Here is a 254,550-nt window from a genome sequence, read left to right on the forward strand (position 1 = left end):
CAGATTCTGTTTTCTTACTGCTAATAAATCCCATGAAAAGACCAAAACCAGCTCCGTGTCGCTCTGTCCCTGAACGCAGACGTCAGGTTTTCTACAAAGGCTCATTACTGCCGCTCAGACAGCAGTACACTGCATTTGTTGGGGACTACTTCCAGCGGCGGATTAATACACGTTGAGTGATTAAATGAGTATTTCTGGCAGCAGGATGCTGCTCGTGGCATTGACTGAGGATGAATTACAGTGTGAGCTCATGGTAATGAAGGAACATGTCACCCGGCGCATCATGCGGCTCAGTGACGAGCGCTTTTGGACAACAGCGGATGGATCAGAGCTGGTTTTGGTCTTTTCTTGGGGTTCGCTGACAATAACAAAAATGTCCTGGAAATGCTTCCTTCTAATACTGTTTGTCTTCTTTCTGCAACAGTCTGGACCACCGTAAACTCAGAGGAGGGGTCATTAATGTGAGTGTACCTGCGTCGATGAAGCAAAAAGCACGAGACGGTTTTGTTCTTCAAATATATAATCTTAGTTCAGTCATACAGATATATACATTGTATAATAAATAATATTTATAAAAACATAACATTTACGATTATAAAATAAAAAGGGAATTATTCACTTTGAAACATTTGTACAAAACTTTGGATATAGCGGGGGAGGTCGGGGTGGGGGGTGGGGGTCGGGGGTCGGAGGGAACTGAACACAGAAAGGTGGGCCCAGGTAGGGAGGGCTGCGTAGAGGATGACACGAAAGCTAAGCTATGTCACAAAGAGGACAGCCTATACACTACTGGGTATTTCTGCTGCTGAATATAATTAATAGGAAGCAGGTGGGACTGTCAGAACATGTTATGTGGAAACCTCTCTCAGCTTGTTCCACCACTGTGAAGAGCCAGCCTGCCATCCATCCACCCATCCATCCATCCATCCATCCGTTTTTCCATTCACTTGTGTTTGTCACTGGCAGCCGTCATGCGCGCGCACACATCCACATCTTGCACACATAAATCACCGCGCTCCCGGTGACGCTTCCCAGCCTGAACGTTCTGGGAATCAGAAGTCACGAACATGAAGTGGAAGTCTTTTCTCTGCACCCAAAGATCACAACCATTTTTCCTCCGGGACCTTAAAATCATTTCCTTTTGTTAAAAATTACAAGTCAGCGTCGAGCGGGCCAAACACCCGATGCCTCTCAATAACATATTTTCATTGTTCTTCTAATATCTCCAAAACCAAACAACGGTGCAGTTTTGGGGTGTACTGACAAGTAAATTCATGATTCAGGCTTCTTAAAAACCTCAACAGTCCAACTGAGGGAAAACACGGAGAGGAGGAAGAGGATGAGGAAGCAGAAGCTTCTGTTCGCTCTGGTCTCCACGTGTCGTCACATGTCCCCCTTTTTCCTCACAGCGATAAAAGAAGGATTCCAGACAAAAGTCTCTAAGACGGACCTGATGAACGCACGAAGAGTTAGATACAAAGATCTCCCAATGATCTGCTCAAAAGACCAGACTTAATATGAGGCATGCTAAAGCTCCACTCCAGTTCGATGCATACATTTCTAAATGAAACAGCCGTAAATTATCTTCCTCTGGCGCTATCTCTCTCCGGCTCACAGCACTCCCTGCGCTGAATAATGTACGACTGCGTTGCATCACGCTTACGGAAATCATGAGCAATTTACAGGTCGATCATGCCCGAATGCAGGAACAAAGTCGTCATTCATGAGAACTGCTAGCTTGCAGGGACGAAGAATTTGCTCGCATAAACAATGCTCGAATGTTTACCACCTGGAGTAACTGAATAGTGCATACATATACATGTGTCGGGTTGTTAGTTAGTGGAATGAGCATGCTTGTTCACACACATGCTGCATACCTCCAGTCCCAGCCCAATGGTAATATTTCAGAAATGCGGGGCTATAAAATCAGGCTGTAGCGTATATCTTCCAGAGTCAGTCAGCGGCGAGTAGCAACACTGAGGATTTCATCAGCTCAGTAGTCAAAAGACAGGACACTTCCAACACCTGCCTGCTGTTCTCAGTTCAGTTCAGTAGTTACAAAGTGATGGTTTCCTGGGGCTGCCGACGTGTTCAGTGTCACTTACCGCTGAGTGACGGTGTAGAGGTTGGTTTAGTTTAAAAAAAACAAACAAACAAAAGGTAAACCGGCCAGACGGGCCGGAGGAGTGAGGTGTTAGTTAGAAGATGCTTTTTATTCAAAAGCAAAGAGAGTTTTTTTTTTCCTTTACTGCATTAATCTCACAGGTACAAAGTGTTACTGTACATGCCGCAAACGTCGCGTTGGCATGGAGGGGGAAATAAATAAAGACGAGGGGAGGGGAGGGGCCCGATGCTGCAGGGAGGGGACCGGGGGAGAGGGGCACAACTCTAGCTTCTTCCCATGAGGAGGTCAACACTTTGTGGTTATCATGGAAATGGGTGCAGTGGTGTGGAAGACAGGTTCTAGAGTGGGGTTTTTACAAAAGAAGGTGGAGAAGTATCCGTCACTGATGTGCCATTAGCCATTAGGGCTGAGTGTGTGTGTGTGTGTGCAGAGTGTGTGTTTCTGTGTGGGGAAGCAGGGCGGTCGTGCAGTGGGTGAAGGGCGGGCGGGCAGGCAGGCGGGCGGGCAGCACTTGTAGTCCGGCAGTTTTGTCCGAAAGCCTCTCTCACTTGCACGTGTGCACGTCGTAGACGCGCACGCACTCCTGACAGCTGACGTAGCAGCACCAGTGGAAGATGCAGTGGCACTTCTCTTTGCGTTTCTCAGTCCGGGTGTTGTGGCCGCGGCCGCAGCACAGCAGGTCGCAGCCCTCGATGCCGTGCGACGACACGTTGCAGGCTCGGTCGCGCGTCCCGAAGGAGCCGGTCTCCGGGTTGGGCTCGCAGAAGTTGGGCGAGCCCTCGTAGTAGACCAGGTCGCGCTCGGTGGGGTGCTTGAAGAAGTTGTACTTGACCCGCAGCGTCTCCACCCAGCCCCGCGACTCGCGGTGCTTCTCCACCACCATCTCTGAGGCGCTGTCGTACTTGTCCTTCAGGTAGTCGCCCAGCATGCGGAAGTCCGGCTGCGCCCACCAGCACGTCTTCACCTCGCAGCTTCCCGACAGGCCGTGGCACTTACAGCGCAGGTGCATGTGGTCGAGGATGGTCTGAGAAACACAGAAGACACGTTTGAGTTCACTCTGCAGGGATGTTTACAGCCAGTGTCGCCTCTGAACTTCACCCCATTTAAAAAACTGTTAAACTGACTCTTTTTCTGCGAACCGTTTGCACATTTCTGCTCCTGAGATTCATACTTCCAGACTTCTCTGCAGACTTTTCAGACCATATTTAACATCTGAGCACAAACAGCTGATGGTTATCATGTACATTCTGACTCTTCTTTTCCCATAGATCTGCCTTTATATTCGGGACTGTCGAGCCAGACGCTGGAGCACTTCTTTCACCGACAGGCCGTTCAGTCCACACCGCCAAACATCTCTGCCCAAACAGGAAGTAAAGGAACCGCTGCTACCTACAGCACATTCGGATTATTCTCTCCTAAAATACTGAATAAATGATATCACATTACTGCTCCCTCCACTGTAGTAAACAGAGGCTCAGACAGAGATTCTATACTTTTCCATCCTGCGTAGGAATAAATATCTGATATAAACTAACAAAGCAGCTATTTATCAGCTTGTCAAGCATCCATCATTTTCAAGATGATTGACGAGTCCCCGTCTGCAGACTCTGTGAATTCAGTCTGACTCAAACTGTCATCCACCAGGAAAAGTCAAGCGACAGACGTTTCAAAGCCGCCTGTCAGGGCCTACAGGTGGAGAGACTTTGACGCCGCTTTTGGGTGGAGTTTTCCTTTAAAGTGTCATTAACTAAACTGGCCTTAATTTGATGACTCGGTGCTTACGGGGCAGCCAAGTCAGTCACCACCAAGCGAGGTCTGCTGGAATTTTACGGTCAGAAATTTACAGGAAATTCAGTAATGTCGACTAACGAAACCACTAAAGACTCGCAGAGCAGGCCAAGAAAAACAATACGCCACTGGCTGCAATTTATTTAAGTGTCATGCAGCTGTGAAGTACAGAGGCTCGGTGCTGCTGCAGCCTCTCTGAAGTCATTGGCTCACCTCGTGAGTGTGCTGCCGCCGGGCATGTTTTACCTTTGTGTTTTGATTTTGTTGTGCTTTAATTCAACAGCTATATTTAGCCGCAGAATTCCCCCAGCTGGGGCGGAAGGCAGGTGGCTGGGGCACCTCTGGGTGAGGAGGGGGAGAGTCGGGGGGGGGGGGGGGTGCAGATTTAGGGGTGGATGGACTGGTGACATCACACCATGGAGCTTGTCATGCCAACGTCAAGTCCCAGAGGCCCTCGGGGCTAAATACTGGAGCGTGAGAGGGCCAGGTGGAGGAGAGAGGAGGCTCTGACGGCGCTGCTGTTCAGTTAGCTCCTGCACCCCCCCCCCCCCCCCCCCCCGGCCGCTCCCGTGCACTCAGATCAAAGGGATGTCTTGTTGCCGTGTGGTCCCTGTATTTGCCCCTCAGCGAGCAGCCGGGGAGCCTGTTTTCTCCGAGCGGTGACAGCAGCCAGTGATGTTTTAAGTCGGAGCTGATTTCCTTCTTTTCCCCTTCAACTCACGCGGGTTATTTGACTGGCAGGGAATTTTTCATTGGGATGCAAGGCATGAAAGGCGAGGCGTGGGGGCAAGGCGGGAGGGGAGGTGTTGCTTAGATCAGTAATTAACCAGTCATTCAAAGTCAAGTGCTCATTTTCAAGTGGAAACTCAGAAATGTGCGGACAAGTCAAATACCGAATCCCGAGCCGCCACATGAACAATTAAGAATCCCAAACAGCGATGTCTCCGGGATAAAGCCTCTCACAAGACAGTCAGATCATTGTCCATTGTTTACTGCGTCTCGGTTTCAAGTTTCCCATTTTGCTCTGATTGATAGTACAGTGTGCGCTCAGGTTAATTAATTTGATGTACTGCAGCGCTCGACAGGTCAAAATGTTCTCAACAATGGAGGCTGTTTCTCTCCCGCAGAGTCAGTCCTGCAGATGTTCAGTGCAGCTTGTAACCAACAAACAGCTGCAGCCTGATCAGTTTAGTCATGTGGTAATCAATTTCTACACTATCTGGCCAAAAGTATGTGGACACCCCCGCACTGTAGATCAGTGGATGCAGCTCTTCTGCCTGTTCATAGATCCTGGCTTGTGACTAAAGGTGAACGTCAGGTTGACATCAGGAGGCCGCCACAGCAGCAGATTAAAGCCGCGGTTTTGGAAAGACAGTTTCAACAATCACATGTCACATGTCAGCGCATCCCCGCACATGTCCCTCATGTGTGTCTAAATGTGTTTACCGTGCGTCCAGCCTCGTTGTTGTGTCGGTTCATCGCCGAGCGAGCGTCCGGGCGGTTCTCTCTGGCGTCGGCAAACTCCCTGGATACCAGCACCCCAAACTCTGCGTCCTCACTGCAGCCGCCCCACTTCCAGCCCTCCCCGGGAGGTCCCTTGTGGTGGGAGTCACAGCCGCACATGGTGGATGTGCCCTCAGCGCAGGAGCGCGTCACTGCGAACGCCACGCCTGCAGAAGCGATGGCGTGGACGAACGCTGACTCTCTGGTTGCTGAGAGAGACAGATGAAGACAGACAGTCTTGTGTTAAACATTGACAAGGCAATCTTTACTACTGCCAACATCCAGACAGAGGTATTGAAAGGGAGACCTCCAGGCAATAACCTTTTAACACAACATTTCATCTTTGAGAAGTGCCGCCGTTTGCCACTGTGAAAAACAAGAAGCCGACAGAAGACGAGTCTAACCCCCGATATGTAAACCTGGTTCACAGAGTTTAGCATGTGATCGTATCAGCGACGAGGAAGCGCACGCCACCGGACACACGGAGGAGCCTAAAAGCAGAGTCCCTGCAGTGCCATCAGCCCATTGTGGCTGTGTCAGGAGGGCCTAACGCTCAGCGGGATCTCACTGACCTCCTGTCATCCCTGAGGTGTGCTGCTTTGCATCTGGATAGTGTTTCAGGAATGTTGTCACCCCCCACCCTCCCATCCACTCCCCCCCCCACCCATCCGTCCCTGTTCAGAGCCCAAGGCCTTCTGGTGAAACCTAGCAGTGTGTCGGCCTGTTTCTTTTTTACGCTGAGGGATGGAGTTACGCCTCCTTTGAAGGCAACAGCCTATTATGTAACCAGACACCATTGTTTCACAATCACAGCACACTTACTGCGGCTCACCCATTACACTCCACTAGCTCTGTAACAGACATAGAAAAACACACCCGGAGGTAAGGGGTCCTTCAGCACTGGCTTAGCTTTTCAGGAGGACTGAGAGGCCTGAGTTTATGAAACGCACGATTCTGTGATCTGAACTTTGGAAATTTGTACAAACACGACCGGAGAATAAAATCCGTATTTTGTAAACCACAGTGGCTACTGAAGCCAGAAATTCCTCAGCAATTCAAGCGCCAATGAGGCTTTGAGGACCCAATCAGAATACTTCACAAGCCACAAGCTGATGTTTGCCTGGAGGCTCGTCTGAATGTGTCTGCAGACAAAAATACATTTTTATTTTTGCGGTTAATTTGATGCCACAGGGGTCAATATTTGTGCTGTTTCATGAAAATCACTGAAGCTGAATTTTTTTTTGATGTGTCTGTATTTCTGTCATTTCTGACAGCACGCCTGCTAATAATGTTCAGGTCTTTTGCTGTGACAATGTAATGCAGATACCAAAATACAGTAAATCACAACTATGTTCAGTAATTTTTGAAAATAAAAATGCAAACTCTTATTTTTAGATGTATCTTCCTGATTCTAAAAATGTTGTGTGTCCAGAAATACTGTCTTTTCAGCGTTATTGCCGGTGAAAGGGATACAGTTTTGGTCTAAATCCCCAGTGAATCCTTGCATGATTGGATGACACACAGTCCTCAGGTTCGGCATCCCTGCTCACCCTGGCAAGCCTAACCGGGCCCTCCACAACAGGGGCCTGTGAGCCCCGGGCCCCTGGAGCTCTGGCTGTTAGCCAAGGCTAGCGCTGCCCCTGCTACCTGCTGGGCCCATCAATCCGCCTTTGTTTCCCTTGTGTCACACTGTATTATCCACACAAAGGGCCCAGCGACTCGCGCCCCCACAGCCCCGCTCTGCCCGGAGCTGGCATTCCCTAAACTCCCTAACCCCCCCCTCCTCTCTCTCCAGCCACCCCTCTGCCAACACCCTGAGCTGAAATCCCATACACCACCACCCACCACAGGACCTCCACCCCCCACTTCCTCCAGGCATCCACCAACAGCACCACCATGGCCAACACACAGCTCAAGGTGGCTGGGGCTGGTGGCTGCTAGCTCTCCCTTCGCTACCTCAAACTTTTACATTCATCACTCCCAAAGTGAGCTGCTCTTCTTCCTTCCCTCCTTCCTTGCTTCCTTCCTTCCTTCCTTTGCTTCCCTGTCCCAAAGTGCACACCCCGGGCTAGGTTGGGAGAGATCCCCTTTCAGCCTGTTTTCATGACAGAGTCAAAAGGGCGTGTGAATGGGGCGTCCGTGGGAGCTGGACTGTGTGAGGCGCGCACTGGTCTTCATGCACAGTAGGGGTTGAGCAGAGCCCCCCGGCCCTTTTCTATTGCCTGTAATCTCATTTGGCCTCCCCTCTCCCTTTTATTTGACTGAGGAGCTTGGACTGCTCACACTGCCCATTTCTGCCCAGATTCCTTCCCCTCTGACATACAGGGTAATTCATTTCCAATCAGCAGCCTCACTCGCAACACACAAACTTCTACCTTTATAATTAGGGGCTGCAAGGCCTTAAGCAGGACACCTGTGCCTGTTGTTCCCCGTCGTCAGGGTTCGTGGGATCGTTTAAAGGACACAGTTAACGCGGAGATCTTGCAATTAGCATTCTGCGTGTGATGCGCGTGATGGATGTCTCCAGCGTATCTGCTGTACTTGTCAGGTTTCGTTGATAGATTTGCCACGCTGACCCTCTTTCATGTCGGAGAGTGTAAACAAGGTCGGGAAAACCGAAACAAAGTCTCTGACTCTGAAGACAAATGTAATATTGAAGGTAAAGATGGATGGAAGTCGAATAATGTGTCAGTGTCTGTACCTGCACTCATTTCTCACAGCAGCCAGGAAAGGTGTATATTACTGTAATTGCCCCAGTTAGTCGTTTGTCAGCAAAAGCCCAGAGAACAGGCAGTGCTGAGCCTTAGGCTTGAAACTGTTAAATGCTATGTTTTGTAACAGCTTGCAGTAGCCTCAGCTATATAACCTACTTCTTACAGTCGGGTGTTGTTTGGCAGAGGTCATTTAGATCATCATTTATTTTGTACTCTGAGCCTCAGGTACACATGTGCATCGTAAATACAGCAATAAAGATTCATTGCAGGCTTTTCCTGAACAAGCACTTGTAAATAATTTACCTTTATCCAGCACGGGGCCGAAGATGGCCAGGTTGTCCTTGATGGTGGTACAGTTCCATCGGCGGCCCCTGAACTGGTGCTGGCACTCCTGGATCCCCAGCTTGACGCCTTCAGCGACGCTGGGCATGATCTCTATGTAGTTACGACAGAAACGCAGCTGCTTGGGCACCAGGCCGGGGATAGAGCCACACAGGATGGGTTGGGAGCCCAGAGACGAGTACTGCTGCCCGAGGGCCAGGGACCTGTGGCAGACGGACAGGGAAAGCATCATTAAGCGAGATGTGCTGGACATAAACTCAGGGGGGATTAGGAATAAAAAGAACTGCAACATGATCAAAGAGGCTTATCACCAAACAGGACATCACTGCAATGCTAATGAATAAAAACAGGTTAAATTTAGGTTAATATGAGTTTATATTAAACCTCAACATTTTCTTGGTACTGACAAATGCCTCTGTAGCACAGAAAACAGTCAAGCATGAAAAGCTAGCACTGGAATGGCAAGATATTCAGTGATTGATTAACAGTCCTGTACAGCTGCTCGTGCTTAGACAACTTCTGCTTCTGATTGTTATTTTTCGTATTGGTATCGTATCTGCACCTGGAAAGAAACAAATGACACTCAGCCCTGATGCCTTTACAGTTTTACAGGATTTGGGAAGTGAAGTGTTCTGCCTCACAGTACAAATGTGTGCCCTCCCTGAACTCAATAGAGATGATGGTGACCTGCCAGGGAGGCCTTTGTGAAAGGCAACCTGCTCCACGAGGAGAGCAGCGTAGCTCTGTGACAGTACAGTGATTCATACTTGAGTGTTTTATTGACTCATCTGCTTAATATAGTTTATACTAAGAGCTCCTGTTTATTTTGTCTTGTTTTTCCACCAGGAGGGGGAGGCCAACAGGCCCACTTCAGGGCAGGGATACAAGCTATTAGTCCTGACTTTTCAAAGTGTTCCCACTTGTTAGTACACACAGATCTGCTGATCGAACAGATAACATACAAGAACCTGTCTGCTTAGACCGGGAAAAGCCCCCTCACACAGTTTCAAATCTCTGAAAACACCTGCCTCTGCAGCCCAATCACTCATTTGCGGTTTTCCCCCGTAGTTGATTTGTTGAGAACAACAGCATGTACAGCTGAACTTGTTGGTGATGGATGAAAACAGCATATCTGAAGCTCTGTGCCTCACCAGAAGGCCCTTGCAGATGTGCCTAAACAGGGATTAATCACCACAGTGAGACAGCTAAGATCAGCTTGTGATGCCAGAAACCATTATAGTTTCATTCAGGTAATTAATTTTAATTGCTTTCTATTTCTCTTGAAATAAAAGAGGGAGAGAGGGAGAAAACGTGTTTTCCATGCCCTTGTTTTAACATGCTTTTTGTATGACAAGCTCAAACAAAACTGTACAGTTTCACCCGGAAGGTCATGCATTTATTGGAGGATGTCGGCCTCATATTTCTTGTTTATTTTTTTTTGGGCATGAAGTATATCACCTGAAGAAACGTGCATGTTTCTGCACAGGTCTGCACTGTTAAGAGATGCAGGCAGTGGATGTGTGTGATTTGGGTGTTAACAGTGTTATGGATGTGAAGATGTTCTGCCAATTCACGGTTTTAAGAGAAGAGCTTCACCAGCGTGGAGCAGACTCCAGCACTTGGCTGAGTCTGGGCGGACAACGTGGCGCTGGAGGCCATGAGGGGATCATGGGGGAACAATTGATGCTGATCAGATCAGAGCGCCACTCAGGATGACCTCAGGACCCCTGCAGGGCGCAACCCAATCACAGCAGCCACTGACTCTGACAGATGAGTGCAGCGCAGTGCCCCACCCCAACACAAAAGTCAAGCCATTGAAGTCACAGGGAAAAAAATCCCCCCTCAGATAGGTTCACAGCTCATGTGCGCTTTTGCTTTCTGCATCTCTAAACCCTGCCCCCACCTCCCAGCACCCTTCTCCCCTCCCATACACTGTTTTTGATCTCAGGTGTGCATTGTTGCAGCAGGCTCCCAGGTATCAGGCTTTGCCAGCAGAGCTTCCACACTGAGACACGAGAGGCTGAGTTGTTTTGCTTTCACAGCTGGTCTATAGGAATATATGATGATCACGTCATCAGCCACTTGTGTTGTTGGCTTGAGCTTCCTGACTGACACTGATACACAACAAACAAGTCTTAAGTTTCAGTATGAAACCCCGTCTGATCACAGCTCCTCAAGGAGAGTACAGTTACATAAACTATTCAAAACACTCAAACACCACTATGCCCAAGGAAAAATAAGTCTCTTCTCTTTCATATCCAACTTTTATGCTGTTTTGCCCAATTTGATGTTCCAATGCACTTAGTAATTTGATAGTGCTCATCAATCTCCATTCATGTTCTTGTCTTGGGTGTACCCAAGCGAAGGCAGCCACATTAGCTCATCTGCCAGTCCCAATCCCAACAACATCACTGAGTTCAAGTGTTGCTGACTTCACTCTGTCTGGTGACTGGGTGACTAAGGACCTTAATTACAATGTCTGTGAGCTTGGTTACTGCCCATTAATCTCTCAGTCATGGGATGGACCGGAGTGGATGATGCTCTGCTCAGAACTTGGATTTGAACTCAGCACTGTCACACGCTCCCCAACAACATCAGTCAATTAATTCAAAGGAAAATCTCTCCTTCCCAAGTGAGATATCTCTGTTTTTAGACCACTGTGCCAGCCTCTGCTACATTTTCAGGTTCTGTTCAGGACAGCTAGACTGCCTGCCCACCACTCTGACATGCTGGTTTAACCGGTGATTACAGGATTTCTGATGGAATCAATTAGCTAACCACATAGGAGTTTGTGGTGGACATAGCATGTTTAGACTACAGGCTGTGGATCTGCCAGCCTATTTGTCTTTGTTTGCAAAGGATGTGCCTCACTTGATGCGTATGGACAGATGAGATGAAAGGGATATCTTTTTGGCTAGGTGCTAATGAGAGTCTTAACCCTGAGGGGTTATGAGGCGTATCGTGCAAACAGACACACACGCAGACTCATGCATGCAGACCACATGTGTGCCATGCTGATCCTGCCTGCTTTGCCTCACTTCTCGGAAGCCACGAGCAACGTGTCTCAACCGAGTGAGGGAGCAGCAGACGCAGAGACCTCCACAGAGGCAGAATGCCGGGGGAATCTGCTGCAGGGGACGAGACGAGCAGCAGAGCAGCAGCGAACGGCAGGGCTTGGCAGGTGCATGCCCGGGCAGGTCCGTATGGGGCCTCTACTGGCCTGGGGTTTTACGGCTTGGTTGGGGGTTTTCTCAGTATCCAAACTGGGCTGATGTGAAAGTATGACGGGCCACTGGAAACCACAGAAATGAAGCAGAGGAAACAAAGGGATTCCACCACACACCTTGCTGAAAAGTGGAAATTCACGCAATCAAGTCTGTAACACTGTCAACAAAAACTTTGACTCAAACACTCCCAGTGTAATAAAATCACAACTACACTCTCTGCTGCTTGGTTAGAGAAGTGATGAGCAGGAGCTACTCTATTGCATCTCAGTTTTTATTTTGCTGTCTCCAGTCAAGAGGTGAGTCACGGACTCTTGTCCTGTCAGAAAAATATTGCAGCTGCTGTTGTGGGAGGTCTGCATTACAGGGGTCAGTGTGTAGCACATGTCTGTTCACAGATGAGCTTTCTTTGTGTGACAGCCTCCTATGTCCAGAGGCACAAAAAGTACCAGGTGACCCTCTGAACCTGCTGAGCAGAACATGACACCTGACCTCACTGCCTTTAGCCTGATGGCCTACAGAAACAGCTTGAAGTTCATGACCAGGGCCCATATGCAAGTTTCTAAGGCTTCTATCAGGTACCTGCTGATACTCTTCTACAGTGAAGTGTACATGCCACCAAAATTTATTAGGTTCAATTATCTGTGATAATGTTATTTTCTCTGATTATATTTTTTAACATGCAATTAATGTTTCTTGTATTGCACAAAACAATGGAGGACATGACATGCCACTTCCGGTGTCCGTTTATAGTTATAATGTGGAAGGTACAGTAGGTTAGCTTAATCATCCTCTCCTGCACCAAACTGTGTTTGTTCTAACTGGATAATGTTGGAAGAAACTTTGAGGGATGTGGAAATGTCTTCAAAACAACAGTACGTTTTCTCAGACAACCTGCTGAATGTTTTCAAACTTTGTAAGTTAATGTTACGTATTTAACTAGCACGAACAGAGCTAGCTAAACTTTAGCTCTATGTAATGCTAATATAAAAGATTATTTGCTATATGACAGCTGGGTAAACAATGTCTACCTTACCTTTAGTAATTCCGCCTTTTTCGTGTAGTTAAAGAGACGCTTTCGTTAATCATGGTCAGTTCTATAGTTCGTGTATTGCGCATTATCAAATATTTAACGGTTTTGCATTGTCCTTCAATTGGCTCGCGCACCCGAGTCTTATTTTTTTCTTTTTTTTATTGACAAAGAGGATCATGTACAAAAAAAATCAGGTGAAAAGCTGGCACCACATTTGAATCAAATATTAGTGAAATAAATACATTTAAAAAAAAAAACATAAAGGGATAGTATTAAACGATAAATCCTGAAACGCATCACGCCATTAACTACACTAACGTCTTACGTCGCATCGTACGTCCTTCGGCTGCTAGCGCCGTCACTGCTAACGTTAGCTAACATAAGCTAAAGCTACATTTTCTACAGAGACAGCTTCTAAACGTAAGTACTGCTAAATAATATTTTGTTTCCGAGTTTCAGCCAGTACTAGACAAAGTATTTAGTCATGCTACAAAGCAGAAATATTCTATTTAAGTCCTGCATTAAAGTTGTATTGAAGTAAAAGTGCTTATTAGCATAATGTGCTAAGAGTACTTCACTAGTAAAAGTACTCGTACTATAGTGCCACCTGTCATTGTTATGTTTTATTATAGGCTACTGTTGGTTGGTAAGTATCAAAAGATGAACGTGTATGCAGCAGTGTAATGTTGCAGCTGAGTGAGGTGGAGTAGTTTCATTGGTAAGAAATGCATATTTTGTAAGTTTATCACATGTTTTGTGTGTATCTGAATCTGGAAAGTAACTTGTAAATGTAGTTCAGTAAAAAACACAATACTTCTGTCATAAAAGAGTAGAAGTCTAAAGTAAGGTGAATTGGAAATAAAAGTACCAGTACCTCAAAGCTGGACTTAAAGTTTGGATTTTGTCAGTTTCCACCACTGAGCTCTGGTCTGACAGGCACAAGCTGAAATATGTTTCGTGTTCAGGTTTGTTTCGACTGACTGAGTTAATTCAAAGTTATTGAAAGTTTTTAGTTTCCAACAAATTGGAATGTTTAAGTGGCAACCAGAGTACGAAGCAGAAATGAAAAGAGAGGGATTAGAGCGCCTGTCACAATCCATCCCTCCATGCATGCTTCCTTAGGCACTGTTCAGACTCATGGAAACCTGCGTGCATGTGTGAAGGCGCACTGAACTTCACGGCTGTGTTGCTACTTGTAAGTTCCCACTTCCAACAAGGTTATCACTGAGATAATGACGAGAGCTGGGATTCCTTAATCGTATCGCCCGCTCTGTGCAAACATTGTAGCTGCGTTAATTGGGTTGCGCCCTCGTTGCAGGACGTGCTGAAAACTGCTGACACGTGATATGTTTTTCCATTTGGTCTCATCACAAGCTGGGACGCTCTCCACGCCGTTGCTTTCAGGTCAAGAGGAGACCTATGCTTTCTGATGTATTCAGCTGTGCATCATTTGTGTCGTGCTACAATTAGGGTTGCAGTTTCTAAGTGAGTTAAATACCAGGATTTGTTCAGCTCTGATGCTCTAATGAATCTCTCATCAAACCTTTTGTCTCCTCTCTTTTAGTAGCAAAGAGCAGCAGACAAAACACTTGGGTTCCTTCTTAAATATGACCTTTATTATATTTTCTGTGACTTGTAATGGCTTAAAGCTGCAGCTAAGCAGAGTCAATAAGTAATTCAGAAGGATTCAGCCTTTCCAAACAGATTTCATACCAGCTTCATTTTTGATAAAATGCTATTGTATCCCAATGTATTTGCCAAAGTGGTTATTGACGATGGGTGCCAGTCGTTCTTAGCCGTGTCTGAACAAGTTAACTTATTTCATTAGAGAGAAATTACTGTTAGCTTATGCTGGGTTTGTGCCTGAAGCGCTGAATCCCGAGTGTGTTCTGTGAGAACCAGGCTCGTGAAGAGGCCTCTGCAGCTAGCAGACTGCAGGAATATTGTTTGCATTAAACTCTAATCTACCTCTAATTTACCTCTATATGTTGACGCCGCAGCTCAACTTGTCAGATTTGCCTGGAGGACATCATGTTGCTAAATGAGGCCCTAGCAGAGCAGTCAGAGACGTGCACTGAAAGCACTGCCATCAGAATTTCATTTATAAATCCCACACCAGAATCCGCAGAGACATAAAGACACGCGAAAGAGAGTAAGTGGGCCAAGGAAAGTTGCCGGCTTTGCCCGAGGATGGGACTTTTCCTGGTGGAGGCTGGAATGCAAAGCTGCTGTCTGTGTTTTGTTGTCTTCTCTTTTTCTTTGGCACACTTTTGATTTGTAGTCCAACAGCTCCTGGCTGATCAGATAAAAAATGACAGGACCCCTGAAAAATGTTCCAACCTGTTCTTTCTTTCTACCTCCTGTGCCTCCCCTCCTCTCCCCTCTCTGCAGACTGTTGCTGAGGGTGTGCAGTTGGGACAAGGAGCCCCTGCAGTCACATGTATGGAGACGTGAAGAGGGAAGCTGAACAGGGTGTAAACTTGTGAACCTGCCTGTCAGGAAGTGAATGAGAGCAGCAGTAGCTCTGCACAGAAGTGCTCTGGAGAGTACAAGGCACTGACAAATGCACGTCTGACTGGAGGCTCGGTGCCTCGGTCCGTCTGTAGGTGGACACAACAGAGTCTGAGCTGTTGTCTTGAAAGGACGGGGCTTGTTTGAATGAGTGTCTTGAGGGACTGTGTGAATGAACCACAGCTCAAACAGCGCATTGTTCCCTGCCTCTGCTCATTAGGGGCAGCTCGTTGGCGCTGCTGCTCGGATTGCCAGCAGTAATGCATCCTATGCAAATCATAACTCGTAATGGATCGTCTGGAATCTTCCGCTGTATGTCTGGAATTTCTTTGTGGAAATTTCAAACACCGCACGGTGTCTTTAAAAGTAATTAAAAATCTAATTGCTGTTGACTTTCTCATACTTGGTTGATTTGAAAGAAACCTCTGAATAAAATTGGAATGCGAAGCGACAGTGTGGGAGATCTACCTGATTAGCAAAGCTTGCCAGTCTGCAGATACTTCACTCACAGGCATCAGTGCCTGTGGCCCACACTTGTTAACTCCCTTTTCCATTGATCTGCCCGTCCCCGTCTTCATGAAAGCAGTTGTCCTGCATGTTTTGCCTTTCCCTTTTACCTTTGTTTGCCCCAGTAGGGCTGGGTGTCGCACATCAGTGCCCTTTAATGTAGACTGAAATGCACCGAGTATCTGGACAGATCAGCGTTGTTGTGAACGTGTTGTTTGCTCTGATAATTCCTCATTTAAATACAAATTTTGCCAGTTTTAGACCATCTTATTTCCAAAGTTTATGTTCAGCTGCTTGTGTTTAGATACTACTAAACTTTTTGATGTGTTTGGCTTCTTTTGCTTTGGCTTCATGTAAGTATTTCTCAGTTTGAAGGCTAATTTTTTGCATTATATCATTATGTGTTGTTGCTCATTTTTGCAGGTGATGTTTTGTTATTGCAAAGAAGACCATTATTCCAAATTCTTCCCAGCACTTTTCTTAAACAGAATGTAAACTGGATCCCTTGTGCTTTAGAGCCACTGAATGATATTCATCTCTTCCTGTTCACACTGCCTCTGTTAGCTGTTTGGTTGACCTGGTCAGTGACCTGAGGCTCTGACTGAATACAGGCTGCACAGGTGTGATCAGCACATCTGTCACTGACCCTGTGTCTCAGAGAAATTGCTTGCTGCCAATAATTAACATCTGTAACAAGCCATACAGGTGAGATCAGCCAGGTAATGAAGACTTTAGATATTGTGTGTTTGTGCCTCCACACGTGTCCCCTAATGATCTCTTTGCCCCTGGCCGTCGCGTTTTCCCTTTGAGGAACTGTCCCGGCCTGTGTTTTAGTGCAGCTAATAGCTGTGCACTGGGGGACTTTGTCATTTCCTACAAGAGCTCATTGCATGTGCTTTGATGGTGGGTGAAGATTAGGACTCGCCTTCGCTGCTTTGAAATACCACTCTCCTTTGAACCCCTCACCTAGCTTGGCTTTGACTGGATAATGTCATCCCACAACACGGCCTTTGAATGTTTTGTGAAGATCAGCGCATAAGGGTTATTCTCACTGTGCCAGTACAAGTCCTGTGTTTTTTTGGTCATTGTGATACGCATCATTCTTTAAGATCAGACAAAGGCGTCTGACTCACGAGACGTTTCATCAAATCAAAGTGTTTTGATCGGATCCTTGAGCAATATCGCCTCATTATAAGCTTCATACCTCAGCGACACCCCCGCTCAGGGCTAAATTCGTGGTAATTGTAGAACATGCAACATAGTCGACCATGTTTTTGAGGAATTTCCTCCGTCCGTACTCCCTGTATCCCTGTGGATGGCGCTCCCTGTGGAGACATTTCTCTTGGGCTTTAGGCCAAAATTGCCTTTGACCCTGGCCCTATGGCAGCCCTCAGCCATTCATAATGGAACCCCAAAGTTTCTTATGAATGACATTCTTCTGGACTTTCCTGCTCTTTTCTCTACCTTCCACTGCACTGTTGAGAATAATAGCCAAACATCCTTGATCTTTTCACACAAGGCGGCAGACGGAGGATTTTCCCGCAGTAAGAATCATTTAAGTGATCCTTTTGCCCGTGGTAGGGGTTTTGGGGTCGAAGATTGGATTGAAGATTGGAGGTGGAGGGTGGGGGGGTGGTGTCACAGTCAGATAATGACATTCCTGAGACCCAGAGATGGACTCTAGAGCCCCATTTAAGCCGCTCAGGTTGAACTGGAAAGGTCTGTGTATAGACTGGGCAGTTTGGTCAACCTCGATAGCTTCGCGTGAGATCTTTCCGGAGGTTTGACGCTGATGTTATTGAGGTCCAGCGGCCCCCAAAACTTCCACAAACACAATTTTAAAAGGGAGGTTATATTTTAGGCCTATGCATGCTCCGAATTTTAATTGAAGGATGTTAAAAATGAATCACTGAAAGCTTTAATAATGCACAAACCCTAAGAATAGATAAGTATTTATGTGTGAAATACCTTTTAACAAATGATAAAGAGTTACCTTTAACCTTTGCTTGCATTTGTCGCAGTGACTGAATATTAACCGTTAATGAAAAAACTGCTAATAATGTTTCCCCTGCAAGGAAGTTGCACAAAGCCCTGTCAGGTGGTCTAAATCAAAGAAATATTGGTGAATCGTGGCTGCATTGACTGCTCATTAAAGCGCTTGATGATTTTAGGGTATGCTGACCGTTGCTATAAAGCTATTTAGCTATTAACTTTTTTTCTCTTTCTCAAGAAAACGTAAACGTTGAAAAATGTTTGTGGAAAAGCGGAGTCTATATGAGATGGAGCCGCTTGAAATTACAACGAGCACCCAAAGAAATTTACATGGAGTGTTCAATGCCTCGTGCAGATTTCACAGAGGTGATGATAACAGAGGATTAAGAGAATAACAGTTATTGGATTTAAACATCTCGTGGCTGTGCGGTGTGATATGACAGAGTTAAACCGATAATCGCCGCTGATGCTCGATGGCTGGTGTTTGGCGTAAATTCAGCTGAGGTAATTCCTCGCTGAAAGTGACTGTCATCATTCACTTACAACCGCTGTTGTTTATGCAAGGAACACAAACACTTTCTGGCTGACAGAGTGGCTTAAGCTGCTCTGGAAATGGTCGATGAGTTAAGCCACGCAGGCTCAGTACACTCTTATTAAAACCCTCAGCGTTTAATAAGAGCAGAATATTGTTTCAGAGCGCTCCAAGTCCTCGTGTTGGTGTTTCTCGGTTATCAAACGTAGGTTAAAAGGTGAAACCAGAACACAGCAATGAGTCCAAGAGCAGACATTTTTTCATTTTCAAACCACACAGAAGGGATGGCGCTGTCAGATAATTGGACGGAGACGCTGCAGGACCTGTGGATTATGTGTGGTCACCACATAGCTTTAAGCTGTCATGAATTCTCTCAAACCTTGATTTTGGCCATTTTGTACCAAAACTACGGTTTCCCCAACATTCTTGCATTTCAAGAAGGCAATTTACTGCTCTGTCTCGCCTTTCCAAACCCACCTCATTAGTTTGCTACGCCTTTTTCTTTCTTCTACACCTCATCTTCAGCCATGCATATGTGCATATCACTGGAGTTATTTATGCTCTGTTTTGTTTTCAACACCCCATCTTGTAACAGCGAGGCTGCCAGGCATAAAGCAGTCAAAACTCCTCTTCCCTCCAACCCGTCCCACCTTGGCTGGAGAATTTATGGCCAAGTCCTCGCCCCTGAGACAGAAGCCGAGAGGAGCCGGCCGGGCCCTTGCTGAAACTCGGCACCCTCTTGTTTGACGCACCACCTCATTTTGTCTCCTTTTGGACGCACTCGACACCGCGGGGCGATGCCACTGACAGCGCTGTTTGACACCCATTCCTCAGCACCTGCCCGGTCACCTGGAGCTACGGCTCGGCTTTTCATCCCTCCACCCTCCCAGTAACCCCTCGCTCAGCCTGCACTTCAAAATTTGTTTCCCAAATCAAAGGTGGTGTGCATTGTTAAGGTTCGAACATTATACCGGTGTCATGTAAGCTGCTTGAACAGAACAGCTGCAGGTAATTCACAGAGAGAGAATCTCAGGCTCTTTGTCACTGTTGTCTGATGGTTCTTGCTGAAGCCAGGAGTGGGTGTAAAGTCCTCTTTGCCATTAACACTTCAGCCCTGTGGCCTGTGTGCTTGGCAGCTGCCTGCTCTGTAAATGAAACCAGAAGATGCTCGCGGTTTGGACAGCGCTATGGTGGGACCACATGCTAGTTGGGCTACTAAAAGTGCAGTAGCTCTGACAAGTATTGTGTCGTGAGCCAAAAGAGCTTTGTCATACGCCTACGCAAATATCTCCAAAATAGAAGCTTTATGTTACAAAAGAAGACCAGGAGCCATGAGGTCAGCTGCATGTAGCTGAATTTGTAATGAGATAAACCTCTAAATTTCAGTTGCTGGTGCCAAAAGCGATCTGGGATAATTTAACAAAGAATAAAACCCTGCGGCACCTAAACATATTGTCTCCTGACAAATCCGTGGTGGAGGGGGTGAATTGTGGTGCAATTGAAAAGCAAAATGACATGCTTAACTGTTTTTTTCCCCAAAAAGAGAAGATTCATTTAATTACCGCTGATGCCCCGTGGCAGACCGCAAAATTTGTAATATTTAAAAAATTGTGGGCAACTTTGTCAGCGGTGGAGAGTTAGCGTTCAGTGAATGTCATACATCTACCAAAAAGAAAAAAAAAAAAAAAAGCCCAAAACAATTCAGATTCAGTTCACGGCATGTTTGGGGGCCGGCGGCCTGAATGTAGAACAGTGACACACAATAGCAAACAAAACAAAATGACGCTGATCTGAGAAGTCACGACCGCTGGATGATATGCTTGTATTTCAGTGGTTTGTGAGCAGGAGCCTTTTGGAGGCTTTGTTGAGTTTTTACGAGCAGCATCACTGTTGTCATTGTCCTTGAGCGAAATCCACAATTTGTGTAATAATGAATGATCTTACTGACTTACGCCGGTGTGTGGAAATGCCTCACAAGTCCTCACAGTGCTGCTGACAATTCAGATCAACATGGCATCCACTCACTGCTGTATTTTGTCTCAGATTCAAAAAAGAACCAGTCATTTAACGCCTCCCAAAGTAAAAATTCATCCTCTTTGCATCACAACATACTCCAATATGATAAATGGACGTGAGTGTGGAGGGGAAAAGAACGGCGAGCCTTTTCCGTTACACTAGTATTTGAGGTTAAGATTCTTTGGACTGGGCCGGAGAACATTTTTCCACGCAGTCAACTGAAAGTGCACATTCTGCCCTCTCAGAAATGATCATTTGACCAAAAACACACTCTCCCTCTTCATGCGGCTATAGGGTCTGATGCTGAAACTGTGGATTTGTACTCACCACCAGATGGGATAGCCTCCAAGCACCCGTGAGCTGGACAACCACACACACATCAAATATCCAATCAGATACAAATCCATGAGGTAAGCCTTGCAGTGTGTGAGAGGGTGAATGGATCAATACATAGAACTTCCAGCAGGCAGCGAAGAAGAGTTTCCAGGAAGAGAAGCTTTGGGGCAGCTTGATTGTTGAATGAGGGGGAAGATTAAAATGATATTGAGAAAAAAAAAAAATCTTCCTCCTGTTTTCCCCCCTTCTTTGAGTCGGGCCAGGAAAGTGTGTCTGTCTCCTAGTAGTTAAGAGAATAAGTGTCTCTAACACACATGCACACACGCTCCTACCCGTCCTCTCCTTCCCTCCCTCTCTCTGAGGTTCTTCCCTAAGGTAGATATCTTTTTCTCTCTCTCTCTACTTTTTTCTCCCTCAGGATGCCTCATCCACAGGCCCAATATTAAAGGGGGGGGAGAGGCGGGGGGAATGAGGTTTGGAGATGTCAGCTGGCAAGCCAATCACAGAAGATGGCCTTAGGTTACGAAAAAAAAAAAATTATTATTCGTTCCCATCTGTCAATCACACGCCACCCCCTGGTAATGTGGAAAAGAAAGGAAGGAGTGAAAAGAGGGAGGGAGGGAAGTGAGAGAGGGAGGTATGGGGAGGGACACATGAAAAAGGTAGAGGAGTTACTCAACTTGTTTTGTCCCTGATCATTGAAAAAAATGGCTCCTCAGAGCGGCTGGAGGTGGCTGAAGGGATGCGGGATGACGTACGTGTTGATTTTTAGGGGTTGCGCCCTGACTAATTGATCCGGATATACACACAGCGCACACACACATGATCTCCGTCCCACTCGCGGGGACATATACAGTGAATTTTCTAAATTGTTGTCCGCCCACCCCAACAGGGGAGGACATAAAAGGGGACACAATAAAGCCATAAACTGCGGCGGTGGCTGGGCCAGGCATGCAGGGGTTATATGCTTCAGCGGCCCAAAGGCGACACATTTTACATCAATACTATTGTCATTCTGATGGGCTGTGGGGCGAGCAGCCGTGGGACGGGGGGAGGAGGGAGAGAGAGAGAGATAGAGAGTGAAGGAGGAGGGTGGGACACTTGTGATGGACGCAGCCTGAAGTAACATTTGATTCGCATACGAGGAAACCGATCAGGACGAAGGCAAACAAGACGGCCGGCAGAGATCAAACAAAGGTGGAGATGACGGTCGAGTTAAGGATTATCAGCCGGTCATCGCGGAAAGAGTGACCACCAAAGACGCGCAGAGGACGTTTGAGTGCACCGCCGAAGCGGCTCATCGGTGTAAACTTCATGAAGAAGTTTTTAAGAAAAGTTTCTAAAACATCAGGATTGTTTTAATCTGACCGGTCTGAAGCTGAAGCTGTCAGTGGTGACATGTCGTAAGTGATTGATAGTCACTACATAAGCAAAAATAAAGGACTTTTCAGACATTTTTCCTTGATTCTTCTATTTTTTATTCTGTTAGAAATGTAAGACAAAGCATTGAAAGAAAGCACAGTACATGAACCCATGTACTGCAAACGCAGAGTATCCCTACCCATAATGCCCAGCTGATGTAATGCACTCAAAGGTCTTAAACAAGCTGGCGCCAAAGCTTAAGACGGCGGCCTCGAGCACGACGACAGCTCACCTTATTCAGACTTACCAGTGAGCTGCGTTCGAAGGCCTTTCTGAACACGTAATTAAAAAATGTGAGTTAAAACATATTAAAAATGCATTTACAAGACATTAGAGCAGATGGGTTACATGATAGATTTCACAACAGATTGAGAGTGTGGAGCCATATGGAAAGCAGCCTTTGGGAGATCTGTTTCCAAGTAAGAAAGGTCATAATAGGTTCAGTGACATAGCAGGAGATGTTTTATTGATTTCATCCTGATTTAATATTGAAGCAGCAAAAAAAAGCTGAATGAAAACATTTTTTGTGGACGCGGTTTAAGTATTTTAGTCGAGGATCAGAGTGGACGGTGCTGCTGAAACGACAGGTGACTCAAACATTTCACTTTCACTGTCGCTGAATGCAAAGTTTGTCATGGGAACGTCGCTGTAACACGAACACTGATACTCTGAAGTGGTTTTAGGTGTGCTAGCAGTATTTATGCAGACGGTCCGAGGTGTCGTTCCCTCTGATGTGTGTTGCCTGGGGGCCGCGGGCTTTCTGCTGAGGACCTCCAGGGCGTGAGTGAGCTCGGTGGGCTGAGGGGGCTGGAAGGTCGCTCAGCAGGGGCTGGGAGCGTGGACCCTGCAGAGAGGAGGCCGAGTGCCCACCGCAGAGGGAGAGCCCAGTGACCACAGTCTGGAGGTCAGTAGTGGAGTGCCCCCCTCCACCCACCCCTTCTGTTTTATCCCTCCATAACAAAGAAGGTCGGGAAACAGGCAGTGACTGAGCAGCACCCGACCTACCGCCCTGTTTGAGAGGTGGGGGGGGGGGGCTCCTCTCACTCTCTAAATGTGACAATAATTGATAGATATCTTTGTGGAACTTGTATGAAACCTGCTCTCCAGCCAGTCGTGGTGGGGAGTCTTCGACATTCTACCAATAAAGATGACTTTTCAATGCCTCAGTCAAGATGCGGTATGTCACGGCGGTGCTGACAATGAGGCAGGTCTGTTTTCGATCACGAATATTGTTGTGTGTTACGGCATCGTCAGAAATGTGCCGAGCTCAGCTCTGGGATTTGGATGACAGTTGCTCTGTAGGAGCTATAGACGGTGCATAGGGCCAGGGATGGTTGGGGGGGAATGTGACAGTGGTTTAATTTATGAGTGCAGGCAGAGGAATCAGTCTGCGGTCTGCATCTGAACAACATTGAAACCACGTTTCCCAGGTTGAGGCCACAAGTGCAATGCGAACTGTCTGGAAAGGCAACAGCGATTGAGGTCAAGAGCGCCGCAGCCTGATCTTGGACTGAACTGTGACCCAGAAGCGCTGGTTTTGCACAAACCTGTGCAGAGGAAGGCCTCGGTTTGCGTGTCTGCCGCATCGGTAGGTGCGCAGGAGGGGGAGGCACACACAGAGGACCCCTACCGGGCCGGTTTCTAAGGTGACCTGAGAAAGGCCGTAACCAGGTCCGGCTCTTTCTCAGGCCTAATCAGCGTATTACCACAAAGAAGGACATGTGTTCAGCCCCCCCACCTCTCTACCCTCCCTACTCAATCCGACCAGCATGGCTGGACACAGGCAGCCAATAAAACCAGGATTAGGAGGGTATCTACACACACTGGGCTGTAGCGAAAAAGTTTCTGAACACGCCCAATCCCGCCCTGCTCCCTTCACAAACTCCTTTTCATCATTCTCCTCCGTCTCTCGCTCCTTCCATCGTTCACTTTATTTCACTTGCTCCCGTGTTTATATCCGTCCTTTGCCTCCTCCTTTCAGAGCCCTCACCCTGTAAGCTCTTCACACAATGGGGCGTCCAGAAATTACTCATTTTGCAGGAGCAGTTCAGCAAATTCCCAATGCCTCTTGCCCACCTCCCCCTTTATACTCTTGATCCTGTGCTTTTTGCTGTTATGATAATGAAATGTGCTCCATCACAATGACAAAGCTGTGCATGTGTTGGGCTCTGTATGTGGATGATGGGTGAATTTATGTGAATTCACGCTCCTTTACATATTTTTGCATGCATTCACGCTCCTCTACATAATGTGCAAAATGGAAATCGCCCCTTCGAATTTCATGACCGCAACCAGATTTTCTTTTGCCTCCTCGTGTGAAGTAATTGCCTGATTAATTAACACCAGATCGTAATAATGAAGTCGTGGTGTGCGGCGTGTTCTGTCTGTGCAGGAAGTGCATCGTGTTTACTGTCATGATTTGTCTGCGGAAATTTGGAAGTCATGCGCCTCTTGGTGCTCGGAGACCGCTGCCTCACCTCAGAGTCCTCGCTAATGTGTCCTGGAAATGGGAGAGTGTTAAAGATAATATCAACGCCTTTGTCAGGACTTTTAAAGACGGGGGACAAAGACGACAAGAGTCCCCCCCCCCCAAATAAACCTTTTTCATTAGAGCAGCAAACACTTCATCCATCGGCTGTGTGAGGGAGGCTCTATTGGTGAGTGTGAGCCGCTCAGCAAGGTCTCACAGAGAAGAGCCTAAACCCTCAGCGGTCTTCAGCCGGACACTGAGGCGGCCTAATTAAAGGGCACTTAAGCCCCACAATGTGCGGCGGTGCAGGTTGGAGTTGGTGGGGGTCCCCGTCGAGAGGGACAGAATTCATGGCACTCGTAAACAAGGGAGTCCAGGACAGAGGGACAGAAGAGGGCTATGTGCCAGAGACTTTGTTCACACAAGATGAAGAGTCAACAGCCTCCCCATCCCTCACCCCTCCTTAGCCATCCCCCCTAATAACCACCTTCTTCAGAGGAGCTGCAAACACAATGCCGTCCCACTCCCCTCCTCTTGCTCTCAATCACTGTTGGGACAATGAGGGGAACCCCCCCACCCCACCACCACCACCATCCTTCTGCCCCTCCCCGACCCCCAAACAGACACTTCTTTTATTGAAATTCTTTGGTGTTCTAATCCTCAGCTTCCTCCAGGGGCAATAATGGACTCCCTGCGTCAGCCTTTTCCAGCGAGGCTATCATCCAAGCCTGCCTGGGTCACAAGTCCACCTCTCCCATTGGAGAGAGCTGCCCCAGCAGTGTCATTCCTGTCACATCCAGCTCATCTGCAGGCCGTACGAGCCCCAGCGCGACGATCTGAAGGGCGCATTCATGTCGATGGACAGGCGTGCTTCTGTGCTTTCAAGTAACAGTAAAGTAAAAGCACCGCTGAGGAACAGCAGGTAATGGAGCCGTTACACGTTACCTTCAGCTTTAAAGAAGGGAATTATTCTTAGTTTCCTTTTCAATGATTTTTATCAGCTTTGGTAAATTTGAACAAATTCCCCTGTCGCCTTCACTGCATGTCGGTTCATCTGTACACCGTTCAGAGTTCACTAAGCATATTCATGCTGGCGTGAAGTGCGGAAAGTTCTGGAAATACAGAATACTGCTTAACATACATTGTCAGCAAATTTCTCAAATGAAATGACAGGAAGCAAAATGAATGCTGAATGTAGATTATACTGCATATTTTGAGTGTCACTATACTCAGTTTAATCCTTTTTGACATGGAGGACGTAACCCTTACTGTCCTGAATGGGGTGGACAAAATGTCAGAAATACCTCTCAGGATGAAGCAACGTGAGCACAAACTACGACCTTCAAAATGACGGGAAAGTTAAATCAGAATGTCTCGTAAACATTTTCAACACGAACTGCACATTTTAACTTTCATGAAGGGACGAGTTATTGAGTAAGTGTTGGTTTGTGCTGCGTCGCCTTTAACCAGGTGTACCTGATGATGTCTGTGGGGACAGAACCAGCAGTTATTCAGCTGAGACCACATCAGTTCATTTCAGTGGGTGAATCCTGGTGATTTATCATTATTTTACATGTATGAAGAGACACACTGTCACATCATGAACATTGACTTTGCTGTTGCTCATGTGATGACGATGTTTCTTTGCCGGTAACAATGTTGATGAGCGCTAACACACACACACACACACACACACACACACACAGAATAATATGTGCTTAATTATTATTACACATATATATTTAACCTTGACTGCATCACAGTGTTTGTTGTTAAAGTTACTGAAGGTGAATCTCAGCTCAGACTCCAGGATGGCAGCACTCAGTTCAAAGTGTGTTGCTGGTGACATCTGCTGGTTGCACACAATCAGAGCTCTTTATTGACAAGTACACACATGAAATGTCCTGTAAGCATGAAGCCGTGAACCTGTACTGTGACATGACATGACTAACAATTATGATTTTGATTAATCTTTTAATAAAATGTCAACAATGGTGAGAAACGCACATCATAAGTCGCCAGAATTCAACATGATATCACAAGAATTTCACATTTTCTTCCAAGGATTTCTTTTAAAATCGTCTGTTTTTATGACTAATGCAAGCTGCAGTAGCCTGAGAGTGAAGTGAATGATTTCTCTCCAGCAATCTAAAAAATTAAGATTATACAAGCTGCAATCACTGGTAAACCATTAGCTTCAACCTGTAGTGCCTCCTCTTTGAAGGAGTGAAGTGGTCACAGCACAGGATAATGTAAAAGTAATGAATCATTTATCGTAATCTGAACGTAGGAAGTGTTTTTGAATGGGTGAATGACAGTTAGGGCATAAAGGTATAAAGGTCCTGGACTGCACATTCTCCCCCTTATGTGTGCATGTCACATACAGTGTTATGGTTGTTAAATTGTAATAGATAATAAGGTTTATGAATAACAGTAGAAAAAACATGCTTTGCTAATGACATATAAACAATTCAGTTCACAGAAAATACAACCAAAATACAGCACGAACGGCGTCTCATCACTGAAGCTTTTGTTACTGCTATGAACCCACTAACGGCATCACATTACATTCGGCCAGACGACCTGCGGGCATTAGCCAAAGTGTAGAGAAATGTAGTCCACGGAGGAACATACCGAAACATCTGTTAAATATGTGGTTGTGAAGAAATGGATATGACGGCGGCACTTTGAACCTTTGATTTTCATCATCGTCAGCGGCAGCCAGAGTTTTCTTACAGCAAAGATCAGACACTCAGTCCTGCTCGGTGGAGTGCACATTTCAGATGTGTGTAGTGCAATAAAACATAAAAGGAACAGATAAAAATTAGTAATAAAGAAGCCTGTTTGTTATGGATCTTTGTATGTTTAAACATACAGGATTTATGGTTTAAGAGAACCTTAAAATAATGACTTGTTTTTGAAAGTGGTTGTCGGCTCTGCAGCCTAATTTTATTTCATCACTTGGAGGTATAGATCTGACCATCGTTTACACCGAAGTGTGCATTATTTATGTTCCAGAAAGGACTGGAAAAAACGTCCACTGGCTCCCTTTAAAGTCTGCAGTGTGTCTCAATGTCAAATGCAGATGACAACTTGTTGATAGCGTCTGCAGGCGTCATGGTTTGCCCCCACCCCCGAGCTCTGTTTTATCAGTGTCATGTATTTGGCCATTGTTCCAGTGCCAGCAGTGATCTCACAGTACTGTCATCCATAGCTCTAGGTTTACACAGCGAACACAGCTACAGCACCCAGGGCTATGAGCGTACGAGAGCCCGCTGTCGGTCGGCCAAACCTGTTTCTCGCCACTCATCACAGGGGTACCCTTACAAACAGTGGGTGTCACGTAACATCGCATGCCAGCAGAACACAGTTGACCCATTTGGCCTCGGGCTGCTGTGGGCCTAAATTAGTATTAGAGCTTATCTTGGGACCCAGAACATGACACTGTTGATCTTTGATTTTGGGACCAGAGTATCAGCCCTGTCAGTCATTTTTCGTGGCCTGAAGCAAGGTCTCCGTTCACCTTGGGTACACAAGTAGTCAAGGGCCTCCTTTTGTACTTAGGTATCAAGTGTTAACCAGAGAGGCGTCAGAGGCAGTGGGTCTTTTGATTTAATAGAAATGACTAACTCTGAATGACGTGAATTTCATTCCTGGCTTAAGAAGCATGAAACACGCACACACAGCCTTATTTCAGGGCTCTTTCTCTGTTTTATGTCAGTTTGACAACTGTGAGAGCTGTTTTATTTTTAGGCATGTGTCATTCTGTCTCTCGGTGGGTCGAGCTGCACCTTTGACTGAAATATTTCAGCAGTCATAGGATGGACTGCCGTGAGGACAGACATTCATGTCCCCTTCACTTTTTCTTTGGCGCCACAGTCAGTTCACAGCTTTTCTTTAGCTGATACTTTGGTTTATGACCGAATGCAAAGCTAATGACATTCCCATCATCCTCAGTGTATTTGTTTGTTTAGCTGCAAATGTTAGCATGCTAACAGCCAAAAACTGAGATGAAGGTGGACCTGGTAAATATTATACCTGCTAAACATCAGCACGTTAGCATTGTCATTGAGATCGTGTTAACATGCTAATGTTAGCATTTAGCTCAAGTCACTTCAGTGCAGCTTCACACTGCTAGCATGGATGTAGACTCTTCATGCTTTCTGCAGGAATGTATGAGTTAGAATTCTTATGCTGGATAATGTATGCTTTCTTGTAATATTATATAAATTTGCTGTAAAAGGAAAGATATTTTTTTTTATGACTCTGTAAGAGCCACTTTTTTTATATGTATTCTAGTGTCAAATTTCTAGCTGCTTATGTTGAAAAAGAAAACTCATGTACAAAAATGTTTAGAAAACACACAAAATAAAATTTAAAGTATTTTTAATTCATTTTCAAAAGGCCATCTAACGCCACAAATTATTATTATTATCAAACGTTTTTATTTCTCCGTTATCAAAAAGTCCATCGTGACCGTTTTTCCGGATCCCTCCTCCGCTGTGACGTAAAGGGGGCGTATTCCACGCTCTCTCAACGCATTGTACCGTGATAGGCCGCTCTGGACCATGTGACGCTTAGCAGCCAATCGCAGCAGAATGCGAAGAGAGAGGACTGAGGCGGAATGCGGGGCCGTGGAAGCGAGCAGCGGTGACGTTACGTGATGAGCCGTGCTGTGTTGTCACCAGCTGTTGTCTGGAAGACGAAGGAAAAGTGGATGAGTGTCGACCGATTGTGAGTCCACGAGCCGACCGCAGCACGCAGCAGCCCGGCCGGAGCCGAGAGATGGTACCGGCTGACTGATCGACTCAGCGGAGCCGCGCCGGTCCCCTGGTGATCGTATCAATTACATAACTGAAGGCATCGATAAGGCAAGAAGTGATAACGGACTGGTGCTAATACAGGTCGGAGTTGAAGCCATTTTTCTCTGCAGTGAGTGGATATGATTTATTCACTCCGGGACATTATGAGTGCACTTTGAGCGGTTTTATCGGTAAACTGTCCACTTGTAGATCTTTGTAGCTGCGTTACCGACAACCATGTAGCCGGTGACGTTTTAGTCTGTGAGAACTTGGAGAAAAGCATGCTGGGATGACCAAGCGCCTGCTGCTGTGTTCACTGATCAATCAGTCAGTGTTGATCCAGCAGGTTCTGACCTGCTCAGCGGCTTTTCTCACTTTTTATTTCTGATTTAGCCTCGGTTACTTCTTATAGCCTGGCCCCAGAAAAAGCTGCTTTCTGATTGGCTGGCAGGTGTCCGGTAAATTCATCATCGATTGTTCTTTATTGCAAAATATCTGAAGCTGAGTGAATGGCAGGAAGTGTGGAGCCTCATTAATATCACGATTGTAATGATAATGAGGAATTTTGATGAGAGTTTTTACATTGATGCAGCATGATATTGAAAATCCTTCATTTAGGTGATTTTAAGAGCATAACTGGCCTCCGCTGACATCACTTGTGTCACACAAACACTTCATAGGTGTAAATGAAAAAGAATAACTACTACTTTCTTAATTGTTAATCACAATTTACATGATTTCATGATAAAAAGTGTCACATGCAGCAACCACCATCAATGTACATGATGCCATTTTCACTTAAACATTGTAAATACATTTACCTCAGGACGAGTCGCTTCGCTGACACCAAATCAAGTGGTGCCACTGAAAGTTAGGAGATGCTAACACGGGTTTGCCCAGCCCCAAGGAAGTCATTAACTGTACAATTAAATTTAGGAGCAAGCAGGTCATTTAATTAAAATCTGACGGTACACAGCTCCTCCTCCCGCTGAGGTCATTGCCATAAGTCTTAAAAACTCTGTGGATTATGATTTGTCCGATAATCTGCTGCAGATGCGAATGTGAATAATCAGCGTCGACGTCTTTCTGTTCATCTTACAGCTGACAGATCATCACACAGCTGTGCTGTTGAACTGCACCGCCGCCGTCATGAATGTGGGCACGGCGCACAGCGAGGTGAACCCCAACACCCGGGTGATGAACAGCAGAGGGATGTGGCTGTCGTACATCCTGGGCATCGGCCTCCTGCACGTCATCCTGCTCAGCATACCCTTCGCCAGCGTCCCCGTCGTCTGGACCCTCACCAACCTCATTCACAACCTGGTCAGTGCAGCGGGACGCTCGTAGGCACCGGCACACGTGCAGCGCAGCCTTGCAGCTGCTTTGGGACGTGGTGAATGAAAGTAACCTAAAAAAAGAGTCAGAGGGTAATAAATCTGTGCACGAAGGTATTCTAAGAAGACAGCAGGGATCTGCTCGCTGCTTCGCCGCTCGTCCTAACTGTCTGTCCAGCCCTCAGTTTCCAAGAAAAGCACAATATTAACTCTAAGTTGATCTGGAGACGTTATCATGTTGTTTCTGTGTTACAGCGGCGTTCTCCTTCTCCTCTCTGACAGAGTCTCTTGTCTCTTGCAGTGCATGTACCTCCTGCTGCACACGGTCAAAGGGACGCCGTTCGAGACCCCGGATCAGGGCAAGGCTCGCCTCCTCACGCACTGGGAGCAGATGGACTACGGCGTGCAGTTCACCGCGTCGCGCAAGTTCCTCACCATCACGCCCATTGTCCTGTAAGTGGCCCTTCAAAGCGAGCACCATGTAGCAGGTGGAGGGAACAGCTGATCGCTGAGAACGGAGAGACAAATAGAGTTCGTTCAGGAGACCCAGAGCTTGTCCAGAATGTCTCCTCAGTGCTCAGACAAGGACGTGATCCCTCACCGGCTTCCCACCCAGCAGCACCTCTTGTGTCTCTGTGGACGTGGGTGCCTTAACCAATCCGCTTCCTCGACGAAGATGTGCCTTTGATGACTTTACTTTGTGTTTGTTATCTGAGACAAACGAGCTTTTCATCACAAGCTAAACTCCTCTTTAGTGCTGATTGATTGGCGTCCCTGCTGCTCCCTTATTAGCCAAGCTCTCACTTGGTTAAGCGGCCTGGCGTCTGCAGCTGTACCTCTTGCTGCTTTCATGCGCCTCTCTGTCCTTATTACCCAGCAGAGTTCAGCTTACAGGAAGCGCTCTGCTTCCCTGGGCTTGATTTGCCAGCTCAGCTTGAACACTGTAGTGATAGCAGTTCTCGCAGGTGTACGCTTTAACACAGCGAAGGCCTCGCAGTCATTCTGTTTCGTGACCGATGCCAGCAGGAAGAGGCCGGTGGTCAGTCTCTGGGCTCCAGATGGAAAAGCTTCACATCTGCAGGAGTCTCCGGAGAGCCCTTTATTGCTTGTCCTCACTTGTTCAGCAGAGAACAGGATGTGCGATTCCTCTTTCTGTGCTCACAAAAATCCTTCACTGGTGTGAGCAGTTAGATCTAAAAATGTAAATATTACAAATGTTTGAGCATAGTTTTTTATCGCGTCTCACCAGGAAAAGCATCTGCGCGTCATCTGTCAACATGCAGCCTGCACACACTCAGGGCTCATGCAGGAAGCTGCACTTCAGAGGCATTTCTGAGTGTTTGCTGCTGGGTCACTCTCTGCGGCCGCACATTGAGGCGAGCTTCATAGACTTCAGATGCGTTGCAGCATCGTATGTGCATGCTTTAGTTTGGTTAATAATCTCCGATGTTGCAATCCTGTCGCTCAGCGTGTTGAAACAGCCTCACAGAGTTGAGCGTTGGCACTGTGCGTCTGACTTAGGAAACATCTTGCAGTGATTATCAGGAGGAAAATAAGTCAAAGGTTTTAGTCTGAATATGAAGCTTTTCTTGACCTTGTTGTGCTCCTCAAAGAGCTGCCCATGACTCTCTCCTCTCTTCTTTGTCTCTGATTCAGGTATATACTCACCAGCTTCTACACCAAATACGATCGGGCCCATTTTGTGGTCAACACTGTTTCCTTGCTCACCGTGCTCATCCCCAAGCTGCCCCAGCTGCACGGTGTGAGGATCTTTGGGATTAATAAGTACTGACAAGGCAGAAGAGGACACCTCCTTCCCCGGTAGACTGCTGAGAGCACAAAGAGTATCAGGCCTCTGATTTGGCCGCAGATCCGCGAGGATCCGCGGCTCTCTGGCTCTCGACTCTGCTGAGCAGCACTCTAAACGAGGCCTGCCGGGGACGCTGCCATGGTACCAAACCCCAGGAAGAGACAAAACACACTTAACAGGGAGGACAAAGGGAAAGTGTGCTGAAGGACTGTCCAGAGACACTTCAAAAGCCTTTGGAAGAAATTGGAGTATTATGTCCGTTTCTGTGGAAATGACACGTTTCTGATGTGCGAGGTGTCGGGAGGAGAGGACGGTGCAGTTGCGCAGATATCATGTGCCATGTCACACCCCCTGGCACACGAGGCAGCAGTCAGAGTTATTTTGTATGTAATGATACACTGCTGTATTTATTCAGCTTCGCTCCCACGAGGAGCTTCCTCTTTCTTGAGGTTTCTGGGCTTAGAGGAGAGTAACAGGGCTTTAATGAAATGGTGAGGGACCTGTGAACTGCAGCAGAGGCGAGACACGAGAAACCACGAGCTTTTATATTTAGCCCTCGCTGCTCCACTCAGGGCCAAGATTGGGAAGTTAAGCAATTCTTATTTTTATCTGACCATTTCCATATTTGGACTCCTCTTGTCCTGGTTTGTCGCAGCAGTCCTCCTGTCTGTCCACTCGTCTGGCCTGTGTGCAGACGGTGTGTGAAAGAGCACCAGACTGACCCAACGCAACCAGAAGTTCTGCAACACGAGCTGAGACATTTCTGTCCTGACTTATTTCATAGTTACACTACATGTTTATTTGGTACGCCTGTGCAGTCGAATGCAGTCCAATCCAGCAGCCGCACAGCGAAGCTTGAAGTATTCAAACGTGTTTCTGATGTTTTGTTAAATTTAGGAAAGGAGCAGAACAGAACAGGTCGGCAACAAAACAACAACAGACACATTCAGGAGGTGGAAAGAAAAAATCTGAAAGCTGCTTTAATTGATTTTTGTTTTTAGCCACATGGGGGCGCCAAACAATCCTGAAATGCAACACTGACATCACCTAAGAAAGTTTTTTTTTTAGCTTGTTTACAGTTCAAGAAGAACTGAGCTGTGAACTGCTGCTCATTAGCATTCAGGTGGACTTGTGTTTTTGGCCCCTGATGGTTCTCAGTCCAATATTCACTCTCCTTTTACTGCTGTTTTGGTCTCCACCAGCTCCTGAGAGCAACATCTGGCTCTTCAGCTGCTCCGCTCTGTCTGAGCAGGTTGCTCAGGGGCTCTGTGCAGCGTTTGGCTGAAAACAGCTGCCCGCTGGAGACGAGGCGGATGAGATGAGAGTGTGTGAGAGCTGCAGATTAAGCTAACTTTCTGCGGGCTTGTCGCTCTGAGAAAGCCCTCTCACCCTGCACACCATCCAGTATTGATTGAAAATATTGACTCCAGTGCAGCTTGAAGATTCTTATTCCCCGAAACTAAACTATTGGAAAGAGATGCCGGTTCACTGAGCACCACAGGTGATTTTTCAGAGTATCTGAGCTTCTCGTGTCCTCTTCTGTCTGTCCAAACCTTTCAGGATCCGAGGAAACTGCACTTATTCTGTAGATGAGACAGAGCTGCTTCACATTAGAGGAAGAATGTCTGAAAGGTAATAAGTCACTGCTAATTTAAAGTGTACAGACTGCTCGTCTCATGCACCTGTATCTGTTATCACTGCACCTGCCAGTGGAGGCGGGCTGAAGCGAACCCTCTCATCTAGAATCAGTGAATGTGAAGTAATGATACAAACTCGTAGGGTCTGATTCCTCAACGTGGGAATTTTCACTCTTGATTCAACTCTAGAAACCACAATTTGATTCAGTCACGATGAGCCAAACCTGTATGTATAGTCTTTAATTCTCCTACGAGGTGATGATAGCAGAATTAGCTTAGCGTAAACATTATGCTGCAGTAAAGGTCAGAAGGTGATCTCTCTGCAGTAGTAACAGCAGTAGCTACAGTAGCTTAAGTACGAATATTACTGACCGCGGCAGCAGTAGTGATAGACAGAATCAGTTTCATCTGTTAAAGGGCAGGTTTCAGTTATTCAGATTCATGCTTTCAGGTACACCAATTAGCCATTAGCTAGCTGCATATTAGCATACATATTAGTAGCATATTGGCTCTTTATAAGTTATTATGAAGCACTTGTTCTACATGATCAGACTCTATAACTACAAGGCCATAAACTTTGACTTTTCCCTCAATAACCTCCTAATTGCTGCTTATTGATAGTAAAGAAGTTGTTGTACATGAATTAACCTAAACTTAAATAGCCCTAACCCCAGAATAAGGCATTAATAAGTGCTTTGTAAGGACTAATAACAGCCAGTATGCTACTAATGTGCATGCTAATAAGCTGTTACTTACAGGTGAACATGTGTACTTTAATATAAAGTGTTATCTTTGTTTGCATTATAGCTGAACCCAAAACAATCCTGTTCATTTACTTCTTTTAGCGGATTGATGTGTTGAATTTAGAACATCGATCCAACCAATGACAAACATGGACCAAAGAACCAAAGAAAGGTGGGTTTGTAAATAGGAGTCTGATCTGCTGCGGCGTCCGTTTCCTCGCCGTGATGTTTCTGAGATGCTGTCGCCGTAAAGGGCTTCTCTCCGAGGACGCGCCGCGGCGTCTCGCAGCACAAAGCGATGAGCGCGTTTGTCAAGTTTTCTGTTTTTTACTGGACAGTTTTTGAAAGGAGGTTGAACTGAATGTTGACGTCAATGTGAAACATGGCCTCTGTTTGTTGATCAGTGTACATTTGCTTTTTGAAGGAATTGTCAACGTGATTTTCTGTAAGAGTGCTCGACCCAAAATACAGTATTTTTCAAGTATCATCTCCAAACTCTTTGTGGCTTTTGTTCTCCAGAGTCGTAGCGTCTCACACAGTCAGCGTTCGACTCAAATGGATGAGATGTGTTGGATTCATTAAGACAGCGGCCGTGTGAAGAAACGAGCACGATGTGGGTGAGAAGGGCTCTGAAACCTGCAGACTGCTGCCTCTTTGTGGCTTGAAGTATTAATAAGTCATATATTGACATGTCTGCAGTCAGTCACATCTTTTGCCTCAGTTCAGAGCTTTAGATCCCTGCTCCACAGCGCAGTGGAGTCACGCCTGTGTTAAAGATTTTAGCACAGTTTAAAGGAGGATCCTCTTCTCAAAGTTGTGAGTTGATGTGTCCGCAGTGATGCTGTGTGTCAGATCACTTCTCTTAATGTTCACCTTTTCTTGACTTGTTTTGTTGCTTTCAGCCACTTTTTTTTTACATCTGAAAAATGAGCTCATTTCATAGAAGCGTGCACAAAGCCTGCCGATTGCCCTCTAAGAGCAACTGTTTGGCTGCAGAGCACCAGACTAATAAAAATTGCATGATTGTCCGAGACCCTGCAGCTTAAACCTTGCTGCTTTGTTTCCACTGGCAGGAAACTGGTGCTTCAAATCCAAAATTTAATCCATGGTCTTTATTTCCACATCGCAAGCTGATACAGGTACTGTACAGTGTTCGCCCTGTTACACAACACCGGAGGCTTGTTAAACATTGATTAAGTGAAAGTAATGAGGTATTAGAGTGAATATAACAGGTATCATGTTGGAGTGATTGCTGTGAAACAGAAGGATTTGGTAAAACCTCCCAGTCTGTGGACAGTGAGTCTTTATTTTCCACAGAGGTGTAACTATGGCTTCATATACAGCCCTGAGTTCATCGGCTTTTTGGAGGTTGATCTACATTTTTGCCTTATTTTACTCAATATTGTCATGATGTCAGAATTTGGAATTCGTCAGTATTACACCTACATGTACATAATGAGGCCTTACGCCTCAGTGTTCCCAGTGTTTCCTGCAGGCTTGGATCAGTACCTAATAAAAACCCCTTTCAGTCTCCACAGTGAGGTGAGCACCAGACATTTCTGCTGTTAGACAAGCAGCAATTACTTCAAAAGGTCAGCTTTCCATGAAAAAGAGTTAAACCTGACATAAAGGCATGTAGGATGTGTGACTGGAATGAGCCTCTTTGTCCTAAAAGACATGAGGCGTTTGGGCACATCTTCAAAACCCGATCGCAGTGCCGAAACATATGTAATGCAGCAGAAACCTCCACAGAATTCAAAGAAACCACATCAGCCTCCTTTTCTGATAATACGAAATCTTACTTCTTACTGAGGCCACTCGGATTAATTGTAACTTTAATTAAATTTAAGAGATTTTTAAATCTGATTAACCTTCCCCTCGAGATGCCTGTGCACAAGTCAAGTCAAGTCAGTTTTATTTTTACAGCCCAATATCACAAATCTGCCTCAAGGGGCTTTACAATCTGTACAGCGTACGACACCCTCCATTCACAGCCTCGCATTTTCATATTCTTTTTATGTCACAGGAGCTTTAAGAGACTCAAGCCTGGGGCCGATGTGGGATGGGATTTGTGAATTCATGGTCCAATTAATTGAATTATATCCTGTGCCATGTGGTAAAGATTTGAGGCATATAGAGCACAGTAATGAGTGCGCACAAGCACGGCGTCAGTCCAGCAGAGGGCAGCAAACGGCTGCCATTGACCTTAATCTGAAGCGACATTCTAACCCTAAAAATAGGAATGCCGCGAGGGAGAGATTATTGGTCATTTTCTCTTGACTTTTTGTCCAGAGGTTTTCTCTTCTCCACTCATTCACTCATTTATGCAAATCCAGATGTACAGTCTCGAGAAAATGTGATGATTTCCTCTTTTTTTTTACTCTGCTGTCATGGAAATATCTTAAATTTGTCTGACAGTAGATGCTTGATGACCTATAAAAGACAAGATTCATGTGAAAGCAGGCGTCTGTGTATAAAAATGAAAACATGTTTTAGCACAGGGAGCCAGTGTGCCGTTCGGTCAAAGACAGGAAGCATGCTGCAAAGCAAAAGAAGCAGACTCATTGGTAATGTTTGTCCAGATGTATCTACTGTAGGTTTTATGCAACATGCAGGAGAAGTGTTGACGTTGACAGTATGTGTGCAGAGGAATGGCTGCACATAGATCTGCATTAGCTGCATCAGAGTGATGAGTAGCAGAAGACGTGATGACTTCCACTTTATTTGCTGCACAGTCTGTCGCGTACGCTGTATCGTACACTCATTCGTACCCTCTTTTTGGTGCTGGTGATGCAGGATAATGTGCTGCGGTTCCAGTCCATAATTAAATCAGGATTAAACATAAACAAAGAGGCTTATATGTTAATTCATCCAGTAATAATCCAATGACCCTTTCATAATCTCATAAGAGTAGAGAGAGTCCAAATGTGCCGAGCGGACGGTTGTTTTTCCTTCTTTTCCACCTCATGAATCATCTGACGACCCTTCAGATTTATCTGGTGACCCTTTGGAGGGGCCTGGACCCCAAGTTGGGAACCTCGGGATGAAACTACCTAACTGTATATAAAGTAGTTAAAATGCTGATGCAGCAGTATTAACGATCTTATAATTAAATATCTAATCATTATATACATTACCCCACTAACAGCGGCGGAAAATAGCAGAGTACATGCACTCAAGTACTTAAGTACACGTTTGAGGTATTTCCATTTAATGTTACATTATACTTCTACTGCATTCATCTGACATATTATTAGCTGCTTTATATGATAAATATAATAATAATCCAAAAATATCATATAGTACTATAACGCTCACAGGGGTCATTTTCTTGCATCTGTACTTTTGATACTTTCATTACATTTTGTTGATAATATTTACATAGTTTTAGTGAAGTAACTATTTGAATGAAGGACCTTTACTTATGGAGCATTTTTACTTTAATGTAAGAAAAGGAACTCTTTCCTCACAACTGACCAACAGGGGCCACGTCCAAATACTTTTATACTTTAAAAGAATTTTGCTGATAAAGCTTCAGTACTTTTATTTTGGAAGGGTTTTAAATACAGTACTTTTACATTGTTGTACTGGTACTTTTACTGAAGTGCATGATATTATTATTTCTTCTTCTGCTGATCACACAGCTGTCCTAACATCTGTGTGTGTCACGCTGTATGTGAGGGGGTCAGAGAGGGTCTAATAATCACATCACCCTCGAGTCCCTTTGTCGTCTCTCTGCTGTTGAATCTTCAGAAGAGAAATAACGAGAAAAATCCTAAATATCAACAAAGCCAGATCCTTATTCCATTTTTTATCTTCTACTGTAACTTGATGAGAAGTTTGTGCTGACACTGGCGAAGCAGCTTGTCTACTTTCTTCTTGGAGGGGGAAAAAAAGAAGTCACATGGCCACCACACAACCAAAAACATCATTCAATATGGATGACGACCCTCACGGAGAGGCAGTGGCCCCATCAAGCCCTTAGCAACCGAGGGAGCACGTGGCGATGCCATCTACTCAGATTGAGCATTTGAAATATGCATGCTCCACGCTGTGAGGCTCCCACCGCCTGCGCTCCGTTTTTGGGTGGATGTGAGAGCAACAGGGACGAGCTGAAACACGACAAACCGTGGATTCGCTTCTCTGCTGCCCTGCTGTGACATTGACACACTTCGACCTGATAATAACGTGCCTATCACGAGTGTTGTGTGTTCCTTGCAGGAGGGAAGAAGGAAGCGTTACTGTACGGAAGCGGTTAACTATAAATAGAACCAAACAAGAATTGGATCAATTAATTATGAGCTCTGGATACCCCACGGTGTCTTTGAACTAACTGAGAGAGAGCCAAGGGCAGGCCTGACGACAGGAGACAGCGTCCCCTTGAAGCTGCTCTGCTGTCACTGAAATGCACTGCGGGGGCTTTCAGAGAGCACTGCTAGACTCTCCCAAGGCCAGTCTGCCGTTTAATGGCTGCTCCGTCAAACATGGTAAAATCACACGCATGTGCAGCACTAAGTCTTGAGGTTCTCCCACTGATCAAGCACAGATACAGGACACAAGTAACAAACTGTGCTTTCCATAGTCAAACCAAGTGTTTTGGAAATTGCTCTGAAAATGAGTCTGGCTGAGATCTGGATTGGGGCACGCCAGCTATTTGTAACACTGTTAATAAGTTTGAGTAATAAACATTGCACTCAACATGAACTTTTACAGGAAAAAAAAAAGACTGAACAATAATTTAAGTAGTGCAAAAATATGAAATAAACAATATAACCAAAGGCTGATGAGGCAATAAACAATGAAATTTGCAATGTGCAGATATTTAACCAAGAGAACTTCAGAAATGTCTCAGCTATAAAAACTTTTGTAAGGTGTTAATTGCTTGTTAGGAAGCGTTCATTGTGTCGTCCAATCAAACGCAATCAACTGTGAAAACAGGAAACTGGTCTGGTTAAACCAGAGAGCTCTGGTGCACAGTCCTGGTTGGTCTTCCTTCCTTAGTGTTTATGGGTAGCAGCCCTGTGTGGCAGCCTTCAGGCCCTGAAGGGACTGTACTGCCCATGGCTGAGTCTGTATGATCACACCGCTGTAGACGTACCTTAAAACAAGCTGATGTGGGCTGAAGGATCGACATCTGGTCTGTAATATGTTCCTGTTATCAATTTAAAATCACAGGAAAACCTTCAACACATTTAGGTTCCAGATGATCTAAAGTTTAGGGTGGCCAACAGCGGCTATACAACGCTGATAACATGTTTATGTCCACCTTTTAAAATACAGATACTTAATAACAATGAGACACAATTGCAGAACTTTAATTAGCATTCAAGTATTTAACACTCCTGCCATTGCCTGCGTCGTCTTCTTAAGAGTGTCTGCACTCTGTCTGTCTGCAGTGCACTTGTCTTAAATTAAAAAATCTTTCAGCTAAATAATCAAAAAAAACTAAACTTTAATTAAAGAAAATGAAAACTGAAGTTTTAATGCCCTTAATGGCAGCATTTCTTTCAGACTGTCTTTTGTTAACTTAGATAAATAAAAAAGAATAATGTTGGTGCACTCAGTTACACCCTGCAGCATTTCTTTGTTTTTGCTCCCAGTAAACTTTTTTTTTTTTTTTTTTTAACACTAATGCATTATTCACTTGAACTCAGAAATATATTTGAAAATGAAAAATGTGTGTTGTTGTCTCTGATGTGCCTGCAGACATTTTGTTTTATTTTATTTTTGTTTAATCTGCCTTGTGAGTGCAGGCCGATGCCCATTATCTCATAATGCCAGATATCAGCATTTTGATGGCCGCTGCTTTAAGCAATAATCAGAGTTTGGGTGTGGAAAAAACATTCTTTGTAATTATTTATGAAGAGTTTAACAGTCAAAAACTCATGAAGACAATGGCCTGCTTAAAGACGCACGACCTAGCATAGATTGACTCACATATGTGACATCACCTTTTTCCAAAGAAGCCCCGCCCACTTCAAACCAGACAAAACAAAACATCTGGAAACCTCCGAATGTGACTGCTGGCTGTTCATTTCTCCCAGACCGCCTCTCTGCGCTGAACTCACGCCGGCTCGTCAAGCAGCGTCTCTTTCATATCATCGAGCAAACAATTATTAAAATGTGCAAAACTGTGATAACAGTGTCAGATGCGGAGCTTTAGAAGAGTCTCACTGAGCCCAAGCTGTGACTGAAAGCCACTTTAGTGCTTTTACAGATGAGACAGTCCATGGTGACGCCTTCGAATGATGAATAGCTTTTAAGAATGAGCTGTCTGCCCAGGGCGGAGCTATAAGCCAACTCGTAACGACTTACCCAGATCTATCATAGAAACTATGAATATTCATAAACTGTTCTTGTTTTACATTATTAACAGACTCATTCCACCCAATAATAAGATTTATGAATGCTCTGTGACACCCAGAGTTTAAACCGGCGATGTAAAATTTGCCGGTCACCATGGCAGTGCCGCATATATTGAGAAAACGTTCCAGAAATGCAGTCATAAATAAAACACATCACGACTTAAGAGACAGGCCTAATTAGCTTTCACTTCGCTGCAATTTAGCACTGCACTGCTGGGTATTAAGCCATGACTAAATCTGAACATTCTTAATTAATTACCAAGGGCTTGCTGAGCATTTTATGCTGGCTTTGTGTTATTTTTTGTTTTCTTTTCCCTTCTTCAAGGACAGTCATCCCTATTGTTTTCCAACTGTGTGTGTGTGTGTGTGTGTGTGTGTGGGTGGGTGGGTGTTGTTAGCTTCTGCTGTGTTTAATTATCTTACTTTGTGTGAGTGCAGGAGGGGACGAGAAGGAGAAGGGGAGGAAGACGAAGCAAAGGAAGGAGAAGATGCTGAGAAGAAGAGAGGGGAACGGTGTGTGTGTGACAAGTCCGGGTCTGAGATCAGGTCATGATGATGCATTATTTAGTCAATGATTCATGCATGTTTTTTCACACTTGTGCATAAACCTACATGTCTAAAATGAGAGTTCTTGGTTGTTAGATAGCAAAGACACTCTATAGAAGATGAGCATGATGTGCACTTGTAAATGACAGAGCAGCGCAGAGCACTTCATGCAATATTCAAGAATATCGGGTCTCTGTGGGGAACTGGCAGCCGACTGGAAGGCAAAAAAAATGGGCTAGACCGGTGACTGAGACTGAGACGGGGTACAGCGCGGAGACCACCGAGGTAATGTCTTCATTATCATGTCTGGAAATTTGGCCTGAAGAAAAATGCTGGCCAAAAAAGTTGTTAAACCCTCCCCTGATCAATGATTGTCCAATTATAGCTGAGCAACTGCAAGTACACACAGCGGGCCTGTCAAACTTTGGATTCCTCGCCAGGTTGATGAACGAGTGCAGAGCAAAACTTTGGCACTAAAGAGTTCGAGGAAAGGTGTAAGAAATGGATTTAACAGTGTGTTTATCTGCACTAGCAGCAGTGGTTAGCATATCAGGCTAACTAGCTTATCACAAGGCCAGGAGGCACATCTTAAATTAGCTACATTAATTTATGGGGCACAGATTATGTTAAGAAAACACCACATGAACAACTAGCACATCCGCTTTGTGGTTGAAGTTTAAATTACAGTCCAACAACCCCAGCGTATGTTAGCTAAGACAGCGCTGCGTTAGTGGTCAGAAACATTTGTATTTTGTTTTGTACCAACATTTCAACCTCAGCAAGGCAGAAGATATTTTTTGTGATACTTCGAGGTATTTATGGATTTAGCGTAGTATTTAAAAAGTAACTGAAAATAAGGGATTTAGTATTTTTCTCCATTGAATTATATATGATGAAGGATTTGGTTACAATGGTTGAACTTACAGAAAATGTTCCGGAACATTTAAGTGAATTTTGTCTTTCTCTAATCATTTCTTTGAGGGCCGCGGTGATTCATGACATCAGTATCTCGCCGCAGCCCTGGAATGTGTGCATCGTTGGAACTCCTGAACGCTCCCCCTGCCTTCACCGTGCTCTCTCATCGGGAGCACCTTCTGAAGGATGCGGTAATTTCATCAAGTGTACCACAATTACATTACTCACCAACCACTCTGAGCCTGCTCGAGGATGGAAGCTCGCACTGAAAGCCTCTCCTCAGGCACAAAGACATTTCCGAGGTGTTAGTAAGACATATGACACACGGGCGTTACATATGTCTCTCTGACTGACGGGCTCGTATCCTCCTGACCTTAGTTTCTTTTTAATCTCCTTAAGTGTCCGGGTCGAGCTCCTGGGGGAACAAAATACCTGACAAATGACCCACTGCCAATGCACTTCTTAAGTTTAGAACTGAAGTCTTCCTCATCACGTTGATTGGACGTTTTTTATCAGATCACAGAACTTTCCTCCAGCTAACATCATTCAATCATGTCAAAATGCACCTGCATAAAATGTGGATTTCTGCACAGTTCAAAGGGGAGTGCAACGATTAAAGAAATGTTTCAACGTTCTCTATGATGCTTAACAGCAATTAACGATTAGCAATTTTATGCTATACAAAATGATGTGTCTGCCTTTGATCACCAAACTGCACTGGATCTTCTTGTGCTTGAAAGGCTTTGCTGCAGCATTGCCCACAGAGTTTCACTCTGTCTTATCACTGCAAGCACCGAATTTCAGTGTGTGATCTAAAAGGCGAGATATACTCTCTAAAGAATAGATGAAACTGTGGTCTTGAATGTAAATTATTTAACTTAGATTATTCTTAATAGCGTGCTCTAAATTGGACTGTAACCATTGGTGTGCAAAGATTCTCTCCTCAACAAAGTGTAAAGCTTCACTGGCAAAGGAAATGTCTTCAGTGGTTAATTGTGTTGATTTTTAATGATTTAATCTATATGATACTTTTTACTACTCAAGATTTCCATTAATTTATCATCGAATTGAATGCCTCTTTCCCCTGTGTTATTACCGAGTCTCATTGACAGCTGCTGCTGGAGGGCAGGTTCGTTCTGAAAAATAATTAGGTGGGATGATTCTACTCTGAACTTTGGGCGGTTGCTGCAGTCAAAAACTTTTTTAAAGAGGTTCCAGAAGAGTTGCTGAGCTTTTAAAATCAACATTGTTTTATTTTATTGGCAAGATCATACGGACAAGTGATCAGATGTCTGGGACAACCATACAACCAGGTTCATTCAAGACCAAGAAAGGCCTGTCTGCACAGTTTTTACATTGTATTTGCAGAAGGACTTTTCTGTTGTCTCGCAAAGAAGGAAATTATTCATGAAGAAAAAGTGAGTTTCCTCTCTGCTTTAAGTGCTTAAGAGTCTTTAACAGTGTGGTAAACATTACTTTTAGTAAACAAGTCTGTCCTTCATCGAGCAGTATGCAATCAATCAGAGAAGCTGTTAACTCCATCATGGACTTTATTTCATCAGACATTTTAACATATAATCGCAGGAGAAGCACAGGTGTAACTAATAACATCGATAACCACTGCGGTCCAAAAAGCTGATCCACTTCTGTGCTTTCTGGATTACTGGGAAACTGAGTCCTCATTAATGTAATTAGTTACACATGTGCTTTTCCTGCTGTGACAAGTCAGTGTCTGCTGCATGTTAAAACAGGTCTGTTTAAGATATACTGTGACCCATTTACATGCAAGATAATGGCGTAGAGTACATCTTAATTTCCTCAGTACCAGCTGTTTGTTCTGTGATTCCTGTTTAGTATGCAAGAAATGAACCTGCTTCATCATTTGGACTGAGAGGAAATGACACCGTAAACACTCATCAACCAAACTTTTTGGGGGTGCTTGTTTATTATCTGAGGAAGTTAGATCTGTTTCACCACCATCCACAAACTAGTTTTGCATTTTTACAGGTTTTATTAATTTTTAAATTTGTTTATCTTTATTTCTGAACTTTTCTCTCCTTCATGAATCCTCAAGTTTTAACAGTTTTTTTCCGGAAATGAACCATAATTTCTACATTTCTTCCGGGTGACAGTCGGTCCATTTCCTTTGGGTATTTGGGCAAATGTGTACAATAGGCATATTCAAAAATCAAACGGTTTCTAGTGCGCAAACTGCTCAGCTACATTCACGGCGGACAGATGGTACCCGCCGCAGTATAAATCAAACGCACCCTTTCATTCAGGGGGGGTTTACACAAATTACCGATGCCCCGCCCACTCACTTGCTCCGGCGTTTCCGGTTTTCTAACCGCTGCCACCTTCTGGAGACTTCGGCGGCTGCGTTTATGTCGCGACTCATGACTGAAGTCGTCTCCTTAAAGTCTGACATGTCGCTTCGGGACACATTTGTGAAGAAAATAATCGTGTTTCGGACACGTCAACCAAGATGAAGTCCTTCATCAGTCCTCAGCCGAAAATGCGCGGGCTTTTTTCAAAAATGGCGGAACAGGAGAACTATGGCGGCTGTATAGGTAACTATAAACTAGCTTAAATCCTACTAGAGTTAAAGTGTTTAACTTTTTGGGTGACTGTCCACTGCTCTCACCTACTTAGAAAAATAACCAGTTATTGAATCATTATCTTAAAGGATGCCTTTTATTGAAGTACAATTGATTTTGATATTTAGACGTAAGGCGTACTGTATGTTTAACCATGTTGTTTTCTCGACATGTAGTTCCAAGAAACATGAAAATACTGCACTGCACTGCTGATACATACACATTTCTGAATATATATGACAGTCAAACAACTTCTTTTGAGACATTTCCTCTTCACTTTTACTTCTCTGCATCATGTAAGTATTATAAGATGTGAACTATAAGGCTAAACAGTTTAGTCAATGTCAAAATATTTAAAGAAACCACAAATCTGTTGTGCACTTACTGGAAGGCAGCAAGAGTTGTTTGTGGTCTTTGCTTTGATTCAAATGTTTTACACAACATTACAGTACATATGTTTTGAAGCATCTACAGTAATTTGTGCACAGCAAGAAGACTGTACTTAAAAAGGGAAAACAGAGACAGAGAGAAGGGACATATAGTTCATAAAATGAGATTAAAGTATAGCTCTACTCTGCCAAACCCCCAGGCTTTAATAGCATCTATATTTTACACCTGGATCTACTTTATAGTAATGACCTATTGTATAACCAAATTTTAATGAAATGTACTATATATGGGTTACAGCATACATTATCATTGCACGGCAGTATTAAATACAGAACAATGCTAACAATACCTTGTGTGGACTGGCTGGATTGAACTCAGATTTGTGGGATGATCTGGGTGGATAGTAACTCAGCGCCAGTGCTTTTGGTTATTTTGATTCAAGACACTTGGGAAAACATCTTAATATCAGTAGCTACACAGTCTCTCACACTAAGGTTGGGTGGATGTTATGATCACTGCAAATTATTACAATACTCTTGATAATATTATTGGAGACACTGTATTTAGGCCACCAGGCATTGCTGTTAACACGTGGTGACCTTCATGCTTATCTCATCATGTTTTTACTGTTATGGACAGATGAATGGAAGCTGCTGTGGTCCAGCAACGTGGACGTCATCAGTGCCAATATGACAATGACAACAGCACAACGGTAAGAAATGAACTGTTACACCAGAGCATGTTATGTCACAGTTTCAGTAGAGGCAAGAGGAACATGTTGTATATTCAGGGTTCAGGGCAACGGTTGAACTGGGACTCAGTGGTTCATGGCTGGCGTTTTGATCCCAAACAAACTGAGGGCTCTTGTTGCCCTGATGAAGACTGGTGAATTAGATTTTTACGAGAGAAATCAGTGATGAATGACTCCATTAGCCAACTCAGAGCTCAAACTAGTACCCCAACACAACCGAGGCTGGAATGATGAGATCTGGAGCACACTGTTATAATATGAGCCTAAGTACGACACCTTTTAAAAAGTTCTTACCATATAACTGTGTGCTCCAGATCTCACCGTTCTTTCCCTCCTCATCAAGCCTTGATCTTCCCACTATTATCCCAATAGTAATATTTTTAGCAATATTGCTCAGCTCCACAGTTTTGGCTACCAAGTATTACCTGGGCCAGAATCAGAAATGCAAATACTTCTTTCATTATTCTGCACTCGGCCTTCAGTACACTGTGTGTCTTTTCTCTGAACTAACAAGTTGATCGGCAGCAGAGAAGGTCGGAATATTTCAGAACATTATCTAACATCATGCTCTTATCAAGGTATGAAAATATCTCTTTGTTTGCAGAGAGGTCTCACTGTTGAGATAGAAGAGAATGATGGATTAATTTTGTCTCAGTCCTATTGACACAAGTATTGATGCTCCAAACAAGACTCAGCTGTATCAGTGCTTTCGGTATTGATTCCCTCACCCGACCATAACCTTAATATGCATACAGACGCTGGAGGCTAGGATGCTTTCCTGCTAGTTGTCACACACTGTACTGCTTTTCCAGTAACCGTTATATTTTCTCCTGGAGAAAATTGAAAGAATGAATGGTATAAGCCACATTTTTCCTCTGGCCTTTAAATGTGACTACCCTGTATGTTTATTCAGAGCTTCTTGTGACTGACCTCTAAGTCAATGTTTCTCTTCAGGGAGTTCGCCCCTATACTTTATGGATCATCAGACCCACAACTCATTATTTTAATAATTCATAGGTGATAGCATGTAAATGATGAGCGATGTAAGTCACCCTGGATGAATCTGGTGCTGCGATGAATAATGTAGACTGCAGCAGGATCCCAGGACACCGGACACAGCACTCCCTCTGTCCCTCCTCCCCCTTTCATATTCAGCCCATCTTTCATCCATTCCTCCTTTTTACTCTGACTTTATGTATCATCACGCTCCTCTTCCTCTCCTCTTTCTCTTTGTCTCCAGTTCTTATTTGTTCTCCTTCTCACTATCATCCATTTCAACTTTTCGCTATATCTCTGTCCTCCTCCTCTTGCTTTTTCTCCCCCCCCTCTCTCCCTGACCCTTTTATTTCACCCTCCCCTCTTTGTTCCTCTGTGAAAGCATTAAGAAATTATTCACAGTGATTTTTCCCCTGCCTGGGCTTGAGCTGAGTGCTTGGCTGATTCGTGAGGAGCACCAAGGTCAGCCACAGTGGCTGCTGCTGCTGCAAGTACATCTCCCCCATTACCTCCCACATACATCCATGTAGGAAAATTGCCTGCCTCCATGGCCTGGAGAAAATGCGCTGCAACACAGGCATCAACCTTTCAAAAATGTGTGTGGCTGTTAAACCCATTTCAGTTGTTTGCTTGTTGTCATTGTTACTTGTCTTCTGTCGTTTTCTGAGAAGCAGCACTTTGGGGAGTGCTAGTATAACTTTAGCTCCCCCTCCTCTACAAGGATGTAAAAGGCTGAGTTAGACAAGGCCACAGACACAGGCATTACTCAAGTTCATCCAAATGTGGCACAAATTCTTCCAATGTGATCTGCAAAAGTGAGGCTGAATTAATGAGTTTGGGCAGGGTGTATTAAGGTAAACAGCTGCTTGTGCTAATTCTCCAGTTTGGTGATAGAAGAAGAGGGTGACTTAACTGAAAGAGCAGCAGTCCTAGTATGATGGAAATATGGCATTTATGCTGTCTCATTTGTTATTTTCAATAGCATTAGCTCTCTTCGTTGGCCCACACAGGCCTGATGATATTTCTCTGCCAATATTTTTCCCTCTTCGGTGGACGTTTAACATGCTTCATGTACGTCATGATTTATTTGTTAAATCTGTTTCCACTGCACTTTGCTGCCTTTTGCATTTGTCGATGCACCAACTTTTCCACTTCAGCCAAGCGTGAAAACATTTTTTGTGCTATTTCTGTTTTTATTTTCTGGCCTTTCTACCTTTTTAAGCACAAATTGAATGTGCATAGACGTGTATTTGTTGGCACATATCCTGGCAGAGATTCAAATCCAAATAATGATTTTGAGTGACATCACATATTGACATAATGTTGTGCACATTTACCCTCTTTGGGTTAAGTCTGGGTATATTTTGAAGTTTTTCAGTAATAGTGGTGATATGATAACTGAGTTTCTGTACTTATTCCCAAACTTTTTTTTGTATAAGCGTAAGAAATAAAAGCTTTTGTACAAACTCCTTTTTCTTTAAGGTTAAATGCTATATGAAGTATAAACACAAGCAGCTGAACAAGAACTTTTTCTAAATAAAATAGTCTAAATCTTTGTCTAAAGAATCATGTTTTAGTTAACTCGTCAGGATGTGGTCAATGGCAGCCCTCGCCTGATTTGCACCACTAAATGTAAACCCCTTTAACAAGCATCCAAACTCTGTTCAAACCTTGTTTTGATTAGAGATTGTTTCCAAAGATACCAAATATGTCAGCTTGAATTTTGGGGAAATGTGCATAAAGTGATTCAGAGGACATCCAGAATATTTCCATTTGGTAGAGGGATGCAGTTGTAAATAACGTGTCGTCTTTGATTTGAAAATGTCACTCAGTGTAAGCATCATATGACTTCAACGAAGAGCTGGAGCAGACTGAATGTATTCTGCATGTTATACTGTGGAATGAGATTAGCTACTCATTGGAAACAACGGGGAAAAAGACATGTTAAGGTGTTAAAAATAATACTGATTTCTGCACTCACCAGGTAAACAACAACGCCAGTCATTTGTTTAAAAGCCTAAAATGACCCATATTTCTGATTCCCTGACAAGTGACCTCTTGTGGCTGTGTGAATAATGACTATTGTTTGTTTGGGGCAAAAGTGTGGAGGATGCTGTTTGTACAAAGTGTTAACGGTTTGCTTTCTGTCTTCTTCAGTCTGTGAAATTTGGTTTCCTTTATCCCTGAAGTAGTAGTCAAGTAGTTTTAGATGCTTTGACTGAACCAAACATGAACTATGGAGGTTACAGATTATTGTTCTTGTCAGGTATGAGGATTTGTCAATAATTTTAACATTCATGAAAAGATATTACAAGCATTATAGGCCTGTGAGTATATGCAGTATTACTGAGTTGCCTTTAGATTAGTGCTGAGTTGCCTTTCTTCTCCACATGCACAATGTGTTGTGATGTATGTCTGTTTTATGAAGTGCACATCTGTTTACTTCCTGTCAACTCTACAGTAATATGACCTTCCCCTCCAACCGTAGCACTGTCAGGTGGTGACTCAGGTTGGGGAGGAAGGTAACGTTACTGTTGACTTGACAGGAGGTAAACAAATTGTAAAACATACATATCACACTACATTGTGCAAGTAGAGAGTTAAAAGTTGTTTGAAACTTGGCTTTGTCAGCTCACAGTGCAGCAGAACAGACATATTCAACACGGCATAAAACCATCTAAAAGTCATCTGAATGTCTGCAGTGAGCAAACATTTTCCTTCACATTAATCTTATTTAATTCCAGTATAGACAGCATACGTCTTTTCTCTGTGCACACTCTGCTGCGATGCCAGTGTCTGTACGCCTGTCTGCCTTTCTGCTTGATCTGCGTGAGTTATATGGAGTATGGATTACTCATTTTACTTCTCTCCTAACATATGGAATATTCAATGGGCAGAGAGGCTCAAGTGAGTTAAAGATTGCCTCAGCTTGTGTTTGTAGGTGACACTTTCCGAGTCAGTGAGGATGAATTCCAACCAGCTATCCACAATATCAATAACTCAAATTCAAGAGCTTGATGTTCAAACAATTGTAATATCACTCCAGGCTGCAACAGAACTCCTTTTTTTTGAAATCCTGTATGAGATTATTAGAGTTGGGTCTTGAAATACGATGCTGAAAAATATAAACTATAAATTGAAAGGTTGAAAGGGACATAACTTTTGTTTTAAATCAAAGAATAATTGAACAAGTTTAGGAATCTGGCCTTCTGTTATACTTTTATACTATACTATACCCAGGCCTAATAATGATTATGAATTACAGTGAACTGCAAGGCAAAGAAATTGGAGCTGATCCATACTTGTCTTTTTCCAATGAGTTAAAGACCACTTTATTATGTAGGTTTACTTTAATAACTTGATTTTAATATAGTTTCTCACATTTGATCCCAAGATTAACTGGCTTGCATTTGTGTACAGGAAAAAAATTATTACCTTTCGAAATGATTGATTGGGCAGATCTTATCAGGGACCTTTTCAATATTGTGGAAAGATATCATCAGTAGACTGAGCAGGGCTTTTTTCTTTGGGTACTTTTTATATAATTCAACTGAGTCAAATATTGCCTTCACTATTAAAGTCAATAAATTCTACAAGCCTGTCCAAATGCAGATAGATATAGCTGTGGGCAGTGTGTGCTTGAATACGAATCATGACACTGTAGACAAAAGATGCTGATGCCTTTAAAGGGGTCACACGTTCGATTATAGACGTATGCGCATCACCACAGCCGCAACACTTAGTGGCAACCACACAGCACTCACCCTGTCCCCCACGGGAAGGTGGACAGAGTGGGACTTAGTAGAGAGGGGTGGGGTTGGGGCGATGTATGTATGCATGTATGTATGAAAGTCATTGATCTGAAACAAGGTTGGGGTTGGGTGTGAGAGTGGAAGACACGGCCTGCCGGCTATTAGCCATGGGCTGACCTAGACACGAGGCATGGCTGAGAGGCGATTAGCTGACAATGAGAAGACGAGTGGCCTGTCCGGCTGCCTGGCATACATCATGCGGACAGGCTGTGGCCCTACTGCTTGCATTTGCGGTCCCATTAGGGAATCAGCCCTCAGTCATATTTCTTAGATCCGGGCTGAGCAGATCAATGAAACAAGATGGACTCGCTGCCAGCAGGCCACTTGTATCTGAGTGCGGCCATCACATCTCTCCTTGTCCGTTGTGGAGCGGTCGTGGGGAGGACGTTGCCTCAGCACTTTGCCTGAGGGGTGAGGAGGGTGAGCGCACTGGTGATGAGTCACTTCCACAAGTTGTTTATTGATTGATCGGCTGTGGGGCATTATATCTCAGTGCTCGTTAAGTGTGCTGTCTACCCATCTGCTCTGCTTATTTGCAGGGAAATGATTATCTTTGAGACTAACAGAGTGTTCCTGCTGTTCAATCAGTTATCATGGTGTCAAAAGAAAGAAATGAAGCGTACAAGGGATCAGAGGTTTTATTGTCTGTCAATTGGGCAGGTATATCATTTATTCTATTCCAAATTGGTTTTGGTTCACTGGAGATAACATTTTCCTCTGGCTGATGTGGGAAAGTGAATTCATTTCAGGCAGGGCATTGAGATATTTCGTTCCGAGAAATATGTGTGTGCATGCAGAATTGCGTGCTGCTTATTAAAATTCCACACCAACAGCCACACACTGCACGACTATCACAATCTGCTCAGTCCCACTTTGTGCCATTTGCACATTTCCCCAGAGATTAGCCATTTGTTTAAAAAAGCAGATCTCTGGAGGAGAATGAGAGGGGACAAAATTGAAAAGCTGTCCTTATAAACCAAATCCCAATGAAAAAGAGAGAAAAGGCTGACTTGAGAAGAGCTGGGTATTACTTTAAATGGTTCAATGCTCAAGCTGATACGAGTTTTGTCGCTAATATTTCTTTTTGAAAAATGTTTTTGTATAAAACCCAGAAAAAGCCAAAGTTCTCAAATGTTGAATGGTTTCTAAACACAAACACCCATAGAATAGATGCCTACTTATAGTCTAAAATTGGCAAATTATCAATTGTTAAATCAGGAAATATCCAAAAGATAAGATTCAGTGTCATCTTTCGGTATTAACATTTTCGGTTGTTATCAGAAGTGTTGAGGACCATTACACGGCCTAAACGTGTGTCAGGTAAGACCCGTCAGGCATGAATGTTCTCTCACATTCTCTCTGATGCTGAAAAGACTATTTATCTTCATCCTGCATTTGACTCCCAAAGCGGACATAGTTTAGGTCATGGTGAGGCTGGCAGGCAGTGGGTAATGTTCAGTCATCTGCATCAGGGTACAGCGTCTCAACACGTGCCCTCTTTTTAGCGCTTCACTGCCCACTAATCTTTGCCTTCAGTCATTTCTGTAGACTTTGTTTAATGTGTGATTTCCCAGAGGAACATATACAACGTCCACAGCTACACAGTGTGACTGAGGTGACAGGTGATTTTGGCTGTGGTTTGACAGTGCATGTATCCTGCAGCTTAATGACACTGGGATCCCTGTTGGCAGAATGCAGGCACAACTCACAAGACATGTTATTTTCCCACATTAATACAGCAGATTACATGTACCAGAACTAACATGGGGGTTACAGTAAGATGGAAAACTATATATGTAATGGCAAAATGTCTACCTGCACGGCACTGTAAAACTGTGCACTTCTAGCTCAAACACTCTTGATTCAGAGCCTCTTCTGTGCATGTGATGAGAAATAGAGTGATAAGAACTGAATGGGTGTATGTTTTACAGTGTAGTCTGGCAAAAAGGTGCTGCCTTGCCAAGTGTTATTATCTTTACCACCGTATAAATGTTTTAGTGGCCATATAGGTCGAGACACTGTGTTCTTAGGAGTGTCTGAAATCCTTCTTTGCTGGCTCCGTTTCAGAGAAGACTTTGAAATGCAGTGTTATGTTCTCTTTCCAGCTGAGGCCGATACATATACGCAAAGTACTGATGCCCTGAGCAAAGTAATCCCTAGGACTGCTTTTTTGTCAGTTTAATTGAGCTTTAATACAAGAATTCTGGCTGAATAAAATATCAGTTTCAACACCAGTAAGTAGCATGAGAGGAAGAAAGGCCAGGAGACAGACAAGTCTGGAGGTGAGGCAGGAGAAAAACCGCTTTATATGGTTGTGAGAGAAAGACAGAGAGAGGAGGGAGAGAGAAAAGAGGTTGCATGTGAATTGTTGTATGCATCGTCTAGACTAAATCAACAGTGATGCGAGACTGTAAACAACAGCGGACGACTCCAGTCGCTCTCTGCTCTGTATTTGACTGGTTTATCAATTGACAGAAAATTAATCAAAAACAATTTCAGCAGCAACAAAAATGTCAAATATTCTCTGGTCCCACCTTCTTGCTTTTAATGTGATGAGTTGCTGCATTTTCCCGCTTTTTATATCATTGTATGAATAAATCATCAGCAACCATCATATTGTATATCATATCACTTTGCCCGTTTACAGTGTAATTTCGTTTTATGAAGTAGGCACCAATAGAATAGTACTGGTTCCTAGTGGTACTTAAATGTAGGTATAATGGACGCAAATAAGACTTTGAGGAACAAGGGAGTAACAACTGGGACTGTTAGAGGAAAAGAGAAAAACATAATATTATCTAAAGTTTTTTTTGTAAATACTTGGAAACCTGTTGGGAAAAGTGCTGGGAAACAAAACTGAAGCTTGTGAAAAATGGTGTTAATAGTTATGTGCAGATGATCTGCAGAACCTATAAAGTAATTATGGTGCAGTGTATTTCTGAAATGCTTTCAAAACAGCAGGTGCACAGAAAGGTCAGGAAAATCTCTCGAAACTTATTGAGGAACACAGAAAATGTGTGTTACAAAAATAATTCATTTCTTTTCTTCTAAAATGCTCAGTTGTTACTCTCTTTCCCTCCATGGTCTTATTATCTTCCACTGTACCTATTTTTAAGTGCCAGTAGGAAATGGTAAATATTTTATTAGGTCCTGATTCATGCAATGAAATTGCACTATAAATCATGGGCTGTATTACAAAGTGTAAAGTGTTCCCAAATTTTATTCATTAAAGGGCAACTCCACCCTTTGTGCACGTAAAGATGAGTTTATTTTTCACTGCGAATACTTACAGAGCAATGAGACCAGTTGTATGATATCTTCTGTGGCTCTGCAGGAGCTGGTCACTCTGAGAAAATGTGTTATTTGTGTTGTGGGAAATGTAGTATCCAGTGTTTTTGAGCCACACCTCTGCTGCTTCAGTTTCATTCATTGTTCAGTCTCTCACAAGCAGCCCAACTTTAGATCTTAGTAGATTTTAGATCTGCTAGATAGATAGTTAGGACTGGAGGACTTTCTTTTTTCGTCCCATCTCCCCATCCCCCGTGATCTCCTTTTCCTTCCAGGCTTTCTCCATCTAGTTTTTCTCTCTTTCCTCCAACATCTCCTCTGTCATTCTGTCCTCTAAAACCTATTAGTATGTTATTTTTTCATGTGCTGCTGTAGTCACCATCTTTCATATTAAAGGCTTTTAACCCAGAGCGCTGACACTAACGGAGACGAGCCTGGCAGCTCGGTGGATTCATGCCCACACACTTTTTAACCATGCTCCAAGCGCTGTCTGTGCATATATGTGCCTATGTTTTCTGAATGTCTGACTTTGTGTTAAAGCCTGAAAGGCTGATTTAGTGTAAATGTGTGGTCAGGCATCGGAAGGAAAACATACCGTATGATACAGGCTGTGGATACACTCAACTTACATCAGGCTAAACACATTAATAAATAATGTCTGTGTCCTGTACAGCATGAAAGACACGTCACTGTTGTTCATAAAATATCCATGAGCATGACCTTGACTGTGTGTCCATGCTTTGAGCAGAACTGGTCGCCTCTGAAATGCTGCTAGTTGACTGAAGCCAAAAAAACCCCCAAATGTTGTTCTTCACAAAGGTGAGAGGGACCATTCAATAATATTACAATGACATTTTAGGGCGTTGCTTTGTCGTAGGACAGTTTCGTCTGAATCTATGAATCTATGAATTTAGCTTTACTATGTCCCTCTCAGTACCACAAACTGTATGCAGGTCACAAGACTTTGAAATGGTAATGATGTTACATGATCAATCTTCATGTTGAAACAGAAATATCAATGGCTATGTGCAGCTTTTTCTTCTTTTTGATCTTTAAAATCAATATTCCAGCATCAGTTTGGCTGCAACTAATGAATATTTCTATCCTTGATTCATTTGTTCATTGTTATATTGATGAATCAATTTAATTGGTCTATAAAGTGACATGAGTCCATGACATGCTTCCTGAATCAAAGTTGTTGTCTTCAAATGTCTCCTTTATTATCACAGTAGTTCTTATCCATCGATTGATCAACCACTCATTTCAGTGACGATAACAGAAAACTAACAAATTTTGTGTCAGAATGAAGTAACCAAAGTTGCTGACCTGGGAAAGTTGTAGGGGGACACAACATGCCATCAGCTCAGCTGGTATGCGCACAGATAAACACAGAATGCTACATTAAATTGCGCCAAAATAATGTTAATTTAAGCAGATTACACTTTATCAATCATATGTCATCCACCATTATTGCTCCATTTAAGGTGTTTGCAACATAGGTACCTGTGGTTTGGTCATATTACTGTTGATATCAGCTGTTTCCCCCACTGCCAACACCCTCCCTGTTAATTAATATACAGTACCTGTGATGATTTCTTCCGTCCTTGAAATTCTGTATCTTTCATGTAACTGTCTGCTGGCTTTGTTCTGTTCCCTGCTGAATTTTCAGTATGCTGCTCATACAGCTCATAGCACCGCAGAGCGCTGAGCAGCACCTGTACCACCAAATTCAACCGTAGCTGTTAAGATAATGATAATGGCTTTGACTTCACAGCGAGTGTTCCTGACTGAAGTAAGATTCAAGCTAGGTTACTAAAGCCCAGCCCAGCCTGGCAGCCAATTAGCCTGGTTTCATCACTTGTCAACTCATGGCTACTTTTTTACAGCACAAATTGCTCTTTATAGATTGAACCTTGAAAAAATTCCATAAATTAATAGTGAAGGTTTGCAGGAGTGCAAATTTATATGCAGCCAGTTAGCCTCTGATTCCCAGTTGAACCTTGATTTAATCTGTCTCACCATTACAGTTATGTTGCAGCAGATCCAACTGTATAATCTGAAATGTTCAATATGTTCAATATTCAAAACGATCAAGTCCAACTAACATTAAATGTGTTTTTCTTTTCTTTTTTCCCCACAGCACACATATCTGCTCTGTAAATTGTACATCCTGCGCTCGCCCTTCAGAGAGAAATCAGCACCCAAAAGAGGTAAATTCAACTCGTTTCACTACAAACTGTATTTGCATGAAGGTAATTAAGTACCTTCCTGTCACAGGCAGACGGTCATGCTGACTAACTGCCAAATGGCAGCCTGTTACACAAACACAAAAGCCACAGAGAACAGCCCATGTTAGCCCTGCTGCTAATGTCTTGTTCTAATCTAACTTAAAAACAAAGACACACGTCTTGTGCTGCACATTTGTTTGCTGGATGAAGTGCAACACTGACATCAGTTTGTTAGCTGGATAACAGCTTAAAAACTTACCTGCGAATGTCATTTTGTTTAGTTAAGGTACAGTTCCCAGCACGAAATTAGTTTTTCTCTGTGTGTTCATCTGCGGGGTCTCGCTGCTGTCAAACAAGGACACGGCTTTGATTTCAGATGAGTTGTGACAGACAGACAGACAGTAAGTCTTGGTCAGCTTGCTTACAATAAATCTGCTGTTTATATTAATGAGGTTATTGATATAGCTGACGCATGGATTCATAATAGTGATAATTGCTGATGAGATTTTATGAAGCTCATTTGAATGTCAGATTTCAACTCACTCAGTCTTTTCTCTATTTTTTTGTCATCGAAGCATCTACAGAATTCACACTGCTGTGTTATACAGCCTGTGTTTTTGCTTTCCAAACTAAACTGTCTTAAGATGCACAGCTGAGATGAATTACTCACAGATAATATATTACATAATACACATTATTAGGTACAACATTTGCAATAATCAGTAATAATAATCGGTATTGACCGAGGTCCCAGACCAGATTTCTCTGATTGTCGGGGGGAGTGAATCAGGGATAAATAGACCCAAAGCTCCTGCAGTCTGAGCCCAGCTTTAGGACTGAGAAGTTGTAGAAAGCTACTTGTTGCACGAAAACTCATGGCAACTCCTGAGTGTCACAGGAACTACGCTCTCTCTCATCAGTTCATTTGCTTTATTTGAGTGGACAGGCCTTCAGTTTAATGTGGAAATGGGACAGATAAAGTGATCTGCCTTATCTGCAAACAAGTGAATTTGGTGCTCAAGGATTTATTTTTTTAACACCACTATATACGCAGCACTGGGGTGGCCATATAGAGAAAAAAATAAATATTTATCTATATTTCAAGAGGCCACATTTGGTTTATCAGAGAGGTGAGTAATGGGAAAAGTTAATTCTGCAGGGACTGTGTGTTAACTGTTTCAGTCAAGCATAACGGCTTTGTTATTGTCACCACTGTGCTGGCTGTCTATATATACACATTTATTTCATGTCCACAAATTAACCAAAATGTGGGAAGGACTTGTATCTTGTGTCCACAAATTAACCAAAAGTATGGCAATGAGCTGTATCTCGTGGGCATACAGTAGCCTTTCAAGCACTCCATGTAATAAAACGTGGCCTTGATATATTTTTTTTCTCTGCATGGCCAAACCAGGACTCTGTAATTATGAGGCCAGTCTGACGACAAGTTCATGGATTTTCCTGTGTGGCCCTCAGTCGTATACTGTCTTCCTAAATTGGCACTCAGTCATCAAAACTTTGAGAACCCCTGGTTTACATCAAGACCAGAGAAGAAAGTAGCTGTCCAAAGAAAAAAAGGAAGAAAGGTTCAGTGAGAGCCAGCTGCATCTTCATATGGATTCAAAGTGGAGCTCTTTGATGGGGTTTGCATTTTTTAAGATGTTCTCAATCAGAGGGCTTCTGAATTCATCCCAAGGTTTTAGTTTGCTGCTGTATAAAATATTAGCCCAGAAGAGTTAGCCAACTGAGTTTCACAGGAAAATTTCCTTTAAAGTTAAAGTGGCAGAGGGTGGTTGGATGCTGTGCTGTGTATTAATATATACATGGAAACACATACACACACACACACACACACACACACACACACACACACACACACACACGCACTCACAGTTGTTGGCGTGCTCCTCTTCTATTAGGTAGATTGCATTTCTCATTCCCTTTTCTGCTGCTGTCCTCATGTGTCTCCGCCTTGCCTTTTCCTCCAGCTGTTGCTTTGATATTAGCTTCATGAAATCTGTGTGAACACCATAGATGTCAGTAATCTGCCCCACTGCAAGGGCTCGTTCAGATAGTCTCTCTCTTTCTCCTCTCATTTTCTTGTAGTCATTAATCCTCCCAACCTCCACTGAATACAAGGTACAAGGTTCATTTCTTTATCATTCTAAAGCACAGGGTTGTATAATGAATGCAGGTCGTAGTCCCTGTGTGTTACTCACAAAACAAAAATGATAGAAATGCATGAATTAATAAGAAGTCATAGAAATAAACTATTTTTTTATGGTGGAGTGCCGAGGATGAATCGATGAGTCTCACAGCCTGAAGAAAGAAGCTGCTCAGTGGTCTCGGGGTGCAGCAGCGGTTACTACTGAATTGCTTGACAGACAGCAGCAGGGTGAACCGGCTGTGGCTGGGGTGGATATTGTCTTTCAGTATCCTCTGACTCTCTGCAGACACCTCACATTGCCAATATCACTGATGCTCGGTGATGTGTAGCAGTGATGCTCTGGGTGGTTTTAATCACCCACTGCAGATCCCTTCCTGTCCTGTGTTGTGTTCATCCCATGCCAATTTGTGTTTCCAGTCAGGATGCTCTGTTGCTTCTCTAGAAAAGTTAACAAGGACTTGGCACAGGAATTTTGCCTTGTTGTTTCCTCAAGATATACAGTAGTTTCTGAGCTTTCTTTACCTGTCGTGGACATGTGTGATGTCCACGACAGGTTCTCTGTGATGCTGATTCCCAGGAACCTAAAACTGTTCACCTACTCTTCCTCAGTTCCACTGATGTAAACAGGTGTGTGCATCTTTGCCTCCTTTTTTCTAAAATCAACTATCGCCTCCTTGGATTTGTTGATGTTCAGCAGTAGGTTGTTGTCGATTTCCCCCCCGATATGAATTCTCATCATTCTTTGAACTCTGGCCGACGATGGTGTTGTTGTCCGCAGACTTCACACCATCACATCTGTCCACGTCGGGGATTGCAGTCATGGGTGTACAGCGTGAACGGGAGGGGGCTGAGCGCACAGCCCTGGGGGGCTTTGGTGATGAAGTCCAATATCCAGTTACAGAGTGCGGCCAGAAGAACTGTCACTCTTTTTTCCTCCTTTTTACTATAACTTAGAGCAAGTTGGGTAAAGTTGGGTCCATTTTTCATCATTTTCTGTCGGCATCTGACTGTGTCGCTTTGATAAGGTTTCCTCCAGGTGTCTAGACAGTCAGGTTCACTGTTTTGTCCTCCGCTCGTTCATTGTGTGCCTGAGGCAAACTGTTACAGACAAAAATTGCATTGGACGTCATCAGCCAGCACGATGGCGAAGGATCCTAAACTGGCCTTGAGCAAATCAGTATTTAATCAAAATATTATATTAACTTAAATAATAATTTTAAAGTAAATCAGGCATAGGACATCTGCTCCCCACACAAACGTAATCTAGTTTACCCTCTGGTTTCTTTTAATTTTCTACCCTTGTCCTATAGGTCTTACATAGTTTAATACAACATTTTCAATCAATTAGTAATTAGGTACACTCTGGAAATCGGTGTCCTGTCACAGTTTGGCCTTATGTGCCCATAGCATTGAATGTGTCATCTGATTGGTTCTTGTCTGCTTCCTCAGATATTTCCAGATTTTTTTCCCCCTCCTCCTTTGTCATCTGATATCTTACTTAAGCAATGTTTTTCTATGTTCTTGTATGTGTATGGGCACACAAACTCAGATATTGCATCAGAACCAGGATCAAAAGATGTGAAAACAGTGCCCAGCCTCAATAAAGCTTTAATGTGTGGCTGTAATGTTTGTTTTACAATACCTCTAAGCCAGTTCCTTTCCCTTTTTATTATCCAGTGATTAAAAGCAGATAAAACTCAACACTTGGCAAAGACTTTCTGTCCAAATTGATCTTAATAATTTTCTGCTTTTAGTAATCGACATTGAAACATACACACACATGTTTCAAACACTACAGCAATGCCAGCAGACCTATGAGGCTGTACAGACGCAGCAGTGCTTTGGGCTAAAGGGGGTAAGGATTAGGGTTATATATATCATAGTCTATTTATCATTAGTCAATGGACGTGGCCTAGATGTCATAGGGCCACCAAAGTTTATATCATTCATGAATGTCTGTACCAGATTTCAAGGCAATCCATCCAATACTTGAGGCATTTTGCTGAAAACGTCCAATGTCAACCTCATTGTGACACCAGAGGAAAAGTCAGGGTATCACCAGTCAGTAATCTTCATCCTGTGGGGACCATGTGTGTTTGTCTTTCCCTGTAGCCACACTGCTAACATGGCTCAAAACAAAACCACTACTGGCTGTTTTTACAACAGTTGAGAGTAAGATGATGTAATCAGTGTTTGTTGTTTATGGTTTATATGAATCGTAATGGTTGTTGAACTGATGTTCATCCAAACAACTCGTGCTGGAACAAGTAGCATTGATTTGATGGTAAACACCATCAGCCTGCCCACGAGTGCCTTCCAGTTCAAGACCTAATAAAAGCTTCAGTGTGGTTGTTTACAAATATAAAACACCTCATTGGTCAAGAGACTTTTCTTAGAGGTATCAGAATCGAAATATTGATGTTCTCTATTGATGGCGGGGTTACGACTACTTTCAATTCGTGCGGTAAATGTGCTAATGAATGGGATGCTTCAGACCTCATTATGGTATCGAGCACAATTTAGGAGTCTGCTCTGCCTGCTGAAGGAGAGATGATGAAGCTAAGCCCATGTAGTCTTCACTCAATAAGTTGAAGCAAATAGAGCATGTTAACTGAGTCTTTAGGGACTATGGATCATTGTCATTGATTTGTTCTGGGTCTGCTTATGGTGTTAAATGAATTCCAATTAATCTGAGTTAAAGATATGAATGAAAACTACTGTTTTCTATACTAATAGAGCCCTCATTTTTGTTCATTAGAGGAACTGGATCACATGTCTGTACACAATATCAGAATGTTTTGCATTAAGAATTTCAAATTGCTGCTGTGACTGAGAGGAAATTGGATTGATTTAAAAAGCCCTGAGAGATATGCTCTGAAGAGACAGGCATTTCATTTAAGACAAGGTTTTGCAGAGACCTTAACAGACGTTCACAATTCAGATGCACATAATACTATGCATGAAGGAAAAAAAAAAGATCACATTTGAGAAGGATGCGTTGCAGTGATATCCACCTTAATGATTAAGTTTACTGGGAAACATTTTCATGTTCAAAAAGTATTGTATGGTCAGCACTGTGAGGCAATATTTCCAAATTTTATCCACACATATGGATCACGTCATTCCTGTGAATTTATTAAATCAGTCTTTGTGCTTCAGCAAGACCAGCAAAAATGAACATCTAGCTGTCGAGAATTTCTGGCTATGATCATAATTGATCAAACCGTCAGTGTTATCAGTATGAGAATTACATTTTATGGTTTAGAGGATCTGTTCCAGCGAAAAAATATAGTTCTCATTTTCTTTGTTGTCCTGCAAAATGTACTGAAAACATTTATTTCTTGTAGAACACTGTCAAGAAGACACATGAGACATCTGACTCAGACTAATGGAGTCTAACATGGTGCGTCAGTGTCTTCCTCTAAAGTCACATCCCATCATTTGTCTGCTTCAGAGGTAGTAGTTCTATGAGACCAAACAACTTGGAACAACTCAATTTACCCCCTTCCATCAAGGACCACAGTGGAAATAAGCTTACTAACTTATTTGCCTGGACATGAAGCCCCATAGCCTGTATTCATTTTTTTTATTGTCAAATCAAATCACTATTTTTGTATTGTTTAGAAATAAGCTGAAATGCTGTTGTCGTGCTAACTACAACTGTACATATGAGTGTGGGCGTTACACTCTACACTAATAAACTCTTTGGAATCTGAGACTTAGAAAAAAATGAGCGTGAAGGTCAGCCACACTCTCGTTGTTCCTCTTTGTAATTTTACACTTTTTACATTTGGAGAAAAAAAACTCCTCTTCATTATCAGAGATGAGGCCATTATGCAATCCTGTACAGTAGAAGTACATCATCAGTCAAGTTTAGTTGTAAGTCAGGCAGCTCATGCACAATGATTATTGCTGGAGTATAGAATACTGTGTTCAAAGCTTGTCACTCTTCACAAGGAAGCACCAGGCTCAGCACAGCGGGGAGTGATGACATTAACTTTCCCTGAGGAATGTGTTGGATATGTGCAGTATGTTGCAAGTAGAGTATGTCACATTAGTGGAGCAGTGACAAGGATATGCTGTGAGTGCAGCGGCAGACTCAAATTGATTGAAGTATCTTGCATGCTTCATTTAGTTAATGTTCAAAGGAGGCACAACAACATTGTAGTAGTTGTGGCTTGCAAGTATTGCAGTATTGTTTATCTTTGTGGCCTTTGTAGATGAATTCGGTACATGATTTATGTGTTGTGCTCTCAAGCACAGCTGCCATTACTGCAGTGACAGAGTGCAACTGAACACATTTTTACTGGCGGTGGGAGCAGAGATGTTTGGGTTTTCCACAGTCTGCAGTCGACCCTCCTACAGATGAGGGGTTTCTGTGTGAATGCAGAAGTTATTCATGGCACAAAGCACTTGTTTGATATTGTTTGTGACACAGGCTTTGGGAAGAAATAGCATAAATGTACCACTCCTGTTTGACCTCCACAGTCTGACGTGAAAGTTCTGTGTGGAGTTGGTTAACCCAGCAGAAATTACTTGCAAGCTTTTGATTTAAATAATCCAAGTCCATGATTGTAATCAGAAGAAAGGCAACATTTAATATAAATCAAAAACACATGATATAGTCAAAGTGGAATTTCTTCCAAGAAATGTAGTAACAAGTTAGCAGGAGATATGCAGGGTGAAATCTCACCATTTGCTGTGTGAAGGCAGATTGCTCAGTCGGCTCTTGGTCTGTCCTTTGTCTGCAAGCTGCTCATGATGTGATAGAAATTTGAAGATTTAATGGAGATTTATGAAGCTAAAATTGATTTCATGGAGCTGATGCCTAAAGTCTCAGTTTATTGAGGAGCTGATGTGATTGTCTTTGCTGTCTTTCAAAACTTGACTAAATTTCTATGAAGTTTCATGTTAAGACATTATAACTGTTATTTTAATGGCATTTGATAACCGTGTTTTCAACACATGGCTGCTTGTACAGGATCTGCTTAACAGATTTCTTGGAAATGGCACTTGAAAATTAAATTCTTCACATACTGTGCATGACAGTGTTTTAGAGTTTACCATGCTACCACTGCAGTAATAAAGATTTGTTGGTGACTGTCTGTAGTCCACATGTACTCATGTTAGAACTGAAGATTCAGTCATCTGAAGTTACTGTAATAGTTATTATTCTTCATACACCATCTTTTCACTGTTACACTTTGAAAGAAATAACTCATTACAGTACCTTGTACTGGCTGCAAAACACTGAGGTTTAAAGAAATGATTTGAACTGAAACTGGGTGCAAATAAGGTCATGGGATTGGATTTCAGTGGTGATAAGAGGACAAAATGCTCCAAATGTCACTTTGATGATATGTCAAACAAAAATTCTGCTGCTGACAATGTGTTGCAGAGTTGAAAGACCCTGAAAGGAAAATTATGGTAAAAAGCAATAAAAAGTTATTCCAAGCAGAACATGCACTCAGCATCCCCTTTTGAAATCAATGTGATGTTTGCATAATTTGTTATTCTGATTAAGTAATGCATGAAGGAATGTTTAAAAATGCAGTTTTGAATAATAGATTGATAAAGATAACTTTAAAAGCATTTTTATAATTATTTCCTACTTGCACAAAAAGCAACTGGATGTTCCTTTGAGTGAAAACATTGCTTCCATTTAAATTTTGCTCTTAACATAAAATGGAAGATAATAAAAATGAACACCATACCAGTTAACTCTTATGTAAGATCATTTTAACACTAATCAGCTTTAACACATATCTGTCTTTCCTGAGCTGCTTGTAATGGCAAGAATGACATAAGACACACGTGTCAGAATCACTGGTGTTCCTCTTTGATGCTGCTTTCTTTCCCGCGGCTGCTTTCATCTCTCTGCATTCACATGTTTTTGGTTCTTTACCTCCCTGTGCTCCTCCACACTGCGTGTTCGCACATGTACCAGCAGACACCATTTGATGTAAGAATTTCCTGCAAATTGTGTAGAAACAGCTCAGATTAAAAGAGTTTTTTTTGGAGGTGGTTGTGTGGAGGGGGGAGGGTGCGTAACCCCTGAAGACCCCAGTGTTCTGTTGAGTAGATGTGAGTCAGACGGCAATTTTTAACTCTGCACATAAACCCAATCTGGCTGGAAATGTCTTCCAGGAATCTGTGCGCACATAAAAGACAAAGCAGGAGTTTATTTTTCAACTGTAAAATGTCCTGATCAGTATATGTCTCAGTGCTTTGAAAAAACGAATTCTGTTTGTGTTAATGCAAAAAAAGAAATATTGATACACGTCATTATCAACCTTTTTAAACTTATTGGTATCATCCTCAAAAATCCACTCTAAGTCGAGATGTAATGTAACTGCGTAAAACTGTTTGAAAAAGATTGCGCTTTGTTTTTATGAAATGTGAATGTTTTTACACCGCATCCCAGTTTTTTGTGATTCAAGGTTGTACCTCAAATGGACTTTTGGTATTAAGAGAATTATGATTCAATATTACAGTCAGAATCAACTTAATTGGTCAAGTTTGCAGAGAACAAATTTACAGGATGATACAGGTATACAGCCTAGCAAAGATAACAAGCTAAATCAATTAAAAAGTAAAACTATTACATTCAGGCAGGACAGGTCAGGCCTCATTGCTACTGTGCAGTGTATGTAAACGGTTGTTCAACAGGTAGGTCAAAAGTGCAGGTAACACAAAGAACGCCGGAATAAATATTGTATGAATAATAAATTACACTGTTTACAGAGGTGGTTTTGAGTGTATGTACAGTATTTACAGTCTGACTAGACTTGCAGATGACAGTGAAGGGATATTATGCACATGTTATTGCACTGTGTTGCATATTGCACTCTAATATATAAGATAGGTTTGTAAAGTTAGATGACTCAGTATTGTTTTTACAGGAATTATTTTTATGACTGATTTAACAGTTCATGAATCTGTTGACATGTGGAAAGACACTGTAGCACAATCACCTTGTAACGTGTTAAACGTTTGGTTTGTTACAAAAACTTATTTTCTCACCTACCTCAGTGGTGCAGATACTTTTGGCTTTTCTTGCAGAGATTTTTAGATCACTTTCTCTTAGATCTCTCCGGTTGTCCCCATAAGCCAGAATTGCAGGGACATTGTTTCTCAAAGAGATGCTGCTGTTGAATTTTTCAGTGCCATGAGTACCATAATTAAACTTCCTGTCACCTTGTTTGTATTAGTAGTAGAAATCACAGACAGATACCATGAGAGGTGAAAGGTGTTTTTTGTACTTTGTGTGACCCTTTAATGTAAATACATTGCCATTTGCAAAGCAAGCATGTGCCTCAGGATTATGGTACACTGCAAAATTATACTTGCAACATACTGTAAATGCTCTCTTAAAAGGCAGAATGCACAGACAGTAGCTTCTTAAACAACCTGTGGCTTGGGCTCCTGCTCTTGCACCAGCTGTGGCAACATCTCAGTTGTTGTCTCTGGGGCAGTGTAAACTGTAGAGTCTGCTGGTTTTCATGCTAGCTGTCTAATCAGCTGCTGATTTACACTTGGAATGCCAGCTGAGTACATATGATTAGATAGCAAAACAGAAAACCAGCACCAGCCTTGGTCAATTACCCAACACTTAACCCTCTGTAGCAGCTCATCAATCTCGGAGATGAAGGACAGAGTCGATGATTCAGAGGTTAATTGAGTGCAGGGAAATGTTGTCGTCCTGATGGACCTTTGCTGATGCTCTCTATGTCTTGACTGACACCTGATCCCGCTCCCATCTGCCTTGCCTGCAGGGTGCATGTACTACTCTACCTTAACAGTGCAGTATGTAAACAGAGTCGATCATCTTCTGCTATCACTGTGGCATGATGCCAAGTTCATATAAATGCACAAGAACCCTGCTACAATGTAAAGGACTCATTGTAAGCCTCAGTATGAGCAATGACTTAAAGATAAAGTCATATCCCATATCCCCCCATACCATACTAGACTATATCCTCTTAGTTTTAATCTGTCTCTGCTTCCTACCTTTACCCATTTAGATTCTGCTGTCTGTTGTCGACCTCAAAGGAATTAACATTACAGATTGATGCAAGACTAACTGGTGTGATGTAATTGGCTCGCTACCCAGCTAATGTAATCAAGTCAATTCGAGGCTTATTTCAATATGATTCCCCACCTAAGTGGAAACAAATATAGAGGTCCTCTAATGAAAGACTGAAAAACAATTCACAAGCTTAGAGAAGGTATGAAACTCAGAGACACATGGAGGCTGACTCATCTCTGCAGCCACATGTACCAGCCCAGGAGCGACTTCTTTTGATAGGACAATATACATACAGTAGATGTCAGTATGGATCATGCAGTAGTGGATCTGTGTATGAATGCAGATTTACATGTGGAGAGGAGAGGCAGATGGAGAATGAGCTCAACATCCACATTTAGAATATTTTTCAAAACAGCTACTCTGTAGAGATGAAAATTATTATTTTATTTTAATCACATAATTAGTAAATTGATAGTACAGGTTCTAAAGGTCAAAAGGGAAAGAGGATAAATCTTTCTGATGGGAAATATCAAGATATTATCAAGCTTAGATTTATAATTCTGCAAATTTTCATTCAGCCAAACACCATTTTTGATATTTTTATCCAGCAGTTCTTGTCGAGTCGACACTGAATATATTTATATTATGTAACTACCTTTATACATACCTCTATACCTCTATATGGAGTCTGCCTTTCCTATGTGGTATTCAAATTATCTTGACATGCACAAGGTAAATGACTCTTTTTACCAGGCGACTTGAGCTGCACTTGTGGGTCTCTTCACCATATGATTGTCTTCTTTATTCAAACTTACTGTAGCTGCATGAGATAAAACAAGCTCATTAGTGAGCATGGTACGTTCTTGTTTTGTTACCTTTGGACAGAGCCAGGCTGGCCATTTCCCCTGCTTTCCATCATTGTGTTAAGCTAACTGGCTGCTGGCTGAATCCTCACATTTACTGACATGTACAGACATGAGCGTGGTTTTTAGCTGACATATCACTCTCAGGAAGAAGGCTAATAAGCATCAATCGGCTATCCCTTTCATGAAAACCAGGGAATGTAGGTAATGTTAACATTTTATTTGACTCAGTGTGCTCTCTCTTTGTAGAAACAGAAAAATAATCTTTCAATAATCAAGATGAAGAAGTTGCCAGACAGAGATCACATGGATTCATATTGTAAAAAATATAACAATACAATATTTAATGGTCTGTGTGTGTATATGTCCCTGAGGCTATTCACAGAACTACATTTTTTTTTTAGTCTCTAGTATTCTCAGCAGCTTGTAAAAATCCTATTTTCCTAGTGGGACTCATGATTAAAGTGGTTTGTATATTAGGCTTCTACTTTCCATTTTTCCATCCATTCATCGCCCCATCTCTGATTAATCAATTCAAACAGAGCAGCTTGATGCGGTCCTGCAGTGATTTCTCTTTTTTTCTCCCATGAGAAGCTTTGCAGTAGCACTCAAGTATTGTCATGTGTGTTACTTTCCCCTGTAGGATGTAAATACAAATCTGGGGGTGATGATGGAGATAGGAGGGGAAAGTGCAATGCAGTATGCAAAATCAGTGAGATAGCTGGTAATGAGCAGCTGTCTGTCAGTTAATCTGCAAGTCAATTTGAGCACAGAAGTGATGGCTCAGACGATGGCTCACACAACATAAAAATACAGGGAAAGGATGGTGCAGAGCTTTTTTTTTTTTCTTCAAATTTACATTAATTCAAGGAAAGTCAACTACTGCAAAGCGCCATCACCAAGGGATAAATATCTGTCATCAAACAAGTCATTAAGTGTCAAATCCTCCAGGTGGCAGCTTTAAGAGGAGATGTAAATTATGTTTTCATCTAGAGGGCATGTGGATCGTCATTTTTTTCAGATTTTCTCCAATCTTCCCTGCCTGTTTGGTTTCCCAAGAGAAAGAGAGAGATGAAAAAAGATGGGGAGAATGCTAATAAAGCTTTTTGAATTTGACAAATGAGTGGTTCACACTGAACCACGCCAATCCAGCAGCCCGCAGGTGCTTGATATGCATGTATATATGGGATTTATGTTATTATTGCATTTCGGTTCATTTGTCTTGTCTTGCAGGTGTCTTTATCTGTGCTTGTAGTCTCTTAGCTCAACTAGAAAGCTTTGTAAATCACAGAGACATTACAATATAGGGCTCATTACTCTGTGCCTCCTAATCGTTTAATAACAAACACCAATCCTATTTACACCTTTCATCCACAGGCGTGCTGGGTTATTGGATTTTAATTAGTGCAAAACCACATTAAATCTCTATGTCAACATCTAATCTTGCACCACCTCCACAGGTGGTCATTAGCGTTATTAGATACATTGAAGTGTGCTTATTAACATCAAAGTATAAGTGCAATCTAAGAGCTTAGTTCCAGACTAAAGACAGATTTCAGTTATTAAAGAAGCAAAAAAGTGGTAATGGTCATAACATTCAGATGGGGCAAGAAACAGGTTTTAAACAAACACCCGGGAGAGTTAAATGTATTTTTAAGAATTAAACGAAAGGGAACAGTAAAATTATCGTAAACATCACCACAGTTTGCAGTCCGACTTTCTGGTCCTTGCTGTGTTTGTGTGCCCAAATTCAAGAAGTGTGATGTTGCTGCTGACTGGTGAGAACAATGTCACAATAGCTGAGTTTAAATAAACTGAAATGATCCTTCAGATTTAAGGCTGACCTTTTATGCTCTTTCTGGCTGCCTCACACACAAACACACTCACACTCACACTCACACACACACACACACACACACACACACACACACACACACACACATTTCTGATCCAGTGTTCATTATCCTCCCACATGTATGATTTGCATCTGACACTATAGAAACCTATTTACTCAACCTCCAGCACACTCATTCTAAAACAGGATGTTAATGTGCATGCGCGCAAATGTTAAGGTCTGTACATTTATTGAGACTTGACGGCTTTGATGTTATTCTCCTTTCTGCCACACATGTGGAAGTTCACATATTGTCACAGTATGTCTCATTTATAAATATCAGCCTCTTTGGCACAAGCATCCTTTACACATGTGGCTGCAGACCATCATTGTGAGAAGCAACCCCACGGCACAAACAAAGTGTAATGATAGCCTGACTGAAATAAGTCAAGCTTTGTAATAAATCCTAACAGACACACCCAGTACACACACACACACACACACACACACACACACACACACACACACACACACACACACACACACACACACACACACACACACCTAAGCCCTGCCGTGTAACCCAGCCTCCTTCTTCACAACTCTGATTTCAGTCCTGGGCCTCACAGATCTCAGCCAAGCCATGACTCAAAGCTGTGAGTCATTGCTAAGAGGCCAGGGATCAGAGCACGAGAGCTCTTCCAACCTATTCGGTAATCGTCTTTGGTCAGAAACGCCGTTTTTCAGTCATTAACTCAATCATCAGTGTTATGATGCTGAGTATTTTACACAGCTGTATTTGTACATCTCTATTTACTTACAGTATGAGCTAAACCAAAGCAGCTAATGGAGAGTGCATTATTAGTTATCAGTTTTTGGGATGTGGTTTGCAGCTGTAGAAAAGGAAGCAAAGGCTTGCGTGTGTGTGTGTGTGTGTGTGTGTGTGTGTGTGTGTGTGCGTGCGTGCGTGTGCGTGCGTGTGTGTGTGTGTGCGTGCGTGCGTGTGCGTGTGCGTGTGCGCGTGCTGTTTCTGTTTTGTTAAATGTGCAAGTAGAAAATATAGAGGGAAAATTGTGTTTAAATCGATGCCATGAAAATTTTACATTATTGAGGTGAGCTGTTGAGAATATTTACTCCAAACATTTTGCAGCATACAGTTCGGGGAAATCATGACCAATTGCTATCCTGCCTCCTAAAAATGACATTCATATACAGCCAAGTTGCATTAGCAAATACATTTCATTTCCATGTACTGAGGAAAATGTATATTAAATGTATCTGCAAACTTCTCTTAAAAGTTTTTGTGGTTATATTCAGGCCTCTCAGGGCCATGTGGTTAATGTTGGGGAGAATCACTGTCTCCGTTAAATATTGAAAATGCTTACTTAAAGCTTGAGATGGAACAAGTTTCCTTTTAAAATATTTAACCAAAACCTCAATCTCTCCCCAACTTTAACCAAGTATTTTATAATTCTAAACACACAAGTGACAGGATGCAGAGCTCATTCATTGACTTGTGGACAGTGTGTGGTTGTTATATGGACATTGTCAAAGTGACCTTTTTCTGTATGATGATGCAGGAAGAGTCAAAGTTATGATGCATACTGACAGTTTTGCCCTTACTTGACTTTTGTCTCTTTCTAAGTTTTGATGTTTTATAGATTTAAGAAAAGATGCCGTTTCTACTGGATTCATACCAGTTTGCTAACTAATCTCATTTTTGTGGTTTTAATCAACATTTACATCAGGAGTTATTTCTTGTTCACATATCTTATCAAAGTCACTGATGTAAGTGACATTTATATTCAAAAGGTCAAAGGTCAACTTCTCTGTCATATCTTAGTGTTCTGCACTTCTCTGGAGATTATTTAATGTCATCAATCAAGAACAGGAGCAGATTGGTGACACTAATCTTGGGTGCCCTCCTTGAAACTGTTGTGATTGTCTGGAGCTTCTGTGCTGTCGGACTGAAGTTGTGTGTGAAGTGTCCACGTTTAACAGTTTGTAGCTTCTTGGCAGCAACATCACTATTTGAAACTTTGTCTACTGTCATGTAGACATGTGAGGACATACAAGGAATATGACTCTGTTTTTTATTTCTCTTAATGAACTTACACACAAAGTTAAGTCAGTTTTATTTATATGTCCCTACATCTCAAATAAAAAATTTGCCTCGCAGGGCTTTACAAACTGTACAGCAAATGACTTCATCTATTCTTAAACCGTCAACTTTTATGAGCAACAAGTCCCCCAATAGGCAAAATGGAAGAAACGTCAGGAAGAGTGATGGGGGGGAACCCTCCCCTAGGACGGACAGATATGCAGTAGATGTCACATGTATAGAGCGGACATCATTATGGTGTACAGCAGTTCACCAGAGGCTTATTGGTTTGCTGATACTGAGCTTCAGGTGATTGTCGTTGCACCATGTAACCTCTGTTTTGCCAAAAAGAACCCCCCCAGAAAAAACTGACCTTTGATTAATTTCATTAAAGTCACCACATATGAGACTGAAGACACACGGATGTAAACTGCAACTTGACTGGCTGGCAGAGGGATTTAACCACAAGGAGTTAATTTGAGTTGTTCATATGTAAACATTCACGGCCCGTTATCTAACAACCTACTGTCTTTCATAGAACTATGAATAAATGTGTAAACGAATGCCTCGCAAGGGGGACTACGAATATGCCTTCCTTCGATCTTAGACAGATCTCACAGTATACATTATTAATAGTGAGCAGACCAGCAGCAAAGACGTGACCCTGTATACCTCCCTCTCCCTCTCCTCATTACTGCCTGATGAGAGCTGAAACATCCCTTCAGGGCTTATGCAGTGCACTAATAGCTGCTGTCTGGTGACTTAGAGGTCTGGTGAGGCGCGCAGTCACCCATAGCATACCAAGCTCTAACCACTCATTCATTCAACCAGAACAAATTGACCCCACTTGCAGCAGCACCTCCTTTCAGCACAAATGGTTGTACTGCAGGAAATACACAATGTATAAATAATAGTGTATACTTTAGCATAAGGAGGCATAAATGGTAATAGCAGATAGATTAGCCTGCTTGTTTGCACCTTATCAATGAGATCCAGAACACTGGGTCTCACTGGAGAAGTCTAATAAAAATGTAATTACGAAACAAATACAACCAGTACGTAAAAACTCTTCAGATGCACACACACACAGGTGTGTTTAGGTATTCTGTCTATTTGTGACGTTTATATACTCTATGGATCAGATCAGAAATTGTTATATTCTAAAAGGCAAAAAAAGGCAATTACAAGTGAAAGGTCTACTGTCTGGACAGGAAGTGTACTGTTTATGCTGGAGATGGTGTTGATGAGATTGTTGAGTTAAACCAAAACGGTACATTACAGCTATAAAACCAAAACAGTGAGCTCAAAGAGACTAAAAGGCTCTGCTGAGGGGAAACTGCAAAGTCAGGTGCGGATTGTCTGGTCATTTAATAATCATTTAACCTATTGCTAATATAAAAATATTGATTATTGCAGCTTCAATAGAATAGGCTTGTATACTGTTACCTCAAAGTACCTCAAAATTGAACTTCTGCAAGTGCAGTGCTTGAAAAGTAAATGGCAAAGTTACTTAGTTATACTCCAACACTGATGCAGTCAACACAGCCCTGAGAGGAGGTGTAAATCAGTGCTTTAGTAAACTATGATTTATTGCAGCATGTTGTTCGATCATACAGGTGTAGCCTACAAAATGAACTGATACCTCAGAGTGTCTTTATCTTCATATCTGCTGTGCTGTCAGCCTCGGAACAGTACATTACGATTCAGCAGCTACTGTGTAAATATAGGGAGCTGCATACAGGCAGGCTAATAGCAGTCATAACTCAGAGAGATCAACAGAGTTGGGCTGGGAATACAGAATATGAGTTGATACAGACTACATGGACATGTGGGTTAGACATGACATGCTTCTTTAGGCATGAGACTGGTGAGATACACTAGTTTAGTGTTTTCCATGGCAAAACTGTTCAAACTTCAAACATCCGTCTTGTTTAAAAGAGAGGTTATAAAAATTTGTATTTTCTTTGGTTCACTCTTTCCTACCATTTGTTATCATGTTTATTCAGCCATATAACATGCTGATAGCGAAGAGGACAGTTGCCAGGTTCCCACAACGCAACGTGCCGTCTGGGCTGTATGTTTTTCTGCATCTGTTGACAGGGCAAATAAATGCCGTTTATTTCCAAGTAATCACTTCCTGATATGTACTTTGCTTCTGTGAAAGTAGGAGACAGCATTAGATTTGCTGTGGCTCTTTGTTTCATATAATGGGAACATTGAGGAAAATAGTTAGATGTGGGTAATATTGGACAAAAACAGAAGCTTGTGTCCTGTTTTGTCTTTACAGCTTTCAGAAAGTGCAGCTCATTTTTTTTTAGTGTCTCCCCATTCACCCTGTTCCTCTACAGAATATTTAGACAATCATTTGCTCCTTAATGGTGGAAAACATGTCTAACTGTCTGATCATACAAGATTTCATCAAAAAACCGACAGTCAGGTGCAGCAGAGAGCTGGACTCCCTGATCCCCAGTGAAAAAACATCACTGTGCACCTGAATGCGTGGCAGGTGCATCAGTGGGCACCACAACCACAGCAAAAGTGGGAAAAGCTCTGCATGACACTTATTAGATACAGATGATACTTGCCGTATGTAACATACCAGCAATAATTCAAGGCCCCTCGTAGCACATTGTGAACTGTATGCTAGATTAATCATAAATATATATTCATGTACAGCTCTGAAGAACACCATGTCCAGCCTGCTAACCAGTGTAGTTTATGCCTGGTTGCACTTATTTTCATCTTGCAGTGGATATTTTTTTACTGGTCCAGAATCAGATCATGTTACAGATTTGTTTGAGACTGATGATCCGCATGAAAGCAAACACCCAGGAAATACATGTACGAGGACAAGGTTTAACAGTTCACCAGGCTGCAGTGGGTTATGGGGTGCTGAGGGCTGCAAAGGCCACGCTGTTTTTGTCCTCTAAAGTTTTTCATACTGCATTCAGAGGAGCTGTTGAAACTAGAACGACCTTGTCGGCTTTTTATAATGTATTCAGTCTTGAAATTCAGACCCTGAGACCCTGAGCTTGGATGCAGCAGCAGTTTTGTCCTGAGGTTAGAGAATATTTCACGACCGCCACAGGAGGATCCAGACCAACCTGATAAGACTTTTCTGTACTGGAAAAAATTGTGTGCTCAGTGTGAAGTTAATTGGAATATACTGTCATATAAATTGTGTTCATTACCTTTTAACAACCACACCCACACACAGGTGTAAGCACAGACACAGACGAACACACACGGTTAGACACATATCTCTTGAGCTCATTTTACAGAAAAACACAGCGAAACACTGCAAAGCTGTTAGGTAGCAGCTGAAAACAACATAATTACAGCAGGCTGGTTTGAACATTCAGGGCCAGGTACATTTTTATGACTCATACATTCAAATAAAAGTACTAAAAAAGCTCCCGGTTAAACTCTGCAAGAAAATTGACGGCTAACTGCTGAGACCTGAGAACACAGCAACGTTGCTGAAGAGTCAGATAGAAAATGTTTTTTTTCCAAACTATTTTTATGCCTTTTTGCCTTTATTTAATAGTGACAGTAGAGATTCACACAGGAAATTGATAACGGTTGTATAATATGCGTCTTAACCACAAGGCCAACAGGAAGCCCCTGATCAGATAGCTTGCAAAGAAATGTGAACCATGAAATTATTAGTAAAGCTGTCCACCGAACATCCACGACATCCTTCAAGTTCAAGTTTTACATGATGTGCTCATTTGAAAGAAATGATGAAGAGAAAAAGAGATTATGGCCAAAGCTTCAAAAATAAGACTCAAGTTATAATAAACCTGAATCATCCTTCAAGTCAGACATATTTTAACACGGTATATAAATTTCATACCTCAATGGTAATATTTGCTTGAAGTGGCAACTGTTAAAATCCATGCATCATCTCTGTGTTTGTCTTCAAAATGTACTCTTAGGGAGTACGCCACTTAAATGGCATAATGTGACACCGGAAATGGTGAGGAAGCTAGTGCACTGCCCACCTCTACTTCGCTGGACAATTGTTTTGATTAATGTAATTATACACTTGGCTGTTCACCTCCAAGTGCTGCTGTGTGTTCATCAAAGACACTTGTTCATTTTAGCAACCTACTGTGGAAATAAATGGACTCCAATAAATGTCTGATTGGTTATGCATCTTTTTTAAAAAAATCTGATCACAGTCTGTTTTATAGTTATACTATTGCTGGGTCTGTGAAAGTACCATGTCTAACATGAGCAAGCACTTCCCCCATGAGCAAGTCCTTGCTCATAAGTGTTGAGTGTAGGTGAAGAATATGGGCCTGACCTGTTCCACGTGGAAAATGTCCTGAGACAATTTGTAATTCAATTTGAATTGGCAAAATGAAACAGAGAGTATATCTTAAGCCTTAATGGTAACAGTACAATGAGTAGGATAAGATTTTCATTTTAATAATCCAGATGCAAAATGCACTATAATTCAGTGTGTAAATTGGTCCTGATGAATATTTTACTGTCTATAAAATATGTATTAATATAATGTATATATTAACGGATGATAAAGAGGATCAGCCTTCCAGTGGTTTGTTACTGAATTTCTGATAGCTTTGGTTTGTCCTCCATAAACAAACCACCAAATCTAGTCACCTTTGTATGCAGTACTGTTGTAGTGTTTCACAAGCTGTTGATTTGAAGAATACACGTGACATCTGAAGGCTGTTATGCAGAGATGTTTGTCCATATCTCCCCTAAGAAGTTTCCCTATTTTTACTTTTTGTTTCATATTGATTCCATGTTTGTCTTCGTGAATCTTAGCCATTATCTTTGTGACCTTTTAGATGGTGAGTATCAGACTGAGTAGGCAGACATAAATGATGCACTACATAAGTATACATCAGCCGTCTAATCGATGCTCACTCAGAATGCTGCACACGGTGTTTGGTTCTGGTTGTAAAACTGTTGAGGGATTTCCTTCACTTTAATGTGACATTAGATATTCATGAGAAACAGATGAATGTAATGGCACATCGAAATGGACATCTATGAACAGGAAACTACAGGGACCAGAAATTATAGCTAATTATAGCTAATTATAGATAATTATAGATTCCCAAATGAATATGATCACTGCCTGAATGGTAATTCAGCCTAACTGATAAGCGGACATAGAGGTATTTGTGTGATAAAACATAAATAAAAGATGTCATGAATTCTCCATATCTGCCTCAACGTGTTTATCAAATGAACATTTTGAAAACGACGCAATAAATCTCTGCTACCTAACACAGGAGTGATGGATTATATTGATCTGACATTGGCTGCCTGATCTATTGTCCATTCCTATAATTTGTCCACATTTTTGTCCTCAGTTGACAATAATGTAGATGGATGTTTAATATTTAATATGCAGGAGGGAGGTAATGTAGCCGCTGGCCCCCCAGAGCCAAACCTCTTTCCTCTTCCTGTGCTGCTGCTGAGTTGGCAGGATGTCCTCAGCCACTTAGCCACTCAATTACCACTAAACAGCTATCGAGGTTCATTTCTTTCAAAGCATACACACAAACACAGTGGTCAAGTTCACATATGTACATTTGAAATTGGACAGACGGGAAGATAGAAACACATTGGCTCTCCGCCACAGACAGTTTATGAACGCTGACTTTGAAGCTACAAATTTCCAAATATTTTTTTTCTTTATTTTTCTTCATGGAGGCACCTTTCGGTGAGGAACAGTTATTGGTGTGATATTTTTTGAGTTGAAAAGTGAGACAGGTCATTTTCGGTCTCCGGGGTTCCCTCTCTGTATAGACAGTGTTACTGGAGATGACTGGCAGTTGGATGCACGTGAAACTTAACGGCCAACACACACCGGCCATGTTGCTAGAGCATCATGTCATTTGATACCCATAACTGGGTATCAAACTAGTCATGGAAAGTGCCTGATTTTGCCTTCATTTTGGACATTACCAAGAACCTCTCAAAGCTTATCCTCAGCTCTCTGCTTTCAGAAGTGAAACTAATGTATGGCAAGTGCAACTGGAAAAGGGTAACGCTCTGCATTTTCCTACTCTGCCAGAAGAAGAGCCTGCTATGACATCTGAATATGCTGCTCAGTGTGAAAACTCCCTCAGGCATTTGATGAGTTTTCAGGGCTTGAAAAATAAACAGAAGGAACTGAACGTATTTGCTACTTCGTTTAACGTGGAATCAGCTGATGTGCCGGACAACCTACAACACAAAATCATCAAACTGCAAAGCAACAACCTACTACTCTGAGAATTTCTTTTCAAAACCGACTCTTGCAAAAACTTGGTTCTGCTCAAGACCCAAACCTGGAAAACCAGCTGCGAGTAGCATCACCATCATCACTGCCATCTGACATCAGACGCCTCGCTACAGGAAAGCAGTTCTGGTCAAAACAGAGGTTGGTCTGATAAATGTGCTAAATAATTTAGTATGGCCAGGGGCGACGCCAAGGGGGGGCCTGCCCATCATGAGCACCTCACCCCCATCCCATGTGTGCCTCTCATGAAAAATTTCTGGGGGCGCCACTGAGTCTGGCCTCAAAGGATGTAATAAAAATTGAAATGGCCCTTCTTGATAGAGAAAAAGGTTCCCCACCTTTGATTTAGAGCCACCCATCATAACAGAGTGAAGGAAGAACACGACATAATGTTTTAATAATTAAATTAAACAACCATAATATAACTTTAGTTAATTTGCCCAGGAGATATCTGATACCTTCTATGTTGAAGAATTTCTGATTAAGTATATACTTGAAGGAAAACTCCATAACATCCAATCAGTTTTTTATATATTTTGCAAAATGGAAATAATCTTAATGCAAGTAAAGACTTTTTTTTTATTATTTTAAATACTCTTCCAGTCTTTCTGTTGCTCTGCGTCTTTGAGGTCCTTCCTCTCAGCCTCCACACACTCAGAATACCTGAAGACACAAACTGACCCCGATATCCGACAAAGGTCACACTGATATTTGGCAATAAAAAACGAACTCTTCTGTGTGGAACTGCAGATCAGTGAAGCTTTGATTTTCTCACGTTGCCCTCCCCGGAATCATCCGTAGAGCCTGTAGTGCCAACAAAACCAATAAAAGACAGCTGGAAATATCAGCATGGGGTTTGCTCAGGAAAGAAGAGATATTGAAGACAGAGGACGAGGAGAATAGCACTGCTTCTAATGAATTGTCAGAGTCTTTGATTTTGGACCAGCTGGCAATCTCTATAGCTGTGTCTGTTTTGGGGGTTGCTGCTGTTTGGCATATGAGGGTCTTTATTTTAGGGTACTAACAGTGAGCATGCGTACAAATATCCATTTTCTTAACAACATGCAGCAAATCACATGCAGAGTCTTGCCTTCATACGTGAGACTCACGCATGCACCAAAAATGTCTACCAAGAAGCCACTGCAAAAACTAAGGGGATATTGGAGGCCTTTTTAGGCTCTAAACAGTGAAATGATGCTTTCTGTGTTTACTAAAGGGCTGCACAGAAGTTCTTGCACTGGTAAAATGGAAGAAAAGCTGCACTGCAAAAAAATGTGTGCTTTGACTCAGTATGCATTTTAAAGTGTTTGGTTTGAGGTGAATGAGACAGTGTGCAGCCATGCTAGCAGCTATGTGAGGTACAGTGGTGTGTTGAGCTAAATGCTAATGCAAGCATGCTAACATGTACACAATAGCAATGGAAACATGTTGATGCTGAGCAGGTATGATTTCTGATTTATCATTGACCTGTGGCATGGAAAACTGTCTGAAATGTGACGAGCAACTTAACATCAACTCATGTCCAAAAAAGTTAGTGTAGACAGAATATATGCAGATGGTTGTATGTACAATACACTGCAAATAAATGCAAGAATGAGCAGTGCAAATATGAAGAGGACTGAGGCAGTGCAGCAATGAGTCCAGTAATGCTTAGCACTGTGATGTGGAGTTCAGCAGGGTCATACGCTGAGGGATGAACCTCCTCCCGAGCCTGCCCGATGGGAGGAGAGTAGAAAGTCCATGCTTAGGGTGGGGTGCATCCTTGATGAGGCTTTTTGCCTCGCCCAGGCGGTGTTTGTGGTTAATGTACTTGATGGTGGACAATTTGGTGGCAGTGCCTCTGTGGACAGTTTTCACCACCCGCTGGAGTGTTTTACAGTCTGATACTGAGATCTTTAACAGCCCAGCATCAGTTCTTATTATACTGCACCTCATGCAAATCAGATGAACTGCTGCAGGGGTCATTTACATGTGTAATCTCAGGAAATAGCCAGCTAAAATGAAAAAAGAGGTGGTGAAGAATTGTGCACCTCTGATGATAAACTCATCGGTGGTAAATACCTGCCTTAGTGTTGTCTTATTCACTAACCATTCTAAGCCCCTTTTTGTTTGACCTTTTCTCTCTCTTCCGCTCTTTCTCTTTAAGATGATTTACAGTTGGACATTAGTCAGCTATGGGGATGCTCTCAGTCCCTCCTCTAATCACTTACTGGACCTGCTCCAGAGCGAAGAGCCTGCATGCTACCAGCCTTTTAAAATGTCTGCATTGCAGAAGAGACAGAGAGCTGGTGAAAGAGAGAAATGGAGAGATGTGAGGGAGGTGAATTTACAGTATGTGTGAGGGGAAAATTGCTTTTTTTTTCCTTTGGCAGACTGATTCATTGGTGTGATTGGAGAGAGATGCAGCAGCAGGGTACAGCTGTAGACATTATGTGATGCAGACTCAAGCTGTGCCAAGAGTCTGCAGCAGTACCGGCTAGGAAACACATCCGCAGCATATGCAGCATTCTGTCTACGTAGATGTTCCGCTGTGATGGAACCAGAGTGGAAGAAAAATCCTGCCTGAGCTTCAGGGTTGGACTATATGATGATGAGTAAATTTGACAAAGGTCAGAGAATTAATCAATCCATTTTTAATACATCTGGTTTTCTATGAGGCCATTGTGGTTGATATTACAAATTAAGGATCATGACAACTTTATTGATTTACATTTTTCAGCCATTTATTTCACTGAATTAGACACATTATTTTATCTGTTAACGTCAAATTTCCACACCATTTCCAAATGACACTATATCTCAATTAAAAACTGTACAATGACAATATATTTAATGTTTGACCTCATTAACATAATAGATTTTTGTAAATATCTGCTTATTCTTAATCTGATGGCAGCAACATGTTTCAAATAAGTTGGGATGGGAGCAACAAAAGACGGGGAAGGTTGTGGAAGGTCTCCACAAGGATATCAAAAGGATAATGTGGTACTGCTCTGCTCCAGGTTGCAAGTTATATAAATGACGATAATCTGAAAAGTCATTATCATTTCACCGCTTCCCAATTGATCAGCAGCTGAAATGACATTGAATCATGGGAATATCAGGCAATATTTCAAAGTAAAACAACATATTTGATAACCCATTAGCTACTGTTAGACAACAGCTGACGTTAGCATTCAGCCAATTCCTAGCTAACATTAGTTTGTGGTGTCATGTGATGTGGTAGGAAAGGCATAAATAATTCTGAAATGTCAACATGGACACATTCATTTGAAGGTCCAGTGTTTAGGATTCAACTATTGACAGAAAGAAATGGAGCACAATATTCATAATTATCTTTTCATTAGTGTATAATCACCTGAAAATAAGAATATACTGTCTTCACACAAAAGCGTGTTCCCAAAGACGTGCCTGCTTCCTCACATTACGTTATGTTAAATTGCAAGCTTGGATTCAGCCAAATATTTTAAATGGGATGTATTTCACTTTGGAAGGAAAAAAGTTAGGAGTGGGACAAGAAGAAGGAGAATTAAGTGACCTGTGGGTTTGGGTTCAGTGGGTAAAGGAAAAAAAATGCTTGAGTGAGGAAAAGGGGGTTGGAGCACAACAGGGCCTGACTGTGCCACGCTGTGCTCAGGCTTGACCTGTTACCACAGCGGGCCCTCTTTCTGCTCTGACTCGGTGATCCTATATTCCTCGAGATGGTGCACACCAGGGGGCAGTCTGAGGACAATTCAGTGTCACCCAATTCAAAAACTATATACTGTACTGTCTGGGTTTTCCTTCGTTTCTAAACATGCACATCACACAGGGCAAACTGGGATTTAATGAGTGCAGCAACAGTTTGATGTCTGGTTTTCTCCCTCTGATGTCTTTAATAACCAGTACGTCATGTGAGATCATGTGCAGATATGGCTATAATCAGCTGTATGAGAAGCTGCTGCACTGTCCACTCTGTGTGCATTCTGACGGGCATACAAATACATCAGTGTGCCATCCCAGTGAACATTGCATGCCATTGTGGTGTAGAATTCCCTCCTATATGTTTATTTTTACCCAAAGTGTTCATTACACGGTATATTTGATGATAATAAATGAAATCTCAGTTGGAATCGCTGAGAGCTAAACAAGGGAACACTTCCCAACAACAAAGACATTTGGTTTGGCAGCAGCACACATGAGAAATTAGAGCTCACACTCTTCCTGCTCGCATACCTCTGCAGCTTTTCCTCCTCTCCTTTCAATGTCTTGTTTTCTCAGGCTCATGTGGAATAAGAGACATCTGGGGAGAAATGGGTGCACTGCAAACCTGGGGATGGAGCAGCAGAGGCTGTGTTTGCATTGGATTTAGGACGTAGATGAGGTTTTTGACAGCTATGCTTCCAGGCATGCAACATGATAAAGCATGTTTTGAGCTCTGGGCTACATGGATGGCACATGAATTCAAGAAGATGAGGAGGGGATGAGTGAGTAGAGTTTACCTGTGTGATCTTAGATGTGAGTTTGAAGCGGGATCACAGCCTTTGTTTAATCTTTTACAGCGTGATTTGTGACGAAGGTTCCTGCCTCAGTTGCAACCAGGGACATCGTAGCTGGAGTACATGGTACAGTAAATGTCTTAGAGTGCTCTGACGTCTTCGGGAAACTTTGAAGACTACTGTAGATGGCAAGCTAACTGGTAACATGGTAATTACCCAGGAACACGTTAGCAGTAGCCAGCCACAAGTGTAAGTGAAGTTGTCATAAATGCTGGTTTGACCAGACTTCATGAGCTGAGGATTGGACATATTATCCTTATATGTGTTTTACTGTACTTTATTGGAGAATAATGTGATCTTTTGTCAGATTCATACCATTACCTGAGGATGATGTAGGGCTGGATCATTGTCAGTTCACATGAAATAAAGGAACTGGGATTGCAGTTTACTAATATTTTTTTGTCTTTGCATTTCATGAGGTCCCTCTTGTCTATGTGCACGTTAACTTGTAGTGTAGTTGCTTGACAGACTGTCAACTGTCAACATCGATAGCTGCATTACACTTTGTACCAAACGAGGAATAATGCTTCCAGCCCCAGAGAACACTTTTCAATCAAGGCTACTCCAGTATAAACTAACCCATCGCTCCCAGGGCTCTTTTATGTCCAACTCGGCTCCTCAGCAATCACTGAGCCAGCAGATCTTCCATTATCCTCCACACAAAGGCTTGTTGAGGTCTCAGTGAGTGAGAGACAGACATCAAGGTAACACAACAGCTTCATGAATTTGTTGAGAGCTCAGGCTTTCTCTCAGAAATAAGGTGATTATGTTGTAGTCATCTCGTTGTGGTGTTGACATGAGATTAAAAGCAGCGATGTTTAGAGCTCACAGCAAGATGCCTGCACTTCCCTCTCGCCAGATAATTTAAGGTGAAAAGGGTAAGAAAGTACTAGTTAGGGCGGCTGTACATCAGTTGGTAGAGCAGGCTGACCATTTATTGCAAGGTTGCTTGATCGATCCTCCTCCTGAGTGTCCTCGGGAAAAAAACTGAACCCCAAATTGCTTCCAATGCATGTTTATGTGAAGAATGTAAGTTGTTTTGGATAAAAGCGTCTTCCAATGGATGGCACTCCAGCACTCTGGCTATGATGAGACTCCATAACCAGCAGAAATTATTGCAGAGTGAACCTTGTTTTCACCTGGTACTGACACACTCCTCAAAGTACTAAATCACCTGAGTGTTGTAGAGAAAGAAAATCTGTTTGTATTCATGTCTGCTTGTCATGTTCTGTCTACTCTGCTCCAATCCTTCATACAGTATATCACATATGCAGGATGTTATATATTATCAATTTTTCGTCTTTGAACATTTTTGTGCAGTTTTATGTCCAGGTTTCTTAGATTGCATGAGGCTGGCTTTAACTCAAAGTGAGGCACAGACAGAAGCTGGAATCAACGTCAAGTCAACGAAGACATTGTTCATTATCAGTGACAGTTCATTATTAAATTAACACTCATCACAGAATACATACTGACACAGGAGCAGATAGTTTAATGGGAATTTAAATGGGAACTCTGCATCAGTAAAAATATGTTTCCTTCAAATAAAATACTGTACAGTCTCTCCCCACACAACTGTCTCCAAAGCAGTTATACAGTCCATAGAAATGATTCTGGCAATACGTTCTTTTGGGAAACATCTGGTTCCTCTTTCTAAGTCCTGGAAGTTCCTCCAAGTCATTCTGTTCTTCAGAGCAACGTTTCCACAGTTAGTCATTCTTGCTTGATACGTTTTTATTGCTACTACACGGTAAGAAAAGTTCTGCTGTACTGCACAGCAGTAACTCGCTACATATACTTAGTACCATACCGCAGTGCAGCTTTGAAGTACTTGTACGTGGTTATTCCCATTTGCCACCTTGTAATTTTACAACAGTATACGAAGTTTCAGAAGAAAATATTGTACTTTTACTCCCCAAAACAAGACTGTAGTCTATAAAGTATTTTACAGCATGTAAGTATGTAATTTTCAACAATCAACACTAAACAAAATGATAATAACAATAATTGCATGTACTACCTACTCTGTGATGGGGTATTAGACCCACTCTTAGGCCTAAATGAAACCCTGACTTGTTGAGACTAAATTTGTAGTGTTACATGTTGAGATGTTACAATAAAGGTATAGTTTTTGAGTCCAAAAAAGTCCACAAATGAAGTTGTGTCTTAATGAGGAAACGGGTATTTTTTGAAGTTTTTTTTTTTAAAGGAAAGTCATAATGTTTCCAAAAATATGTCCTTAAGTCTGAATATGAATACATTGCTCTCAAAAATCAATTTGCAGTCGTAACGTTCACTTGTTTTCATGACAGCTTTATTGTCTTAACACTGACTTTTTCTGCTCAGAATATTTCCTCTTTGAAATTTCTTTCCTCCCAACTTCAGTCCTGATGCTCCACTGAACCACGGAGTTCAGCTGACATGTTAACAGGTGCAAACTGAGCCATCCTATCACCAGAAGTTGTGACTTGTCATCCTCAAAAATCTTCAACAACTATGCGTAATGAGATTTTTCAAACATGTCGTGGAGACAAACATTTGAAGGATTCAAACAGATTCCCCACTGGAGTGAGCCCATCGGCCCGGAGTGCATAAACATGAGCACTGGGGCGGCTTAGGACAAAAATGGGAGGATTTTTCTGACTCATTTCCCTGCTGCTGTGAACATGGAAGCAGGAAGTCTTTTTTGGAGGACATGTACTCATTTTGTTCTCCTTCGCCATGAATATTGAGCAGGACTTATCGGCCTCCTTGCTGCGGTAAATCCTCTGCACCTGCAGCGCCAGTCTCCAAGAGACTCTGGTGGAGCAGAGCTTTGATCCTCTGTGCCGTCAAACAGCGCAGCTAGCGACCTTGTTTTTAGCACTGCTGGTGTGAATATGATCAGTGATTTACGTTCACTGCATAGACTGTGTATGTGAGGGGGCATTTTTGTCGGTGTACCATCTGTGCTTTGAATATATAAACAGTTAACACTCATCATAGAGAGCTGTAGGCTTAAACATGTATTATAGTGTGCTGGCAGCTTCTGTAACCTTTATATATAGTGTTTGGATATGTTTGAGTGGTTATGGAGCAATTGTATACAAGTGTGTTGTGATGTTTAAGGTCATCGACCTGTTAAATGCTGCTTTCAGTTCACAGATTAATCATTTGATCTACATCACGTCAGAAAATTGGAAAACAGTGCCCATCATAATTTCCCAGAGCCTGAGGTGACGTCTTGAAATGTCTTGTTTTGTCTGACCAAGAGTCCAGAATCCAAACATAATCAATAAATAATGATGTTCAACAGAGAAAAGCAGCAAATTCAAGAAAGTATTTTGAAGCTGTCTTGCTGTAGGCTTCACTTTCAGTGTGATGGAAGAGCGCTGTGTCTTGTGTCTAAAGACTCTTGAGCAAAGTTTAACCTCTTAGCATATTTAGCTGTACTTAGTGGCGTGGCTCCGGGGACGGCAATGTCAGACTGCTGCTATAAGCTGGCTTACCGTCACATTTGACAAACATTCATGGTCTCCAGAGGATGAATCTTAATTCCTTTGTTGATCCGCTGACTTTACCTAACAGGTTGACATTTCAATTTGTCCCATACTTTATTTGTTACCAAGTACAGTGACACTGGCATCAGCCTCAGCTGTACTTCATGTTTAGTACTCATTTTGTAATTGTTAGCATGTTAACTTGCTAATCTTTGATGGTGAACACGGTAAATGTTATATCTGCTCATCATCAGCATATTAGCATTGATGTTAGCATGCTCACATGCTTAGCATTTAGCTCAAAGCACCACTGTGCCTAAGTATAGACTCACAGAGCTGCTAACATGGCCAGAGGCGCTTGTTCATTTGCACAAATGAAACCACGTAAAGGCGAAAGAAATCATGCAGTTCATGATTTTGATGATTTTATCTCTATGAAATAACGTTCCACTGCTCTTGTTTTGTTACTAATTGTTTATAAAAATTAAATTACACAGTGGAATTACATTTTTTCTGCTTCCCAAGAGGGACATGATGGAAAATAATTTGAGAACATTTAGATCAATTATCAATTGTCTAATCATTGAATCACTCATGAGTTCCACCACATGTGGCGTGTGCTTGCATACCTTCTAATAAGTTTCCCGTGTAAAAACAAAGCTGTGTGTGTTCCAGGGTGCATGCCGATATGTCAGTAGTGTGTTCTTTCCCTTGTGGGCTCAGCACAGCTACAGAGTGAGGAGATCTCCCTACAGCACCACACTACCAAGCCAACACTCTGTCTTTCTCGCCCTCGCTCACACACACACACACACACACACACACACACACACACACACACACACACACACACACACACACACACTCGCATGGACCAGAGATATTCAGAATTTTCTTCATGCCAGCTCACAGGCACAATGGCTGGCATGTGTTTGAAGCTCGTTTTTGCAGAACATACAGGCCTTGTAAGTGCTGCCAGGAGCTGGGTTTGGATGTGGAGTCCTGACGCATTGCAGAGGGAAACCAGCCTTGGACATGCCTTTGTGCTCACACACACACGCACACACACATACACACAAATGCATGTATGCACACACACATACATATTGTAGATACAGATGCAGACACGCATTCTCATGATTATCTGTTATCAGGCACTCTCCCCACTTGTCACTCAAACACTCGTGCACTCAGCCCGTGTATTAGATGGCGCCCTGCTTGGCAGAAGAAGAAAGGTGATAGCAGAGGGAATCTGGAGGCTGTACATTCTATCAAACAGCAGCATTAGTATGCAGAGGAGCCCAGGAGCCAAAACACAGGCGATCAAGACACTTCTATCGCTGCTTGAAAAGAGATGAGGGCCACTTAGAGGTATGATGGGATACGACCCCAAGTGTCCTTTGGGCTTGGAAAGCTATTTAGTACATTTACATGTAATATTTTAAACATTTGGGACATTTCAGCATCCCCCACGTGTAGAGCAACCAACTGGAACTGCAACAGATTCATCTGAAGATACATTTTTCTATTTCTCGTGCTGTGTAGCCGTGCAGCCAGGTTTGGTGTTTCTGTGGTCATGTTTGATGCCATCCTTAATTAATGGAGGTGAATGAAAGTTCATTTATGATGTACAGAATGTTTAGGATAACAGGATTAGAAAAGCACTAAGTGGATGCTCAAGCAAACCACTGGTTTAGGTGGTCTTCACAGTCTAGTCTGTATTCCTAGTGTATGCATTATATATTGCATAACAGAGGAACGCGTTCAATAACAATTTGATTATTTTGTCATTTGGCAAACCGTTATTGTATTGATGATGTATCAGCATCAGAAACATATTCCTCTTAATTTTGTGATATTGATTCCAAACATTGTGCACAGTCCTAATGTGCATTTGTTCTTTAGCGGAAAGGTAATGCATTTTTTTGTCTTGAAGACTTAAACATGGGTGAACTAATCATTCAAATTTTAATGATCTTCAGACACTACAAGGATTTTCTTTTTTTCTTTTGTAATTTTGTGAGACTGGCCCTTTACTGACAATTGTTGTACTCAGTCATGGTTGAGTGTCGCTGCCATCACAGAACAGTAATAAATAAATAATCAGTGAAGAGGCAAACTGTTGACGCCTCTGCACTCACACAAATAATGGCTCAATTTTAACTCTGCAGTTTTTTCTTTTTTTCTGTCCTCTGACCCTTGCCACAAAACACAGTCTGCAGTCTTTGCGATTGTATCTCACTCTGTGATCTGTCACCTTGGACACGTAAGGACTTTGTGCACATACACTGACAGAGGCTATGCATGACCCCTCACAGTACATACAGTGTGTGTGATTACAGTGAGCTGAAATGTGCAGCACAGGGCATCACACAGCACCTTGATTCATAAAGGGGTGCTATAAAGAGGCTTTTGAAGGGAAATTTAAATTGAATTTAAGAGACTTGCCGGAAACATTTCCACAATTGAAATATTTATGCACAGTCAGTGCCAACTCCTTCATCAGCTTTTATTTACCAATAATGGCCCCTTCTGTACTGTGCAGAGGGACATGTTATGTCTCTGAAACTCTCTCTAACAAATCTCTCACTGACATCGTGGTGGAAAAAAAGGACATGCTATTATTCTGAAGTGCTCACTGTAACTCCAGAGCCCAGCGGTGGCTTCAGACCTTCACCCTGAAGGGTGAGGAGGCATCTGTGTCTGGATGTTTGTATACTCTGACTTGCTTTTCGGTATGATGAGGATACATGATGGACTAGCTATTACAGTTGTTATTTGTATGCGTAACTGCACATGAACACATCACTAAATGGTGAGAGCAAACAACACAGCACAGAAGTCACAACGCAAAAGTCCTGCTGCATTCTCTATTATCAGGCTTTGAAATCTTTGTTCCTGCTGTTCAGTCAAGGTGTCAGTTTTTCTCTCAGACAGGGATTTTGATTACAGACAGATGCTGACTGAAATATTATCTTCAGAGCTGCACTTCTCCTCTACTTTTCAATTATGGTTCCATTACCAGCTTTGTGTCAACACGTGAATTACTGCAATTGCACTGTAAAATGGTATAGAACCATGTTCGAAGAAACCTGAAGCAGACTTGTGTCGGGGCTTAACAGTGTGCCCAATCTAGCAGTCTTACAGTGGATGTGTTGCACTGCACAGTTCAGGCCCCAAGTCTGCAAGCAGAGATTTCACACTTCTATTTAAAAATCTGCCGCTGCAATAACAGTTTGAAACATATTTTCTTATGTTTGAGACCTGCCAATTAAAACATGCACAACTCTGTTGGTTTCCAGGCAGGTAAAAGACAATATGTCATCTCAGTGTTTATTTCGGTCACTTCAGTGTGTACTCGATCAGAACGTTTCACATAAAACATATATTGTAAATTAAGATTATTGGCAGAAATATCACCTTGTGTTACCTGCCCTCAGCTCAGTCGCAGATGGTTTGTCAGTATGTTCAACAACCTTTTATTACAAAAGGAGTCTACAGGCTACAGACAATTTATTTTGGCCTTTGTCAGAACATGGAGGAAAATGGAAGTCATGTTATTTATGTATGGGAGTTGGCAGATGATTGGCTTAAAGAGTCACATGGTAATTGACTTTGTAAGGTCCCATATCCATCTTTTCTTGACAATAGGATAATGATTGATATCAGGTGAAATGGTAAATCCCATACAAGTTAACAATGAGGCCACAGATTCTGTGATGTATATTCTATGTTTCCATATCTTGAAACATGTCCAGAGGAAGCACTTGAAACTGAAATCATCATTCAGTCCATCACTTTGCATTGTGGTGAGTGCTGAAATCCAGTACATCTCCCTGAGAGAGCAGTTCTTGCAGATTGCCTCCTCTGGCTGGAGGAGTTACATGCTCAAGTCCAATAAAGTGCAGAGCGACTGGAGAGCCATCATTGGCTTCATGGTGGTGCTTTTCTGTGACATACTCCATCTTTCCTGAGCAAATGGCTGTTTTATGTTCTGAGACTTGTTTTTTGAGTGCTCTCTTTGTTTTTCCAACATGTGCACAGGGCCGTGTAAGCCTGTAGATTACTGATGCTGTGTTGCAATTTGTGAATTTCTTTATCGGAAACTTCTGACTAGTATGTGGACGGATGAAAAACCTGACATCAGTGCATCAGTGAAGCCAAGTGTGATTAGGTTTAGTGGGTTGTATGTCCAAGGTTGTCTCTGATTGTTGGTGCTCGTTGGAATGATACGAGGGGGACTTTTGGTGATCTCATGCCGTGATGGGTCTGCATTTAGGATAATTTGTTGATTATGTCCAGGAGTTTCTGGTGACACAGATTGATTCAGTTGTGAAGATTATTTTCTTTTTTTCAGATACAATTTTAGGCTTAAGTGACTCAGATGTTGACAATGTCAAGGCATGGTTGTAGGCTTTGTCTTTTGTAAATGGATGTGTTTTTCTTTCATTTCATCTCATGTGCCTTGTATTTGAATTAATCCAGTTCTGAACAATTTGTCCTTAGTTGTAAGAACTGTCCCAAAGGTATGTTTTGTTTCAAGTGGTTTGTTTTTTTTCTCTCTTTATTGGTTCAATAAAGCAGGAGCATGCACTAAAAGAAAAACAATGCCCTAACATATTTATCCTCCACCCGGAGGCTGTCTGTATTGTATGAAAAAGGCAAAGCTCATTACTGTTTAGGAATATCAACTAAATGCACAGACACAGACTGCTGTTCAGTTTCAATGCCAATAGCACTTTGAAATAAAGCATTCCTTTTGAAACACTGCACTGTGGAAGACCTTCTCTGTGTGCTTTCAGTTGATCCCCACAAGTCTTCATTCCTTTGTTCGTGATTATTTTCCCATAAGCCTCCTCCTCTGTTTAGTCTTTTTTGCACATCTTTCTCTCCTTTTGTTTCATTTAGTCTCCTCTCACTTCTCATCTTCTTCTGTTTTCCCTGAGTTGCTTGCATGTGTGTGTGTCTTTGCGTCTCGTCTCAATGTAAGTGCGTGGCCTCGTGACCTTGGAACACGTGTTGACGTTGCAGATCCTCCACGTAAATTATCCTGTCAGCCTGAACGAACATGGTCGATCCGCACTGGGATCGTGTCCAGACCAGAATCTATCGAATGTAAACTTTGTGAGCGTTTGTGTGTGTATCTCAGATTGGTTGCTGTGCAATCAAGGGCGCTGGATTCATTTCCAAAGTAGTTGGGCCAAAATGTGTGTGTGTTTATATGTAGCAGTGGGGACTTTAAACTGATTGCACACCAACCCATGGGGACCTCCTGTCCACCTGGGAACCTCCATTTTGGTCCTCATGGGTCCAGACTGCTTTTTTAGCGTTAATACTTGGTTTTAGGATTAGAACTGGGTTAAAGTTCAGGTAAGCGTCAGGGTTTGGCATTCAATTGTGATGGTTTAGGTATGTGTAGCTGTGGATAGACTTCACATGGACAAGTAGCTTAGCTCACAACAAACTTTGTTTTGAAACCTGAAATCTCAAATAGCTCAGTTTATTTCCTGAGTGTGGCTGCACGAAACCTCAACATTTTCTCTTACCAGTTCTGTCCTGGTTCTGTGTGAGCAACCTCACATCATGTGCAGCAGCTGGCGGTGTGTCCATGTGTCCATGTGTCCATATGTCCATGTGTCCAGCCTGCTGAACACTTACACCAATGCTGACTGTAAAATGTAGACATTCTTCTTATGTTTGCCTGTCTTATTTTCCCTAATGTCTCAGAGTGCATTGTAATGATTGAAAAGTCTTTTTTTTACCATAAATGTTGCAATACAGGGGCATTTGTGTGGATACTGAAAAAGAATGAGGGACAGGAACAGCCCCCCTTGTGTGCAATAGATAGAAAAGGGGCATGTGATGCGCACACACGCAGTCTCAGGGATTGTGTGAAATGGAGAAGGCGAGCACACATAAATGGATATTCTTGCAGGAGAGAATTCAAATAGGAATGGGGAAAAATATGTAAGATGCCCATTATTTTGCAGCCATTAGGGCTCAGCTACACATTTTTCAGACATGATGATGACCAGGCCTCTCCCATCAGCCGTGACTGGCGCTGTGTCCTCACCATTAAAATGGCAACGCTGAATACATATTTGATGTCTTTACTGTAAATCTCTAGACAAGCTCGGCCCAGAAAGCCCAGAGAAGCAGCTGGACTGCATCTCCAAACGCTGCAGTTCTGGAGCACTCAGTATCTTCATGTATATGCATCCATATGTAGCCTGTTTATAAACGCTGATGTTCATGCTTGGTGGATGTTCCTGACGTGATAAGCAAAACTTCATGGTCAATCAGCGGGTTTGGCAGCTGGGTGGACATAAACAAACTGTGCAAACATTTGAACACACACAGATTTTCCTGCCACAGTCAGATCGCACATTCAGTATATTTCTGCAATCATTTCTCTATTCGACACATGCTGTGTAATTACTGCTGCTGTCAGAGGCAAGCTGATTGTTATGAATAATGGGCTCATAAATGAAAATTGAATGAAATTATATTTTGCGTCTATATTTATATATATATATATATATATACATATATATATATTTACTAAGTGGAAGAAATATGCTGTAGGCCTCCTGCATGGCTTCTACTGCTACAGTAGTGATTTTATTTGCCAGTGGTTCACCACAGGAGTCACAAGTATCTTATCTTACCACTGGGAGCCCTTAATGCCACTTTTGCTTTCTAGCTATGTGTTTCCTCTTGAGATCCACAAAGCTACTAAGAGCAACTTCTTCTGAGGAAAAAAGTGCAAGGTTGAGCCTTTTGCTATGGATTCCATGTTCCATGAATGGTCTTACAGAGAGGTAGCTGTATGGAAATCCTCTATTCAGGCCAGTTGCAGGGCAGCAGATTGAATGGACTAAAAAAGTGTTTGCACACTGGATCACAGGGCGACGTGTCGTGTAACTGATTTTAACTTCTGCACCTCCGTGTCACACTGAGTCGTGCTAATCACCACTAAACAAGGTACAGTATGCCTCCATGATGGAATGAGGCTCTGTGCATTTCAAAGGGTTCCCCTCGTGACCAGCCATATCCATTTAGATTTTGCTCCACAGGGATTTTGCCTCTCTCATTTCCTCCCTGCCACTGCAAAACCAAAGGAAATCATTCTTTGCTGGTGCTGAGCCCCAGCCATAATGAGATTTGAAGGACATCAAAGTGCTTCTCTTTTGAGAAGGAAAAATAGATCGGATGAAAAATAGGCCTGAAATGCAAATGTCCCACTGTGATGATGAACATGAGTCAGCTTCCTCAGGAGCATGGCACAAAGGGATGAAACAAGTTTGGACCGCTGAGAAATTTGGAAAACGAGTTGGTGGATATGTTTCAAAGATAAGCTGTTTGTGTCTGAATCCAGATATAAATCATATTGTGATGAAAGAGCTGCAGGGGGCTGCAGTTGAAGAGCTGACACTCACAGGTATTACCATGAAACCGCTGGAGAACAAGACACAGAGCCAAAAACACATAAAGCCAAATACACTAAACAAATGAGCCGACAGGACAAGCACAAGGGTGTCACAAGCAGAGTCATTCACTCTTTTTAAGAGCACGAATGGTTTCTGATTTCAATTCTGATCACTAACCTCATTTTCTCGTCAAGCAGGATTAGAGGGTTCATTAGCGAACTTTGAGGTGAACCCGGATTTTCAGTCACATAACGATGACTGAAGTTCCACCTGAGCTCCACTGCCAAGGTAGCACTGAATTTCATTGGGTCATAGTGTTGAATTGCGAGATATTAAGAGGGGCTGTAGTTTGGTGAGCAAAAAAAATACTTTGCTCTTCGTGATAATTGGATTATACTTATTATATCAGAGACACAATAGATGTTTGGACTCAATAGTTTCTGTTAAAGACTGTTTTTCCATGAGTGGGTTGTGCAAGATGGCGTGCTACACAGTCCTGCCAATGGTTTCACACTATTCCACTAATCTAAAGGTGCGATAACATGCCAAGATATTCAGCAATGCACCAACAAAGGCAGGGGAGGACGACTGCAAGCTAGTAAACATGGATGTAAACAATGCCAGATACAAAATGCTTTCAACAAGAACGGCTTTGCTAATGTTTTGTGAGGAAGGAAATGCACTCAATGCAAGCGTTTGTCAGAGCTCAAGGACACACGGAGTGTTTTGGTGAGTAACACTGAGCGTAAACAAAAACTTGCATTTGTTTACAAGAAAACTCCACCGGGCAGCTTTAAACCTGGAAAAAAAAAATGTTTCCACAGATTACTCAGTTGAACTCTCAATGCACAACATCTTCAAATGAAGCCGACACAACATTTTTTTGTATCTACGATACAAACGCAGCATCTTTAAATAGCATGAAAAAAGCTCAGATGTTTCTCTCATGCTTCCACTATGCGTCCAAAAGGGTTGTTTCCTACTAATGTACTACTGATTTTACTTTGTCTGACTTTGTTTTCAACTCATACTTTTCAGTTTATTTTGGGTGTAAATTACATGCCTTTAAGAGATCCATCTTTTCTTCTACACAATACACTTGTCTCCGCGTACGCTTACATTTGAATACATTAGATGCAGAAGATGAATAGCACTATTAAAAACTGCACTGACTGTGTGAGTAATGCGTCATTTCCTCATAGTAGTTTGAATGACGCTTGACTGCTCTCATTGTTATTACAAGCAGAGCGTTTATGGGAACATTATGACACATTTGTGCTGTAACAGTTGTTGGAAAATGGACAGTGTAAATACTTTGTTTCAGAAATTGGGCTCAAGCCTCTTTTCCAAAAGTCAGTTTTGGTCTAACGAGCTGATTAGCCAAAGGGGATGCTGCTTATGATGAATATTACAGTAGTTGCTGCTGCCTGAGTGGTGACATATTTTTTATGACTTTCAGTCAGTATTCATTTTTGCACAGGCTGAATATTGTCGTTTTGGCAATTAATATAGAATTTGCAAGTTTAAATGATGAAAAACATTGGCCTGAAGCAACATGGTAGAGAAAAGTGAGCAAAGGAGATCTTTTAAATCTGGTGTGACTTGTTTAGTGTTTAGAGTATAGATTGGATTACCCATTGCTAACTGTGTAAGGCTGTTTTACTTGATGTAATCTGATTTCTGCTGCACACAGCATGAGTCTGTGAAGAGCAGCATTTGTCACTTTGCTGAGAAGTTGGAGGTGCGCCGCCTGTCGCCTGCAGCTTTTCATGGAGCAGCTCAACTCAGAGGTAAACGCTTTTAATGTGAAGCTGCAGCAGTAGAAAATGTTCGGTTTGCCTTTTTTCCCAGGAATGTTGCCACAGATACTCAGTTCGTAATATTAGTATAAAAATATAAAAATAAATACAGTATATAAATTTTGTAGTACTTTTATCAATGGGCCATATTCAGCCACCATTGTTGTACCTCCATCTGAAATATCCTTCACAGACAGTGATTGAAATTATTCTAAGTAATTTGATCCTCTTGTATGACTTCTGGCAGGTGGATATCTGGACTGAGGTATTTCAAGAAAACTTATCAAGTGAATATCACTGCACTGCACCGGCAGCCATATTTGCTTGTTTCAGGCAAAAGAAAGCTCATATCTAAGCTGTTTTCACTTGAAATTGATGGGGCATTTTAGCGAGTGATTGTTTTGGTTTAGTGTGAGGAATAAAATACAATGTGAGGAACTACTGCCTGGAGCCTGCAGGTGGGTCTAGAGAGTTGGTCAGGGTTAAATCATTTGGCCTCCTTTCCACTACTGGTCTCAGCAAACTCTTTTTCTTTTCCCTTGAAGCTCTGTCTGTTGTTTACTGCAGTAAACTGAAAGAATGTTCAGATTTTTCCCCCTCAAACGACCAAAATACAACAACAATAATAAAGGAAAGGCTCAGAAATAATAACTGATTTTATCAGTGAGATGAAAATCCTGAGGGGCTGGTAAAAAGAAAACACTTTCTGGACAACAGTGGAGACAGAAAACAGAAACACTGTACAACTGAATGATGCTCTAGATAGATTTATTTCATGGCTACATAGGACACATCGGATGGCTAAGACAGCAGTGATAAAGAGGTTGAACATGATAAAGGAGAATCAGGAGAAGGAAGAATTTAGAAAATGTCATGATTTCAAATGAGCACCCCTTAAGTGCATTATGTTTACGTCCCCTTAAAAGCACAGACACAAACATAACGTTATGCTGGTTTCATACTGTTGCACAGCGAGAGAGAGAGAGAGTGACACAAACACATCATACTAATAATAGTACGTTTTTACATAACAGACATGTTAAAACTACATGACCTATTGCGTGTAAAAGAAAATCCTCTGAGCTGACTGAAGAAGTTTCATGATTTGTGTTAGTTCAATGTTCAGTGTAGGTTTTCAGTTTCAATTTTCAGCTTTATTTATTTCGCAATAAATGGCAACAAAAGTTGTCTCACGACACTTTCCATATAGAGCAGTTCTAGACCATATGCTTTAATGTACAGAGACCCAACAATTACCCCATGAGCAAGCACTTGGCAAGCCGGGTTATTATTTCCTCCTGTTTTATTACCTTGTTAAGAATGAAAAAACAAAAACTGGTCTCCACCCTGTAGTATGTGTGCGGAGACATCTGAGATCACTGCTGTGAGCATAAATGGAACCTTAAATGATCAGATATTATTGTAAAGAAGCAAACTGTGCAGCATCACACCACCAGTCTGCAATCAATGGACATATTTATGTGTTTTTATGAGCCCAGCGTGTTGTCTTTCTGTTGTCTCAGATACCGTCGGTTTCATGTTTAGCTTTGGTCAGTGAAATTAAATACCGAGCGCTCCTTGTGAGATCTCATGAAAACTGTGTTTATCTTACTCGAAAGTTGAAAAATTGACAATAGTTTGTTATATTATTATATAATAATAAGCTCCAACAAACAGTCCACGAGCAGCTACTTTGTCAGAAATACAGCAGAAGAGCAAAAAGTGGATCTGTTTGCAGTGCCGCCAAATCAAGTCATGTTGTTTTGAGTCAGTCAGAAATAATTTCAACTGAGATTTGATTTCATATTACTCATGTTTTGAGTAATTCTCCACACAACAGCAGGGTATAGGAAAGTTGTGTGACCTCTGTGACAAATACGTATGACAGCTTCACAATGAGAGCCACTCAGCGTTTCATCAGCTGAATGCTTTTAATGCGACGCAGCAGCAGTTGTACATTTTTGTATTAGCAGTCACCTGATACAGACATGGCTGCAGGAGAGTAAACAGTTAGCAGTGCGACTGATATCAATGACATATAATTAAAAACAGAAACGCTGGATTACATAATGCATTGTTTCCTGTGAATCCATTATGTGTCTGACAGCAATCTGAACCTAGTGTGGGACTGGCAGACCCCACCACAAATGATGAAAACTACTTTGTACAAAGATAATTACACATACAAATTACAAATACATGGAAAAGCAAGTGCTAAAAAAGTCATTAAAAGTATCAAAACAGCTTGATTTCATGAAGATCTTATTATGCTCCTCGTCTTAACAAGTTAAAGTCTTTTGACAACTTGGAAAAAAAACAATTTCCCAAATCATGAATAATGAATTACCACATAACCTTTAACACAGTGGTGTCTGTTCAACACAGAGAACAACATGTTAACTTCAGTCAACAGAGAACTTTATCATGGACTAGATTAGGTACGAGTGCCATTAAGGCAGAGGACAAGCTGCAGATGGAGTGATCCATTATTCAGAGCAGTGCCTCCCCAGCATCGGGCTTTGACAGCCATTTGTTAGATTAACTCTCATTTGTTTGCGTTCGGACAAAGGAGGTATCATGGTGAAAAAAACATATGGGCTACTTGGAAAGTGTTACATCTCAACCTATACACAAAAATCTCATTTAGAGATTTAGTTAAAATGGTGGACGCTGCTAGGGTTCTACATTCATATTCAAAAAGGCTTAGGCTACTCATTTGTAGTCAGTTTTTCCTTGGGAGGATCTGCTGGCAAATGTCACAGGTGCAGCCCGCCATTAAAGGTAGTTTTCCCTTTAGATGCACACAATCAGTGCACAAGGGATTGAACTTCCTTTCAGTTATTGGTTTTCAGATGTCTGATTTGGAAGTTGTAATCAAAATTCGAATGAATCCACACACTCAGTTCATGTGCCTCACTAACAAACAATCAGCAAAATAGGAGCACTCCAATTTAAGTATTTGTTTGGAAATCAAGAATTACACTTTTTTTGTCCCATAAGCCGTTGAATAGATGTAATCTTTTCATTTCTCAAGACAGGTATTTACATTAATTATCCCATATTGAGAGCAGAACCATTAGCAGATGGGCTACAAAACATCCTATTTACTTTTAGCTAAACAAATAAATGAAGACTGTCCTCTCAAGAAGAACGACAGCATCGGTCCTTGAGGGATGTGCCCCAAAATGACACGTTCACGTTGGACTGACAAAGCCTTCTAGTGGCTGTAGTGATTATGACGGGAACAAAGGAGGAAGTCAGTGAGGTTATTATGGAGCGACATACGGAAACTAAACTAATGATGCACATTACTGTGGATAAATGCGAAAGAGGCTATGCAGGAATGAAGTCCTGACAGTGTGAGCTCAGACAGGGCACTGCAGTGCTGCTGTAGGATCAGTGGTAAAGGAAATATAAGGCTTAATCCAGATCATCACACACAGATTGTGTTTTCACTGTTTTAATCCAGTTTTAAATCCTGCTACCAAATGGAAGCAAATCTCTGACAACATCCAGAATAACAAGTGCATCCCTTGAAATACAACAAAATGAGGAGGTTTAGGGTTAAACCCTTAGCCAACGGCAAGTTTACCCTCATATATACTTAAGCAAACGTTAAGGCTGCTTTTAGGACACTTTGTGAACTAAAAGTGGACGTAGATCTGAATGGTAGTAGAATATTAAAGGTTTAAAGCTTAATGTGTGTCCCTGTGTGTCAGTGTGCTCATGAATGCTTTCACTTGAGTGTTTTGGCCTGGTTTTAGTGTGTCTGTGAATGTTCTTATAGCCAGACAATGATTTACAAGCAAAGCAACAGAGCAAAGTTTAATTATACAGCACATTCAGTCCAAGAGTAACACACTTTGCTTCACAGAAAACATCATTAAAAGTAAATGCACATTCATACGTGGTGCACTGACAAAAAATTCAAACCATCAAATGCAATTAAACTCCAATGAGACAAGGCTAATTAAAATCACAGGAGGGAATAAATCTTTATAGTCTGTTCTGTTTTTACAAATTGCAACATGTTATTAGCATAGCTATGTTAGCACTTTTCCACAAAATATATCATCTAACCTTGCAGGCCGCCAGTAGAAAGTAAAAACCAATACCAAACCAAGAAATCACAATACTATGACACTGAAGACAGATTTTAATATTCTCCTTTGACCAGATTAGAAGTTTAAGGCTACACTGATGCCGATGAATGGTAAACCCAAATCAGGTCCCAGATGCTGCGTCCATATTTTTCCACAGTCTGTGATGGGAATATATTCATATAGAGGGGCCATTATCCATCTGTCCATCCCTGCACTCGTCCACGTCCACCCATTCTTGAAGCCAGATGTCCTTTCCATGGAAACGTCCTCCAGCTCCTTTACAGCCCAATCTCTCTAGGAATAACACTCACTTGGACGATTCTGCAGTTTACGACTTGCATCGAGTGCCAACGCTCAGTGCCAGTGTGGGAATTAGAGTGACATTAACAAAACGCAGCCAAAACTAAGGCTGGGGTGGTGGATGGGCACAGAATTAATATGCTTGATGGGACTCTTGAGCCCGGGCTTTGCAGCATCAGCTTGTTTCTTAATATGTAACCATGAAGATGATCTTGTCCTAACCACGTTCTACTTACTGTACCCAGCTTTAAAAGATGGGTTCAGAGTTTTATTACTTATTACCACAGTGTGGCTTCAGAGATGGCAGTGTCAGTCAGTCTGTTCACCACTTTGGTCCAGACTGAATCACCATGACACACTTTGGATGGATTCTCAGGAACTTCACGGTTCCCAGATAATGTATCCTGATGACTTTGGGCATTTTTGGCGTAGAGTGAGATGCTATGACAATTATTGAATGGGTTGCCATGAAATTTGGCTGAAAGCATTCATGTTCCCCGTAGTATGAACTGTAATAAGTTCAGACATCTCCTGATCTTTGGTCTGTATGCTTGTTGTATGTCTGCAGCCCTGTAATTGTGCTGCTGCCCGTCTTGGCCAGGACACTCATGGAAAAGATGATTAATCCCAATGGGACTTCACCCCTGGTTAAATATGGGTTAAATAAAAAAAAAAGATAGGTATCATGAACAGGTTGAATTTTCCTCAGTTTATGATCAAATACGTGCAAACCTGACATTCCCAGCAAGCTCAGCGGTGCTTTATCTATAGCACTGATTGGCAGATGTTAGCATGACAACATGGTGAATTAAGCCTACTAACACTGTCAGTATGACTATGCTAAGGTTAGCATTTAGCTCAAGACATTGCTGTGCCTCAGTACAGGTTCACAGAGCCTCTAGCATGGCTGTAGACTTGTCTCCTGTCCATAGTAGCTGTGTGACTGCACTGTTGAAGATGAGTTCAGCCAAACCAAGAGGGTATCTTTGTCTGGGCAATCACGCATATTTTTATGTCCCCTTACACACTACTCCTGTACTAGGACATGACCTCTGCCATGGCTCAGCAAGACAACACTGTCTGTGGTAACACAAAAAAGGAACTTTGTACCAAGAAGACTATCTTTGGAATATACCCATTTGATTTGGCTGAAGAATGCATTTTTTCACCGAATGAGGACTGTGGATTTTGGAGTCACGCTGGGAAGGGACTGCTTGAAGGCCAGTATAAGACAGAGGGGAGCAATAAGTCTTTCACCATACAGATGGCCTGTGAGTATTTTATTACAACAGACTTTAAAGGATTACAAACCTATTCTTTAAACACGAGCACGATCGTTAGCAAACCGGATTGTTTTAGTTTCCTTGATTTAACCTTGAGCACCTTAAACATGCTGTAGTTTCCTGCAGAACTTTCAAAACATAATTATTGATTATGACCTGGAGTTTCATAACATTGTACCGACATCTGAGTCACACCTGCATGCTGGGAGATGTAGTCTCTCTCGTCTGTCCTGAATCTGGCTGAAGAGCCGTGATGTATTCTCGCAGCCTGACAAACTACGGGGAGTTCGGTCATGTGTGTCCCTCAGTAATTGGTTGTCACAGCAACTGAAACAGACGACATTTGCACTCCAAACTAGATGCAACGCTGTAAATCATGCACACATGCAGCGGCCACTTCAACACGCTAAAATGCAGAGTTAACTCATTAGCATGTGAAAGTACTGAATATGTCCTTTGTTTTGATCCCACTGTCAGCAGATGGAACAGATATGTGCCGCTTGCTTTTCTAGGAGAGACTCCTTCTGGAAATCGAAGTGAACGTTGCCATGAATGACACCAGCATGCAATCATTCATTCGACCTTTATTTAAATCGTAAGGAACCACTGAAGGCACTCTCTCCTTTTCAGTGATGTCGAGAGTACAGTTAAGACAGAATGAATACACAAAATAAAATCAAATAGCAACCTCCTGTATAAAGAGTCAGATATTATATACACATTTCTACTACAGCCATGTGAACACACACACACACACACACACACACACACTCACAGTCACACACATTTACGCTTAAAATAAACCTTTATTCTCCACCACCTCCTCCACTGCTCTGCAATTGAAAACCATCAAATGTAAATGTCACACTTCTGGGCATTCAGCGCTAGAAGACTGTGTCACTCACAGATGGTGACTTCCTGCATATTTGTCTGTTAGATTAGTGACAGAAAAATCTGTTTGGAGGCTTCAGTCGGCATACATTTGCTCAGCACAGAATTTCCTCCGAGACTGAGGAGGGGAAGGAGGAATCTTTAGAATCTGAAGCCATCCCATTGAACGTTATTTCATAAGCGCTGCCTGCAGTAAGATGGACTTCACGCTAAAAAAGATCTGACAGTATATGGATAAAAAAGTTCTAACTTTTCCATATGTTGGATGATTCCTTGGGTGCACTGGCGTCAGGATCCTGATGGCGTTGTCAGCTTGCGGCCTATTCGCTGCAATTATGGTAAATTGCAGCGGAAAAGAAGGTCCTATTTTTCCAGCTGTTTGATCAAAATAAATGGAGACTGTTATCTCTCGAGTTTAAATGGAAGGCAAATATGATGATGATGAGGAAGAATATAATCCACTTCTCTCTGTCCATCTATCTGTACGTCCATCTGTGCGTCCATGGATGTGTTGGTAGCCATTAGATAACTGGACTGATGAGCAGCAAGCCAGGGATTATTGAAAATGAGCTAATTGAGAACGATCACACTGAGCTCTGATCCACTCTGCTTGTGTTAATACTGTGATAACAACCAACTTTGCACCGTATGACTGACAAATTGGATTCAAGATCAGCACTGTATGCTGTCACAACCTGTTATCAAAATATACACTGAATTTTATTGCAATTTATCTCATTTATAAAGTAAGGAGGTCATTCTGCCCACAAAATGCCCAGATTATGTATTTTTTGGATTGCCTGGTCTACAAAATTTCAATGTCTGCAAAACTGCTGTAACAATCGCTTGACTGTCACAAAATGGTCAACAACTTCGGTAACTGATAAGACTTTATTGATCCCACACCGGGGAAATTAAGTTGTTACGAACAAACAAAAATGACAAACATTTACTGCTTCTAGCTTTTCGAACATAACGACTCCCTCCTGCTCTCTGATGTACACCATCGTAAATGGAATATCTGTGGGTTTTTGAACAAAGCGAACAATCTGAACGAATCACCTTGGCACAGACATTTTTGCTCCATTTTTTCATATTTAGACATTTCATGCTTTTGTAACAATAATTCAAAATGCTTGTTTTGTCCTTAAAAATATTAAATTCACTGATAAAAAACAAACAAAAAATAAAAAAATCCATACAAATGAGACGCTAGAACCAGGAAATGTTTAGCTGATGATGAATCGATAAACAAAATTGATGTTAATTTCCCGTCAGTTCACTCATTTATTGTAATTTTTACCATGGAGGGGGTTTTATTCTCCACCTTGGTGTCATTTCTTTGTTGGAAAGCATTTAAAGCTCCAGTTCTTGTGAGAGTTGCTATACATTTAAAGATTATTATTATTATTATTGGCTTATTTCAGCACTAATCACTATTATCATTCCAAAAAGGGCTTGAGCACACTGAATCTAATGACAAATCTAAGGAGTGATGATATTATCATTATTATTTACACTTTATTACATTATGTTCATGTATTTTTATCACTTGTATTCATTTTATTTTGATCTTTTCCTGACAAACGCCTGTTTCTGTGGCATTTAATACCAGATATTTTATACTCCAGCCGTGTCCCTTCACCAGATCTCTTATTTCTTATCTACCTGACACAAGGTGGACTAATCTCACCTCAAGGCGAGGAGGAGGAGGAGGAGGAGGAAGAGGAGGAGGGAGGGGGCTTCACCATACGGATGAAGTCAATAAATAAGGAAAGCGCAGGCGACTGAAAGCAGGGGATGTTCCGCATTTCACATGTGAGCGTCCCGACATGTGTCGGTGTGTACAGTGTGTGCTTTGCAGCGGTGGTCCTGTAGAGAGCGGTAGATAGTTTTAATAAGTGGCCGCAGAGCCGAGCTCGCTGTACTGTACTGTACAGGAGCGGAGGGAGGAGCGAGCCGTGTAGTATTTCTTTTTTGGTTCTTTCCCTCCTGTCGTTGCAGCCCGTCCAAACGCTCCTGGAAGACAGCAAAAGGGGAAACAAACTACACATTTCCACGCAAAAAGCTTTGTAGGAAGGAGGTCGAGGAGCCGTGAGAGGAGGGAGATAATTTGACAGTGCGAGGCGCAGCGGCTTGGCGGAGGACCGGGCTCGGGGTGAGGGGGACGTGGAGCCACTCAGCGCCGCCGCGACACTTGTGCAGACACCCGGAGGAGAGCGCTGACTTTCTCCCGCTTCGTTTCCGCCTAATGCCCCGAGATCCAACCCGAAGTGGCGTCCGGGCCGCGTGGGGGTAGCCGACGGTAAGTGTCGTTATCGGGCTTTTAACCGACGCTCACACAGCGTGGTGTGCATGCAGTTTGGCGGTGCTAGCTTCAGTAGCCTGTGCTGGTTTGACAGATCAGATCAGCAGCCAAGGTACATACGGAGTTACTGTACAGTAGGCAGGGTCTAACCTCGTTGGTCTGGAGCCATTCCGCCACAATTGTTGACGCTTCCCCTTTGGTTCGTGGTGGTTGTCAATTGAACGGCAGCGCAGCCGGGATGGAACTGCATGGCGGTGCATTTTAGGTGTATCATGCCTGTACTGAGATCTGCACACAGGCCCGAACTTGGATTTATGCCTGCTGCACTCTGGCGCGCGCATGGTCCAATCACGCATGCACACTTGCACACAAACAGAGGCAGATAGACAGATCGATAAAGCTCGCCATGCACCCATGATAGACCAACAGGGAGCCTCTCAGCTCAGACACTTGACCCTCTTTGGGTCTGCAGAAGTCAGTTTTCAGTGCATGCAGACATAATTATTTCACTGATAGTCTGCAGGAAAGAGACCAGAGTCAGCTTGTGTGTGTTTATGTTTTCTGGGCTGTCATACATCTTTCCCAACCACGTTCAGCCTGTGAAGATTGGTCATTAACGTTATATAAAGCATGCGTTCCTGCAATACAGTCTATCATTGTGTGTAATGGTCCACGTGATGCTCACAGGCTGGCATTTAGGACTTAATTGGTTCATCTTTATTTTTGCTTCATGATTATATTACAGACTGCAACTCAGATGATAACTGTCTGATCTTGTCAGTTGATATGTATCAGAAATCACCAGGATCAGAACAGACTGTTCTGGAGAGGCACAACGTGCATTTCATTAAAACTGTCAGAGTCGGGTATTAAATTACCACAGATGCTGTGGCTCAGTACAAAAAATGGTGTGTTTTAGATGAACATGCCTGGTACAGCTCAATACAATAGGATGTGCTTTTGTAAAGAAAGCATTGCCCAGGAAGTTGCCTTGACATGAAAGCACTGATTTTACAGGAACTCAAATGCTTAATGTTGCCAAGAATCACTTTAATAATATAACCTGATGGCCCAAAGCCCAAGCTGCCTGCTGACAGGCAGCACTGACACTTAGCCGTGCATTCAGACCATGTGCAAATCTCCAGTGAAAATAATCTCAGTGCACGATTGATCAGCGCAGATCATTAACGTGATGGTGACAGTTTGTTTTGTGCGTTTGTAGCTGTTTGTGTATGAAGGTCTTCATCACCACTTTACAGCAACGTAATAATTAAATCACTCAACGTAACCGCTCTGCTCAGAGCCCTTTCAGAGTCTCGATTCTCAGTCACATTCGTTTTCACAGTAGTATCTTGCACTGTGCTGATAGAAAGTGACAGCCTAAAAGCTGTATGCTCTCGCAGTTGAATCCATCAAGCTGGCAACAGAAGCATTTCCTCCGGCACACTAAAGCTTATTTTGAAAGGCGGAGTGTATGTACCAACATGGTAACGGGTGAAAATTCTCAGCAATTCTGACTCTTAAATGTCTAAATTATTGCACTTTGGATGCATTTGCACACCTTTAAAAGGCCACAGTCTTATTTTACAGTATGAGGACAGTAATTCAGGCACAAAGCATCTTTTCTTACAGCCTTTATCGATGTAGCATCTTTCCAGAAAGGAAACTGCTTGAGCAGTTCAGCTCTAAGTTTAGGTGAACATTAAGGAGCTTTTTTTTTACACAAGGATATCGGCTTATTTATTCCTTCAAAAGTGCTTAAGTTCAAAGGTGTCTGGGAATTTACAAACACTATTATTAATAAATAATATGTCTGTCACTATTATGTAAATGTATGTGGTGCTAAACCACTGCGGAGTCTTGGGAAATAATACAAAAACAGGCTAAAACAAAGCTAATTTATGTCAGGTCAGCTGGTATGGCCCCAGATACCCACTGTTCATTAATCATTAGCCATCAGTTAAAATCGCAGTGTTCTCTCTCTGGGTTAATTATTAGCCCCGGACAAATCCACCCTTCAAGTTTAAAGATTTTCTCCAAGGGTACGATTTGAAATGGAGGGTGGGCTGCGAAGAGGTCAGAATCCTGTGTGGTCAAAGCAGCTCGTGGACAAACTCAGAAACATTTAGCCGATGCCCCCCCCCCCCCCCCTTTGTTTTTATAGTAAATAGTTTTTCATGCATAGAAGGAAAGCAAATAGGAAATACTGGCTTTGCTGCCCCCTGAGTGATGTAACAGTGTTGTACATGAGAGAACTCTCAGAGGGTGGATGGGTGTAGCCCCATGTGACCTGGTCTATATCCTCTCTTCTTCTTCTCTTCCTGTTGGCTGGGGCTCCTTTAGGGGGCCAGAGGTGACCTTCTTCAGTCCCTCCCAGCAGCTAGCGAGCGCCCCAGTGGGCCTCTCTTTTTGTGACCCTGTTTCTGTCTGTCTCTCTTCCTGGCCTCTTCGCTCTTTTTCCTTCTCCTTACTCTCCCCCCTCCCTCTCCCCGTCTACTCCCGTCCCCTCCTATTCCCCGTGGCGGGGCAGCAGTGCTTAATGCTTAGAAACATAGAGCGTTCACTTATATAACCTTGGCTGTGCAGCTGATGTCCTGGTCTGTATCTGCTGTATAATGATGTCAGAGCTGTCTAGAGAGGAAGAGGGCATGCTGGGTAGGCCAATATGTCAAGAGCTATTCCTGAACTGAGCGTGGTGAGTGGGGTGATCCTAGGATTTGCCTCCCACTTCCTCCCTTTTTGTCACTGTGTGATGGACATGCAGTTGGTTAGATGTTTGTTTTGTTCACCAGCTTTAATGGAACTTGTGTGAACGATGCGTCTCGTATGAGGGCTGTCCTCGACGTGGCTGCTCCTGAGGGAGCCGCTGCATTGTTTGCCCATATGTCAAGCTGAATACCTCAAGACTTGGTAACCCTGCTTTAGATCTTTCCGGCATTTTCAGACATACTGACTGGACCTCGGATGACGTTATAACTACGGGCCAGCAAAGGTGACATATTTGTAGCTTGTGACTTGCTTGATGGTGCCTTTTTTCTCTATAAATGCACATTCCAGGCTAATGCACAGGGAGATGCCTGTTATTCTCCTCTTTACTTTCTGTTTGACCTCAGACGACTCTAGCTCATCCTATAGAGGCCAGACCCCAAGGCGCTTTACCATGTTGTCTGTGTTTATCTCTATTGACTAATTAGATTATACCACGCATATGCTATGGACTTGTAGGTTTGTTCACAGGATCTATTCAGCCAGTGTGAATGCAGCCAACCACAAAATGTCAGTGGCAGACATGGGTGTCTGCACTGGGACTGGGATAATACATTTTGTGGCGTTGTACAGTTAAACCTGTGTTTACCAACATAATATATTTAGATGCTTGTTTTAAACAAAGGCATTTTTATCAAAGAGCAGTTGTGTAGAAATACCATTAATTTTAATTTCAGTCAATGACTGGCGTCTTCATGCATGAAAAGAGCGTTCAGATGACAAACATTAGGCGTCTTTGTCTGCATGTGCCTATACATCATTATGCATGTTATTAATAGAGACCCAGCACAAATGAAATCCGGATGACCTGCTGATGTGGGAGCACTGGTCACTGCCTTAGAGCCATCTGCTCCTCACAAGCTCCTCTTGTTCCATCAAATCCAGATCTGATGAACGAGTAATAAGACATTGCAGTCCAGAAATGCCAAACTAGGTCTGATGTAATTTAGAAACAGTGTCACCTTTACATAGTTTGCTCGCCAGAGAGCACTGACAAGTTGGTATTCAAACTGGAAAATGACCTACTTTGTATGTCTCCTGGTTAGAATTCTTTCAAAAAACAAATTCAAGGCATCTCTTTTTATTTTCCCAATGTTGATGTCAGTGCTGGCCTCACAAGTCCACGTCAGTCGGCCTGTTACAGGCCTGCAAATGTGGAGCACCAAGGCCAAGACCAGTAACAATATATGATAATTATAATGAAGACAAATCAGTATTCAATCAACAATTAGGAGTCAGTGTGTTGAAAAACAGGACTGACTTTATTAAAAATGTAACCTGAATGTCTGATTTTTCCTCAAAACTGTCTGATGGACTTTTTACAAACATGTATGATTCATATTGTTATTGTTATATTTTAATGCTAAAATTAAGTCTAGAAATAGGAAAAGGATGTTCAAGATTAATCTGAACAAGTTGAGTCTGAGATCATAAGAGCAGTCACAAAAATGACTGAAAACACTGCTTTAAACATTAAACTTCTCAAGGCGAGGCCACAAGTTTCTGCTCGTCAGTAGAGACAGTGCAGACGCACAGCAGCTGACAGGCAGAGGAGGCCATATTGTTCAGAGAAATATCAGCTGTTTCTCAGCGAATCAATGTTGATGTTATAAAAGGGAAGCTTAAAAAAGGGCAATGAGAATTCTGAGCTTTCATGTTTCATCAGGAGTCATTAATAACACCATCAAACACATCATGTCCAGGAAAGTAGTTTAAAAACACAAAGGGCGACCAGTTACTGCATACTGCTGTCAGAAGCTGAGTGCAATTAGCTGATAATTACAATAAGATAAGATATCACTTTATCAATCCCCCTTAGGGGAAATTAGGGTGTTACAGGCAGCAGCAAAAGTATCAGGAATATATAAAATGAAGATTGCACATGGCTTAAGTACAGTGTTTTGCACATTAGGTAAAAAAGAAATGTAACACAGTGTATTAAAAAAATATGCATAGACTTGATACAAGAAAGAAAAATCTGTAATACTGCTCAAGATATTACATGGATGGAATGAGAAGATGATGAAACATAAAAATCACATTAGCCTGATCAGCCACCACCAGTAATCAATGCAAACAAAAGCAAAAAAAAGCAAAAAAAAAAAGAGTGGGTTTACTGCGTCCTCTCAAACATTACAACATGCGTGTGTTAATACTTCCACTGTACAGTGATTAGCTGCTCCTGATTATCGCATAATATCAGTCGTTAGCTAACTGGTTAGCGGCTAATCTTCACACGATGGGCAAAGCCAGTGTTTGGAATTTTTGTAATTAAACAATCAGAAATGTTGATTATTATCTGTCAAATAATCATTTCAGCTGTAATTCAAAGCAGGACTTGTGTAATCACATCAAATCTGTTGGCGTACACTTATTATACTCTTCAAAAAGTAGCCCAGGTCAGCTGATATCTATCTGCATACACACGTATATGCACACACACACAGTATATCCCCTGTCCTGTGTAGCATAAAGGAAATTCCATGCTATTTCCTGCTGTTATATCTGGCATGCAGCGGAATGAGTGTGTCCTCACTGGCGATTCAAACGTCATTAGCCAAGAAGAATGAGGCTAACCTTACGGTGTGATGACGCAGCCGGCTCGTGTTGCATTGAGAGGCCGGTGAAGCCCCGCCGCTGATAAGCACGCTGTCGTGGTGATCGAGACAAGAGATTATCAGTGCGTTCTGCACACAGACCACTGGGGGTCCTGCTGTCTTCGAGGTGCTGGAACATCCCATCCCCCTAACACACAAACACACTCGCAGAACGTGACGTCAGCCGTCAGCCAACGCGCTCTGAGTTCGTGGCTTTCTGTTGGTGTTGTGCTTTTGTTGCCCCTCCCTTTAGTCTCCTCTGAGTAGGCTCAGTTTCGTTTTTTTTTTTCACTTGTTTCTGTTGAGCAGGGGTTTCCATGCAGATGGTTACCAGAGGCTCCCCCTTCTCTTTCACTTCTCTGTACCATTGAACCTTTGTTGCTCTCTGCTGCTCTCTGTGTCTTTGTGGCAGCCAGGCTCTGCTTCAGCAGCTTCCAAATCACCGGGGAAAATAATAATTTGTAAAATGGCCTTTATTGGCCAGGGAGAGTAGTGAGGCTGTTTTACACAGCCGCACTTCTCACTTATTAACACCAGTCAGCTTGGCTCTGCCCGGGTACAACTGGGGCCACTCACAACTGGCTTTTCATCAACGGGAATACTTGGCACCGAGGCCCGTGAGGTTTATTTTTGCCAGGGTGAAGCGGAGCACTTTACGAGGAGGAGTCCATCCCACATTTGCTGGCACTGAGCTGCTTTCACTCTCTCTGTGAGAGCTGCCTCAGTTTATGCAGTGGGATAGAAATTAAGTCACTACACATTTGCAGACATATTAAACAACCAGTTCCCAAGACAATAAAGTGGCTGCTTTTTTTCTACTGCGTCATAAACACTGAGTCGTTGTGGCGTACAGAGGGATTCCCTTCATGTGGATTTCAGATTAAACTGGCAATAACAATTTCAGTATCTGTGCCCCTGGGGCACAAGATAATCAGTTTATAATCAGGGTTCCCGAGAGGAATTAATGGGTGTATGTAATGTGTGTGGAATTGGAAATAAAAGTAGTAAAAGATAATTGAACATGTAAACCAAATTGATAACTGTTGCTCTGACAGGTTCATTGTTAGATTATTTGTGGTGTGCATACAGTACAGTGAATCATCTGTTACAATTTAATAATCGATTTATCTACAGATTAATTTCTCGAGTCATCGCCTTGTCTATAAAATGAATGAAATGGTAAAAAAAAAAGCACATCACAAGTTCTTAGAGACTAAATTGTTTGTTTTTATCCAAACCAACCGTCCAAAACCCCAAAATATTCAATTTATGATGGAATTAAACCGAAAAAAGAAGCAGATTCTCAAGCTGGAACCAGACAGTGTTTGAGCTGTTTTTTCTATCATTTTGATATTTTGATAGTCGTTTCAGCTCTATTATATACTACATGATATGCCCTATATCAGGGGTCACTAACAGGCGGACCGCGGTCCGAGTCCGGACCCGGACACCGTCCTATACGGACCCGGACCTATATCCAGTAAATTATTAAGGGACTTCAAATTTTGACGGGACACTTATATTTTAACCGGCGCAACTTTTCTAGTCTTTACGGCACCGGTTTAGCGGCTCAGGAAACGCACAAACCAATTGCATGCGAGTTAAGCCATCCCACGTGATGCTACCCAGCCAGTCGCATCTCTGCATTGCGGACGATAAACATAGCAACTCTGACTGCAGTCAGATGAGGAGTGAGAAGCGAACGGAGAAACGATAGAAAATTAGAAAGTTAGAAAGAACAACAAAAAGTGTGGAGAGTGGGAAAAGCGGGAAAGAAAGAGAAACTGTATAACTGTTCAGCTGTTATTTTCAAATTCGTTGAGACTGTTAAGATGTGAAAGTTAACAAAGAAAGAGGAATATTCAAGCTGTTGCTTCACTTTTACTTTTTCTAAAATTAAACACTTTCTTTTATAATGCACAATTTTTCAAAAAACATTTTATTTTCTCTATTTCATTTTTAAATTCAAATCTGCCTGGTTTAATGTTAAGTGACAATAAATACTGTCGAAATGTTTTTGAATTGTACTTTCTTTATTTGATCAGATGTTGATTACATGCAGATGTTGATACAACTACTAGGCTACTTCAGTATATATATCACACAAATCATAACGTTATGACATTATGATGTTCCGGACCTTTGCTTTAGGAAATTTTCTCTAACCGGACCTCTTTGAATTTTAGTTGAATACCCCTGCCCTATATTATATATGTGCTGTATTGTGTGTGTATGTAGTACACAAACTACTGCCCCCCAAAGGTAGACGAAGGCACGGCTGATGGCTTTAATGTTGAAGATGTGGTGTTAAAATGCATGTGATAAGAGACAACAGAAAAAAGTCTGTTGTGCTGCTTCCACTTGAAAATTTTCCACACTTCAACATATTATCTGCTGAGGTAATGAATAACTGTGAGCAAAGAGATGCTCATAAAACCCCACAATTAGAAATTTGGCTGCGACCCAAGTCCCACTATGGCTATTCTGCTCTTCCAACATGTTCTGTGCTCTATATAGGTCAGCATTTCATTACTGTAGGAAAAAAAGCCATGAGCACAGAATAGTTTGACCCTTTTTAATATCTCATCAGAGTGAGTTTAATGCTCTTTCCTTCATGCTGTTGCACATAAAACTTTACCAGGATTTCATTTTTCGGTTAAAAAGGGTTCGAGATTATCTTAAAGATCTCTGACAAAGTCTCCGCTGCTCGAGTTCCTCTCGAATAACCCTGAATCAGGAGCTGGATAAATGGTTGGCTATGCAGAAGAAAGGCTGGAGTTTTATTGCTCCCTGTTTTGTAATCTGTCATGCTTGAGGAAATTTGGATGGACTTGTTCCAGAGCCGGATGGTTTGGCAAGCGTCTATGTGGCTCCACCTCTTGGTCATTGTTTTTTTTTTTTTAATTGGGATTGGGGATAAGGCCACCACATGTATCAGACACCTACAGCACTTTTACTGCAAAATATCTGCATTATTACAAGACCAAAGTAAAGACCTCGAGTTACAGTCGGCCTTCAGAATAGAAACATGTAGCTTTTCATTAGGGCCATGACTTTCCACTCCAGTCAGTGTGGAATTACTGTCGGGAATGAATGGAGCTGTTATACTTGTTCTACAGCAGCAGCCTTTTCTTGTCAGACGTACCCCCACAGCCCTATTAGATGAACTCAAGTACTCCTGCATCGACACCACCCACCGTGCTCCAAATGTGTTCATTTGAACTGATTTCAAATGTGCCAGTTTAACTGTTAATAATATGGAAATAGACTTAGAGGTACTACATATATATATTATTTATTTAATTTTTTCATATAATTATTTTCTCAGCGTGTGACAGAAGCTGGATGTTACAAGAATGTGTCCATTAAGTTTAGCTATTTGAACCTCTTCATGGATTTAAGATAGCTGTTAACAGTTTATCACTTTTAGCAGTTTCAGTCATTTATGCATTACTTTTAGCTAATTATTTCCATCATTTTTTATTAGTTGTAGCCATTATTTCAGCTGTTTATCCATTAGCTTTAGCTAACTGTTTCACCTGTTTATAGGTTTGGCTAACTGTCGCAGCTCTTTAGAGTTAAAGCTGAACCTGTGTTTACCGTCGACTGTATGCTTTTCACACACTCTTAATCACCGAGGTTGCTCAGCATGTGAATATTCTTCTTTATTTGATTACTAAATTCTGTTAAAATTAGTTCAGATGCTACACGGTCTGTCCACATACCCCAATCGCAGAGGGGACAAGAACCCCTGCATGGGAACCATTGATCTAAATATCACTATAAAGTAACAGGACAAGTATGTCTTAATAGGATGTATCTGTACTGGTAATGTTTTTAATGATTAGTCACTGAAAAGGTATTTGGATTGTGCTTTCCTTGTTCAGGTTTTAATATGCTCAGTTATGACAGGTTGCTTCTTTCTAGCTGTTACTGCACACAGCTCTCCTATTAATTTAGCAAGCTTCCTCCTCAGATGGTGAATGCCCTAGATTCTGGTCACATGTCTGGCTCACAGTGGTCGAGACACAGCCCTGTTTGACGGGGGCACCGGGAGCGTGTGTGTCTGTAAGATATTCCCCTGGCTGAAGAATTAGACTTTGGTTTATGTTATGACTGTCTGTGAGGTCAAAGGTCACTTCAGAGTTTAGCTGGGCTTCTTTGAAGTGTGACTAACAGTGACTCACTCGCACTTTTCTGTCTGAGGGAACTTTTTCTGACATCACATCCAAACCTTTCTTACGTTGGAATCATTTGTGCGCCAGGAGCTTTGTTCCTTCCTCCCATTACTTTCACTGCATTGTTTTTGGTGAGAAAGTGAAGTCAGCAGACACTTGTTGAGTCAGGTCAGTGCATTAGTTGAAGGATACACACACACAGTCCTTTCCTGTAGTTTGACACTTACTCTGTGAATAATAACTGAGTCAAATAATTGAGCGATGATGATGGTGGAAGTAGTCTGCCATTATAGAACACCTGCAGGTGGGTAGGCTGCTGTTACCTTAAGCTCAGCACACTCACACAGTGGCACACGTTATTTGAGCCGATGCCAGTTTTCTTGCTATATAAATTTTATATCAAGATATTTCTGTCATTTGAAAAAAGTCTCTGTTCTTTGTGGACAGAATTTGTCAGAAGCAGCCACAACACCATCCACAGCAGCGGGTTAGAGGCAAGGTTCACCTGCAGAATCTTGTTAAAAAGGTGTCAAGTGACCTTTTTTTAATCCTAAGAAACGCTGCAGGCTTCATTTGCTGAAGCTCTCGCTCTCTCCGTCTCTCTCTCTCTCTCTCTCTCTGTCTCTCTGTCTCTCTCTGTCTCTCTCTCGCTCTCTCGCTCTCTCTCTCTCTCTCTCTCTCACTGGATACTAAACTGAAGATCTTTGTGGGTAGATAATAGATTAAACAAGCACAACACGTCAGATTCGGGTTTTTTAATTTGTAGTTTTTGATGTTTGTCTGACATTTTATAGGCAAATTAACAACAGATTAATCGATAATGAGAATAATCATTGTTTGCAGCGCTCATTATATGATACTGTTGATGAGTAATAAGTTGATTTTTCCAACCTAAAGCTGCTGAAAGGGATGGTTTAATGGTGAAACTGATTGTCGGGGTGAATCGATTGAAAGTGCCACCGTCTGTGCTGCTTAATGGCTAATTCTGTCTGATAAAGGATCATTGTCATTCAGGTGTGAGTGGTTATTTCTCTCATGGGTCAGAAAAGCAAACAAAAATTCCAGTCAGTCGTAATATGGAGTCACAGTACTTGTAGAGTCACATGACATAACAAATCTGCACCCAAGTATTGTGATAGTATCGAATCAGGGGATAAGCATTTCCTCCCAGCCGTACAAATCATCAATCATCTATGGCAGTATGAACTTAATGAACACGATCAAGCATATTTGAATTCTCATCCAGAAGGCTTCCACACAAAGGCGCTCTGTTATTAACACTCTCAAATTAAGCCTTTAAGAACTTGAAGTACTAGTTTATGTAGGTTATGTAAACAATCATTAACGTAACACTATAAGATCACCAAGTTGCCAACACACAAACTAGATACTGTTGAGTTTGAATGCATCATTAATCCAGGGATTTGCCCGGCGTTTTACCTGAGCCAGGGAATGTGTTTCATCTCTACCTGTTCATGCTGCTCGCCAAGTAAAGAGATGGATAGCTACGAACTGGGAGGTCCAGAATGCCAACTTAATGCCAAACGCCCTGCGGGTGTGTGTGTGTGTGTGCGCGAGTGTGTGTGCACGCGTGCGTGTGTTTGTCTTTTTAAAAGCATTGAGAGACTTGCTGATCTGGCAGGCGTGCACATTCCTCATCTGAGATGTTTCAACTGCAGCCAATCAGCGAAATCTGGCGTGCTGTAGACTCTGGTCTAAGTTGATTCAGTTTCTTGCTGACATTGAAAGTAACACCTCTTCTTTTACACACATACATGTGTTGGCATGTGGTGAAAGCGGTGCTGTTCGTCGATTCTTGCTGTGTGCATGTATGTGTGTGTATGTAGAGCTGTTTGTGTGAGCACTGTATTTCTGCAGCGTCTCCATGTGTTTGGTGTAGAGGACAGGCTCTAGTTTCCTTCGACATAGCTGGCCCGGTTAGCAGGAAACTCAATAGGCAAAGTGTGAAGCAATCACTCTGTGATTAGTGTACACTGCCGCCCTGCAGTAGCTCCGGCCCGTCAGCACTGGACACAGAGGTTCAGGGAGTTTGCATGCAAGTGTTGCACACCGCCACTCATACCATTGATATGCATGCATGTACAAACAGGCATTCACACATCCCACAATCACACGCAATCATGTTCATGAGCACATGCAGGCAGCTATTCTTAGCTAAAATGTTGTCACTCGAGATATAAAAAAAAAAACGACCCTGTGACGAACGCGTGCTGCATTAGAGACTCAGGGTTTGCTCAGTTCTGTCCATAGGAATGCACACAGAGGGACGTTCAGTCCATTCTGCAGCCAGCAGCCTCCCTGTGTGTGCAGCTCTATCTGAACCGTCTCCAGTGAGTGTGTGTGCTTTGCCCGACAACAACTGTTTGATTTTGTTTAATGCGAGTTGACAGTGAGTGGAGCACTAAGCTGCCCGCAGTCCTGTATCACTGGAGCTACTTCCTCTATCAAAACAATTATCTGTCAAGTCTGTCAGTTAATTACAACAACATGTTTTTCAATTATTTTCACTTTCATTTTGACTCGTGGAATTTTTCTTTGCTATGACGAAATTTTACGAAGGTGTGAAAGTGAAACAGTCAAAATAATCAAACTGGTCTATGGAGCATTCATAGAAGTGGCTGGATGGAGGCCCAGGGTGACTGACGAGGGTGTCAAGCTGGCCGGCCCCTGAGAAGAGGCTCCAAATGCTGCTTGTGTTCTCTCAGTTGTGTCCCTGACCCTTGTCCAGGTTGGACACGCTCCAGCTGGTCCCCAGAGCGAGCTCTCCCTACTTTCACATCTGTAGTCCTCTTCTGTGCCAAAGCAGGCAGCGCTGACCCTGCTGGTGTGTCAGAAAGAGAGAGAGAGAGCGAGAGAGCGAGTAGCGAGTAGCTAGCACACAGGGAGAGAGGGTACATGGATCATGTGTTGACTGTGAGTTAATGTATTCTCTGTCTGCCTATTTGTGTGGCTATCATGTGAAAGTACATTGTTTACAGTCCATTGCTTCCCCTTGTCATTCCTGTGTGTGTGTGTGTGTGTGTGTGTGTGTGTGTGTGTGTGTGTGTGTGTGGGCGTGTGGGCGTGTGGGCGTGTTAGTGTGCTAAGCACAAGTGTGCCGGCAGAGCCTTATCTGACACGGGGGGGATTAGCTGTCCGTAGGTGACCCCTGGTCTCCTCTACCCTCTACCTGCCGAGGTCTTTCCACCTGTTTTTCCACAGATTGTCGCTCGACTTACCCCATTAAACACAACTGATGTGTTCTTGACGTTCCTGTTCATCATTTCCTGAAGCATGTCTTTGGTTTAAGTTTAGTTTTTTTAATGTAGTCTAACTCTGGTTTTTCTATACCTGTTTGACACTCTTTCAGTAATAGTCATTCAGTGTGTTAACATGCACCGATCGCCCCCAAATAGTAGTTGTTCATTGTTGCAGGATGCATATTGTATGTTGTTGTTATTGCTTATTCACAGGAAACGGTGCAGCATGTAATCCAGCGTTATTTAATCTCACTGATGTCTCACTGTTCACTCTCCTGCAGCTGCATCAGAGCTGTATTAAGTTACTGCTCATGCAAAACCGAACAATAACCACTGCTGCCTCTCGTTAGAAGTGTTCAGCCGGGGTCACCTCAGAATCCTGAGACGTGCAGCGTGAAACCAAAACTTTGTGGCGCCAAATCACCCAGGACTGGAATCTTAAGGTGAAAGATGAAGTAAACAACCGATAAAGTCTCCATATTTGCAACACTATCAATCAGTTATTTTGATAAAGCTGCGATACAGAGAAGGCTTTGTTTTGACTTGTTATGCATTTTTCAGACTGAAACACTGGAGGTGAATGGAATTTAGATCGTGTTGTAAAATAACGCTTTAGGTCAACAACGACAGTCTACCTGGAAAATGCCTCGTCTAATTTGCATGAACTGCCCCTTTAAAGTTCACTTGCAGACATAAAAGGTAACCTCTCACAGTGAAGATGTAGTTAAAACATGCAGATACACAGTCAGATATAAAAATGCATTGACTACTATATATAACGCTAAAATGCTAATATGCACCAATGCTACCAGGGTATATGTCTCCTCAATACTGTATGTAATTACACTTAAGTTTATCCATCGTCGTGGCCCATTTTTGTCTTGACAATTGTGCCAACTGATTTTATTATTAGAAACAAGCGCCAGTGTATTTCCAGCGAGTGAATAATTGATTATTGAACTGTCTCTGCTGGAGCACAGGCCTCTCATGCATGCTGTCGAACACATACAGCACATGTGCCTGCCCCGCTTCGGGTGCACACACACAAACACACAAAGTCCTGTAAAAGCCCACCCAGGGACTTTCAAAGCGCTGTCAGTTCAGGCACAGCGTGGTCTGTTTTCTCCTTCCAGTTATTGCAGTGCCATACTGTAGATCAGGCTGGGTAGGTGGGTGTTTGTGTTTTAAGTGTGTAGGTTTGGCTCTGTGGCACTGCGTTTCATAGAAGTTCCAATAAATCTGAGTCAGACGGCTTCTTTACTGTAGATTAGAGGAAGGAAGGAAATTAGTGAGAAAGGAGGGGAGTGAGAGAGCGAGAGCAGAAAATGGGTCAGACATCTGAGAGCCAGGCATTCATTTTTCTGCAAAAGGTGTCAAGACATTATCCAATTGCACCTCTTTTTCTTCTTCTTTTTCATGCCTTCTCTGTCTTCCCTGTGTGTTTTTTTGTTTCTCTCCCCACTTTCCCCGGCCAAGGAAAAGTGCAAAGAGAGGAGAGAGTTATTATGCTTGGCATGTCTGCAGAGGACGGGCTTTAATTTGGACACGGCCCAGCTGATCAATCTCCACGTTGGCTCAGTTACAGCACTGTGTGTGTGCATGCGTGTTTGTCTGTGTGTGTGTGTGTATATCTGAGACCACATGTAACATCTAAGCTCTTAAAGTATGCAAACCAGCAGATTGCTCTAAAAGTAAGGCACACTGGATTAATCCTGTGTGGAAATGACTTATTCCATACACAGAGCCGTGGAGGAACAATGAATTGGATTAGAACTGAAATGAGCATTAATGGAATACATGCCGCTCTCATCTGTAACAAAGTCCAAATAAAGGAAATCAAGTTTATTCTGTGTAAGACAGTCTGAATGGGAGCGTCAGCTGAATGCCTGGAATGGGAATATGGAGTCCTTTAGGTGGCACATCTGACATGTGTGATATTAATGTGTCAGGGTAGATTGTAAGCTGATTTAGAGAGGAGCTCTCTCACACACAGATGAACACACATCTACTCTCATTTACACTTAAGTAACTCAGGGTGATTTGCATAATATGCAAACAGATGGATGTGATTCAGCGGGTGGTTTGGCAAAGCGTCAGTGAGCCTGCAACATTTCCTGTTTGAGGCCTTCCCTGGCATGGAGAGCACTTAGCCCACGTCTATTAGAAAGTCCTAGTTGTAGTTGTATGACAGCAGCTCTCAGAAACGTACTGCAGGCAGGATCCCCGCATAACTCATTCATCAGTCATTCTTATTTTGCTGTAAAAAGACTAGGAACAATAGTTTTCTCAATTGTTTGTGAAAAATGGCTGTTATAAGTTCCCACTGCCTGAGGTGACCTCCTCAGATGTCTCGTTTCGTCTGACCAATAGTCCAAAACCCAAAGGTACTCATTTTACAATGAAAAAAAACACAGAGAAAAACACAAAGGCCTGACACTGGAGAGGCTGAAACCAGCATTTTGTGGCATTTCCTCTAAAGAAAAATGGCTAAAATGATGGTTCAGTGATCAAAATAGCTGCAGATTTATTTTCTATGAATCGACTGATCGCTGCAGCTCTAGAAGAGAAAGACATGTAGAAATATGCTGAAGGGACTAAAAGCAGGGGTTTGGTCCTCAACATACAGTTCAGTTTCATCTGACAATGGAAAGGCTTGACGTTGTTTATAATATGAAGCTTTTTGTCAAACAGCTCTGTCCCAAACGTCAGATTTGTCTAATAAGATTAACAATGGCTGCAGTCGAGTTTTGGGAGATGCTGTCATTTTACAAGAGAGATTTTTTTTTTATTATTATTGTGAAGATTAAGCATCAGCCTGCCTCCAAAATGCTGGTCTGCAGGACGGGCATAGCAATGTGTTGGACATCCTCTGTCAAAGCCGCAGGGAAACAAAGTGACGATGCTTCATTAAGTACAAACCAGATTTGCATGAAAGGAGATTTTTTTTTCTTGATGAAATAAACAGAAAGGTATCTAGAATATGCGTTTCATCAGCAGTCCTACAGAAACTGTCCTGTCTCTCACTATTAAGAGGATGACGGCAGAGCAGATGAGCAGGCTTATATAAATACCATAGTGGCCTGAATATAAGAAAACCTTCCTTTTTTAGACTTGTAGAAAATAAGAGAAACACCATTACAACAAGGTGATCATCAACTTTTAACACGATGAAGTGTTAAACAGTCATGCTGCAGGCCGCTCATAGTTCTCAGTTTGAGCATTTCAGAGAGAATCAGCATCGCATGTGGACTCAGCTGTTGGTCCTCATCCTTCAAGTCTTTTCTCTTGTAAAAATGAAACACATGGTTGCTTTGAGCAGACCATAAATCTCACCTTTTGTGTAGCCTGTCCAAGAATGCAGCCAGTAATACTGTGGCATTCCTCCATCCTGCTTTTCGCTCACGTACTCGCTCAGAAGTGGTCGAGAGAAGTTGGATTTGTACGAGCGTCCTGTTGGACTCGCCACCTTGTGACGACACACTGTGACTTTGTTTGTGTGTTGATTCAATCCGCTGCCCTTTTCTGCAAGAAAGGTCCAAAGATGTTTTCCACCCGTTTCCACTCACAGAAAAAGATGTCACCAGCGACGGGCCTGCTGGCAGATGGTGGAAACGTGTTAGCTTAGCTACGCTGAGGCTACAAACAACCCAGAAATACAAAGCTGCCCTAAAAAAACTAGCATGTATGATTTTTCAAAATACACTAATTTGCTTTCTTTGTGACAGTGAGATGAAAAGATTAACAATAATCTCTTTTCTGTTTATTTAATGCGGGAATGCAGTGAGAGTTAGGCTAGCTTAGCATAAAGGCTACAGGCAGAGAAACTGGTTTAGCCTGGTTCTGTCCAAAGTTCAAAACAGTGCATCCCTCTAATACCTCTGAAGCTCACTAATTAAAACAATGTATGTCACTGGTTTTTACTCGTACACAAACAGAAATAATTGCAGCGCATAACTCCCCCTAAAACCAAACCCTGTTTATTTTTACGTTTCTCTTTTGTGTTTTGTAGTGTTTATGCCTGTCTGGTGGATGGAACGTAGCCAGAAGCTAAATCTGGTACAAAGACTCTCTTCTCTTTGTTTGAGGTTTTTTTGTACGTGGTCCCTGACAAATTATTTATTCAAACAAGAAAACAAATGTGTACATATTTAACAAAGAATATGCAATGAATTCACTGGTGAGCTTTATTTTTTCACTTTGGACAGAGACAGGCTAGCCTGCTTCCAGTCTTTATGCTAAGCTAGGCTAACTGTGACTTACCTTGTATTTGACAGACATGAGATTGATATCAATGCTATGGTTTCGCTGTTTGGACAGAAAGCAAATGTATTTTGAAAAATGTTGTATTATGGATTGTTGATGGCCTGAATGTGTTTTTCTGCCATGAGGGACATTCCAAATGACAGACAGACAGACAGACAGACAGACAGACAGGAGGTGTCTCGCTCAAAAGAAAGCCAACCAGTGGATTTCCCACATTTTAAACTGTTCCTTTAAGTAACTGCCTCAGCATGTGACTTCATTTGCAGAAAACATCTGGGATGAAGTGGGTTCACGTCTTATGTTCAGAATGTGGTCACAGTCAAAATTGGCTTGAAGGAACAACGAATCTTCTTTAATGCCTCTAAGACCCCGCCGGAGGGTCCGTGCCTTAATCTGTATGACCATCTGCTGAACTTTGAAATCATGTGTCAGCCTACCGGTTTGGATATTTGGTGTTATGCTCTAAAGCTGGTCACTGGAGCTCGTGTGTAGACATGTTATGTCATAGATAAAGTAGTTAAATCTCTGTTTTGGTCCATCGGAGGACAAAGTTGAGGAATGTTGTTTCTGGTTTTCTGTTCCTCCGTCTGTCCACTTCCTGTGTTTTCTGGTGACTGTTAGTGATCACACATCATTGCTCAAAGGCAGGAATATTAATGAAAATGTCATCTTGTATTTGCTCAAACAAATGGCTGAAGTGAGTCTGTTGTCTGAACAGAGCGATCGCTCGTCTTCTTGAGGACTTGAATGGCAACAATCTGACTCATTGATGTAAAGATGTCATGGCATTACCCACAACAATAACAAGTTTGGCTAAAGCAAAACTAACATTACTCCACGGTGGGGGAGTTGGTTCCAGCAAGGGGAGTGACTTCAGTAGTGTGGAAGTGGTTTGATTAAAAAAAGATCAAATGCACAACACACCATGGCAATATGTAAGAAGTGCAAGAAGACTGTAACAACAGAAGGAGCAAAACAACAAACTGACTTCACCTCCGCAAGCAGACGAGGTCGAGTGTGAGTGGAGCCACAGCTGATGTGAGCTCAAGACCAAGCATCCAGACGAACAGCTGAGCATCACATCACCGAGTCTTTGTTTAGTTCCACTCCGTATTTTGTCAGAACGACAAGATTACCATTATTGCAGAAATACCTGAAATATTGTGATTTTATTTTAGGGCCCCAGGCGCACATGTGGTGTGACAAATGCAGCTGTGATAGGTCGAGTGCAGAACAGGGCTGGGTATCTTTTGAAGCTGTTTGACAGTAGTGCAGATAAAACACAGGACTTGTAGTACTTGTACCAAAAATACTTTGATACCTTACTTTGATATTTAATCTTAAATGTTGTTAAATACAAACAGCATGACAAGAGCTTTGCCTGAATAAGATACTCTAATACTAGCAATTTTTTATGGAAAGCAGAATGTATCTGATCAAAGAATAAGTGAAGAAAATGAGTCTGTCCAGACATCCGACGGCAGCTTTCGGTCCTTGAATTGGACACATTATGGTCTGTATCACATAAGTGTTGATGCTGTGATCCTGGTGCTGAAGAAGATGCTTTTTCAGAACAGGACAGAATCATTACTGCACATTTCCTGTTTGTAACACTAACCCGTATCTCTCTCTGTCTGGTTAAAATAAAACAGAGCATATACTGTAGATGGGCTTAAGTGCTGTCAGGTTTAACCCTGCCTCCAAGCAGCTGGCCCTCTTATCTGTCCCGCCTGTGCCGATGCATATTTATCCCTCCCCGAGTGGCTGAGAGCTGGCTTAGCATATGGATTAGCCAGAGAATCAGATGCATGGCCACACCGAATCACCACAGCCAGGAACGAAACCGGTGTTGCTTTAAGAGACGTTTACCGGAGTGCTCGATCTGACTTATGGAAGAAGTCAGCTGTGGAGTTGTGTCTCAGTGTGTTGGTAATGATTCTAAAGTACACAACCACCCTTTAACAAATCATATAGGTCCCCTTAGTGGAGTGGATTCAGGCTGAGTAATCATTATGGAAGGGAGTGCTGAAACCCTTTGACCTCTCCAGTGCATTCTGTTAAAGATTATAGATCCTTTATAGGCTTCAGCACCTCAGAAACAGTGAGGTAGCATATACTTTGGAAGCTATCGTAGTAAAGTTACTTCAGGTGAGACGAGGTGTACAATATTTGCAGTATTTGAGTATTTACATACGTTATTTGGATACAGTATAAGGATACGAGCTGACGCTGTTTGCAGCCTCTGTGGACAGGAGTGGAACATGTATTGTACAATATGTACTATTTTGTGCAGTTGTCCCTGAACTGAACGGCAGCTCCTTTCAGCTTTACAAAGTCCCAAAAACTCATCAAAAGGTTGCTTCTTTCAGGCAAAAGGGAATGTGTTTGGACGTGATGGAAGCAAACCATACGCTCATCCAGTGTCCCCATAAAATATAATAGATTTCTGCTTACATGGAACTGCATTCAGCACTGAAAGCTGTCTTTGTTTTCTCTTTGAGGGCACTTGAAAACATTTAATGACATCGCAGACTATTACTAAATACTTAAACTGGCAAAAGACAAGTTTTTGCTTTAATGTATCAGTATGAATTAAATGTTGATTGCACAGTGTAATTATTATAGAATGACACCATCAGACTTCATATTGGCTCCCAAAAAGTCTCGCTTTGATTTTGCAGTTTTGTCTGCCACCGGGTACGATCTCCAGGGAAGATCCAGCCCATCCAGTCCGGCTGGCATCGCTTCTGTCTGCTTTCATGTCTCCATTATAGACATTATAAACTCGCTTTTTCTCCGAATGTTTTCTTCTAATCCCCCCTCCACCCCGACGCCAGCCCCTGCTGTAGTTACCTCTTTGTGCAAAGCAGCACTCAAACTATGTTGTTACTCCGTATGAAATTCTGACAGTTTTACTTCAGTAAAACGTCTTTTTCTCTCATTTCCAAAGTGCCGTTGATCGTTTCTTTGCAGATATGTGGAAACAAATGCAGTGTATCCTGTGCTTTTGGTAGTTCTGAGGAAAGTGATCCACTTGCCAACAATTCTAACTCTTGGAAACGCTGAGGCACATTGAAAAGTCGTCTCTCCCCACTTTAAGATAAAAAGCACTTTAAGATGAATGTGCTAAATGGCAAATGCAGAAACTCTGTGAAACACTGAAACTCATCACCTGCACGGCTTCCATCTGCTGACTTTGATTTGTGAGACAAAGCATGATACCAAAAGGCCACTAATTCCATTCCACGCTTCTTTTGATAACGCCGCCAACAAGCAGCCACGTTTATGTGCATCCAGGAAGAATTATTTCATTATCTACTCAGCGTAAGATAGGAGTGGCCTTAAGTGTCCGTCTGCCAAGTCGGGTGGAAGGTGAGATTGTTGCGGTGTGACTTGGCTGAATGTCATCAGGTAATGATACAACCTGGAAAACTTAATCTCGTGTGCCAGACGCAGGATGACTGTTATGTCATGATATTATGTGTTTAATCAGTGGTGACTGATGTGTAGCTGCTTTGTACTCTTTTCTGCTCGACTGTATACTGCTTTCCAGTCTTTCATTGATATAGTAGATACGTCCAAATACATGCAGTATTGATCGAAACAGTCATCAATGTGGATGAGTCCCCGCCATCACTGAGACCAAATGGAGCATTTCCAGTAAGAGAAAGTGTCTGACGTGGACATGTGCTGCCCCTGTGTTCATATGAGAAAACGGCTTCCGTGTCTCTGCTGTATATTCAGGATGGAAGCACGATGCTCCAGTCCAGCTGCCTCGTAAGGTCACGTGATTTGGGCGGCAGGGCTGTTTATCGCGTTCTCACATGACCCCAGAGTGCATCTCCGCTGTTCTCTTTTGGAGCCTTAAAGCTTCAGTTTTGAAAGAAAGTTACTTTTATTGTTTCGAGTCTTTGGTCTTTATGTGTTGTCTCACGTGAGGCAGATATTTTAATAATCAAATGTGACGAGGTGTGTCACAGTATAGTTGCTCTGAACCATTTCTTATCTGAATATACCCAACAATTACAATACTGTGATATAAAATGTCAAAACACTGTGATAAAAGATTGTGGCCTTATCTCCCACCGCTATACTACACTATCACAACACTTCACAATGATTGCCATCAGTTATAATTACCATTTAAGTAAGTCATGTGTGTCTTTTTGGTTGAATAAATGCTTTATTATAGTTTCATGGTTTGACACCTCTCAGAAGCTACTGCACCTCTGCAGCTGTCGTACACAGACGTCCAGTGTCTCTGTCAGTGTAGGTGTGTTGTGGGTAACTTGAAGCAGGTTGTTGTCTGGGATAACATTGAACCAGCAGAAGAGCAGGAGATTGTTTTTTGACAGCTGTATCAGTTTATTTCCTTATTTCCTGCTTAGACTTAGCTTACTCTTGTAGTGGACAGTCTTTACATCCCCAACTGATTATCAGACTAAAAAGAAAAGGACTTGAAGAAGTTGAAAGTCGTTACAGTTGCATCCCTAATCTCATTGTTTTTATCTTTGCTGATACTTATATTCATGTTAATGTGTGTATACAGAATGTTTGTGTGTGAGAAACCACAGACGTGAAACAATATTCAATTTGCCTCCACTGGTCACTCTTTTTGATCCGACGCAAAGAGGCAGATTTTGGTTCTGTTCAGTTTAAGATGATTGAATGTGATGTGCAATGTAATATCATTTTCTTCAAGAGGACAGAGTTATTGTGAAGAATAGAAAAAATAGTGTATGGTTTTGTTTTTTTTGTTTTTTTTGAAGTTAAAGGGATCGTTTGGCCTTTTAAAGTGGGGTTATATGAGGTGCTTGTCCACGGTCAGTGTGTGAGCTACAGTAGGTGCAGTGCCATCTCCTGTAGGTAATACACTGGCTGTAGATGAGGACCTCATGTAACCCCACGTCAGACCCCTAAACTCACCCTTTCAGGTCTCTGCACAGGTATGCCAAGCATGCATGCTCTTTCTCAGCAATGATCTACTTGACATTCACAACAGCTATGCAGCTTCGCACCTTCACAACTGCATTTCTCATCTTCGTCTTGACGATATTTGTTCAGGTGTGACTGCTAATTACTCACTTTTTCTGCCAGGATTGTGACAACTTGAGTTGAGGCGTGAGTGATAGCCAAGCTGTCTGATTAATATCGCCTGCAGCCTTTCTTTTATTGTAGTCCTACCTCTCGTGTGTGAGTAATAAGCCCTGTTACATGCAGAGTTAAGTAGCTGAAGAGATGATTAAGGGAGTACCTGCACCAAGCAGGAATGCCTTTCCATCCATGCATTCCTGATCAGAAAGTGTACTCCTGGCCTTTCCAAAGTCCAGCACGATCCATACTATAAACTTCCTTTGATTCTTCTGGCTGGTCTAAGCCTTAAGTTAGACACTTCATTTGGCTAAAGGATTAGACTACTAAGCCTTTTAGTGGTAAGCTGGTCACATGAAAATCTAACATCGGTTTGCATCGACAAGAAAACCTTGCACCTCCTTCGGGGATTTTCCTCTCTTGAACTCTGCAACTCCTCCCATGTCATCCCTGACTTGGCAGTACATGCATGCATCAGTGGCCATGTGGATTTCCTTGTGCAGAGCTGCGGCTATCTGTAGGATTTGGCCGACTCCTGTCTCGCAGGATCCCACTGTAAGCCTTTTCACTCTCCGGAGTGTTTGGCCTGGTTTGTGTTTCTCTTGTTGGCAAAGATATGAAGGAATCACAGATTGTCTGTTCTGATTACAGAGTTCCATGAGACCTGTGTTGGGAGAAGGACTGGGATCCAATGTAAAGAGACAACACTGAAGTTAAGACAGCTGACCACCGTGGTAAGAAATGTTTTCATAGCTTTGCGCACACGTCCGGAGGTTGACGTATTTGCTGTTAAGTCACTCAATATTCCTCCTCCTGCACATACTTAATTAACTGTGAACCTACTTCAGTGGGGTCTTTGAGTGTATAGTTACAGCGATACCCCGATAGTGTCACAAAGTCAAAAGACTGGTGGGGGGGGGGTTGTTTTTATTCTTCCATGCTGGAGCACAGTGTCCTATTTCCACAGGTGCAGATATCAGATTTTGTTTTGTAGGGGATCCTGCATGTACAGTATATCTGAGCTGTGCAGCATATGTACAGCTCACTGACATGTTTGTCAGCTTCCCACGCGCTTTGCCTGTCAAAACTGCCTGGTAAATTGGAAGATGATCAAAAATGCAACATGGATTAGTGCAGTATATACCAAAGAGTCTCTCTCAAGAGCTTTTCCTCTTGTTCCTGGTTTTTGAGCTGCACCAACCTTCATTTAAAACACTGCATGTCAGAAAACGTGTCATAATCACATACCTTTCCACACATCTTTGAATGTGGATTATCAAACAAATCACACTTTGAATCTTCTGTAAAATACTTGGTTTCTGATCTGCCTTATGTTCTCTGAAGCTTCCCTCACCTTTGTGCAGCAGGGATGAACATGTCCACATCCCTGCACTTCATGTAGAAGACTGAGAAATCACTCAGGGCTAAGAAGACTCGCATTAGCCTGGTGCTCAACAGTCAGCTGCTTTCCTGAAGAGCATCTTGCAGAGTTTTGAACTTGCACTTTTTCCTGTTTGTCATTGTCGTTATCCACAGGCTAACATGTGGTGCCTCGCTGACAGGTCAAACTTTTGCTTCACAGCCGTGTTCATGTTGACTGATGATCCTCTTCATATTGTATTTTTATGCTTTATATGTGCAGCCAAGGTCTGTCAATGCATGCTGCATTGACAGATGTGCAGCAGTTGTTGTCAGGGTTGGGGTTTGGTATTGCGGTTCTGAATGTAATATTGAAACCATTATAGGTTAAAAAGAATAAACTCTGAGATCTGTAATCATTTTTTGTTGGCTAAGAAGGCAGAAGCAGTTTAGACATAAATCTACAACCTGAAAGTGAGATGAACAGTTGGTTAAATACGCGTCTGATGCACTGACATAACACCTGCAAACACATTGAAGTAACAGGTGTCACTGACTTGTGCCTACCTTGCTTTTTTGGGCTAATTGCTCCTCTGGACTGTGCAGTTGAGGAGCAGATAAATGATGGATTTGATTTGGATGAAAGCTGAACTGGGAGATTCCAGCAGAAGAAAGCTGACGTGCCGCGATCGTGAGATTTTAACCACAGAAGACTCATTGAACTGCAGAAACACAGGGTTTCATTTTGGCCTTTGGCAAGTTACTTTCGGCTTGGAACATGTTTCTCCAGGCTCACGTACTGTATGTGAATGTGCAGGGGTGTTTTTAGACATTCGTGTGGCTGTTTCTTACATAAAATCAAGTTTTCTTTTCTGTTTCAAACCTGCCTCTGCGACCTACAGCTACCCGAAGCACCCCTCGCTCTGCAAAGACGTTAACATGGATTTCTGAGTTATTTTTATGTTGTGTGCAGAACAGCTTAATGTTAGCAATCAGCCTACCTTTGTAGAAGGCGAGTGCATGAATCAAAACAAAGTGGCTCCTGTCAGAGGGATGACAGGTGAGCGTGGACGCTGCGCCGACACACCGAGCCGAGCCACTCCCCGCACAGCTGCCATGCCCATCAGGGGAATCACTCTCCCGCTCTGGCATACACTCCCAAACACAAACGAGTACACACACCCCACCTGGGCACACATTCACGGACGCAAATACAAACATGCACACACATAATCAAATATGTACAAACATCCACATGCTCGCAGACAGACAAACACAAACACACACAGTCTCACACACATTTGAATTCATACACAGATAATCTCTGAGCTCTGCTAACATTTATCTGCAGGCAGGGAGCACTGGGGATCCGTAAAGCAGGATGGGCAAACTGTGTGTGGGCTTGGAGCCAGCGGTTGAATTACTTTTATTCTCTGACAGTTTGACTCACCACCTGGCTGGGTAATCCCAGCGCACGCTTTTGGACAGCTCCTGTCCTAAACCTCAATTTCAATTTGAGTGAATTGAATTTCTCAGATGGCTATTCAGGCCCTGCCTGGCGCTAACCGGAAGAAGTAAGCTTTATGACCGCTAATGCTGTGCAGCAGAGAGACACGGTGACATTTAAAATGAAACCATTACAGTCCGACGGATATGCACGCAAGCTGTTGCTATATTAATGCTCTCTCTTTTTCTGTTTGTGACATTTGCTTAAGCATTTTTCTTGGTAATCAATAACCAAATTTAATAACCAGCCTTGAGGCTCTTGGATGTCTAGACAGAAGAGAGTACTGGCAATTTTGTTTTACTCTGCAAAGAAGCCAGGGATTAATTAACATGCTCCTAAATGGCATTTCCAGGAACTGAGGAAACAATAACCGAATAATGATGCTGGCTCATACCAGGTGAATTAGTTTGTCTTTGTGGGGCTTAATTTGTGGTTGTCTTAATGCTCTGATAGGTGGCTTTACCTGCGTGGTGGCCTGGGGGTTTGGCTGGGTCGCAGTGCAGCAGTGGAGGCGTGGTGCTGTAATGCATTGGGCTTTGTGTAGTGAAGGGCAAGAGGCTCTCTGCTTCCCACCATATGGTTTTATTGCAGTGCAGGATAAACAAGATGCAGCTGTAATGTTAGGTTGCAGCATTGTAGAGATAGAGTGGGTGGTATTTTATGAAACTGTGCGGTTTCTTGGACAGCTCTCTCATTCACTGAAAGGAAGTGGTTTTTGACTCCTCTCAGCAAAATACAAAATGTTCCTCTTTTGCAGCTCTGTGTTGATGCTCTGTTATTTCATTCATTCTCATGTGATCAGAGCGTGGATTAAAGACGGGCTTTGTTTGGGGTCAGAAGGAAGGCTCAAGCTGAAAAGTGCAAACCACGGTTGGCAGAGAGTTGAAAGGGTTTGTGGTGTAACCTTTGATAATATTGTCCCTCACCTCTCAAGGCTGTTTTTCATTTAATTGGAGTTGAGCAGAGTGCAACCATGAAGCTGAAGTGTAACTTTATGATGTTTCCAACGGCTGGATGTGTTTGCTTCTTTTAAACCACATTTCTACGATTCCCTGTTTGTACTGGGAGTAATCCACCTCCAGAGTGATTGAGAGGTGGGAGGCATTTGAACAGAATGGTCATTGATTAACTTACTGTCCATCAGCTGATTGATGAATTGACCAAAGTACGTTCAAGTACGTGTCCGTCCTTCTGCTTTTGTCGAATACAGGATAACAAAACCTGCTCGTCTAAATGCTGCTACACACTGCCCCCTGTGGTGGGACCAGTGCTGGAGTTTGTGGCTGATGTTGTTATCAGTAGTTGAGAGCTAAAACCATCAGATAAATCAGCTGCTCTTTATTTTTACGGGATCCTTTGAGGAATGTTTATTCGGACATGTTTTGCTTTTGTGGCCACAGAGCAGCACATCATAAAGGCAACACTTCTTCTAAACTCCCTTAAACACACCACTGGCCTGTGCGTACTGCAAGTTCCTGTTACTTGTCTGACAACATGACACACCAGTTCTTACAAATCTGTTATGAGCTACAGTTGTCTGATAATATCAGCCATGGTGGTGTTGCAGTCTGGCTCAGAAACCCCACGTGGAACCTTTAAGTCAGTCTAAAAGATTGATGTGTTCAGCCTTCAAAGAAGCTATCACAAATTCATGCCCGGGTCTCAGTACACAACGAAAATAAGAAGTCTTGTTCCCTTTCAGCACTGACATTCATTTTAAATCCTCAGCAGCTCAAAGGACAGGCTACACAGCTGTGCTGCTTGTCCACAGAGCCCACTTTCTTCTCTGAAAGTACACCTCTCATGCTGAAATAAAGCTTTTTGCTATCGCAGTGGCTTGACCTTTTGACCTCTGTTTGGTAACCTGTGATCACAGCTTGGACAAGCTGCATTCGTGCTGCGTGCTCTCTGAATTTCAGGCCACTGCAGCAGCTCCTGTCAGACAGCCAACTGGATATCGTGGTGTGAAACAGATATGATTGTATCAAGTGTTGTCCAGTTTCAGACTAACAATGAACGGCTTCTTTTAGCAAACCAGACTGGACACATTGTTCAAAGTTCACAAGTTTCACTGGGAGCTCCTGTTTCCTGACGCTGCAGTGACGGCTAGTTTGATGGGAATACACATTTTGACAACTTTGGGATTTGAATACATGTACATACTGGAACAGCGGGAGTATTTTCTACATCCCTGTAGCTTTTTAGTGCTGTGGATGTACAAATGCCCAGTGTTTTGTGAATATTTTACCACAGCTTGATTCGAGATAGCAGGATGTTTACGTAGACTGAGGTTGTTGTGCGTTAAAGCCGCAGAGACGTCAAACCGTTAGCTGCTCCTGGAGGCAGCAGTTACCTGTCTGTGCAGTGTTTTCAACCTTCGGAGGCAGTTACATGTTCCTGAGGTCTAAGGGGATTCTGTGGCGTCCCAATTACTAATTACAGAGCATGATAGGACATCTGATATAGACGTTAATGAAACATGGTGGAGGGGCGTGTAAATTAAACCTGTGTGCAGGACCTCTGTGGTAATCACATCGTGGCAAACTGTCCTGGGTGTCTGTCAGGGTAGCCATTGAATTTTTATGCATCTGTGCTTGAGTGCTTGTGTCCCAATCCAATGAACATTTATAGCTTTCGTTGTCACCGTCTCATGTCTCATGTGGTCTGAGAGCAATAAAAGGCTCCATCTGTGTGAAGTGCAGCTCATAGAACTTGAAGTTGTGGACTGTCTGTTGATGTCTCCTTGGGCTTTGAGAACATGTGACTAAACTATCTACCATTGACTAAACTGTCAATGAATTAATAGTGTATCTGAATGCTGTTATTGTTGTCTTCTGTTGTGTTCTGGACCCATCTGCGTAATTCATAGTTCAACAAGTTCTTCAACCTAAACAACAAAACAGATGCTTTGCCTTCCAAAACAACCCATATGGGCGCTTTATGATCATGATTCCTGTTTCAGCACAACAACATTATATGTGCAACAAAAAAAAGAGAGAAAAAATACGAGCGTTTAATGATGTGTGGTTAAGGATTGTGGGAAAGACAGAGAGAGATCCCCGTCATGCTCTTTTTTAACGAGTGTGTTGTTATTATTGGAGTATTTTTAACAAAGAAATCATAAAGTGCAAAGACAGGATGACTCACCAAAGCACACTTTAGTAACACTCAAAATAAAGACATACATGAAATATTCACCAACAAGCAAACAGCTTGTCAACAGTGAACAGCACTGGCTGTCGGTGATAGTCGGGATGTGACGAGCGTCTCTCAGCCAGATGCTTTGTTGTTTGAGGTATTTGAACAAACTTCTCGGTGAGGACAGCCTCCCTTTGTTGTGATTGTAATTACCATAAACTAAAGGACTGAAGTGGGCTCGTGCTTTCATCGAACAGTCACCTAATTATTTTACCACATTATTTCTGACACATCCTCACGCTCGGGTTATTAAACTTTAATCTGCGGATGAAAAGAATCAGTAAATACATTTGCAAAACAAACATTGAAAGTTGTGCACAACTGTAGTTGCTGGAAAACCCCAAAGTGTGGACAGCCGTGGATACAGTATGTGCTGTAGTCACTTCATGCGGCTCGTCATGTGACCCGGCCCGATGAATCCCTCTTTCTCTTAAATTAAATCCGGTCACACTTCAGTAAATCACGCTGATGTTGGATCCAAAGCAGTTGTGTGCATGTTTATCACAGCTGTGTTTATGCACAACATGTATAAGTTCTAATAGTCGTCAGGGCCCCTTTTCAGCGCTGCATTGTGTCCCTCGCTCCCTCCCTGTGTGCGTCTGCCCCCTCCAACTTCATCTCACCCCGAGACCCCGAGTTGAGGCGCCGAACAGGTGCAGCAGAGAGTGATATGAACACAAGTTCCTGCTCGAACAGTTGCTCCCCTGCCACATTAAATATGTAATATACAGTCCAGACTGCCGCTGCGCCGCCATTCACGTGGGAAGAGAAAACGGGTCCAAAGTACTCAACCACGCCAGATGCCTTTTTCTCATTTACACTCCCTGGCTGTGTTTGCACCCACTCTCACCCTGTCAGGGTTCAGTTGTGTAGGATTATAGATAAAGATAACATGTATGGCGCAAAGTAAGACCTCACAGTATCTTTTACCTCTGGCTCAGGACACCAAAGCTGAGCATCTGCTGGTTTACAAGTTTAATGAGTAATACATCAGTGCAGATAAGTTGGCTGTACAGTATGTCTTGTTTAGAGGGAAAGTGGGTCATATTATTGCACATACTCTGAGGGAGTACACTGACTCCAGAAAAGTTGGGACGCTGTGCTCAACATAAATAAAACAGGATGCAATCATTGCTAATCCTTCTTGACATATACTCAATTGAAAACAGTACATAGACAATATATTTATGTTTTTACGTCATCGGCTTCATTGATTCTTGTAAATATATGCTTATTCTCACAGCCACGATGGGGCGAGGTTCACCACTCTGCGAAACACATAATTGTATAAAAGATATTTTTGCTCCATAGGCTTGGGAACACTGTAACGCAGTTCATTTGCGAATGATTGCATTCCATTTTAATTTATGTTTTGCACAGCGTCCCAGCTTGTCTGGCTTAGGGGTTGGACGTGCAAGAACGTGCTGGCACATATGGTTCTATAGTGGATGTTTATGACTGCATATAGGAGTGTGTACATATCTTTGTTGCGCAGGATCTGATAATGTGTACTCTAGCGAGCAATAATCTCAGTCCAGAGGTGCGGGTGTAAAGAGTTGGTGTTAATTTCAAAGCTCCCTTCTGTCCAAGAAAGGCTGTCTTTGTGGCCATGGGCACCTCTGAGAGACTCAAAACAAAAGCCAGTATATCTGTAGTCAGCATGTTTATTATGTCCAAATTGCTGTAAACATGGTTACAAAGCTCTGGATACAGTGAACATTTCCATAATCAAGACCAGACCGCCGTTCCTGGAGGGGCAAAGACACAGAGAGAAAAATGAGGAAAAAAAACACAAAGAACAGGAACATTTGAGACAGACTTGAGGGAAAGGAGGGCAGAAATGGCTTGAGAGTGGTGGGCAGCATTAACCAGTTTAGAGAAGGACATTCCAGCTCTTTTGTTGGCAGGCCACAAATATTCCAGTCTTCCCTGCTCTCTCCTACTCCTTTGCCACACAAATGAAGTGAACTTTTGAGGACTCCAATAAAGGCGGAGAAGAGGGAAGAGTTTAAAACGCCTGGGGTGAGGAACGTTGGCTCACTACCTACAGTGGACGCTCCTGTAGCTCTCCACGTGGTGTCAACTGTTAGCTTTACTGCGGCACTTCGTACAGTCTGGTTTGAGTTTTATGCAGGCATGTGGAAGAGTTTGGGCGGGGCTTTGGTCTCTTTATATAGACGCTATTAAAGACAGGCAGGGGAAGAAATAAGCCGTTTAACAGTGGATTTATTAAACCACGTTTCAGATATACATCAACTTAAAAGCACCTCCCCGGACATACAGGTGATATCATGCATGCACAAACACGCACAGTATATTTGAATGAATGTTCTCTCACTCCAGCAGGTACAGAGGGGATGGGCGCAGGAATGCATCAGGCTACCTTTTGTACTGTATTTGGATGAGTTCCAGCTCAGTGAACCGTGTTCTTCACCTTCTCATTAAAGATGCAATTCTATAAGCTAGCAGGCTGGTTTCAGCGTGCCACGACTCGCCGAAGCCACACTGGGACGTCCCTGAAGGCAGAGCTCTCGTAGGCTTTTACAGATCAACTCATAAAGTTTGATCAAACTCACACCTTTTCCGGATTTTGCTTGACAGTTGGTTGATCATTAAGTGAGCGGAGGCTTCATTCTCTGCCGGCATGAGTGATGTCATTAATAATATGAGAGCCATACAGAAGCCATGCTGGGGCCAGATGTATGACTCACACTGTCGGACAGATCAGCCCCAAACGACGGGAGACGTCTCACGCTCTCTCTTCTTTTCCCATTTTAATGCAACGCAAGCAATAATGCATTATTGTTGCTTTGCGCCTTCTTTGTTTTTTTTGTTTGTTTGATCTCGCTCTCCGCTGCCAGCTGAGGTTTTATCTAAATTGCCCACGTGCCTTTTGGCAAAGCACCTCATGTGTGGAAGCTCAGCCAAGTCTGTCAAGGTTAGTTTAGTTGAAATTGTGCCAGTGTGGTTTGACACACCTGTGTGTGTGTGTGTGTGTGTGTGTGTGTGTGTGTGTATGTGTGTGCGCGCATGTGAACTGCTATGAGCAGGCCTGCATATTAATAAAACTCATTTGTCATATCCCAAATAAAATTTACAAACTCCTGAGAGTCAGAAACTCAGGAGATAGTCAGTCATCCTGGAAGTGTAAGATAAGATAAGATAAGATAAGATATAACTTTATTAATCCGCCTCCAGGGAAATTAGGGTGTTACAGACAGCTAGCAATAAGTGGACAGAAAAGGGAATACAAAATACAAAATCAAAAAATCAACTATATATATGAACATTTCTACAACAGTCAAGTGTAAGAAATAATAAAGTAATATTGCTAATGGAATTTTACATGGTAAAAATGCGGATGATTAAGTATTGTGCTTTGTACTATTGCACAGCAGATAGAATATATGTAACACAGTAGGAAAATAAGTATATATAAGCTCAGTGTGCGGTTGGCTCCTCCCGTGCATGGAAGCAGCTTGGGACAAAAGTGTGTGTAATGTATCTGCTGCAGCTAACGATTATTTTCATTATCGGAAAGTCTTGGGTTTAGTGTTTAGTCTGTGAAATGTCCAAAATAGTGAGTAAGTTCCCAGAACCTGAGATGACGTCTCTAAATTGCTTGTTTTGTGCAACTAACGGTCCAGGACTTAAAGATATGCAATTTACAATCACAGAGGGTGAAGAAACCGTCAAATATTCCAATTCCAGAGGCTGGAACCAGTGAATTTTTGATTGCGACAGTGACTTTACTGTCCAGAATCATTGGAATACTGCAGTTTAATCTTTAATGCAGTATTTATTCATCTTCTTCTTTGTGCGTCTCTTTTTATCTCAATCTGTGTCCGTGTGTGTGTTATTCTCCATGTCCTCGTCTGTTTACCCCTCACTGCGATGGTGCGTCCTTGTGTGATGTCTCTCAGTGTGTCCCTGTGTCTTTGTCTGTGTGTGCATGCCCAAGGCTGTGTGTGAGTCCGTGTGTGTGTGTGTCATTGTGTGCGTCTCCTCCTGTCGAGATGATTCCTTGCTGTCCATACGGTCATGCATGCAGCAGTGGGAGATGACAGCAGAGGCATGCCGGGGGACGTGGTCAGGAGAGGCCTGTGTTTTATGGAACATACTGTACTAAGCTGCACCGCTGCAGTGAAGGTGCTATAAATAGAAGGTGCTGATAAAGAGGAAGTGAAAAAAAAAGGGGGGCTCAGTGTGAAACAGATTCACCAAGCCGGTTCCTGTGTGGTTCAAAGTGGAACCGGCCAACGGATCACTGCAGGTCAAGGTTAACACTGAGGTGCATGAGAGCCTGTAACCAAGAGCAGAGTTAAGGAGCACTGTGCTCCGATGCACTCCAAATTTATGTGTTTATTTTCAGGGAAGGGTTTTGGTTTCAAGACTTGATGTATTTATGATTTTCATTAGGGAAGCGACGTACAGCCACATACGTGAAGTGTACCACACTGTAACCACATCTGTCACTCTCACGGAGGTCCACCGGAGAATCGTCCGTCCACAAATATGACTGATGTTTATGAATGCGTCCAGAAAAACAGAGGTACATGTTAAAGACTGTTTAATTCATCAGTGTGCAAACTTGGAAGACGAACGTCTGACGTGGTTGGTTTCTTTGCAGATTTAAGTTAACTGGAGCAGATTGTGAAACCCGAGCCACGACTCTTCACTCCAAACACAACATGCATAAATTCATTTTTGAAGAGCTGGACTGATCCACAGACGGTTCACAGCACTGACTGTCAGTGAGTTGGTGTCTTTGTTAAATGCCTATTAGTAATACAGCAGTAGTAGTAGATCATCAGGGGTTTTTATGACATCATATAATTTGGCGTTATTTACGAGCCCATGATTTCTGCGAGGCAGGAGATGGAGTTACGGAATTTGTTTAGAAAAACAGAACCAACTATAAAACGTGGAATATCGTGGATGCTGCCAAAATGCGGAGGCAGTTTATGAAAATCAGGGTTTTCCATAACATTATTTAGCTGAATGAACAGAAAAAAAAAACTTATGCTGTTATGTTTTGATGTCAAACACACACGCTCGGTCGAGGCGGCACGCTAGCATGAGCTCATCACTTCAACAAGCTCTCAGAGTGCAACTGTATCAGCAGATGCAAGACGCGAGCTGGTCCAAGACTTCGCGGCTGTATGTGCAGAGTCAGATATTCTGATGGACAAAGGGAAATCATCCGCAACATGATTAGACGCTCTTTCTGAGGACAAAATGTGCTTAAATTAAACACAGAATTCAGAAACATTGAAAATGGAAAAAGCAGAAAACATGGGCTCTCGACTGTGCATCAGCTGTCATCACTGTTTGAGGCTGCACCTGGCTGCAAGGACAGCGCCGGCTTTCTGACCACAGGTGGCTGCGATCACTATCAGGCTGTGAGCTGAGTCAAGCCGCTTTGATTTCTACTGCCCAGAATCACAAATTTGTCTCACAAGGTGTTACCAGCTGCACAGAGTATATGACACCCTTTATCCCTGGAAGGATTTTAAAGAATATAACCAAGGATCTTCGTCATCAGTGTAGTTAATGCAGGAGTACGATGCAGACTTTCATTTTTCACGATAAAGTTTTTTTAAATGTAGCTGCTGGGAGATCGGTGGAGGCTATTTGGTGAATTTTCTGAAGTTTTCTGGTGGCTGAGCAAGAGAAATGAGAGGAGCCTTAACCCCATGGTAGGTGACTCATTCTCAGGAAGAGGAGTTTTGTAGGTTCTCAAACAAATTGTTTGCTCTCTGATCCAGCAGGCTATAATGGGGCTTACATGGATGGATGGAGGCAGGGAACAGTGTTTGCTTAGCCTTAGATAAAGGTGAAATGCATATGGATGGGAGAGGTGAACTGTAGCTCTCACTAGAACATCTGCAAACTTCCTCGTGTTGTTATAGCAAGAAAAAGCACAGTGTGATTTGAGGCCTTCAGCACCGTACTGTCACTCCTCCAAGGTGCTAATAAGAGATTTCGCGCCAAGGTTGCGCCGCTTCAGTTTGTAAAAAATGAATGAAAAGCTGGTGTTATGGCCAGTTTTTCTTCAACAGCCTCCTCAGAGAAATCTTATTTTGAAAATGTGTATGGAGTGACGACCTTGAAGCTCAGTAATTTAAGTTCGTCTTGATCATCTTTGAGAGGACATCAACACTTAAGACTGTACGTGTCTGCTTCTTCAGTGGCGTGCATCACGTTTCCGAGCGGCTGCACATTCAGGGCTCGCAAAGGCCGGATCCTCAGCTGACACACAGGCCTCATAAACGGCTCTGCACCCTTTTTATGACCTTGTTTTTCTTTTCTTTTGGTCTCTTCTGTCTTTTCAGTCTCACTTTCTCCTGCTTTCGTCTCACACTCATCCTTGACCCTGACCTGCCCTCTTCCCTCTTTGTCTTATCCAGTGCTGTGCCTCCATCAGGCTCCTTTAAATATCCTTTATGCCTCTGTGCTAACACACAGTGATACACACACACACACACACAGTGATACACACACACACACACACACACACACACACACACACACACACACAAGCACTCATGCGAACCAGTGGATATCTGTATGGCTGCATGCACACACTGCAGCCCCAATGTTCGCGTTTGGAATTCTCCCATTCCAACATTCCCAGAATCTTGTTTCACCATAGCAACATCAGCATGTCTGCGCACACGCACGCACACACACAACTATTCCATGTTCGCCACATTCCCGTTTCCCCCCTCTCTCCTCTCTTTTTTCATACCCCAGTCCTGGGCTGGTTTTTATGGCCTGCCCCCCCCCCCCCCCCGTTACTGTGTTCTTCAGGAATTTTGGCCCACGTTCAAAAGTCCTAAATCAACCACAGGCTGCGGCGGCACCCCGGGCCCCTTCGCTCCACGTCTGTCACCCCACATGTTGACCCCAGGGAGTGTTTGTGTATGTGCAAAGGAGGCCGACAGTCAACCTGTCCCAGAAAGGTTTCGCTGCCGCCTCTTTCGTCCTCCCTGTCTGTCATTTTCTCACTCTTTCACTCCCAGTTGGTCTTCTTTTTGTCACGACCTGATAAATTGTCCAACGGCGTTTAACTAACCTTTGTGACCCACTTCACTCTCGCTCTCCTTCACTGATGTTGATGGCGTAGCCCCCTGTTAAAATCTACTTTCCTCTCACTACTTTGTAATTTACGTGCGTCTGTATATCAGGGACATATGGTCGCAAGTTATACCTAATAAGACAATTACGGCATTACAGTGTAACAGTGAACTGAAGAAACAGTCCTTCTGTCCCTCTGGATAAGATAATGAAAGAAAATTAGCATAAGATAGAACAAAGGGAGGAAAGAAAGGCAGCCCAATATAAATGAGTCACCCTATTCCCTAATAAAGTATAATCAAAGCGTCTTCCAGTTGCCTCGACACTCTCAGATACTCCACTGCAAATTATGTGCTTCACCATTATTGTAGAGGAAGAAAATTGTTGAAAGTGTGTCAAATTGTCCAAAACTGATCAAGCTTCTTTTTTTTTTTATAACTTACTTTATCTTTTCTAAATCAAGGCCACTCGGCAATTCCACAGCCTCTTTTTAGGGCTATACATCATTTTTGCTTTCAAGAGGCAAAAAAGAAGAAGATCTTTAATATTTTTAGGTCATAAAACCCAAAGAAAGCGCTTGCACAACTTCAGTTTGGTATATGTGTGCATGCGCCGCACTCCAGTTTTGTCTCTTTTCTCGTCTCCTTTTCTTCCCGAGGTCATCTCCGCTCTGCTTTTTCCTTTTTTTCAGAAGAGAAAAAGAAAAAAAAGTACAGCGGAAAGAAATTTGTTCTACAGATGTTGTCTATCCTGGAGCCTGAAGCGTAGTCGAATAGAGGATTTCTTTTCTCCCTCCTCGTCCTCTCTTCATCCCAATGACTCCTCTGCCGTCTCTCTACCTCTGCATGACCCTCTTGTCTCATTGGCTCATCTACTCCATCTCTGTTTTTGTCTCCAGTACTTGAGGTCCATCTGGTTTGTGCCTGCTGATTAACAAAGTGCCTTTAATTGATTCATGGCACTGGTGTGGTGTAAAGCTAAGATCTGCTAAGCTCTGTCAACACATGGATCCCTCTGCTCTGCTTTTATGTGGGTTCATATACATAAGACTTAGCGTGTATGGAGCTTCTCAAGACAGCTTTCAAGTGTTTTTGTGCATGTGTGAGATGCTCAGATGACAAGCCTGCTGCGCATTAGTCCAGTGATTTAGTGAGTTCGACGGCGGCGCCAACCTCAGCCCCTCCTGCCTCGACTCCCTCGCTCGTTCATCCCTCTATAGTGAGAGCCTTTGGCTGTCCATTGTATTTGGTCTGGTTCAGATTCCCAGTTTTTGGTGGCTCCTCTGAAGGAGGCAGAACACATGTGCAGAGCCGATGTGTTGTCTTGCATGTTCGCAGCAGAGCCGGCTCCCTCCCAGCTCGCCTGTTCTCACTGTCAGGTTGAAAAATAGAACTATAGACAGTGTAATAAGCAGACAGAGCTTCCGGGTCTGAATGGTGAGGCCAATGCGGAAGCGCCTTAAAACTGTATAGGTTGTCTGCAGTCATGTGAGGTTAGATTCACACGGAAGGCAGGAAGTGAAAACCGCAATGGACAAGATGGGGGAAAGTTCTTACTGTGCGGTCAGATCATGTGTTGGACGTGACCGGTACGTTTTGCTGCCATTGAGGCAGCAGATGTAATAACTACCTGGTCATTCAGACATCAGTCTGCTCAAGAAACTAAATGAAAGCAGGCAGAAGCATGGAGGCAAACAACTCTCCTGTTAGTGGTTGGGTCCACGACCTCAGTACCAAGGTGCTCCGGGATGACCATTTTTATTGTCCTGTGCATTAACCAATCAGCAAACTTTCAGCTCTACGTGCTGATTGTTGACGTTTACGTTACAGTTGTTTGCTCGGTTAACCACTCGCAAAGGTCCTGTGATTGATCTGAGCAACCATGAAACGGTGCAAAACATCGGTATTTTGAGTGTGTGTTATAATGCTGCCTATACAGAAAACCACTTCCAACTCTCCATCTGCAGTTGGCGCCACAAGAAAAGAGTGATGTGACGTCATATGCAAACAGCTTGCTCTTTCTATTGGCCAGCAGGGGGCAACTCCATTGGTTGCTAAAAGAAGTCCAATTGTGTGAAAGTCTGTGGGAAATGGACTCTACTTCTCACTTGGTTCATTGCATCAGTTAATATTTTCCTGATGAGTGTATGGTCTCAGTCCAGTCCTAGTTTCAAGTCCACTTCAACAGAACACAATGTTCATTTTGTAAATGATGGTCCTTTTTAGAGTGAAATATAAATTGTTAGAGCATGGTGTGCTTTAGGGTGTGGCCACCTTGTGATTGGAAGGTCTCAATCAGATCACTTCTGGCTCCAAAAAAACCTAGATAGCAACGGCCACAGTGCCAAACTTCAGAGCGGTGGTCCGCAGACTAAATGCGTGATGTCATGGTGGCTCCATTGACTATTTATGGTACAGTCTAGGACTAGAAACTAATGCATTTGTGTCACAGCAGAACGGCCCTGTGCCGGTACCTGTAAATACCTAAAATACAGCCTAGTGATTAGTGCTCTCATTTGCATTCATAAATAACATCAGAAATGATCCTCGGGCGCTCAAATAAAGTAAAGAGGGACGAAAAGCGTGGAGCTTATGATTACCATATTTTCAGTGGGAAGTCGGTTGTGGTAATACACGTGGCTCTTTATGGCTGTGCATTAATTTAGCGTTTCACAAAAGCATCAAACATTTAGGCTGCACGGCAATGAAAAGTGTTATGGAAGAGTGCGTGTGTGGTTTGAAGGGCTTTGGACATCACAAGTTTTCTGTGAAGGCACATCCTTTGTTACAGTGAAGTGATCCTGGTTTCTGTTTTCAACTGGTAAAGCTGCTCTAATCCATCCATCAACCCCCTCTGTTCCCAGTCAATTTTCAGTCAATGTAAACGGTAGTGTGTTTATCCAGTCTAAGCCCATTGTGGCCTATCTTGAAAACCAAACATGAGTAACAGCTCTTTCCTAACTTGTTTAGGAATCAAATTTTTTTCCCGTCATTATTATGTTAGAAGTTGTTCTGTTTGATCTGCTGTCTCATACTCAGTTGCCCTACAGAGCTGCTGATAGCAGTGTGTTTGTTTCTGGGCGTTACACACAAAACATGTTTCCAGACCTTTGAACTACCGCCCACATCTACTACTTATTCTGCTCTTCAAAAAGGTCTGATGTGCTCATGGACTACTGTTTCCACCAGTTAGAGAAACAGGTGTCAACTCATGGCTTTGCAGGCCACATTATGAACTGGAACGCCATCGCTACATAGCTACATCTCTCTTCAATCATTGTGAAAAGCTAGCACAATTTATCTGTCACATGGCAAAAGACAACAAAAAAAAACCTCTACCAAATAAAAATCGGCTAACGTGAGTACAGAGCACAGCTTGGTGACACAGTGGCAATTGACAGGATTAGCTAGCTATCCGCTAACTATAGCTAGCTAGCTAAATATCTGTCCATGAAAAATAGTGACCAGACAGTGCGCGACAAGCATGGATGAGATTGACACAGCTGGACAGGTTGTTGCAGGTTGAGTTACAGAAATAAATCTCGAACTGTCAGATCGCCATGAAAGCGTTACGTTGACTGCTCTTTGTAAAAGTCGCCACAGCTGGAGATCACCATAAGTGGAATGAACGTTTTCCTCAGTGGGATGGATAAGTCGCTTTTGATTGATTAGGACGAAACAAAACAAAGATAATGGCCCTTTGAAACACAAAGTGGCTAACATGGACAAAATGTCAGACTGAATGAATAAAATGAAACAAAATGGCAGCTCCCCCTTATCATCAGACAACAGAAAGGCCCCTTACACTGCAGTAGAAGTGGTTGCATCAGGCAGTTGGAAGTCTCTTAGCTGTTCTCCGACCTTACATTTCACCAGTAATGTATTCATGCCAACTACCACAGAATGTCCTCCGGGGCTGTTGTGGTTGTTGACTTCTGTCTTTGAATAACAGGCTGTGTTTTAACATCTCATATTCTTTGGAAGACATCACAGGCCTGCCTCGCTCTGACATTGTTCAGCTGGCAACGATGAAACTATCTGGTATTCTACAGTTTATGTCGCTGTTTCTTCTACCTGTTGAAAACATCTCCGGAACTTTTTAGGAGACTGTGGCTGTATTTCCGCGTTATCACAGATTTGATCATATAGCTGTCACATCTCCAGTTCTCTGAACACAAAAGACGAGCATACAGTTACTCCACATAGTGTCGCCCTGCTGCAGATACCCGATCCAGCCAAAACATACTAGCTCATATGTTGAGCCATCAATAATGTACCGTGTCAGTGGTATCAGGGGAAGGTCCACAGTGAAGGTAGGGCTTTTTTATTTCAATTTTGGCTCTGATGGGGCGCCTAATGCTCAGCAGTCATTCTGTAGTTGATATCCTACGGCGGGATGGTGGCGTTCGCAGAGTCCAGCAGCAAAAGTTGTTCTTCATACATATGTCATGTGATCCACTGGCTCTCCAGAGCACAACTGTAAAACATTATGAGTCATTTACCAAGGAAACCGAATCAAAAGGGACCCTTCATGGTGGATTTCCCCTAACTTTAACTGTATAATAATAATAAAAAACCTTTTCCCGAAATAACTGGATTACGACACTAATCCATACGCTCATGGGAACATTAGTTTTCTCTGCTGTGGCTGCTGCAGGTTAAGAATGCACATGTACAGTAGTGAGTGTTTCGTCTCTACAGGAAGTTGTTGGTTAGTCGCTGTTCTACCTTTCCCCATGCATGACAGCGCTGTTGTTGCTCCGGTTTTAAAAAAGCAACAGCAGCACATGTACGCAGTCAGAGGGTTTGGCAGGGCCATCGCTCTTAGTGCGAGGCTGCCAGTGCCGATGCTTTTTCTTGCTGCCTGTCAGACGGCCGTATGTTCCCCCGCCAGTCCTCCGCCCTGCTGTTGTTGTGCTTATCTGGCGAGGAGAAAGGAGAGGAGGGAGGTGGGAATTGGCCTGGACTTATGACAAAGTCAAAGTTAGTTCGGATCAACCGGGAAAAAGTGGCTGCTGTGCGTTCATCAGGCTGCAGCTAAGCTCCTAAATGTCTTTCAGCAGCTGTAGCCATCAGGAAACTGGAAAAATACTGCTGTGTATTTACTACAGTTTATTTACTGTTTATTTTCATTCCTTCCAGATCTTGTAGGGTATTAAATACAAATTAAAATACTGCTGTTTAAAATGTGACAGGAAATGCTCCAGAGTTTGACCTCAGTGATTGTGTTTCCCTTCGACAACAACCCATGAGTCACCTGTTTTTAACAACAATTAGCTGAACTGTGCACTCATTTGTGTCTCACAGTTCTGGCTTGAAGTTTAGTAAAAGAATGAATTAATGGCGGCGTTTCATGTGTTGGCCTGCATGTAGTTTAAAAATGTTGCCTGCTGCTATGATTCTGTACCTCACTGTACTGACACGTTTTCCTTTGTAACTTAATGAAAGAAGCCACCGTTCTCAGGTGTTAAATGTAAACAATATCAGCCAAATAATATACTAGAAATTGTTAAAAATTGGCAGGATTATAATCAAGGAATTGTCTGATCAAAGAAATTTACAGATTAGAAATCTGACCAGACATTTGATGCCAGTCTCTTATATCTAAAGTGATATAAGAAAGGATCTCTGTGCTGCCAGTAAGAGCTGGAGAGTGACCAACAGTGCTTTCGTTGTTTACTACTTAAGGCCATGTGAGTGTTGCATTATGAACCAGCTTAACATAAAGACTGGAGGCAGGGGGAAATGGTTTGTCTGGCTCTTTCCAAAGTGAAAAGATGTGCCCGCAAACTCGTCTAAAACTGACTTATTAACATGTTTTATCTTATTTGTTTAAAGCCGACATGACAGAGATGTAAACACTGTGATTTATGAGGAGCCAGGCCAGCTGTTTGCCTCTGCTTCCAGTCTGAACAAAAACAGTGCTTTGAGTCTGATGTCACTATTTCAGCCTTGAGACTCCCTTTTTTTACATAAAGTCATGAATATTTTTTGTTGTTTTTTGTTCATAAAGGATTGTGAGCAAAACTTGAAGGCAAACCTTCAGTGCTCTCTGTTGGACTAACTGTGTAACGGAGACACGGTTTCTAAATGACCTCAGACATCTCGTTACTGTATACGCTCGTACTGATACAGTATATCTGTGATAAGCTAATATACAGGACCTCGATCAAAACTCCACAGCTTACCTTCAGTCAGTTCAAAGGAATGTCACGCAAGGATGGAAACCAATTAAGTGCATTTCCCAAAATGTTGAACTATTCCTTTAAAGGACCAGTGTGTAGGATTTAGTGGCATCTAGTGGTGAGGTTGCAGATTGCAGCCATGTGAATACCCCTCACCTCATCTTTCCTTGTGGTGGCTGCAGAAAACTCTTTCTCTGTCTAGAGTGAGTGTTTGGTTTGTCTGTTCTGGGCTTCTGTAGAAACTTGGCAGTGCACTTTTCAGACTATTATATTCCATTTCTGTCAATAGATCCCCCTAAATCCTTCACACTGGTCGTTTAAGTGAAATGGCTCAGAATGACATTTTCTCCCCATTTCCTCCCCCCTCGCTGTGCGTCTGGAAACTTTTCCTTTCATTCCAGTCATGAGGGCAAAAACGGCCTCCTGTTCTTTAACATGTCCACAGTGCCAAAGAGGACCCTTTTCTGATTTCATGTGAGCGTTTGTCATCTCTCAAATAACCCCCTGCTGCCACCTTTATAACATTGTTAGACGTACTGTACTAGAAAGCGACAGCGGGCTGTAACAGCATCTCATATGCAGTCAGCTGGAACGCAGACCTATGCTTGTGGCGTCCCTTGATGAAGATCTCCCCGTGTTCATGGTATAGATCCGCAGGTGTCACCTCTCCAGCGGGGACAATGCACTCTAACATCAGTGTTCACAGACGAATAGGCAGCGAGGTAGACAACTCGCCTATCTATGTCCCGAGTCTGAGAGAGAGGAGAGGATTACTAAGCCTGGGACTGCAGCCCAGTGCAATGCCATGGTTAAGTACATAATGTACTGTACGTTGCACACGCTTTACTGTGCACAGCAGAGCAGCATTAAAAGCTGGAGCCAAGCAGACAAATAAGGGTGTGTCTGCACTAAGTCCTGCCACAGAATTCTGCTTTTATGACATGACGGTGAAATGAAAGGATTTATCATGGAGGAAAACAGTTTTTGTTACTCTAACATACAGCAGGGGTGTTCAGTAGGAGATGTTATCTGTGGACTGAGGCAGGGTTTCAACATGTATGGAGAGCGTTGGGTAATATTCTTAAGGTGGAACGGCTCGTGGAGATGCAGAGCTGCTGACTGCGCAATGTTTTCTCAGTCAGTCTCTTGGCTGATTTATAGTTTGTGCAGTTTAGCTGCAGGGCTGTAGAGCATTACGTATTACTCTTTTCTTTCTTTCTTTCTTTCTTTGGATTAACTGTTTGGTCTATATAATGTCTGAAACAAATGAAAATGCCTCTCGCATTGACTTCATATTTGTTTTGTCTAATGATTAGTCAAAACCCAAAGATATTCAATTAAAATGATATAAAACAAAGAAAAGAAGGAAAGGTTTAATTTGAGAAGCAAATGTTTGCTTAATAAATGGCTTTACTGATAAGCAGATTTTTTTTTTCTTTTGTTAAATTAATAATTTCAGCACAACTGTGGGATTCACTGCCAAAAATGTCCTTTTTAGGCAGCAAAGGCAAATTCTTCATTAAATGTGAAAGAGATGCAGCACTAGACTTGGCAGAATTGGCAGAATGTGATCATTTTCTAATCCTTTTTGACATAAATTCAACTGAAACCAGCACAAAGACAATGTATTCAATGCTTTTCCTCATCAGCATCATTGATTTTTATAAATATCTTCTTATTCTGAATCTGATGCAGCAACATGCTTCATAGACTGGAAAGATGTGGAAAGCTCCAAAAACACCTGAGTGGAACATTCCACAGGTAAACAGGCTCATTGGTAACAGGTGATAGTATCATGATTGGGTATGAAAGGGGCATCCTGGAAAGGCTCAGTCGTTCACAGGTGAGGACGGAGCGAGGTTCACCACTTTGTGAACACATGATTGGATGAAGGATGTTTCTACATGGGTTCAGGAACACTTCAGAAAACTGTTGTTGGTGAACACAGTTTGTTTCTTAATCATTACGTTCTGTTTTTTTTGTTCTCATTTTTTAGTATCAGGGTTGTAAGAATGGACATCCCAGTCTCGAAAAGAGACCCGCTGAGGCAGATTGCTGCAAACTTCTGAAGTAAAATTCAGTCGTATTGGCAACATCTTAAAATAATCTCACCCCATTTCTTTCTTCTCTAAAGACTTCATGCAGAGGCCAGACACCACAATGACTATGATGGGTTTTTTAGGTCGCTTGCATTTCCTGGCACAGTGTTTTTATTGCAGACCTTCTCTGTGCCACTGTTGTCACCGCTCTGTATCTGTTTGACAGTGGATGAGAGAGTTGGCTGTAGGCGCCTACAGCATAGCTGTGGTGGAGGCTCAATCCAGAAGTGTAACGCAGCTTCTTCTCCTATAGAGCCGAGGGGAAACCAGAGCATCCAGGTTCTGTTGCAGAAGTAAGAAAACATTCAGAATGACATCAGTAATGATGCCAAAGACTGAATAATCAGCAGCAGTTTATCCTGCAGATCACTCCGTTTGTCTAGACATGGATGGTGAATATCTTTTATTATAAAACAACATGATATCTGTGTTAGGTTCATATTTCAGCTATGAGCAGCCTTCAGAAGAAATTGTTCCATGCATTGGGAAATGCAGCAAATAAGCAGCAAAAAAACAGCCTGGCTGCTCCGTCCAGAGGTGACACACACCTGCACCTCCAAAGTTCATTAATTAACATGTTATATACATGTTTATATAACATGTTTGTTTGATCTGTGCAAAAATCAAAATGTTGTGGTGCCAGTCAGCCAATGAGACTCCAGGACAAGAAATAATCCAGCACGCCCCATAACTTTTCATTGTTAGGTAATTGTACTTTCCATACGATTTAAACAAATATGATTATGAATGAGCTTTGGAGGTGCTAGTAGGCACATTTCCTTAACCTTTCGACAGAGCCAGACAGGCTAGCTGTGTCTCTGTTAGTGGTATTTATTCTAAGCTAAGATAACGTCTTAAATCTCATTAGCACGACATCAGTCCAGTCGCTGGGGCGAGTCCAGACATGGCTGTAACCGCCGCAGGACAGGAAGAGCTCAGACAACTCAAACGACATCAGACAAAGAGTGTGAGAGGAGGCCGTGGACGGAGAATAAACCTGAGCGGCTTCTGTACAGTGATGGAAAAGAAGCGATTGTGGATAAATCGGATCGAGAGCTGGAGTTTTTATTCAGTGCTAACAAATTAATATTTCATTTCTCTGGTAATCACAAAAGGTTGAAATTTCAACTGCAAGTGCAGCAGTTCATCGCAAACCCCAGGAACACTTCCATTTTTAATAAAGACAAAGAAAAGAAATCTTGACAAAAACTACTTTCACTCGTCTCTGTGTGTCTTTAACCTTTCTTTCTCACTCTGGTGCAGTTTCTCATTTTTTTTGCCTTCCCTCCCTTCATCGGCCTTTCTTAAACTTCACTCACTCTCTGTCAAGCTGTCTCTCTTTGACGCTCTAAATTCAGTCTCCCTCTTTCCTGTCTCTGCCTCTGTGTACTTATATCTGAGGAGACCATATAACAAAGCCGGCACATGCAAAACGTGACAGAGAAAAACCTCGTAGGGCTGACAGCACATGCCACCGCTGTGCACTTTCATGTAGAGAAAATGGAAAATCCACAGAGGAAAGCAGTGAATAAGCAGAGCCCAGAAAAACACATAAAGATACAGCACATGGACACACAAGTAGTTGGAGGCTTGAAAGGGCTGTGCAAAGTCTGTATGTGTGTGTGTGGTTACCATGACAGTGTGATATCTGTATCAACCCACTGCTAACGTTCAGGTTTTCACTTAAATGAAGGTTTTGCGTGTTGAAGGATTTCTGTGAGTTGAATGGCTTTCTTGCAGTGTCTCTCAGCGTTGTGTACTCTGTGGTACAGTGACTTCAAGCACCTTGTCTTTTTGTTTATATGTATAACTTTTCTCCAGACTGTACTTCGAGTTTTTCTACGAAACCTTTTTTTTCCCCCCTCATTTGATATAAGCTGCCAAAGTTCTCAAATGTTAAATGTACAGCCGTACAAGAACGTCTTGCATTGTGCTTTGGACACATTTCAGTATGAAAAAAGTATGTAGGGCCTTTTTGAGTAAAAATCAACATACTTTCAGTTTAAATTGAAAAGACGTTTGTGTCTCTACAAGTTCAACCTTAGTGTGAAGTTAATGTGAGGCTCCGAGTAGGAAGCACATGTAGCTGAACCAAACAGCTCGGTAATGACTAGAAAGTGGACTTACGAGATAAACTGGTAATCAGTATTTCCTCCAGATTCTGGCCATCGCACCAGCGTGTCTGTATTATGGTCCAACCTGGTCCTGCAAGTGGAAAGAACACGTGAACCCCTGAAAGCTCCTCTTAACGTGATTATTACGTTATAGCCGAGATTTGAAAATGAAAGCGTTGCAACCCACCGTGTGTTTGTTCTTGTATCTCTGGGTGGAACAAATGATCAATATTGCTAAACAGAGTGATGTGTTCTCTTGGAATGCTTCACCAATACGCTGAAGGCACAGTACGTTCTGTTGTGATAGTGAAGCGGAGGTGTTCTCTTCTTTCGTTACAGACATTTGAACTCCTAACTGATGTTGTTCTGGCAGGTAAACATTTAGCTATTTAATGGCTGCTTGACATTTAAATGATGGCGCGGAAGTGCTCATACTGCTCTGTGTGTTTTAAGGCTTAGTCTGTGTGTGTTTTGGATAACAGCTTCATCAGCCTCGCTCTGAACTTCTATTCAACTCACAGCTCTTGCAGTAAATTAAAACAATATACAGTGTGAATGGTTCTCGCTTTTGCAATTGTTTTGCCGTTACGTTGATCTTATCTTCAGCTCCAGTCACGTCATATAACTGTCTTGCAGAATGTTAAAATGTTGGAAAATGAGCTGTGTGGGGATACCATCATGAACAGAAATGGTATTATGGGCTACCGCTTTCATTCCTCGCTCCAGCGTTTGTATGAACCCAGGTGGACACACACATGTGACTCTCGCTCCAGTGACTTATGTTATAGCTCTCAGTCTGTTAGATCCATGTGTGTGCATGTGTGTGTGTGCACCTCTTACTTGTGCAGCGGAAGAGAGGAAAGGTTCAATTTCAAACAAAAGCAGAATTTGGGCTGCGAAAGCGGTTGCAGATGGGCCAGAGACAGATAGAGAGCCATAGATAACCTACCCATAGCCACATGTGACAGTGTGGTGGATCACATGGCTCCTCAGTAATTTGTGTGGCAGCCTGTGTGGATAATCTCAGCCACTAACTCCTAAATGGCTCTTATTGTGTCATAAAACACCACAGTTTTAATGGGGAGCTGCTAAATAGACGGTGGCAGTGTGTATTTATATTTGTATGTGCATGCAAGATTGGATACTAAATTGCTCGGGCTTGTTTATGGACATGCACATGATTGCCGTGATGAGTTTTTCTTGCTCGGGATAATGCATCTGTTTAAATCGGTGTGTGCCGAGCTTCGTTTCAGCGCTTAATTAGACTCATGAAATTGCAGTCGTAAAGTTTCGAATGTGAAACCCATCATGCGGTGGAATCTGCAGCATCAGACGGCTCCTCGTGTCTTACGGCCTCTCATCACATATGTTCTGAAGGCACTAACTAAAGAACTCGATGCACCCATGGCCCCTGCAGTGTGCTGGGTTATGTTAATGACATGGCTACACAAAGGAACTGTCTGCTTTAATTATGGAAGAGTGTTGGGCTCATGGCTCCTGCTCCCCTTTCTGTTTCTTTGATATTCCTTCCTCCTCTTCCACGCAGTTCCTTCCTTTTTTCACTGCACCCCTAATGTGGGCCCTTTGATTTCCCCTCCCCTGCACCATGAGGAGAGGTGAACTAATCCTCTGAATCAAATGTGTCACCTACTCTAAGCAGGAATGAATAGGCCGTAGATTACCACTGGACACTAATCGCATTTAGCCTCCACGATGATAGCTTCTGTTCTGGGCTGGGCTCTGGGTCTGAGGCCGGGGTGATTTGATGCATGTCTTGAGCTTTGGTGGGGCCCAGCTGTTGTCATGCACCTGTGGAGCCTCTTCCTTCCTTTTCCTTCCTGGTTCCTGTGAAGGGAAGCTCATTGTGGTATCATGAACATATTAATGGTCTGCAAAGATGGAGAAGAGTCAAGTTTGGAATCAGCCATTCGCTGAATGAAGATAAACAATAGCACATTTGAAGGAATGTAGGTCAGAAATAACAAAAACATCTTGTTTTCCTCATTTCTGTCAATTATCATAACATTGTTCTCACGTATGATGTCTTTTTAGCTATGTCGCAATGTTGTCTGATCATATCAGTGACAAGCTTTGTGAGTTCATAAATGAGGAAGTGGCAACTATGAAAATACTGTCAGATCCAAATTGTAATAAGCTGAAATTAAAGCTTTAACTTTAACTTAGATCCTAGAACACCCAACAGAAACAAGTGATTTGTTAAGTGCAGTTAGCATCATGTTGGGTTTTTGATTGTTTTTGTTTCTGCTTTAAGTCAGCTAATGTCTAACAGAGGTTTGTTGGTGTAACTGCTGGTGGATCGTTGAAAAAAAGGGCTAATACTGAGCATACAAGAAGTTACGGCTCTAATTCAAAACACAACTGAACTGACTTCTTCATTAAAAATATGGGGACGAGCCATCAGGGAGAAACTACAACAAAGACTGTTCTGTTCCTTACATACACAAACCAAGTGCAGCGCTGCTAATGTTAACAGCATGTCTGAAATGGTAAATTGAAATCACTCAAACCGGTATGTGATGAGGATAAACGGCATCTCAAGAATGGCGGCGCAAGTGTATTTGTATAGCAAATTTGATAAACAGTGGCAATTCAAAGTGCTTTACATAACGCCTGTGAGGCTCCGTGGGACAGGTCCTTCATCGTCTGCGCGCTGAAACATATCGTGTGGATCAGCAACACGTTTGGGACATGCGTAGTAATGTCCTAATTATCTGTGAGACCCAACAGAATGACTTTACGTTCCTCTCAAGCTTCGTCTCATCTGTCTTAAATCTGTAAGATTTCAATCAGCAGTAAAAACGTTTTTGCATTTTTCATTGCAGAGGACATTACGCACACGTTCCATACAGTTTGTTTGCTTCAGTGCATGCAAAGCGAATGCAAAAACGCACCATGTTTGTAATACAAGCTCTGTATTTACACCAGTCTGACTCCATCTCATGCCCAAATACAGAAGAGGATCTCTAGGGCTTCACTTTCCTTTTTCCCTCACTCGCCGTGGTCCTTTCCCTCTTTCTCAGCACATACTTCATGCAAATACAGTGTGGAGGGCATGGAGCAAAGCTATTTGCAGCTTGACTGACAGTAAATTTTCATTTTGACAAGCCCTGTTACATTGTCTTCTCCCTGTTAGCCATGGCCTTCACTCCCCCACCCTTCTGTCTCCTTGAACCATCCAGCTGTGCAGCCCCTCATCAACGAGGCCTTGTGTCCCCCCCGTCTTTCAGTCTCTTTGTCTATCTTCGTCATCTCTCTCCTTATTGCTATCCTCCTCCTCATCTCTCTTTGGTCATCTTCTTCCTGAGTGCTGTGCGTTTTATGACAGCCAGTATAGTGGATCCAGTCTTTCACCGGGACAAAACGACCGCCCTTGGAGTGACACTATGAACATGCTGTCACCCCCTCCCGCCCCAACCTGAATAGATTGACACACAGATGGCCTGAAGGACATTTACTGTGGTTTCTCTCTCTCTGTGTGTATGTGTGTGTGTGTGTGTGTGTGTGTGTCTTTGGGCGTGGGGGGATGCACATTAATGTATGTGTGAAGAAATGGTTTTATCCACATTTACACACAGTGCACAAGGCTTGAGAATTGATTCCTGATGTCATAGGCTGCATCTCAATCTTTATAGGAAAACTGAAAGAATTCATCCAACCCCAGAATATGTTTTTGTTTTTGAATGACATGAAACAGCTAAAATGGCACGAAGCAACTTTTTTTTTTTCTCCATAACGCACATCAGTTCCAGATGGGCAATACAGATTCCCGAAAAGACATGTTTACGTGTGTGTACTGCTGTCATGCAATGCCCATCATGTTGTGGTTCTACCATAGCATGTCTTTACTGATCATGCCTTTGCAGACCACAGGCACACGTCATAGCGGGCAGTCAGTGAAGACAGCAGCTACCCTTCATTCCATACGGTTCATGGTTGAACAGAGGTTTCTGTCAGTGTGCTGAAACCTTAACAAGGTCAAGCTTGACCAGCAGTGAAAGTTCGTCCTGATACATAAACATTATAATCTATCCTACAAAGCCAGGTCATTAATAACTCCCCCCTAGAGGTCGTTTGTAGAAATCACATCACGTAAATTGAGAGGATCTGCAGCTGCGTTGGTTCCTCCTGTTCGTTATGTGGGAAGGTTCAGTTCTGCTCTTTGAAATGATTTGCTAGATTTTCCTAACCCTAACCCAGAAATATGATGCTGCACATCCATTCATTTAATTATTTTGGATGTAACGTGTAGATACATAAGTTCCCCTTCTTAGCAACAATAAGTCTAATCTGCAATTCATTCAAAGATTGCTATCAGCTGTGATCATTTAGAGAATACTCGGGTTCATTAGTTTAGGTTGTTTAGAAACTGGGTAATTCCTGGTGTTTTTAAGCGGTTTGAGAAGCTGTGGTGGTTGCAGTACTTTGATTCCTCCACCATTTCTCTTTTCTCTTATGTGAACTACAGTTTATTCCTCACTGTAAATTGTTGTGATTATAGTCTTCTTAAACTGGCTTCCTAGCAAAGGCAGCATGTCAGCAGCAGCAGGTTTGCTCCTCCGTCACTGTCTGTACTGGAAGTGCTCAGCCAGAGCACCGCTGTGGCCTTGGACATTTTTTTGGCAGTGCTCACAAATAATACAAAATAAATGTATTTTAAAAAACACAGAATACCCTCATGACACAGATTGTGCACCGCTCTAGTCCAAGCCAGAGGTCCACGAGTTGAAGAGTAGACTCTGATTACATCTCTGTCCTGTCTTACTTACTCTCTGTCTAACTCTCATGCCAGACAAGCGATCCCTCAGGCTGCTGGCACTGATGCTCATAAATTGCAGCAATTGTTTCACATTATTTTCTCATTGTGTCACTGGTTCACGCAGGCTGTCTGTGGTCTGTCTTCTTCCAGAAGAAGATCAAAAAGGCTCTGGATGTTCGATCTAATTTACTTCTTACTTTGACTAAGTGAGGTGGTTTAAGGTCAAGTGCAGTGGAAGCAGGAGACGCTGTGCAGGTGGCGATGAGTTGGATTAGGAAATTAAGTGCCACCAAGGAGCCTTGGGCTACACATGTACTCATAGAACTGGAGTTACACCCACTAACTGCTATTTCCCTCACTACAACACCAACTTTGGCAACATTAAGATGTAGAAGCTAACATTACGAGCAATGCACACTTATTTCTCTGTTGTTGGCTACAAAAACCAACACGAAATTCTTCTTCTACTCCCAACGTCTGAGAATTCAAGAGCCAATGGATTATCTTACTGGAAATGCCCCTATGACAACAACTGGAAAGCTCTTAGTCTAGATATGTGCGCTAATCATTTTACTTTGGACTGCTTTGAGGGCCAACACAAACCAGGATTCACCTCAAAACTGAAGCCCAAGGACGGATCGAGGCCAACTTCAAACTAAGAACCTGTACGTTTATACGGTGCTTTGATGTTTATTTTGCTAGTTAGCATGTTGAATTTGGATTAACACATTGCGCGGCTACTTGGATATTGGTGTATTTATTTATTTATTTATTTTCCGGTTCGTGTCAAAGTCCACGCAGCAAAAGTTCCCCCTCTTTTAGGTATTCCCCCTCATTTTTTTTTTTTGGCTACTAAGACTCATTGTGGAAGAATGCAAAGCATCGTCCAGATGACGCAAATATTTCCATAAAAAGTGTGATTTGCAAAACAATGACATAAACCATCTTAATATTAAGATGATGCTTTTTTTGATGAACACTTTTCAGTCATCTCACGGTGTATATCATCATAGGGCTCAGCCCAGGCCAGCCGCAAGAATATCAATGACGCAGGGTGGAATCTTGGCGGCCATTTTTGCTGAAAGATGTTCCCTCCATCGACCTGGATAACCCATTGATCAAAACCATTACATTGTGCGCTTCACTTATAATTAACTTCTGCTCTGACTCTCACAAGACCATCCCTCTTTAAAACATTGAGTTGTCAAGAGAGCACCTCAAAGTATTTCTGGAGGCAACTCATGCGTCTACAACTGCCTGCCAATCTCATGGTTGATAATGATCTGTTTTGCTGAAATTGCAGGTGTAATTGGGGCCTTTGTATGTTAAGATGACACTTTGCACCCCCAGAGCCAGAGCTCTTTGCAACTTGAATGGTCTGCATCATCAGACCGTCTCCCTGAAGGCAGGATCTGATCTTTTCCATCCACCATCATTCATAGTCTTGACAGGCCAGTGAATTCCCCACACCCCTCCCAGCCTCTAGTTCAAAGCCTTACATTTGCCACCAGAGAGGGGTTGTAGTGGTGAACTTGGGGCCCACTGGCAGAATTTACCCTCAAGATGTTTTCAGTTGAATGTCCTCTGAAGTGGGAAGACTTTTTCTGCTTCTGTTTTAGACTTCCTCAAGTCCTCTGTGGGTATTTTACTGTATGTGGTGAGATCATATTTGTAATGCTTTCACTTTGGCGTTTGTTAGAGGAAGCAGGAGAAGCAAAACAACTTTCCTCTTGCAGCGTGCATCAAAGTCACTTCTTTGGAAATGTAGAACTTTTAAGCAGACTCGAGGGTTATTACTACGATGCCTTTGCTGCAGTGTCAAGAAACAGAACTACCTCTTGATTTGTACCAACTAATGATCGTCGTCATTGTTGGATTGAGAAATAGTATTGCAAACACTTAAATGACAATCCTATAACTTGCTTAAACGAGAGTTTGCAGCCACATTGCTAAAACATCACAAACTGTATTTACGAGGAGGTTTTGCAGGGGCTCTTTGAATTTTTCAAGATGTAGTGGTGGTGTTGGGACCTGGAGGGCAAACTTGGTCAGATAGGCATCAAACAATCAGTCATGGTGAGCATGAGACTCAGCCTTTGATGGTTCTTATCAAAGCCCCACCTCCCCCCACCTCGTCTCTCTTTTCCTGGAACATTTCTTGGCTGATTTAGAACTATCAGATAATTAGATATTCCAGCTAAGATGCTGCCCCTCTTTGGCTGCACATTTTGATCACAAAGCAAAGATTAGCAATACATTTTCTTAATTAAACCATGGATCGATATTCTCTTGACTAATTACATCTACATTATTTCTTCACTGTGCTGTTGTATTACTTCCCAGACATGTTATTCACAGTACCTCAGGTTCAGCCTTGCACTTTGCATTAGCCTTTGCAACCACAATACCTCGTATTGTTTACTCGCAGCACCTGTGGTCGCTTTGTTAACAGGAAATAGGAAGTTGCCTATTTACATCTTGCTCCGCCATGACTTTAATGTTGATGCATCTGATGTAGCTGCCTTCTCAGATGTGACTATCAGGTGATTTTTGGGCAACACACTTTTATATAATGGTGATTTTGTTGCACAGATATTTTTGTAGGTTTGAGTCTGATAAAAATAGAAGAAATATGTAATTAGATGCAATCACTCGTGAAGGTTTTTGATCATATGTGCTGTATGATCCATGGTTCAGACCTGCCTCACACACTGTATTAGCTGACATTGCACCGGGATCAGATTAGATGCATTATATAAGATATCTATCCAGTCAGTGCAAATATAGCACACAATCATGTGATCACATGCCGCACTAACGCCGCTGACATCCAACTTGACACAGGACACTGATCAGCATGTGCACACGGCCGACAGTTTCATGCATAGTACACAACACACACGAGACAACTGTGAAGTCATTTTTATTGCACAAAGCTAAAGCATCATACATGCAGGACATACATCAAGGTGTTGTCTGACAAATGTGAAGTTTCATTAATGCCCCAGCAATTTCCTCAGCATGTGTCAGCTTTAAGAACACTGCATCCTACATTTCCCATAATGCAGATCAGTGCCTTTCATTATAGGGCCTCTGTTTGTTACATGCCCCCATCTTTCAAACGTCATGTCCACAGTGTGTAATGCGGATATTTGAAGTCTCAAGCCTAACCCAAGATAACCCTGATGACATCACGGTGATGTCATCAGGGTTGTTTTTATCCTCATTAGTTTTTATTTTATTCCCTCATATCCACAGAAGACTGAACAGACTGAGTAATCCTCCTCGTCATGGCTAACCAGACCTTTATTTGTGAAATTGGTGAAATTTCCCTTTAAATTCTACCTAAAGAAGCCGGACAGGTCACACTGCCTGTCATCATTAATTAGATATTTTGCTAATCATCAGCTGTCGCCAGGCAGAATAATTGTTGCTTATTTGAACATCAGTCACGTCCCAGCAATTCAATGTCGATACCAACTGGAAGATTCGTATTGGTTTTTGACAACCCAGTGCTGGTTAACCACTGTCAGATTCCGGCCTTGAAAACCAACACAGCATGGAGACTGAGAAATTCATTCTCCCACACACACTCTTGTTCCTCCCCTACTCAGAGCACTCACATCGTATCTCTAGTCAGTTTCAGCTCCAGCAGGAGGGCATCGTATGACTGCGTCTCCATTCAGGCCCTGCATTGTTTGCCCAGCACCCTTCGTAGTGAGCTACCTCTCCTTGTGCCCTGCATTTTTTGCCCATGCAGGTCTGCAGTGGAGGAGCCCTCCAGCTAATTAGAGACTTGCCAGTGGAATTTCACTGCGACAAAGGGAGCTATTCATGTCAGCAGGATGGTGAAAAGGCCGCACTGGCAGCACTGATAGCATTGCTCAGAGGGGTTAGCAAAATGAAGAGACTTGACTTTGAAGGCTTCCAAAGACACCCAAGCTCTGAGCTCAATGCTGTGCTGCTCAGCCTTCAGTGCCCCCATTCACCCCCACTGCTGTCTTTGCTTCAGTTTTGCCATCCATCATCTTCTGTTGCTCTGCAGTATGGGAGGGTAGATCTGAGTTGGCCCTGTCACAGACCTTCAGCACAGCGGCTAAAGAGCTGACCTCCCATCTTAACATGTTGTCTTCGGTAGCTCGATCTGGTGTCTCTGTGGCACATGCTCCTTCAATGCACTTTTCATGTCAAACAGCCACACGCTGCACAGACAGTTCACTGCCTCATGGTTAATCCACTCTCTGAATGCATGTACAAGCTCAGAGATCCCCTGTGTAAACTCAGTGTATGACCTTCAGCCTCATCTATTAGCAAAATTAGTGTGGTTAAGAGGCTCTTGAACCAAGGTTGGGCAATTAGGCGAATAAATCGGCTGTTGGTAGTCTATTGCTGGTTGGTCTATTGCTGGTTTTGCAAATTTAATGTCTGCCTCGAACAAGTGAAAGCTGTCGCTCAGTGAGCTAACCCAGTAACACAAAGAGGCCAGAAAGAGGCAGCGGGATAAACAGCTTGTTTAAGCTTATTTTTTTACATCTAACTGTGAATGAAGTTAGATGGTTTATTTGGACCAAATACAGCTGGTGATTGTGAACGGTGGTGTGACTAACCAAGATGTTTTCGATGAGTTAGATTTTGTCTGTTGAGCTGAGTGAAGTGTGTTTTATGATTTAATGAGGCAATTAGGCTTGTGTTAGTTCTGTGAAAAGTTTATGGTTGTATTTTTTTGTTTAATAAAGAAAATATATACAAGAATATGTGTAAGACACACTTACTCCAATATATTGCCAGTTGCCGTTTGTTTGGCTGGCAGTGGACGGTTGGAAAATTTGAACATATTGCCTAACCCGATCTTGCATTTCCATCCATCAAACTATCCATCCGTCTCACCATCTTCTCCTCTCTACAGCATTTCTGCAGGAAAATGGATTGCATTCAGAGAGAGCGGAATTCCCCTCATGTGTAAAATGCAACCCAACCTCGTCTTTTCATCACATTTTCCACGCATGCCATCACATGAAATCATGGTATCAGTACATGTCGGGTTATAGTACACTTTGTGAAGACGCTTGATTGCAGAGTTCATTCTTGGCCATGGAAACAGCATTTGACCCAAAAGAATTGCATCTTGCAGTCTTCCTCAGCAGATGGAGTTTGCTCAGTTGAAAGCTCTGGAAAAAGTTAGTGCGTTGAGTTATGATTTTAATGGTAAATTGAGAAGCTATTTGGGAATAAAATAAGCCGTCAGGATTTGCTGATTTTGAAAATCTTGTGAATAAAATCCCTGAAAAGTCAAGCTCCTCTTCCTCCTTTCACAGAGATTTCAACCATGACCTGTAGTAGTCCTCCACAGATGGAGTATGCTCTGAAAAACATAGCAAGTGGACCTTAAGTTAGTTGTCAAATTGAGGCAAAGAAGTGTTTGCATTATGTTGAAAATCACCAGAAATTAAGTTGTTTTTTTATATATATATAAACGAACAAATCAAATTAGTCAAATACCTGGAAGGTTAAGTAATGTCATCACATCGATGCAAAATCATATTGAAATCCAAGATTTCAATAAAGCTCGTTGATTTACAACATTGTCTGCAATGACCTCATGCTGGAGGTACTTGGGTAGCTACCACAGGATAAACAGTTCAGAAACATTTGTGATGGTTGATGAATTTCTACCATTTCACAGTCACACCCATCATATCGCCCAGCCCGTGCCCACACCACACACACGTTTGAATTAATGTACATAATCAACCTGTATGAGACAAATGAGACACTTTCTAATTTCACAACACACATCCACACATCCAGCTCAGACACACATGCTCACACATGCACATGCATCATTTCTGACTTCCTGTCCGATGGGACTCTGTAGACATTAACAGCTTCCTCCTTCCCTTCCTGTGTCGAAGCACTTTCCAGTTTAGGCATTTTTCTCACTTTCACAGATTTTCTCACGTATTTTCTCTCAATTAATTGCTCTTTTCCTCTCATCAACTGTGTTTATTTCTCTCTCTTTGTTATGCGGTAAGCAGCAAATAGTCTGTTGTAGCCAGCCTGTCTACTGGTGCCTGTGGGCATTGCTGCTCATGTGGAATTTTTATTGAGACACAAACCCAAAAAGGATAAATTGCCTATAAATGCTTACACATTTTGTCATTACCGTGTCATTTTCTAATGTGAAGTTGGAGTTTTTGTAAGAATCCTCAGCAGATAATAGCTGTGTTGTAAAGTACAGCTAGTCTGGCTACAATCAGCTTTTTCCTGTGTAATTAATAGGAACTGACAGGTAGGAACTAATGTCAAAAGGCGTATTGAAGCAGAACAACGTATGGTGACATATCTGCCCCTCAGTTAACTATCATCGCACAGAATCACTGCTGTTTTGCATGAAGCTGAACTCCACATTTTCTCCTGATGCCAAGTCACTGAAGCCTCGCAGCCGTCACTCCGCTCTCTGTCAGCTCTTGTTTTCAAGCTTCAAACTGTTGAAATTAATGAGTACATTTGTATTGTCTCCTGTTGGCACCACTGAGTGGACAGTTAGATAATGCTGTATTCAATCTTCCAGTTACAGTCAGCACACATATAATTTTCCTGATTTCACTCTCAGAAAGAAGGCAAATTAGTATATTTCCCAAAAAGTTGAACCACTTCTGTAACAATGTGGAAAAGTGGCAATTCACAGCTGCTATTAGGGCAGCTAGCTTAACACAAGAGTGCTGCACTAGCTCCTTATCTGACACGAAGGGTCAGTAAACATCAAAGTTTGACCCTAAAGGTAGCAGAAGTCTGTAGCATGTGTGCTAACGTCTCAGTCAAAGTCTCTAGTTCCAGAGCTGACATTCAAACCAGTAATGCTAGCTGTAGGAGGATGTTTCCGCACCCATTATAGCATGACTGTGACGCAGGCCCATAGATAAATGTTTGGCTTTCATGTCTGTCTGTGAGGTAAACAGGCCGGGGCTTCTGAGGCCAGAGTTAAATTTTCACAGAAGGAGAGGGTGGAGAGAGGAGCGAGGGAAGAAAAGGATGGAGAGGAAGAGGAATAAAGACTGGGAAAACTGAAGGAAAAAGAAAGGCAGACCAAACAGTGAAGGAAAGAGGGAACAAAAACAAGTCTTCAAACTAAAAAGAAATAGAGAAGAAAGATGGAGGAAAGAGAAAGAAAGTAAGCATGAGGGCTGAGGGAAAGGGGGATTTCATGGGGGGAGGAGGAGGAGGAGGAGGAGGAGGAGGAGGAGGAGTGGGTGTCCTTGCTGGCCTTTGTACTGTATGGCCTTGTTTGTTTTCTATATGCTATATCCCTCCCTTCCTCCTCCCTCTACCCTCCGCCCTCTTTCTCAGCTGCTCACCCACCCTAACAATCCCCTTTTTCTTTCTTCCAGGGCGGAGACAAGGCGGACCACACAACGCAGGAGGCCTGGGGAAATCATTAACTGCACACAAACACACACAAAATGACTGGTAGGTTACGCTCAGCGCATGTCCCCATGTGTTTCCTTCATGTATGTCTATTAAATGTGTTTACACGTCCCACACTCTGCAAGCAGCTGGTTTGCAGTCAGTGCTGTTTGTGTAATCATTCATTATCTTTATCTCCTCTACGGTGTTCACGCTCTTATCGTGCACAATGATTCGTCACATGTGCGGTTTGCTCATACACTCTGTCTGTGGTCTCATCTCAAACACTCACAGGTCTGTAGCTTATAACCAGGAGGCTTCAGTGACTCCCTCTGATGAGTTGCTACAGGTACTGTACGAGTGTGATTTCCACTGGATAAAGGGGCGACATATTCCCCACACTTCCCAAAATCCAATTTTGAAACCTCTAAAGTTTCAGTGTGATTTACTCCCCTAAAACAGTGTCGTCTATTGTCCAGCTGTTGCAGTTTAGATGAAAGAAGCTCAGGTTCATAAAGATGTTGACACGCTCATCTGGGCCACCTCGAGTCATTTCCGTGCGCTCGCAGAAATACAAACTTCACACAAGCTTCTTGACCAAATAAAGGCCACGTGCTTTGTCGGCTCACTGCAGGTGTTTTGGTTTGTTTTTTAATATTGTTGAGCATTTTATGCCTTTACTGGAGAGGTGAGAGTAGAGAGATAACATGAAATCAGGGAGAATGATGTCCCCGGCCGGACTTGGACCTGGTTTGTAATTCATAGTCAGCACCTTAAAGCAGCTATAATCTATATTTTTTATTATAGCAATGTATGTAATGAAAGAATGTGGCTTTATGGAAGCGGTAGCTCGTCATGATGAACCTGCAGTGAATTAAAAGCTGAATCTGCAGCTCCCCTCAGCTTTACGAAGCTTTATAGTGAGTTTCAGCTCTTTGTTTAGCTGTCCGACGCACAACTTGACTGTTTTGGTTCCCTCTCATCACACTCAGTGTTATTTTTGGCTCGACAAGCTGCTGTTTTTAGCTCTAAGAGCCCACTGCATGCTACCTGATCAGCTCCAAAGAGCAGCCAGACACAGTTTGCAACTAGATTATGAATATAGTGGAGCAATAAGCAACTGAATAGCCAGATATTCTACTCAGGAGTTGGTGGAGACCAAAAACAGAGCTAAAAGAGAGTCACTGTGGTTAGAGATGTAAATGTCTCAACCTCAGTTCCCTATCAGTTATTGTACTGAGAGCATCCCTAATGAAGACATTGCTAAGTGATATTTTTAATTTTTCTGTTGACTTGTGAATGGGAAAGTGCGTGCAGAGCATTCAAGTTTTCTGTGTTTGAAGTGATTGGAATGCCTGAAGGGATGCATATAAATATATATTTTACACTTTTAATCTACAAACAGTCGAGGAGGAGTAACTAACAGGAGACACTCATTCATTTTAGTGTTCATTCATTCAAACCGAAGTCTTGTAGTGTTTGTTCATTCGTCTAGTGGAGTTGATGCGTATTTGACACTGTTGCCTCTCATTTGTCATTATGTCCAATAAGGTTTTAATGGTTATTAATGACAAAACTAGCTTGAAGTGAGAGACTTTTCTCTGTGGAAATCTGCCTGACGGGGAGTTGAAATAACCATGTGATGGTTGGCGTGATGGAGCGCCATATGCCAATGTTGGACTCAAAGAATTAAACTTTAATTTAAACTCTGTTTCTGTGACTCTGCACAAAACATCTTCAGCAATCAACTTTTGAGTGGTGCCTCCAGTAGTGCTGCTGTATCCTCCTCTCCTCTCCTCTCCTCTCCTCTCCTCTCCTCTCCTCTCCTCTCCTCTGGAGAGAATGGGAAAGCGCATAATTGTGGTTTAATCCTGCTCTAAGTCCCTCCAGCATTAGGGAAGCAGCAGAGGGAGATAATGCATAGCAGCTCAGGCAGAGTGAGACAGAATAACCCCCAGGGTTGTTTGGACAGATGCTTGGTGAGAGAGGTTTTAATGGTAGAGAGCTCATACTGGACCAAAGGGGGCTGGTGTCGGTCACAGGTTGAAGTGCTACTTGTGGAAACTGGACATTGGGGATGCTGAAGTGAGCCTATGTAATTGCTGCTGTGGCTATAAGATAACAATGCAGTGTGTGCCCATCAGATTTGGTGGTGTCCCACTATCTCAGCGTGGGAAGAGGTTCTGTTATTATTGTAAATATTGCCTGTCTGTTGGTTATGCTGATGTAGATAATTGGGATCCATGACGTTGACCTCTGACCCCTACGATGAAAGAACAGTTAGTGACCCAGTTTGACTGCAGCTACGTTTGCTTTGAGTAAAGACTTTGTTGCACAATTGTTGTACATTATATAAGAAGTCACTTGTTTCATTGATTTGTTGGATTATTGATTTGACAGCTTAAGGGGGAAATTGAAATTCCTACATGTATATAACCAAGAAGGAGCTTTCAGGGGCCCGTGAATGGATGAGACTGAAAAACCAAATTTTTGGCTTGGGACACGAATAAGTACTTGAGCAGTTGTGCCCAAATAGCAGATTCAGTGGTACAAGAAGTGCTCTATCATTTATCTTGATATTTTGACAGCAAGGAACAGTTTGAGGTGTCCCAAGTTGGTCCAAATTATGGGTCATTTTAATGCGTCAATGTTGGCTAAAATACATTCTTTACTGTACGGTGTTGTCCACCTCAGCCTGCTGCAGCGCTGCTCTCCTCTATGACAGCCGGACTCTGCAGGACCAACATTACGCCGCATAAGGGAAAGAGTTTGTTCTCACTGCTGATTGACGTCTTAAACGTCCATCTCTCATATTCGCAGAGAGCAGCGTACAAAACCTTCAAAAAGTGCTTCCTAAGAAGCGCCGCAGCTTCTCATTTTTACAGCGCTGACCGTCGCTTTCACCAGTTTAAATGAGAAATGTGTCCGACAGCTGTCACTAATTAACATTAATTCCACCAGTAACTGGATAGCAGACCAAAATTAAACTTGGCTGTTTGTGTGGTTTCTGCACTCAGCCAAAGATTGTTTTCGAGGGAAGAAGCTCCACTCTGAAATACCACTGTACAACCGGACTAAGGACAATAAGGGTCATACATCAATTACAGGAGTCACATGGATCACTTGATCGGGACATCCCTCGGTACAAGCACTGTGTCCAAAATATAAATAAAATGTGTGCATGTGTGTGTTTACTCGCTCACTTACAGCTGCGGGAGAAAATGCAACTCTATACTTTCTGTGTGGAAGGAGAGCGTCTTCAGTGTCGCCCATTAAAGCAGGGATCGTGGGTGATTCATGATGCTTGTAAAAGCTGTGAAACGTGCTCCCCAAGTTGTCACCGGCTCCAGCGGTGACCCTTCGAGCCGCTTTCAAGCCAGCGGTCCCCACTGGACTGTGTCTGCTGTTCGCTGAGACAAAGGCCAGAACACGTGTGACTTTTTTCCACAGACCAAGGAGAGATTTCGTCAATGGGCAGAGAAAATCCTTGGAAAACGGTGGAACTGGGTAAGGGGGATATTTTAGAAGGTGTGTTTAGCTCCAGGAAGTGAGTCTTTCAGGGTGGGGATGGGGGGCGGTGCAGACATTAGACTCACACTTTCAGGTCAAAGGGTTGACGTGCACGTGTGTGTGTGCGTGTGCGGGAGGACACTGTGCGTGCATAGGCAGCCGTGTGTTCATGTGAACGTGTGTCTGTTTGTACTTTTGTGTGTGTCTAGGAGCGAGGCGGGGTGTTAGGCAGGGGCACAGGCAGGCGAGGAGGTGGGATCAGTCTCCCATCACTGCGCTAGAGGCAAGCATTCTTTACACCTCATAAATCTCACCTGGTGCTACAGGGCCGCTGCTGACATAGTTGCTGCAGTGCGCACACTCACACACACACACACACGCACAAACTGTGTAGCATGCACATTTTTAGTGTGTGCGTGTTGTATGCAGCCATGTGTATATATAGTATGTTTTATTGCGCACACACAGTGAAGCCGGAGCCTGAGAGTCAGTCATGTCAACAGCAGCGGCGAAATTGGAAAAATAAAGTGATGTATAATCTGTGTGTATGCTCAAATTTAATCCATTCATTCCTTTGACATATAGAAAACAAAGTGAAGTTAATCTTGGCGGTGTTGGAGATGCACTGAATCCAGCCCATTGAATTATTCCGCAGCATAGTACCCCAAGTAAGACTAATCCCTCTTCTGATTTGTCCTGGTCCTCATCACAATCCAGCAACTTTTCCGTTATTGCTCACTGATTCAGTTCTTTTGCTAACATTAGGCGTCAGTCACCGTCCAGACCCAGCCTAAAGCATTAACATAATGCTCTCCACAGAACTGTAGCTCTTTGTTAGGCCGTTTCTCAATGTTTTTCAGTGGATTTTAATATCGTGTTTACTGAGACAGTCTGTCAGCTTGCATTCTTGTGACTCTGAGCCAGTTGGTGTCCAAGAACACGAGAGGATCTGTGGTTTACGCGTGCCGTCGTGTTGCAGTGGTTTGGTTTTATGGACGACGATCTTCAGCTTTATTGTTAGTGATTGTTTCTAATTTTTTTTATCCATTAAATGAAATAATTCACACGTTCATTTATCCTCCCACAAATGCCTTCTGCTGTCACCTGTTTTGGTTGTGTAACTGTTTTGAAACACAGCCCAGGGGCTCGGCACAGCACTAAAACAACGCATTTTACGCTTCAGTAAAAAAAGAAAAAATAAGAATCTGCCTCTTTGCTCCTGGGAAATAACACTTAATCTCTATTGTTCTTTCTTATTTTCTTATCTGATAAAAAGCCAGATGTACTATCGCTGACAATGGAGCAAATTACCCAAATAATCCTTACAAATGTGCAGCAAATCACTGATACGACCGCGGCCAGAAGTCAGCAATTACTGACGTGTGGCATTAGGGCACTTGGTTCGTTATCTGTGCTGCTGTTGAGACTGTGTGTGCACATTGAACTGCTGTGTAGGAAGAATGCAGCATATCCAGAGTCCATCATATAATCCCTGAACTTGTGTACTTTTCTGTTGGCGGCTTCACAGGTGAGTTAATGCCAGCGTACGCATGCACACCACAGTGTGTGTGTAATTATTAAAATGCTTTCACCTGAAAGTACTCATGTCCTTAAAAGACAGCGGAGGATTCAGGGCTACAGGAAGAATTGGTTACCTAGTTTAACTGCAGACGCAGTAAACATTTCCTCAGGCGCAGACGCGTCTTGCTAACACAAAGCAGAAAAGTGTAGATGGGAGTTCTGGAAATGAAAAAAAAAAACATACTTTCTCTCTAGGAGTGGTCACGCTACACACCTGTTGTCTTCTTAATCCAAGAGAAGTAGTGATGACTGATGTGCTCACTCAGCACACACACACACACACACACACACGCAGACTCAACTTTAATGACTACAGGGCCAAGTTCAGTGGAAAAATATGACAGGTGAGCTCCATTCAAGGTGAAATCTGCCCGCCTGAGGCACCCTGACAGCAGCCTTACATTCTTCTAATTTTGCTCATCCAGTTCACCTTCGACAGAGACGCTGCTCACACACTAAAAAGACCCGACTTTCCCAACAGCACGCTGCCGCTGGTTCTCCAGGTTCTTCTGTAGATATTTCCTTTGGTTTTTTTTTTGTTTTTTTTTTTAAAAGGTGCCCGTTCATTTTCCTGTGGGGAAGCTAACGTCAGAGCACGCTGAGACGTTCGCGCTCACTTTCCTTCTCCATCACACTCACTCGTTACTGAAGTGTTGAGAGGACAGCACATGGTGTTACTGCCACTCTGTCCTCTTCTTCACATGACTGTGCAAAACACTCACATGCCTGTGAAAGCTTGTGCAGAACGGCGAGTCTCTCTCTCTCACACACACACACACACACACACACACACACCATCATAGACATTTCTATAATCCTAAACATTCACATGATAAATCATATTTTATTCATAATTTATTTACTTAATACCAACATACAAAGGCTGCTGTAATCGGAATGAAGTCAGCCTGTTAAATCAGTGATATTGTTTTATTTTCACTGTGATCTCAAATATATCAGGGCTTCATGGATCTCATTGATGTGTCGTTTATTCAAAGATATTCAGTGTCCGATTACATAAAGCAGGAAGAGCTTATTTGTCGTTTCCACTACAGTTTACAGTACGTCCACATGAACCTGCAAACCAAAAATAGGGTCATGCAAAAATTAAGGTCACACATTTTGGACTTAAACTGGTGCCTCATATGACTTAAGCTTGTTGTAAAATTAAAAGAAAAACATAGAAATGTCTAAAAATAAAATGTATAGCGTTGCCAAGATGAACAATGAGTTACAGAAAGACTCAGACTTACACTCACACCCCTGAGAAACCTACATAAACACAGGGAGGCGGGGGGTCTGATGCCGGCGGCGGCGGTGCAGCGTGTACTGCTGCTGTGCATTAAAACCGTCAGTCCTCCATCCTGTAACAACCACCGACACACACAGGGGATCAGGCTTCATCAGCCTCAAACCGTCCTCTCTGTCGGAGCATTATCAGCTGAGCTAACTAGCTGCATGCTGCCACCCTGCCCACAGCTCATTGATCACCGCCTCCCCCACCGCTCAGGGGCTATTTGCTAGCAGCTCAGAGCGGGTGGTTTCCTGGCAAACAGAGTGGGTCCGGCCGGTGAAAGAGTGTGTTCTGTGTGGCCGACCTGCATGCTCACAGTGACTGAAGTGAGCAGTTTTTTTTTTCTTACCCTGACAGGCGTTAGCTTAACGAGAGATCGAATACATTAGTGTGGAAAGTACACAGCGCCGACCCCGCCGCTGACCGCCGCACTTCACTGCTGCTGCTGGTGTTTTTGAGTGAGTGTGGGTATTTGGCCCTGTCATACACAAGTGAGTTTTGTGGTGGTTGAAGACCAGACTCATTCATTTTCCTGTGGCATTTTGATTTGTGTTTGTAGATGTCAGCTCTCCCAGTGCTGCCCCTACTTTCAGATGCTTTTTTTGGGTCTTTTTGCCTGGACCTGGTTAGCTTAATGAGCCACTAACAGCCGCATCGTTCCTCTCTCTGGCGTCATGTCAACATACATACGGTAAATGCAGCCAGGCTCAAGGTCCCACATTTTATGTGCTTGCTGGCTGTTCGCTGCACTGCTGCTATGTACTGTGCATGATCCCAGACAAATAAATGTAAGAAACTAAACTATATTTTTGCACCATGTGCAAAAAGAAATCTGGACATATGCAGCATCAAGCAGGAGAGACAGCTATTTCATCCACCATTAAAGGGGAAGGCTCGTGGTGTTCTATATTTTTATTATCAACAAATCCCAAAACCAACAATCCAAGTTCACCTCGTACTTTCCGACCTCTCTGTGGCGCTCAGCCCTGAGAACATTGGTCCATACTGAAGACATAAATCTCTGAAAATGCATCGATTCCAATATATTTAGTTGAACTTACTCTTTCTTTAACAAGGCTGTGTTTTTTCCTCAAACGACTGTGCCATCTATTTCGTGGTGAATGTAAATAGTGGTGCTCCAGAGAGTATTTATAGCAGCAGGACAGTGTCTGTAGCGTTGACTCAAATAAACAGTGTGTGTGTTCTTGGAAATGAAGGAACATGTCATCCAGTGCAACAGTGTGGCTCATTGATATGTTTTTCATGGTTTTTGGACAACAGTGGAGCTCTATGGCTCAGAGGAGGAAGATACACGCAGTACTTGTGAGTAGGATACATTCATTGTTGGTTTTGGTCTGTCGTGTACGGAGTATGGAGAGTACACCGTGTAACGCTGTGTTCCACCTCGACGTGCCTGAAGAGCGTACATACCAGCCTTTGTCTGCCAGAATCCTCGCTGATCATTTCTGGGGCGGTAATTATTGTTTGATTTGTTTTGCTTTTCCATACAAAATCCCTCTGAGGTCAGAGGCTCGAGCCGTCATCAGAAATGTCTCTGAGTGCAATCACATCAGATAATGAAGTGGAACAAATAAGCCTCCCTCCCTCCCTCTCTCCTGCTGTGGCAGTGTCGAGTGTAATGACTCGTCCGCATCCTTTCCCTGCTTATCTGTTGGCTCATCTCGCTCTTCCTCACGTGCCCTTCACCCTCTTCACAAACAGAAACACACTGATGGCGTTCAGCGAGAACGCCAGCTTATTATGGGCACCAGACTCAGAGGGAACCCAGAAAAGTGACTGTTTGCAGTGTGTTTGAAGAGTGTGTGTGTGTGCGCTTACGTGCAAGTGTTTTGTGGCATGTGCTTGTGTGTGTGTGTGTGTGTGTGTGTGTGTGTGTGTGTGTTTCAACAAGTTGCAGTCCCTCAGGACTTCAAGTATGACAGAACGTAAATATTCACACGCCGTATTTTATCCCAAAATGACTTCTGCACCGTCAGGGACAAACATTGTGTGTTTAAAAACTTACATTTGGCATAAAGAAATCCTTGTTTTGCTGCCAAATCAGGTTGCAGGTTTTTCTCCCTCTATTAGAGCAGGGAGCGAGGATTTTTTAAGATGTGTCAACATGTATTTTTTCAGCTGGCCCTGATGACATCAGAGCACGTGGAGGGCGGGCTTTGCCGTTCAAACTGCAGCCTGGCCATTGTCCCGTCAGTCAGCTCGTAAATATCATTAGGAGGAAGTGGGACGTGGCGGCGAGGGGACAGATGAAACACGTTGGGAGGACTTTTATCCTGCACAGTGGGATACAGTGGGTGGCAGAACTTTACTCCTGGTCTGGGCCAGTTATAGAAGTTAGAGCCTGGTTTCTTTAACTAGCAGTTGGGGCCTGCTTTGGTTTGCAGGCCTGCGTCTGGTCAGTCCCACATCACAAGGATAAGTGTGAACTTGGAGTCCACACTTAGAAATGTGTTGTTCCTCTCTGCACTGTAAAGTTCAGACACGGCAGGAGGTGGAGACTCAGTGGTTACTGTTCCCAAACTTGGCGGGTAACATTTGTTCATATAGATCCTCCTTTAGTTATGTTTCCTATGTGGTGTTGGCAGCGTTGATTTCTGGCTGCAGGGCAGTGTTTGTGAGGTTTTGTTTAAATGTGTGCAATCGTTGCAAAATAGAATCTGAATTCAAGAGGATGTAACATCAGTATGATGGAGAAGGAAACGTAATGAGGAGCTGATAACTTGCCGGTGTTGCTTCCCCGCTGCATTTGTGTTATGATTACTGGGTCAGTCATTAGAAACATCAACAAATGTGAAACACGAAGGTCTTCCGTTCTTATTCCTTTGTATAAAAAACATGTCAGCTTATGCTGGTGTGCTGCTGTACCAGCATGTGGTCTGCTCTGTGACAAGATAAATTATATGGCCTGTTAACGGCAGATCAGCTGCACAGATGAATGCAACGTGTTGCACGCTCATTTCTCTCTGTGTGTCATTTATTTCACACCCGCTTTGCCTTCATTTTTCAGGCAGTTCTGCTGAATATCGATCTTTCGGTGCTTTGACAGAGAATAGACGTGTAATCAGTGACTGGAGGTGTGTTTCCTTCAGCCTTCTAGCTTGTGCGCTCTCTGAAGTTGAACAGAAATCTTTGTTTTATGTTAGTTATCTGTATGGTACTTTGTGTAGGGCTGCCGGCAGGTTGAAGGATTGTGTTTACACCGAGCTAAGATCCAAACACAATGCGAGCCAGGCTCCCTCCAGATGTGGTCAGGCCGATGCGATCGCACTACCATCACGATGCATTAAACATTGAACCCCTCTACAGCTGTGCTTTCAATTCTTTGTTTTTGCCGCGTTCTGATGAAGTGCCGCCCTGTGACAGTGAGACAAAGCATGACATACTAAATACTTGCACAGCAGAAGCAGAGGTCTTTATCTGCTTTGCATTTTTCCCCAGATTTCGTCTCCACTCTGAAGTCATTGACTGCCACGGGAGCAGTTTGGAGATTATTGTCAGGAAAAGCTTTTTTTTTCAGCAGCACAGACAGTTTAAGGAAAAAAAAATCATAGTCAGAGAGCTGATTAGAGTAGAATACAGCAGTGCTGCTGGAGCTTAACAGCAGATTTCACAGACTAAATCTGTACATACTCAGACACATTCATCCAACATCCACACATAAACCATATAGACTCATAACTAATGATCCGGATTATTAGAACCCACCTACAGCCCCAGTCTGAGTCTGTCTATCTGTTTGATCAGCTAATTACCACCATGGCACACACACACACACACACTCACGCACACACACACACTCACACACTCACAGTCTCTCTCTATCAGCGAGCCACTGGGCTTTGGCTCTCCTCTTCCTCAGTTTCTCCTCTTTCCTTTGCTCCTGTCCTCAGAGCAGCCTTGGCAGCTTGTGAGTTACTGAAGTGAAACAAGGTCTGGAAACTTAAAAAAAAATGGGTACGTGACCTTGAGACTTGTTAAATTCGTATCAGCTGGTAACATGGCACTCCAGACGATCGCTAGCCCCTGCACTAAGCTGAATATTTCATGATGAAGGTGAAATATGAAATCTCAGGGTTTGAGTGGGCAGAAATTGTGCATTTACAGGCACTTAATTTAAATGCTGCTGCTTAAACATGCTTTATTTAGATAAGTCCTGAAGTATTTAGGCTTTGACCTTGATCCTGTTGCACTGCTCTCGCCCTCTGAATTTTAACAACCGAGCTATTATTCAGCAGTTACCAGCTATGTGAATTTTGTTAGCATGTTAGCGCTGTGGGAAAGCAGTGGCCTGTCATGAAGGTCTGTACAGACATTGATGATCCCCAGAGGATGAACCCACAAGACTTTGGCTTTCCCTTTAGCTTTACCTTCACATTAAAATTTTCACTCGTTCATGGATTGGCACAAAGTTTTGTCCAGACGTTCATGATCCCCAGACGATATATCCTAATGACTTATTGATTGTCGTAGCTTTGGTAATCCTTCAGCTTCCCTTCAGTACCACCACGAGGTTGACGTTCATACAGCCTCAGCTGTACTGTGTGTTTCCTGCTAATTTGCTTATGTTCACATGCTAACAAGCTAAACTAAGACACCGAACATGCCGATAGACATGTTAGCTATCTTTCTATCTGCTGCTGTGTGTTAGCATTGTCACTGTGAGCGTAGCCGCATGTGGATGTTAGCGGTTAGGTTTTCAAAGCCATTATTCACCCTCAGCTCACCTCTCCATCTATTCATCTTTTTTACCTGCCATCTCTTTCTCACCTTTGTCTTTCCATTTACATTTTCACGTTTGTCCCGTCACATCTGCCCCTCTTGTATTTCCCGGCCTCTCTCCTTCATTTCTCCTCTGCGCCGCTGCAGAAAGAGTGAGGCGCGCTCCCTCTCTGTTAATTACCATAATCGATGATGGCCTTGCCACTGTGTTAGCCATAGTGCTGCGTTCTGCTGTTGTACCACCCATATGCTCTCCCTGGCTGAGGGGAAATGCATTACCACCTCTGGAGCCGTTCCTGCTCGCTATGATTAGGGTCATTACCTGGCAGCGGGGCCTGGAGATCCGTTCTGTGCATTATAGCTTTCAACTTTAACCCATATCAAGTAACTCTTAAATGCAAAGAAAACAAACACGGTGAGCCTTTAGCAGCCTCTCTGGCTATTGTGTTCCTTACCATTGGGAGTCAGAATAACATAGCAAAGGCTCTGACTGCCAACATGTACGTTTGATACCTTTTTTTATTCTTTATGAGAGATTTTCTTCGGGCAGGTTCATTTATTTTTTATACGGTTCACTCCTTTTTCTTGTATTTCACTCCAAGGCTTACGCTGTTTGACTGCCAAAGGGGCAGGGCTGGAATTCCCCCTCTGTTAGCCATGTGCCGCTGCAGCCTTGTGTTTACTCATCATATAAAACTGCAGTTTTACGTTTCCTTAATTTAATTTCAGCCCGTATAAAAGACAGCTAAGCAGAACGAACCGGATCGTGTCTCCAAACCAGATTGTTGGGTTTCTAATTTTAGCAGATCATTAGGAAATACTTCTTTTACTATCTCTCCTTCTTTCTGTGTCGACAGTCATTCAATCTGTCTTCCACAGTCATACATCAGTGGCTAAGCGGTGCGGAAAGCTCACAGATGAAGTTCCCACTATGGGCTAAGTGTGTGGTTTAGAGCGCGGGCTCGTGGAAAAGCCGCAGAGAGTATGAAAACACTGCAAGTTCAGGACTAGAAAAACTTCCTTGACCCACAGGAATAAACTTTTAATTTCGTGCTCTTTTTTCCTCGGCCTACTGTACATTATGGTAGTGAATATCTCATCTGTGAAACTTTTCGGCGTTACAGAAAGCCTATCACTGAAATAGAAGTGGAATAAAAACACAGTGAGTAGGTGTGAGCGATGTGTTTTGACACAGCCAGTCACACTTGGCAGCTGTCCTCCGCAGCACAGCCCCGGTCTGACGTTTGCTAATACGCTGACTCGAGCGCTAGTGTGCATATGTGTGTATTATTCTTAATGTCTATGGGGAGATGTTTGTATGTGTGTGTGTGTGTGTGGGTGGGCGTACAGACGCATAACAGAGATGCAAACCTCTAATTGACCAGGCAGGAAAGGCCAGTAACTTGTGCCAGGAGCCTCAGCAAGCATTTCGGAGTGGGTGTGTCCGGGGGTATGTGCCGCTTTTAGCCAATCGGCTCGCCGCTCCACCAGGAAGTTGTGGTTTGGAACACGTGCTGTTGCGGCAACAAGGGAACCGAAAGGATAACGAACGGGGAAGAGAATTTTCTCTTCAGTGCCAGAGAGCAACCTCTGCAGTTCAGCCGAGACTCGTTCATTTACAGATACAGTGACATAATATGAAACAGACACCTCTGCACCGTTTGGAGGATGTGAGATAATGTCAGAGGGCTTGGGCTGTAATGTTTGCTCATAGATGCACCCGCAGACGGATAGAAGGAAGAAGGAAAGAGGAACGGATCTGCGAGGGCGTCTCACCTTCCACAGCTGAGCATTGTCGCACGCTGAACACAGTCTCTCCGGTAATGTTCTCCCCACACTCTTCCATTGTCAGCTAATGGACCGGCTCAGGATAAAGGCATATTCCCATCAGACACACACACCAGCAGGAACACAAAAGGCACCACAGTCTCCCCAGCGCACACAGTTATCCTGAGAGAAGATTAAATGACATAAGCCATTATCATCCGGCACAAATAGCGTCACACTGTTACTGCAGGTGATGCACAGTGATGTGTTACCATTGTGAAGTAAGAGCATAACAAAAGCATCACCAAACAACAGCGTGAGCAAGAGGGAACGTGATATTCAAGTCATGGGAATGAGTTTCAGAGAGATTTCAGCAAAAGTGAGTGAAAGGCATCCTCCTCAAACAGACACCACCACTGACATCAACACCAGCTTTCGGAGAAGAACTTCAGGTTGGATCAATTAATAAAGATCCTCTTTCACGTTGTGACAAAATGTTATAATACCTTAATTATTTAGCATCTTTTTCCCTTCATCTTTAGCCTCGTACGCTCCGTCTGCCACCCAAATCAGATCAAAACAATGGCTCCGTATCAAACAGGCTTCTGATTTGCTGCCACTTACCCTGACTCTAAACAAAGTGCTGATGTCTGAAGTGGAGTAAAACTGTCCTGTTGTTCCTCTGCTCTCTCACATCTTCAGAAAAGGGCTGGCCCGATGGCTGACAGTCATCGACCTCCCCCCGGTCCACACAGACAGCGTCCGAAATTAACACCAAGGGCCAAACGTGGATCGATTCTCTGTTTGTAGTAAAGTGAGTAAAATCTCACCAGTAAAAACAGTTCTATGAGTACGTGCGTGGCCCTCGATCAGACTCTGCCATTTACCTCCATGTAGACGTGGCCGAACCCTCAGACTGCTCCCTTGCCAGCATGTTTTAAGTTGATGCTCTTCCTCTGCTCTTTGCATTGTGGAGCACAAAACCTTTCTTACTATTCAGCACACATTGAATTAAAACTCCACGTACAGCATGATGCATGTCGCAGCAATCCTGATGCCAGTTCCCTCACCTGCCAGACTTATTTGATTACTGTATTAATCAGGTACCTTAATCTCGGTAATGAGGTGTGTGATTTGCTGCAGACTCATGTCTGAAGAAGTGTGGGTAAAGAAAAGGAGAGATGGATAGAATTAGCCAACAAAGGAATGAAAGAGGAGACCGGGCACCTTCCCCGCCAGAGAAAAAAGCCATTTTATTCAATCAGATCTTCAGTTTATGCTCTGTGTGCAGGCACAATAGCTGCTTTTCCCTCGAGAAGCTTATGGGCTGGCATTTCCTGCTCTGGGATGGCCCTGTCCAGATTAGAGGAAATTGATTTAATGGCTCTGTTTTATTGGCTCAAAAGGCTTCTTCTATCTTACTCTCTTTCTTTTGCCTGCTCTCACTTGTTTGTGTTTGTACCAAATTCCCTTTATTTTCTTGGTGTCTGTGCTTTTATGCTTGTATTTGTAAGTGTGTGGACGCTCGTAGGAGACTGTAGAGCAGGCATGTCTACGGTTTAATAGAGAGGCAGACCTGGGATCAATAGCTGCAGTAAATCAACACATACAGCCTCAGGCCCTGCAGGACGTTCAATTAACCGAAGCTGGTACATAGAAACAGAACCGATGCGTCTCTGCTCACTGTCAGTGTTGCTTAACTGCCTCCAAACTTCCAGGTGTTTTAGTGTACGACCGCATGGCAGCGCGGAGTGGAAAAATCAGTGATGCTTGACCACTTTCAGACATAAACGTTAATACCTGCTCTGATTTCCAGTACATCAGTGGCAGTCCAAAGAGAGCGGTGTTGGTCTTTTAGCAGGCTCACATTAGTCGGTATGACTGCTTCGTTATAGTCCCGGTGGGGTTAGCCAGAATCCACATCCTCCATTACCTTCACTTGCTGTGAAAGGGTCGACGCCTCGCTGATCCTGAGTGATCCGACCGCCTCGGGAGAAAATCCTTAGGATGAACTGGAGACAAAATATTGCCATTGGAAAAAAAACTGCGTGCACTCAAAGTTAGAAGAAAAACACTTTGCAAGATGTATGGTCTGTTTAGAAAACAATAAAACCTTTTATGCCCCTTTTAGGCCTTCATCTGGGTTTGAAAACCTCTTTTCTGCCAAGAGATTTGATTATTTCATGAGGCATTTCTGTGGGCGGGACACAAATCAGGATTTATGTGGAGCAGCACCTGTATGAAAGTGTGATCACAGTGTGGCTGTTTGCTTATGTCAGTCAAATATGAAACTACGCCCACACAGTCTGGATGAAGTATAGATACTTAACACTCGAAACCAAGTTCTCAGGGGCTTTAAAACAACAGGAAAAAAGATGAGATAAAGAGTTTCACACAAAAGTACTTCCCTTAAAGATAGTACTAACCGAAAACTGTGAACCGAAAACAGCAAAGTAACATTAGATAGACCTTAAATGTCGTGCTTTCATTACTGTGTGAGTGTTTTCTGTTGTGAGATTAATCTGCTGGTATCAAACACATGATTAGTACTTTTTTCTTGGTTACAATTTGGTACATACTGCACTGTATCACAGTATTTTTACTGTTGAAACCCCATTGGACAGGTCACATGAGCAAAGGTCACTTTCACTATCTAGCTATTTCCAAAATGTAATAAAAATCTACAGCTTTATGGTGTAAGTAGTGAGATAAACGACAATCTGCCGAGACAAAAGAGCAGAGTTTCGGCTTTTTATCCCGACACACCCAACATGTGTTTAGGTTGCGGCACTTATATATGGAGGTCTGGAGAGGGTGTGTATCTGCAGCATGTGAGGAATGTTTATGTGAGCGTTCGGTTTTATGGGAGCCTCTTTCAGCACTGTTACAGCTCCACATAGATACATGACAGGTGGGAGGCACATTGTGAGCCCTCAGGTCAGGGGCCTCGCAAGGACAGAACACAGCTCAAAGTACAGCACACAAAATGTATAGAGCTGCAGCTAATCATTATTTTCTTATTCTCATTTGTTTCATTGATTAGATGTTTGTTTCTTAATATTTCAGAAAATGGGGAGAAATGCTCATCATTCATTACCAGTCTTTCAATTAACAATCTAATAAAGGTATTTACACATCGTAGAAGACGATAAAACAAGCAAATATTCTCATTTTAGAAGCCAGAACTGTAGAAATTTAGCATATGTGCTTGAAAAACGTTGGTATTTGTTGTGGGATGATGTGCGGGGATGTGTGTTTGTCCTGATGGTTCACAGTTTGTACATACATGCTCAAAACAACTCACAGTATAATCTTAAATGTATGGCAGCATGCATGTCCATGAAGTCATGAGTGCACAGAAACATGTCCAAGGCAAACTCTTAAAAGCTGAACATGTGATCTAATGCTTTTTTTTCTTTTCTTCACTCTTGATGCTGTCAGAGGTCACACAAACATGCAGACAGAGAGCACGGAGAGCGCAGCTAATGCACCGCTTATCGTAATAAACAACATTTTTATAACTGTAAAAGAACAACAACATGGGTTACCACAAACGACCTCATATTAATTACCCTGCATGGCTATTAGGTGACAGACTATGACGTTCACAAGCAGCGAACAGGCTTGGATGGCGCCCATTCAAATGCAATTAATTAAACATAGACACAACAATGACATGTGCTCATTCTGCAAAATACCCTGCGTGGCAGTTAATAAAGATAACCCTGGGGTTTTGACTAATGAGCAGCGTAATTATATAGCCACATACAATGTGATTAGTTGCAGCGTATAGAGGTTACAGAGGGGACACACACGTGTTCCTTTCACCAGTGCTGAGGGACCGTTAGCGAAGGGAAGCAGGATGGCTCCAATCCTCTTTCCCGGTCCCCTAAGGTCCCATGTTATTTTAATGTTTCCCATCTGACATCGGCCATGCACGTCTGGCTCTGTTAGCGAACGGCAGTGAAGCCCTTGTAGCCAGTCTGTCTCCTGTGTTACCTCGCGTGATCGTGTACGGTGTGTGTTTGAGCATGACAGATGAGGGGATGCAGTGTGCTATCTAGGTTATCTATTTAGACTGCTTGTTTAGTCGCAGAGAGGCCTCGGGGGCCCGTGATTATGAGTCACCACACTTGGGTCTGAATTGTCTTCATGTTTTCTGGGCTTTTCGGGGCTGAAATAAATAATAAAAAGTGTTGTGTTATGATTTGTAGCAGCCGTGGTGCGCCCGTGCATCGATTTGCAAGGTTGCACACATTCTTGCAACTTGTGATACTGAACAGTGATGTTAAAATTTTTATGCTGATCAGCTCTTGTTGCCAGATGTTTTTTACGCACATCGTGGCAACCGTGGAGAATGTGCCTAATGTGGAATCTTAGTATATCCTCTGGTGTCCTAAATATTCTTTGTTCAGGGGATTAGAGTGTATACAGGATTTTGGCTTCGTAAATATATTGCAGTTGAACAGTTTCATCTGTGGTGCTGTTTGTCAGTTACATAAAGTCACAGTTTATTGACTTCTCCTTTAAATCTCTGTATTAATACTGGTAATGGGTTATGGTTCATTGCTTAGCCAACAGAGGCACCAAGAGGGTTCTGCCATCATTATATCAGCTCCACAAATAATGCATAGATGTTCAAACGCTCAGTAAATAACATCCCCGTAGGGGTGCAGCATTCAAAGCCCCGGCTCAAACTTCAAAGACCACACGTTTGCTTTATAGCCCAATTACACAGCAAAGATAAAAACTCTCCAATAAAAACTTTCCACAGAAAAACATTTCTATGGCAGGCAACAAAACTATCGCAGATTGTGTTGATTTATAATTGGAGTGGTTTTCATGACATCCACTCAATCACTCAGCTTGTTGTTTGAAACGATTCTGGACCAGCTGCCACTGCAGGTACTGGATTTTAATCTAAAAGGGAAATAAGCTAAATATGTCATGTTGCTCCTGGCAATTCATTAATAATTATTCAGCGCGCTCTTTCTCGATCATTTATTCACCCGTGCTGCATATCCATGGAGACTTAAATACTTTACTCTTTCAGAAAGTGTTGGGATGTAAAATAGGAGTTGTGCAAACATAAAGGAGAATGTCTTAGAAGAAAAAGTTCAACGAGACAAAGGGCCGCCTCATTTACTTGCTCAAACAATCTTCAGTTATACATATTTGCTTTAGGGTGTAGTCGCACCTAGCTCATTCAGACCAGTTCTTTCAAACCTTGAGCGTTTCACCCCCAGGTTTGGTTTGTTGGGGCGTGTCAGGACAATCATGTTCGGTTTTGGGGCAAAACAAGCGGGCCGAGTTTGCCTCGAGAGCCTCACCTCCACTCGAGCGGCCTGTTTCCAGTCAGAATGCGATCGATCCAAAACAACTGGCCCGCGCGTTGCGTGACGATTAGAAGTAATCTAATCAAGTTTCCTGACGCACCGTCTGAAGAACAGTTGTCGGTGCGAGTGTGTGGTGGTGTACGCCCGTCAGAGCCCACCTCCTACCAACTGCTCTTGAAGTTTCTCCCTAAACTGTAGCTCAGTCCTCATTGATTTTTTTAAGCTTCTTCCAATAGCACGCTATGCTACAGAGTACTCAGAGTTATCAGAACCTGCAAGGGAAGCTGTTTGATCTCATTCACTTTTGTACAGCACTGGCTTGAAAACTGCCCCTTTTAGATAAATCATCACTTTGGACATGAAGCTCTAAGTTCTTAATAGCCACATTGAGTATTTTCATATCTGTAAATGCACCCGCCCAAAATCCACAGTATGAAAAAAGACGTTCCCTCACAAGCTTGATTTTCATGTTATTGTAACTTGTAGGCCATCGTTGTCAGCCAGCAACAGAGCAACACTTCAGGCTCGACGAGACACTGAAGTCATTATTTTAAAGGTTTCAAATGGCTGTTAATCTATTACGTAAAGAAAAATGTTCTAAACAGAAGGTCGATATAAACAGAACCGTTTTCCAGAAATGAGAGGTCGTTTAAGGTGTGGAAACACTGTTGTGGGTCGGTTGAGGTCTCACTTGGATTAATCTGGACACTGATTAATACCCCTGTTGTCATGAACAGAACAGGGAGAAGGTTGTTTCTAATAGACGGGAAGGAAATGGCAGCGATGTTAAAACACTGCTTTCTGCCATGTTTTTTACTGACACTGAAATATATCTGTGCAGTGTGTGTGAATTTAAGTTGGCACAGACATCGTAACCCAAATTTAACAAATTAAACAAGCCTCGTCTCATGATTCCTGCAGACTTAATGTTGACTTGGCCCTGCTTTAAAATAACTCACGTCATGCAGCTGTTTTTACACTCGGATTCAGGTCGTGGTTGTGAAAATGCACTTGGTGCTCTGCATGCACTTCACTGAAAGTCAAAACCACTTCAGTTTGACTTAAAAGGTGTGATTCTTCAAACTGGCTATCAGATGTCTGACAGCATCAGTCAGAATCACACCTCACACTTTCCCCAAACATCTGCACACTGCTCAGAGATAAAACAAGCGCTCCTGTGTGGCTTGTCACCTTGCTGTGGTAAACTAGATTTTGTCTGAGTTGTTGTAGTTCGTGTCGAGGATGAAATCCCAGTGCTGATGCTCCACTCCTGTGAAGAAACATACCTGCCGTTGTTGTTCATCCTTCAGCTATTACTGTCACATTTTCACGCTCTGTCCCTGGACCCTGAAAGAGGACGGACTACACAAAGAGGCAAAGCTTAAGCACGCCATTCACACTGATAGTGCAACGTTTCTACCTAACACCTTTGCTCAGTGACATCAAAAGGTGATTCCTCTTAGCTGTGTCTCACACACTGGCCCCCCCACCACCCCCACCAGCACCACCCATGTGCAGAGCTAAGCATTCAACCAGCACAGGGCCCCTCCAGCTGTGATATTTTATTCAACACAAAATGCCTGGTTTGAATTCCCAATCCTCTTAGCGGGGATATTTTCACAGCAGGTAGCTCTTGCACCCATGCAGAAGCATCTCGACAGCGTTTAACTGGTGCAGCATGTCCACTGTGTACAGTTTTTGGCATGAAGTTGACAAGCAGACAGAGGTTTGGGAAGCCTTCATCTGATATCTAAAGCCCCTTCGACACACGCAGTCTATCCCTGAAGTCCGCCTGCCATGTTCCAGAAAATAATAAGAGACATCTTCTGCTGCACACACACACACATCCAGTGTTACTTCTTTTGCTTCTTCTTCTACTGTTGAGTTTTGTGGTGGTTGGCATCCATAAGTGTTGCATTAGTGCCATCTGCTGGACTGTCCCTTGCCCCATTCATGCCAGCATTGCCATGTCATGTGTGAAAAGGTGCAAGACAGAAATGTTCCTGAACGTGGGTAGTGAAAATCAGTAGGTGCCTGAAAGGTTATTCCAGTAATCGAGTGGGAACTGTGTGTGAAAGAGGCTGAGGATAGCAGTCACTCGTTTTGCTCAGCCGGTTCCTACAGCTGACTCTGCTCTGCAGCTTTAAACCTGTGGTATTTGGAGATTGTGTCCACGTGCAGGGAAAAAGTTTGAGACTTTATAATGAGCTACATTATTGGACACTGCTGAGTGAAGAAGTTCAAGTATCTCTCTGGAGTCCGGGTAAAACAGAGCGTGACAGGAGGATTAATGCGACGCTGGCTTGATGTGGGCTTTGTGCTGGACTGTCGTGGTGAAGAGGGAGCTCTGCCTGAAGGAGAAGCTCTCAAGTCGCCGATCGATTTTCGCTCCAAACCTCACCTATGCTCAGGAGGTTTGGGTAGCGGCTGAAGAATGAGATCACAGATACAAGCGGCCAGAATGAGTGTCTTACACAGGTGGATTGGCTCACCTTTGAGATAAGGTGAAGAGCTGAGTCATTCAGTCCGGAAACACTGATCCTTGATGCTGAAAGCAACCAGTTGTGCACCTTAAATCTGCTCTTTTCTGAGCACGCCCAACTGGGACACACTGGACACACTGGAGGGATTATATATCCTATCTGGCCTGTTTAGCATTCTAGCATGCTAACTTTTAGCTAAGTAAGTACAACTGAGGCTGATTGGACTTCCTTTAATTTTTCAAGCACAGTGCTCTGCTTCATCAGCACAACACAATCACAAAGATTCAGTGGAGTCAAATCATCGCACCTGATACATGATTACCTGACGTCCATTCAGCCAGAGAAAGCAAGAACATATCCAAGTCTGATCTGTTCTAGGTGGTGCCACATTTAATTTGCCAAATTTAAGGTAGTCTGTTCAAGAGAAGAACAGGTGCTTGTTCCCACCTTGCGTTGTCTTGTTTTATCCATGAAGTGTAATCGTGGCAGACTCAAAGAAAGAAGGCCACCGGCAGAAAAGAGCACGCCAGTCAATTATATTATTGATGCTTCTGCACCGACCTGTAGATCTCACAGATATGAGCTCTGCTGGCATGTTAACATTAATCGACGGCCCATTAGTCTAATGATATGGTCACATGAGCTCCAGGCAGCTGGCGTAGGCCTCCTGTCTGTGATAAGGCTACTGAAGCGGCCTGTTTGTCGCGGGTGCAGCTGTTAGAGGAGGGCTGTGGCCGCAGATAATGGCTTCTTTTAGCGTTTACATCTGAACCGACACGGCGGCAGCATGATCCCGAACAAGAGACATGAGACCACTTGTGTTTTATTTGATGCATCCTTTCATACGGGCTCTGATGGCTTTTCTAATGGCTGCAGATTCTGATATAATAGATCATTGAAAATTCTTAAAAATTGCCCTTTAATGGCAGAAGTGCTGCAGTGTAGTGCGAGATTGTGCTTTGTGTGAGACTGTAATCAAAAGCAAAATAAAGGCAAGTTTTATTTTTGTAGCACCATTTAAAGAGAAAGACAACTCAGAGTGCTCTAAAGAAGACGTTAGAACCGCAATCAAAATAGATATAAAACCGGCAACTTATTGTTGGAAATTTGACAATAGAAATAAAAGATTGAGGAAACTAATCAATCCAAGGCACTGGAATTCAGTTTTTAATTTAGAGTTGAAAGAGGCTGAAGGGCTATCTGTCAAATAATAAGTCAAACAAGGCATCTGGATTAAAGCATAAAACCCTGTTGCCTCCAACTGAAGATTTCTGGATACTCGACCGCCTGGTTGGCTGAAAATCCAGACTGGTCATTTCAGAAAATAATTGAAATGTGAAAAGTGAGGGTGGTCCAGGGGTTACGGCACCAACTGTGATTTCCTGTCATCTTTCAACTGTCAGCTGCTTAACATGACGTCACATTGTAATCGTGATATCCGCTGTAGACCCTCAGGCCCCTGACAAGCCTGTCCTCAGGTAACTCTTTCCATCAGACGCCACCATCACAGCGCTGTTCTGATAGGCTGCCCCTCCTCACACATACTGTACATTCTCAGAGCACTCATCAGGTGACTGTTACAGAGTGGATGACCCAGAATGTCTTGCTTTTCCAGGTCTGTGAAGTGATACTTCATGCACACTAATGCAGCGTGAACAGAAGCCACGTATACGTTCACTGCTAAGTGCATGGCAGCACAAGATGTTCATCATTAAACCTTGAGATGGAACTGAATGTTCGTATGGACTTCCTCTCACAATCTGTCCGCCGATCTTCTCCGTCCTTTGCCAGCGTCCCTCCTCTATCTTTTATGTGTCACTTCACTGAATGCTGAAGCAGCTGTTTGGGCTGCGGCAGCACAGCTCAGAAATGGATTTCTAGAGTGAAACCGCCTGTCAAATTGGTGTATAGTCAATTACTTTTCGCAGGAATTTTTAGGAAGATGCCTTCGATGCAAGCTGAGGTTTGCTTCTCCATCAACGTTTTCTCACTGTTTGAACATTGGCAGACTTAAGCATCCTGTTTAATTTGCTAAATGTTTAATTTGGCCCTGGGCACAGCGCAGACAATCAGCCACAGCAAAACTCTGTCACATGTCGATGTATCCGCTTGTTCAGGCATGTGCATCCCTAAAAGTAAAGATGCCACAAACATGCCAAAATAGAAAATGCATACCTTTTCAGGGTGGTGTTAGGTGTGCACATGCCTCTCAGGAGCTGATACAGACACATGTAGCTCCACGCTACTGTGCTGTCTGCCTTCCTCCTGCTGCTGGCCTTCCTGCAGCAGCAATAAGCTCTGTTTCAAAGATCATTGCAGGAAAATATCCTATCTAACGCAACCCTTCGCTCAGCTTAAGTGGAGCAAATCATACATGCGCCGCTGTAGCTTAGTGTCCCATGGCAACATATCATCACCCATTATATCTCCGTCTGTGATGCTGTGCAAAGGCCACAGTCGAATCTCGACTATAGATCCCAGCAGCCCTGCATTCCACCGCTGGGCTTAATGGGGCTAGGCAGAGCTTATTCACTATTTATGTCACTTGGGTTCTCCTGTAACGCAGTGAAGAATAATAGCCCTCTTCTGAGCTTTATTCCCACAGATATGAGTTAACCATTTCAGAGAAACAAAGGCCACTTTTGATCTCAGGTTTTTAAGTCTTTATGTTGGTCCCGGTGTTGGCTGCGTCCCACTTGACTAATGAGAGCTGTGGGAGCTGCTGCCGGCTGCGTACTAGATACTGGATCCGCCATTACACATTGTGTGGCCTAGAAGAGCCAGTTAGAGTGGTTAATTGAGTGTCTTTGAGTTGCAACAGCCTGTTTGTCTTTGATGTCTTGGTTGGGTCAAATTGATAAATGAAGGAATTATTTCGACAATAGCAGCGTGTATATAATGGCAGAATTCCACTCAGCCCCACGCTCTGCACTGCTATCTTTGGGTAAAACACGCCTGGGAATCTGCTGTTGGTATGTTTGCAATGCGTGGCGTGTTTGTAATGTGTCTAAATGTTTTTCCTTTGAGCGCTGGCTGTGTGCTCGTTTGCGTAACGTAATGATGGTGCCATCGGGAAGATTTTAATTTCAGCAGACCATCCTGGTTAATTATAGATCAGATAGATTCAGTGCACATATGCACATACGCACACTGAAACAAGGGCTGCATCTGTTTTCATTATTGATAAATCTGCTAATTATTTTCACGATGAATCGTCTGTTTAGTCTGTTAAATGTCCTTCGTCTTCAGTTGTCCCACCGACAGTCCAAAAGCCAAAGACTTTTCATTTGCTATCCGAAATGACCAAGAAAAGCAGCAAATTCTTACAGTTCTTTTTTTTGGGGGGGGGCTTTGAAAACGACGGAAACAATGAATTGATTATCAAAATAGTGGACGATTACATTTTCTTACTAATCAATTAACTGAGGAATAGTTGAAGCTCTAGTAGAAAAAGGTTTTGCTTGCTGTAATTGTTCTTCCTGTTCACACAGGCCATTAAAGATTTATTCCTAATGTGCTTTCAATGAAGTGAAAGCATTTTATCCTTCAATGGCCGGCATGAACGAGAGGAAGTGTAGACAAACTTGTCTTGTCAGGATCCACAGAAGTGTAGAAATCGCTCCTCTGCTGCCTGCTTTTGAGAATTTCCTCAGTTTCCCTTTAAAGAACCGACATGCTTCCACATTTACGAGTTTGGAAAACACCAGCGGAGTGTGTTTCTTCTTTATTCTCCCTGAAAAAGCAAATTTTAGTCCGCAGTGACTCACTGCAGCTAATGATTTCCTCATTGGAGCCTTCAGAGAAGTCCAAAACCCAACACATTCAGTTTACTGTCACATAAAACAGACAATAGTTGTTAGTTCTCACTTTTCAGAAGCTGCAGTCAGGCCTTTGATAAATGACTTTTAATGATGATTAAATCATTTTTAGAGTAGTTTTCGATTGACTAATCAATAAATCAGCTGACTGGAGTGTTCCCTCCCATGTGAGCTGTTTAAGTTTCTTGGAGAAGGTGCTCAATCTTTTTTTATGATGCGACAGTCCAGCACAAAGTGGAAAAAGGCAGTTTAGCACAGTTTCAGGGGTCTCTTAAATCAAACGAGGGAAAGATCTACGGACACACTCGAGATGTTGATGTGTTTTCTTTTTCCGAGTCAGTGTTTTTGACTTAAATCTAACACTATCCCCTCGTAAATACGCCTGGAAGCCATGCTCATAACCTTTAAGAACTTTTCCTCAGAGGTGCAGTAAAAGTGGCTGCTTGTTCGTTAGACAAAAACAAATTTAGAAGAAAAATGTGTGACGCAGAAAAGGCGGTCAACTAAAGACGACCGCGTGGGGATGAATTATTATTTGCACCTGTTAATCCAGACAGGTGTGTTCCCGTGCGGCTGCGACAGCACAGGCAGCATTCCTTCCTCCATTGTGAGAGTGTGTGCGTAGGCCTGCATGCACCCATATGCTCTGTAAGTCAAACGTATACAGATCACAGTGTGAAGTCGCCCATGCAGACGCTCTATCTCTGTCTTCTTTGTTTGTCTCCTCTCTGTTCCTTACTTAGCCGACCTGTGTTGACTCTCGCCTCGCTTTGATTCGCTGCAGCCTGTGGGTTCGAGCACACGGGGGTCAGCGGGCCACATTAGCACAGCGCTCAACAGCTCTTCTGTATGAGGGGCAAAGACGGAGTGTGTGCCGGGTACACTTGATTCTTCAGCGGCCTCAAACAGCCTGCAGTGGAGCAGTGAACTCGCGCTCGCTGAACCCCTCTGACCTTCCCATGTGCTTGCGTCCATACAGTACGCGTAGGCGTGTTCAGCCGGTCTGTCTGTGCTTGAAGCGTGTGTGGGCGCCTGCTCGGTTTTATGTATGTTTGATATGAACGTTTGAAGGTATGTTTGTGTATAGTGCACTATTTTGAACACAGACTCTGTGAAGTGTGGCAGAGCCTCGCTGCCATCTGTGTTCCATAACGGCTGTCCTGTATCTGGTGGAACAGGACCGTCCCGCTGTAGTCCATCCTCGCTCTTGTTCGCGGCGAGCAGCACATGTGCAGCGCCGGCTTCCCTTCGCGGGCATTAAGGACTCAGTCAAGAAGTAACTCATCGCACAAATGTTCCATTTGTCCGAGAGGCTTTTCACCCACCGTGCAGGTTAATTAAAGTACAAACCTGAGATTTGCCGTGTTTGCAGTTTTGTACCAGCTTTTCTTTTATCTCCAGCACAGTGTTAATATTTCACATTACGGCACATTTCCTTTTTACATTAATCCACGTCGAATGACCTTTTCCTGCTCTTTGTTCAGACATTTCAGTTTGACTGTCAGCTGAGATTTCACAAACATATCTGCTGAGCAGAACTGACAATGACAAGATAATAGTCAGTGCTTAAACATTGTGGGCACGTCCAGAGTCTCCAGTTGCATCCACGTTTCAGTGTCTTCTCCATGAAACCATGCAGAGACAGAGGAAAAGAGGAAATGTGTTTAAAGAGCAGTGAGACGTCCTTTCCTCTGTGGCGTCATGTGAAGCGAGGTCGATTTCTGATGACGCCGGCACAGCTGGATCGGCTGCATAAAGCGGCTAGTGTTTGTTTCGGGGGCGGTTTGGATCTTGAAATGAGCAGCTAAACATAACATATGGCCGCCACGTGAATGCTTGTAGTGTTGTTATTGTCGTAAAGTAACAGTTTCTCTGACGAATAACAAAACGCTGCACAATAGTACGATCAGATATGTCAGACACGTGCTAGGCGGGTGCTGTTAGCGATATTTATGACAGGCTGTAAATGACAAAAACTTAATCGAAACATGATAATGTTAAATAGCATCGCTCTTGATGTCAGCTCGTCTGAACGGCGCAGAGTATTTACATAAAGTCTGTTATCCAGCAACATTTCAACAAGGTTTGCTAACGTTAGCCGCCAAAACCTCCCGGTCATACAGACCAAGACTGGCTAAAGCAGGCTAACCCCTGAGCACAGTGAACTGGGCAGAGGTGTGTTTCATTGCTTATGAATCCAACTTTTATTGTGGAGGAGGAAGATCTTATTGTTTCCTCTTTCAAAAGTGACAGAGGTCACTTTAATAATTTACAGCAAGTTTTTGTTTAGCACATACGACGTAATGCATGTGGAGTTCATCAGTTTGATTATATTATAGCTGATTTTTGAATGCACTCGCCATACGGTGATGCATCATTGAAACTGGAAAATATTCTTATTATTGTAATAATAATTTCAACCAGAGGGGAGAAAGAGGAAGCGGAGGCTGTTTTTTTTCTGTAATCTGCCGTGTAAACATAAACAATCCATGCTATTACTCATAGTTTCCACAGTGTAGCTACAGTCTGATCACAGCAGTAAATCAGGGAGATGCTCGTCGTGTTTGGCTTTCAGATTGAAGCTTTTTTCTATTTTCAAACTTTGCCTTCACAGAAAAATAATGAAAAGGGGAAAGGGCCTTGGTGGACTGTTGAATGTCATGTTAAATCCTGGATTGACACTCCCACCGAGGGCAGTTATGAACACATGTGGGCCAAAGAACACACACACACACACACACACACACACACGCTTCTGTGTTAAAGTCCTCCTGCGCTCTGAAGAGTGTTTTGCTTATTGTTGCTTCACTTGGCTGTTTGACCTTCGCTGTGCAGAGTGATGCATGTGCAGCATTTGACACCTGAAACCTGTTCTCACCTTCATGTGCTGAAGGGGGAAATTCGCCGCTCTCACCTTAAATCTGAGTTCAACACGTGAGCGTAGGAGCCGCGTGGAGGGGAAACATAAGTGCTCGCCTATGTAGGAAGGCATCTGGTGTGTAGCGGTCACACTTCTGACATGAAAAGTTTTTACATATTCAGAAATTCTGGACTGGATTTTTAAGAAGTTTTAACTTGGTTGTCAAATATTTTTCATAGCAAAACCAAAAATGGCAAAAATGATTATTAGGAGTATTTTTCTGCCTCCCTGCCCTCCCTGCAGGGGATCTTTAATAACAGCATTATGGTGTATTTTGTGCCCCACATATCCAACAGTACATGATCTAAGCCTACACGCAGCATGCCCATTCACATGACTTCTACGTGTTCTAATGTGGATCTTGAGTGATCACACGAATACTGTACCAACCACAGATACACTGCCATATAGCCTCAATGCTTATTTTATAGAGCCTACCCGGTCATTACGCAGATTCCAACCCACCAAGGCAGAAACACAAAGCGGAGGTGGCGGTGACGGGCTGCTGACAGCTCGCCCTGCCCTTTGCCCCTCCTCCCTCCGTCTGAGGATGCAGTGCGGCTCAGTTTCTTCAACCTTTGCACCACGTAGTATTTCATTTTGTCTCTGGAGGCGTGTGGCTGCACGCTCAATTAAGAAAATAGTGTGCACAGGAATTAATGTGTGTTAACCGTGTGAAAGTGAGCCGAGGATTTTTCTGCATCTCGCTCTGAGTCTCCGCGTGTAAAACAGGGCATTCAATTTATGAAATCATGTCGTTTAAGTAATTTACTGTGATGACAGATGATAAATTATCAGCCATATCAGCCTCACAGTGAGGAGCTTGACAGCCGGAGCCTGTCTGAACACACATCCTACAGGAGTATAACCCTCCAGACGTCACTTTAAGCTGTGATACCGACAAAGACCTGCTAGCATTCAAAGGCATGTTTAGGCAGAGGAAAATTCACCCTGACATCCAGCCTCAAACACATTTCTACCTCCTTTTACTGCTTCTCTTTTAATCGCTGACACAACCTGGACACGTTATGTATAGGCTGCCACATGGACACCGATTTCCTCAAGTTCGCCAGAGAAATACACACTGGCGGCAAACTCCAGATGAACTCACACACTCCAGAGAAAAACATCTCTGTGGCGGACACACAGTGCTGCGTCTGTTGTCTTAGGACGGATTCTGTATGTGCTGTATCTCTGAGTGTGTGTGGAACGAAAAGAAAACAAGGAGAAAGCATGGAAAAGATGAGATTATTGAGTAAGTGCTTCGTTTTATTCCTCGGGGATGTTTGCAGCGAGAGCTCTAAACTCTGACAGGCTTGGCTCTTGACGCGTTCTTCCACTGCTTCTTTTTCGCCCGCTCCTTCTCTCCTTCCCCGCTCCACCATTGTGTTCTGTTTCTTATCACCGTCTCGTGTTTACGAGTTGAAAAAGTGTAAACTGCCTCTCCTCCTCTTGATCTGTTCTGACACTGTTCAGATAACAAGTGGGTGTCTGAACAGTGAGGAGTGTGTTTGCAGTCTCGGACACGCCGCATGTGTGCAGCACGTGTACGGTGCTGATTGGGTGTGTGTGTAAAATGGTTTGTAAATGCTAGCCTGTGTTAGCGCTCACATGTGGGCAGCTGTACCTTGTTGTGTGTGTCTGTTGTGTATGAGGAGAGCTCAGCGCTAATCAGACCCAGGACCACACAGGCACTGTGGCGGGAGCCGTTGGGGATCGGGGCCCATGGTCCTCAGTACCCCAACCAGACTCTCTGCCAAGAAAATCACCTTCCAGCCTGTTGGCTCCACATTTTGAGGACCCCCCCTCCCCTCCTCCATTCCCACCTTCTCCTCTTTCATAGATTCTGCTGTATCCAGTCATCCAGGAAAAGATTGAGATTGTAGTGTGAGGGGGTTGTAGTCGAGGCTCAGGGGCACCCGGGGGCCTCACCAGGCCTTGTAGGCTTCATTACACCCCTGGGCGGCATGTAAGAAATGACCATGTCGGTCCTTTGTGTGAGTGTGTCTGTGATTTCTTTACAGTATGTGTTTTATTGCTCATTACAGAGGTGACAGAGATGTGGAGATGAATGGAAAGGCTTGTGGGGGGGGCATGGAAAAAGGTGACATGGAGTGCGTGTGTGTGTGTGTTCAGGTTTGTGCACACACGTGTCTTAAAAACATCTGTGTCCACATTCACACACTGTAAGGTACAAGAGCAGTTAAAGGAACAGTTCATCCCCGTCCTCCACGCTGATCAGGGATGAGTGTGTGTGTGTGTGTGTGTGTGTGAGTCACTTCAGAGTCTTATCCTCTGAAACTCACACCAGATTCATGAATTCCAAAAATTGATTCTTAATGTTAATTAATGTTTATTTCTCCTCTGTGCTTAAATGCACCGTGTTAACAAAATGGAAGAGCTCGAGATGAGTGCAGTGAGCGCACGGTGCACTCTGGGAAAGCTGCTGTGGAGGTGGACATTATTTTAAATCAGCTATTAATCAACAAAAGAACTGGGGCGCAATCCCAATTTTACAATTTTAATGCGGTTTTAATAATCCAGTACACAGACATGTGGACTGTGCCATACAAAGGCTGCACGGAAGCTTTTAGGGCTGCTGTTTTCAGGCTCTTCCCGCAGTGTATTTTTTAATAATACAGGAAGGTTTTACTCGTGGCTTTAGTGCAGTGCGAAAATATGAACCAGGGCTGGCAGTTAAGTTAAATATTGACAAATAAGGCAGGGAGAAATACAAAAGAAGATGCAGATTTTTTATTTAATAGTTAAAGTAACTGCAAACATTTGCAATAATATGAAAAAATGCTGTTTAAACATCTAATAGACACCCGCGACGCCTCCTCTGGAGTCTCAGGTCATACGAGGCACTCTGGTGGATCAGCCAGGCCCTGATGTGTACTCCCATGACTATACATCTGTACATCTGTCCTCTTTAACTGGGAGGGAGTCTGGCACACACATGACCTGAATTACTGCCTGACGCAGCTCAGTCCTCGTTTGACAAGCTACCTGCTGGTACTGGGACCTCAAATATGTTCAGAATGGCCACAGTGTTGTCACTGGGTGTCATCTTGTATATGGTGACAGGAGGCCAGTTAGCGTCGTGCGTGCATGGGGTAGGCAGCGTTTAGACACATATAGTATCTTGCACAGCGTGGACCTGCTGTATCTAGGCCAGACAGCTGATGCTTTTTGCCCCGTACTGAGCACAAGCTAAACAGCATGACATAGAAAGGTCAACTTAAAGTTCAGACTCACTGTTTTTCCTCTCGCCAGTGGTCACGTTCGTGCCTGTACACCAAGAATCAGCACACGCTTACTGGCCTAATAAAGAGGCTACAAATTCTCACAGGTCCCGTCTGTATCCTGGACCTCCACCTGCAGCCGGTGCTGAAGTCACATCCGTCTGCCATGTCCACGCTTTCATAGTTTCCCTGGCTGAGCTTTATAATCACCAACTAATAAAGACCTTATGACAAACACACAGACCGGCTTCAGGAAAGAGACCAGATGAGCTGTGGGCGCCGTCTTTCTCTCCCCGTGGAGCTTGACTGGCTCCCTCTCAAACACAAACCTGTCCCAATTTGTTGAGGCTTTGCTATTTTTCTTGATAAATTTGCACATATTTATTTATATCATTTTATTTGTGCCCTTGTTTATGCGCCTGACGCGAGTCTGGCATGTTTTATTTGAGCTGAGGCTGGTGCCTGGATCCCAGCCCTGTTTGTAAACTCCAAGAAACTGAGTGCACGACACACACTGAAACACGCACACACACACACACACACACACACACACACACACACACACACACACACACACACACACACACACGCTGTCTGCCAGCAACACTACATGCACGTGCACACACATGCAAACAATTGCTGCTGTTTCACAACCGCTTTGGGAGATGTGAATCCGTGAATCCGATTCTGGATGTTCTTTTAATTTAATCAATGCTTATGTGTGTCAGCACATCATAAGGGCGAGGGCGTTGATGTGTTTATTTAGTTGGGTTTTTTTTGTGTGTAAAGTATAAGATAAACAAAACACAAGAAAATAGTTTACGCGTAAGGAAAATGTGAAACAGGAAAAAGTCAGATGAAAGCAACAGAATGTTTTAAAATAAAAGCAGAAAACAGTGAATGAATCCTGGGGTTGTTTTTCAGGAAGTCCATTAATGGATATCATGTCTTCTCCAAGTCGTATGGTTTCTTTTAACTGCTAATTTTCTTTTTTTTTTTCACTGAGCGACATCATTTGAAACACCAGAGTTGTTTTTGTGGGTTTTTCTAGAACATAAACAAACGTTTGGTAGCGAGACAACCGACAATTACATCTTTCTCCTCGTTCAGTCGGAAACACGGCGATGGTTCCTGTCTCGGGGGTTTCCCTGTCGCTCCATCCCTAATCTGGGAGAAGGAGACCTCTCCCCGGGCTGTTGGCATGGTAACGGCACCTGTATGGGTGCAGCAGGGAGATGAAGTGAGGGAGGCGGGAGGGAGGGCAGAGCATGGTGATTGCCCAGATTGCTGGCACAGTTGGACAAACTTACCCATGCAGTCGCTGTGTGTGCGCGTGTGTGCATGCAGGTGTGTGTGTATGCAAGCAAACACACACACACAGTGATGCTGCAGGATAGGCTCAGGGCCCACACACACACACACACGCACATACACATACACACAAACACACATTTCCTCTTACCTGCTATGTTAGCATAGCCAGCTCAGTCTCCCTAATGTTGGATGCATATGCAAGTATACACTCACACACATATTAACAATGTAATACAAACACACACGCACACACACACATGCACACACACACACTGAAAGTGGAATTCCCTGCTCTGCCAGCCCATCTAATTATACCAGCTGCACAGGCTGACACACACTGCACCTTTCCCTCTTTCTCAGAATGAAATGTGGCATGGCCGCTGCTGCCTCCAAACATTTGCGCCCACACGGGGATTCAATCTCCGAGGCAGCATAACTTGCATGCGTGTGCTCGGGCATCCTTTCAGGTTGAGAAACTCTGTGACCTTTAAACCACTTAAATCTTCTGCTTAAAGCAGCTCATTCTTACGTGGATCCTGTGTGTGATACCATTAGGTGTGACTTGTTTTTCGTTTTTAAACAGCTAGCGTTGTTAAAGAGGTTGATGTAATATATGTCGTAAACTGTAGAAACCCCTCCTTAGGAAGACCCCGTAACTTTTTACCCTCCAAAACAATCAGAAGTCATGATAATAATGAAATCGCTTTTCTTTCTTTGTTATCTTGTTACAATTAGACAATTCCATTAGCTGTGAGGAAATGAACAAGTGTGGGGAAGTGGACATCTCCAGGAAAACAATCGGGAAAGCGCACACACACACACACACACACACACACACACACAGCCTCGAACAGTTTCACGCAGAGTGCAGTTTTTCTTAAGGTGGGCTGACGAGGAAACGTAAGGCGGGAGAGCCACACACACCGTGTGTTCGCTGGAGTTTGCTGAGAAGAGTTCAGGGTTAGCAGAGGTTGAAAAATCCACGTGGAGCTGAAGGAGAGGCAGCGATCCGCAGGTAGTCGGACGGGTCTAAAAAAAACACTCTGGAGGTACAGAGCTCTGCGGCATTCACTGGCCGACCTTAAGAAGAAGAAGAAAAAAACAGCAAAACTGCCAGTGGGGGAAAAGAGAAGAAGTGAAAAAAAGAGAAGTGAGCTGGATTTGTTTTCCAAATGCAGTCACATTCTTGGCAGCACCTTAGCTTGTCCTTGCCAAAGGAGGGTGGGAAGACGAGGGATGAGAGAGGTAGAAAGAGAAAGAGCAGATTGTTTTTCTTTTTTCCCCTTTTTGCTCATTGCCTTAGTAGATTAAAAGTTAATATGTTAACATTATCTATAGATGTACTTTAATCTTTGTCCTTGGCTCACATTGGCCATAAGCAGGCACATGAGGGTTTGTTATCTCTTTCCGTGTACAGAGGTCTAAAAGTATACATTGCCTCGTTTAACTCCTCCTGACAAATGTACCAACTTGTGTTTAGTCTCAGAAATTACACAAACGGGTCACAGAATGTCCTGGGGTATTACTCCACTGCCTTCAGCCAACTTTCTCTGGACCTTTCTGAATAAATCCAGCATACTTTTATTTTTCTCTGTCACCTTTAATGCATGTGAAAATTGCTGCTGTGGTCTGCATTAAGCTATCGTCTTTAAAAGGTTTTTAAAATCCAGAAGTGATAGCTGTAAAACGTCATACTGTAGCCATCTGATGAATCTGTGTTTTGTTTGATTGTGCTGGGTTCAGATGCATTCAGCTCTGCATTTCAATACAGAAATGTTCCTATAAACAGTCATGATAACAGAGCGTTGAATGTGCGGCTCTCCGGTCGAACAAATGGTGAAATACTGTCCAGTATCACAACAATTTGTTGAATAATTGTTAAATTGACTAACAGAAAATTAATAGGCAGCAATTTTGTCAACTGATTAATGGTTTCAGATGTTTGTAAAGCACAGAATGGCAAACAAATGTAAATGTTCCCACTTTTCTATGGTTGTAAGCTAAATATATTTCCATTTTGGACAGCTGGTTGAACAAAACAAGCAATTTGAAGATGTCGCCGTGGGCTCTGGGAACTGATGGCCATTTTTCACTCGTGTCAGACATTTTAAAGGCTAAATTAAATCTAATAACTGAAAGAAAATAATTGACACATTAACTGAAAATGAATATAATCATTAGTTAGAACCTTTGTATTGTTTATCTGTGACATTAAACAATGCACAAATGAAAAAATGGGGTGCACACAACATCTGTTGTATTTATATCAGCCTGTCATGATGCTACTCGTTAACATTTACATTTTGTTTGTCGTAATGGGACAAGAAAACGTTCAGAATGAGCGACTCTGTAATGCTGGGAGGGAAGATGGAGAAGCTGGCAGCATCATTAGTTGCAGGGCCCTTCAAGTATGCAGATGTCATTTGCAGATTTATGTCTTTGACTACTCATCAGTGCCAGGCGCCAGTCAGCTCCGCCGAGATGTGCCATTGGCTTTCCCCTTGGACAGCTATTGGTGATGAGCAACGCGGCTAACTCCGAACTGTGTGGCCCGGCTCGGTGTCAGAAAACCGTGCTGTCACTGGGTAAATACTGGGTGTGAATGTCATTCAGACGGCCTCTTCTGGACAAACAGAGGCTTTTAAAAGAGTTCCAGTCTGCTGTTTGTAAGTGGAGCAGCTCATCTGTACGTATCCGTCAGCTTTCTTCAGACTGTACTCGCTGTCCTGTTTCTACATCTTTGGGCTTTGCTGCAATCATGGATGGATTATGAGAAAATGGGCCCCTGGGCACAGATGTCAAAAAGACCCCTCCTACCGCAGATAGGAGTAAGACGCCCACACCGAAAGAGTAGTGGTTTTGTGTCTCTGGTTTCTGTGTCTTTGTAGTTTCTTTCCGTCCTTCTGTGGTTATTTTTCTAATATCTTTATAGTTTTTTTTGTCATTCCTTGGTAGTTGTTTTGTGTCTCTCTGTCTTTGTTTTGTGTCTCTATGTGGTTGTTTGGCATCTCTTTATGGTCATTTTGGAGTTTTTTGTTGTTGTTGTTCTGTGTGTCTTTGTGGTCATTTTGTATCTTTTTGTAGCTGTTTTGTGTGTCTTTGTGGTTGTTTTGTATCTGTAGTTGTTTTGTGTGTCTTTGTGGTCATTTTGTATCTTTTTGCAGTTGTTTTGTGTGTCTATGGTCATTTTGCATCTCCTTGTCATTGTGTCGCATCTCTTTGTTGTCATTTTGCATCTTTTTGCAGTTGTTTTGTGTGTCTTTGTGGTCATTTTGTATCTTTTTGCAGTTGTTTTGTGTGTATTTGTGGTCATTTTGCATCTCCTTGTCGTTGTGTCGCATCTCTTTGTTGTCATTTTGCATCTTTTTGTAGTTGTTTAGTGTGTCTTTGTGGTTGTTTTGCATCTTGTTGTAGTTGTTTTGTGTGTCTTTGTGGTTGTTTAGAATCTCTTTGTGATGACCTTGTGTCTTTTTAGAGATGTTTTGTGTATTTATGTAGTCATTTGATTGATTTTCTAGTCATCCACTGTGCAAATAAATAAAACAGAACTGTCCCATCCATAGTTGCAATGTTGATGTAGCATGAGCATTTTTTGCATGATGTTAATCAGGGTGAAAAAGCAAGTGATCCTTCTTCAGCTTTCTCAGGGGTTTTGTTTTACAAGCCTTATCGTCGTTATCATTATTAGTTTTGAAAGTGGCAAGCAGAGAGTTTACACGAGCCAAAGCGTGAGGTGAAGACAGCTGGAGAAGTGGTGACGTAAAATATTTTGAAAAAGATCCAAAACAGGGTTGAAAGAAAGAGAAACGAGACTCAGAAAGAAAATTGGTGAAAGGGACAGATAAGGCTGAAAGAATAAGAGAAACAGCAATGGCAACAAAATCATTGTCTACCTACTATGTGCTGTTTGTCCTTGGCTGGCACAGACATATCTATATACACACACCCAAACACACATGCCGAGCATGCAAACAGAATAAGAAACACAGTGTTACCAGCGGAGTCAGGGTAGGACACTATGTTCCCATTTTCAGCTCGGCAGCACTGAGGGATTTAGTGTGTGTGCTATATGAAGGCTTATAGATACACACAGTCAAATGGGGGCTATTAGAAAAAATGTGTTGTTGTAACAAACACCCTGCTGTTACATGCAAGCCGAAGAATGTGTCAGAATTTGAAGGAACCATTGTTTGCTTGTTTGACATCTACATTTGAGACGAACTGAGCGTTGCTGATCGAAGCTCGAAAGCTCAGTGTCGAAGTAGGTCAAAGTTCAAACCGTTTGAAACCAGAGATCCATGTCTTCGCTTCTTTCCTGAGCAGTTTCCTGCAGCACACGTAGCTCGCTGCTGAGTCAGGTGTTGCTGCTCCCTTCATAATAAATAAATGGATGTATGCAGGTACTAAGTAGTTTGTCATTTTCTCCAGCACCCGACAAACATGAAGGCCGATATCACCGCTTGTGTATACGCATGTAAGCTGAACATGACTGTTTTGTATATGCAGACGTCTGTGCATACTCAAAGCCACAAGGTCACATTAGGAAAAGTGGCCGTATAGATAGCATTTAGTCGCTTTGCCGTGACCTATTACCACCTATTAATAATCCCCTGACAGTAATTAGCCTGGCGCGGGAGCGAGCAGAGGTGTAGCATGAAACACAATCTCTTTGCCTTTGACTACTTGCGACCCGAGGGTACTAACACCCACCTCCCCCCTTCCACCTCCATTTCTTCCATGATCAGACTGCATGCACCACATCAACAACTCGGCCTGGCCCTGTTCCATTACTTAACCACTAATTGCTCAGGCCACCCTTGGGAGTCAGGAGCACTGACCCCACGTCTGCTGTCATGGTGTGAATTCTAACAAGGGTTCTCCTGAGAAGCTTCGGGGCTGAACTCTGCTCACTGCAGCCGAGCACGCGTGCACTTTCTTCTAATGCACTAACGCAGCAGTTACATTATACCTTTCATGGGGAAAGAAATATTCTTTCCTCTTTCGAATTCTTATGTGGGTATTGTAGATTAACTCTTGGTTTATTTTAAATGAAAAGAGCGCGAAAGTGTGGTTCAGTGTAGCAAGAAATTAACACGTCTGAGCTGACGTGATCTGCTGCGTGCCGGAACACGCCAGCAGCTGCAAGAAGCATGTTGTAGCCTTAAGAGGCATCTCGTGGACTTGTGTGCCCTCCTTAAAGTTGATGATTGAAATAATTGGTCAGTGAGCCGAAAGTCAATCAAAATGCAGTTTTTCCTTAGTGCGCGACTGTGATTCTTAAATGAACTGAAAGAGCCGAAGTGGCAGGAATCAGCTGAGCGTCCTTCTCCTTCTTTCAGCACTGAAGCAATTAGCAAATAAAGTCAAGTCTCAAGTAAGTTTTGTGCATCTTGTTTTTCAGACGTTTCCGCAAATAAACTGTCGTCAGCTCTGGCTAACGTGTCGCTTCGTCTCATTAACTGTACCATTTCCATCTGTCTTGGTGAACTGGATCATGAATCATGTTTGATTTGAGCCCGCTTGTGGGTGGGCTCATGCTATAGTAGTTGTTATGGAAATTTCTTAAACCACTTTTTTTTTTTTTTTTTTTTATCCCGTGAAGAATCGCTGGAGGAACTCCTCTTCACACCATATGGACTGGAGGCTAGAGATGGGAAAGGTTCCCGTCTTGTGATGGTTGTATAACTGCGCTGTTGGTCGTAGGATAAGAAATCCTCCGCATTGACGGTATAACACTATAGCAAGTGGATCTGGGTTTAATTACAGACTAAACTAATTAACAGACTTGGGCTGTCGGGTGGCATCTGTGCTGGCTTGGTTTGGCAGCTCTGCTTTAGAAAGTTTCCCAGTTGTTATTCGACTGGGATGTTGATGCCTTCTTGTGTGTATAGGAGCAGTGACTCACTCACACTTGGCCCACATTCCTAAGCCCAGAACTGGATTTGATTCTTGAACTGTTTGGAGGGGGAAGTCATTCTTGCAGGTTGGTTTTCAAACAGTCCTTCCAAACTTTGGATCGGTTATGCAGCACACGTCCAAGGCAACAAATCCCAAAACCTGCCCTTCATAGGTGCTCTTCATTCCCCATGCTCTTTCTGCTAATGGTGTCAGTATTACAGCTCACCAACTATCAAAGCGCCTCTTCCCTCATGAGTTCCTGAATATTGAGCTCACTATCATCAGCTCCGTTCCTAAATATTGTTTCAGTGCCCCTTTGCTTTGATAACGCTTTCAAGTGATTTCTCTCTATCAAAGCACAATCCAGACATCCTTGGACTTAATCATTTCTTCCCATTGTAGAGCTACATTTCACAGTGGCCTGCTTTATACTGAAGAATTCACCCAGCTCTTTTTTGTCCTCACTTTCTGAAGAACAGAGGGACATCGATCTCTCTGGCCTGGAACAGAGGAGAAAGAAAGCAGGTCATGTTTAATTAATTCTGAGCTTCTCCAGGCATCAACATGCATTCACTAGTTATTCTTTTGATGCATTTTAAAGGCTGTATTTCAGAGTGTGCAATTAAAGGTGAACCCTGCTCGAGGGAAAATGCCAGTTTTTGCAGGCCCAATTAAAATTTGGAAGCTGTCTTGGATGGGGAGAGATTCAAGGTGTGTGTGTGTGTGTGTGTGTGTGTGTGTGTGTGTGTGTGTGTGTGTGTGTGTGTGTGTGTGTGTGTGTGTGTGTGTGTGTGTGTGTGTGCGAGCAGCAAAGGAGACATTATTGTAAAGACTCTGAGAACTTACATGTTGGAATGCATTTTCACAGAAAACGTCGTACTTCTCAAGTCAACATTTGATTGCAAACCACTAATTTGATTCCTGCTCTGAGCAAGTTCTTGAGTGTGCCGCCGCAGCTTCTCAGATGTTGTCTTGCACGTTGGAAATGATGAATGTTACAGCCCATATGCAGCAAAGTCTATACCCCTCTGTGTCTGTACTCTTATATTTGTGCGTGCAAGTTGATAAGAACTGAAACTGTCTATATGCAAATGCACAACATATTATACTGCTTATTTGTGGGAGTGATACCTTGGCTTTGGTGATTGGTGCTTACAGCCTTTCCAGTCACATTATCCTCGTTATATTAAAATATGGCTAAATTCTGCTTGGTGCTGTTGCCGTCCCTGTGGCAAATGAGGAAACTGAAAGCTCTCAGGGCCACCTTTAAAGCGTAAAGTGGACTAATGTTTGAAACACAGGCTCATGCTGTGTAACAGCACTGATGTCCTCGCAGAGACCCTTTTGCAGCCGCACACATTTTCACTTGTCAGAGCAGGAAAAGCACAAGTGTGAATATTAACAGTAATGATGGCTCCGTTCCATTAAGTTTCCCAGTAAGCCGTGTTAGCGAGTGAGCATGCACGATATGGGAGCCCTGGTACGGGCTCACCTGAATGGAATGCAGGCATCATTAGCGCTTCCACCTGTGCTTTTCTGCTCTGACGAGTCAAACTGTCTGCCGTGAAAAGGCTCGATTGAATCCAGCCGGGGATCTTTGTGGCATGTCATCCCTCTCTGTCCCACATTTCCTGTCTGCTCCTCTGCCTTCCTCTATCAAACAAACGCCTCCATTGGAAGGTTACCCGAGAGCATATTCCATTAAAGCAGTTCATCACCTATTTAAAATGAAGGAATCACATGTTATTATACATGATTTCCTGATAGGATCTCAGCGTGAGCTGCATATTCACATTTTATTGCTCGCTGATGTGCACAGACCATAAATGGCTCTGTAATAAATCTGAAGCTGATACTGTACGCGTACAATCTCAGACATTTATCTATATATGCACATTGGTGCTCAAAACAGGCTGAACGCCCTAAATCTGCCTTTTGACACTCCCTGTTCTCTTCCTGTTATTTGTCTTCGAGCTCTGATAAGTGAGTTTATTTTGTCTTCATTCCAACAGGGACCTAAATCAAGTCTTTCTTTTACCTTTCATCAGCTTTACCTCAGTGTCCCGCTCCACAAAGCACTCTGCATATTATCTCAGTCGCACTTTCTTTCTGTGCGTCTTCCTTTCTCTTTATCTCCTCTCTTTCTCACCGCCTTCCCTCAGCTCAAGTATGCTATGTACTCAGATGCCCCAGACCACTGTGTTTTCATGCCCTGACCTTGGATATAGAGGATATTTATAGGGGCATAACATCCTGGGCGGGAGCACAGGCAAATGAGTACATACAAGGACACAGTAATTCAGAAAAGAGCGATCTTTTCGAAGAAGATTTATCAGACTGCTTTGTTCTTTTTCTGGAAGTAACGTGATGCAGTGTTACATGTTTAATGAGTGTGTTATGAGATTTGACATCCTGGTTATTTTTCATCTCCACAACTTTGAAGAGAGGCTGCAAACACGAGCTAGAGAAGCTGCTGATGACCCAGCAGATGGGAGTCAACGCTGATGTTCGCGAGCTAGGCTAACTAGCCTCCACTCGGAAAACAGGACGCTAGTTAGCCTAGCTTGCTAGCTTCCACTTTATGAGTGGAATGCAAACTTTACAGCTCGTCTGGTCCTCCTAAATGTTGAATACTGCAAAGAGACTGAACACAACCAGCACTATGTGAGCCTGTTCAGAAACACCTGATATCAACGTTCAGGCTGTGCAGGACTACGACACGGTCCAGTCAGTAGCGCATTACAGAAACCGACGGCACGTCTCCCACCAACGCCGACCCTCGGAGGTCAGTAAACTGCTCCCACGGGAAACAACCCACACAGAGGCTTGAAGCTTAGATGCTGTTTCCACAAATATGTCCATAAACTGTTTTAGCCTCTTTTAAAAAAGGAAAAATATGCACAGCAGCTGCGGCATCGTCACAGTTTATGTTTCCTCACACAAAAAGTGAGTAAGAGAAATGTAGGCCTACCTCAGTCCGTTGTGACCGCACAGCCCAGCTTTTTCTGCTTTCACAGGAGATGATGAAGAGGAAAAGGTGAACCTTCGGGTCATCAAAGATGTTTTTATCGCTAATAGCTCTACGTTTCTTTAAATGAGGTGGGACACGTGTTCATTTATTTGCTAATACTTGGAGCTAATTTCAGTTGCTAAACAAACAATGGGCCCGCTTTTCTCACCCATCCTCTGCCCCAGTGTGATAAACAACCAAGTGTTTGTGTTACAAACACAAACAGCAGCACTGAAGCTAGTGCCACTCGTAGCATCAGTCGATATGATAGAGAGAAGGTCGTTCATAAAGCACACTCCATTCACGGTATGCCTCTGGGTTAATATCATTACTGCTCCACCTTCAGTGACAGCTGCTTGTTTGTGTGCACATTATATGTGTGAGGGTGTTCAAGTGCATGCTTGAGAAACCGTGTTTGTTTACGGTGAATAAGCTCCTGTCAATGGACACATAATAAATGGCTATAAGATCTCAGAGATGGCTGTTTATGATGTCTGAGATGGTGGTTGACTGATGTTGGTTGTACAACATGCAGCGATGAGTGAAAGGCTGGTTAACCGAGCTGTGAGAGAGTTCACCCCCTCAGCATCCTCGGTGTCCCTTGGTTGCACTTCTCATCTCAACCTTTTGATGAGGCATAAATGCAGATGTTTTATAAGCTTATGCAAAGCTTTTCAACACTGTGAAGGTTGCAGCACTTGATGAACCTGAGTGTGATTTCAGTCGGCGTGTTTTTACACTTGCAGATTCAGTAACCAGAAAGTGGCACCATTTAATCATTAACTCGACAATTTAAAGCAGGTGTCAGTGCATTAAGGTCTCCGCTCCTCTGAACGAGTGAATTCTTTTCAATTACCTTTCAAGTTCTCAAATTCGTCTGCAGTTTCTTTTATGAATCAGAAATGTTCTGTCCGAGTTTAATTGTGGGGCTGAAGCCAATTTATTTTAAATTTGGATTATTTTAATTATACATTAATCTGCTAGAAATGATCAAATAAAAAATATAAAATAACAAAAGAAATTCTCATTAGGATGCCTCAGAGCCCAGTCTTTAATTAGCTTGCTTTAAACTCCAAAGAGATTTATTGTATAATGACAGAAAACATAGAAAACCAGCAAATCGTCACGTTTAACCAGCTAAAGTTTGTCATGTTTGCTTAAGAAATTGCCTAAACAGCCATCAAAGCTGTTGTTTGAAAGCTGTTAATGCATCAATTAAAGTCTAAACACTTCAAAATACGCTGTGTGGTAAATGTTATTGAGATGATTATTATTTTCTGAGATGCCATCAGCGTCACACCGAAGGTTTTTGGGTGGGAATTAGTCGCCTTTTGCAGAAATGCGACTCCTCCTGCTGCAGCGTGTGTGTAGGTGATGAAACACTCATTTGCCTGCAGAGAAAGGTTGTTTTGAATGTGGCCTGTAATCTCTCTATTAGCAGTAAAAGCAATAATAATATCAGTCATGTCTAAAGACATTCTCATGCCCTATCCCACTGTTCCGGATTAGAAAGCCATTGAGCCAGGGATTAGCGGAGGGAGGAATAAAGCCTTCCTTGGACAACAGAGGAGGGAGGCAGGGGCTAATGGATCAAGACCCTCCGAGTCCTCACACACACACTCACACACACACACACAAACATACAGCCTTTCATGCAGATTCAGCTGCTCGTCGTAATGCTGCTTAACCTTGCATAAGAGGTGACATTCCGTAAACAGTTTTCCAGGAACTATCCGGTTGTAGCAGCACAGTTTAGGGTGACAGAGTTTCCAGGTCATTGTATCCAGTCTTAACTCGGTGTGTGAGGAATGTCTCTTTCTGTCCTTTACTGCGCCAGTTGTCTGCATCCATGCATGTCATGTGTTGTGAGTAGATAAACAACGTCCAGTGGAACCTTCCTTGAATTAGCCTGTCGAGCTAATGCTCAGTAAAATAAAGGAACAACTCGGGGGTCGGGTCACGTTTGGGTCTCAGATTTGGAGCTACCTGTCAGATTATCAGACAGGTAGCTGCCAGATTTTGTATCACAGGGACAAAAGCATGAGAGTCTGTGATGCTAAAGCAGAAATGTCTTAATCTAAGTGAACACTCAGCATGTGAAACTGTGACTCGCTAAGAAAGATGAACCTCACAAAGGCTCAGAGGAAGCATGTCGGCAGGTGTGCTGGGATGAATACAGTGCGAGGTGGGGCAATGTGCAGAGGGTCTTCAGGATGCTGGACGTTGGACATCATTAGGGTGCAGTTCTCTTTCATTTTTGTCATTGTCATTTTTTCATTAATGTGCTGATTTACACAGTAAATGGTGAAAAATGCTCATTACAGCCTCCCAGTGTCTCGTCCCAACATATTCAGTTTACTGTCATGAAGGACTGAGAAAACCAGCAAATATTCACATTTGAAAAGTTGGAACCAGTGAATTTTTGGCCGCTTTTCTGAAAGAAACGACGTAATTAAACTGTTAGGTAGCTGCCAATTAATTTTCTGCTGGTAATGGACTGGTCTCAGCTCTGGAGGTGGTGTAATCTGACTCGTTCCTTTATTCTCTTCCAGGCTGGATCCCTCTCCACCCTCCGCACCCCTGAGACTGACATCCACCTCCAGCCCCGGCCCCAGTGCCTGCAGATTTACCCCAACAGGACCTACGACATCGTCCACACCTTGCAGTTTGACACCGAGCCGCACCGCACCAACCTCACAGGGGGTCGACTCCAACTGGAGACCCCCCCTCCCCCCCAGTCCACCCCACCTTCCTCCCAAAACCCCAGGGACGGGACCCTGTCATGTTCCACTGACTGACCCCTCCCGACTGGCGAATGACAAGTGTGCATCCGAGGGTGGGGCTTGCCTCAGTCTCTCATGATTGGCTGCTGGATGGAATTAAGGTGAATGGAACACGTTCCCAAGGAGCAGGACCCTAACCCATCAGAGGGAGAAGAGAAACGGTGAGTGGGACGCCATTTTCTTCCTGTTATCATCAGACAATCAAATTCCTCTCTCCCTCTTATTGAAAAGCTCGTCCTTTACTGAGGTGAATATATCCCTGAAATGAGGCACAGTTGGCTTGCTGTTATCGTGTAATGTCGTTAGGTACGGAGGAGGTTTTCTGAGGACATCTGACAGGGAATCTTTGTTTTTCAGTCTCTTTTATCGTCTAAATCTCTCATGGTGCTCTCTGTTTTCACGTCTCTGGGCCATTTTTTCCAGACAAGCTAAACAACGTAGCCCCCCCCCCCCCACTCTCTTCCTCTCTCCTGAATTGTTTTCAGAGAACTAGCCCTATAGCTACATCTGACCCCGACGCTTGCCCCCCCCCCCCCCCCCTGCATTTCTTGAGGAGCACAGCCAGTCAGACCGGGCCGAACACAAACAAACACAGCACTGTTTAAGCCCCTTGTCATTAATGAAAACATAATATTAGTGGAATGGAGCCTCTCTCATAGTGCTGTTGCGAGAGGAAGGGGCCCTCTGTGTGGACGAGGCCTCTGGTAAAGGGGGGGGGGGGGGTCATCAGTCAAGATCAATCTGCTCCGGCTTTGAGTTCAGCTCATGCACAAACAGTCACACTTCATACAAAGGTGCACATATTCACTTTAAATAGTTGTTTATTAGCATGCTTGCTTGTAGCATATTGCCTCATTCTGGCAGTTAGAGTCATTAAAAGTTAGTTTATTAAGACTGTGATTCATCTACAGCAACTTCCTAATAAGACATTGTTAAGATATATGCATGATATGCACGCCAACAAGCAGCTCATGGATGGTGGTTATGTGAACTTAATGTGAATGTATTCCAGACGTCTGTGATCATTTTAGGCGACATTATTTCTGTTAGAGTGTTTGTGTAGGAAGATCACAGCAGCGTCTGTTTACTCACACCGTGTTTTCACTTTGTTTAATCTCTATTGAGCGTCTGAAGAGGTTGTTGAGGAAGTAAACAGTCTGAGCAGTCTTTCACCAGAAGCTGACCGACTCCGCTGTGACAAGTAACCTGAAATAATTAAAACGTGAAGTGAGATTGTTTTTGGTTGGTTAAAAAACAAAGCATTTGTTTTGTATTTACTACCTTCGGACGGGGGAGGAAGTAGACAGGAGGAGCAACATGAGTCTGTGTTACTATGACCATGTGGAGGGACTCGCTGGCTGTCCAGAGTGCGGCATCAGATTCCCCTCCGCTGTGTCTCCATGTGCCACATTACAAGCTCGCGCTAAGAAAGTCAATCCAGCGGAGCCTGGATGGATTCCTCAGCTAACACGGACACCTGTCAGGAGATTAACAGCTCTGCTGCCGGGGGACGGGGACAGTTGGTGTGGTCATAGATGCAGGAGCCCGAGCGCTGGCCTTCCTGTTTCACTTGACATGTTTGGATGTAAATACTGTGCGTGTGTTACAACACCTGCACCAGGTGCTGGCTGCGGCGCTCGGCACGTCACCGAGGAGTGAAGCTGGACGAGGTGCGAGTCAGATAGCAGCTCTGTGTTCGACGACGGTGACGGTGGATTCCATTAAATTTCTGCCCCTCCCTTCCTGTTGACAGGCTGTTGTTTTGAACTGGTCGGGCTCTTTGAAGTGATGCTATGGTTACCAGCGTGCAGGCAGAGAATAGAGCACCTGTACCTGTGGACTGAAGATTGTTTCATGTGGTCTTTTACATAAACGTGACAGATTCTTTGATAGTGAAATATTAAGATAATGTTTTCCCTTACATTCTGATTTTCATTTCGGGCAGTCTGTTTTCCCTAAAACCACAAAGTTTGATGCCATTTTGTGTGAATTTGCTTCGTGTTCTTTGGCTCATTAAGATGCATGGATTGTTGAAGGAGTTCAGTTCAAACTCAGATGTGTCGTTGCAGTTTGCGTCACTTGCACTAACATGTCACTGCAGCTGATGCAAGGCTGCTTGCACCGTGTTGCATGAACAGTGGCAAAGGCTTGCGCCACAGCGCTGCGCGTGGTTCGCTGCATTCAGGAATCTTTGATCAGATCACAGTGCTCTGCTCTGCTCGGGGCGGCAGTCCTGTTGGCGCTATGAAGATAAACCCGATGACATGAAGTGATTTGAATGACTTAATTACTTGCTGCATTTGTACATAATGTTATTTCTCCGCTTCCATTTCCATCTTTTAACCTTTTAGACGGACGATCTGGGCTAATCAGAATTTCAGATTCACCACAGGTATGAACTGTGTCGCTCAGCTGTAAATTGCATGAGATGGGTCATAATAACTCCAAGTATCTGCGTCAGGGAACACACTCATACCTTTCTCTGCATCCAGAGAGAGGAGGCTCAACCTACCGCATACATAAGTAAGAAAAATAGGAACAGAACTATAAAAAGCATTTGCATCCAGGCACAAAGGGAGATATTATGGGTCTTTTTAAAGCCATGTATTTATCTAAAATGTCTTATTACTTTGCTCTCTTTACCCTCTGTGACATAAACGTGTGTTTTCCTGCTTACTGACGGTAACGTCGACCACAGCTCTCATGTGTGTGGTGATCAGATTCCCCGCCCCGCCATGCCACACTGCAGTGCGTCTATAGTAAACAAGATTCAGCTTTTCGTCCTGGACATGATGACGGGATGTCCCGTCATGCCCGCATTAAAGACATTGTTAATTGCACTCTTGCTATGGATTTTATGACTCATTACATTACTTTGTCTGTTGAGGATTTAGATACCAAGTTAGGCTTTGAAACTCGATGAATGCCATCAGGTTGAATAGAAAGGGAGTTACTGTACATACCGGTATGTCTGCCAGTTGATGAAGGTAATTACTTCATATGTGCTTGATGCAACATATGGGTGTGTCTGTACAGTATGTGCTATAGGGCTGCTGGGTTCTCACAATGATCATAATCACTATGAGCATTGTGTAGTTATATTTAACACGATTGTTCATTGACAAAAACTTGATCTGAAAAAACAAAAGTCTTAAAGTAATAATATCATTTACAATATTAATTTAAATAATCTAGAATATGTATTATAGTGTTGGGTTTATTTGGTATATAAAATGTTCGAAAAGACTTGCAACTCCAAGCACCGTTACTGTAATAGCACCAATAGATGAATCCAGGTGACGTCGCCTTGACTGAGCTGAACTGAGCATCACTGAAACAGAAAACAGCACATGAATCGTTTTATCTCCGTTATCCTGTTTTTAGAAGCGTTTGAAGCCAAAATCGGACTTGAAATCAAAATTTGATGGATCGCGCTGCCCTAATGTGCTGGGTTCGTACTTAAACCTGCTGGTTTGAACACAGTAAGGACGACGTTGGGCAGAGCTGTGTTCATTTTCATTTAACATAAACTCTGTAAAATCAACTGTAAACTCTCTCGCCCTTTTCTGAATAATTCACATCATTTGCATTGTCAAAATGACAAATATTTTTTTAATGTGTGTTTCTGCACATGGATGTGAAGTCTTTTTAAAAATTCATCCTGTTATTGTGTTGTTTTTTCCCTTTTGTGCACTAACTTGTAAATAATGTAGCGCTTGTTCAGTTTTAGGGATTTGTTTTTAATGAAATATTCACTGGAGGGCGTGCATATGCTTTGATTATCGTTGGATTATTTTAGAAACGTATAGAATGTAAGGATGCAAAATGCACGCAGTTGAGGAGCTAAATACAGGCTAAATGTAGTAATTTAGTCTATAAAATCTTTTTTGAGTTCCGTTCTACAGGACGTAACGAGCTGGATACGTTTGAGGATCGAGCTCCGTGTTTATTATTAGTTATGTGTGGGTTGCTGTACACTGGTGTATTTGAGCAGAGGGAGTTGTCTTGCTTTCACTCAGTGGCATGCTATAACCCCCTCTCGCTCAGCCTGTAATTTAGACGGTGGCGGGACACATGAGGGAACAAAGTGTCCATTAGCACTGGATGTATAGGACAGGACAGACACAGCTGTAGGCCTATAGCATGCACGCTGAACAATAGGCTACTGTGGCCCATTAAGCATCGGACAGGGAGTCTCATTCAGACGGGCGTTATGGATATAATTCTCTGGACTATTGTGAGAGTCTTTGTGTTGTCCTGTCTGGTTAAGGGGCATGCGCTTCAAAGCAGGTGCTTCTCAGTCGTCCATGACTGGCTGAAAGAACAGAAGACATATTTTCTGACCTCGAGTGTTTTGAATTTGTTTGTAATTTCAGTTCACTTTATCTTTTATGGTTCCCATGCTGTGAAGAACGCTTCAAACCCTGTAAGCAGGCCAAAACCAACGATGAATCGAACTGACGTGTGTGTGTGTGTGTGTGTGTGTGTGTGTGTGTGATATATGGTCTTCCTCTGTGCCACAGAGCTCCATTGTTGTCTAAAAACTGTTAAAACACGTCAATGAGCCACACTGTTGCACTGGCTGACATGTTCCTTCATTACCATGAACACACTCACTGTAGCTGTGGACTCAATACTATGTGCACTGTCCCGCTGCCTAAAACACACAACAGCAACAAATGCGGATTAATCCGCCACTGGAAATAGTCCCCAACAGATCTGCTCCTGTTACTGAGTGACATTTGCTGGAAACTACAGCTGCTGTGGGAATTAATTGAGACTTTTTTAAAAACTGAGTGGGTTTTTTGTTTTTTAGTTATTGAGCAGGAACCAATGAGTGTTGAGCTGAAGGGTCTGAAAGATAAAGTGTTTAGAGATGAAACAGAGGAAATATTGTAAAATGGCACACGGTTAAAAAAGCACCTCCACCTTTTGATTAAATGTAGTTAAAATATTCGTATGTTTCTTCTTAATTTTCTCTCTCCTCTTTCTTTCTCGAGTCTTTTTTTGAACACTTCCCCCCTGCTGCTTCTCTACATTTGCACACACACTTAGAAGTCTACTCAGCAGACTTCCCAGCGTCCTCTTTAATTCACGCCTCACATCCTAACAGCTACTGTACCTTCACCACTTCCAGGTCGTATCTAATCCTAACTGCTTTTTGCCGTTTGCGTGTACTTATGCGTGTTTTGCTTCTTTGTGCCAACCTTGTCAAGTCATCACATATATCACGTTGTGCCTTATCTCCCTCGCTATGCATCGTCTCACTGAATTAAAAAAGGACGGACTAACTCATGTTGGTCTTGACCTTTACATGGGATTTGTTGACAACAAGAAAGACCAAAGAATAACTCCAGCCTTATCCTTTAAGTGTGCCAACTTAAGGGGAATTATCTGTGAGGACACGCTGTTCTTGTGACTGGGGCTGGTTTGTTTTGCTCTTTGCTATCTTTTGCAGTCATGCGTACTGCTTTAGCTTTTATGAAAGCTGCGCTGTCCTCAGATCGTCAATACTTCTCAGTCACCTGACAGCCGGCAATTACCTGTTGGACGCGCCCCACAGTCGCTGTCAAAGTCACAGGTGGAGATGCTGGCTGCCCTCCAATCAGGGTAGACTGGGTGGTACTACCAGCAGAGCAAGAAAGTCTCACAGATTGGAGAAGAGGGAGGGAGGGAGGGAGAGGGAGAATATATTTGAGTGGGTCAGCAGGCTAAAGATAGCACAACTGCTAGAGACATCAGGGTGTAGGAGAGTGAGAAACACAGATAGAGTAAGTCCACGCATGAGGGCTGTGCAGCAGCAAGTCAGGTACATCTGCAACTTCAACTAGAAGCACTGCTCTGCCATGCATATTTTACAGTCCCACTGCGTCATCAGGTCAGCTCTGTAAGTCCTTTTCATGTCATCCTTTTGGCTTGTTTTGTAGATTCTCTGCTCCGTGTTTGTTTTGGGCTGTGTGTGCGTTTAGTTGTGCAACATGTGTACATGTTCCGCACAGCTATTGAGTCACAGGAATCAAACTGCTGCTCTTAAACTTCAGCTTAAAGCCCCGATTCCAAGAAAGCTGGCACGTCGCATAAAGCTTAAAAAAACAGCATGTGATCATTTGCTAATCCGTCTTGACATAAACTCAACTGAAAACAGCACAAAGACAATATATATTTAATGTTCAGCAGCTTCATTGATTTTATAAATATCTGCTTATTGTGAATCTGATGCAGCAACACGTTTCACAGACTGCAAAGATGTGGAACGCTCCAAAAACACCTGTTTGGAACGTTCCACAGGTGAACAGGTTCATTGGTGACAGGTGATAGTGTCATGATTGGGTGTGAAAGGGGCATCCTGGACAGGCTGAGTCGTTCACAGAGGATGGAGAGAGGTTCACCACTTTGTGAACACATGACTGGATGAAGGAGATGACTGCATGAGCTCAGAGCACTTCGTAAAACTGTTGAAGTTAAACACAGTTCATTTATTTTTATTCATGTTTTACACAGCGTCCCAACTTTCTTCGGTTCAGGGTTGTAAGTTTTATACTCTGTGTGGTTGTGTGTGTGTGTGTGTGTGTGTGTGTGTGTGTGTGTGTGTGTGTGTGTGTGTGTGTGTGTGTATGCTGGAGAGAAAGTACAGTGTGCTTGTTTCTGTGGGCTTGGCTCAGGTTGCTGAGAGGCACAGTGTGAGGGACCTTGCATATTTAGAGGTATGTTGCAATCCATATCCCATCAGAGTTTAGGAGTTGGAAATTGAAAAGCGCTCTGTGGTTCGCCTCCACACGGCATCGTGCCCCGACCTGCAATCACTCACATTCCATCAAAAAATATTCAATCACTCAATGTTTTTATCCGTGAAGTGATGTGCTCGTGTTTGCTCGCGCGTTGGCTGGCTGTGCTTTTTTGCATGAGCAGCCACATCAGATTTCCCTGTAGTTTGTTTAGAGCAGTGCTTCAGAGCGTCCTGCGAGGCGAGATGTTCGTCATTGAAACGCCGCCTCCTGCAGTTCATCTGACCAGACGTGGGAACTTTCACCCTGAAACGTATTCACGCTTACTGTGTTTTTGTGCGCTTTTGTTTTTGTGTTGTTTTCCTTTTGTTTCTCAGGGACACTTGACACCGTTTCTCTCTAAATCTTTCCACTGAGAGCTCTGAAAAGCACTTCTGAGGCTCCGCCAACAGTGCTAAGCTCTTTTTTTAGCTGCGAGGCTGATAATATTTTCATTAATGCTATTTTGGGCTCGATCAGATCTTAATAGAGGGTTGGAACTGGAGCTGTTTCAGAGAGCTCTGATTTATATTATCATTTCATTATTGTATCAGTGCTCTGGCTGTTGTTTCATGAAAAATATGTGCTTGAAAAAACAGAGCGCCGTGCAGCTCAGCCCAGGGAAAACCAGGATTAACATGTGGCAGGTTGTGGCAACTTAGGTTATGAGGGGCTTGTTGATGGGGTGCAAGATGTCAGCGCAGAGCTGCAGAGAAGGCCTCGTTGTCGAAGGAGTGACAGAGACCTGGATGAAGAGTATCTGTTTTTATCCAGTTCGACTGTGTTTCCATCTTTAACAACATGCTGTCACATGGGAGGAGTGAACTGTCTCATAGCTGACAATTTGATGGCTGTAGCCTCCAGCAGCTGTATGGAGTGATGTGGAAGCCAACTGGCAGAAGAAGTGACATTTACATTTGAGTGGCAATGAAAACTCCTCCCGTCTTTTTGCCGCTGTGACGCCTTCAAATCCTGTTTCTCAGCCTGCTGTCTCGTAACTTTTGCCCCAGAAATGAATCAAAAGCTTCGGCCGTGTTCGGAAAGCTCCAGCGCATTGTGAAATATGCACCGTGCCACCTTTGCTGTTGTTGCATGCCAAGAGGAGTCTCCTCCCAGGTGAGCATCCTCGCTCCTCCAGCTGTGAGACAGTCCTCCGCTCTCCTCCCACCCCGACAGGAACATCACGCCCTTTTCTAAGAAGCTGCTATAGGCACAGCAATCACCATAAATCAAGCTTCGACTCAGCCGGTTATTTAAGATCTTAATTTAATGCCCTCTTAAGCCACCTGATGTATTCTGAAAAAGGACAAAGGGAGCCATAACTGAAAACAAGACAGAGATATAACTGAAGCCAAGGTGAAATGTGACCGGCAGTTTAAGATGGTATTTACGCTCAATTACAGCTTCAGAGGCGGTGAAGTTATTCTGTTTCTGAGGGGCAAATGTTGCTCGCCGGCGTGAAATGTATAAAAATATTCTGGATTATGAGAGAGGGGAGAAAATGTGCAACATGTTGGTCATTCTTGGCGAACAGAGACGTCGCTTTTCATAAAATCCATCTGTCAGGTCGTGTCTGCACATGTCCACAAATAACAGACTGAGAGCTTTCCTCATATGTGAAAGTAATACAAGGTGGAGGTAAAGAATGCTTCATCACAAAGCAGAGTGGGGTGATATTTACTCCACCAAGGTCATAGTTTTCATCTCAGGATTCAAAAGTTCAGGAGAAAAGATCCATCAGCGCGTCCCAGGTCCATATTCAGATTATATCATACATTCAGATTTAACTCTGGTGTATTTACATTGTTATTATATCACATGTTATTACAGTTCCATATTCTAAAGTGACGAATTACAGTATAATCAGAGATGTCCGTATGCATATGGAAAGTGAGTTATGCATCCCATCACGCAGATTAGATCAGAAATGAAGGAGCGCAGAGTTTCACTTTTTCCCCCAAAGTGCTTTCAAATGTAGTTTTTCCAGAGTTGAAACGGATCGAGTGAAGGACGGCCACGCTCATCTCATGGACTAAACTCTTTGTGACAAGAGAAGCAGACGCAGCAGAGGCAGCGTCCGTGTTTGGAGGGTACACCTGATTTAATTCAGTTTCTATACGTCACATGTGTTAGATTTAAATGGGCTCTGTTTGGATTTATACACTTTTTAATGCAGATTTAAACTTTTAGCTTTTAATTATTGCAGACAGCTTTAGAGGGCGGAAAGATGAAGTTTGGAATTGAGACAAAGATTTCTAGGATTTTTCACCCTGTCACAGAGCTGATGATTGACAATAAAGATATTTAGATTTTTTAAAATGCAAAAAACTTAAATTCCATGTAAACTAAACACCTTAATGGGATTTTTATATATTATACAGTTTGCTCAGAGCTTTATATTTATATATATATATGTATATATAAAGCTTTCTGCAGAGCTCTGATTCAGACAACCACAAGAAAACCATTAATGAGACAAAAGGAGAAACATCAGGCCGAGCAGCAGAGGATGGATGACTTCCCCCCATAATAAAGAACATACAGTTAAACAGCCTCACAGAGAAATGTAACCTATAGGCCTGAGCAGTGCATCTTCACAGAGCGGGCCTGCGTTTTATTTATGGTGCTAATGGAGTCCTGCTCCCTCTCCTGGAGCTGGTATTAAAGGGCCCTGGTGTGGGAGGAGAGCTGGAGGCTATCAGGATTCTCTGAGAGCAAAGAGCTCAACTCTTGGGATTCTGAACACATCCAGCGCTGACAAGAAGCACTCACTGACTCTCTCCCATACTCTCTTTTCAGAGATGTTTTTCCCCCTCTACTCAACTCTCTCTCCTCTCCATCTCTGCGCTTTCATAATTCCCTTCAGAGCAGCCAGTTCCCATCTGTGCTTTACATGCCTTTCACATGTGTCAGTGTGGCTGCAGGTGTGTTTCTGAGTGCACATGCTCGTGGAGCATGCGTGCTGCTTTCCTTGATGCGCATTACAGTCGAGGTGTTTGTGCTTGGTCTGCTATTGCGGGCCTTTCCCGTGTGTACTCTAATAATTAGAGACGTTTTGGGGGATTAATTGTATTCCCACGAAAATTGCTTTCCTGCCGCTCGGATTCAGTGTGCGAGAACGCCCGAGAAAAGAGCCTTTTCTGCCAAAAGCAACTATACAACCTTCCTCTTTGACAAAGTGCTTATGAGTAAGCCTTTGCTCGTTGGTCCAGAGAGCTCCATTACTCCTCTCTGAGAAATTAAAGTGGCTGCAGACCATGCTCCTGTTTTTTTAACCTAATTAGAGTATCATGGCATCTAATCAGGCGCCTTTGTACTTACTGGTATTAATAAGCATTCCCATTAGCTTGATTTTGGCGCTGATGGAAACATGGCGTGTCCCCTCCCGGGGCAGCAGTGCTGCTATGGGAACTATTGTTCTTTGCAGAAGAAGACGAAGCGTTTGTCTGTAACAGGAGGAGATGGAACAAGATGACCTTTCAAATTTTTGGGCAATTTTTTTTTTCATTTTTTTCTCAAGCGTGGCCAAACTGCAGACTGCTTTCACACCTGGCCGAGATCCGATAACATTGCGAGCCAGAACTGTTCCAGATGTGGTCCGGCCGATTCAGTTCGGACTGAGATGTATCCAGATACAGGAAGGTGTTTTATATTTGCATACGCTTAACTTATTTCTCTTTTTTCTCTTTGTTCTTTGTTCTCTCTCAGGTGGCTCAATGGCCCAAAAAGGAAGAGGAAGAACAGCCAATGTTCGGTGAAGAGTATGACTGGTGAGTAACTGGTGGCTGGTGCTTTGATGAGGAGACTCTCTGCCTCCACCTGAATTTTTAAGCCGCTTCAGAAACACACCTGTCCTTTGGAGAATCAGAGCTCTTTGGGTGCAGGGAACCAGTCATTTTGAAAATCGCTTTCCCAGCGTTGTGTTCAGCTACGTTTGATGCATTTTGGAAAATTGTAGCTGTCAGTCTCACCACAGCGAGCGCAGGCGGCTGAGTGACTGCACAGAAGCTAGTGGTACGTGATTCATGGCTGCCTTGTGCACATTACGCTTTCGATTTGTCACCTCCAAAGAGGAAAAAAATAAAACATCTTGGCATCTGTGATCAATAAACGAAAGCCTTCTGCTCCCTCTGCTTTCTTGTCGGACGCGGCACGTTGTTTGAGTGACAGCTCCAAATCCCCCGAGCTTAAGAAAGCAAGTGAAGAAGAGAAGGGAGAGAGATTGAATGAGATAGGGTGGGAGGAACACCAGTTCAAAAACCTGAGTCTACAGGACGCTTGATTTGGCATTTAGAATATGTCTCCCAGGCCTGTCCTCTTCACGCGTTTCCCCTCCCAGCAGGCTTGTTGTCTGCCTCTCTGTGTCTCGGCTGGAATCTTGTACCATTCTCTACCTGCCATGGTCCATTTGAACTGGGAAAGTATGACAATGTGTCTGCCTGAGGGGCATGGTTGTCTGAGATCGAATTACCTTCACTGTAATGATGTCAGCGTTTTCCTGCGGGGGGGGCGGACCCTCAAACAGACTTTGGACACTTCAGCAGGGTTTCAGGACACCGAAGAGTGTTTGTTTAACACGTGCATTGATATCAGTCAGTGTTTTCGACCTGATCTGTCAACACACTCAGGCGGATGTGGAGCCATAGTCGTGGAGTTAAGGCACACGCACCGCTCATAATCCACAGTTAGTACACACACATACTTTGGAAAACTGAAGAATCCATTCTGCTTTAACAAAGTGAGAGGAAGCTACACAGAGTGTTTCAAATCACCACAGATATATTAAGATATGTTCAATGTGGATCAAAAAGCAGCTGACTGAATCAGGTGGTGACCTGTTAGAAGGTCATTCGGCTGCTTTAAAGGTGCATCAGGCTGTGTTTTTAGTAAACAGTGGATCGACTGCTAATGTAAAATGTGAGGTGACGAACCCACAGAGAATCATCCCCTGACTCGGCACTTTCTCAGGTCTACTGAGCATTTTAGGGTCTTTCAGTTCATTGTTTGGGTTTTGCAGCCCACAGCTCTTACTGTTGTGGTTCAGTCTAACGGCACCAGGAGCTGGTGGAGACCAAAACAGAGTTATAAGGAGGGTGAATATTAGATTTGATAGGTGTCCACAAACATGATCTTAGTGAATGCTAATGTTGTGCTGTGTCTGCTGGTTGTCTAAACAGGCAGCTGTTTGCTAACACATTAGCTTAAACAAGTTTAAAGGCTTTGTTTTCAGCTTGTTCTACTGCCACCTACTGGCAAAACATGTATTGACAATCAGCTTTTCAGTTAAGTAATCAGTGAATTTAATTATTTATTTTCTGCTTCCTCCACTGTGAGGATTCACACATTTGTACTGTAAATACTTTATGATTTCAGCCACTTTGAGTCTGTTGTTCAGTCAAAATGAGGAAACGTGACGATTCAACACTGATTTGTTTAATAAGAAACCCATAGATTGACTGAAAATGGAACATGAGCCTGAGTTTCAGCCCTGGTCTGTTCTCAGTCATAATCACAGCAGCAGTGGGCACGCGAGATTTTATATAACAGCTGCCGATCCAACTCCAACATCAGTGTATAGTTTCTTGTCTCCTGATGTCCTCCTCAATGTTTACAGTCTCAAGTGTCACCTCACCGTGCTGTTGTCATGTAAGGACCTCGAGAAACAATCCTGAGACTCCTCCGGGGACCTGATTCCTACCACCCTGAGCCACGCACGTTGATAAAACCCAATGGCAGATGTTATGTTGGGAAACATGTGAAGACAAAATATTTATCTTGACTCGGCCTCTCCTTCCCTTTCCTGGGTTTGTCGGTGGAGGTATTGCAGGGCCCGTTGTGGGAGGGGTGGGTATCCAGAGGCGGAGAGCTGCAGTGTTATTGATTTTGGGCTTGGCTTCCAAACACAGCCACAGCAGGCTGGCTCGGAGATCCGGCTGCCGCTGCTTGTCCTGCCAGCACACTGGAGCTGACATTTTTCCTATATGATCGCTGTCTGATGTCCCAGTTATCTTTCCTTTGGCCTGCTTCTCTTCTCCTCCCTCTTTCTCCCCCTTTTCCACCTCTCCTCCTCCTCCTCCTCCTGCGTCCTCCCCATTTAGTTTGGATTATTTTCCTGTTGTCTTCTGCTCTCACTGCTCTCTTTTCCCCCTCTGAAGGGTTCAGTTTCACTCCTTTTCTTTCTCCTCCATATTTCACACTAGTTTTCACTCGAGCGCTTTGCTTTTTTCTCTCCATCTAAATTAATATTTTGATTCCAAATGGATTTTTCTTATCAGCAGAAAGCTCTTCAACGGTATATGAAAACCAATTTGGCCAAAATGCCACTTGTGCCCCATCGCTCCCGTCTCTCCTTCTCCTCCTTTTTTTTCTCCCTCTCTTTCCCACCATCCTCTTGTTGCCCTCCCCCTCCTCTTCTAAAATCTGTAACAAAGCCAAAAGGCAGAGCCCAACTGACACTGCCAGTCACAGCTCTCGCCACGCCTTGGTATATACACACACACACACACACACACACACACACACGAGTATATATGTCATAAGAGCGTGCATGTTCAGAGTGTAAAGCTCTGCCAGTAGCTGTGTGTGTGTGTGTGTGTGTGTGTGTGTGACTCAGATACCCACATTTGTGTATTTATTTATGTCTTGCAGTGTACCATCTCCTCCCCCTCCCAGTTTATGAGCTATATATCGTATGAAATGGTTAGAAATCTGCTATTTCCTGTGTCTCTGCGCTCCCTCTCTCAGTCTCACTGGTCTTGCAGGCAGTATGGAAAAAGAACAGAGCGTCCTATTCCCGAGTTTAGTGCAGACGAACGGCTGCAGAGCGAGGAAGAGGAGTACACAGAGAGAGAGAGAGAGAGAGAGAGAGATCACTGAAGTCTATGTAACCTATACACTTGAACCAAATGAGACTATAAATCAAATTCTAATAACATTAAAGACTCAGTTTGTAGTGTTGTCACATTGATCTGATGGATATTTGTATATTTAAGCGAGCAGTGATGCAACACGGAGCGATTGTGTGGGAGTGTAGAATTTACTAGATGTCAGGAATATTTCTGAATGGTCTGTTTTTGTGTAAGTTGTAGGAGCTATGGAGCTTTAAAGGTGCCCTCCAGCTTTCTCTCGTAAACAAACAGAACTTGTGCTTCTCACCCAGAATAAACTGTGTGAATCTTCGGCGTCTGACAAATGTGTTGAAAGCATTTTCCTCCTCGTGGGCCGATTTTTAGAGTATTTGAAATCATGCGTTTGCCAGCAGTCTTCTTCACTCCCTCTGCTGATGACATTTCTTGCCACATTACTGCCACCTACAGTTGTTCAGCGGAATATTGCGAAACCATCAGCAAGAATGTGCATCATGGCGCCCACGTCCTCGTGCGCCTGCAAGATACAAAGAAAAAGGAAGCGTTTATAAAGACATTGATCATATCTCTTCCACAGGGTCCCTTTAACTGTGTTAGAAAACCACTGATTGTGTCGCTCTGCAGGTCAGACTGTTGCTGTATTGTCGCGAGAACTTGCTCGAGCTCACTATATATTCTTTTTCTGTCTTGCTTCAGAAACGTAATGCATGTTATCTGGAAGCTTCTTCTCGGCCCAAGAAAATGAATACAGTCCCATAAACCATTGAAAATGACTTGAGAGAGTTCTTATTCATCAGCTTGTTCTTCTAGCTGACCCCAGATCTGCTGCTGTGGTGTTGGGTGTGTTGTTCTGAAGCAGCTGTCCTGTGAGACTGATCGGATATCAGTGTTGGTGTGATAGACGCAGGCGGCTTGAGGAAAATCTGGAGTGATGTCGTCTCACTTTGCCTCTGCTTTTCTCTCTCAGGGTACATCCCCAGCTACCTCGAAAAGGATGAGCCATGTGTGGTGTGTGGCGACAAGGCCACAGGTTACCACTACCGCTGCATTACCTGCGAGGGCTGCAAGGTACACACACACACACACACATCATCATGCATTCATTTCCTCACCCTAACCCGAACCTTTACCCAAGTCTTCACCCTGAATTTTAGTGATTTGCATTATGAGGCTTTGCATTTTGTCCACACTGGGAAGGAATGTGGCTGTCTAAACACATTTATGTCCTCACAACATGAGTAATACACAACACCAGTTTCAGACACATAATATCAGAAAACCTGGTATGAGGCCTCTGAGGTCAACCGCTTCTGCACACACACACACACACACACACACACACACACACACACACACACACACACACAGAGTCTGAAACAGTCACTTACTTCAAAGTGAGCGACAACATGCGCACAAACGCCTCCCAAGGTCACAGACTCGTTACGTACAACCACACAAAGATGATCTGTCGACATGTTTGTTGAAAACCTGTCAGTCTGTCACGTCAGCTCTCAGTCTTTGTCTTCCTGGCTGTCAGTCGGCCGTGTGATCGGCCTGCTTCTGTTCCTTCTCCTCATGTTTGCTCTTCAGTAACATGTGATATCTGAGGCGCCGCTGAAGGGGCTGTGGTTAAGCTTAGTGGGCAATGATGCGTTTGACGTATGATTGATCGGGCCGTCAATTAAAGACATCAGAGTCATGCTAATTATTTGACTTATCAATACATGCGTGTCACTAATGCAGAGATTTCTTCACGCAGCAGAATAATAAGTTTAATCTAATATTACAGTCGTCAGGTTGAGGCGTTTTGTATGGGTATAAATTCATTTCCAACCACAGTTTGTTCATCTCACTCCTACGCTAATGCCTTCATGCAGTTACAATGCTTGGGTGCTAACAGCTCTGACAATGGCAGTCAGGTACAGACCAAATTAGAACAAGTTTTAGATTAAGACTCTTATTTCTGGTGCAGAAAATGTCTCCCTGTGACAAACAGCAGTGTGCTGCGGTAGACTCCATGTTTTCATTCCTTCTTGTCACTCTTCTCCCTTTGTCTCCCGTCTTCTCTCATTCCCCCTCTCGCTTTCACCTTGTCCTTTTACCCTCTGTGTACCCTCTCTATGTGCCTCTCTCTCTGCATTCCTTTTCTTTGTCCACAAACAATCCATTCATCCACCTCTCCCTTCCTGTCTGTCTCCAGGGTTTCTTCCGTAGGACCATTCAAAAGAACCTCCACCCCTCCTACTCCTGTAAGTACGATGGCTGCTGCATCATCGACAAGATTACCCGCAACCAGTGTCAGCTGTGCCGCTTCAAGAAGTGCATTGCAGTGGGCATGGCCATGGACTGTGAGTGTTGCACCTTCGCATTTATGCACCAAACAGACAAATGAGCTCACACTAAGAGATAGAGGACAAAGAGAACGTACCTTAATGCAGCCGTATGTCTCGCTTTTTGCTGCTTTTAATGAATGATGATTTTAAAATTACACATCTCATATGTGGTGGTGCAGCGGTAATGATGTGAGGACTTTATATAGAAGGTAACTATAGAAACTTTATGATTAAACTTTCTGCAACACGCAAGCTAATGACATCAGTTGGCTTTGTTTCCCCTGATGCTCTCTCTTTCTAATGGTCTTTTTCCTCCTCTTCCATCATCTCCTCCCAGTGGTGCTGGATGACTCAAAGCGGGTGGCTAAACGGCGCCTGATTGAGGAGAACAGGGAGCGACGCAAGAAGGAAGAAATGGTGAAAACTCTCCAGAACCGTCCAGAGCCCACCGGAGACGAGTGGGACCTGATCCACCTGGTGACGGAGGCCCACCGACACACCAACGCTCAGGGCGCCCAGTGGAAACAGAAGCGCAAATTCCTGGTAAGAAGACGTGGAGAGATAGAGTGAACCAGACAATTACCCATCAAATGCTAGTGAAAATGTTGAATTGAGTGAAGTTCTGAGATTCTGTTCAGATTTTAAAGGAGAACTCCAACATTTTAGCCAGACATCTTGTCCTGTAGCTCCCAGATCTCCACTATTAATCTGGTGTGTACAACGTTATCATACCTGACAGAAACCCTCGCCAAAACTAAGAAAATCACACCCGAGCTGTAACAAATCCCAATGATCATTTACGTTCTGGACGTATGACCAAAACATCCTCATACGTGAACAACAGAATAGGTCGTTTGCCAATTCCAAAATTGCGTATATGACGACTGGAAAGTACCAGCTAAAGGCATACGTACTCAAAGAACTGGAGTTACATCCAGCAACTACTACGTAACATTGTGGAACAGTTGCTGTAGGTTAGTTAGTTTGGTTCAGGAAATGGTTTCTGTTAAAATAAGCACCTTTGATACATAACTTTTTTACCTAAGTTACCTTAAGTTAAGTACGTAACGTACGTTTAAATAAGTCAGAGTTGACTTCAGGCTTCTTGAACAGCGTTGAACATGAACAACAGTCTGCCAGGTGAAAGTTCTTCGTCACCTGACTTCCTCCTTTCCTCCATTCATAGTTATAATGGCCACTAGAGGGTGCCACTGAACAATAAGTTATATAAACTATATAAAATATGGGGTTCACGAAGCTGCTCGCACAGACAAAAATGAAATGAGATGGTTTAACAAACGTGGCCTGAAGTTTATTCTACATGTCCCTGTTTTACGGAACAGCAGTGACAGCTTGTTCGAGCACTCAGGATGAGTTGACTTTCCAGTTTTTTAGTGCGAAAACGCTCAACAAGCACCTGCACAGGAGTCATTCCAAACCATAAACTGTGCTTTGGTGTTTCCATTTTTCTGCTTTGAACCCCATCAGAGCTAAACAGCAGGACAGTATGGATTACGTCCTGCCTCAAACACGCGTGCTAAAATCAGAAATGATAGAGTTTCATTTTATCTGGGTGAGCTGATTCCTCACATGCCCGACTGTCAGAGCAGCTCTTTATGACTTTATCGCTCTGTGTTCCCTGCTGTCTGTTTCTGTTTCTGTCTCTCTCTGTCTGTGTCTTTATTCCTCAGTTCTCTCCAGCATTTGGGGGGTTTATTCATCCTAATCCTTCTGGGCTCTTAACCAGTCCTAATTCCCTTCATAGTTTTCATTCACACCTCGACGCTTTTTTTTTTTTCCCTTGCTTTAATCTCTTCGCCGTCTTCAGCTCTTTGTTTCCTCTCTCACTGTCCCTCAGTGACTACCCTTACTTTCTCTCTATTTTTTCCCGTCTGTTTTCTGTGAGCTTCCTCCTTATCTCAGCCAGCGCAAATCCTCAGTCATGAGCACTCATCTGCATGTTGGCAGGGATGCTGGCAGTCAGAGCTTCTCTCTCTCAAACTGTCTTCCTGCTGCTCGTGTTCAGATTTATCCTGGACAGCCCTGTCAGGGAGTCCCTGCCTGGTATCGGTCCTCCTCTGTCTCACACAGACAGATGCTGACCTCATGCTTTGGCCCGGGATTATCTGAGGCTCTTACCCAGTTTTAAGCACTCATTAACAATTTCACGGCAGCCTTCAACCAGAGCTCACGGCCAACTCGAGGGGCTTCATTTAAAAAGCAAGTATCTGTGAGGTGTAGGTGGGTGTTAGATGTGAGAAATGTGGGGGTGGGGTGTAGGGGTTCATCTGGACAGGGGTTGAAAGCACTTGTGGTGTAATGGCAAGTATTGTGGAGGGAGTTGCTAGGCAACAAGGAGGACGTGGCCGGGTGTGATGGGAAGGGGGCCATGTGGGGATGGCGTAGGTGAGGACGTGTGAAGCTTCAAGCGGAGATGAAGTGTAAGAATTTCCTTGAAGAGAAAAGATAGATTTGAAGCCCGGTTTGTTTTTGTGTGAAGTAGATCATTATCGCCGGCCCTCACTTCCACATGACTCCAGACACACATGTAGGATTAGAAATCGGAGTGCGTAGGCTTGGACTAGTGTGAAGAAAGATATTGTTTTACTGTATTTAACCTACAGTAAGTTGTAGGAAGCCCGTCTCTAGAGGATTTAAAACACTGATTAGCACAGTAACCCATGCCACTTTGAAATACTGTGTATAAGCCCTGAGCTCGGTTTATCTCAAAGGATAAATAGTTCTATTTCACACAGGCTTCACCCACTAACGGGGCTCTGGAGGCTGTAGCCGCCGAACCCTGAATATCTAAATTTACATGCTAAGCCGACCAGGATGAGCCTTTTCAGTTCCGTGGGGACGGCAGCTATGAAAGGGCAGCAGTGACACCGCTCCTCATACGCACGCCGTACTTTAGCTCTCAAATGACTACTTAGTCAAGGGTGACTTTGGTGAATGATGCAGTGATTACAGTAAAGCTCAGCATCAAGTCAAGCAAAGGACCGCGGTCTTTTGGCAAAGGGGAGAAGAACGATGGAGCCGAGAAGCAAAGAAATGCAGATAAAGTGTCTCAAATTTGCTAAGATCAATATGTTGAGTCTAACTCAGCCGAGTCGACTAGTCTAAGAGTAAGAAACCGCTCAGAGAACAGTCAAAAGTTAATCCACAGAGTTTAACATTGTCTGACAAAATATCGCATATGTTATAAGAGCCATCCCAAACCATTAATCACATCGTTCAATTACCAGATCACATTTTAAAGGCTGCTGAAATGTGTGGCGCTTTGCCCTGTGTCCTGGAAGATTTCAGTGTCCCGGATCTGGAAAATATCTGTTTATGGACCCTATTTTCATGTGTGTTTGTGTCCAAATGACTAATGGGGGACAACATTTTTCTGAAACTGGTCCACTAAGTGCTTGTTTTTGTCACTGACAGGCTCAGACTGTTATTCGGAGCGTATGACAACAGTATGGAAAGGATCCCTTGTTGTCAAAGAGTAAGATCCTTTTTATTTAACCAGAAACAGGCGCTGAATCACTCCTGCCAAAGCCACAAGACTCCATTTACAGAAGGAGTAACTTTATCACTTCATTCAATCTGAACAGAAACAAAATAAACTCTCTAAAACCCTCTTGGTCCGCCGTTCCAACAAGCACCACCAACTCTGGTTTGGTGGAAATAAACTCGTAATTCCGCGAATCGGGAGAGGAGCGAGAGAGATGGCAGACATCAGAGAAGCAGCCGGGGAAAACAGCCCGTGGAGCCAGAATACTTTCATATCGAGTTATTCTCACCGGACAGTGTGATGTAAGGATTTAAATATGCCAGACTTCAGCTGGTTCTCCTGGTTAAGAGAAAACCGTAATTTGCATACATTCATTAATAAAATAAGTGCAATCGATGAAGGCGTCTCATCGTGCTCATCCTCAGTCAGGAAGATTTTTTTTTACATGCAGATCCAACAAACATCTGTTGTCCGTGCAAACTGTAAAAACATCACATTAAATACATAGATTAGACTTAGACGCAGGCAGAACACTCGAGTCTCTCCACCGTCAGGTTTGACATTTATTTCTGTCTCATGACGTGACACAAATTCTGCGAGTGTCCAGTTGAAAGTGTCCGCCGGCCACGACTGAATGCACCTGATCGGCGGCGACTGCAGTTTGTTCGCTTTAGATTTTTCACAGCTGCTAAAACCAACAGCAGCACAGCTCTGAAACCTGCTTCACTCCTGTGTCTTGCCCACTGTATTATTTGGCTGAGTGCAACCAAGCCTACACACACTCACTCACTCACACACACACACACACACACACACACACACACACACACACACTGTTTGAGTTACAGTTACACAGTGTTCTCTCTCACACTCTGTGGTCAGGCATCTGGAAATAGCTTTTACAAGAGATTCAGTTCACACAGCTGTGTGTACGTGTTGTCCTCTAATCATTCGAGAGCCGTTTTTATTAAAGACACACATAGAAATTCTTGGGGATTAGCATGTTTTTAACACAACAAGCCTCTACAATAACAGACTAACAGCACGCTGTTTGCGACGGATAGATACTAAGAATAATATGAATGATTAAAAAAAGTCTTTACCAACAAAATTCCAAAACATGTACATAACATTTTTCGCAGTGGAATAAATTTCCTCAAATCATCAAGTATGAATGCAAAATTGTTCATTCACTCATATTTACTCATACACAGAATGCTTTGTAATTATTCATTAGTTCCCACTATCTTGCTCGTAAAAGGTCAGGCCACACTTTACGCTCCAGGTCTTTTATTTAGTTTTCCAGGCCAAGTGAAGCATGAACCCTACTGGCAGCCTTTCAAATCACACAGATCTCCTGTTTTCAGTAGGTTGTGAACTCATTAACTTTATCTGAAGTCATTTGCTGTTGGACTCGGCGACATCGGGCAAACAGGACAGCTCAGCCGGCTGCTTTGAAGCCTTCTGCTCAGCTGTGTGCACGGGGACATGTGGTTTTGGTTGAACGCAGGCATCCAGACCTAGATGTTTGAAAACATCAGCATTTTTTAGCCTCATACCTGCAGAGCTGCAGCTCTGAGGTGATCCGATCACCTTTCACACAGTGCACTGTTCTGAACAGGGTATTTGAACGTATTGTTTCCAGATGATTAATATCAATGCATGCTGAGGTTCAGATGTCTCAATCGATCCCCTGATATCACTTTACAGCATATAACATAGTGCATTATAGGACAGAAAGAACGGTAGTTTCCTCACAACAAGGCAGCTTCACCACGACTGCTGAACAATATTTTGTGCTAAACACCCAAAATCCAGTAACTTTATTAATTAAAAATGATTCTTAATCACATAAAGCATGAACCAGGCGTACGATTCACAGCACCGTGGAGAAACCATACATCAGCCAGATTAAAACATATTGGACCTCATTTCTCTTCTCCGGCTCCACTGGAACAAACTTTCCAGCTCTAATCCATCTGATAAAAGGTCAAGAGTTGAGGCTCACCACATAACTGATGAGACTGCAGTAAAAAGTTTCTCCCCCCTTTCCTCCTCTCCGTTTAGCCGTTTCCCACTGTGTACCAGGATTCATGTCAAAGTCCAAATATCTTGTGCCTCTTCAGGGACACATCAGCTCCGGGTTTCTTTTTTTCCAAACGTAACAGAGAAGAGTTTCTGTCGGAAAACTGGCATTGGCTTGTCCCTGACCGACCGGCCTGTGCAGCCGAAGACACAACCCCTCTGCAGCTCCGCGGTTCTGCTGTAGCCAAGTGTTTTCCCTCAGTGCCACCCAGATGGCCATGCAGTTAATGAACAAACATTAACAGTTGCAGGAAAATCACATTAGTCCATATGAAGCCCCACAGGCCTGATTTACACCCATGCACAGCACAATCACACGTTCTCATCCTTCTCTGTGCAGTCAGTGAACTGTGGAAGCGTCAGAGCTCCGGCAGCACTTGTAGTTTCAATGGTTGAACTCTCTTCGGGGGAGACTGTAATGGTGTATTTAAAGTGTCATTTCAGCCACGTTACAAACAGCATGGCCCTCATGGTATGTTGCCATGCAGATGGTTTTGTTCTTTCTTGGACAGGTTTTGAGGGATCTGTCTGAGATCTCTGCCGCCACGTCAATTCAATGCAAGTGAAAGGAATTTTTGTTCGCCGCAACATCTGTCCCCATTAATGCAGATAATCCACAGACCTCTCCGTGAACGGTTTCTGAGCAGCTCCTCTAAAAACTTGTGTTGATGACGCCAGTGGATTATGGAGAGCTTCTGTAAAGACACACTGCCGTTGAATGCCTTCAAATGCAGTTTTTCAGTTCTGTGAGCACCTCCAGTGTGTGGCTCGGTGCAGAAATCTCAGCTATCTGAAAACGTGGACAAATAAAACCAGAAGTGCCCTCATGGCTCAGTGTCACTGGGGGTAAGAGAGAGAACACGTTTCAGCAAAACAGTTTAAAGCGACCCAGCTAGCAGATCTGAGCTGGAGCTTTGTTTCTGTCACAGTGTCAGCTGTGACTCGTGACTCGTATCTGAACCTTTGTCTTGCGTTTGTGGCGTCCGTTCAGCGGTTCTTAGCCTCTCCGTCTCTCCGGAGAGACATTTCGTCAACTCTGAAATAAAAAATGCCACTGACCTCCACCAGTGAAACCAATGCTTTGTTTTGGCTCTCGCATGACAAGCGTTGCAGTCCATCAAAGATATTATTACCATTATTTAAATCTCCCATAATTGCTCAGCTCTCAGCTGCACAGCGGAGGATTGGCTAAGTTCACACTGATTTACGCAATCCCTCTCCCTCTGGATTATGATTGATGGTTCCTTGTGGGAGGTGATTATTTCAATACTTTTATCTCATCCCATTTATTGTTGAAGCCCAGTCTGAATAAATGACTTCGGCCTTGACACTCGCTTTAGTCAGTCGAGCGTGAAACAGTATTCTTCATAGTCACAGCCTCGATTCGCACAGCTCTGTAAACATATGTATTACCGATGTGCAGTTTCCCCGCTGCAGTCCTCTGAGTAACCAGTATCTGTCGGGTGACGTGTCCCTTTGCTTTCACAGAGCACAATCTGCTGTCCTTATCTGATTAATTGGTTTTAATTTATCACCCGAGGCAAGTGAGCACTTTGTAGAGAGGAGCAAAAAGGCTGTAAAACCATTTAAAACTGTTGTTTCCTCCGCCATATTTTACTTTAAGCCCTACACCGCTCTTATCGATTCCTCTATATTCTTCAGTTATTCTTTCGTGCCCCTCAGTTCTAAGAACACATATCTCAGTGCACTCTCTGCAATGTGTTCTCCTCTTTTTCTTCTCGTGTTTCGGCTCAAACACTCCTCTTCTGTCACGGCATATTCACGTGCATGTTCTATTTAAACGATAAGGCTGCAAGTACTCCGAATTTTCCTTATTGTCAACAAATCCCATGAAAAGACCAAAAACAACAATGTGCTAGTCCGCCATTGAATAATTTACATCTTCCTTCCCTCGCTGTAGCTCTCAGCACCAAGCTTATACACACCGACTGAAGACATAAATGCTTAAAACAGGTCTCAGATATGTAGCTACATTTTTTTAAAACGCTCAGTAATCTCCTAAAACAGGTGGGCGCTGTACTTTTTTGCACACATTACTCAAACAGGAGGGAAGAGCGCATTTGTTGGGGACTATTTTCAGCTGCGGATTAATACACATTTGCTTCTTAAGTGAGTTTTTACAGCAATGTTTGAGGGATTGACTCAAAATCAACTATGGTAGCTTTGATGAAGGAACAGATTTTGGGCTATAATGGAGCATTTAAGGATTATTCAACTGTGCTCTAATCAGCCGCCTGTGTTTGTATCTCCATGTAGCCAGAGAAAATCGGCCAGTCCCCGGTGGCGCCCACGTCAGACGGAGACAAGGTGGACCTGGAGGCCTTCAGCGAGTTCACCAAGATCATCACTCCTGCCATCACCCGTGTCGTCGACTTTGCCAAAAAACTGCCCATGTTCTCCGAGGTGAGTGCTGGTTAACGGTCTGGAGGATCAGAGGGCGAGCGCGGGAGTCTGACAGCGACAACTAACTACCACACGCAGCAGACGCCGCCGCGTGTACGCTGAGGAAATGTGTGATTTAAGAGGTGAATTTGTCTGTGAGTTCGTCTGCCTGAGCCGGACTGCGACGGCACGCGTCACAAGAGTTATGACCACGGTTTACAACCTAACGACGCGCTCCATCTTTCTCAACCTTTGTGTCGTTTAGTAGAAAAATACAAGGCGCAGGTTAATATGCTGATCGTTCACACTTTGCTCACAATGTTTGTCTGGCTTGGAAAATAAACCCAGGAGCAGCTTTTGTTCGTGATGACAATCAGAAAGGCACTTCGGCTCCTGTCTGCTCCGCCTTAATTAGCAACATATAATCATGTTTCTTGTCTCTGCTGCTTGTAATGAGACCTTGTGTGATTGGCTAATTATCACAGTGCTGAGTAACTGTCTGGAGGGACAGCTGCAGTGTGTGTGTGTGTGTGTGCGTGTGTGTGAAAGAACGAATAGCTGCGTGTCTGTAATGAGTTACAGGAGAGTAAAGGTTGTAACTGTAATCCATTACTCTTCTTTTTTTACTTTTGAAAGCAGGGGTCGTCAGGGCTGCTGGATATTCTGTTAATTTTAGAGATGAGGAAACTAAACAGCGGCAGATGAGGACACAGACTTTTAGTATTCCAGACGCTGACGCAGATAATCAGTCCTGTTTAATGTGTTATCTTTTAGTCACAAAATAATAGATTATCTTGTGAAAGAAGCCTTTTTGATGTGATGACAGAGGTGGAGGCAGAGCTTCGCCTACATGAGGTCTGCTCACTGCGCTGAAACAAAGCCGGCGCTCACAAAGCCTCTAAAAATTAAGCATACCTCCCAGGTGCAAATTTACAAGACAAATCATGCCAATGAATGCCAATTAATGTACTCAGCAGTCAAGAGCAGCCACATAAGAAACAAGCTAACATTAAGGTGAGATTTAATTCAGCACATCAGAGTCAGTAGATTTAATCAAACGGGTTTCAGCCCAGAGATTCTAATATGCATGTAAATCAGGGTGTATTAGTCATAATCTGTGTTCATCAGTGGAAAAACATGTCTGCCTCCTTCCACGTTTCCCTCCTGTCACTTCCTCTGCGCCTCTTTCTGCTTCCGATTCCTCCCTCTCAGCATTTGCTTTTACCGAATATGGCAGCGTGACTAAAACAGAAGTTCGACATTCCAGTAAACAGTCAGCTGATCCGCTGGGTCGTAATAAAGTGGAATTATCTTTTTAAGGTTTGGCGTCAGGAGCTGCTTCTCCAAATATGTGAGAACTGGGACGTTTTTTTTTCCCCGTTCGAGTTCCTGAGTCGTGTTTACAGTGTGATGAACAAGGGCGAGCGCTGACAGGTTCACCAAAAAATAAAGCAGGAGGAATATCTGAAGTCTTTCCTGTAACATACAGTATTGAATGCGTCATTTTCAGCCCGCGGTCGTCATCATAACGCTTCAGAATCGCCTAATTTTAGACATCCATCTGAGGTAAAGTCGAGTGTGAAAATGGCAGATGTTCCGCTGATGAATAGCAGAGTGTTATTCCTGTTTTTCTCTCTGGAGGGATCGTGTGAGTGTTGTGGTCTGTTTTGAGGACACGTCTCATTTTGGCTTTTGTGGAAGATATTTATGTCTGAAACAACCTGAACGGAGAAAACTCTAAACTCTAAACATGTACTTGAATGATAAGATAAGGAAACGTGATAAGATAAGGAAATGTAAATACGTAAATATTTTCTGCTTGGCAACATTATTACTACAAACTGCTGCTTAAGGAACCCAAAATCTACTGAAAATAAAAGTGTTTTTTTGCTTTCAACGTATTTTAATATCTATTTATTCCTTAAGTTTGCTTTGTGGCTGTTTTTCTTTTACTGATTTATAAAAAATTTAAGCAACATTTGCTCGTTTTGATTGGATTTCTGTTAAATTACTAAAAGTTAGAGTACAAGAATCAGACACAATGTGCGATAATTTTATCTTAAACTGAAGAAAATGCTAATAGCTAAGAGATAAATAACCTTGCATTAAACACTAAAACCCTTTTTTTTTCCACCAGCTACCTTGTGAAGACCAGATCATCCTGTTGAAGGGCTGCTGCATGGAGATCATGTCGCTGCGAGCCGCCATGCGCTACGACCCAGAGAGCGAGACGCTGACGCTGAGCGGGGAGATGGCCGTGAAGCGAGAGCAGCTGAAGAACGGCGGGCTGGGCGTCGTGTCGGACGCCATCTTCGATCTGGGCAAGAGTCTGGCGCAGTTCAACCTGGACGACACAGAGGTGGCGCTGCTGCAGGCCGTGCTGCTCATGAGCTCAGGTTGTTGTTGATTTCAGAACTTCTTCTCTGAAACTTAAAGCTGCGTCACGACGCCTTCGCTCTGCGCTGCATGTGTCATTGGAAATGTAGGATTTGAGCTTAGTGTAATGTGAATGTAAATTTTCAGCCGTCTGTGCCCTTGGAGACACGATTCCACCTCATAGTCCACATTCCTGCTCATTACCCTGCTTTGCACAGTATGTATTGTAGGCTATTGTGAATCAAAATGTAATCATGGCGAGAAGATAAAAGTCCACGAACACGTTCAGCGTTGAAAGGAGGAAATCTGAACCTCATCCTAAATGTGATTAAAAACCTTCAGTCCTGCTTCGCTCATTGTTGAAACTCTCACACATTTTGGTTTTAGGACACATGTCACATAATGTGCTGAGCGTTTTGAAGTGATGCGAATGAAGAGAAGACGTGTAGAATCCTTCCTGCAAAAGAGTCAGAGCAGTAATTCTCAGGTGATTAGAAAATAAGAAAAAACACTCAATCAGAAAAAATTAAGTATGAAACAAGATTCTTTTCCATTTAATAACTAATCAGATTCATTAGGAAATAATAATAATATCTGTATCATTTCAGTAATTTAACACAATACTTTTAGTTAGGGCAGTTTTTTTCTCACGCAAATCATCTTAATACCATCTGTGAGTCCAAAATGGAGGAAGCTATCGTAGCGTATTAGCTTAGGACTCTCCACTGTTTAACCGAACAAGCTAGCTGACTGACAGCTTTATTGCTCTCTGGTGCCATCAGGGATTTTTAGGTTGTCGCTGCGAACATCAGAAGCAGTGTTTCAGCTGTCACAGACTGATCTCAGATCTGTGTTAAATCCTCTATATTAAATGATTTAGAACACGTGTTACATTGGTTAATGAGAAACGATGAAAGCTAAACAGATTTGATAACAGACTCAAACATTTGGTATTCAGAAAATGCTGCCGTGTCCCAGCTTGTGACGGGGGCTCGCGCAGTGCTTCACAGTGGTCGCTGTCAGTAATAACACATGAAAGGGTTCACTGAGCTTCCTGCCAGGATGTTGACATTTAGTCATAATTACACTGTGATGATGATCAGTCACTCATTCACTCATTTTCAAATGTTCTTCCTCTCTCCTTCCCCTCTCTTCCTCCTTCCCCCGTTCCCTCTGTCCTTTGCTCTTTTTCCTCGTCTTCCTGCGTTTCCCTCCCTCCTTCCGTCCCGTCACCAGACCGCTCTGGCCTGACCTGCATGGACAAGATCGAGAAGTGCCAGGAGACCTACCTGCTGGCGTTTGAGCACTACATCAACTACCGCAAGCACAACATTCCCCACTTCTGGCCGAAGCTCCTGATGAAGGTGACGGACCTGCGTATGATCGGGGCGTGCCACGCCAGCCGCTTCCTTCACATGAAGGTGGAGTGTCCCAACGAACTCTTCCCCCCGCTCTTCCTGGAGGTCTTCGAGGACCAGGAGGTGTGAAACAAAGCTGCCACCACGCAAAGGGAAGAGGAAGTTGGGGCAAACTGGGAGATGGGAAGGGCCATCATTTTTCTAGGGGAAGGCTGGAGGGAGAGTCCTCTCGGCGGGAATCTGCATTCCTCCGACATCGCATTTACAGTCTGTGGTTTAAAAACTGGAACCAACGGTAACAGCAACAACACACCAGCAACAGGAGAGTCGAGCAAACAGAGGATTTTGTTTTTTGAACCCTCTCCTCCACCTCTTTCTCCTCCTTTTACTTACCCCTCTTTAAAAATCCGTGTGGGGGCCCTTCTGTCTAAGCATGATGTCTTATCTAGTAAGAGTTGTAGCCATTTGCCAAGACACGTACACAGATGCACACAGTACACACACACACACACACACACACACACACACACACAGCCACAGCCTGTTCCACCTCAGTTCTTCAGAGCAGCGCTCTTTGCAGGGGTCTGTTCCCCCTCTCTGGTTCTTTTTAGCGGTCACAGATTTACACGTTTGAAGCCCATGTTTCCAGCTTTCATGCTGGCCAGCACCTCTCAGTATTACTTCTGAATTACTGCAGTAATTGAGAAAATATGGACATCAGTGACGTATTAATGCTCTCAGTCATGCAGGAACACACAATCAGCAAACACTGCACGTTGAAATTTCAGCAGATGCTTCAAGCATTGCTCCGGTGAATAATGGCTGTAGTAAAGCAGAGCTACCAGACTTAGTTCATTATCAATTCCTCAACTCAATCTGAGCCGTTACAGCTGTTTTTGGAGCTTCTTCTTCTTAGATCCCAGTGAAACCGGTGCTATATTTATACAAGGCTACTCCAGTTTTATGAAATTGTGTTGTCTACCTTTGGAAAACGTGCAGACCATGGCTCCATATCTACCTTCATTTGTGTCATTGGACCGGCTCCTGTGACATACAGTGCGCGCACACACACACACACACACACACACACACACACACACACACACACAAGCAGACTTGCCTTGTCATTGCCCGAGCTGCTTGTGCCAGCAGTGTGCCGTCTTATGAATGACAATTAAGCCCCTCTCTCCCCAAGGACTTACTGCAAAGGAAAGAAAGAAAGATGGGAGACGAGGAAGAGAGTTACTTGAAAGAGGAGAGATGGGAGGAGCAGAGATAGAGAGAAACTAGATTTTAACAGGTGGACTGTAGATTCAGAGCCAGGGGTCAGAAGTAAATGTCCCACGTGGAGCCTCCGAGGAGGTTTTGAATAGCAGCAGCCACCAACGAGACAGCAAAGCTCATCTTACACACACACACACACACACTTCTCTCTATATACAGTATAAATATATATATATATATATATCTGTGTCTCTCTCTCACACACAAACACATAAACATGAAAACACACATCACCTCAAAGTAACGTGAATGCCTCATTTTACTGTATGCGCTGCACAGCAGTGCTGATATACAGCCCTAACCTGCAGGGTTTGTTCAGAGTCCCCTCCTCACGGACTCAGCTCAGTGTGGCCCCTCCAGGCTTCCATACACATTTGCCTTTTTTTTACCATGGGCATCACTGAGAGCAGGCAAATGCCAAGTCGGCTACCATTTACCTCAAAGTGGACACACCCCCAGGCTGGGGCAGCCATACTGCCCCTGTGGTGTCAGGCACTACCTCACCTCTGTGGACACAGGGCAGCTGCCCACAGCCTACACACAGACATACACCATTCGAGTTGGCGCATGTGTAGATTAACACACAAATGTGCATAACTTTTGCATAGGTGCACACCTGTAGTCATGGAAAGATAAAACACTCACGGCATACACACACACACACACACACCCCCTCAGTGCTATCACTTGGTTGAAATGAAATACCACTGAAGACAGGAGGGCCAGCCATCCCCATGGAAGGTTTCACCGACTCCAGGGAATGGTACCCATCACATTCGGGTTATCTCTTTTTGTTATATGGGACCAAGTGTCATCTTTTGAAATTTGGATTTACCTGTTTCTGTCAAAACAGAAGTCGACTCACAGAAGAGACGAAGGACAGTGCGGACGTGCAGCCCCGCTTACGCCCATCTAAGCGTGCGGAGAGAGGATAGATAACCGAGAGTAACTGAAAACCCGTGGAGGCTTCGTCCATTGAATTAGCATGCACAGAAAGGGCAGTTTCCTTCTGCATCTTAGCAATCTTCCACAGTACACTCATGATGGCTGCCATTGGATCTCGCTAAATATTTCCATGGAAATAAGCTTTCTTTCATGCATGGACAGTGCATTAGACGTAAAAAGGTGGAATGTTCTCGACCGAAACGAAGCCTCTTCGGAGGCGACCCAAAAGCTCTTTTAGTGTCATGCACTTTACCACTGCTCACCACTATAGCAGTAATACGTCACTGCAGATATCCATGGCAGATATCGTGGTGTACTAGCCAGATGACCATTCAAGAATGTTGATTTGATTATAAAAGCCCGCTCTGTTCATTCCAATTCTGGGGCCAGGCCGAGTCTAACTGGGTTCATCACTCTCACGAGAAGAGAATGCACGAAAAGGAAGACTCCGAAAATCAGTTTTATACTCAATGCCAAGCAGTAGTTCATACTGGGCACCTGTACAGGATGGGTGAGCTGCACCCCTCAGAAGTACCCAAGCAGAGTGACGTGTGGCAGGCATCGTGGGTAATCGTCACAGATGGCCAAGCCTCACTTCTTCAACGTCCGGAGCGATGCAGGGAGGAGAGAGGAACTGGAACGCCGCCGTGGGTCTGATCTGACTCCCAGAAGATCCCCCTCCACGAGCATCATCGCCTCCTCCAGAGATCCACCACCTGCCCTGCCCTCCTCTAGCCCGCGACAGTGCCCTTTCTGGAGCCTAGCTCTGACTGAATTACACCCCGTCACCACGATAACAGCCCCCACCCAGCCAGGCTGGTGTTGGAGTGGAATTTTTGCACTACCGCAGCAGTCCTCTCTTCGGCCCCTTACTCATCCAAGTTTAACTAACACCCCTTGTTGGATTACCAATCAGTTTCCCCGCTGCTCTGTGCAAAACATGGCAGTTTTCAAGTTTTGGCTGCTCTGTGTAACAGAGGCTGGCAGCCGCAGTGGGCTCAGTCCCAAACCTGCCCCCGTGTCAGTATTAGACCAACAGCACGTCCCTCACCCGAAACCGGCCCAACCGGGGATGGAGAGAGATCCCTGCACAGGACGGTCGGAGGGCTGTGTAGCACTTACTCATTCTCCCTGTAGTCCTCCTTTTCATCCTCCCTCCTGTAGCAGAGTCAGCCCAGTGACATTTCAAATTCAGAGCCCCCCCCCCCTTCCATCATCACCCTCTCTCCCCCTCTCCTCTTCCCCGAGCACCCTAGCTATCACACCCACTCACCGCTGAGTGGGACGCCCCGAGATTGACCCAGAATCACTGACGAATCAGACGGGATCCAGGCCGCTCCCTTGTCAGACAAGGCTGGCCATAACTGCCCTTTACGGAGGCACCACCGGATGAATGTGAACGGCAAAGCAGCAGCGATGGGAACGAGAGACTTGAGCGCGAGAATGTGAGAGAGGAAGAAAGCGTGGGACAGGAGACAAAGAGCTGAGGGCCTCGACCCTCACCGCCGTCACGGACATGGGCGAGAGAGGGCGATATGGCCGGCTGTAGAGACGATGTTAACGAACACTCGAGGACGAGGAGACGGCGATGTAGGAATATGTCTCCTCTTCAGTTCCTACAGCAACCCCGTATGAGCCCCCGCTCCCATGCCCGCTGACGACCCCAAATGACCCCCCCCCACCCCTCAGCTCCCTCCAAACGGATACCCTCCAACTTTCACATGGCGAGGATCAGAAAGAGATCCCTTATTCCAGAGATGCAGGTTTGGAATTCCAACACATCTTTGTAAAAGAACTGAAAAAGAAAAAAAACCTATTGATGTCCTTTGTTCTCGTGAGCTGACTGGGTATGTGTGCGTGACAGAAGGGGTTATAATGCTGCTTTACCTTCTGAGTCTGATTTAGATTAAGAAAAAAAGATATATGAAATGATTATAAATCCACAAAACAAAATGAAAAGAGATGACTTTAAAAAAGACTCCTGAACAAAATGATTGGAGATTTTTTTTTTTTCATTTTATCATTGTTTTCTTATTTTTCTGTTTGTTTTTTGATGCTTAAACTGCTCTGTGTAAAAAAGGAAAAAAAAAACAGCTGTAGTCACTTTTTGACCATGCGTGCAGTGTAACATAGAAAATATTTCACTTCTTTTTCACATCTATAGTTTGTGTTGATAAGCCAACTGATCTGTTTGTCTGTGTGTCTGTCCAGCTGTCCGTCCCCTTTTATCAGGAGGAATTTACAACCAACAAAAACAGGAATTTCTTTTTTATATTTTGTTTCTTTTTTATGAAATACAACTTTGGAGATAAAAAACTTAACAGGAAAAATAATGCAACAGAAACTGAAAATACAAAAAAAAAAAAATGGAAAAAAAACAGAAAAAAAAAAACTGAAACAATCTCGTCATACCTCACACAACACAAAACTCAAAGGAACTGGGGAGGAGTCATATTCTGCAGGCACATGTGAAAGTTCAGAGATGCATATATAGATTTAAAAAAAATGTATATGTTAAGATAATATGTGCTTGTGTGTACGCATCAGTAGAAGTTACAAAAGGACTCTTCCCTCAAGCTTTTGTGCTCTCTATCTTATCGATTTGGTCCTCGGATGATGGGAGATGCAACACAAACACGAGAAAGACATTAGAGGTCATCTGCTAATGTGAGCACTTCTCCAGCTAAAAGGCACAGTTTATAGACAGTCAACTCAAAATGTGAATGGCCCAGAGACTGAGGGATTAAGACTTTTGTAATGGCTGAGTGTTTTATGGTATTGAATGTAGCTGACAGGAGGGGGCTGGACCTGAGCCCGGCACCCACAACCTAACTTCCACACACCAGCAGAAAGGATAGTGGTGTCACACAGACGTTACAAACAACCAACAAAACTGAGAATATATATTGCCCATCTGCAAGGTGCAATACTATGTTATGTATTTTTGTATGTTTTCTGTTTTGATTTTATTTTCGTTTCGTTTTATTTTGGCCATAACCAAGGATGTAAATACAAAAACACACAACACTCAAGATTTATCACAGCAGAGTAAATTTAACCGCTCCATCCCGCTGTCACGTTCGAGGGAAGAAAGTCATGTGTAATGCTTCGTACGTTTGTGTGCACTCTCTCACATGTGCATGCCGATCCATTATCAAGTGCCCCGTGACATTAATCGTAAACCCAGTGCCTCTTCTTGTTTGCAAAGAGATAGATTCGTACCCCTCATATTCTCACTGCGTGACACGCTACACATGTATGCCTACAGTTGTGTGTGTGTGTGTTCATCTGTGGAATCAGATCCAGTCAGTCCAAACTATCGGTGTGAGTGCTGCCAGCAGCCACAGCAGCTGAAGATCAGGAGGGCAGCGAGGTCGTTCTGTCGGGTCGAGCGGGAGGTGGGAGAGGTGAACGGAACGTTAGCAGGTTATTATTTGACACGATTGTGAGCTCACGTGGCTGCAGCGCACCCACAGCATAGTTGGAAAAGTCCAAAGTGGATTCCCCCCGTTTGTCCGCCACCCCGACGCCTCCCAGGAGCCAGCCGAAAAAACCCTCAAGCTCAGTGTTTGATGAAAGGTAGTCCAGAAGAGGACTGAGCATAAACCTGGACCAGTTTACAACGACTCGAGACCCCATTTACACTCCTCAAGTGTCTTGATGAAATCCAGATGGGATTGAAGCTGCATATGTGCGTCTCCATCGCTTGCTAGCTAAAAAATGGAACAACGGCTAATTTAAAGGAGACTTTAGCCTCCATCATGACAGCTGTCAGGAGCTACGGAGGCACAGATAGCATCCATAGATATCTTACTGACGTAGTTACACTGAGGAAGAGTAAAGATTACCTTTGCGTTTACACCTTTTCAACATCTGGCCTGAACGCTGGAGCTGGTTTGAGCGGCCAGGCTTCAGTCCATTTTTAATGCTTCTTGGATGCGTTCACGTTTTGAGATCCAGCACCTTTCCGATCTGCCCAAGACACATGAAGTGAAGTGTAAATGGAGTCTTAGATGATGATGATGGCAGTTTAAACTGAGTACCATATTTGTTTTCGGCTCTGACTGGTTAAAGCTGAAAGTAATTTTGGTCTATAATGACACCCCTAACTCAAGCAAATTGCATTTGCAGACCACAACAGACAAAGTGAGGGTTTCAAGGCTGGCTCTGCGGGGCCTCCAAGCCCATCCCTCCTATATAATGATCCTGGGTTTATTCTTACATGTTGACACATTGGACAAGGGTGGAGATTGTCTGTGATGTTTTTTGGTTTTATGGTTGTGTTTGGTCCCCCCCTTATGCCAAATGTAGAGTTTGTGAAGACATGCAAGTAGCAAGATGTCTATGCAATTTCCCTCCAGCTCCCTTCGAAAGACGAGCTCGGCGTAACAACAACGAGCCCGCCTTGCTTCTGAAATCAAATTCGGCCTTGCTGGAATTCCAGAGGTTCTTTGTGTGACCTGGAGACCCTTGCTACTTCGCGTGGGCGAGGGTCAGGACTGCCCGGACGAGCTGGCCTTTAGCCCAGCTGGCTGGCTGGTCCTCGGGGTTGGTAACTCTTCACGGTAGTCCAGGTCTCAGAGAACCAGGAGGAGGAGGGGTACTGGGGATGTTGTGGAGAAAAAGGATTCTACGAGATGTGCTGTTTTTTTGTAAACTGCTCAGAAAGTGGTGTGTGCGTGTGTGTGTCTGTATATGTGTGTTGTTTGGGTTTACTTATGTCTACTTGATGCGATTCTCTCATTGTTTGGTGGGTTGATCGTTAAGGCCCCGGAGCCTCAAATTCCAAGATTGAGACAAGCCCCTAAATTTAGTCCTCCTGCAATACGTGTGTGAAGCTTTAATTTCTCCTGCGACCAAGTTAATGTAACGTTAAAGAGTATTCTGGTTGGCTGATGTCCTTCAGTGGGATGCACTTAGCGAGTTTACTTAAGCCTCTGCTTTTGAGACGCGAGGAAAGGATTTGAAAAATCTGCATCGCCCCACTGAGAGGAGCATCTGCAGCCTGCTGACCATCAGTTGTACTTGAGCACTTAACTAAAATGCACTTTGAACGGCCCAAACCAACCCACGATAAGTGGAAGAATCTTTGGTGGTAATAATTGTGACAAAATAAAAAATTGCATCCAAGCCAATCGCCTTTTCCACCATTTAATGTTTTAAATTAGTTTAACCCGAATATAAACAGAGTTTCAGCCTTTAGGCAAAGACATTAAATGACTAATTATAAAGTTTACAACTATTTTTTAATGAAGTGCAATAAGTGAGTGAGTGAACCTTTCGGCGAATTTCTCGTCTCATCAGATCTTATTTATACATTTGTGGGAAAATAATAATCTCATGATTGCTTTTAAAATGCGCCTACCCGTGAGAGCATCAGCTAGACCCGCTCTAGACACACACACACACACACACCCACACACACACACCCACACACACACACAAACAAAGACCACTTTTTGTGACTGGGTAAAGGAAGCTATTGAAGGATTCTCTCAGGTAAAAGAACATTTTCTAATAAATGATGATGAACCTTAGATGAAAAACCATTGTTAGCTCATCTTTTTTTGTCTCCTCAATTTACAATCAGTGATGAACCTTTTTTTCTGTTCTGTGTTCGCTCCTGGATCCAGATTGAAAAGGTGTAGACATCCAGGTTTCAAGGATTTCAATCCTGAGTCTATCTCGGCCACAAAGAATCACGCCCTCATTGCTTTCTTAACCCTAATTGAAAACACATTTCTTCATGTGTGCAGGTGGGAGAGTGTTGTCTGTTGTTTGAGTATTTGTGAGTTGTGTTTGTTCAGGTTTGGAGCTGCACTGTATGGAAACCCATTTCTGCCAGAAAGTCAGTTCTATCTCTGCAGTCCAACATCACACGTTTGCCTGAAGGGGCTTTAAAGTGTGCGCACCCTCTGTCATAAAAACCTTGATTCAGATAAGGAAAGAAATCCTCCAGAATCAGGAAGAGACACAGGCTCGTCCACAGCTGACAGACAGGAAAGAGATGTTTGTACAGAATACAAGATGACAAAATTAACTGTGTAGAATATAAACCAGAGAGGACGATGGGCCACCAGGTGTCGCTGAACAGACAGCTGAGCATCATCAGCAGAGCAGTTAATCAATTCAACTACATAAGATTTAGTCAGGAGATGAAACATAAAGGGAGAACAGCAGATAACCAAGAACAGAGCCCTGAGGCACTCCAGATTTCACACTTTCAAACTTCCACGCCTCCAGACAGAGATAACCATCATCATCATCTGCCAGCTACGCTAATGCTATCACTAGCCTGTGGCTGAAGCTACCTGGAGGGTCTCTGACACCTAAGGTAACGCTAGCAGAGATGAGCTGTTCTGAAGGAAACATCTAGAAGAGAGACGCTATGCTTGGCGTGCAGTATAGGCTAGGCTAGGCTAGGCTCGTGGCTAAGCTAACAGCAGCAACAGAGGCTAAGATTGTTTAAAGTCTAGTGTGTTGTGGACTCAGCGCAGCGAAGGTAACGGAGGGAAAACGTAAGAGATTAAAACAGAAAATCAAAGGGCAGACTGCGGCCGTCGATCTCACGGAAATCACATTTGGTCGTTTGTCAGAAATCAGTGAAACGTGTCGTGACGCTTAAAGAAAATGTGCTGCTTCCCCACGTGAGGCCGATGCATCGACTCGAAGGTTTTCACCTGGACCTAACTGCTTGAAAACCTGTGAATGGAAGTAAAACAGAAATATATATACAGATATGCTATTACAAGTAAATGTAAATAAGCAACTTTATTGCAAAAAACATTAAGCATTAGTGCCTTATTTCACTTAATTTATACATTTCCTCACATTAAATACAAAATAAGCTAATGCCCACTGCTGTCATAACTCTTGTCTTAACAGGTAATGTATGTATTTTATTGCATTTAGCCTAAAGCATTTTATAATCATATTTATTTAAAGCAACACGAAATTATGCAGTCCTTTTTAAAGCCATCATAACCCGCTGTAGCTAGAACTCTATACAGTTAATATTCAGAGTTTTATTATTCATTATTTCACGCTTGTGGCCAAAAGGGAACAGAATGTACTTCAGATGTAACTGACAAACCATCCACACCTTCTCATCCTCCCCGTCCTCCTACTTGACAAACGTCATCAGGTTCATGAATAGATTATAGAAAATAGACAAACTAAAGAGATGAATTATCGGCTACCGAGCGCCGTGGCGTGAAGCTAACGCGGTAGCAGCAGTGATCTTTGCAGGGAAACTCTCAGATTCTCTTACGGCTCAGCCTCTCCGGACTCCGTCGATGCATCAGTCCTGCACAGTTAAACTCCTCACAGCATCTTCTAGCACGTTCACTTCTGCACCGTCCCGCCCTTCTCTGCCTCCGATTGGCCCGTACGTGTTGTATTCCTTGCTGGGGTTGGCTGGTTCAAGCATGAGGGGGGATGATTGGTCAGGATTAGGGTTGATCACCTCAGGCAGCACTTTGATTTGTTCTGCGTGGTTTGCTTTTAGTTTCCATTTTGCCTCTTGGTCTCCAGTTTGACTCGACAGTGAGAAATAACCAAAATACTCATAAATCCAAGCGATGAGATACTCAAATCAAAATTCTGAGTTTTTATGTCAAAGCAGTGAAAGAGGAAGTCAAGCGTACTACATGTAAATGTCAAAAGTTAATTTTTTAATGTTTTTTTCTTGGCAGAAATGGGTTTCCATCCAACAATGAAAACACACACGACTTTTTATTTTTTATTTTTTATTACTATATTACTCGGGCCAGCCTATTTTTATTTCAACAGTCCAACTTGATCCTGTGATCCCAAATAAATCACATTTTGACTTTTCTCATAAACGTGCCAGAGTGTACAAAAACAGCTTCAGCTCCGACTGTCAGTAATAGTCTAGTCTTTGCACTTTCTCCCTTTACGGTCAAAGTGCCAGCAGCAATATCCAGCTCTCCCTCACCCAGTTGGCTAACGGTGTACATACATGGCTCCCGTCCAAGCCGGGCTCCATCCACGCTTGGGCGGAGGGGCAGAGGAACTGGCTGTGTTCCTCCGTCCACAGGCTTTTCTATTTCAGTGTGCTTACTGTTTAACTCTTTGATGTACTGAAAGGTTGGCATGGCTCGAACCGAGGCTGTGCATGTATATAGGCGTGTGCATGTGAATGTCAGCGTCCATGTTCATGTGAGAGAACCGTGTTCGGTGTGTGACGCTTTGCTATGAACGTCTGTGGTGCTGATATCCGATCGACCTGCTTCACTTTCCCCCCCGAACCCCTCAAAAGCACCTTTTTAGGCCGCGGTACGTGACAGAAGCCTGTGAAGCAGAGGCCTGTCATAGACATGTATTATTTCCTTTGAAGAATGTAACTAATATTGTGTTCAGCAGGCTAACGGAGAGCAAAAAGCAGGGGGTCTCGAAACACATTCATACGTGGGAGTGGTGGAGTAGTAGGAGGAGATGATGATGGGGGGGGGGGATTAGTTCAAAAGAAAAGCTGCAACGATCCCCACAAACAAAAGCCAGGCTGTTGCTCACGGAACAGCAGATTTTTGCCACGAATGCAGTTCACGGCTTTTCAGTTTTGTTTCTCTTTCCAAGTGATGGCCTTATTGATTACCTTTGTATCCCTCCCCTGCCGTCCTGCAGCGTGTTTCGTGGGACGCTGGAGGATTTACGGTGACGGCTTGCATGCTGGGGAGCTGATTTAGTGCGCTGGATGCGAGCAGTTTGAGGACTCCCGAGACTGATTTTTAGGTTACGACTGAATCCAAGACGGCAAAACAACATTACCACGGCTAAAATAAAACTGTGGAGGATTTTTAAGCCCACGAGCTGAACAATGTAATCAAAGTGCCAAATCTGCTTATTGGGCGCATCATCAGTTTTCATCAGGAAACATTAAGAAACGCGTTCAGACTGTTTAAATTGTGACTGTTAACATTCTGTTTCACGGCCGTCGCTTGCGTGTTAACGGCCAGCGAAGAGGCGTGGTGTAAATAGAACGATGTAGTGACCATGAGGTAACGCGACACCGCCTCGCCCCATCCCTTCGATCTGGCCTCTAGACATTACAATAGCTTTGAGTGGACACTGTCATTGTCCTGTTTTCAGACTGTTGCCTAGTACACCAAATCCCAAGACAGAACTAAGAGCACTTATCGGTGGAATCGTGGCGAGTCGAGGTTTTTGTGCTGCTCGGACTATCTGCAAGGAGATTCATAGTCATGGGGATATTTTTGTAAACGGGTGGGAAATGACATGCCTAGACAGCTAAGAATGTACACAAATGAGCTCATCTATTGATAGTCTATCAATCAGAGATGTAGATCGCAGATTAGATGAATCGTGTGAATTGTATTGTGGTTTTGGGAAAAATATGCAATGTTTGTCAGGTTGAAAATAAGGTTTTGAATTGGTTCAGAACTGCTCAGGTTTGATAAACCGGCCTCAAAGGGTGCTTTCCGTCCTCTCTCGTCTCTGTGCCGTGTCCAACACGTCCCCCTCGTCCTCTGTCCTGTCAAGCATCCTCAGAGCATACACACTCACCTCTCTTGGCACATACAGTACACAAGCCCACTGTTGTATGCAAAACCGGAGGAAATGCTCTCTGCTCAGCTAAAGGGATCAATTTATGAACCGTTTTCCACTCTGTAGCAGGTCCAAGCCACTTTTTACAGCACCAGCAAATCACCAACAACCACCTCTTTAAGGTGTCATGTCCACTGGGAACATCTTCTTTACTGTACCACCTTTTTGCTCACAGTGTTTACAATGGAAAGAACTCAGTGTTGCATGTACAGAAAGCTTAGCATGCTTATAGTACGTACTTGGAAACTTTTAGCAAAAACACACTATGCTTCAAAGCGGCGTCTTCGACAGCAGGACCGATGTTTCACTAAAAAGCAGATTCCTGGTGGACGCGACAAGTTCTACGTCTTGTATGCAGCAGTTGGTGCTGGTAGATGTTTCCATGTCAGACTTTATTTCTAGATGGGGTTATGTTGTACAAATGTGTATGAACTGTCTACGTGTCTGTATTCACTATTTCACAGTCTATTACGTGATGAAAGGTTCAAACTGAAAGGAATGTTTACACACCTGGACAGAGAAGACAGGTGCATCAGAGAACATGATAAATCAAGACGAAGTAAACAGTGAGGTGAAGGGAGCGCCGGTGATGAGTTTACTCTGTCTTGATTTAACATCATGATGCCCGTTTGGAGGTCTGGACACTTAAACGCAACACCTTCTGCGAACCATGTGTGATTAAATATTTCAGCAAATTCAACCAACAGAAACAAACTGAAGTCGACCTCAAAGTCTGCAGCGGTGGAGATCTCTGGGTTAACTTTTCGTTTCTGCTTTCTTTCTCGAGGTTCCTGTTCAGCCTGCTCAGTATATTTATGACTATGGAAACACAGCTTATAACTTCACCAAACCAGCAGTAGATGTTTTACAGAACTTACAATAAACATCCGAATGAGCTATAAACCACAAACTTCAACAGCTAACACAACTACTTTTCTTACTTTTGTATCACTCCTTCAAGAGTTCCTTGCTTCACTGTGACTGCAGAGGCTGCTGGGAAAACTATGACGTGTTCTGCAGACACTCAGGGGTCACGGCCTGACCGATCAGGATCAGGGTTAGTGGGAAGGTGCCAAAGACAGGATGTGAACGCATGTCCACCTGTTGTCACAGATGCAAACTATGATCCAGATAAGTCCTCTTATTTTATTTTTATTTATCTCTGGAGACATCTGGGAACAACAGAGTGCAAGAGGTTGAAGGAGAGTCTGTCCCCCGTCCTGGTCCAGGACTGTCTTTGTATGTGTGACAGTCCTGGACAGACATCTCCTGACACCTGGACATCTCGGCCGCTCAGCAGCTCATAAAATCCATTACAGGAAGGACGCTGAAGGAAGTCTTTGCTACTCACGAAGGTGGATAAAAACCGTGTCAAAGCAAAACAACCGTCAAGAGTCGCTTTGACTGAGAAAAGCCTCTGAAGTTAAAATCAAAGATGGCGCAGGATTTCTTCTTCGCTCGCCGTCTGGAGCGCTGCCCGGCAGCAGAGTGCTCAGTGCTGCCTCCGGTGGCAGAAGACGTGTGAAGGCGATCAACGTTTTAATGTTTTAATGTGTTGCTTTAATGTGCAGCATGGAGCCATCTTTGATTTTAAAGCCTTTGTATTGACCTCGGACGTGTTTAGAGAGCCGGATACGCCGCCGAGCTGCCAGTTTGTCCTAGTGGTCACTCGCAGTACTGCAATCAAAAAATCCCCCGCAGTCCAAAAAAGTCTTTTAAACCACCGTTATTAACGAGACCTGAAAAAGTTTTCAGGACTCAACTGCAAACGTGGTCAATTAAGACTCTTTATCTAATTAATTTTTTGTATTTGTAAAACCTTTCCACGATCGCCATCTTGGTGTCCAGTTACATTTGTAAATTACTAACATTAGAGTTCTTTCTTGGAGTAAAAAGAACAGTTTTTACCACCTTTCAAGTAACTAAGAAGCCTGTTTCCCGTCCTGAGGGTTCATATTTTCAACATGTTTCCTGTTCTGGATTTTGTGATTGACTGACACGTCCAGGTTTGCAGGTACCGCGTCCCAGATCAGGACATGCAAAAGGAGATTAGAGCGCAAAAGAAGCCAAAGGGAGTCCAGATGAGCGTCTGCGGTGAAATCAGTACAGAGTTTGCAGGTTGGTCCTCGGCTGGAGTCTCCTGCAGAGCAGAGGACACAGAGGGACACATGCCATTGGCTGTACTGAGCAGAGCTCCCTCCTTATGTCTATCCAGAGGTGCCAGATAATCTATATTTTCAGGTTCAAACAAGCAGTAGTTTAAAGTATTTAAAGGTTTATTCAGTTTACTTTTCTGTGACTGACAGAGTGCAGGATACTACGTAAACCCCTCATTCAACAGACCCCAGCCTCCTGGTATCTGGTGCAGGTTGAACCAGACAATAGTGAAAATATTCTATTATTTTTGATTATATCAGAGTAATTATTGTTTAACTCTCAGATGACATCTCTGACACAGACAAAGCAAAGGAACAATATTTAGGATTCATTTCCGGGAAGCACAGGAGCAAACAAACATGCAAGGACGTACAGTCAAGCTTTAGGCGACGCTCTGGGCTCAGTAAACACACACTGTCTTGTCTCTCGCAAACACACACCTGCGCAGGAAACATCCGAATATCTACTGTGATCTCCTCTCACACCACCCACGCCTTCATCACACCGAACCCCTTCTCACCTGGACCTGTCCTCCCCGCGATTACCCAATCCCCTGCTGTTCCTGAGCACCCGCCACCCCCGTCTTACCTCCTCCTCCTCCCAACACGAGTCCAGTGGGTGGTGTGATGTCAGGTTTTTGTGGTGGGCTGCTTATGACAGGTCCAGACAATCAGTGTGTTTGTAAATGTCGATGTGTGATTTTCAAACCTTTGTTTATGGTCAGGGTTTTAAAGGAAGATATTTTTATGGTAATTGTCGCTGGTCTATTTTACTATATATTTATGTAATAAATATGTGACTAAATTTACATCTCACTGGCTCTTTTTGGCTCTCAGTTCTCCAGCCAGCTACGTCATGTGCTGGAGGGTTTTCATTAATGGACTAATAAATTAAACCCACAAAAACCTTTTCTTGTTATCACCTCATTGTCTCTGTTATGTGCGGCTGTATTTGGGGTTTCAGGTGTCTGTGCGTAGAAATCAATGGCACGACTGTATCGTATCATCCAGGTTGGTGAAATTGAAGATTACAGCTGGAAATCTTCTAAACATCCCGATTCCTCACAGATGCACCAGAGCGGCGTGTTATTATCCTGTGAAAGATGAACAGCACATTATCACTGCATCGACACTTCTCTTAAACATCCTCCGCGCTCCTAATGCAGGTTTCAGTGACTATAGATGAAAATGTAAATGTGCCCATGTACCATAATCCAAGATGAGCCCATAATCCTACTTAGATTGAGGACAGCGTTTGCCAGCGGTGTGCAAGCACCTCCCTTTGGTGAAGAATATTTGCATAATTGAAAAACAATGTTCTTAACAGTTGCATGCAGCAAAAGGATGTAAAGTCGGTGGGCTGGAATAATGGCTAAATGAGGAGTAAACAAGGTTTGTCTGGTCAAATCAGTGTCGGAGTGGAAGGACGGGCGCTGGCAGCACTGCTCAGTTCATCAGCACATGTCACACCATATCCTGTCCGACTTATTGACAGATCAAATCAGATGTCTCTCAGAGTGCTGTGAGGTTTCCCAGTGAGGGACAGCCGGTCACAAGGCTGCGGCGGCTAATTCTTCAAGCTGGAGTGACTCGTCGTCACAGATGGGAGGGCTGCTGGCCCGCACGCTCGGTCCAAGAGGGAAAGAAATTAGCTTAATTCAGTGAATCTCTGCTGATGATGTGTTGTTGCCCCTCAGTGAGCTCCAGCTGGTGCTGTTTTACAGAAAAGCTGAAAAAAAGAAAGAACCCACATTATTACACCTAGCCTGTAAATCCTCGTGTCGTGGCTTTATGCTACATGCTTTCTCTGCAAGTTGGGGCAATTTGGATTAAGGTTAGCAGCCGAGCAGCTCAGCACATTGTGGAAAGCCTGTCATCAGCTCCCTGGTGACACCTTAAACTCGTACAGTGCAAATATGGAGTAATGTGTCTCTCCAAGAAGCCTTGAGAGGCAAAAAAAAAACAGCAACGTGAGATGTGATTTATGGCTGAAGAGTTTTCAGTTTCTTGTTCAAACAAGGATCCAGTGTGACCTGAGACTGAAGAAATCAAACGATGATGTGGAGTAAAGGTCTGCGGTGACGGACAGGTTATGAAAGGTCACCTGAGAGCAGCACATCCAGCCTGACAGAGTGTCGCCATCTGGTGGTCGAATGAGGAAGAACATTGTGACCGAAAGGTGAAAAAAATGTCAACTTTTATCATCGTGTGAGAAAAACAGGTTTGTTGAAGCTCGTGCAGAAGAGAATAAATGAATGTGTGCACAAACAGACAAACAGACAGGAAACAGACAATAAACGCTGAATACAAACATTTTGATTTGAGCTTCCTGACGAGCCAAAATACAAAATCCACCGACTTCCAAAAACAAATTATCTATTAAAATCATTTATAACAGCAAAGTAGACTGAGCTGCCTTTTTAAAGCAGCGTTAATACATTTTTGGCCACCGGGGGGCAGTGAAGCCACCTGTAAACGCATCATTTTATGACATTATGGTGAACATGTTTGCATGTATTTACACATCCGGCCGACACAAATCAACGTCAGCACTGATCTGAAGACGTGTTTCTGACCAGCTGATGAATGTTAGCCTAAAATATCCAGTGAACCAGTTCATGTTTTTGATGAACGCACCAGTTTGCAACTAATAAACGTGAACTCCTGCAACTCCTCTACAAGTAAAAGTCCTGCATTCAAAACGTTACTCAAGTAAAAGTGTGTAAATATTATCAGCAAAATGTATTTAAAGCATCAAAAATGTGCAGTGAAATGTTTCCTGTCAGTATTTAATGATTATAAGAAGCAAAAACGATGAGCTAAAAGGCGCTAAAACGCTCCAGAGTCAGCTGATAATCCTCTGAAGCTGAATTGTTGTCAGTGTAAAAATATTGATCAGTGCAGCTTTACAGATAATAACTAACAGAAATTCTTGATGGACACTCAAAGGCCTCATCTGTCTGCAGATCGTGAGCTTTGAGCTTTGTTTTGACGTGCGGAGGAAAGTTGCGTGACATCACTCTCGTCCCACCTTTTGTGTCGACCTGTGACCGGATCAATGCTGTGGGTGACCCGCAAACCGGCGCTCTCTGACCGCCTCCGACTGCATGTGCACAAAGGCGAAGCTGCTGCACTTCACCAGGCTCTGACTCATCTGGAGAAGTGTGTAATTGGATCTATTAGTGTGCAGCAGGAGATGTGAATGACTAGAAGCTGCACTTCCGACAGAACACAGAGTTTTTCATGAATTTAGTGTGGGCAGGGTGGATCTTTTCACATGAAGTCCGCCATGTGGGTGGAAGCTGTTGTGGGGGCTGTGATCTCACAAAGGAAGCTTTTCCGCCAACCAATCCCTCGCTAGCTGTTTGGACGATAGCCCGGCCCCCTCGGATCGCCCTCCTTCTCTGCTCTCATGTGTGTCATGCACACACACACACACACACACACACACACACCCTCCCTCTCTCACATACACACACTTCATGCTCCGTCACAACAGGAATTTTCCACTCAACAGCAGGAGAACATTGCAGCCAGCTGCGCTGTCAATTGCAGTGTATGGTTGAATCTCAAAGACTGTTTGCAGACAGCCCGTTTTATTCCAGCCTGCTTCCTCTGGCTTTTTCCTCGTGTGAATAGCTACACACATGCGCACACAACCGCAGCTACACAAAGTACACGGCGTACTGTACATGTTCTGTGCATGTGAGCCAGCAGCCGAAGCCCCTCGTCTCCATCTCTGCGTGGACTCCAAACATGGCGAGAAAGAACTTTGAACATGTGTGTTTACCAGGACAGTGGAGCAGAAGAATGCAAATCCAAGAACCAGGATCCAAAGGGGACAGGACAGCCCACTAATACCTCCCCCCTCGGCCCCTTTCACTCCCTTGTACACCCCTCCCCTCCCCCAAAAGGACCTTATGTGGACCAGCAGCTCTCAGCCAGTCTGTCTCCCTCTTTTGTGTCACCGCCGCTCTCCATAGAACTCATGCACAAACTCTTGAGAAGACCAAGGACAGCTATGTGCACGTGGCATGCGCTCTGTATACATTAGAGGCCTCTTATATAAGCGCGAGCCCGGCCCCTCCCCTCCCCTCCCCTCCCCGTCGCCCATACATTTCCCTGCTTCCTCTCCAATCAGGTCAGGTGAGGACGGCGGAGCGGGAGAGCTGCCGTGGTCAGGTGAGGACAGCTCTGAAAGTATGTACATAACGTTGGAAGCCTACACCGCGCAGGGGAGCGAGGGGGAAGCACGGGGAGTGTTTGAGGAACGTTTTCTAAACACTGGCCGGATCCAGTGTGGAAGGACGGAGGGTGGATTTATGGAAGCAGCACGCCTGTTTCAACATCATCTTTCTGCTGGTGTTAATTACTCAGTGTTATTTCAAATGGACACTTGGTCTACTTCCAAAGACACCATGTGGCCAAAAGTATGTGGACACCCCTGTCCACTTTGGCTCTGGTGTTTCGTGGTTTGAGCCCTTTAAGGGAAGGAGAGTACTTCCATGTTTTGAGAGCCAGGGCCAGGGATCGGTTTAGCTTAGCATGGAGAGTGAAAGCAGGGGGAACAGTTAGCCTCTGATGTTCAATAATACACCCACCGCACTACCAGCTCTGAAGCTGGATTTATAGTCATCGCTAAAGGTTAATGGGAGTCCCACCTGCCTTAAACAGAGGAAAGCAGCAGCTTTTCCTCCGAATGAGAAGGTAACAGTGTCCTCTGCTAGAAGTGAAATAAAAATCCAAGAAAGCCGCATAATGAGTGAAACGTTCACGTATTCCTGAGCAAAAATAACTTTGTCCTCTAAGAGACATTAGCATTTTAAGGTGTGGAAAAAATAAAGTAGATCCAACTTATGTAAATGTAAACGTGGATTAAATCTCTGGAAACAACGAGTTCTTTCTGTCCTGCTGTTAAATTCCACATGAGAGTAAAGAGGTCGTAAATCCTGATGTGCCTTCAGCTGCAGCCCTGGGTTCCTCCTCTCAGGCTACATACAGGCTGCTGCTCTACTCATCAATGGGTGTGCTTATGGCTGGAAACATCTGAATTTAATCTGATTACCTCAATGTAAGAACAATCTTTTTTTTTTTTTTTTTACCAGTTTGCTGTGAAAGAACTTGACCGGCCCGCACAGAGCGCCGACCTCAACCCCGTCCGGCACCTTTGGGATGAGCTGCGACACCGACATCAGTGCTGGACCTCACTGATGCTCTTGTGGCTGAGGAACAACGCCCACCGTCTCTCAAAGAGATGTTCAATGATCTTTTGGCAGCTTTTTTAGATTAATCTTAGCTGCAGAAGGATTGCATATGTTTGGGGTGTTTATTAGCTCTCGAGTTACTTTGTGAATTGTATTACAGGATACTTTGGAAATAAAAAAAAATGCATCAACTTGGAAAAGATGCAGGACTGAGGAGAGCAACCTCCTGGGACCGAGGCCTTTCCAGCAGAATCCATTACTGTCTAAGTCAACATAGGAAGACATAAAAATGTAAAATGTATGCTTTTAAAGAAGCGAGATGGGCAATGTGAGAAAAGACAAGTGAAGCAAACGTAATTAACCAAAGATTACAGCGGTTCAGCGCTCATCCAGCGTGACACGCAGACGTAATCTCATAGGTTAACTCCTTCTTAAAATGGTAAAATATCAGAGCTGGTGTGAACGGAAGGACTCACCAAAGGTTTCCTGGTTGAGAATCAAGCAGAAGTCAGTTAAATATGTGGTATGTTTATGGTTTGGTAATGAGGATTAAATTTAATAAGGAGATTAAAGGTAGGGGGTCTGAGAGGAGAGGGCCGAGGAGGCACCGGCAGAGGGAAATATGGAGAGTAAACATACAGAGGACAGTGTGTGTGTGTGTGTGGGGGGGGGGGGCTCCATAAGGTCAAAGTCAAATGTATTTATAGAGCTCTTTAAAAATAAACCTGGTTTGTGCCAGAGTGCTTTACAGCAAACACAACAATGACTATCACTGCAGAAAGATTATCACAAAACACGAGCTCTTCAGATAAAGCATCAGCACACAGTGTGCACGAAGGACTCTGATGTGCCGGGAGCTGTATGGAGGGTCATCCCAGGACGAGGACAGAAAGACTGTCCTGCATACCGGCGCGTACTCCCAATATAAACACCATACACCTCATACGGTGCGTTATGATGACCCTGGCAGCGCACAAAGTGGTCCAATACGTCTGCAGCCTTAATTTAAGGGTCCACTCTTCTCCGTCAATAAAAAACTTCCAAGTCTCCATGAGTCAAAAACAGTTTGGTGAGTACAAAGTCATGAATCAGGACTGCGTGAAGAGACACTTTGTGCTCTGGCCAAGATAAAAACTCCATGCAAACTCGAACGCTCAGTACTCAAGTCTGATTCATTGCTTTAAACTGCACAGCAGAAGCCAGAGCTCCTATATCTTGTGTGTTTTTTAAATTAATTCTGTTGTTGCTCAACACTGCTTCTTGTGACTCCTATTAAGAATCTGATATACTCTACATGGCCAAAAGTATGTGGACTGCTTGCAAATTACACCCATAAGTGATCGTTAACTTCTCATTCCCAAACCAGCGGCATTAACACAGCATGATGCTGCAGCAGCAGGGTCCACGTTTTAGGTGAAGATTTTGGAGCCTGATTGCAGAAATTTGCTCCAACTGACATCAGGAACAAGTCGATTGACCCCAAAGGTGTTGGATGGGGTTGGTTCAGGTGTTCTGTGCAGAGCAGTCAGGCTGGGAAAACCATGGACCACACGTTTGTGCATGGGGGAAAGCTTATCTAATAAATCACTGCATGTTGTAGCATTCGGATTTCACTTAGTTGGAACTTGCCCAAACCATGAAAATCAGTACAAGACTGAAAGTACAGCTGTCCACATAGCTGTGACCTTATAGTGAGGGCTCACTTTGGTTAGCTAAATGGAATGAGTGACATGTTTTTCTACATCTAAAATATCTCAAAACCATCAGAGAAAATAAATTCTTCATTGTAGTGCAACAAATTATTTAGACAACATGGCTGCACTGGAGATCTGCAGACCTACAGAACATAAAGCATGAACCATTAAATGAGAGAAGTTATGCATTTATTTACACACAGTTGTATAAGATGTCGCCCACAATCACATTTCAGCTAAAATCTGAAATATACATTACATATTTACACAAGCCAAACACAACTCATAAAACAA

At 43.3% G+C, this 254,550-nt stretch overlaps 4 protein-coding genes across 8 annotated transcripts in view; 3 read left to right on the forward strand and 1 right to left on the reverse strand.

Moving 5' to 3' along the window:
* LOC143339292 (vesicle-fusing ATPase-like) overlaps positions 1–43 on the forward strand; it is a 21,678-nt gene extending 21,635 nt beyond the window's left edge. Inside the window, exon 22 of the mRNA XM_076760462.1 lies at positions 1–43. This exon is cut by the window's left edge and continues 1,220 nt beyond it. The gene's annotated coding sequence lies outside the window, so the exon portion shown is untranslated.
* Positions 44–640: 597 nt separating this feature from the next.
* wnt3 (wingless-type MMTV integration site family, member 3) lies at positions 641–20,703 on the reverse strand. The gene is made up of 4 exons (XM_076760822.1): positions 20,615–20,703; positions 8,434–8,675; positions 5,360–5,625; positions 641–3,149 (listed from the first exon to the last, which is right to left on the reverse strand). The coding sequence occupies exons 1-4, from the start codon at positions 20,692–20,694 to the stop codon at positions 2,670–2,672; spliced, it is 1,068 nt and encodes a 355-aa protein (XP_076616937.1). The 5' UTR covers positions 20,695–20,703; the 3' UTR covers positions 641–2,669.
* An 8,398-nt stretch (positions 20,704–29,101) lies between these two features.
* On the forward strand, positions 29,102–35,328 carry LOC143339403 (ORM1-like protein 3). 4 transcript variants are annotated; one of them, XM_076760603.1, is made up of 4 exons: positions 29,121–29,447; positions 30,419–30,640; positions 30,953–31,104; positions 32,308–35,328. In XM_076760603.1, the coding sequence occupies exons 2-4, from the start codon at positions 30,467–30,469 to the stop codon at positions 32,441–32,443; spliced, it is 462 nt and encodes a 153-aa protein (XP_076616718.1). In that variant the 5' UTR covers positions 29,121–29,447; positions 30,419–30,466; the 3' UTR covers positions 32,444–35,328. The 4 variants fall into 4 exon arrangements, with proteins under 4 accessions (XP_076616717.1, XP_076616718.1, XP_076616719.1 ...); XM_076760604.1 differs by having other exon boundaries at positions 29,132–29,386; XM_076760605.1 differs by having other exon boundaries at positions 29,140–29,419.
* A 68,398-nt stretch (positions 35,329–103,726) lies between these two features.
* Positions 103,727–234,595, forward strand: LOC143339030 (thyroid hormone receptor alpha-B). 2 transcript variants are annotated; one of them, XM_076760008.1, is made up of 11 exons: positions 103,727–104,116; positions 126,926–127,008; positions 161,981–162,059; positions 205,465–205,856; positions 216,168–216,229; positions 220,293–220,393; positions 221,526–221,673; positions 221,996–222,201; positions 229,526–229,672; positions 231,789–232,047; positions 233,264–234,595. In XM_076760008.1, exons 4-11 carry the CDS (start codon positions 205,801–205,803, stop codon positions 233,512–233,514), a joined length of 1,230 nt encoding a protein of 409 aa, XP_076616123.1. In that variant the 5' UTR covers positions 103,727–104,116; positions 126,926–127,008; positions 161,981–162,059; positions 205,465–205,800; the 3' UTR covers positions 233,515–234,595. The 2 variants fall into 2 exon arrangements, with proteins under 2 accessions (XP_076616123.1, XP_076616124.1); XM_076760009.1 differs by lacking the exons at positions 103,727–104,116; positions 126,926–127,008; positions 161,981–162,059; positions 205,465–205,856 and adding an exon at positions 211,495–211,582 and having other exon boundaries at positions 233,264–234,590.
* Positions 234,596–254,550: the final 19,955 nt, after the last annotated feature.

This window comes from Chaetodon auriga, chromosome 20 (assembly GCF_051107435.1).
Source record: "Chaetodon auriga isolate fChaAug3 chromosome 20, fChaAug3.hap1, whole genome shotgun sequence".
Lineage (NCBI taxonomy): Eukaryota > Metazoa > Chordata > Actinopteri > Chaetodontiformes > Chaetodontidae > Chaetodon > Chaetodon auriga.

Coding starts and splice junctions, on each gene's coding strand:
- wnt3 (XM_076760822.1), bottom strand. CDS start 20,694: ATGGATTTGTATCTGATTGGATATTTGATGTGTGTGTGGTTGTCCAGC. Junction 5,626..8,433: donor CGGCCCCGTGCTGGATAAAG/GTAAATTATTTA, acceptor TGTCTCTCTCAG/CAACCAGAGAGTCAGCGTTC. Junction 3,150..5,359: donor ACAACGAGGCTGGACGCACG/GTAAACACATTT, acceptor TGTGTTTCTCAG/ACCATCCTCGACCACATGCA.
- LOC143339403 (XM_076760602.1), top strand. CDS start 30,467: ATGAATGTGGGCACGGCGCACAGCGAGGTGAACCCCAACACCCGGGTG. Junction 30,641..30,952: donor CCAACCTCATTCACAACCTG/GTCAGTGCAGCG, acceptor TGTCTCTTGCAG/TGCATGTACCTCCTGCTGCA. Junction 31,105..32,307: donor ACCATCACGCCCATTGTCCT/GTAAGTGGCCCT, acceptor TCTCTGATTCAG/GTATATACTCACCAGCTTCT.
- LOC143339030 (XM_076760008.1), top strand. CDS start 205,801: ATGGAACACGTTCCCAAGGAGCAGGACCCTAACCCATCAGAGGGAGAA. Junction 220,394..221,525: donor TTACCTGCGAGGGCTGCAAG/GTACACACACAC, acceptor GTCTGTCTCCAG/GGTTTCTTCCGTAGGACCAT. Junction 222,202..229,525: donor AACAGAAGCGCAAATTCCTG/GTAAGAAGACGT, acceptor ATCTCCATGTAG/CCAGAGAAAATCGGCCAGTC.